The sequence below is a fragment of the Miniopterus natalensis genome, chromosome 5 (genome assembly GCF_054644295.1).
Source record: "Miniopterus natalensis isolate mMinNat1 chromosome 5, mMinNat1.hap1, whole genome shotgun sequence".
Lineage (NCBI taxonomy): Eukaryota > Metazoa > Chordata > Mammalia > Chiroptera > Miniopteridae > Miniopterus > Miniopterus natalensis.
The window spans coordinates 60,137,992-60,426,349 of record NC_142085.1 but is presented as its reverse complement, the minus strand read 5'-3'; the positions used below and the strand labels follow the sequence as shown (position 1 = coordinate 60,426,349).

Genomic DNA, 288,358 nt, shown 5'->3' with positions numbered 1-288,358 from the left:
CAATAAGAACTGAAAGTAAATTAAGGTATATTCATACAATGGAATACTATTCGACCAAATGAAAGAATGAGATAGAATTTTAAATAAAATATGAAATGATTTCCAACTTAATGTTTAAGCATCAAAGCAAGATATGACATAGCGCTTTCCCACGTGATATTTATATTCAAAATAGAACGAAAAAATGAGAAAATGGTATTTTTTTTCAACTAAGCCTTCTGAAGTGGCTTTTACATAACATCTACATGGTCATAACCATGGATAGACTTTGAAAATAGCAGTGACAGCTGGTAACTAGAGTCTATATTACATATGAATCAAATTTACAAAAAAACTTGAAGGTACAGATCATTCTCTTAAGCTATATTTTGCCTGTGGAATCACTCTCAACAGTAACATCTTTGAATTCAAAGGACTAGTATTGATCTAAATCACAAGTGTTGCATAATGGTGCCTGCAAATTGAATTATCCAAAAGAAATGTATTAAGTTTAAGAAAAGTAAACAGACTGAGTTTTCACTTGCTCTGTGAGCTTGGAATATATAGCATTTCAGAGACATACAGGTATACGTGTATCACATTTAATAGAAGCCACATAAACATACAATTAGAGGCATATTTAAAATATATACTGTGGATGGTCACCGATTTAGGGTTTCTTTTTACAAACAAATATAATAAATCAAAACAAAAGACTGCCAAGATAATGGGAAAAACCTAAGCCTTGTTTCTGCTTGGGCTGATAGGAGCTGATAAAAGTGATGTTTTAGTCATTATTGGAAAAAGATTATGGAGCTATCAGAGCTAATAGGTATTGAGCACTTGCTGGGTCCAAACAGGATACTGAGTGATTTACATATTAGTTAATTCCTCATAACAACTTGATGAGGTAAGTGCTTCTGTTTTCCCAAATGGTTCATTTACTTGCCCAAGGTCCCTAGGTAATAAGAGGTCAAGCGGGCATTTGAACCCCAGTCTGCTGACACCGGAGCTCTTATCTGTAACCAAGACGCTGGTTGCCGTAAATAAGCATCGGGTGCAACCTCCAAGAGGGAGAAGGGGTGGGATTCAGTTAATTATACAGAGCTAGCGGGGAAGCAATTCAAAATGATGCATTTGGATATAGACACAGGATGTACGGATGTGCAGAGCCTGTTGTGTGCTGTTTTGTTAGGTACTGGGTACTAAGTCACGTACTATGCTTTCGGCTCGTGTGGACCTTGCAGCTTTTCCTAGCTGGTCGCCTCACCCATGGGCTGGCCGTGAAGCAGGCAGGGTGCAGCGCTCTGCCCAGGGTGGGGAGCCCTGAAGAGCGAAGTGTTAAATGGTGGAGATTAATGAGGCTTGGCGGGGAGGGCGGCGGAGCTGGGGTGGCATCTGCTCGCACTGCAGTGGCCTTAACTCTTGCCAGTGGTATGTGTAAGAGCCGAGAGTTAAGAATTTGAAGTGGAGAAAAAGTCACCTCACCCAATAAAGTGTTCTAATTTGAGCATTTGCATTAGCAGTGATGTTAGTGAGGACATCTCATTTTTTGAAAATATCTTATTAGTGTGCGTGTTTTAATGTTTTGATGATGTGGAAGTCAGACTACTAACCACTCCATCTAAAGTGAGCCACTTCTCCGCATGACTTTTCCCCACCCTCCAGCCCACCCAGTGCCACCATCATTACTCCACGGTTCCTTCCTAGCCCTTACGACAATTTGTGAATATTTTGTTTTACCTATGTTGGTGTCACTCCCCAACTAAAACAAGCTCTACAAGGTTAGGCACCATGTCACTTTTGTTCCCAGCTAGGTAGATGCCTAGTCTAGCACTGTAGGAACTCAGTATTTTTTAAATGAACAGTTGGATGCATGGCGTGTCTTTCCCATTAAACTTGAAAAAAATCAAAACACCATAATATACTATTCAAGTACCATATTCATAGATATTGCCCAAAACCTAAAGAAAGAATATTTTTCCTATTGTAATTTTAAGACTATTAAAGAATTCCTTTGCATTTCAGTTAGCACTTTCCTTCTTAAGGGAGCTCAGTAACTGGAACTACGTACTTGGGTTTGCTCCAGGTGTGTTTAAGATTGCCCCTGTGAGTCAGAGGGCGAAGAGATTACTTGGGGAGGAAGTGGGCACTTCTGCAGAGAACATGACAAAGCCTAAGGGCATTTCCTCCAAGACTGACCTATATATTTTACCAAAATGAAATAAAATTATTTAGATTCTTACAATGCCTTAGCTTTTATAAAGGTATTGGACATAGATTCTCCCATTTGACATTTTTACATTTTAAAGAAACTGAGAATCAGGGAAATTAAATCACTTGCACAAAGTCACCTCACTAATAATTAGATAAGCAAAAATGTTAAATCAGATCTTTGAATTGAATGTCAGTGAGTTTCCCATTAAAACACATGGGATAACTTGGTAACTTCCTTTTACTAGGAAAATCTTATTTCCCCAACTAACTGTGTAACTGCTATGCAACAATTTTATTGCCCTAGAACTTTTTTAAAAAGCAACTTAATGAGCCACAGTAGCATCTCTTTCATATAAGAAAATCTAAAAAACATTAGCATATAAGATAATCTAAAACATTTTTATAGTATGTAAATATAGAAAAAAATATTGCCTTTAAAATCTTAGAAATAATTTGTGCTGATGATTCAATGAACTTGTTCATGTAGGAGAACTTTAATTTTTTTTTCTGGCAACATTAACTATAGAACACATAAGTAAATTTATAGTGAATTTTTGTTAGCCCAATAATATAAATATTTGGCATGTTTAATGTGGATTATTCGTCCTCTGAGATCATCTGCTTTCATCAATTTATTTTTGCTTTGTGAATCAAGTTGTCACTTGAATACTTTCGGATATATCTGGAATCATTTCTCTCCCCTGCTCTCCATTTCTTGTCTCCTTGGAATTAAAAAATCATCAACTCAATTTCAGTGCTCATCTGATATGTGACAGAATAAACAATACTGGAAGTGTTCCAGGTCTACATTATATTTAATGCCATCCCTCTTCCAACAGATGGCCAATGTGGTGTTCATTTTATGAGTGTCCTTAGATCAGGGCTGCTTCCTGCATCATTGGTTTATTGCAACTGGTAGTGATATGGTTGGAAGAGTTACTCCCAAAACCAGATGACATTATGGTATCATTTATACAAATAATTATCTGTACACAGGAAAACTACTAAAGTACAAGAAATACTTTCTATTTCCTTGAAGAGAGGTGGACTTATAGAAGATTCTTGTTCACTGATGACCTAATTTTCTTTATATAACAATATATTCAATAATTGTTAACAGAAAAAAAGTCGCATGCCTGCTTCCATTTCTCTTAATGGCACTGCAGGTTTAGATTGCAGCATGAATGAAAAGATGGTATGTTTTCAAAGCCTTGGCAGCCTGCAGTGACCTTCAGGAGAAATGAAATGCTCTGCTGACTAGAGAAACAATTGAGCTGAAACCAGTGAGGCGCAGAAAACTCAGAGATAGACTTCCCAAATTAAAAGCTGTTAGCAACAGCTCAGACAAGAAGAGGGAGAAAAGAATATCATTCTGTAAGGTGATTTTATGCAAAGATTAAAACATGTGGAGAAAACAAAGTTCAGATAAAAGCAAATTTGAGCTTAGTGTCCAAATGTTATCCAAACCATGAACATATATAAGTCTATGACCTGTTGAAAAACATGCAGAAAAAGAAATCAGCACTTTTCATAAAACAGAGCATGAATGACTTAGGAGTGATCATAATATTTTACAATCGTATTGTTTTCTATTCACCTCTGAGTCACAAAACAGTCAGTGAACCACGGATATGTTATGAAATATGAATACTAAAGTGTTTACTGAATCTGTTGATGGTTAAGCTCTATGATTATTTGCATTTTTTTCTCTTTTATGAAAATAATTGAATGTAGCAAGATTTCTGGTAACTTGCTGAGACACTAATGTGACCACCTAAATGTGTGTGTCTAGGATACGAAGCAGAAGACTGAAAATATATTTCTTTTATGTTTGTAAAGAATAAAGAGAGTTGTAGTGGACAATGAGTGGAGCGATGCGCTGCTTTCTAATATTATGTGTGGCATTCCCAGTAAAATGCTTATAAATTACACTAAAATAGGTAGAAATAATTGTAACCATGATTGCATATTCTACACATGAAAATTTACATGCACAAATAAAAATGCTCTTTTAGCTACAAATGCTGTATTGTTCATTTTTGCCCAAGCCACATATCATAGTTATTAATTTTATATTAATATTTGTCGTTTTAATTACATTGGAACCAGAAATAGTAGGGAGAGGTTGAGGTATATAACATAAAATTAAGGATATCTTAATTTTAATCTTACTTGAAAAAAGTTACACTTCTAGAATGTCTTGCAACTCTCAGAAGACTCCTTTTCTCATTACTTTCAGCCGTGGACCCTGTCCATTCCCCCTCAGCTAGAGGCCTGCTGATATCTGCGCCAGGTCTTCCATCTAAAACTTCTGAATGCGCAGTGTAAATAACAGAAAGTAAAGCGCAGGCTTTCATTTCACCTACTGTTTATCTTTGACGAAAAAGCATGTACATGAAAATGAAAAACGGAAAGGGTACCACAGAGTTACGTAAGTGCCTCTTACTGATTTTAATCATGTTCACTTGAAATTTTGATGTAAAACTGGCCCTCTCTAGGGAAAAAAAAGAACATGCATACAGTCTATTTGTATTGAATTTCAGAGGATTCGCCAACTCCCTCTATGAATTTCCAGGGACTGTATTAAAGCCAATAAAAGGCTCACTTTTATTTTTTCAGAAAATGACTCAAAACACTAAATTTCATTCCCATTAAATTAAGAGGCATGTGTATGAACTGTGGAATTGCTCTGTTTACTGACTGCAGCGAGGCTCTTGCTAAAATTGACCTATTCAGTGTCTCAGTTTAGGAATCATTTCTACCTCTAGGGTGGTATGTGGGCCTGCTATTTCAGTGTCACCTGAGAACTAGTTCGAAATGCAACTTCTTGGAGCACCACTCCTGACCTGCTGAATTGGAAACGTGGGGCAGGATCCAGCAATTTTTTTAAGAAGCCTTCCAGGTGGTTCTGGTGCAAGCTAACATCTTGGGAACCACTATAAGGAATTCCTTTATTTCTAATCTCCATAGCCAAGCATCTCTTTTAAATTACTTGATTGATACATAATTTACATACAATAAAATGCCCACGTCTTAAATGTACATTTGATGAATTTTGGTAAATCTGTGCACTCATTTAACCTCCACAAGAAGTAAACATTTTTTCCATCTCCCCAGAAAGTTCCCCCATGTATTTTTGCAGGCAATCCCTGTCACCTTCTCCCTAGTAAACTGTGGATCTGGCTTTTATCACTATTGATTAGTGTTACCTATTCTAGAATTTAATATAAATAAAACTATACAACCTGTACTTGTTCTACATGATTTTTTAAAAATTCATCCAAGTTTTTGTGTGTATCATTCTTTCATTTTTCTTGTTGCTGAGTAGCATGTTATTGTGTGGATGTACCACACTTGTTTAGATAACACTCATCTGTTGTTGGATATTTGGATTGTTTCCAGTTTAGGGTTATTATGAATATTGTCATGAACATTCTTGTATGTCTTTTTGTGGACATGTTTTTATTTATCATGGGTAAATACCTAGGACTGGAATTGCTAGATCCCATGGCAGTATATATTTAAATTTAAAAGATCGCCAATCTGTTTTCCAGCACCATTGCATTCCTGCCAGAAACATGAGAATTTCAGTTGTCCCATCCACATTCTCACCAACAGAACTGCCAGCTTTTTGTTTTGTTTTGTTTTGTTTTGTTTTGTTTTTTAAATGTTTGCCCTGCTAATAACGGTAAAGTGGTCTCTCACTGTGGTTTAAAATTTCATTTCCCTGATGACTAATGTTGAACATCTTTTCATATGTGTATTGGCAATGAGTAAGTATGTCTTCTTTATTAAAGTAGATTTTTGACCATTTTCAAGTGGGTTGATTTCCTTCTTATTATTCAGCTTTAAGAACTTTTTTTTTTTTGCTTCTGGATACAGGTCATTTGTCATTGTAATTTTTTCCAGTCTGTGGCTTGCCTTTTTATTTTCATAATGATATCTTTTGAAAACCCAGAGTTCCAATTTTGATGAAGTGCAATTTGTCAATTTTATTTTTTTTAATTTTATATGTATTCTATCTACTCTAAGAGATCTTTGTCTCCTTCAAGTCTTTTCCTGTGTTTCACTATAGAAGTTTCATAATTTTAGCTTTTATATTTATATAAATATTTTACATTTTTATTTTAAACCAAAATTCTAAATATATTTTGTGTATGGTGTGAGGTACAGATCAAGGTTAATTTTTTTTTTGGCTATTTGTTTCAGCACATTCATTGAAACTTCAGATAAGCATGTTTTTAACTTTAAAATGGTTTTTTAGGGTTTTTTTTAAGTTTATAACTCTTCATTATTTGAAATAATATTAGTTTGCAAACATTAACAAGAAATCCAACTATTCCTAAGGCATTTAGTATCAGTCTAACTATTGTTTAGGCCCAAGTTTAGCCAGAGGAAGGAAAAGACAAGATGCTCTATGTAGAACTTGACCTCATTGGAAAGGTGAGTATAAAAGTAGCAGATCATGTGTTAATAGAGAACATTACTCATGTTGCAAAGTTAAAATACTACAGACTTTCAAAGCAGAATACTGAATTGAAAGTGAAATGACTTAAATAATGAAATACCTAATAAATTATTTATTCATTTAGTTGTGACCATAGAAAAATATTTGCTTGAGGTTTTCTTTCAAGTGGTAGCAATTTTTAAAATAGCTTTGCTTTTTAATATTATAATAGAAACATAAGCTTATTTATTAAAAATGAAATAGAAAACTTTATGAAGAGTAATTTAAGTAGTCATAATTTTTCTGCTCAGAAGTAACCACTCTTAACATATTGGTGTATGTTCTTCCAAATACACAATCACAGATCAAAATGGAAATATAGTCTAGATATTGTTTCCCTAAGATACTCTAGATCTCTTTGTGTCTTAGAAAATGAAGATTAGAGTTGTATGGGATTTTATTATTTGAAAGTTATACATCTTAGTTAACCTCTTCCTTAGTAATAAACATAAATGTTTTTGTTTTTAATTTTTGTTATTATAAACAGTGCTGTGATTAACAGCCTGGTTTGTATAATTTTGCATTTTTGTCTGATTGTTTTAAATGACAGTGTTTATTTTCAATGAATAAAATTGATAGTTCTGTTTCTTTGTTTATTTAACACATTTATTCTTGAACCTGAACATTTAATCTTGATGACTTTGGCTATATCAGCATATTCAGCCTTCCAAAACATTCACAATCTGGAAGTAAACCAGAGTGTTATCTAACTGTATTTATTTTTCCAGGGGACTTTGAGGTCTTAGCTGAGTTTATATATGTGGAAGTAGATGGAAAAATTCATAAAACATTCTTATCATTGAAAGTTGTGGGGAATATAATATCATTAAGTAAACATAGATTCAACAAATATTTCATGTGTACAAGGCCCTATCTAGTTGCAAGTGGGCTGAAAAATAAAAATAAAAAAGATTTCCTGGGTGCCTCGGAGGAGAAAAAAAGAAGTTTGGTGAGTAAATAAATTACTCTTTCTCACAAAAAGCATTTTTTAAGTTTCTGCTTTTTATGATACAGTTGAATCTAAAAGCTTAAAATGCCATTTTAGGTGGTTTCCTTATTCCAGAAAATTATATAATTTCTTATCTTTCAGAAAAAAAATCTATAGTCATAAACTTATATGGGGGCCTCCCCCGACCATTGGTATAAAGTAAAGGCAGACTCTTTACTCACTTATTGAGTAGCTGTTATGTAATAGATCTTATACAGAGCACCCTTGAGGAGATTGCCACCTCCCTGGGAATTTAAAACTTGAAAGATATTGTAGTATAAGAATGTTACTTTAGATTTAAATCTAAGTCTTCTATAGAGATTGTGACTGAATTTTCCCCCTCCATTCCATCATGGATTCACTGTTTCCTTGTCTGGTGTATTATATGAGATGGAACAAGTTCATTGCTGTCTTCCATTGACTTACAAGGTCTTGTTCTCTGCGCATTACCCTTTAGACTTTGAAGAAAGGCATGCTCAAAAGTATACATAAATATAGAGAACTTTTTTCAGACATACTTTATATATGTGAAATAGAAATTGGAAAAGAGCCCTGGCAGGCAATATTTAGTGCGAACTTAATTCTCTGCTCAAAATGTGAAACGGTCTTGGCCCAAAGACAAATGTAGACCCATATTTTTCAGTGTTTTAGTCCTTGTATATAGAAGAGAAAATGTTTAACATAAAAGGCTATTGTAATATTTTTGACCTGAGGTTACTATTTAATTTATTACACTGGATGGTATTTTAGAGGTAGATCAATGTGTTTTATTGACAATTCACTCAAATAGTAAGAGGTTTTCACTTATTACTATTTAAATCTATGTCCTGGACAACTCTATTTGTACTTTAAGATATTATAAGTTTCAGTTGTTTTAAGCATAGCATCCTTTTAGGTATTTCATGTTCCTGGTGGTTGTTTATACTCTGCGAAAGGGTTTCTTATAGTGTGGCAAAGAAACCATCTTAACAGCTTCCCCTGGGTTATTTGTAAAAAGCCAGCCACCTTGGCCATACCTATTCTAAATCTGAGCCTTTGGAGGTGGGGCTCTGCATTCTGAAATACTAAGGACATCCTAGGCGAGTGTGATATTCACTGCAGTTTAAGACCATTGCTTTGTAGGGTCAGTTCTCATTTTCGCCTCCTACTTGCCTGTTAACATGAGTTCTGTGTCTAAAGAGATCATCCCTTTCTTGTTTCACTCCTCCTAACTCTGAGGACAGCTGGTTATCAAGGATAGCTGTGTGTCAGCTACTGGAAAGCAGGGATAGCTCTATGTACAGTTCAAGGTTTTGTCAGTACCCAAGGAGATGTCAGGAGAATCACCTCACAATCCCCTTTTCACTCCTTACCTGAGCCTTGCCTCTTCCTAGGACTGTGTGCTGGGGCAGTTCAGAAGCTCTGAGGCATTGCGCAGAGCTACAGCTCAAGTCAACAGTGAAAGGACTATAATTTCCTGTACTTTTAAAGGTCATTGAGCCATCTAGTTAGTGTTAAACTGAACTATTTTCTGCTATGCAAGTGAATCAAACAGGGACAAGAATATTAAGTTTAGGAAACCCTTGCTCTAAAGAGAATTTTTAAAAAATTCAGTGTGCTTTTAAGATATTTTTATGTTTATTGCTTTATAAATTTTAAACTTAAAAATTTTACTACGATCATTTTTCTGCATTAGTCTTAAAATAAACAGCATTGTTGACTTCATGAATCCTTTATTGCCCATAATCAATTGCCTACGTGTATACAAAAATCTTTTCAAAGAAATAAACATACTACCAACAAGCAATCATCTAAAAAAAAATTAAAAAAACAGCATTCTGTTAATCACTTATTTCCTCACTATGAGCAATGTCTACATATAAACTGTTTTTTTCAAATTAAAAATTTTATCTACTTTCTAAAGCCATCATTTTTGAGCATTCATTATATGACCCATCTTAAATTTTTTTACTACATCACTCTTAATATTAAACATTGAATAATAGTTTATAAATTAGAGTCATATATACTGGCATGGTCAAAACCCCATTTTAATCAAAACCAATTTGAAACTGGTAAGTAAGAATATCTGAAAATAAATTTGAATTCATCTCACATTGGTATTAAAATCATAGTATTCCAAAATTTCTTGCATATGTTGCCATCAATATTTGATTATCTATAAAAAGAAAGCAAATCACTTCTCACTAGTAAATGCCAATTCATCAGCTTTTTAAATTTAAATGCAAATTATTTCCACCCCTTTCCTTTACATAGAGTTGAGTCAAAGTAGAAATTGCATATGCTATGCATTACTTTATACAGGTTTCAATACCAAACACTTTTATCGCTATTCTTCAAAAACTTATTTAGACCAAACTCAGTGAATCCAATTTTTATCCTAGTTTCTATATTAGATTTTAATACACTAAAATTTTTAGACATGTATCAAAACAGAGTTTTATCACAGTTCTTAGAAATCTCTATGTACTTTTCAACAAATTATGTGAAAAAAAAGTAAGGGGACTTGTGGTATACATACTTCAAACGTGGCATCTTATGTTAGTATCACAAGGGAGAGAGAAGCAGTTTTTAATATTCGACCACAAAGTCTCAAAACTGCAGTTTGACAACATAAGGCTTTGGCCCTTCTGAATGAGCAATAAAGGAAGACCAGTACACATTTTCTGCTCGTGACTTAGGAGTCCCTGTTTGACAGGAATACAGGAGGCGTTCATGCTGCTCTTCCACTGCAGCAATGCGGGCATTGCTGTACCACCCACATCATGGAGGTCAGAACAGTTTCAAGAGCAAGAGTAGATGTTGAAATGCACCCAAAGAGGCGATCTTAGGTCCTAATGTGTGTCCCTTAAGTAGAGTTTAGATATTTAGCATCCAGAGCTTCTCTTGGTGATCTTGACTTTTAACTAAATCAGGTAGGGTTTAGTAGATGTCTCACTCAGCTTACTAAACTGGATGGATTCCTGGATTATAAAACATTTAATGCCCTTTCATTTAATTTGGGTACTCAAATAGCATCTCTCTAATAAAACTACTTTTATAGTGACTACAACTGTGTCTAACATGTCTCCTTTTTTCCCTAACCTGTGAAATGTTGAGAATGTTTTCAGTCTATAATCAAATTGATGGATAGCAATTTGCACCTAGAATATAGAAACACAACAAACACTTTGCTGAAAAATTATTATAAACATAGTTTCAGGCACTAAAGCACCAATGCGTTTCAATAATGTTGTAATACAAAATTGGCCCTAAGATATATTCTAGGTCAAAATGATGCACTATTTATAATCACATGATAAAACCCTTTGCTTCTGGATACTCTATATAATGTTCATGAAAAGCTTTTCCTTAACCAGTCCCTGAATAAACCAAAAGAAAAAAGGCTAAAGTAAAATTTGGACCCTTAAAGAGCAAGGAGGGGTCTGTCGAACATCTTTTAATAGTCATAATTGTTTAAGAAACATATTCAGACTCAGAACCTCAGAATTTAAAGTACATTCTTTTAGGCAGAATGCAGTGGAAATTGCACAGGAATGGTGTGGACTTGAATCAGTCACTTAGAGTTTCTAAGCTTAAGTGTTTATATCTGTTAACTCAAGAAGCCAACCAGCTGACCTTTAGTCCCAATTTTATAGTCCAATCTATCATTAAATCCTGATTCTTAAAGTGTGATCTGTGAACTCCTGAGATCCTTGAGTCACTGGCAGGGAGCCTGAGGGCAAAACTATTTCCATAATAATATTAAGGCATTCTGTGTTCTTTTCATTGTGTTGATATTTGCATTGATGGTGCAGTAAAATTTCTGAAGTCTTATCACATATCAAAGCAGTACCACCAAACCGATTGTATTCTTCATTGCCATACACTCACATTAGGAGGAGGCCGCAGATGGACTTAAGCGTGTCCTTGATGAAGTAGAAAAAAGTATGAATTATATGAAATTGTAACCCTTGAGTATGGTCTTTTCAATATTCTATGTGATGAAATGGAAGGCATGCATAAAGCACTTCTGTTACATATCAAAAGCATAAAGGTTGCCTTGAGGAAAAGCTCATGTGGATTGAGTTGCCAGCTAAATTAGCCACTGTTTTCCTGGGACATCCTGTTTACTTGAAAGAATGATTGGCAAGCTGTACTTGTTCATACCTGGGTATTTTGCAGACATTTCTCAAAAATGAACAAGATGAGCCTGTCACTTCAAGGGGAACAACGGACAATATTTATTACCAATAATAAAACATAAGCTTTCAAATAAAAATACTGGAAAACTTATATATGACACTACCAGCATCACAGCATACCAATATGTAAAGACTTTTTCTTGATATATGGGTAATGATTTTTTGATAATGAGATGTGTCAATGTTTGGGAGATCTGTCGAACTCAGTGCAGTATTTTCCAAATGACTAATGCATGATGTTAAAATTTATTGCTAGTTGAGTGTAAGTCAGTCAGAAATACTTCTGACCTCTTACATTTCTCCTAGAGACATTCATATCAGTTACAGGAAAATGACTGTGCATATGGAAGCAATGACTAAGTTATGAGTGATTTATTTTTTCTCTTCTCTGAGGCTCACATTGAATTGTACCATTACTAGAACCAATCATTTCTGTGGTTTTATGAACTCTCCCTGAATGACATCCATTTTTTTATAATAAAATTTATTATCTTGGTCTTTCTGAAGCCTTGATATGGAAAACCACATCCCAATTTTTAAAAGGTTGCAGGCTCAGTAGTTAAAGCTGCTAGATTATTTTTTGTGGGTAATTTAGAAGTAATTGCATGCATCATTATTTGTATTTCTTAAGTAACCTTAAGCAATCAGTGTTGCAGTAAAAGTAAAGCTAAGTACATCCAAATTTGCAACACCTATGTTATTTCAAATTCTTTAGGATGTTTGTCCCCCTGGCAAAATGAAATGTGCCCTGGTAAGGATAAAGAAGAGAAGTCCCCTGCAAGAAAAAAAAATATTTTTATGTTCTGTCAGACCAGTGGTTCTTAGTATAATGAAGTAAAAAAAGACAGGAAGGAAGAAAAAGAAAGGAAACTTTTAAAATCCAATGAAAGCCATGGTCCCTCTGCCCAGAAAAATATACAAGTACAATATGCTAATTTTTGCAAGCCCAGGTTATTGTTACCTTGATTTTACTGTTTGAGGGTCATACTGATTGAAACGAGTGTCTGTTCTGTCTCTCTTATGACCTAGTTGAGCTGAATCTAAACCTTACTTTCCTCCGGGAATGGAGCTTCTCAAATTATATATGCCTTGCTCAGCATTGCAGGTGAGCTTAGACTACAGGTTTTTCAGAGTAAATTCATGCCTGAGAAAATAAGGACATCTTTTACCCAGGACAACACTTTAACTTCCCAGGGGATGTTAGTATAGTTGTGTATGACTTTTAGAAATAAGTTAACTTTTCATGGAAAAATAACAAAGATCTCAAGATGGGTTATAATCACATAAATCATGCTAAAAAATGAATTTGCCAACATAGAAAATTTTTTACAGAATCAACTTTTGAGGAAACCAGCTTATTATTTTTTAAAAAGCTTTTCTGAGATATAATTCCCATACCATAAAATTTGCCCATTTAAAATGTACAGCTCAGTGGGTTTTAGTATGTTCACAGAGCTCTGCAGCTGTTACCACAATCTAATAGAACATTTTCATTACTCCCCCACAAAAACTCTACCCATTAGAGTCACTCGCTGTCCTGCTCCTCAACCTCCTGGCCCTAGGCAACTACTAATCTCTTTTCTGCCTCTATAGATTTGCCTATTCTGGACATTTATACAAATAGAAGTATATAGTACGTAATCACTTGTGAGTGGCTTATTTATCTATTCATCAGTTTAAGGATATTAGGATTGTTTCTACTTCCTGGCTATTATGAATAATGCAGCTCTGAACATTCACATACAAGTTTGTGCAGGACATATGTTTTCATTTCTCTTGGATATATACCTAGGAGTAGAATTGCTAGGTCATATGGTAATTCTGTGTTTAATACATTGAAGAGTTGCCAAAATGCTTTCAAAGTATATATTCTGGTTGCAGGTCCCTTTCCAGATGTATGATTTTCAAATATTTTTCCCTATTCTGTGAGTTGTCTTTTCACTTTCTTGATCATGTTCCTTGACACACAATAGTGCTTAATTCTGATGAAGTTCATTTTATACATATATACTTTTCTTTTTTCACTTGTGCTTTTGGTGCCATATCTAAGAAACCACTTCTAACGTTACTGGTAACATTTGTATATTAAGTCATTTTACATTTTAGACTTGCATTATTTTTCCTGTTGCATGGTTAGGCTATCTTTACCAGCAGGCAAGAACACCCCCTCCCCTTTTTTGGTGTGAGGCCATGGGAGAGGAAACAGTATTCAGGAAGTGTGCATTTTTTAGTGGTCAGTTACCTCCTAACAGTCACTAGTACTGAACTTGGGAAGGAGCAGGTAAAAGTACAAAACTTGCAATTTCTTTTCATCTTACTTAGAACTTTCAGTTATGTAGAATAGATTTCTTGTAAAGCTTGATAGATTTTAACTAATACCTAATACCTTCAGTGCTCACAAAGGGCATTATTACTAAGAAGTCAGTCTTACTCCCTCCAAATACAGTTATTGGATACTGTTATTTAATAGAGAACTAGAGAGTGTGCTCTGGGGTCACACTCCTGGGTTGAATTCTGACTCTCACTTATTAGCTGTGTGCATTTGGGCAAATTATGTTATGTTTTTGTGTTGAATTCTATAAAATAGGAAAAAAATAGCATCTACCTTGTAGAGCTGTGGGGAATAAATGAGATATTTTAGGTAAACTAAGAGAACAGTGAGACACAATAATAGATGACGATAATGTTAAGAATTGGGGTATTTGTGCAAAATTGACCAAAACAAATTCTGATGAGTCTTCTTTATTGCTGTTTAATTATTTTAGACAAAAATGAGGTGTATCCTAAAATATGAACAGCACTATATAAGCATATCTGAAACAGGAAACATCTTCTGGGGGTTTTTGAAAGATTTTTTTCCTTTACAAGAATAAATTATATCTTCTAATAGTGAAGAAATTGCCTCTGTCGATCTTAGTTTAATTTGTTTGAATTCCAAGCATTAAAATAACACATTAATTAATCAAAATTTTCTCAGTTACATTCAAATGCTGAAAATATTTTATATATGGCAATCAAAGATCTTGCAACTACTTTTAGTGACTGCAAATATGCTAATACTTAATATATGACATCACAGCAGGGAGACAAGTATGATGACACTACCATCATATAGAAGAAAGCCTTTTAAAAACACTATGTTAACTTCTTTGTAGGAAAGATAACTCATAGAAAAGTTAACGTTGAGGTTCTTAAAAGCGCGTTCCAGTTACTGTTCACAAAATAATGTGTCAGATCCAATTGCATTCATTATCTGTATTACTCATCCTGGCAGTTTCAGTTATGCTATCACTATTTCATGAGACCAGCATACTGTTTTCTAGTATAAACACTGGGTAGATGCTTCATTTCTCCATTAGACTGTCACTCCTTGAAGGAAGGCACTAGCCAGGCTTGTTCTGTGTTCCCCACATGTAACATGGTGCTTTGCCCATAGATAGTACTCTGTAGATTCCTACAGGACCATGCAGTTTTAAAGCTACCAGAGAAAGAACTTCATTAGAAATGGATAAACTCATAGAGTCTTAATATAATGTGTGAAAAAGAATGTGCTAACTCTATCCTGAAAGAACTGATAAAACTCTTGCAGGCCACTTTTCCCCATGAGCTCTGCTTCTTGCTCTTACTCTGCAGTTTCAATCTGGTGCCTTCTCCTCTCACAGATGCTATTCACAGACAGATGCCTGAGGACACCTCTGGGTTGGGTGCTCTTCCAGTGTGTCCCCACAGTGGGTTCAACTTCCTCATTCTAGCACATATTTTCTTAGTTTTGAAAGCGCTCGTTTAATTGCCTGTCTCCCCCTCTAAACTATAGCCCTAGTAGACCAGAAACCATTTTTGCCTTGATCATTGCATTGTGTTGATCACTGCATTCTTTTCATCTACATGTAGTGGTGCGTGGTGCAGAGTAATTCCTCATATATTTGTTGGATGATTGAAGTCATGTCCAGCTCTGCCACTAGCTAGTTATGTGGTCTTGGGGAAGTCAGTCACCACTTGAGGCCTCCGTCCATCTCCCTATAAAACGATGTTGTTGGACTTGATCAGGGTTTGAAATCAGATGATCCACTTGCTGATTCTGATCCAGAACAGTGTTTTGTTTGTTTGTTTCAGAGAAGCATGCACTCCCATTTGGCTACAGACCCCATCACTGCGTTTGAACTTTCACCCTTGTGTCATGTTATCTGGCCAGCCCCTGGGACATTTGAAGTCGCCACTCCTGGCCTAGGGAGGATCTATATAACCCTTTTCAATTCTAAAATTTTGATTTTCTGGTGTTTAAAAAAATACACAATGTCATGCTTCAGCCTGCATATACTTGTACCACGGAGTTTTTATTTACATTGGCTTGTTCTCCTGAGTGTCTTTCGTTTTGGCTCTTTCCACCTGGTGATGCTTATGGATTCCAAAGCTTACAAATTCTTGCTGTTGTCTCTGCTCTTTACCTCCACAAGGAGTGGTTACATGTATTTGTATCTTCTCTCTAGATGTTTTTACTAGCACCGTGCAAGGGGACTATTATTATGATAAAGCTAAAATGTTATGGTGAAAAAAAATTAACCGTCAAGAATACATAAATGAATTTTCAAATTTCCCTGCTAGTCACTGTACATGTATTTATTTATTTCTCTTTCTATCTCTTATACTCATATTTCTGTGTTGGTTGTAGAGATGTATAAATACATTTTGATTCTGAACTTAACAGCAAATATGTATAAATGTATGTACATATGAACATATAGACATATTAATAACTTTAAGTAATTAGTTATATACCAGGGTGTTTTTTATTGTGGGCAAAATCAACTATAAAAACTTTACATAATCCTCAAAAACACTTTATATTATCCTCAATGAATCTGTTTCAAGATGTTTGGCTACCTCCATAACGTGTCATTCTATAAACATCACTGCTTAGTAGAAAGAAGTCTCTTTGGTAGGATCCCATATTTACTAAAAGTTGAATGAAGCATAACAGGCCTCTGCTTAGTAAAAATGTTAATGTAGCAAAGTAGTTTATAAATAGTGAGTTGAATAACTTTTAGTTTTGCACTCAAAAAGCATAAGAAATCTAAATTTTGTATTTTTGCTGTACTGAGCAGAGCGGCAGCCATTACATTGAGAAATGTGTGACCGTTTGGAGCACAGTTGCTGCCTATTTTAGAACATTCTGCATGGTTAGCTACTTGGAGCATAAATTCACAATAGAAGCAACTTTCAAATCTAATAGAAACCCATGGGACATACACATGGAATTGTTCAAATAATTGAACTCTCTTCCACTTACGACTATCTTATTTGCCACTTGGTACAGGCCTGAAGCGTGTTCAAGCTGCGAAGAAGCCACTTGGATATGGTCTGGTGGTCCCTAAGCAATCATTTTAGCTTCTGTCACAGTAGACCTAGTTTATAGAGAACTAAGGGACACTGTCCTTAAGAATATTAAGGAAGTAATTGCTCATACATGAGTTCTGACGCTGTAACAATTTGATGTTGGAAGCAGCAGTAGCTGGATATGCCAGCTTCCTGTATGTGGCCTTGAATAAGCTTTTCTACTATGGAGGGAGCCCTAACTGCCTGATGTGTTTGCAAACACAGCAAAGTTAAATATTAACGGTCAATGTAGTTATTATCCACATTTGGCCAAATTCCCCTTGTCCTAAATCAAGCACTTAATGTCTTATTAGAGAAGTTTTTAAGGATTTATTCTGTGCCTCTGTGCCTGCCATAGATGCCTACTCACTTAAGAACCATTTATTATTACTTTATAGATAAAATTTTATTGGTTAATAAAAATGTTATTATCAGATTTGAATAAGGGGCGTTAGCAAAGATAGTTGTGATTCAAACCCATTTTCCATTCCTGTACTTCCATTGCTTTTACCTTATCTTATTAAGAGTCTGTGTGTGTGTACGTGTGTGTGTGTTGCATGTGTGTAGGCAAGAAAGAGAATGAAAAATGAGTGAGTACACACTCAGAATAAAATCTTGTTCTTGGGTTAATTTAGTTCTGATGCCAGGCACTTGAGTTTGAATAAAAGGGTTTCTAACACTTATTAATTAGTATGTAAATAATTATCTGTGAGATTAAGCTTCTCCATCCCAAAAAGAGAACTCTAATCCTCAAATATACAGACATGCTCACCTTCAGGTATTAGTTCGATATTGAGAAAAGAATATAGATATATAGAAGAATTAGACATTTGACCTTTGTAAGAATTTCCAAAAGACTTTTTCACATATTTCAGCCAACATTAGTGAAACATAATCAGTGACTTAATATTGCATAATATTAAAATTATTTCAGAGTCAAAAAGAAAGCTCTTTTTATATCAGAAACATATCTCTTTAAGTAGGTTAGATATGGTGGAAAAGTTTATAATTTCAAACTTTGCAAGATTAATTTTGGGAGTTCAGAGGGACACGTCTCAAATCCAACTTTTTACTGACAGCTACAGTGCCTCCTGTGCCTCCTGGACAAACATGTAGCGAGGCTCTGCCAGAGCACTTCAAAACCAAGTCCACATGCTGGTACAGAGTCAGCGTTGTGTTCTTGGCTAGCACTAATTCTGCAGCTTTTTCTACGCTGAACTAAATTCACTTTTGTGTGTCAGCTATCATTTCCCCAACGCTGTCTCCTGGAGACATTTGTCTCAATCTCTAAAAACCTGAAACACTCCAAATGTCCTGCAGCTGCCTCCCCTTCAGCTGTTTCTCCATGAAATATACGAGACTAACGCCAGCCTGGTCCCTGCTTGGATGAAGATTCCCATCCAGCTCTTTCCGGAGTTTAAAAATCTCTTGACAAAATGATTTTTTGTCAAGCTTCTGATAAAAAATATGTCTTTCCTCACTGGTCGTGTTTCTCCACTTTTAATTCACTCCAGAAAGCACCACAGTTTGATTTCTCCTTCGGCCTAAATTCTACTGAAAAGTGCCTGCGTGGGGTTATTGATGATCTCCTGAGGACCAAATCCTGAATATATCAGTTAGTCCCCCTGCAACTTCTGATCCTGTTGATTCCTTTAGGCTCTTTCCCATTTTGAGGTCCTAAAATTTCCTTCTCCTTGTTTCTGGTTATACGGCTTTACCTCAGGCTCCTTCGTGAGCCCCCCACTTAAAGGCCGCAGCTGTTTGCCAAGGTAGCACCCATCATCTTTGGGTACATTACACATGCTCACTGCCCGGTGTTTATGCTGTTTCTGTCACTGCCCGTAACTGGGTGATTCTCAGAAGGGTGTTCCCAGCCCAGATCTCTCCCCTGACTCACGATTCAGTGGCCCCGTGAACTGCCTTTGCTTAGGACTCCATCATTCCCTGTCTGTTTTACCACAGCAGCCTCCTGCCTGGTCGTTATGTGCAATCCATGTCTTCACTGTGGCTAGGGTAAGATTTCTGAAACAAAAATCAATCATGATCTTGAGGAAAAGACTTCAGGGGCTCTCCTTTGTCTAGAGAATATTTTTCAAACTCCTTAGCTGCTTAGTGTATGAGGCTCTTCATGACTTATTGCTTCTCCAACCTCACCTAAAACCACTTTCCATTTTAAATTCTCAGCTATAGCTGCAGAGAATTCACTTCTCTTTCCCAAACTCCTGGAGCTCTTTCTCACCTCTGAAACCTGTGCAGCTGCTTCTGCCTGAAACCTTTCTTCCCTCTCTGCCCTCTTCATCTGACTACCTCCTGCAGCTCAGAGGTTCCGCTCCGTCTACCCTGCGGCTCCTTGTTCCCCAGAACTCAGTTCAGTGCTTCTCGGGGTGCTCCTGGAGTCCCCGTACGCCTCACCTCTCTATCTTAGCATTGACCACACGGCGATTGTTCTTGTGCCTGTCTCTGCCCAGCAGACCATGAGCCACTTGAAGGACTATGTCTTCTCATGTGTGTAACCCAAGTAGTTTATAGAAATGACTTTTGCTATGGGTATATATCTGAAGGAAATTAAATCACTATGTCAAAGAAGTAGCTGCACCCCAGTATTTATTGCAGCATTATTTACAATAGACAAGACATGGAAGCAACCTAAGTATTCATTGACAGATGAATAAAGAAACTGTGGTATACACACACACAGTGGAATACTATTCAGCCTTAAAAAAGAAGGAAACCTTGTCATTGGCAACAAGATAGATGGACCTGGAGGGCATTATGCTAAGTAAAATAAGTCAGACAGAGAAATACAAATACTCTATGAGCTCACTTATATGTGGAACCTAAAAGGGAAAAAGCGCACAGAAAAAGAGATCATGTTTATGGTTACCAGAGGTGATGGATGCGGGAATTGGAGGAAGGTGGTCAAAAGACACAAACTTCCAGTTAAAAGACAAATAAGTACTAGAGATGTGATATACAGCATGATGACCATAGTTAGCACTGTTATATGGTATATTTCAAAGTTGCTAAGGGAGTAAACTGTAAAAGTTCTCATCATAAGGAAAACACTTTTTTCTTTTTTATGTACCTATATGAGATTAGGGATGTTAATTAAACACACTGCAGTAGTCATTTCACAATATATGTTAATCAAGTAATTATGATGCATACTTTAAACTTACACAGTGCTATATGTCTGTTATATCTCAATATAACTGAAAGAAAGAAGTGACTTTTGTACCTTAATGTAGGTCTTAACATTCATTCATTCAGTGACCATTTTTTGAAACCTATTGTTTACCCAGCTTTATAATAGATGCTGGGAGTAGACTAATAAGCAAGATAGAAGTGGACCGGCCCTCACAAAACTTACAAACAACTAAACAACCTTGTTATTTCCTTTAAATGTTGTTTGTTCATCTCTTATCCTAAAATGCCAGGATCATTTAAAATATTGGTCTTGCTATAAACCCACATCAGTTAGCCTTCCTGTCTATATCCTGTGCAGGTTTGTTCCTTAGAATATTTCTTGGAGTTCTAGGCATGCGCTTAGTGCTAACATTTATATCTCCTTTCATTCTTGGAGTAATTCTATAACGTCAGTACTGTTATTCTCTTTTGACATGTGAGAAAACAGAAGCTTGCAGAATTTAAATCTTGGGCTTGGAAGTGTCAAAGCAGTTTCAAACCCAGAGCCCAAGAGCTTTACACTAAGCTGATCAAGAGACTCTTTGTGTCTTCATTTAAGGCATCGATAAGAAATGCTGAATAAAAAAGAGCTGAACACTGAGCCCCCAGGGCTGACAGTACAGATCTCCTTCCAGGTGACACCAAACATTTATCAGCCATCCCTATCAATCTCCCTGGTGGGCAGCCCACCTTTCTTAGTCTGTCCACAAGAACATTACAAAGGGCTCACTAAATGCCTTGCAGAAATTAGTATCCACCTCATCCATGGCACTCTGTCTACAAATCCAGCACCCCCACGGCATGGGGAAACGGGCTGCGCAGCAGGCCTCATAAATATCTGTCAGATAAATGATTGACTTGACTTTCTCCCCTGTTCTTTCCACTACATCCGCTAATAACTTGCAGCTGCGTAAGTGCTTGGTGCAATTACCCTTTCAAACCTTAGGTGTGCTACCTCAGGGACACTGTGAACACAAAACAAAGGCTCTTCGGAGGCGGGATGGCTCCCTTGCATGAAATGTAGAGAGTTATGCATGTTTTAACCAGCCTACTGCTTGCTCCAAAGAAAAGATCTTTGAAATTGTGTGTTCTTTTACCAGGACTTGTACTGAGGTGCTAAGTGGCAGGGCAGGTGGCACTGAACCGGCTGTGTTGAGACTTATTTCATCTCCATAGAAAAGGGATGTCAGCCGGCCCTGCCTTGGACAGTGGTCTGAGGAAGAGAACCCATTTGATAGGAATAGCTGCACCTAGAAGAGGCTGAGCGAGGCTGGCTCCCCAGAGTTGGGACTGCTGGGTTCCCAGCCCCAGTTTTTCACTTGCTGCTTGATGATGCAATCAGGACCAATGGGAAGAATTTATAAAATAATACATTACTTAAAACATATTCTTAACAGTTTTCCCCATGGAGGTTAGTGGCTTCTTGTTTTAAAAAATGAGTCACAAAACACTTGTACATAAAACTGTCTTTTTAAAAACTTTCTTAGGCGAATATGACAGTACCAATACAAATGTTACCCAGTAATTGTTAAGTTGAATTTTAGAAATAAAAAATGTTTTCCCAATAAGCTTGTGTTTCAAATGAAAAATTTAGCACTTACTCTGATATACCATTTGGTATTCAAATCACTTTGCAAAATAAAAATGTTCATAGCAGTGTGAATTCTCTTAGGACAAGGCTAGTGAGGAACAGGACACTGAACTGAATAACCTTGAAGAAAATAAAAACATTTTGGGATTGCCTCTTACTGTGTGATCTCCTCTGTTAGCAGTCCAATTTTAGTCTGATCTTGATCAGAAGGGCATAATTTATAGGAGAAATTTTAGAATAGGACTTCATTAATTAATATTTTTACCATCCTATCTTTAAAGAAAATCTGAATTCTCCCTTTAAACCTAACTGACTGCTGATTATTCTGAAACTTCAAAAGAGAACCATGGTTTGACTGACCCCTTTGTCTTTTTCAGCCTGTACTACTGAGAACTATGGCCATTGGGTTTGGTACATGGCACTTCTAAAAACTGATTCAGATTGTGTGTAGTGTGTCTTTCAAAAGACTGCTTTGGCATGTTAATTAGATTTTAAAATAGAATTACAATTGAAATTTTTAAAAAGTGCAGCCTTGTATGTAGTTAAATCTCTATATTTATTTGATCATATTGAAATAGTGCACACTTATAAAACTTAAGAATAATGACACCTATAATTGCACTGCTGACTAGTGACTATCGAGGACAGAGCATTCTTATATAAGTTGACGTAGACTTTTTGGCTCCCAGAGCTTATATAATCATTACTATAAAAGAAACATCACTTTTGTTTTGCCTTTGAGGTATAGTACTCACCACTGTATTACCCATTGGACATTTTAATTAAGAACTGTGGTCAAGAGAGGTACTTGGATATAAAATGCTTAACTTTGATTTCAGAGTTCATAAAAAGCTTGGAAAATTCACAGCCTATCTTGTTGAACCTTTCTGATTTCACTTCTGTCCACCACTGAGTTAATGACAAAGTATAACGTTTGTACTTGTAGAACATGTTTCTATAGTTTGGAGAGCAGGTCCTGGAAAGCATTGCACTTCACAGTCTTCGTGAACAGGAGGAGATAACGTAACCAGTGCGAATGTCCTCAGCTGACAAACATAAAAACTACAATGTTGTATCATGATACCTCCTACGAAATAGATTTTAAAATATGTATGTTTCAGACTGAGGTGTGTGTATAACATTAAATAGAGAAACTCAATCAGTGGTTAAATATATTCATTCATTCATTCATTCGTCCATTCAAATACTGCACCAACCAGCATTTACTGAGGGCCTACTGTGTGTCAGAAACTGTTCCAATAAGGATGTTTGGAACATCTCCTCTTTCCCAGGGACCACACCAGGCATTTGGAATACAAAGTTCATAAAGTGCAGTTCGTGTTCTTACGGAGTTAAGGATGTGTGCAGCTGTGGAAAGGGGGGTGATTAACTGGTCGCTGACGGGGTCAGGGCAAAGCCCTAGAGTTATGGAGCAGTGGTCCCCATCGCCGCTGGACTGTGAGTTACTTTTATTCACATCCTTGGGCACAGACTGCTTCTAACATCCTTCGTGTTTGGGGCATGGGAGCAAGACAGCGGGTGAGAGATTCGGGAAGAGGGTGGGGATGGAGTCAGCAGGAGTGCTATTAAAGCCTTGGTTCGGGTCATGGGCTTAGCACAAGTGTCTCCATTTGGGGCCTGTTTTGTTTGTTTGTTTGTTTGAACAATTCAAACTCACAGAGCTCTTGGGTCTTGTGTTATATGTCTATGTATCTATACCTATACATTTTTATGTCTATCTGTTTCTCTGTCTCTGAATGGCAGCTCAGGACTCCAAGAGCAAATGTTCCAAGAGATAGGAAGTAGAAGATACCAGTCTCTCATGTCCTTTTTTATTCTGGAAATGTAATATTTCAGAGAATAATTTTTTTAAGCCCTCTTTAAAATGTTTCTGTCTGCCTGACTACCATGCCAATATACTTAGTGTAATTTTTTAAACCACAAGAAATCCCAAATATAGCATAGTTATCAGTGGTTCACGGGACTTTCAGTGTATACAAAACAAAATAAAACATACCATTGCATTGGTTTTCTGATTTGAACTGTGGAGAAACACACCCAATTAATTTTGCCATTTAGTAATTGCCCTTTGGTTACCTTTCCTAAAGAGTGTAGTTTACAATTCACTGTTAGTAGAGGAAAGGATTATTTTATCGAATGCTATTTAGCTGTTGCTTTCACTGATGCTGTATATTACCTAACATTTTTTTACAATTGTAATGGATTAATTATGCATGTGTACTCTATGTATTATGTATTTAAAGAAGTAGCTATAATAACTCATGACTTTCTAAGCTACCCAGAAATAACTCTCATTTCTTCACATTTGTAGTGCATATGTGAGTGTATGTGTATTTTAAAATAGCATCTTCACACATTACTAGTTCAGTAGGATAAAATTTCAAGGACTATTCCCTCTAAAGCTTTTAGGTGGGAGAAGATGAGAAACTGGGCAGAGGAGAAATTTCCATCTTACTACCGTGTATCACACAATTAGGTACTTTATGGGGGATTTTATGTTTTCTATTAAAATAGCCAGCATTGGACATTTTCAGAAATAGGATATTGGACTGTTCAGATCATTGATCAGTTCTGCTATGGTAATTTCTGTTTGCCTAAAGTGGATGATGTTTTCTTGATTTGAATACATGTCAGATAATAGAGAGCATTCTTTGTTTAGGCTTCTTGAATCACGCTAGGAACAGCCAGACTACAAGATGTCTTACTGGTCAAACCCCTTCTCCTTCAAGTGCTCTGATGGGGAATTACTTAATGATGTGAGAAGAGGTTCATAGTATGTTATATTGATAAAAAAACAGATTATAAAACGGTATGTACGTTAGTCTCCTTTTGTCTCATACACACAGAGGAAAGCCTTGTGTTGTACAGTTGTGGTTACAATCACAGTCTCTGGCATAGTTCAGAGGCCCAATTTCAGATCAGCTTCTCCACTTATAAATGTGTGACCTTTTACCCAGAGCAAGTTACTAAACATCTCTGTGCCTTAACTTCCTCATTTGCAAAATGGAGATTATGAGGGTTTGTACATCAGTGATTTTAAATATATATATAGAGAGAGAAAGTGCTTAATATTATTAAAATTATATTTTTATTATTATTAAAACATAATATTAATAGTGCTTATCGCTGGATATTGGACTTAAAAGTTGTTTTTGTTTCCTTCCTTTTAACTGTTTGTGTTTTCTGAATTGTCTAAAATGTATGTGAATGAAGGTTAAATATGTTATTTAAATGAAAGAAAACAAGGCTAATACTCTAATTTGCATTGGAAATCCAGCACAACCCCAGTCATCTTTAACATCTTCTAAACAGAAACTACTCTGTATTACTTTAGTTTTCATTTCATTTTCATCTTTTTTCTTAATGCATTAAAATTGGAACGTTACTAAGTTACTAAGATCTTAACAGCTCCCCGAAAGTAAGCTTGGCAGACAGAAAAGTAAGTAGTTTTTCTTCTTGAAATGTTATTCATAATAATAAATATTAAGACAGACTCTTTATCATTTCTTGCAACCTTTTAAGGTTCTTTCTAAAGTTACTTTTTTTCTAATTGAAAGTGAATCACAAGAAAAATGAAAAAAGCAAAATTGTATGCTTGAGGGAAAAAGAGTTTTTAGCAAGTCACTGTCTGTTAATTCAAGGTTAGTTTTTAACAAGTAAGAATGAAAATTGACAAGTATTGTATGCATTTAATTGGGAAGAAAAACAAGCCTCTTCCCGGTAGAACATAAACATGCCTATTTTCTTTTTATTTTATTACACAAATTGATTGATACATAATATGATATACTTGGCTAATAACCATTCAAATTTTTGCTAGCTAATCTATCTTACTTAATAAAACTGGCATATGTATGAAAATTGTGTGCAAATTGAATATTCTAGCACTTTCGAGAATGAGTCATATAACAGTGTACTTGAGCTGCAGACCAATTCAGGTTTTAGTCTTATGGATATTTTCTCTGTTTTTTCTAATTTACTTTTACTAAACATAGTGATTTTCCCCCTCCAATTTACTGTTCTACTCTGATTATACATGTGTATGTATACTACATACACACACAAATATACATATTTACATGTATATGAACATATACATATACATGCACTTATATGTATGTGTGTCTGTGTATCTCAGAAAAACAAATTGAGGATTTCCTTTTTACCTCCACAAAATAAGTTTATTCTGGCTGTAAAGTCTTAGTTTGTAATTTTACTTTGCACAGTTTATTATGGAAAATGTTATAAAGACTTGTAACACTGGTATTAAAGGAGCTTTTAGCTCTTTTCCCTGGATCCTGTGATGGTCGTATATTCAGGCTTTTAGGAGCTGGAAGATCCAGCGCCCCTTGGGTCGTGGTGGAAGACATGCACAGTGGAAAGTGATCAGAGTTTCTGTGCTACGTTATGACTGAGACGAATTCCCTTGGCTCAGGCTAGCCTCTCAGTTCACAGCACAATTCTTTGGGAATGAATGACTTTATAACTGGTTTCTCACCGTAAAAAAGGACGCACTTAAAGGAAAAAAACAACTTTAAAAATATATGACTTGTAACAACTCTGCAGTTAGCACTAAAAATACTGCCTTTGTGAAATAATGGCTCACCACAGTGCAAAGCCTCCAGGTCTGTGAGTTGTGAATGGGTTTGTCAATGGAGACTGCATTGTTAGTATGAAAAATGAAGCCAATATAGATTTGGTATTAAACTTTAAAATCCTCTAATGAGTTTTAAGTTCTTTCTAGACAGTGGGCTGAGCATTTTCTAGTTAATGGTGTATGAGCACAGAATCATTTTGTTATCCTTTAAAGGGGGGTTTAAAGTTCCCTTTTGTTTTGTTTGTCTTGACATCGAATGTTAAAGACCAGATTCCTGGTCAATCACAAGAGAGATATATAATTAACATCCAACAATTAGACCTGCTCAGAGATGGAACTGGTAGGATTAGTCAAGTCCTTCATCAGCTTTTCCAGTTCCAGAGACACAAGCAGTGTTGTTTTAGTAAGTTCTTTTTATCTGTATTTTCTGCTTTAATAACCCTCCTGCTGCTGAAAAAAGATTTGGGATTCTTTTTGGAGGTATATCATGTTTTTCGATATCCTGAAACAGTTTTTAAGAGCATTTCTCAGTGTAGGAAATAACTTTCGCAAATTCACTGGTTTACTAACTAGAGGACTTGTACTGTATTTAAACAATTTTCAGGGATATGTTTTTCTTCCCTGTCTTTTCCTTTTCTCCTAAAACAACAGATTCAATGTGTAGGAGAGGAAGGGAATTCCACTATCTGTGTTATAAACTTAGTAGCTTCTTCTGTAAGCAAACAGACAGGAAAAACACTTCCAAAATATTATCTAACTGAATGAATTTGAGTAGAAACCAAAGATGGTGTTTCTTTTATGACATAAAAAATAATAGCAAAGACATCTTAATTTATACATTACTTTATAATTTAGAGAAAAGTTTCCTGGATATAATTCTACCTGACGGTTGCACGTTCCCAATAGTGTTTGTAGTCGTACGCCCATTGTATGGATGAGAAAACTAAGTTCCAAAGAGACCTTGCAGGTGGTGAATGACAAACCATGCCTATAAATCATGGTAACCCTTAATCCAAGGACACCACATACTGTCTTAATGCCGGCTTTAGTTATAAAGAAGTCACAATGACAACTCAAAACTAGAATAAAAATTAGAATAAATGAACATTAGAGTTGGTATTTTAAGCAAGGCCTAAAAAATGAATAAAATACTGAAATCTAGATTTAGGTATTAAAATAGCATTCATATATATTAACTCTTTGTAGCCTCAACAAGAAAGATCAAGAATTCTCCTGTTGATCCCATTTTAGAAGTAAAACCAAATTAAACAGCTTGGATTTGGGAGAAATATATTTAAAAGTCTTTGAATTATGGTTACAGAGTATATAAATTATATTAGTTTTTGTAAAAAAAAAAAAGGTTTAGGGAATAAAGCTATAGTCAAGAAACTTTTAGTTAAGAGATTATTTTTTCTGTGACTTCACATGAATTATCTATAAGAGATGAACTATACCAAATTCTACGAGTCTCTTGGTACTAAATGTTCCTTGGTTCTTGCCTTTAATAATGGGAACAAAGGGGGAAAGAAAGGCTAGGGAAAGGTGGCAGGGGAAAGCAGAGAGAGAGGGAAAGAAAGAAATCAAATCTGAAAAGACAGCAGTTCCAGGTGCACCTTGGTGGGTCCAACAGAGCATTCAGTGCAGTGTGTTAGCACGGCCTTGAATAATTCAGACTCTCAGCCCACAGGAAGAGGCTTTCCAGTGGGAGGAGAAGTCACCGTAATTAAACCCTCCCTGGCACATGGCGGCAGCTGTACCCTGCGACAGACCAAGAAGACTGGACATGGCCTGATAGCCTAAGAGAGCAGGGATGCCGCGGAGCAGCATTGTTGGAGCGTTGGGCTTCTTTTGGTGTTCCCCAATTATCAAGTCAATTCTCTGGATACCAGCTCCTTTTACATATTAATGGCCTAACCCTTGGCATATGGTAAGAATTCAGTATTCAACTCTAAGACTTCTTGACAAAAGGAAAAGTGAGTTCAAAGATGCCGGCAGCTGCATATTACATTTTTGAAAGGTAACTTTCAAAATAAACAAGAAAATGAGATTTTTTTACATCAATATGCAATTCATTTTAGAAAGGATATTTCTTCACTTAATACCTCCACATAAGATGCTTAGGAGTTTCAAAATATTATATATGTACACACACACACACACACATACACACATACAGTTTCTGAATATGTTGAATTTTAAAAACAGAGATTATTCCTGTATATACACATCCCTTTTCCGTAACAAACCTAAACACCTTCCTCAACTCACTCCTTTATAGTGTTCAAAATCCCACTTGATTTTAATTTATCCAAATGCCAAGATCCATCAGCACCTTTTTTTTTAGAAAAGGTCCTTATTTTTGCCCTTTGGTGCACTTCCTATTTGTAATTTCCTGCCATCTCCCAAGTGTCTTTCCCAATGAGGCTCATTGTCATGCTTGTGTTCTGGGTGTTGAATGTAGCAAAGGGCCTCTATGAAATGAACAATTCAGTGTATTCCTGGAGGCCTTGCCAGACTGAGAAAAGCTAAAACATATTGTGGTGTTCCCTTTGGGACTTCACACCATGCCTAGGCTAAAGAAGGCCGAAAAAAGAGGGAAGCATATCTTCTAGTTCCTCTTTCGCTTGCTGACAGCAGAGTGAAAGCGCCCCTCTCTCTTCACGTTTGATTTCCCACTCCCCCACTCTCCAGAACATCAGTGTGATGGTGAGCTGTTTTCCAGGTGGCCACAGGGGATTGGAAAATAGAAACGGAAAGCAAGGAATCTGAAGTCTACTGCCTTGCTCCAGGGAGAAAAGACGTTTATTTTTATCAAGCTATTTAAAAGCTGACCAGAAAGCTTCTGTGGCCTTTCAAAGGAACTCTTCATTACTTTCAGGACAACCTTTAAATCTTCCATGATAAAACTGCATTATACAGGACTATCATTCCAAGAATTAGATCCAACACTGTAGGATTACACTGGTGTACTTTGTAAAATATAACTCATTTTAAATCTGGTTTTTTAATTAAGGGACATGTTACTCCCATTAGCACCCATATAACTTTCACTACTGACTAAAGGATGCAGTAAAATAAAGCAAGTGAAAACTATCTTAGAATACATTTCTTATTCTGAATTCCCTAATTAAATTATATCTGAACTCTCAATTTCTAAGGCTATTGTCTTTAAGGGGCAGAAATGAGTGGCATCAATGGGTAACCACAAACCCATTGACCTGAAACTCTCACATTTACAGAGTGCATTGCTACTCTGATGATGATTAGACATCTTACGATTTTATTACTTACTGGTTTTCATGATTCCTACAGGCTCAGTCTACAGCCCAAGGCGCTCTATTTTGGCTTTAATGCTGAATTGTGAATAAGCGGGTCCTATTATCTTCAAAGGCATGCAAATTGAAATCGGGTCTCTGAAGGCTCATCCAAAATGGAAGAGGTGGAGTGCAATATCTGCTGCCTTCGAAAATATACTCTTGAACTTTTTGAAAATAATTGTAATGAAATAAACTTTAAATACATCATTTACCATGTGGAAGACAAAAATGTAGTTGGAAATAATTGAGTAATTCAACATTCAGAAGACTCGGTAACCATCAACTCTGGGACTGGCACGAGTCTGATTCTGAGTCCATTTTACTAACTGCGTTTAGATAACATCCCCTGGCCATGACTTCCCCTCCCAGAATATGTCCTGGGCCCGCCTCCCTCTGTGTGGTGGGAGGGAGCCTACCTGCCAGATCTCATCTATAGCCAGAACTCTCATCTTAAGTGTTGCAAGGCTCTGTGATGCTGACCCAGAGGCTCCTTTCAGACTCAGCTCCCCATGTTAAATCTTTCTTAACTCCCCTAGCTGCCAAATGTTGACCCAGATCATCACTTACCTCCCTAACCTCGCTGAAAAGGCCCCTCCTAAGCTGGCTTCTGCTTGGGCTGCCTCAACTTTCCATGCCCCCTCCATGCTCCAGTCACTTGCAATGACTTCCCCCTTCCCACATTCTTCATGTTTGCTTTCGCTCTGCATGGGATCCCATGTTCCTCCATTCTCTTCTTCCTCTCGTACACACAGACACACACACACAGACACACACACACACACACCCCTTTAGCCTGGAAAACTCCCACTCCCTTCAGGGCTCACGTAGACATCACTTCTCTAAGAAGCCTTCCTAGACTAGTTTGGCTGGCCTCCTAGTACCAGGGCCATGTTCTTCTGTTCGAGGCTTGTTTATCACTCGAGTTCTAAGCCTGTCCTTTCCTGCTCTGTGTGGGAGGGACACAGAACTCTCTCTCACTGCTCCCTAAGCTGTCGGAGGCAAGAGACCGGGGACTTACTCACCCAGGCATTCCTAACACCTGCCCTAAAGCCTGCTACATAGCAACTTCTCAGTAAATATTTGTTGAAGCAAACTGTTTAAAGCCGGCCTGTGCAAACCCTCTCCCACTTCTGAAAGGTAGCCGTCGCCCTCCCACCGGGTCATGGCCCCACTACAGGGGACATGCCTTATTTCTGTCTGGGTCACCTCCCCTGCCCCATCCCTTCCCTACTGGGCCCTGTCCTGACCACAGTAAGGAGGCTCTCATGACGCGATAAAATGAGGACAGCCTTCAGTGGCTAACAGAAATGTGGAGGCTGCCCGGAATGGAGAACACCCCTTTTCTGTGTTGTCATCATTTAAATCTCACTTCAACTGAACCAAAATCTGGGACAGCTTTGTTACACTCCATCACCACGTAGTATACATTGAGAGCCTTGTATAACACACGCAGCACAGATTCCACCTATTTCTCCCTAAATAGAAAGGACAGGTTATAGCGAAAGTTGAAATTACGCTTCCGTTGCAGAACCCACCGTGCAGTTTGCTGCTCCTTGGTCCGCTGGTACCATGTGAAGCGAGAATGACTTGCAGGGCATTTCCCGCAGCAGCCGCTTTGCATTTCAGCCCGTTCCGTGTACCCTCCTGCGTCCCACTCAGCGCCGGTATACACGCCAGCACGCGCATCTCACTGTGGGCTTAGGTGTTAATTTTCCTTCTGAGGAAATACAAACTTGGAATAATTCTGAAGTTTTAATGTACCCAAGGAGCTGTAGATTCCTTTGTCTAATTATTAACTAAAGAATAGATTCCTTCTTGTCATTAAAATTGGGTATGGATTAGCAATCCTATAGTGCACTGCATATTTATGTAAGTGGAATTGATGCCATAAAGTAGAAAGAATGAAAAAAGGTTATTCTTGTAGCATTTAATTCTTTGCTAAGCTTTGGAGATTTTCCTGAGTGGTGAATTATGGATAAACCGATCTCATTAACGATATCCTGTCATTTGGTGTGGAGAACACATTTCGATCTGGTTTTCGTGCATATGTGCATGATTTTTTTTTTGCAAAGGAAAAAGTATGTTTTCCTAACCTTTGTCTTTTTTAATGTAAATTCACTCAGAGGTTCTTAGCTCTCCCTGTCCTGTCACCTCTTCCTAAGCCACATGCTGTCTCAGCCCTCAGCTTTCTCGTGGAAATAGGTATTCAGAAATCTGGATACAGCTGATGAACAATTAAAATCTTGAAGATGTCTTACAGAGTTTATGGTCTCACACCTTGTTGAATTTTCAAAGAATACTGAAATATCAGTATTTTTTAAATGAATATAAAAAGGCCTCACATCCCCTCCAAATTACTAAATTAACCTCAATTTTCCTTTTACTTTGTTTTATTTTACTGAGTATTAGAGAGAAATTTTTCTGTTCATTTTGACTCAAATCTTGTAAGGCTGTGGAATTGGCAAGCAAAATAATACAGAAAATGCAACCCCCTAAGGCAGAGAAATTAGCAATAGTGACAAGAAAAAGAATGCTTTAGATTGCCTACATTCAAATTCAAGAAGTAGAAGAATTGAACAGCAAGGATCCCTATTGATTTTGACATATTTTGTATTACCACACAGTGTTCATTTATGGAGCTATATAAATCTCATAAGAATAACTGAGGAATACATGTAAACCTGTTCCCTTCTCCCTTTGGGTCTCCCCCCTCCCGATTTACCCCGAATGTCAGGAAGCAGCTGTCAGTCATGGGCGGCTGTGTTTAAGCATCTATTGTTTCTCACACTAACCTGCCCCCCTGGAAGCCTATTCCAGGTGCCCTTTACCAAAAGTAAGACATGAGAGCCACAATACACTCTCATCAGTAAAAATTAGGCTGACCTTTTCATGTTTGGGGAATTTTAAAATATATTTTAAAACATCAGAGTAAAAAAAAAAAAGTCATCTTTTTTTCTTTTGTAATTAAAACTGTTACCTAGAGAAGGCAACCTGTAATGAGAGCATTTTTGCTCAAGAAGGGATATAAGAATAAACCTCTGGAACTAATCCATTCAAAATATGCTTGAATCATACCTGCTTGTGGCTTTCCCCTAAGTCACTGAAATTTCCACGTGTGTACTCAAGCATGGAGCACTGTAGAATGAATTCCCTTACCAGGAACTGTTCCCTGTTTTCCTTCACCTATGAAACATTTTGTGCAACAAACATCATAACCCAGTTCATTTCACTAGATAGGAATGATAAAATCATAACACCAAATGGGAAAGGGAAAATGACTAAGATTTGCATTTATACAAACAGGGTTATATTATTGTTAAAATTACTATTACTGTTTATATAACTGCTGTTCTAAGCAGCCAGGTATTTCCTATTGTAAAAAAAAAAAAAAAAGCAAAGGTAACATAATTCATTTTTCTTCTTTTTCCTAGTCCTGCTTATTACTTATTGGCAGTCAGTACCCCTTTGATACTGTAACCAAGGAGAGCCACCCTGGGTTATAAAATTTTAAAATAATTAAATCAAGATTTTTTTTAAAAAGCTTTAATAAGGTTATATCTTTATTGGGGATGGAAGGGATTCTGCAAATATTTGAAATTTCAACTTGACAAACTGTGACTCTTATCTTTCTGCTTGGTCTTAAAAGAAAACAAACAAAACACCAAAAAATTCAAACTGCAGACTTTCCCTCGATGTAAAGGGAAGTCAAGCTGGGAAAAGGTAAAACTAAAATAGGTTGCACTGATGTTTGTTCTTTCCCTTCATATGCTTTAACTGGAGATTTGTCCTAATGCAGTTAGAGATCATAATGTCTTTCAACAATATCTAAATGGACCCCATACTCAACACCATTCCATTTCATTATTTTCTTATATAAATAGAGGGCTATAGAAAGAGCAAGTATTTCCTCAAAGGTGAGCTAGGTGGATCGAGTAGGAAAGAGGGAACAAATGCATGTGCTTGGGAAACAGGCCTTTTGTGTCCATTAGACCCCAATCTTAGCTGTAGGAATTGTCCTATAGTTTATGAAATTTAGGCTATAAAGAAGAAACTTTATATGCAGTACTGAGGTCATTTAATGTATTTCACTTGGAAATTTTCACCAATTTCTGAGAGATTTTTTTCCCCCCTTCTCTCACAGCTTCTGGAGATTTAGCTATGGCACATCACGGGATAATTTACCTAAATGGAATTTGTACTAGTACAAAAAAGTGCTTTTTTCTTTTTTCTAGCTCGTTAGTAAAGTACCTTCATCTTGCATAAAAGCATGAGTTACCCATTAATTAAAATGGTACTAAATACTTATTCTCATCATGCCAATATTTAAAGGTTGGTTAATTCATTTAACTAATAAATACACACAGAGCATTCTGTGTGCCTGGCGTATGAAGTATTATAAGCACATTCAGAGCAAGGCATTAATTATAAGCATAACTTGCATAATATTACACCTACGGTGGATGGCCAAGGGACTAAGGACCCAGTAGGTCCACAGTTCTAATCCAAACTGTCAGTTTTCAGATGTGTCATCTTCAAAAAGTCACTTAATTTCTCTCATTTTTGGTTTTATAAAAGAACTAAAATAAGGCTGAGAGAGGGTCTCCAGGTTCCCAACCACGCCATCTGTAGTTGCCACTTCTTTCTTTTTGGTGATCTACCTCCCCAAACTTGTGAATTTTGACTAGCCAATAAACATTTCTCAGAAAATACTTGAGGAAAGCCATGACTCCAGAGCAAGGGGCATGAAAACAGGAACAATGGCCAACCTCAGTTTTCTTTAAAATGGAAAACTGATACTTAACCCTAAACTACAAGGACTGTTCTCTCTCCCAGAAGTCAGCAAACAGTGGCCTTTGGGACAAAGACCTGCCACCTTTGTTCAACCCAGGACCACTTACTCTTTTAAATGGTTGAAAAAAATCAAAAGAATGGTATATCATTACATGTGAAAACTATATGAAGTTCAGATTTCAGTGTCCATAAATAAAGTTCTATTGGAAGGAACATAGCCACACTTGTTCGTTTATGTATTATCTGTGGCTACAAAGGCACAGTTGACTAGTTGCTACAGAGGCCATATGTTAAAGTTAAGCCTCCTCAAGACCTGGATTCATTATATTTATAATTTATATGATCTGTTAATACAGGGTAGGGAGGTTATATTAAGAGGTATTTGATTTTCTATATAGCTCTGTACCAGTTTATCTGCTAATTTCTTCTCTATGTAAATAATCTCACTTATTTTTTTGCAAGAGCTCAAAAAATTATAGGAGACAGGGACCATGAAATGTCAGGCACTATGAGAAGAGGGAGAAGACTTCAGGGAGAAGGCATGGTGAGATGGCCACCATGGTCAATTGAGAATCAATACTCTACAAACCAGAACTGAGTAGGGTAATTAAGTCAAAGCAACTAGAAGCCAGACTTTGGTGACCATAAAGAAGGACTTTCTAACAATTAGACCTGTCCACGTCGACTTTCTCATACTGTAAGTTAAAAGAAATATTTAAGCAAAAGATAGACACCATGCTTTTGTGATATCTTAGAGGAAATTTCTATCATGAATTATATTGAGTGGCAGCATCTAAGATCCCCTTCTGGTTATAAGATTCTGTAATAAACTGTTATAATAAAGCTATTTGGAACTTTTTTTAAATGCAGAATCTCAACCAAAATATATTGATTTAATATTTCAATCCCCATTTTATTGTGAATTCTTAACAACCTATTCTTGGTAATCTAGCTTAAATGTCATTTATATGGCTTTTTTCCCCCTATAATGAGCATAAGTTTCTTGACTTCATATGAGGCATAAAAATGTTACAATAGACTTAAAATTTTAGAGCTAGAGAAAGCCTTACAAATAACACAGACTTCAACATTTTTCAGGAAAGAAAAATAAGGTGTAGAGGAGCCAAATGAGTTGCCCAAACTCACAGTGCATAGAACTTCCTTGGGCCCCATTCCAGAGCTGTCTCTACTGTACATGCAGTCTCCTCCTGCCTATCAAAGTTAATTTAAATAAATCTTTCTGCAGTGTTTTCATTTCAAATATTTAATTTATTTCAGTACTGTAGGATCATACTGGATGACCAGAAACATGTATCAAATTGAACCAAAATGAAATTTTATAATACAGTCCAAAAATGCAATTTATTTTAGCAGTTTTTCCTAACACAAAGTATAAAGATTCTAAAATGGATATTTAAAAGTTTCTTCTTATATTTTCACTGAGATGGAAATCAATAAAATCATAATACTTTCATAGAACGGTGCAGATAGAATATTTTCATTTGCAATAGACTAATTAAATTACTGATTTTATTATTATAATTTGGCTTATACTAGCAAAATTGGCCAAGTCTTCCTCATTAAGTTGCACTTGAGAAGTATGTTCTTCCTTTATCTGGTTTGCTAATTCGAATACAGGAATCCTCAGCCTCATATCAACTTTTCCTGACATTGTTCACAGACCACACTGGTGCCAGACTGCTATGGTGCCATCACAGAGAATTTGATTAGAACTCAAAAGCTAAATAGTATCCAGTTATGCTAGATCAATATTAGAACTGGAAGGGGCAATTTGAGCATGTGTCCAATGTTCAGATTGCCCTTGACTGACCATGGAGGCACAGATGATGGCCAAAAGTGACTGATCGCTGGGTAAATATTAAGCCCATTATCAAGGCGGTGAAAGGTTATATGAAAATGTGTGAGCCACTCTAGCCCTCTGGGCCTTGGTTTTGTCATCTGTAAACTGAGGGGTTTGGACTCTGCGATCCCCAAGAACATCTCATCTAAAATTATATTAATGAATCTATGATAGCCTCTGGGGTGTACTGATAACCAGAAATTATACGGGCAGCTGCCAAACAGCACATAAAGCTAAATGGACTCTCGTATATTTCATTATTATTTAATATTCTTCTTTCTAAGGTTTCCAGCCTTGTTCCAGTCACTGGAGAGAATGGAGTATGTTGGGAATAAGCTCAGGATGCCATATGGTAGAACTGAAAGGGACTATGGCTGTTAACTTTCTGAATACACTGAGTGCAGCGGTTCTTCTAATTTTATGGCTTAACGCTTTGAGAATTTGGTGAAAATTGTAAACTGTCCCTTCCAAGAAATTACACACCTGCCAAATTTTGCTTGAATTCTGAGAGCCATCTTTGTTGAAACATCCCTGTTTTGATGAATTGTATATATATGGTGGGGCTTTCCATGGCATTATCATGATGTGATAGAAAGAGCATGAGCTTTGGAACTAGGCTTCCCAGCTTTGTTTCTTAGATTGTCAGATACTAGGTAAGATGATTAATCACTGTGAGTCTATTTTCACCTATAAAATAGGAATACAGTGCCTTCTTCACAGGATTTGGATTATATGAAATAACAACACTGCCTAACATCATGCTTGATACATAGGCATTCAAAAAGAAATCTATTTTCTAGTTCCTTTCAAAAATGTGGCCAGTTTATAGTTTAAGGGAAAGTTTTGGATAGCGACTAAGGAAAGTTTAGAATCATAAAGTGTTAAGTGCTGGAAGGTAGAGATCTAATAGCCCATAAAATTCTTAAATTAACCCTTAGGCCATATATATAGGTCTGCAACTTGAGATGCTGGAGAACCTGAATGAGGCGTGAGGGACATCTTCAGAGCCCCCCCCCCCCTTTGGCATATTCAGTGACCTTCTATGGTCTGGTCTGTCTCCAATGTGGGGCTTCATCCAGACCAGTAACTGCCTCGAGCACCAACATCCTCTCTCTTACTCATCAAAGCCCATGTATTCTGCATTTATACCCTTAATGCCTTGCTCCATCCTCAACTAATTTGAGTGAAAGTGCTAACAGTGGATAATAAAATACTCCTTCCTGGCCGGGCGTGGCTCAGCAGTTGAGCGTCGACCTAGGATCCAGGCGATCAGGGTTCCATACCCGGTCAGGGCACATGCCCGGTTGCGGGTTCAATCAGTGACCCTCTCATCATTGATGTTTCTATCCCTCTCTCTCCCTCTCCTTTCCTCTCTCTGAAATCAATAAAGATATATTTTTTTTTAAAAAGTAAATAAATAAATAAATAAATAAAATACTCCTTATTATACCTCCAAATTTTAACTGCTGTCCTCAGTGCTTACTACCCAAATAAATGACTACTTGCATGAAACGGCTCAGCCTCTCATTTCTGAATTGTTGCTTGACAAGCATCTACCTGTGGACATCCCTTAGTTTATACTTTGGGAAAGGAAAATGAGGATTGGTCAGAGCAGGGCTCATACTGTATCAGACATGTCAACAGTTTTAAAGTGCTGCTTATAGAAATATTAAGTGCTTAGGGATGTTAAGTTGCTTCCATCCTTGCTATTTATTTTCTGACCCTCCAAGTCATGATGAAAAGCAGCAATGGCAAAGAGAAACTGGGGCAGATCTGAGCAGGCTTCCCTCTTATTCTTTTCTCTATTAGTATTTCTCACTCCAAGAACAAGAGTACATTCTATATGAACCCCCCAGAATGCTGAGTGAGCCCACACACCTGACCCATTCAGTCCGGGTTGTGGAGGAATGGAAAGCTGCACATACGGTGGCACTGAAGGCTGCCTGAGAACTTGGAGTATGGTGTGGGAGCCCGAGCCACAGACAGCACACGAGGTCAAAGGTCAGAGGGCAGTTCCCTGCCCCAAACACAGTGGCTATGGTTGAGGAAAGCAGCCGTTCATGACTGATTATGTGGTGGAAAGCTCAGGACCTATAAGTAGTATAAAAACTTAATGCTATATACCTGTACATAGAGAGAGATGATAAAGTTTTATAAGTAGATATTTTCCCTATTTGTAAAATGTGGCTATAGAGACTTGTATTGAGAACTAGAAGAGGGAGTACTAACACAAGTTTTTCCAAGAAAGATGTCCAACATGTCCAAGAAAGCCACATTTTCTGGGACTTGTGAAAGAATACACTGACATGGATATTGTTCCTAAAAATTTCCTTATTTTTGCCAGGCTTCTTGTTCCCCTGGCCATGTCTTCCAGGCTCTCAGGGATTCTAGGGTCTAATGGTGTCTTGGTGTGATTGGCTGTTTGTTTGGTTCTGCGTGTTCCTTGGATTCATCGGGTTGTTCCTTGATCATACCCCTGCCTTATAAAAATAAATAAGTAAATACTTTGTTTCTCTGGACTTGCATGTGGTTCACCATTAGACCACATGTCCTGACTTGCAATTCTTTGTTGTTTCCAAATAAACCCGCTGGAAAAATATCGGGCTGTGTATTTGTTAAAGGTCAATACCTGCATAATGGTGGGAAAGGGTAAGTGGTAGATACATCTTATTTCTACCTGTACATTAGCCTTGGTTCTATGGTGCTTTTTTGTCATGGAGAGATATAAACAACCCCACCTAAATTCTTAACCTTCCTAACAAAGCTTCCAGCTCAATTGTAAATTGATCCCCTTTAAAAATAGTCAGTGTCAGTGCCCTTTCTTACTGAGATAAATAGCTGGCTTATTATTGCAAAAAATAAGTTCATCCTACTCATTTTTATCACATTCATTCTTATAATTATTAAGTTATCCATCAATAAATCTTTAGTTATTTGATTACTTTTACATGCTTCTTGATAGACCAATTCATTCTGTGTCACATTTTCCATTTCTGAGAACTGAGTATGGGCAGTGAGCTTAGTTTGGCCAATTACTTCAATAATTTCAAATACAGATGTTTTGTGTATCCTTATGATATCTTTTGAACATCAAAAATTGGAGCAAACATTTTCTTTGAGAAAAAGAAAAGCTGGTGTTGTCAGCTGTCAAAAAGATCTTGGTGACATGTCGATGACACAGAGAAATACTGACGTGAACGCTGGCAAATTATTGTTCTCAAAGCTGCATGAGTATTAATGTTGTTTTCTATTCCTCATAATTTGATGCAATTTGAGAATATTTGGAAAAGAAACCCACACATTGGATTTTAAAATGAAAAATGACAATCAGTAATTGTTTTCCTTGCTCCTCTCATGAGCAGACTTGACTTATATATAGTTAGCTAATGCTTCTTCATTTAACTTAAGAAGTTAAAAATGAGAAAAGCAAAATATGAAATCATTTATTTTCAAAAACTAACTTTTAAACTTTTATAAGTGCAAACTCTTGCTAAATGCTCCTTAATTTTTAAACCTTATCTCTGGATTTAAGCATTTTTTCCTTTAGACAAATTTAGGGCATCGACAAGTATAAGAGAAGGGATATTTCAGGCAAGTAAACTCAATGATGCCTGAGAAATTAAACTATTTGCTTTTCCAACATAGTGCTGATGCCACCTCTGATCTGGCTTCCTCCCTTTGAGACTGGCATCTTCAGCAATAAAGCAGAGCCCAAAGATGAGGTATAATTGTTCTCGCGTATAACCCATCCTCAGGGTAAATATCAGGAAGTTTCCAATGAACCTTAGAAACTACAAGATGAGAATATTCATTTCTAATTTTCTTATTAATGTCAGGATAATATTATAAGTAGTCTTCCTACTCATTGGTCCCAGCTCATCAACATTGTCAGCCCTGTTATGTTTTCCCACACAGGTCTCTTTTCAGTTATCCATGACAATATTAAACCTCCACTCCTTTCCAGTCATCACATCCAACTCTATCTGAATAAAAAACCTTGCTTCTTTCTTCAGGAAGAAAATCAAATGTTCTTTCTCTTCAACCTTTTCCTCTATATTGATTCTTCAAATCAGTAATTAAATATGGTTAAGTCTTGCATATGAGTGGGGAGGGAGAGGAAGGAGTAGGTTATGACCAAGGTATCTAGATACGGTAGCTAGTAGTTGACAATGTTCTTGAGAGAACAGAAGCTAGAAAGCAAACCTTAAAGTAAACTGAGAGTGATGAGCTCACATTGGTATTCTTGAGTTTAGGTACCCATGGAACATGTAGGTGAAAGTAACTATCAAGCAACTGGATATTCAATCTATTTGCTGAGATTGGAACTAGATTGCAATGTAGGTGCCATTGACATATACATGATAGTTTATCCTTAAGACTAAAAGAGATAACCTAGGGAGTGCATCTAGAATAAGAAGAAAAATGAACCAGAGGTGGAATCCTTAAATGTATTTTGAATGGATATACAGGGAAGAGGTACCCCCAAAAGAGGTTAAAAGATACCCTTAGGAAGGACAGAAGAGAACAGGAGAGAAAGGTGTCATGAAAGACAGGAAGTGGAGGGAATAAGTGATCAGTTGTGTTAAATTTATCTAGTATGATGAGAATTGAAAGCTGATCATTCAGATTTTAGTCTGAAGGATATTGGTTACCTTGGCCAAAGAGAATCAGAAAAGTCAATTCTTTTGCTAGAACGCACTGCATCTTGCTTTCTTGAAAAATTATCTCCTAAGGTTTTCCCATCATTCTCCTGCAATTTAGCTTCTCTCTTCTGGATTATTTCCATCAAATTGAGCTGATATCTCCAAATTTGACCCATACTCTCCCTCCGCAACTACCCCATCTCTCTGCCCCACTCTCACAGCTACCCTTGAAAGACGCATTTATGCATGCTACCTCCGCCAGCTGGAAGCCACTGCGCTCTACCACACTCCAGGCTGGCTCGCACCGTTACCGCTCCCTCCTCCCCAGCATTTTACTAGAACTATTTTGATATTAAGGTTACCAGTGACCTTCCGGCAGCCAAACCCCACAGACTTTCTTTGTTTAAACCTCCCCCGAAGATATGTTTTCTTAATTGATTTTAGAGAGAAAGAGAGAGAGACCAGGTGAGAGAGAAACATCGATTGGTTGCCTCCTGCAGGCACCCCGACCAGGGATTGAACCGTCACCTGGGCATGTGCCCTGACCAGGAATTGAACCCTAGACCCGACCCTTCAATGCAGAGGACGACGCTCCAACCAACTGAGCCACAAGGGCCAGGTCCCCACAGACATTTTTTGAGGCCTCCGCGGAATTACATACCATCGCCATGTTCTCCATTTTGATACATTCTCTTGTCTTGTTAGGACACCATAATCTTGCGGCATTCTTTCTACCTTATTAACAGCTCTTGCCTTCTTTCCTTTGCTGATTTCTCTTCCTCTGCCCAACTTTTCAATGTTACATTTTCCCCAGATTTTGTCCTGGACCCATTCCTCCTTGCCTTCTAAACTCTCCTCATAGGTGATCGTATCTGTTACTGGACTTCAATGGTACCCACAGGCTGCAACTCTCAGATTTCCATCACCACCCCACGGTTTTCACTGAACATCTGGAACAGGCATACCCACCAAATGGGATAAACATGAAAACCTCTTACAGGTCTGTAGTGAAACGAAGAAGAAAGAAATACCACCTTGGGAAACTGAGAGGACAGGAAATGGTGAAAATGGCCAATAAACACATGAAAATATGTTCGACCTCACTAGTAATAAAAATCAAATTAAAACAAAACTAAATCAAGTTAAAACTAAATTCCACAGGGCAAGATGAAGATGAATTATAGCACACATTATCATGAGTAATGTTGAAGAAATGTACATTTTCATATTAACACTGGCAGGGAAATAATATGGAACATCCAGAGGTGCAGTTTGTAAATCTATATCCAAAGGCAGATTATACATGCCCTTCAATACACATCACTACTTCCAGAAATGCACACTGAAATAAGTCCATCAATGCATGATATGAGACAATGGTTTTCATCATAGAGTTTATAAGAGCAAAGGTCTGGAAGCAACTGAAATGTGAGAATCAATAAAGAATGAGTTGAATAAATCATGTTTTATCTATGCATGAGGTTACCATGTACATAATAGTGTGGCTCTATTTTTACTTTTAGAACAAGAACAATGATACGTTATGCCAAAAAAGCATTTTTTAAAATAGTATTCATATTTTGATCCTTTTAAGAAGTATTTGTTTAGACATGCATACAAAAGTCTGGAAGGAGACCCAATACAAGTTTGACAGTGAGTTTCTTGAGTTGTGTTATTATGAGAACTCTTTTTATTCTTCTTTAACTTTATGTATTTTATATTTTTTCACTATAACCATGTTATTAGCTTTTATCTTCTAATTATAAAAATATCTTCCTGCAAATTAATATAGGTGTTACTTTTTCATTCTTAATTACTTTTTAAAAATTTCAGCTTTATTGAGGTATAATTAACATATAAGATATTTAAAGTATATATTGGGGTGATTTGATATACATATTCACTGTGAAAGGATTCCCCCCATTTATTTAATTAACACATCCATCACCTCACATATTTCTTTTTTGTGTGTGTGGGAATATTTACATTATACTCTCTTAGCAAATTTTAATTACACAATACAGTGTTATTAGCTATAGTTACCATGTTTCACATTAGATCCTCAGACCTTATTTATTTCATAGAGGAAAGTTTGTACCCTGTCACCAACCTCTCCCTATTTCCCTCACCACCACCACCCCAAAACCTCAGCAGCCACTCTTTGTTTCTGAGTTTGACTTTTTATTTTTTTAGATTCTACATGTAAATGATACCATGCAGTATTTGTCTTTCTCTGCCTGGCTTGTTTCACTAAGTTAATTACTGTTGACAGTTGACAACTATGGCACTATGGGATGGGGAAAGAATCTCCCTCCATAATCCATTTTCTCATGACCAATTTTGAAAGGAGCTCATTTGCTGTGCCCCACACTCATTTAGTCTTTCCCTAGAGTGGCGAGGGTGCTGCTATATTGTGGCCATTACCACTCCTACGGAACTCCTAAACTCTACTTCATTTTCAGACTGATTATCAGCAAGCTTTTTGCTTTTTTTTTGCTGTTATAAACCAGTGATAAAAACTTTAAAAGAAATGAGGTTCCATCTAACACAAGGTTGACAGAAAGCTACCTGAAAACAACAGATTTCAAAGCTTTGAAGATTAGGAGATATGTTAGAAGTTCAAATAGCTTTTTTCTTATCAGGAAAATTGAATAATTTATTGTTTAACAAGCTAGGAAGAATTTTTTTTAATTTACTAGATTTAATGAGGAAAGATAATATATAAAGTAACACTTCAAAGCATAGTGAAAATGGGATTTTTATCTGGTTTTGAATATTAAGATGGAGGTTATAATTGTCTGAATGAAAGTGGTTAATAAAGATCTTGAAGTATTTTACTAAAAAGTATGTCTAATATGTCCAGAATCCTAAAAGAAAAACATAATTCAAATAATTATTAAATGCTTATCTACTAGAAAAAAATCATTGTTTGAATATTTTGTAAAAATCTCAGTCACCCAGAGTCCAACAGAAATATCCATTCCTCCACCCCTTATTTCAAGACCTACACTGATGATAATGTTTAAAAAGCAGCTTACATAGGAAATTTATTGGAAACAATAGCAACCTGATACCACTATATGTTCATTTTTATCTCCTACAGTGTCTTACATTTTCAAGAATATTGCTAAAAATATTCTGGCTATATTCATAGGCATAGAAAAATTCATTTATATTTAGTATATTTCCAAGGGAGAGCAGTGTGCTTCATAGCATTTCTCCAACAAAAACTTATTCAACAAAAAGAGGTTCCTAAATCACAAATTGAAAATTCAACGGTACACAATCTCCTGTGCATTCCAAGTAACTGAGTTTTTTATTTTCACTTTCATCTTTATTGTTATGTAACATTGCTGTTTTGCTCCTTCAGTCATTTTTAAGGTATATATACAGGGTGGGGTAAAAATATATACAGGTTTACAGTTCATATGGAAAATAAGTAATTAATAAATAATACAAGAATAAACTCTGTTTTGTGTACTCACACTGTAAATCGACTTTTGTCCCACCCTGTATAATATTATTTAAAAATTAAATATATGTGAAATATTTTAAAACCTTCCTATTTCGTTTTAAAAGTGAAAGGAAGTATGTTGGTACAAGTTAATCAAAAGTATGTTATGAAATATTTTTTAAAAATGTAACAATTGTCTTATTCAGATACAAGAGAGAATTATTGAGTCTTAGAAAAGAGTTTTACAGTCTGATTTGTAGATCACATTGAAAGATTCTTTAGGTGACCTGTGGCCTATTAATAGAAATAGTCTGCAAAATACAGTGGTGCAAAATAGAGAAATTTTACTGCTTTGGCTTCTTATAGGAATCTGTAATGCATGTTACCTAGTGCATATAAAATACGGAATTTTACTTAAGGCAATACCATTTTCTGTTAATAGCAGAGAAATTGTATAAAGAAAGGGCCTACTGAGAAGAGAGTATCTAGTAACCAGGAAGATCCAAGAGGACAGAAATTTTCTCATTTCAGCGTCATGCCTATAACAAGGTCCTCTCCAAAGCTTCATCTCAGATGAATAAATATGGAGGCAGAAACACGCTCCTGCAGGGTTTTGACAAGGATAGGCACATGGCGGGGAGGCTTTGTCCTGCCGAGTGTTCCAGAAAGCAAAAATATTGGAGGACATTTCTAATGTAAGCACTTTAATCAATCCTAAGAATTTGCATTCATGATATAGCAATAGACTATACTGTAAATATATTTGGAAAAAATGTTCCTTGTTGGTAAGACACACATATACTTCCTCCATGCTCTGTTTATAGTGTAAAAATTATCAAACCCTACTTTTCTATTCTCTCTTTCTCTACAAATTATTACAAAGGTCAACTTCAGTCCTGTTGATATTGACTGATTATTGCCACTCTCTTTAATACTCAGAGAAAATTAGAAACTCAGCCAGCTTCCCTCTCAACCATCCAAACTTACCTTTCTGCCTGCCCCTTCAGCAAGAGACGCTCACTCCTGCCCGTGGTTAACCTCTGCTTGTGCAGTTGCCCCGGTCCTTCAGCTCCCTATGACAGCATCCCATTAGTTAATCTTTCTCTGTCCGTGGTTGTCCCTTCTCAACAATAGTTGTTCTTTTTCAACAATCTCCTTTCTCCTACCCGGTAACTGAGCTTTACCCATCCTAAAAAATAATCTTCCCTCAGTCTTATTTTCAACTAACTACTATCCTATCTCCTTCATTCCATTTACTGCCCAAATTCTTGAATAAGTGTCTACACTGTTGCACACTTCTCTTTCCAGGCATATTCAAGCTGTTGAATTCTAGCTTCTGCCCCCACCACTCAACTGAGCTGCTCAGATAGCTCATATCGCTGTTGCTATGATTATCATAACAGTGGCTACGCAGCCTTGCCGCGCCCCTCAAACCCAGCGCACACAGGGCTTCCAGAGTGAGCATCTAAAACACTACTGCGATCGTGTCCCATGCCCTCAGAATAAATCCAGACCCCTCAACTCGCTTCAGGCTCAGGCTCGTCTTTCTTTTCTGTCTTCATCTTTTGCCATTCTCCATCCCAGCCAAAATGAACCACTTTTGGTTTTTTGAACAAATCATGCCCCCTCACCTCTGTCCCTTTGCATGTGCAGGATCTGTTGCTCAGAGTATTCTTTTTTATTTTTAAAATTAAAATAATCTAGAATATTGTCACTTAGATTACTCCAAACTCTGCAAATGACAGTGATGGCTATTGCTACTGGGATCCTGTGATCTTTTCTCCATACTTGCCCCCAAAACCTACTAATTATAGTTATAATATCCTAAATTTTCTATTAAAAACCTGTTAGTAACTTTGTATATCTCATTATATATGTAGTGTCTGTAAGCCAATATCTTACTATTAAAATAACAACTTGAATTTTAAGAAAGAGCCTTAAAATTATAATTATTTTAGGCATATTTCTTATAAGTAAACACAACAGAAGAATTTTAGTGATTTCATAATTTACACAGTAATTTTCATAATGTTTATCTCTGGGGAAAATATGTGTTAGAAATTACTTTCAAAATATCTAAAACATTCCTAAAGTTTTTATTACTTTTGCTATCTTAATTGAAATTGCATAGCTTGATATGTTAAAATAGGAGATAAAGGTTTGTGGCCAAATAATACTCAACTTTGTAATTCCCTTTATTTCTTTAATGAAAAAAACATGTAATATCAAAGTTATGAAGGTTCCTAGTAAAAAAATACAATTCAACAAACACTAGTTATCTTTGTTACATGAACTGTCATAATTTACTTATATGTGGCACTTTGTATTATTAATTAGGCAGTATTCTTAAATGTGTAATAAACAACTCAATTATTGATCTCAGTTTTGTATTTTTATCATGAAATATCACTAGCATAAGTAAAATCTAAATGAATTCCACTTTGAAAAAATAAAAACTATTAATAGAATTTTATTGCCATTGGTTGTTTTTTGTTAATTATGAATTTTAGCTTGCTTTTTGAGATGTTTCGAAAAGCCTGTGCATTGCAGAATGATGCTTTAAGTCATTCTTCAGAAATATATGTATGTCTGTTATCTCTATCTGTTCTGTATCTATATCCATATCTACATCAGTGTACTTAGAGATTCCAACAAAAAGTCTAAAAATCTTAGTTCCAATAAATGAAGATGATTACATTGAGACATCACATTGATTTTTTTTTACCTTGAGTGTTTAACAGCTTAACCACTGAAGTGTTATCTCTGTAGAAGAACCACTTAGTTTCAAAAGAGGACCGACCCATTTCATGGTGTATGGTACACATGTCCTCTTCCTTAAGTCAGTCAACAGATTTTAATTGAATTCCTACCATGTACAAAACAGAATGATCTCTGGAGGCACAAAACTCTGAGAGAAACAGTCCTGTCTTGTGTAGTTACTGTTTGGTGTGTGTGTGTGGGGGGGGAAGGGGTACACGATGCATATTCATAAAAAACCATTACCATGATGCTACATAAGTATTAAAATAATATGTAAATAATAAGTTTAGTGTAGAGAGGTAGAGATTGATGGAAAGGCAATGATGTCATAAATTAAAACTCCTTCCCAAAAATCCTATGTAAAATGATTATGTGCCCATGTTCTTACTGCCTATAAGAAATGATTTCCATGTTACCTAGAACTGATTGCTAATTGGTCAATAACATGTAATAGTTGATCTATGAAGGGTAATGGGGAGGATCTGGGAAAACTGAGGCTAATCTGAAGGCTCAGTTCAATAATAACAACAGCAGTAATATTAATGGCTAACATTAACCTAACTACTTGCCTACGCATGAATCATACAATGAGAAAAGCTTTTACTATCTCCAGATGAGAATCTGAGCCATAAAGGAGCCAAGTTCTTTGCCCAAATCCTCACTATAAATATTTGTTTCCCACATCATCTCCACTTCCGCCCTCCTATCTTTATTAGCTTTATTGTCTTAATGATTTCTAATAACCAGGACCTAGCTATTCGGTTGGAGTGAAAAAGCCTTATCAAATACAAATCAACATGGTTAGAATGGATCAGAGCTGGGAAGATCAAAACTAAGGACTCCAGGCAGTTAGAGGAGCGTAGCAAGAGGTCAGGACAGCCAACAGTTCTTAAATTGGGGGCAAATTGCCTGCCAGCAAGGATCTGGAGCCAGGGCATGAAGACTGAGTAAAAAGGGCTTTAATTGCTGCAGGCCTGGGAGTGCTGGGGAGGAGCGCCTGTAGCAGGCCCTCGGTGCCACAGCCTGAGGACTAGACCCTGCAGCTCAGCTCCCACATGGCCACCGAGCCTTCCTTGTGTCTTCCTTTCTTGCCCTGGACCTCCTTTGCCCCGAGGTGTGGAACTGCATTGGGCTTCCCAGCTGGTATTTATCACCTTGCTCTTGCTGGTATGTGGAGCTGGCAGTTTAAATGGAATCTTTTTCTTTTTTTAAAATCGAAATTCAAATTTCTATGAGAACTGGTTTGGATGCAGGATCCCAGCAAGGAATCCAGAGTCTCTAAGATCTGGGTCAGCAGAGGAAGCTTCATGCATTCCCCACAGGGTGACACCTCACAAAAGGAGGGCACAGGGGCCCTGGCCCGCTGGTCGGCTGGTCGAACGTCACCAAAAAGGTTGCGGGTTTGGATTCCTGGTCGGGGCACATACCTAGGTTGTGGGTTTGATCCCTGGTCGGGGTGTGTACAGGAGGCAACCAATCGATGTTTCTCTTGCACAACAATGTTTCTCCCTCTGGCTCTGTCTCTCCCTCTCTTAAAAAAATAAAAATCAATAAACATGTCCTCAGGTGAGGATTAGAAAAAAAATAAAAGAAAGAAAGGAGGGCACAGTAGATGAAAGCATCCCCCCAGACACCATCTTTCATTGTAAGGAAATAAGAAAAGGTGGTCGGGGGCCTCAGCATTTCGTGGCTGCCTGGTCTCATCCATCTCCCTGCAGGACGCAGTCATTTTCCTCCCGGGGTGTCGCCTCCTCCCCAGGCAGCCTTTCGAAGGGCCCCGTTTTCCGTGAGGCGGAGCTCAGGCCCTGTTTTCACTCTGGATTGTTCTTTCCTCCCCTCCTTCTCTCACCTCTCTCCTCCTGGCCCCGAGGACTACCCTTCTAGCTTTGCACTCCCAGCCCAAACATTTTCCCTACACCGACACCCTCCTCAGGGCCTGCCTCACCAACTCTCTAGGTTGTCCTAAGGCAATTTTGGATCAGAAAAGCCAGAAAAACCTTTCTATTTTTCACCTGGCCATACTTCTTCCCCAAGGCAATGAGCTGAGAGTCTGCTGTCTGCTTAAATAGAGAAAGGTAAAAAGAATTACAGGGAGAAAAAATAGGTTAACATCTGAAATATTGTCTCACCACACGTTCAGTACACAGAAGCCAAGTCCAGCGGCTGCAAGACCTGAAACACTGATGGAATCACATCATTTCTTTTAAAGATTTCCAGTGGTTTCTAACTGTGTTGAATGTCACATCTACACTTCAGACCTGGTGTACAAGTTTGGACAGGTTAGCACAAGCCTCAGCCTTCACCATGCTCCTTTCCCCTGCTCCCTCCCTCTTCCCCAATATTGGGCCACATTAAACCTCTATCCCTTGTGAGAAGAAATATGCTGGCCCCTGAGATTTAAATTACAGTGTTGGAAAGTATTTTCACTCAAGATTCCCCCACCCCACACAAAATGAAACAAAACAATACAAAAACCCAGGATGAAGCAACTATTCTCTAGATCTTCGTTGATCAATCCAGAGTACATGTCACTATTGAGCACTTGAAGTATAACTAGTGTGAGTTGAAATGTGCTATAATTTCAGATTTCCAAGACTTAGTATCAAAAACATATAAAAATCTCATTAATAACATTTTTATATTGAGCACATGTTGAAATAATATTTTGGATATATCGGGTTAAATAAAATAGATGAGTAAAATATTTCTCACCTGTTTCATTTTACTTTTCTTTTCTTTTTTAATATATCTTTACTGATTTCCGAGAGTAAGGGAGAGGGTGAGAGAGAGATAGAAACATCAGTGATGAGAGAGTCATTGATCAGCTGCCTCCTGCACGCCCCCAACTGGGGATCGAGCCTGCAACCCGGGCATGTGCCCTGACCTGGAATCAGACTGCGATCTCCTGGGTCCTAGGTCGATGCTCAACCGCTGAGCCACACCCGGTCAGGATCATTTTACTTTTTTAAGTTGTATACTGGAAAATTTTTAATTTCATAAATGGCTTGCTTGCATTCTGTTTCTTTTGAATCTGCTCTAGATTATGACACTGATGGAGAACAACCTAAAACATGAAAGCTCAGAAGGAAATTATTGGGATTCTGCACCGATCCTATCCTTTGAAGACCCAAAGATGATGGTGCTTTCATGTATGCCTCCACAGGGTCAGCCTTAAGTTGGAGTAACTTTATAGGAAGATTATATGTTTTCCAAAAGAAAGCATTCCTTACCATTTCTAAACACATTCTGCTCACAGGCCCACAGCATTCTGAAATTTTGATTAAGAATTCTAGGTATCCCTGCAATTATCCTTTAGCAATACAATTTTCTCTTGCAGTCATCTAGAACTTCCACTCATCCCCCTTAGCAGATGTTCAAGAAACTCTTAATCAATTAGTGAGAACCCTGCTTTTGCTGCTATGAATTCTGCATTCCCAGTCCCCCAGTGTACAGCTTATCTTCCGTGGGTCACCATAATTTCACACTCAAGCAGTCCGCTGAGAAAGGAACAGGGCCACCTTAACCCATGGTTAATGAGAAATCCTCAGTGGGCTAAATTTGTACAGAACTGCATCAGTGCATTAACTCTCAAACCTCTGCACGCTGACTAAGAAGCAGACACTTGAGCAATAATCTGCACAGAGGCAGAGAGGGTCTCACAGTGTTAAAGCAGGAATGGGTTTTTGAGAACAGTCTAAGTAAGCAGCTCTCATTTTACAAATGACAGAAGTAAGATCTAGAGTAGTTAAGCGAATTATTAGACGAAAGTTAGAACCCATGACTCCTGACTCATTCAGTCAGCAAGTGTTTGCAGAGCCACTCACATATGATAGGTACTCCTCAGTTATATGCTTGTCTGTTAGAGCAGGAAAAAAAATTTAAAAAAATGAAAAGCTGGTTAAAGGACATTGATTGCTGCTAACTGAAATCTGTCTGGCTTCAGGCAACTATTGGCCAGTACTCATGAGTTCACTGGGATGACCCTCTCCAGTTCTCAGTACTACTTCAGTGTTGTCTTGGTTCTCACCAGCCTCCTCCATTATAATCACAATATAACAGTTCAGCAGCTCCTGGGGTTATGTGCTTTCAGGTGCAAATCTAGCACCAAAGAGAGTCCACTTTGCACTTAAGATAAAAACAATGGAAACACAAAGACACTTGGAATTAATTCTTGCAGCTGATTACCCAAGTTGAGTCAGGAATTCAACCCTGAATCAGGGTGGCCTACAGATAAGATAGATATGCTGAGTGTCTCAAGCCAATCAGGGCCACTTCACAGTCAAGTTTATCCAAAATACATGCTGAGAATTTTAAAGTACTGTTAGGATGGGGAAATGGGAAAATAAATTCTGGGAAGCAACAAAATTGAAGCAATCTTTTCTTCAAGTTGAGCTTTCCAATGACGTAATTGTTTACACTCTGCTACAGGGAGTCCTAGGAGTTCCCTAGCTGTACTTCAGGGTTTGAGGGTGTCTGCAACACTAGAGCTCTCAGCCCCTTACTTCTGATTTCAAACAGAGATAGTCCTCTTTTGTCTGTTTTACATATTGGGGTTCTGTATTAAGATTTCATTCAAAGAAAGCGTTTCATTGCTGAGATGTGGTTATACAACCACTGTCCCATGCTAATGTTACTGCGGTGGTAAAGTTGTCTGTATCTTATGCTTTTTATACGTCACTTATTCTTTGATTCAAGAATTTGTCCCTTTTGCCATAGTGCCTCTTCCTGGGCTAATTGAATGGAATCAGAATGTCATAAAGTATTTCTTGGAACTTAGGCCTTAGTGCTGAAAATTGCATTTCACAGGCTCTTTTCTCATACTTCTGATATTTTGCTGATAGTAGTCATTTCGTAGACATTCTTCCCATTCCCTGCTCCATTTACTCACTCAAAACACTTTGAGAAAGATTTCTACCTCTCTAACATTTCTAAACACTCAACTTTCAGGTCATGAGTATACAAGTGAAATTCCTAACAGATGAGTGAATCTGCTGATGAATTCCACTAGGCAGGTAGACTGTGATTCCTTCCAATCACCCACCTGCTTACCTGGAAGGAAGTTAGACCTTACAGTTTGAAAATTAACACTTAAAGTAACAAAAGGCCAAATTTTAACCCAAGAGAAGACAAAATGTTCCTTACTTCATGCCATAGTTGTCAATATTTTTGTTACGGTCATGTACTTGGTGAATTCTTCTCTTTCTCTGCTAAATTTTTATCTCCTTCATATTCTAGCCCATGAAATGTAAAATTTGAAAATATATCACATTCACTGTTAGCTCTGAAAGGATTTGACTCTTTTTTTTTTCTTTAGTTTTCACCTGAGGATATGTTTTATTGATTTTTAGAAAGAGAGGAGGGGATACAGAGAGAGAGAGAAAGAGAGAAGGGGAAACATCAATTGGTTGCCTCCCATACACACCCCAACTGGAGATCGAACCTGCAACCTAAGTATGTTCCCTGATGGGGAATCAAACCCACAACCCTTTGGTGTACAAGACGATGCTCAAACCAGCTGTGCCACTGGTCCAGGGCAGGATTCAAATCTTTTTTAAAAAATACGTTTTTATTGCTTTTTAGAGCGAGAGGAAGGGAGAGGGATAGAGAGATAGAAACATCAATGAGAGAGAAACATCATTGATCGGCTGCCTCCTGCAGGCCCCCTACTGGGGATCGAGCCCGAAACCCGGGACTGTGCCCTGACCAGGAATCAAACTGGTGACCTCTAGGTTCCTGGGTCAACAGTCAACTGCTGAGCCACATCGGCCAGGCCAGGATTCAAATCTTAACAGTGCATTTATTTGTATTCAGCTTACTTCTGTCTCAGTTCATCATAATGATGTATTTGGCCCATTAAATTTTTTTATTCTGAAAAATATATTTTCTGAGAAGCATTTAGGGGATTCAAAATATTTCCTAAAATTCAGTCTTAAGCAGTGAGTAATGTTCATATATGTTTTTGTGGAAGGTGCTTTTATATAAATAATATTATTTCCTCACTTAAACATTGAATAAGAATCATGAAAATAGACAAGGGTATACAACTATTTTAGATTCGTATTGTTTGATTTTTACATTATTTATCTTTGTTTTTGATTTGGTGCAATACCTTTCTTTGGGTTCTTTGGAAATATACTCCATGGGAAATCTTGTGCATGGAATTTGGAGAAGTGTTTAGAAACAATAACTATAAAGAAATGAGGGAGCAGGATTGGACAGAGGGGGAGGTTCATCCACGAGCTGTTACAACAGAGACCCCAGGTTATCATGGGAGCTCTTAACCCAGCTAAGTCTTCAGAGTTGTCTAAAACTGAGAAGGGCCCTGGCCCTTGTATGTCACATCGACCAATCACTGGACCCAGACTACCCCCGGGGAACATTCCTTGGGTGAGACAGTTCCCTTCAGGCGAGGGCAGTGCCAGAAGAGGCACAGGGCTGTGAGTTATTTGCAGCCAACACTCTTAGGGTGCTTCAGCCTGAAGGGGGCATCCACTACACTACAATCCCTCCCCCTCCCCCTCACCACCAGAAAGGAGCTTCAAGGGGTAGAACAACAGGTATTTACTTGAGAAGTGCCAAGGATTTTTATTCTGTTTCATACCTTGTCTGTCACTCAAATTATGTCTTGAAACTTTGAGTGCATGAGTGAATAAAGTAAAAGACTTGCGTTGATACAATGTAAGTACAAGTAATAGATGGTTGATGAATAAGAAAAACATGTCAGAGGTTCCCCTGGGCCTAAAAGGTTAATTATTTATTACAAAAAATGTGCTAAAAGAAAATTACTTTTTAAAAAGCATAGACACAGGCAACGCATTTCTAGAAGTTGATTTATTTTGGTGTGTAATACATTTCTTAAACAGGGAGAAAGAAAGGGAATCACAAGGAAATTATTTCATGTATTTCATGGATTAAATGAGCTGGTCTTGACAAGACTGAAAAGATGGGTAGCACTCTGTTTCCAGCAGGGACCACCAAAAATATCCTCACACAGCGTATGCTGTATACAAGAAAAACATTAAGAAACAAATCCCGGTAGACACATGATGTAATCAACACCACCTCCAGTCTAAAGATTCTGCTTGATACACAGTTTTCACCGCTAAAGAACAAGTAGAAACTAGTCTTGTATAACAGGGGCCACTGAGCAAACGCTCTCATCACCTGAGTGGCTGGTACCACCCATTCAAATGGACACCGCTGCAAACTTAAGAGCACTCTCCCCGTGGTCCCCGGTGCTAAATTCATGAAAGCCGAGGACTACTGTACGCAACGAGGCTGATAACAGCAGAAGGTGGGCTAACCACAGAAAGGGACTTGCAAACATCAGAAGCAACAACCCAAAGTTGATTGAATTACCAATTTCACGATGAAGGCAAAGGAAACAAAATTAAGAAAGAGATATATGAAAGCGCTTTCTTTTAGTTAGGAACACTTGTTAAAAAGAAAAGAAAATTTAAAAAGAAGAGTAGATTAAACAAACACCTGCTTATTCTCACTGATTTAATTCCCATTTCCACGGTGCATGAAACCAGTTCATGGTAGAAGAGAAAGGCTTACTTCTTAATTCAGAGTTGTTAGTGGCTTTTTTCATTTTTCTTTGGTTTGGGTTTTGTGTCTGTATGAGTAAAACAACAGTTTCTCTTTGAAGGTGCTCCTGTTACTCGAGTAGAGCAGCACACAACCTACGATCTTTTCAGTGACTACGAATTGGGCAATAATGCCCAGCCCTACATCCAGACGTGGTGTAAAGTCTAAAGAAACCAGCTGGGGTAAAACTTGTAACTGAGTGGGAAGATGGCTTTCCCAGGACCCTTAAGACAAGAGGAGGAAAGTGTGTTCCTTTTCTCGTAATAGGAGCACCGCTGTATAAATGCTGTTCAAGCTCTCATGAAAGCCACTGTTAATGTCCCACCTTACGTGACTGGCAGACTGTTGTACTGTGTGCGAAAGCTGGCTGGCGTAGCAGAGCAGACTGGAGCAGGTCTGCCGTGAACACTGCTGTGGAAGCAGGCCTCTTGGCTATACGTCAGTGTTTGCAACATGTGCATGGAGTGCTCGATGGACTACAAGTCACGGCTATGTCTATTCTCACCTGACATCCTCACAAAAAACACTGTGACTTAAGCGGAGATGAGATCCGACAAACTGCAGAACTTCTGTGGCTCAGGCCACACCCGCAAGTGCTCAGTAATTCCCCCTGGCAATTTAGTTCCCTTTACCAGGAACTGTGGAAATAATTCAGTGCTGGACAAGCACGCTTCCTACAAAGTTATATCAAGACATTTTATTAACAGAGACTGGAATGCAGCGCACATACCGAGCGTCACGTACACAGACCGCTGGATGCTGGTTATGGCCACTGAGGGTTCCCAGGCTGGGTCGCTGTCAAACTCTGCTTTCTGTTTGCTTGCATTCAAAGCCTGAAGGTGACGCTGCTACATGACAGGGGCAGGCAAAAGTAGGTTTATAGTTGTTCGTATGGCTGACAAGACAATAATTAATAATAATACAAGAATAAACCCTGTGTTCCACGTGCCGACAACTATAAACCTACTCTTGCCCACCCCTGTATTTAAGCTGCAGCTTCTAGGGCCTTTTGAGAGTTGACAGAAATGTCTTTCCTGGGCCCTTTCCACAAAACTTCCACATTTACATCAGTACAAAGCACACAGTATTTTCCAGGTAGATCCGCCTCTAGCACACTTAACCTGGATTGGACATCACATATATGCGGCTTTCCTTTCCCATCCGTAGGTACTTAATGATTGTCCTGTTTGCGTGTGGCTCCCGCTGCTACGGGCAGAGCCTAGGATTCTGTGGGTCTGCTCTTCTTACTCGGTTTGCTTCTATTTTGCCTCGGAAACGAGGCCACTCTCCCTGATTGCTACCGGTCAGGGCAATCTATCAGGTGCTCTCGCTTCCCAGCAGCCCACTGCTCTCCGTGCTGTGCCTTGAAACTGCGCTTCAGTGTCCTTGCAGGACCAAACCTGTTCTCGCAGCCTGTGGCTGTCCCCACACCAGCTCTCCAAACTGCATCTGCCCAGCTCTCCTATTATCTATTCTCCTCACCTGTGGCGCTCGGCGTGGCGATCTGTGCCTGCAGGCTGGCTGCATACCAAGACGTTATTGTTGATGATGGTCCTGACTTGCCATTTAATGTGCATCATTATTCACAAGTACATGAGAAGAAGCAGGTGGATTTTTTAATCCACGGCTATTTCAAAGCTATGGGTTAGGTCACACCTTGCTTCCTGTTCTTTCTAAACTCTCCTTTTACAAAGTCAGAAGCATGATGCTATCTTGGTGTTTTCTAATTTTTAGAAAAGCGTATTTATCTTCTTAATCTAATTTTATTCTTATATTCATTCCTTGCAACCTTGGGCAAGACGCTGCCGACATAGCATCAGCTATCAATTTTGTATTGTACTTTCAAACCATAGATTCTCAGTGCCTTTTCTGTACAGCTTTCTACGGCTCTTTGAACACTGTCTAAAACCCACGTGCCACCTTGTGACTCACTGGTCCTATCGCTAGTGACAACTAGAATTCTGTCGGGCCATGGTCAGTTCCCATGCAGTGCCACCAGGTGTTTTCAAATTTCACAACTGAAAATAATATGTGAGGTTATTTTGATCATGGTTATCCCGCTGCTGTCTTCCCCTCAAAGTAACTTAGGAGAGTAATGGGACAGCATAGAAGGTGACCTTTCAAAGATTTAATTAAAAAGTCCCCATAAGTGGTTACTCCATTTGTTGAGTTTCTAGCATTGAACTGAGCTCCACCTTGATTCCAGCTGGTAAGAAGCATGGTTTCTTTGGCTTTCCACTAAAGTAACTAATTGCAAAGAAAACAAAGAGCTGTGTTTGTCAATTAGCAGCTGCTTAAGCAGTCAGCAGCTGCTACAGACTGGAGCACAGCTTGGGGGTGCAGGTCAACTTTTACAGGGACCATAGGCCAAACAGAATTTTCATGAAGAAAACACAGTGCTCCAACATCTCAGCTAACATTTATGTCTAAACAATGTGCCAGACATTTTAATATTTATTGCCTTTTTAATCCTGAGAACAACCTCTGAATATATATTATTTTCTCCATGGTGTAAATCAAATAAGTAAGTCTTGGGATGGTTTAGTAACTGTCTAATTATGCAGCTAGTAAGTGACATGGGGTGTGACTATCACTGTAGATCCTACGTGTTCTTCCACTCTATGACTCCATTCCATATTGAACATTTTGTGCAAGATCGTCACTGACAGAAGCTATGACCCACAGAAGCCAGTCTCAGAGAGGTTGTATTATTTTTTAAAAATTCATTTATTAACTCAGGTTCTCTACCTACATTTTTCAAATCATGTAAAGGGAACTTAAACAACAAAACCTGCAGGACTGTTTGTTAAGAACTTCTTTCCTTTTCTATTCATGGTTCCTTACAACCTCACTTTCTCTGAGCCCTCTTATTTAAAACAACACAGAAGGCTCCCCCATCTCAGACCTTGTACAGCTTTCCTGTCTTTTAAAAAGGACACTGTCCTCCTAATCTTACCCATAATTCCAGTTCTCTCTCATTCTCAACATTTTATTCAGCATCTAAAAAGCCCAAAGAACCCATAAAACAGTAGGAGGATCCTTCCAGGAGCATGTTGAGTGCAGAGTACGGGGTGACTTGAGTAGACAAAACCAGTACCATTTTCAGCAAGCAGTGGGATAAGACAAAGCTGGAAGTACTCATATATTAACAGCTTTTCACCACCAACAAAAAAACCCAGGAACATCCAATAGGAAGGACCTCTTTTGTAACAAATCCACCAGTTGCTTGGAAAAATAAGAGTCATGCTGTGCTACTCAAATTCCATTTAACTTTCAGCATCCCTGCTGATGCTTGCTTTAAAACTCCTCACCATAATTAATGCGTTATACTTCCAGGATGAATTTGTCCAGCTCCTGATAGAATATCTTCTCTAGTTCGCATACTTGTCTTATGGCCAAATGTTTTTAACAAAGGTTAGAGAGGTGGGGGTTTTAAGTGTGGCTATGAGGACTCCAATGTGAATTGTCACATTAGAAAGTGAACGCTCAGTTCTGAAGATTATACTTCTATATCAGGTAGGAATTTCAGGAAAAGGCTGGATAACAAACAACCATAAAATCTCAGCAGCGTACGATAATAATCGTAAATCCAGCTCATGGGTCTGTGGGTCTTTGGGGTTGGCTGATCTAGGCTGCGGCGGGCTGGGCAGCTGTGATGATCTCAGGGTGTGCTCCTGTGGCTGGGGATCAGCTGGGGGTTAAGCTTGGCCGCACTGGGGCAGTTTGTTTCTGTCCTACACGTCCATCCCCCACCCTCTTCCCGTCCAGGTAAATTCCCATGACAAGGGCAGAAGCGTTGGAGAGCAAACTCAATAGCGCTATCATCGCTCAAGCCTTAGGTCACATTCTGCTCTCTGCTGTTTCATTGACCAAAACAAGTCACATGATGAAACCCAAAGAAACAAGTAGGGAAAGACGGCCCACCTCCTTATGAGGGCAAATTACAAAGGCACTTAAGGGTGGGCATGGAAGCTGGAAGAGGTAGAGCCACGGAGACGCTGATAAAGTCTATTACTGTCTTTGTAGTATCATCTCATGAAAAATTAGAAATTGTTCATTCTGGTAGTGTCACCTCCAGATGCAGGTACCTTTCATTCATGCATTCACTCATTTTTAACACAATCTAAAGAAAAAAGAAGAATTAATTTAAATAGTGTGCTCATTATATATCTTCCTAAGACATTCACATTTTAACTGCTTTTGGGGGAAGACTGTTGTGTTGACACAGTGGATCGCAGATCCTGTCACGACACTCCCTGTGCCCCAGCTCCTTTCCTGGTTCTAGGAGGCCTCCGTTGCACATCCCATGCAACCTCTCCAGCCCGGCTTAGTCGGCAGCATTTCAACATGCCTATGGAGAGCTATCACTGAGCTCCGAGGTCTGGCAACAAAGATGTGGCTTTTGCAAAATCAATATAGTAAAGGAATATTACCTGAGATTGTATTACCAGGTAGAGAAAGGGTGTGTGTGGGGGGGAAACACTGACAGTGTTTATCTATTCTTGACCTGATTAAGGTTATAACTGCCTAAAAGAAAGTTTGGACTTTTACACACTAAACTGTCTAAATAAGGTTTATCAAAGAGGGTAATTTTTAGAAAATAATTATTATTTTCTTTGTAGTCTAAAAAAAAAAATCTGATGTTTCTTTAAATATATAGGCATAGCTTAAAGAACTGAACGTGGTTTCTTTTAAATCACATGAATCACTCTGTGAGTCCTTTCTCTTTTTTAATACTGTTCTGGATATTGCATGCCTTTTCAGTGGTGATTCGGGGCTTTGATTGTGTGATCCATTGATATGAAACTACTTTGGACAAATGCCCTCGGGCTTCCTTGTTCCTCTGGTGACATGGCAGGTCCCAGTGGTGGCACTTGGAATAACACATTCAGGGAACCCAGAGCACCTCTGACTTTCATTGCTGGTGTAATCAATACTCTCCTCCAAGCAGCAGAGTTTATGTAGTTTGGGGTGATATCATACAGAAAACAGCATTCTCAGCTCTGAGATGCTGTTTTCACATATTACTGAAAACTAGAGTTATGCTCTGTGTTTTCATACTAGACACTTTAGGAAATGACTATAATTACATAGAGAAGAGAGTCCAGATTACATGGTGGGCTTTTTTACACTTTAAATTACAAAAGTATATTTGTGCTTCTACTCCAGTTTTTCACGAAGGATTTAAATCAGAACAGCAATATCAGTCTTGTGTTTAGTGACAAAGGATCATTTCAGTCATTCCAAATAATACTTTTCAGCACCAGTGGGCATCACCAGGTATCTTCTCTCCCCGCCCCCACATCTGACATTCTTGCTTTTAACAGTGAAATATTTTGGGTCATTTCCTTTCATTGAGATATTTTCAGATGGGGATTCAAAATAAATTGAAGGGAGTTAGTAAACTAGTGGCAAATTAAAAGGCAACTATAATAGGATGGACATCATGAGGTCAAAAACCTCCCCTCCCCAGGTCAGGCAGTGTGCAGGGCTTTTACCAAAGTGAAAGAACAGGAAGGTTGGCACCAGAAACACCATCATTAACTCAAGCACAGAAACACCATCATTAACTCAAGCACAGAGCATGGTCCTGTGAAAAAGAACCGGTTCCACTGAACAACTCATAAAATCATTTGGTAAAAAATTAAAAGTTGCTAGTGGAATGGAGAATAGTGTGTGTGTGTGTGTGTGGTGTGTGTGTGTGTGTGTGTGTGTGTGTAAAAGCTTAAGAATTGACTTAAAACAGTTTAAGATGAAGTCAATGAATAAGTTGCGTGGTTGCAAATTATCTAAGAATCTCTATATGCCCATGGCCTAAAACAAAAAGGCACACCATAAATATTTATTGCATGAACAATGAATGAATGTCGTCTAATTAAACACATTTTAGTGACTGTGGGTTTACCTTTTCCTGGATAGTAAGCCCCTTCAAACTAAAAAAGGATCTAGGAATTAGGCAGGCTTTCAGAAACGACCATTAGTACTCTCCCTACGGCCGTGTCTCAAAGATCAGAAGTCCCACCAACTGCAGAAACAGAGGCCAGAGCTAAATATAGACGGCAAAATAAGCCCACAGTTCTCATCTCCTAGTTTCAAACCCTAACTTCAGCCTCTTACCTGTGGCCTGAACAGAGAAGTACCAAAGAGAGGAGATGGAGGTCTAATCTCAATATGCTTCTTATTTATGCTGTACATCCCTCCCTCCCAAAGAAACCCTATTCCAGTTTCAAGATTAGTGTCAGAGACACTCAGGACCTTCCTTTACCAAAGCAAAAGCCATTATCATTTTCCTAGGGAAGACCTTTCCCAACCATCAGAGAAACACAAGGTCTGCATTTAGGACGTGAGAGAATTTCACTCATTCAATAAATAATCATCAAATGTCTTTTTCACGGAAATAGACTAGTTTCCTTTGTAATTAGACCAGCCCTCAACATTTCTGTAGCAGTGAACTTTATTTCCACTGTCATGAATATAATTTTGCAGTTGCTAAAATATGTTGAAAATAGGGGAATTGTAAAAAAAAACAAAACTTAAAATTCTCAAATTCTATATGTAAATAAGCACCTAGTAACATTTTTATTAAATGTTGATGAGCAGATACAACATTGCCCTTTGAAAGCTTATATTCTGACAGTGCTTATATTCCACTTCTCTGCCTCTCTTCCCTCTTCCTATCCTCCCTGTGAATTAACAATTTACCTGATTTGCATGCAGGATGTCACTGTAATCATTTTAGTTGAAAATATGGACCTCACTAATGTAGAAAACTACCTTAAGGCTAGAAATAAGAGTCCATATTAATAAACAAACATTGGTGTGTGTGTGTGTGAGAGAGAGAGAGAGAGAAAGAGAGAGAGAGAGAAAGAGAGAGGAAGAGACTGAGAGACAGAGACAAAGAGAGAAGGAGACACAGAGAGACAGAGAGAGGCGGAGGAGGGAATAAAGGGGACTTTCCCTAGAAGTTCCAGAATCATAGACTAAGGCACAAAAGGTGCTTAGAGGGCATATAATCAGTGATTGTCAACTCAGGTTGCATATTACTATACCTGGGTAACTTCTGAGGCTCCGTTTTCCCACCCGCACTAACCGAGCCAGCATCTTTGACTGTGGGGCCTGGGTATGGTTAGTTTTTTAAGCCCAGGTATACTCTAAAGTGCAGCCAAGGTTTAAAGACCCTTGATTTGTTCCAACCTCTCTTCATATGGATAGGCAAACTAAAAACCATTTGGGGAGAAATTACGTGTCTTAGGCCCCTGAAAAGCCTGGATTAGAAGGCACTTTACCTAGCCCCGGTTCAGAGTGATTTCCGAGCAATTTCCATAACGGTCCAGTACAAATATATTTTGTTTCATTTGGACTCCTTTGAACTTTTCCTTGGTAACATCAACAGAAGGAATCATGCTTCATAAATTTTTCTGTCATATAGACTTGAGAGAAGATAAACATGATGCTGTGCCATAGAATAAATTAACGCATGAATTTCCTGTATTTCTCGGGATAGTTGACCTTGCCTTTCACAAAAAATAAGTTACTCTTTGATTGTTGTGAAGAGTGTCTGCAATATATTTGTAATTTGTCATTTTATATGAGTCAAGAAGATATCTCAAATCATTTTGGCATAGCTAGACCCATTATTAAAGTCATCATATAAAGTATGTCTAACTCATTTCCTGAGAAAGCAGCGCCGATAACATAGGCCCACTGTTAACAGTGTGGAAGAAAGAGATGGTTAAACATTTTCCTCTTCTTTGACATCTATCTTTTCTGTATGTGTATGTCTGTTGAACCCATCAAAGTCTAAAATATTTCAATCCAGCATAAAATTGCAGTACCAATTGTTATATGGCATATATTTTATCTTGTGGAGAGATGGAAAAGCATATCTAAATGCATTGTGCCCGCGCTCAGAAGTAATGCAAATCTTCTGTCTCGCCAGTGCCAGAAATAAATGAAAACGATAGTAGATAAAGGCTAGAAACATTTTTCTCTTTCGCACTCACGCAGAATTTTGTAGGTAGTGATCAGCATCATGCATTAAGCATCTGCTGCAAGCCAAGCATTCCACCTGGGCAGAGGAAGGCTGAAGGGGTAGTTCCCACTTCAACTCTTATTAATCAGAAGACAAGTAAATGCAGTTTAAAGTAGCTGGGAATAAATAATAAACATTTAACTAAGAAAAAACTCATAAGTACAAAGACATTCTATGAATTATAAATAGAACTATATTCATTTACACAATTTTCAACCTATGACAAGTCTCCAATAAGGACTTAGTTACCTAATTAGGTAGTTGAATTGGTGTCTATGTCTATTAGTGAGTGTTATCTTATGTAAATTGTGTATGATTTGTACTAATTATCACCACAGTGCAAAGAATAGAGAAATTAATGTTTTAATGATCAGTTTTTGTAAAGACCTGAAAATGCATGCCCATAGCCGAACCACATATCAGAAGATCGGTGTGTTGGAAGGACCAGGCCAGATGGCCGTCCACAGTGAGCGCCATGGTGCCCCTTGGGGTTGACGCTGCTCAGGGCATGGATTGTCGCATCCTGTCTATGAGTTTGTGTCTAGGAGGGGTCTCATTCTGGTCTGACTCACAGGGACTAAGCACCCCAACTACGCTGCCAGTTCATGAACGGGGACCACTCCACCCGCGTCTAAAATGTTGGCTCCTCTGTGACCTCTACCTGAGTGCTTCTTTCCGGCAGTCCCTGGGGCGTCAAGCAGTGAGCGTGGCTGGTGGTGAGGGACAGGGTGCTGCCAGACCAAAGGCAAGGCTGGGGGCTCTCCTGAATTCGTGACTCCTCCAGTTACCAGGAGGACATCAGAGCCTGGTCAACAGTGACAGCTTTTGGTTTCTTTCTTCTTCATTCTCAAAGCAAGTGGTGGTCAAACCATGTTCCACAGAACTCCAGGGCTCTGTGTGAGGATTATTTTGTGGGAAATGGGTCCTCTTAAAAATAAAAAACAAAATTTGAATTACTGCTCTCCCCTTGTTCCCCCACCCCCCACCCCTGTTATAATACAACTTTAGCTTCTCCAGTGTCATTCCAGGCCTATCTCCTTTTAATGACTTCATTTCCAGGTTTTCTTAATGGAATACATATTGGAAGCCTCCCAACTCTTCAGCCACTCTTTATTTTATTTTTTTAATCTTTATTGCTGAAAATATTACAGATGTCCCCTTTTTACTCCCAGTGATCCCCTCCACACTGCATCCACCCCACCCCCAGGCCTTCCCCAGACCAGTGTCTGTGTCCATGGGTTTTGCTTATAAACATATAAGTTCTTTGATTAATCTCTCCCCACCCACTCCTCCATCTTCACCTTCCCTCTGAGATCCCTCAGCCTGTTCCATGCTTCTATGTCCTGGATCTATTTTGTTCATCAGTTTATTACATTCCACATATAAGTGAGATCATGTGGTACTTGTCTTTCTCTGATGGGCTTATTTCACTTAGCATAACACTCTCCAGGTCCCTCCATGCTGTCCCAAACGATAAGAGATCCCTTTTCTCTACAGCTGCATAGTATCCCATGGTGTAAATGTGCCTCAGCTTTTTTATCCACTCATCTACTGATGGGCACTTGGGCTGTTTCCAGATCTTAGCTATTGTAAACTGTGCTGCTATGAACATAGGGGGGCATAAGTTCTTTCTGATTGGTGTTTCGGGTTTCTTAGTATATAATCCTAGAAGTGGGATCACTGGGTCAAATGGCAGGTCAATTTTTAATTTTTTGAGGATACTCCATATTGCGTTCAGTCATTCTTTTATTGAAAAAATCACGACGGCTTATCATGTAGGGATAATCATGGATGTTTTATGTATAGCCTTTCCTTGTTTCATTCTCATCATATAATATTATTTCTCTTGTTTCTTTGTTTGAAAAATTATAAGGGAGAATTTTACTTTTTATTAATAGGTTCTATTGCAGGGTATTCTAAATCTTTGAGCTACAGGTAGATAAATAATACGTTTTACATTTTTATGCAATATTGAGAGGAAAGCCTACATAAAGTATACATAAATTGGAACTCTCACAGTCTTTTAACACTAATAACATCTTTATTCCATGGTGTTTTTTGTTTGTTTTTAATCTTCCCTGCTAGTATTCTAGAATGCCTATGACATCCATTAAAAATCAAATTTTAAATAAATACAAAAGTTCTGAACTATAATTACAGAACATGAATCAGTTTTCATCAAAAGGACAAACACAATCTTGTCAATAGACTCAAATATTAACAAACGAAATGAAAAAATTAGCAAGTAAAATATACACCTGAAAAACCATTTTCCCCCTTCTATAGAAAAGAAGAACCTGTCCATCATGCAGTTAAACTTATTTTTTTACTTGTATAAAGAGGAACGAAGTAAACAGTTCTACTTCAGCCTATCCTTTGGAGTTTAAGTAACAGGGGAAAAAAAGAAATAATGATTATCCCTGGTGGGATTTCTTATTTTGCTTGAAAAGCAGTTGAATATTAAATCACGAATCACTAGTTGCCTAAAATATCTTTTAAAACCCTAGTTATAAAATAGCCTACTCTCTGATTTTTAAGACAATTATTTAGAGTCATTCTTGAAAAGCATTTCTTGTAGTAGGGTTCCTTCTTTCCCATTTCTTTCCTTTCCTTTTCTTTACCTTTTTAAATTTTACAAACTTCCTAAAAAATTAAATACCCTGAGAAAACTAGGAGATATTTATAATGAAACAACAGGTCTATAGAAACCCAAATTCAATTACTTCTTGTATAAATATGCCTTAGGCAAACTTCAACTAGTTTTGAAGTAAAAGGTCAGGCCTGCTCAAGAATTTTGTTAGGCACAGGATTTGCATTGTCTGCTCTCACATTTCTTGGCCTCTCTTCCTTCTAGATTCTCTCAGTCATAATCCTCTCATTCTCCAACTTGGGAGACATCTGGCCACAGTAACACAGTCAGAAGCTGCTGTGAAACGTACGCCTGCGTTTTCCTGTTTAGCGCAGTTACTCACAGCCCCGCTGTTGCGTTGCTTTTAGGCACCCAGTGCATGCTATTATTTTAGGCTATTCTAAGAAATATTTCTTTTATTTTGGGTAATGTCAGTATATAGCATAGGCTAAAATTTCCTGCTTACTGTGGACTTTCTGAAGTTCTTTTTGCCCTTTTGAGGTAAACATCCAATAATTAGGAATTAGTTTGTACTTGGGGTAACTATTTTTCAAAATAATCAGTCTCAAAAAAACTTAGCTGTTAATGACTTAAAATATTAAATTTTTGTTTATATGTTTTGAAGATAGATTTCTAAAGAGAAATATAAAATATTTGAAACTATGACAGTGAAATAGCAAACTTCATGTTTGTCCACATAACTCAAGGCTTATCTGAAGACTCTCCATGTCATGCAGAACAGCTCCTTTATAATTAAGTGCAAATTCTGTAGAATTGTGATCATAAATAAGTTTCCTATCTTTAACTCCTATTTTTTGACAGAATAATAATATATTCCCCTTATTTATTTAATCTTATGGGCAAGTGATAACTTACTATATTGTGAAAGAGAATGAACTTCCTCCTTTAAAAAGAAATCAAAGTAGAAATGTCAATATCAATACAATTGCGTACTTTCTGAACCCCTATTACATATATAGCATCCTGCTACAGGGTACAAAGAAATATGACATTTCTTTGCCTTCAAGGTACTTATAAGTAATCCAGAAAATAAAATATACAGGAAAAATAAAAATACAAAATGGTTTGTGTTCAAGAGTTATTGCAAGGGAATTATTTATTCAACAAATATGAGTGCCTACTATGTGCTAAGCACTCTGCTGAATTCCGGGTGTTTAAAAATGAGGGTATTTAAAAGGAGAAATGGTCACTTTAATCTAGGGAGATGAGGCTGGAAAGTTAGGTAGGGAGGAGGGCTGGATCATGAGAAAAAAAGGTAGACAATAGATAAAAACAAGGAGCATTAGAAATGAATGCAATGGCAGGTACACGATAAAAATATAAATAAATTGCAAAGATTTTTTTTGGTTTCAAGTAACAGAGATACCAACCCAAACAGGACTACTCATGTGACTCTATTCTGGCCCATACACTATAAGAAGTAAGGAACCTTGGAGAGTGAACATTTGATTTCCTTTTCCTGATTAGTGAGACATATCAAAAAATAAGAAAGTTAAGATGTTTGGGGGGCAGCCAAGCAGCAGGGTCCTCCCTAAAAAACTCTTGTTCCACAGTGTACTGTGTGCTTGCATGTCTATAACATTTGCTGTTCTGTGCCTGACTTTGTATTTATCTGTATATGTTGCTTCCTCTGCCATTCAGGAGAGTATTTGTGTGATTGATTACCAATTTTAAAAACAGATGTTTTATTCTGTTTTCCATTAGCCACTGATAACGTCTATTTAACTTCTTCAGCAAAGGTGCTAGAATTTTGGTTCTTTGAGTAGGCAACACATATTGACTAGAAAGGATAGTATTTTCATTTATGTCTAATTACCTTGGCAAGCATTACCCATGTGAAAGAAAATATAGCAAAAGCAGCAGGTGATTCCGTGGGGATTTAGCAAAAGTATCTTGTTTTATCTTTTACGGGGTATGATGGAGTCTCCTGTAGGGATATATCTCCAAGAGACCTCATCCACCTTGACTCAGAAAGCAAATCAGCACCAACATGTGGCACCTGCATAGCAAAAATAAAGTTAGTAATTATACCCCTTGATGCAATGTTTGGAAAAAATAGTCAATTAAAGCAATATGAATTCAACCCGAATCCTCTGCAGGCGCAGCATCATGCAACTCTGACTCCACAATGACATGAAATTTTAAATGACAACTGCTAAGTCAGGAAGCAGCAAACCCAGGCCAAGTTTAAATTTAGTAACACTGCTCGTTTACTGAAAATAACCTTCTCTATAACAGATACTCAGAATTTCAGGTAACCGACTACTTGTTTTTCTGTTCTCTTCAGAGATAATCAGTTACCCAGAGGCCTAGAATTGTCTTCTCTTCTTAATGGCGTTTCTGGTGGCCACCTAAGGAGTCCCCTTGTCCAGCCTTGAAACACTTGGAAATTAAACAGAGAATACACTTCATATATTCTTCTTGAAAATTTCCATCGTATATGTTCAGAATTTCTGAATAAGCATAAAGACTTGAAGGTAAGTGAAGTTTGGAAGTAACTCACATTCTTGTGTAACTCTGAATAACATCAAAAGGAAATAATATATTGTAATAAAATATACAAAAGTAAAAGCAGTTATCGACTACGAGAAAATAGCTGGCCATGTACAGTTCCACAATAAAAGAGGGAAATAAAAGACAAAGTTTAAAAGTTGTTATATGTCATGTAAATGTATATATAAGCGAAGCACACTGGTGATCTTGATATCTGATCATTGGTTTTACAAAAAATAGTGTGACATACTATTTTTGTCCTCAAATGTAAATGTGTATAAGAGTCACATGGAGGTAGGGAGAGGCCCTTAAAATGCTGGTTCCTGAGTGTGCTTCACAGAGAGATTCACCAGGTCTGGAATGTGGCCAGCAATCTGCATTTTAGTCACTCACCCCCAGGTGATCTGATAAAAGTGTGTCTTGAGCTTTTGAGAAGCAATGAATCACATTAAATGGGGTTTTATGTTGTTTCCTTCAGTCATGAGAGTAAATTAGAAAGGGGTGATTTTAGCACAGAGGCACTAAATTTGTGCTTTCTTTTTGACCCCCTCAAATTGAATTCTTAATTTTTTTAAATATTCCTTTTAAAGGTTCAGTATGATGAGCTCATTCCCAGGTGTCCTTATTTCTCTCTCAGAGTGACAGTCCTGTCACTGCTCTCTTTAGCTGTTTCTGTTCTATGTAATGTAATTTATGCAGATGTTTATGGTTATTGATCTAATTCCAATAAATAACAAAACAATGAAAATAATGAGTTCTTACTAGGGTTGACTAAGCATTTCTACATTTTTGAGGGGGTTTTTTCTCTTCATTTTGAAAACTTGGCTTTAGGTTTCAAAAGAACACATTTAATTAATACATAGTTAGCTACTCTTTCCTTTGCAGATAAAAACGTATAAATCGTGATATATTTATAACAGGTTACAAGAACATTGAGTATCACTTTTTTGTATTTCTGTTTTCTGTATTTCATTTAACAGCTTCATTTTATTATTTGCGATTTTAAGCTTATAAAATGTTTGCTTTTTTAACTCCAGTGAAAGAAGTGATTAGTAGTGACATATTAGGATCTTAAATTGTGATAATTCCTTATAAATACAGTATGATATTATTTTTACAGTAAAAAGTGAAGTTTTTAATTAAACTCCTTTGATTGAATTTCTGACTTATAGACATTTTCTTCTCTCCCTGTCAGTCTCTGTGTGCACTTATTCATATTGTATAGAATTTTTTGTCCATAAAATATCAAAGGTAAAAATAAACCCTTAATCAGAAAGAAGCATATTCTTATAGCGCCAATTAACTACATGTATGAGCTATTAGTACTACACAAAGTAATGAATGTAGTCATATGCATAAAATAAGACAGCACTTTTTCAAGTAATCAAAATTAGAGATTCACATAATTGGATTAACTATAATAATAAATTTTCATGTGCATTTGTTGTCAGAATTGTTCTTGATAGTAAGATTGCCATACATGATGATAAACCCTAAAATATGTAGTACAAAAGATCATAAAATCCTCAAGTATGTAGCACACAAGTTTATGAGTCCATAAAGTCTTCAAATTAGATTTAAATTAGTACAAATCTCTATTATTTCAATTTCAGAAAAATGTAACATAGAAACTACTGTTCTCTTTCTTTTTTGCTTTTCCTTTTTTTAGTCATCAGTAGACCATCTTCCATGTCACTAATTAAGAAATGAAAAAACAGAAAACTTAAGTGTATTTCAGGCTAGGTCAGCTTTATCTGGAAACCTGATATTGAGGGGGAAATAGAGCTAAAAGTAAGATACAGCTTTAGAACAGTAGACACATCTGGGACCATTCAGTAGGGAGAAGGGAGATTTAAATATGTAAGAACCTCTGGGGAGTATTAGTGTTATTATGAAAAGTACAATAATGATATTTGTGAGATATCCTAAAAGATTAAAATATGTTTATTATTCTCAATTTAAGAAGTTGGGAAGTCATTAAAATGTATGTAGTAAAAGTATAATTACTGACATGGGGAAATGCTCATAATATACCGTAAGTGAAAACAAGTTATAAAACCATATTATGATGTGGCCCCATGTTTATTTAAAAAGCAACAGAAGCATAGGAAGAAAAACTGAAATAACATACACCAAAATATTATTAATGATTATGCTCAATTGATGAAATTATGGTTGATTATAATTACTGTGCAGGGTTTGTAAAACTTTTTGTAAAATATGTATTATTAATGTAATTTTAACATATTTTTAAGGGCTTGGAAAATATTTAGTTATCTGGTTTAATTCACTTTTATAGAACTATTAGGTAGTTCTGCTAACAGTTATTTAAAATAGCCTTCAAGCAAGGCCTTTTCATCTTATAGTATTAAACTGATTTGAATATGAGAGTGGTACTTCCTATTAGAAGAAAATGATTTTTAGATGTAATTCTTCTTTGTGGAATATTGCAACAGAATAAATTTCTCAAGTTTTGCTCTTTATTAAGCACTAATAATTTCAAATTATGATGACTAATTCCCTAGAAATAGGCTTCATGTCTTGCATCAGATAATACCAATGTGCTTTCAAGACTTTTCTAACTATAACAGTTTGCTCCATTTGGAGGCTAATTTTGTATGTTTGGTTACATTAGTGTTAATATGTCTTTGTTCTTTAAATCTCCAGTGCACATACGGTTAGTCTCACCATTATTACTACCAGCTGCGGCTGGCCTATGATTTTGTTCATTCTGTCTGAATCCAAAGTAATTAGCTCTTTAGTTTAATGACAATATTTGTTAATGGGTTTTTAGGGCCAAATTCTGCTGTTAGAGAGTGGGTGGTGTATTTGAAGATAGAATCTGGCCCTTATGTTTTAAGTATAAGCTGTGTAATTTGATTTCAAAATGGTTTAGGGAGTTTGGGGTAGGAAAACTAACTGTGTTTATCGAAGTTTCCCAGTTTCAAGAAATAGAAAATGAAAGTGACAATTTATGTAAATGAACAACAAACCCACTGAAAGTTCTCTGATACAGCTATCCTGCATGTGTCACTCCCTATAGTTGCAATAAGAAATGAAATGATAATTATCGAGCAGACATTTGGTGAATTCTCTGTGTGACAGGGCATACATCGAATTCTTTCAGAGCAATGAAACATTTTTCATCATTGCATTTTTTCCAGCTTTAGTGATATATAATGGACATATAACTTTGTGTGCATCTAATGTATACAATGTGATGATTTGATATATATATATATATTACAAAATGATTACCTCGATAAGGTTAGTTAATACATTCATCACCTCACATAATTAAGAGAGTAGATCTTAAATGTTCTCACCACACACACACACACCCCAATGGTCATTATATTTTTGCAGGATTCAGTGAAGTTAAAAGGATTCTTGCCTGGGGATCATTGGGGTTCAAGGTCAGACTCAGCTTTGTGTTTGTCAGTGGCATGACCTCGGCGAGATCCCTGCACCTCTCCCTGGGCCTCAGTATCGTCATCCTAAAGTGAGTCCTTTGCACCAGATGATCACGGTGGGCCCTTCCAGCTCTGATATAACTCTACCTGCCTTAAAAGAGTCTATGAGGAAGACAAAAGGAGGGCAAGGAACATGTAGTGACATGAGCTCACTGAAAAAACAAATCATTAAGTCTACTAAAAGTACTTTGCAGATATTTTGACCTTAAGAGCTTTCCTTCAATGATTTGTTTCTTTTATCCTGGAGAAAAATATTTAGAGATTTATATAGAAGAGACTACAGGATCCTCCATTAGGAGACCAATTTTGGCAACACTTAAAAAAAAAAAAAAAGCCGCCTAGTAAAAGTTGAGATATTCAATGATGAATCAGGAGATTATGATTCATCATCATTACTGGAAAGAAAGTGGGTACCAAGGGTTTTATGACCAGCCAAACTTCCTTTCAAGGTATAAAAGCTCGAGGCAAATATTCTGAACATAGAGGAACTCAGGAAATGATGTTATCATGAACCCTTCTTGAGGCAACTATTCGGGGACAAACTCCATCAAACCAAGGGCTGACTGTAGAAACCACTGCAAAAGAACTAATTGTGAGCATTGAATTACAATTATTTAACTCTAAACTAAATCTAAAATAAAATGCAGATCAGGGTGACAGAATAGTGCATAAAAGCATAATATCCTGTAGCACTAAAGCAGCTACCAAAAAGGAGGCGGACACAAGAAAGAAGTTGGTGCATATACTAAATTAGCTGATTGCTTTATTCTCAATATCTAGGAGTCAGTGGGTATCACTCATAACTGCTAGATCAAGTCATAAAAGTATAAGTATATTTAAGAGTAGAAAACAAAGATACTAAGAAAGGTCACATTATTGCTTAACATTAGGTGGCAAAGAAGGGGGGAAGAAAGAAGAAAATATCACTTATACTAAGGAAACAGTGTATACTCTAAAGATGTAAAAGTTCAAGGTTATTATATGAAGTTACAAACTTCATGTATAGGTTTTAATATAAACTTACAATTTATAAATTAGAAGAAAATGTGCACCCTGTTAAATATTCTTTAAAAGCTACATACAAATATTGAGCAAGGCAAACAGCCATATAATGACAGACTTTTTAAAACCTTTAACAGAAAACTTAAAATATTATGACAAAATGTCTCTCATGTTTTTCATAGCAATAAACATAAATAAATCCATTTCTTTCTTTAAGAAAATATTTTCAGGTTGGATCATAGTGCACAACCAAATTCTAAGCTGTATGCAAGGATGCAACCAAAACAAAGTTATTTGAAAACTTGAAAATAAAAGGTAGGCAAAGGTGTATTAGGCAAATTCAACCTAAAGAAATTAGGACTTAAGTAGTCGCCCCTCATCTGCAGGTGATATGTTGCAAAACACCCAGTAGATGCCTGAAACCATGGGTAGTACTGAACCCTACATATAAAATGTTTTTTCCTATACATACTTACTTATGATTAAGTTTCATTTATAAATGAGGCAGAGTAAGATATTAACAGCAATAATTAATAAAATAGAAAAATAGTAATGCACTGTAATAAAAATTATGTGAATGTGGTCTCTGTCTCCCCCCCCCCCCCCCCCCCCCCGATAACTGACCAACGTTGACTGCAGGTAACTGAAACTGAAGAAAGCGAAATGTGGATAAAGGGGGGCTACTGTAGAACCTTAATATCATAAAAGATGGAAATTAGGGCCAAAAATATTAACTAAGACAAAATAAACTTTAGAGTGAATGCTTGATGAGTATAATACATAACGAATGTGTACAATCATGAATAAATGATATTTTTAAGAGCTATCATAGGTGTTTGTTGACCAAGTAAACTTAACTTCTAAAAATATCTCAAGAAATACCAATAGTTCATATTTTAGGTGCTGAACTAAGTCTTTTTAAAAACTCATCTTTGGGGTTATAAAACAAAATATTTACATTGAAATTTATTTTCAAAAGAAAAGTATGTCTATTTTAATGGTAATTAAAACTGCCTATAACCAAATATTAAGTACTCGATTAATGACAATTTTTTTTAATCAACAAAAGAAAGGGTGATAAGTTCTTTCTCTTTTTGAAAAGGAAGCAGCTGCATTAGGACTGTAAACTTATGCATTAAACTTATTTGATTTGAAGTACAGTGGAATGTTCGGATTCCCCCAACCCCAGCAGGTATTCTACCTATAATCTGTATTAGAGAGTAGGATCTGAATACTTTCTTTCACATTTCCCATATCCACAAATTTAATGCAGAGTATGCACTGAGTAAAACACACTATTAAAGCCTATAAGCATGCCCGGCCAGCATAGCTTAGGGGTTGAGCATCTACTTATGATCCAGGCCATCGGGGTTCGATTCCCGGGCAGGACACGTGCCGGGGTTGCGGGCTCGGTCCCCAGTCGGGGGCCAGCAGGAGGCAGCCGATCAATGACTCTCTCATCATTGATGTTTCTCTCTCTCTCTCCCCCTCTCCTTTCCTCTCTCTGAAATCAGTAAAGACAAAAACCCTATAAGCATCATCATTTTTTAACGTCCCCACAGATAACATTGTTCCTCTAAGCCAATGAAACACTAAAACTCAGCAACATCTGTGTATGTGTATATATATGTGTGTATATAAACTATGTTATTTAATTTTAGAATTAAAAGTTTCCAAACATCTTAAAGATCGCACATGTCATATGAGCCCATTTATATAAAACTGTATGCATATACCTCTGTGCCTATGACCTCAGAAAGCTATTTGGAAAGACGTTCAGATGACTTTTACCGTTTTTCTCTGAACTTTTATATATTGTATTAATTAGTGAGTACGTAATTTTTTAAAAATAATGCTATTTAAGTTATTTCAGGGAAGACCTCTTCTGAATCTTCAACAGTAATAGGATTGATTAATCATAATCCCTCCCACCTCACTCAAAAACGTACTGCATCACATCTCAACAGGTATTCTTAACAGCAGGATATAATTTCAGAGTTTTTGCACTCAAGAGGTTTCTGCTGAGCAAAAATTCTCGTTCAATTTAGAAACGCAGATTATAATCATTTTCCTATCCTCCTCGCAGCATGTTTCCTGCCTTTGTTTTGCAGAGTCCTAAGTTCAGTATGAAACAACCAGGTAACTTCAGTTCCAGGTTAGCACACCCTTCAAGCATATATAGTCCCATTAACTCGTGCAAAGCTGCTTAGCTTCCCTAGTGAAATGGAATAGACTGGAATTGCTTTTCTAATGTAACACCCATTTATAATACATGCAAAGTGGTTTATGATGGCAGACTTTGTAGAGCATGAAAAATTATGAGGGGTGGGGGGCCAATTTTTGCTGACCTAAAATTGTGAAGACATGTCACTCCTATTAAAATAAAGGGATAAAAATATTCAGAAAAAATTTGATACATTGGCCTTTATGATATATTATTTCGGCAAAAACATTTAAATGAAGCTATTACACTTTATAGTAGCAATTTTTTCTAGATAGCACAGTTCTCCTGATTTACATAACTTTTCTCCATTTTGATTTCTTTCTCTGTACTAGGCCTCAACCATATGAGCCAAAATTTCCTGACTTTGTTTGAAAAAGTAAAGATTGCTCAAATATCACTTTTTGTCTGCTGATATTAGACTAATCATATCTATATAAATGCAAGTTAAATGATGTAAACCACACATTATTATAATGATCCTATCCTTTGAATAAGAAAATTCTAAATGGTAGTTTCATCAATTTGGTTAAAATTTAATAGCTAAGATCAGAACCAATGCTTTACGACCACAAACTGTTCTGTCTTCACGCTCATACTCAGGTAATTTACTTCGCTCTTCCATTAGTTGCTCCTGTGTCATGAGTAAGGTACCAAGCACCACACCATGATGACCGTGTTTTCATTGTGCCAAACTGAATGATTGATTTTTATAATAGAGGAAGTAAATGTCCTGACAAGCCCAACAAGAACTTTATTAGCTATACTGGCTTGATGTTTGTTTTTTATGCAGATAATTGTGATTTCAGCTGAGAATCAGACCTACACCCAGAAAAATTATAACCCAATGCAAACATCATTTCTTTCTTTATTCAACAAGCATTTGCTTAGTAACTACTAAGTGTGAGGCTGTTCAAGGACTTGGGATGAATCAGTGAACAAAACGTGGCATTCTTTTGGGACATGCAGACAATAAATTACAATCACAAGTGAATTATGTAGTATCATAGACTATGATAAAATATGAGAAAAAGAAAACATAGATTAAAGGTAAGACAAGGAGGGAATGATAGGATAGGATGCAGAGGGTAGGATCAGATCCGGTACTGCTTGTATGAGCTCTTCTGGCAGATGTTTTGTTTTGTTTTTTTATGTTCAGCCTTGTTGTCTGAAAATCAGAATATGTGGATCAAACTTGGAGAGTAAGTCACTATTAAGTGACTGTTGCACAGATTTTGTTTCTACTGATAAGCTTCCATACACTGACATTCATACGTGAGATACTGACCTTAGATTTTCCCCCAACTAAAGCATCCACTGCATATGCTTACTAACTTTTAGCTTTAGAGTTCTTTGCCTGGCTTTATTACATATGGTCTAATTAACAACTGCTCTCCAAGTGATGTTTGGAATTTCCAAAGAGGTCAAACATTGAAGAATAAAAATTATATTAAATATAAAATTCTTGCCTGGGTGGCTTGGCTCAGTGGTTGAACATCGACCTATAAACCAAGAGGTCATGGTTTGATTCTCCATCGGGGCACATGCCAGGGTTTCAGGCTCAATCCCAGTGAGGGCCCTGCAGGAGGCAGCCAGTCAATGACTCTCTCTCATCATTGATGTTTCTGTCTCTCTCTCCCTCTCCCTTCCTCTCTCTGAAATCCATAAAAATATCTATCTATCATCTAGCTAGCTAGCTAGCTATCATCTATCTATATAAAGTTCTTTATGTTTTTCCTGATGGTTTACTCCTGGTGGAGTAATTTTAAATTATTATAGTATCACTATCACTATATTCTTGACAGTGATATTAAGCAATGTCAAATTAGTTCAAAAAGACCCGAACATCCAATGAGAATATATTAACTTTAGAATGAACCCAGATTTTTGAAAATACCTGGTTATGGACACTTTAGATAATATTCTTACATCATTCTCAGAAAAATGAGGACTGAACTCTAAATTTGAATATATATTCTTAAAAATAACCTATAGTCATTTCTAACTTAGTTCATTTTGTGATACCATTGTGAGTATAATTTTCATGGTAATAGCCATGTATATCCCTAACCACCAACGATACAGAATCACAGCCTGTTTGAGCTGGAAGTGATCCCAGAAATTCTAATCCACCTGCCTTTATTTTACAGGTGTAAAAACTGAGTCCCAAAGAGGGTAATTTGTGCAGGTTAGATGATATGTGCAGGTCCAGGAAGCCAGTTAGTAGTCAAACTAGGACACAAACCCATTCTTTAAACTCCCAGTTCATGTTTTTTGGTACATCAAAAGATTTTCCCTTGCTCATAATTAAAATAATGTTTTGGTCTTTTTAATTAAGGAGAGCTGAACATACTTTTGTATTACACAAAGCAATCTGATTAATGAGTGTGCCTAAGCTCCCAGAATGGATCCCTTAACTTATAACTTCTTCAGCACTACCAGAAATGACTTAAAAAAAAAAAATTAGAATGATCTTTTGAGATTTTTTTCTTTGAAAAATAAATGAAATTATTTATGAAGCCATGAAATACCTATTACTCAGTATATAGCAAAAATGAAATACACTGTGTTGTTTTTCAATGAACTGTGGAAGGAAAAAATTATAAATAGTAAAGTGCTGAGTTTAGAAAACAGCTTAAGGAACATCTGGCCCCTGGGTTCTTCAGCATCCTTAGGAAATGGTAGAGTCATGTGAGAGCTCCTCGAACCCTCACAAGGCAAAATTATGCAACTCACTGGAAAATAATTTCAGTAGATTTAATAGGGCAGAGAGGCAATATATTCCAAACACAAAGAAAAGTATAAAAGACTGTCTGCCAAGCCTAGGGAGTTTTATATGCAAAAAAATTAAACAAAGCAATATCAATTAATTTTCTAAGATAGTTTTTAGTTTAAGCATTATAATCCATCTTAGAATATTGTACATTTGGTTCCTGTAAATGGATTCTAACTTTGCCTGAAATGAAAGATAGATCCATAGTTTTATATAATGATAAAATAGGGGTTTCTCGTTGCACAGAATAGAATTTTCATGTGTATTTTCAGGCATATCATTTATTAAACCAATATGATTTAAATTTTAAGTAAATTAAAAAGTATGTGTAACATTAGGTACATGGCTCTAAATGATTGATGAGGATTATTATGGAAAACACCTGTAAATACCCAGGGTCCAGAAGACTTAATGAGTACTTTGTGAACTTATCAAGGTTTTAATGATTTTGTCTGATAGTGAATGAAGTAAGAACATGAATAATTCAGGCAGTTTTTACTTCTGTTATTGTAAACGAGTAAATCCTGTAAGACTAAAAAGCTGAAAACTGTACCTTCTATCTGTTTCAATATTCATAACACAATTCAATTAAAATCTTCTATAATCAGTAAAGCTAATTGAAAATTATATTTTAGAACTATGTCTGGTTCTTATTAATATGATGGCTAATTATTACTATCCTAGCATTATGCACTTTGGGTTAATGTTTTGTTGTTTTTAACAATAACCAAAAAAGTCAGATGATTTAAAAAGTATATAGCTAATATTTTCAGATTACCAATGGGGAGAATGCTGAAAATAACTCATTTATGCTTCTTTTTGATTGATTGAATTCATTTTCTCTAAGCCCTTAGTGATATCCTTGGAAATTTCTAGCCCCTTTCTTTTCCTCTTCCCCCTACCATGAATATTTATGTGATTTATAAGGCAGCAACATATTTTTGCATATTCCTTTCCCAAAGGATATTTTTCCCCCATTTTTAATCGCTTCATAGATGAACTGTTCTCTGATAACCAAGGGAATTAATGGGCCCAACTTCCCTTCTCTGTAGACCTATGTGGAACAAGAGTGTTAGCTTGCCTCTTGGGCTGAGTAAAATGAACTGACCATTACCTTTCATTGTTTTTTCATACATTATGTAAATTGGTAAGAATGAAAGTAATGTGATTGGAAGTATGGTTTGACAGACAGCATCATGTAATATAATACCCAAATACTTATAAGCTAGAAATAGTGCCTTGGGGCACCACATTTATTGTGACTGAGTATTTGCATTTACACATTGTTGTCTAGAGTTTAGAATTACATAATAAATCACTCAGTGTGAAAAGGAGAATTGTTTGGGAAACATTCTCCTGACCCCTCTAAGGATAACAAAGAAATACTAAATGCAGTTTCCTTGGCAAAGGGCTTTCCGTCTCTTTGGGGAAGTGTAAAGCGCTGACCCCTAAGAAGTAAGATAACAGAAGAGTTCATAATGATAGAAGTCTCTATACGGATGAGCACGGCCATTATAAAATCTCTTTCTACATCACATATGTAACTAAGTTCAGTGCATGCTTATCAGTTCAGAAGCTCAAACAAAAAAAGTTGTATTCATGTTTTGACAGCAGAGTATGTTTCCTAGTGATTTGGACTCAATATAGGGAAGTTAGGTGCTTGAATCTTAATGGGGATCTAATAACAAATACACGCCCACGCGAGGCCTAATCAAGGCACTGCTTTCCCCGTTTCTTCATAGCGAGCTATCTAAATCCCAGCTTATCCTAGCTCATCAGGAAATGGCATCTTTCCTTCAAAACTTTATACCTATTGAGAGGCTTACTAGCCTTTCGACCAAGTCTTCCTCCTTTCCAAGAGAAACAGAATTTTCAGCACTGAGGTTTTGGGTATTGTTTAGTTTCTGAAGAAAATTATTCCTACCAGTACATGCTTGGGTAAATGTTCAGGACATTTGTCACCGAAACTCAAACTGCTTAGTTCTTCAGGTAACAACATGACAATATTCTTTTTTATTTTGTTTCGTACCTTGGCATTGAGAGCCATCACTACAGGAAGCAAAATATTTTAAAATGTATGAAGCTTACCATGTATTAGAATTATACAGGAAGGTAACTTGGATGTCTAGACTAATCCTAAATGCATTTTAATGTGGGAGAAAAGGGAGTCTTATTTTTCCTGTGTTGGTGGCAGAGTCATCCATGCCTGGATTTCCTGATCACATACAAGGCAGCACAGAATAGCAACTGAGAAGGTGCGCTCTGGAATTAGATTGCTTAAATCCAAATCTCCGTTTCTGCTACTTCTCACCGGTGTGACCTTGGGCACCTTCAACTCACTGTCTTAATTTTTTTATATTTAAAATGCAAATTATAATATCACCAACATCCTAGGGCTATTGGAATTAAAGTAGATGATTCATGTAAAGTACACAGTACAGCTTAATAGATAGAGACTGCTAGTGCTTCTCCTTTCCATGTGGCCTCTCTTGTTTTCTCAAAACTGAAACCTGGCCATGCATCACTTTGAACCCTAGTTGTTCCTTCATTTTCATTGTCTCCATAACATAAAAATGAAGAAACTATAAAAACGTAACTTAATATAATTATATAACTACATATAATACATACATGAGCATGTAGGAATTGTGAAAATATTCAAGTAAGATTCTTTAACAGAATACTTTCATCCTCGGAATAATGGTTGTTTTAAATCTGCAGCTTTGGAATAGAATTTAAATGGCAACCTAATGGCTTTGTCATCACAACCACATAAAAGGTCTGGCAAGATGTGTAAATTTGGGCATATGGGCACGGTTGGCAAGGCCTTGGAGTTGAAATGTAATCCACCCAACAAGTTGTTGCATCTGAACAGTGCCTGGAAATGTTTGCGTTTTATCGCACGCTGGTTGGCTCTCCAGCTAAACCCGCTCATGAGCAGCGGGCAGGGGCTGCGAGGGAGCGAGGGGCAGGAGGCGCCGGCCCCCCAGATTGCTCAGCAGCTGCAGGGAGCCAGGCTTAACTGACACTTGACAGCTGTCCATCAGCTTCATCACGAAAAGGGCTTCACTGAAGCAGCAGCTGCCTTCAGCACAAACCAAACAGCCACCACTGCCTGGGTACCAAGCCTCTCCCCGCCGCGCTGCTCTCAGCAGCCAGGAAATCCTGCTCCGGCTAAAGCCACGCAACCTTCTAAGGCCAGGAGAGGTTTCTTTAGGAACACCGCACCTTCATCTGTTTTAAATGGGAGGATGATCCTGTCCTCTGTTTCTGCACACTCCTGAAAGGTTTCTGGGTCAGTCTAAAAAGTTCATTAATAACCATTTGGGCTGAATAGACTACCTTGCCTGAAAACATCTGCTCACTCTCTGGTTCCCTTTTGTCAACTATCTGTGAGACAAAGGATATGAAATGAGGAGATATAACCGTGCCTATGTCGTGTGGACATGTTGATGAGTGGAATCTTCCTCCTAGAAGAGATTAAATGTATCATTGGAATGTCTTCTGATCAGTATCAATGAAGGTTTATTTACTATTGTGGCCCACAGAGTGTGAAAAAAAGTTGACAGTCTGTATCACAACTGAAGGCGTGTGCATTTATAATATGCTGGTTTTATTTGTGCACTGTTGCATTGGGCTTTGCCAGGCGTTTTGAAGAGACTGCTGCAAGTTAACAAATCGTTTGGCTGCATGCGTGATTTGATTCACTCCAGGGTCTAGCTGGTGCATTCAGCTTTATTTGTTATCCTAGCAGAACATTATTTATTAATGTGTTCTTCATGCTTTATTAAGCCTAATGTCAAAACACCTCTGTGGGACCTACTAGGCATGTTTTCTTCTTGTGGTGAGGCCTCCGAAAGAAAATGAAAAATTACTCAGCAGTGTTCCAGTTAAAACCCAAAAGACATCAGTTCAATTTCTCTTGAACCTGCGTCTTTGTGAAAAATATGCATGTGATACAGTGTGAAACTGAAATCAAAGAATGCCCTCCTTCAGCTGTCAGCAATGAGAGTCCCTTCAAAACAAAGCAAAGTTTTTGTGGCCCCAAAAGATGAGTGGACTCTTCAGCAGGCCAAGCTAATGGTTCAGCAAGAGGGGGAAAGCTCAGATTCAGTTTCTGCAATAGTAGTGAGGAATTATAGACTTACGCAGATACCATAGTACTTTGAGGTTAGTAACAAAGTGAAATAGCAAGGAGAGTGGATGCAGTGGAGTTAGCAGTAGGGGCTGGTGGGAAAGGAGACTAAGGAAGACAACCAGTGAGTATAACAGTAAACTAAAGGCATGGACCTGTCAGCTGGGGATTCTCCTGGCTTCATGGAAGAGGAGTGGGACTCAGTAGGGCCAGACAGGTCATGGTAACAGGGAAATACAGGCAACTGGGGGTATCAGGGTAAGTGAGTGCTGGCATCATGGTTGGAGGCATCAGACACACTCATCAGTCACTTGTAAGGAGAAACAGAAGGGGACCAGCCAGGGTTCAGGATCCCAGGCAAGAAGACTGGAGCTCTCTGTGCTGAGTTTCTTATCAGAAAGTTACAGGATAGAAACCAAGGTATGAGAGCAGTAGGGAGAAATTATTATAGCTCAGTGGTCTATGCAAGTGTCTGGGACCCACCCCTGCCACAGGCCTGATGAGGTCTTTGGTAAGAAGATCCAACAAGTTGTGCTGGATGCTGCGTCTGCCCTTTCTGCTGGCCACCAGGTGCCATGGTGACCTCACAGGTTGGGAGATTCAGTCATTCCTGCTCTGGGGGCCTAGAGGAAATGGGCTCACATACAGCATCTGCAAAGTTTTCCATCTTATAATTTTGCAGACTTGGTGTCTAAGTTTTGTAACAACCTAAAGTCACTGTGGCACATAGCTCAGTGTCTAATTATATAGGTAATTGTTTCTGACTCATAGTTAAATAGTAATTATTGAGCTCCCATCATGTGCAAGACACAATTGGGAATAAAAACACCTGTGTAACAAATCTTTCAGGAAACTTACAGCAGGGTGAGTAAATATACATGTACAACTGTAAAGATATTGTAAGGCAAAAAAAGTTTTCAAGGGCCTGAAAGATAGGAGAAACTGAGGAGGAGTCAGTTTGGAGGAGACAGAGGAGGCGTGGCGACTCTATGCAATGAGCTCCTGTATGGCACCCTGGACTAGGAAAAGCACATTCCTGAAGAAACTGCTGAAATCCAAATAAACTCTCCAGTTTGATTATAAGTATTATACCAATGTAAATTCCTTGATAATTATACTACGGTTATGTGAGATCAACACTGGGAGAACCTGATTAAAGGGTATAATGGGAACCCTCTGCAACTTTGCTCTACTCTTAAATTCATTTCAAACTAAAAGTTAAAACCATCAGTCCTATAGGGAAGGTGCAGATGAATATATTCAAATGTCCTGAAAAAGAAAGACTTCGAGTTGATGAGATAAGGTAAAGCTTCAGAAAGGGGCAGCTGGACATCCAAGGATAAGATAAGGGACATTTCCAGGGAGAGAAAACGAGGTGAGTGAAAGCATTAAAATGGAAAACAGGAGGATACTTCTGAGAAGAAAAACAGTATAAGTAAACTGAAGAGCATGATAGCCTATGTGGAAGGACGTGGGATTTACTTTACAGACAAAATAAGTGGCAGGAAATTGTACAGCACATGGAGAAAGATTAGCAAGTCATGTGATTTGCTTGAGCTCACCGTTTGTGAACTGAAGCTGTGAGCAGGCGACAAAGATGGGTTGAGAGGTCCTAGAGATAAAATTGTGAAAGATGTAGAATTCAAGGCAAGGACCCTTCCTATGCAGCAAGATAGCCTGGTGCATGGTTCAGTTTCTTCCCCAGGAGACTACAAGTGCTTTAAAACTGTAATTGTATCTTATATTGAGATATCAGGGGACAGGAATACAGGGAAAATATCCCACATTGGGACATTATGAAGAAAAGGGAGGGAGCTGCAGAAAAGCTTGAAATCTGCAGGTTAGAGAACAAATGCCTCCGAGAAAGGCTAAAGGACAGACCTATCAACTAGCACAAAGGCTTGACTGACCTACTGCCATGGGCAACTAGTTAAGGGTGTTCAATACACAAGGAAATATGTTTCGAGTTAGCTGCTGTTTAAATGTTTGGCTAAAGATAAAATCACGAGAGATTTCTTTGACAGAGTTGAAAAATTAATGTCTAAGTTAATTAAAAGACTATCACATATGAAATAATATTGGAAATTCTCTGTGTGTAAAAGCTGTCACTGCCATTTTGCTTTTCCCATCAGGATTTATAGAACATGAATGTCAATGTCATGATTTTAGGGTTCAAAAGAAAGAATGATAAATTATGGGGGTGCTCATTACTCTAGAGCAGGAAGAGAGAAAAGAGCAGTAAAATATCAGCATCACATGTATCTCTGTATATACTAACACCATGGCAGGAGCTCCCTATAAGGAAAACATACCAGGAGTTTGCAATGTCCACATGACCATGACCATGGATTTGCAGAAGTCCAAGCCTACCCTCAGTGGAAGAAGCTCTTGTCTCCTGGAGGGGAGACTCCTACTAACTTCAAATCTAACTCTAACTAACTCCCAATCTGATTCCTACTAACTCCTACTACTACCAGTTGATACCCACCAAGAAGCCTGGTTATAAGCGAACAGATCACCTGTTAGCAAGCAGGAACTCCATTAACACAAACCCCTCTGATCTGGGATTAGTAAGAGCAGTTACAAACCACAGCCATGCCTGAAATATCACATTCTGGTTGCCAGTTCTCACAAAATCACTCCAAAGTGTGACAATATGTCTTTCTATCATATTTCCCATAAGGCTGCACAGCGATGTGGAATACATAACATGTGCACATGTCACTCAAAGGTGTTTTTTCCCCCATTCATTATGTTTTAGCCATGAGCAATCACCTTAAATGATCTTTCAACAATTCCAAAGCCTGTGAACATTCAGAGTCTATTTTGGGTTCTATTTGATTTTTCTAGCTTAGTCTATTATGCCAAGTGTTTTCTGTACCACTATAGTCTCATAAATGGAAACAATTTTCAGTCCTTTTGTGTAATCCAGGAATGAAAGCTGGTTATTAACACATTTTCTACTGATATATATAAAGCTAAATACTTGCCTTAGTAAAAGACATCTTTATTTTAATGGAATATGGCATAATATTAGGAAATATATTCATGAGACTCATAAAAAATTCCTAGAGTTAATAGAAAGGAATATTTGTATAGGCATCATATAAAATGCTTTCATAATTTTATCTTCAATTTTATTATTGTCAAAGGGCTTCTAGAATGAGTCTTAAGAACCAGTGGCATCCTTGAAATCATATTTGCAAATAGCATGAATAACTAGTACAATGGAAGCTAAATCTAGACCCAGGCTACAACACTGGGCCAAATCTGGGGAAATAAAATGAAATGGGAATAAATATCAAATCCTATCCTCTCACCCCCCCCCCCCAAAAAAAAGGTGTATTGGGAGGAATTTGAAAGAAATACACATAAAAGATTCTAGGCATTCATTTAATTACTAGTTCAATATGAGTTAGAGGTTAGATGTAATTGTCCAAAAAAGCTGATAAGACCTTAGACTCGATTTGTAATAACAACATGTCCAGAGCAAAGAGAATGATGGCTTTTCTCACTCTGGGTTGAACACACCCACAACCAGGCCTACAATGTCACATTGTTTTGAGAGCTGCACTCTAGCTGGAACACAGGCAATGTGTGTTCAGAGTAGGGCACCTAGGACTATAAATGGGCTAAGGAGCACCCTAAAGAACATGCGGATATTTAGCCAGAAGGAGGTAAGATGTAGTGGAGCACTGAAAACTGTCTTCAGTGTTCGAAGGCTGCCACGGAGAGATGGAGTGCAGGCCGAGGGCAGAGCAAGGAGAAAGGTGGAAGACACAGTATGTACATCTTGTCTCAATTTAAGTATGAATTTTATAATAACAATGGCTGAGCTGCCCAGCAGGCAGCAAGTTGTCCCTGAATTGGAAAAGGCTTGTGACGGCTATTGCAAGTACTTGGGGCGTCTACCTGAATGTAGCTCGCCTGAGTGATTATGGTGCCTGGTCTCCCGAAAGGCCACATTCTTGGTACCTCCTAAACCTAGATCGGAATCCATAGAAGCTGCCCAGACCTTGACAGAGTATAGTACAATGTCCTTAAAAACACATCAGAGGTCCATTTGCTTTCTGGAAATGTAATGAAATATCAGTTTAACTTTTACAATAAACAATTAAAGCACTCCTAATAAGCCAGTTCTTGCCATATTAGTTTGTGTTCACATTGCCACCACTTAAGCTGAAAAAGTGCTAATAGTTTTCTTGTCCATCATTTTCTCAGAAGCCAGAGCAGCTGCTACAACGGCTAAAATAAGCTAAAATCCCTTAAGACATGAATTGTGATCACAGATTTTTAAGTGCACTTTTTGTGGTTGTTCATTTAATTGGGGCCCAAGACTACAACAGGCTTTTGCTTTCAAATTACACAGTGAAAATGTGTAATATACCTAGAGGGCCACACAGATGAATGGAGCTACAAAATCACTTCTGCTCCTATGAAACTTTTATTTCCTAATTTTGGTTTGTAATTACTACTAGTAATGAATATTTTATCTAAGCATTTGAGCAGCCTTTCCGTTTTATTCCATCTGGTTCATCCACAACACAATATTTACATTTTTATATCAATTTTTCCACCTTGGTCTTCGACAGAGAAATTAGAGGCCATGAACAATCTGGGCATGATGTCAAAATTGTATTCGAGTAATAGGTTGCATGGATTTTAAAGATATATTGCAAGTTCCCTTTATGTTATTGCCTGAGAATTACCCTGAAAGGATTTCTCTCCATTCTTCCCTTCTCTTCCTCCCCTTCCCTTTCTCCCTTCTCATTTCCAATCAACACATATTTGAACTTATATTCTTCTATGGGTATTTCTAATTTGCATGCCAATTTCTACTATAAAGGATTTCAAAATAAAAATTGGAACAGGAACAAGTAATTTTCTTCTGCTGCTTAACATCATTCTTTTTATTAAAATGAGTATCCAGAATCTGAATACCAAATTGTTTATTCCAGGCCTACTTAGCGAGTTGGTGAAAAGAAAGACAGCACTCAATAGGAAAGCTGAGAGAATACAGGAAAGAAAAATATGGGAAAAGGGAGCTTAAAAAAGTCAAAAATTGGGTCAGAGAAAAAAATCTTGGAAATTATGCATAGGGAAAGTGTTTTGCAAAAGAATGTTATAGGAGAGTTGATAGACTTTTAGCAATAAAAAAGCAAACTAGGAATACATGTTTTAAAAGATTTAACGCATATAATTAATCATTCACTAATCATTCACAAAACAAAAACAGTGCCAAAATTTAGCATATGTTTAATAAAACTTTGCTTAATTGAATTGAATTGTCTGCAGGGAGTATATTGTCTCATCAGAAATACAGAATGTACTAAGAACATTATACACAGTTCAGTTTGGCAATAATGAAGTGATTCTGAACATCTGTACAGTCCATATGACTCCTCTACCCACAATTCCAACTTACTATAACTGGATAAAGTCTGCCATTTATATTCTAATAACTATTGCACTTGCTTGTGGATTTTAGCCCTGTTTGCCTTTAGCTAGATCCACTGCATTCATTGCCCTGCAAAACTCATTGCGCTTCTAGTGTAGCTCTGTAACCACCATATTTGAGAAGTGAATATTTAATCCAAGGCAATTTCTGATCTTTAAAACTAATAAAATTAATAGTATCTTTTTTCATCAAAATTTATAATTTATAAAAAAGCACTTTATATAAAATCATATAAAGCAGTTCAAACAGGTATTATTACCCCCTTTGCAAAACTGAAAACACTAAAGCTCAGAGAAGTTAAAAAAAAAAGATCTGGTGTCAAATAGGCACACGAAAAGATGCTCAACATCACTAATCATTAGGGAAATTAAAATCAACATCTCAGCTCACACCTGTCAGAATGACTATTATCAAAAAGACAGAAAATAAGTGCTGGCAAGAGTGTGGAGAAAAGCGAACCCTCATACACCACTGGTGGGGATGTGAAATGGTACAGCCACTATGGAAAATAGTACGAGGTTTCCTCAAAAAATTAAAATTAGAACCACCAAGTGATCCAGCAATTCTGCTTCTGGTATTTATCCAAAGAAAATGAAAACACTAATTTGAAGAGATATCTGTACTCCCATGTTCATTGCAACATTATTTACAATAGTCAAGATACAGAAACAACCTAAGTGTCCATCTATAGATGAATGGATAAGACAGTGTACATATATACCATGGAATATTAGCCATAAAAAAGAACGAACCATGCCATTTGCAATGGCATGGATGGACCTAGAGAGTATTATGCTAAGTGAAATAAGTTAGGCGAGAAATACCTCTTACATGTGGAATCTAAAAAACAAAACAAATACTCAAACAAAACAAGACAGAAATAGACTCACAGACATAGGAAACAAACTGGTGGTTACCAGAGAGGAGAGGAGGTGTGGGGACAGGTGAAATAGGTAAAGGACATTAAAAGGTACACACTTTCAGTTATAAAATAAATCAGTCACGGGGATGTAATGTACAGCAGAGTATATATAGTCAATAACATTGTAATAATATTGTATGGTGACAGATAGTAACTAGACTTATCTTGGGGATCTTTTCTAATGAATCACTGTGACATACACTGAAACTCATAGGATATTGTATGTCAATTATATATCAATTGTAAAAAACTCATCTGGGGTCCCTGAATAAGTAAAGGAGGCCATACTGTTTATTTCCTACAATGTAAATCTAAGAAACATATCCGTAGCCTGTCTTGGAGCACAGACTGGTCAGATTTAGAGTCACTGAAGTGATAGGAGAGGATGGGTTCTGGTAGGATGCAGACGGGTGTCTGTCCTGATCCCTCCTCAAGTCCTTGCAAGCAGTATAATTCTCAGCACCATCCTCCTCCCACTAGGAAGCTTTCACTTGGTCTTTTTGATGGTCTCAAAGATTGAATTATGCCACTGGCATTTAGTGCTGAGGAAGAAGGGATGGTAATCGTCTAGGAGTGTGACCAGCGCCCACAATGAAGAGACCTCATATGGGCAATGCCCCTGTTATAAATCACTTTGGGGGGATACTTACTAATAGTCAGTTATTAATATGTTTAAAACTTATCACTCACAACCTAAAATTCATGATGGTCATAATTTATCAAGGAGTTGGCCAAGAACCTGACCATTTGCAGCTCTCATAAGCCTCCTGCAAACACGCGTAGAACACTGGAGTTCCTCAGTTTTCAGAACGAACAAATTATCGGTGCCTCAGTTGTGTAGTTTTGAGTTGGTCAGGGTTTCCAGTTGCTGTATTCCTTGTTATACATTACTATTAGTTTTAATTTATCATCACCTATTTCATTTATTATGGGCTATTTAGTTAACCCTGAAGTGGTTGGTGATCCCTACTTTTATTAACAGTATTTTTGGCTAGATATTGTGGTTTAAAAAATGGGTTATTCATGCAACTATTGCCACAGGAGATATATGCACAAACTCCCTTTCAGAAATTACCTAGTAGAGCATCATACAGCATAGCGAAGTACAGCACAGCGTATATAGTATAGCTTAACATGTAGTATAATTTCCTATGCTAAGGTATACTGACAGTAGAGTAGCACTATAGAATAGTACATATGGTATAGTAATAATAGCATATAACACGGGATGGTCTAATATTGTTACCATCATATTTATTCCATTGGAAAGTGAAACAGATGGTACAGATAAATTGTGGTCATTTTTACTACAAAAGGGCTGCCTATCAAAGGCAGTAAAAAACAAAAGACAGAGACAGAGAGAGACAGAGACAGAGAGAGACAGAGACAGAGAGAGACAGAGACAGAGAGAGACAGAGAGACAGAGAGAGAGAGACAGAGAGAGACAGAGAGACTGGTTACAGCGCAGCAGCCTGGCCTGAACAGATCTCCGGGGTTGGTCTTCCTACTCGGGATGCTTGGCATAGAGCAGGGGCAGGAGGCATCTTCACCATCCCCGCCCTTGGGGAGCCCACTAGGCTGCTCTAAAGCGGCTCTTTGTGCTGGTGCTTTGAGACCCTGTAGCAGAGATCCTATTATTTTTGTTTTAATATCAACTGGTGCCTTTTGTCTGCAAGGAAGAACGTTTCATCCATAGTATTTATCACCTTGTCTCTGGTTTTGTCTTGGAAAACTACCTGACTACTCTATTTTTTTTAAATGCTTTAATTGCCCTGCCGGGGTGGCTCAGTTGGCTGGGCATTATAGCCTGCTCCCAAAGGTTGCCAGTTCAACTCCCGGTCAGGGCACAGGCCCAGGTTGCTTGTTCGATCCCTGGTGCGGGAGGCAGCCAGGCAAGGTTTCTCTCACACCGATGTTTCTCTCTCTCTCCCTCTCCCTTCCTCTCTAAAATCAATAAAAACATACAACACACACTTTTTATTAATAAAATATTAGGAAGGAAACAATAACACTAAGTTGCAAAATTGTAAAAGGAAAGCTTGTACACCTAAACTTTAACGTACGCTGAGGGACAAAGAAATAAAGCCACCAGGGCTGGGTAAGAAACGCGCGTGGCAATGGAGGCCGCAAGGCGATTTACCCGGCTGGCTACCATAGAGGAGGGAAAATTCTATAATCTTGCCAAAGCCTGAGGGAAATGCGGATTAAATAGCAATAAATAACCTTATTGGGAAGAGCTGAATGCGATATACTGTATCCTCCAGCCCCTATACAGAAAAATTTCCCATTGATTACAGCATCAGACCCAGAGTGGCCTGAAGACGAGGTAATTTTTCACACACTCAGGGTCCCTTCTGCTCCTCTGCGCGGCCTCTTAAACTACGAGGGGGAAGGTCAGGGTGAGCTTTGTGTGCAGCTGCGACCTCTTCAGCCTCCTTCAGGCTTAAATACACGCCACAGCTAGTCTTCTCTATGCATTTTCGTTAACATTCCTTTGCTGCTCAGAAGTCACTGGTATATGTTTATTAATACTGAATGTTTAATATCTTAATTACTCTTATTTGACTAATTTTTTTAAAATATGTCTTTATTGATCTCAGAGAGAGGAAGGGAGAGGGAGAGAGAGAGATGGAAGCATCAATGATGAGAGTCATTGATCGGCTGCCTCCTGCACGCCCCCTGCTGGGGATCGTGCCCTGATCAGGAATCGAACCTCAACTTCCTGGATCAGGGCAGATGCTCAATCCCTGAGCCATGCTGGCCGGGCTTCACTAATGATTTAAAGTTACAAGTACTTTAGTACATTATCTATTTAACCCTCACGAAATCACTTTGTAATGAGAGGGGGTATTATTTTTCCTCTGTGTTGCAGTTGAGAACATTCGGACCTACAGCAGTTATGTGACTTGCCCAATCATATAGTAAGTAGGTGCCAATCTGGGGCTAAAATCAGGGTTTCTACATCTTAATATTTAGTTAATGAGAATTTTATCATATGAATTATTACCATTAACTATGATAGTTTCATTTCTGCTGAAATGTCTAGTTCTGTCATATTTTAATATTTGAGCAATATTATAGACTACTAAAATGTAATTTGCTTGTTTCATTCAGGCAATTACTCCTTTATTAAAAATTTTGAGTATCTGATTTGTACACCAGGAGGAAAAAAGAAAAACAGACATAAGAAACTGCCCTCAGAGAGTACCTGGTCCAGAAGGGAAAGCAGTAAACACATATGCTCACTACAATACCATAACCATTTGTGATATAATAAAAAATGTTTGGTCTGTGTCTTTCCCTCCCCCTCATTCTAGCACAAAGCTCTTAAAACTGGGAATTTCCTAAGTGATAGGAGTGTCGCAACATCTGCTAATGAGATGACTCACAGAGGATGGGGAGGTGGGGGAGCTAGAAAAACCAATCACGTGATTAAGGGGTTAGAATTTTCAGTCCCATGGTCCAATGTCCCAACAGGGGAAGGGGGCTGAGATTATGATGGGCAATGATTTAATCAATTATTGCTCTGTATAAAATTAAAAACTCTGAAACAATGAGATTAACAACGGGTTGGGAAACTCAGTGATATCCTAGGTGGCACGAATGGAGAGGGGTGGAAGCTCTGCACAGCCACCCCATCCCTCTTACCTTGCCCTATGCATCTCTTCTATGTGGTTGTTCCTAAGTTATGTCCTTTCTAATAAACCAGTATTTCTTATAAATCATAAATACAGTGTTTTCCTCAGTTCTGTTGGTCATTTTAGCAAATATTGAACGTGTGCAGACCCAAGTCAGACAATGTGGGTAGCCTGGCAACTGAGGACTTGAAACTAGCATCTGAAGTGAGAACAGACTTGTGGGACTCAGCCCTTAACTTGGGGGGTCTGTGTTAACTCTGGGTAGATAGTGTTAAAATTGAATTGAATTGTAGGACTCCTAGTCGGTGTCAGAGAATTGGAGAATTGGTTATTATTTGCAAAAACCAAACACCAGTGCTCACCATGTCCTCCACAAAACTCCCTAAATGTGCCTCCAGGCTTTCAGAGTGTATAGGATCAGTGTGTTGTGTATTTACCAATAACTGGTAGTGTTTGTCCCCAAAGTTTGTGCTAATACTATTCTCTGTAGTTTTATATTTTTTCTTAAAAAATTATTTTTACTAAATTAATGTATTTCAATGTTGTTAACATGATAACCCAATGCTATATCAAAGTAGCAAAAGTGAAGATTTACTTTTTATTTAGGTATAGTTGGTATACAATCTTATATTGGTTATATTAATTTTAGGTATAAAATACAGTGATTTGACATTTTTATACCTTACATTGTGATCGCCCCGCTAATTCTAATAATCATCTGTCAACATGTAAATGTATCATAATATTATCAACTATATTTACCTTCCCCTTTTCACCCATCTCACTACACTCTCTCTTCGGTAACCATCCTTTTGATTTCTGCTTCTATGAGCCTGTTTTTGTTTTGTTTTGAGATTCCACATATAAGTGAAACCATAAAGTTTTTCTTTCTCTACCTAACTTATTTACTTAGCACAATACCCTCTAGATCCATTCATGTTGTCACAAATGGGAATATTGTATTCTTTTTCGTTGCTGTGTAATATTCCTGTGTGTGTGTGTACATACATACCACATCTTCTTTATCCATTCATCTATCAATGGACACCTAGTTTGCTTCCATATGTAGTAATGTATTTTAATTAAATATTTAATAATCTTAGGAATATAAATATAAAATTCAAGAGTAGTTTGTATTAAAACTTAGTTTAATTCATTGGAAAGATTGATGAAGTTAAATTGTTTTTAAAAAGTCTATCAAAGTGGGCATGAACAAGACAACTCTAAAAGTCTGAAGAAAAAAAATTAAACCTTGAAAGACTAAAACTAAAATATATCCATCCCTAGGGTATAAAAGTACCCTAGAAATTACTTCAGAATATATTTATAGAATCATTTTTAAAAACCAGTTGTGTAAATATGAGTTATAGGACAAAAAATTTTAACCTAAAAAATAAGTCAGAAGAAAGGAAACTGTAATTTGTAGATGATGAAATATGGGTTGTAACTTAGCAAGAAAGAACATAAGGAACAGCAATCACCAGACAGATCCACACTCAGAAAACACCCCAATTCTCCTTCAAAATGTGATTTTTATGTTTTGAGTGAAAATGAAACATATAAAGTGTTTTTAATTGTCAAATTCCCATGTTAGCCAACTTTTCCAATTCACCAACCACCCATCAGTTCTAATTACAAAATGAGAAAAAGGACCATACCTCAACTCTTTTTTCTGTTTTTGGTTAAGAAATTTAAGTTATCACCTGTGAGCCTAGAAGGTAATGTCAAAATTTAAATTATTTACAACACCATTTTGTTAGTAAGGATTTATTATATACAACAACTAATCCTCAAGTAAGAGGAGCTAATGGCACCATTTGGGGCTCATAGTTTATCCTGACTACACCTGGTAACTGGGGTGACCATCTGGGTTAGTTTACTGGCTTTATTCACAGGAAAAACATACCTCATATCCTTATGACAGGAAGTAACGTGGCAAATTGGAGCAAGACACCCAAGGAAGTTAGGTTCCACCCACCCACAAAAGTGGGAGATAAGGGTGCTGTCTGCCTTGAAATTTGCTTTCAAAAAGACAGCTCCCAGGTCCAGGGTCAGAAAGCTGATTAAAGGCCTGTGTAATATTCAAAAGGATTTACATACATTTTAAAGAGAGGAGAAAGTATTTACAATTACAAGTTTTCCAAAGTAAATTCTCTAAGAAAAAGGAGAGGGGAGAAGTCTCTGCTCTAATTTTCAACAGGAAGAATTAAGACTCCCGTTTTTAATTTTTAATTGTCCTTATAATGGTGAGCTCTCGGTATCAAATACAGATAAGCATTTCTTTACTATAGAACTTCTCAGGGCTTTTAATTTGCTTGTGTGCATTATAAAATTCCAAGGGAGAAATATGTTTTGCAACATTTCTCAGATATATTAACCACAGACCTTTTTCTTCAATGGACTTTCTTGTAGGACCAGCATTCTGCACGTTCATTCACACACTGGAAAATGCTATGCTGACGTATCAGAGACCTGACCCATTCCAGAAAGAGTGGTGCATTTATTTGGTTCTAATACCTTATCGTGTGCCTGCCTGCATCCTTTAGGGTGATAGTCACCAAAACTTGTCATTTTTGCATTTGAATTTTCAGTTTGTTGTGTTTGCCCCTATTTATTTTTGTATATGGTATGTTACTCTTTTCCCGTAAATTTTGGTGCTTGACATGCTATTTTTATGTTTTTACTTAATGCGTTTGGCTAAAATATAAACATTCTATATCCCTATTTCATGCATGAATATTTTATGATTTTAATATTTTTGCCCCTACTGTTACTCCCTCTGTTCTGCTTCTGGACAGCTGTCCAATGTTTTGGAAGCACATAGGTATCTATTTTAAATCACATGATGTTCTAAGTCTGTAAAAATGTTTGTTGTTCTGAAAGCAGTCGTTTATGGGCACTAAGTCTCTGGCTTCCTGCCCCAGGGACTGGAGGCATTGGTGTGTATGTCACAAACAGGTGTGAGGCTCTCCTCAGGCACAGGCCACCACAGAATGAAGACTACAACCCCTCATTATCTCAATAATGCATTGACTTTCTTTAAAACAAAAACTTGTCCTCAGTAGCAGATATTTTTATTACTCTCTAATTGCTACTCAGTTTCTAAATTCACATGACTTACAAAGCAGAGCCAAGTCCACAAGAAATAATCATCCACGTAGGCTCAGTAATTTCTTTAATTTACTTAGTTATGCACACAAGATGATGTACTTAGAGATCTGCTGCAAGATTTCTTCACACAACCTGACCAATCACTCCCTCTGTCAGGCCTGCTGGTGAGTAGGAAGAAAAGTGCTAAGTGCCCCTTACACATACGCCCTACCTGCCTCCATTAATTTTGATTGTTCTGCAGAATAGAGGTCACCTCTCACTTCAACCAAAAATGGCTGGTTCTTGGCCAGCTGGTTGGAGCCCTGGGGTTTCATGCTGTATCCATCCTGCTGCTAAAATTATCTTGTCTTTTTAAGGCAACAACCACAAAAAAAAAGAACCTTATACCTTTACTTTTTTGCCCTTCAAAAGAACTTTTTCCTTATTTAGCTCTCTCTCCACCTCTTGTTTAATGATTGCGTGTTGTTTTTTTTCATTTACAAATTTGTCACAAATTTAGTATCTCCTTCCTAATGATACCAAATCTCCTCCTTTAAAAAAAAAAAAAAAGGCTTCCAAAACACAATTAAACAAATCAGTAACTTCAAAAACTATACATACAGCAGCTTATCACACATACAAAAAACCATATCCATTGATGGTCACTTTGTAGACTGCTACTCATCTCCATGACAACTGGGGTCTGTTTCTGTGGAGCCCCAGCCTGGCTAATAGGTGACTGGAAAGATGTGAGTAGTAGAGTTTTAAACCAGGAAGGGAGGAGATACTCACAAGGACCAATATCTGATTCTTTCTCTTTGTCGTTGGAATTTGGGCAATAAATTTTCCAGTGCCATTTTAAAGCAAAGAGTAAATTGAAAGAAATAAACTAAGTTATTTAAAAAATGTCTCATTCTCTCACAAAAGTCTTACTCATTGGAAGGACAGATTGGAAAAGATCTTTATACGCTTTGCTCACCCTACCTCTATCCCAATTCACAGGCAAAACATAGTAGATCCTAAGAACAAATTGGCCAAACTGGCGAATGTAGGCCCTAATACTCATTCCCTTCATTTAATATGGCTCTCACCAGTGAGACTTTACCTTCATCCTGCCTGAGGACATACAACTGAGATCCCTATCCCTTCACTTCTAACCAATTGCATGTTTATTTTAAAATGATACAACCAGTTCTACCCCACAGTGTGGTTTGTCCCTCTCAGCAGAGGCCAGAGGCCACCAACCCACAGGCTCATAAAACAGACAGAATCCTGGCCCTAGACACAGATGTCTTTTGTTTGACCTAAACAATGTTTTAAAGTTTTTAAGAACGTGCATGCCTTGATTGAGGCAGGCACTCTCCAAGCTGGACCCCACTACTCCCTGTTGGCTTACAGCAGCTGACTTGACACATTTTCCCTGCTTTGTGACAAGGTCATGGGGTCTAGGCTATCAGTAGCTCCTCAGTTTGACTCCTACTTCTATCCCATTTTACTCAGTAGTCAGGATTTCTTTGACTTTGGCTGCTACTTTCTTCCATCAAAATGATTCTTTCCGCCTTTCTCACATGGTCTGTTCTAGGAGACTAGAAAAGATTGCCTGACTGTGGAACTTGGTCTGCTCTTCTGATTTCTAGCTCTGGAGAAAGAGTTTTATCTAAACCTGTTAATGCCCTTCAAACAGCCATTCCTTAGAAGCTGTTTGGACTTAATAATGACTTAAACTCTCATATGGAAAGTGGTGGAATATGGAATCTTAATGTAAAGGTTGTGTGTCCTGATAACTTACCTTGTATCCTTCAATGGTGTCTATTGAAGTAACCATAATTATTTAATACTATTCAGACAGTAGGAGCCAGCCTTTCGAAAATTAATGTCTTCAGGTCTCTCTGCCAATAAAATGCCCAAATTTAGGCAATGTAAGGGTAAGATGTATAAGTCAAATTTAATTAAATTAGAGGGTGGATTCTGAATTATCTGGCTCAAATGATAACTTGTTCTCAATATAATTCACCTCCCCCGCAAAAGATAAACCTTATATGTCTTGAATAATACATTTGTCCTTCTAAAGTGTGTACATAAGGTATCTAGTGACAATATGAGTTTCTTGTGCCTACTTTTTTGTGCCCATTCATCAACTGGCTTCATAATTGAGGAAATCTGAATGCTTAGATGGGCTGCAAAACAGCTATTCAAACACCGCTCAGAATGTTTGAGTTGTGAAGATGTCTTCCAGGGACAGCTTTCTGACTTATAGAGGAGAGGACCTGTCCAAAGGGCTCTATAAGCATCATCTAATATTGCTACTGTTAGTGTGAAGACCATGGGGAGGGAATTTTGCCCTTCAAGTGGTATTAATTACTTAAGAATTAGTTGTCTCTTCGGGGTAATAATGATGATAGTTAACATTTATTGAGTGCTTATTATGTGCCAGGCACTATACTAAGGATTTTACAATACTATATCATTTAATCTTTAATAATCTTACTGTTTAGATACCATTATTTTCCCTATGATATAAATAAGGAAATTATGGCACTGAGAAGTTAATAAACTTGAGTTCAAGGTCAGCTCCAGGGTTCAAATCTGGCATAATGATGCCAGAGTTCATATTCTTAACCAGCATGGAACACTATCTCACACACATGCTAATATTACAGCCCTTGTATCCCCTCAGCACAACCAAGCTCTGCGTTCTGAGAGGTTTTCCCTTTAAGAATAATATCTCTTTGCTTACCAGCTTTATCTTGTGATTTGCTATTTATCTTCAAAATATGATTCAGATATCACATCATTTATGAGGACTTTCCTAACTTTTCCAAGGAGAATTATAGTCTCCTTCTTTTAAGTTCCCACTACACACACACACACACACACACACACACACACACACACACATATACCTTTACTATATTAATCCATCATCATCTTTATAGGTCTGTTCCTCCACCAAAGCTGATTAAATCAGTAAGCAGGTAGCTTTGGTCTCCAGTGTCCCACACATCAGTGATTAATTGGAGCTTGCTGATTTAATGTGTTCCATGAATGGGCAAACAGGGCATTAACTACTTATTCCTGGTTCCACAAAGACTCCCGTGATGTTAGCATGACAAAATGTTAAAAAAAGAAAAGAGAAGAAATAAAAACAGACACTTTTGTTGTGCTTTCAAGCTACATTTTTTTAAAAAGAGGAAGAAAAACCACCTACAGTATAATAACCTTCTATGAAAACTATGGAGAAAAGTAATAAAACTATATTATGTGGCCTAGAAGCTTTTGATAAAACTTCTTCAAGAGAGAATTGATAACATATATGTTTGTTGACATTGGAATGACTTATTTATCTTTATAATTCTGGTGTAAAAGCTATGACCCTAGGACCAATAGCCCCCAAATTATATAACTCTGAGGTCTCTAGCTGACAAATCTGTGGCCCTTCCTCTGGGAGTACAAGTAGTCTCCTAAGTTTTCAAAACTGAAATGTCACCCTTGATCCTGGGTGTTGCTCTTCCAATTGACACTTTAGAATTACAAGACAATGGGCTCTTGTCTTGGAGTTTAGTTTTAAATTTATCATTATTCAACTTCTTCAAAAAATTCTAGCTGAAAAAAGTGGTATAAAAACAAGTGGAATGTGCCTTAGATAGACAGGTTCTAGCTTTGCGTTCTTGCCATTTAGTGTGATGTTGGGCAAGATATTAACCTCTCTGTGAGATAGTTCCCTCACCTGTAAAGGGGATAATGGTAGATTTCTATCTCTTAAGTAATGAAGAGGCTTAAATGAGTTTATGTATGTAAACTGCTTAGAACAGTGCCTGGCACATAAGTACCTCAGGAGTATTTACGGTTATCATCATTTAGTTATTTAGAAATCTATGTGCACACATCAGATCTCAACAAAAGTGCCTTCAAAATCGTTATAATACTTATAGGAGATAATACAAAAAGAACCTGTGAAAAGCATTTCTCTATATTTTAAAACCCTTGCCCAAAATAATGCCTGTTATGTTATTTAAAATCCATGTTATTTTTTATATAAGGACTCTATGACAAATTCAATTGTGAATTTAGTACCAGAAAAATATTTTCTGTCTTGAAGAACAGATGACTGTTTCTATAAAGATACTGAAAATCATATACCACTTTTTGCTTTGGGGAAGAATTTGCCAGCAGAGTTCAAGGTTACAACCGTTTAAAGAACCTGAAATTTAAGTGCCTGTGTTGTCAAGATACAGATGCTTTTATAATCAACCAAATGAAACCAGAGTTAAATTTTGCTCACAGAAATTAAGCAAGCATGCCTCAGAAATGGTCACTAGAGCCTAAAGTGGAGTTGGGTCAGGGGGACCACAATGGGCACAGCCAAGATTTTGCTCATAAAATGGTCCCCTCCACACACACCTCAGAATAACTGTGAAGCCCCAGTTTTTGATGCTACAAGGTACGGAGTGGGTGGTCATTTGATGGTGCTGGGATGTATGCTGAGGATTCTCCTCACTTAACCTAGTGCTGCCATAAAAATGGAGACGAAGGCTCTTCCTTTAAGCCAGCATCTATCATTTTATTTTCAAAGCCTAGAAATTACCACCTTAAGACTGATTCTCATGAATTTGATTTTCATGTCATCTTTCTCTGCCCAGAAAACATTTATTTCAACATAAATAAATGCAGTTTAAAAGCTACCTGTTTAAATATCTCTCTAATAAAACCAGGGGCCTATTTTCATGTGTATAGCATTGTGTGTTAATAACCAAAAAGGTAGGACTGAGTGACAACAACGATAAATTTTAAGTATATTTTTATTTTATAATAATCATTAATTTGTGGTTGAAAATAACATTGGGAGAGGGAGCAGAAAACACACAAGTACATGAAATATACATTTCAAAAGACTTCATTTAAGAGGAAAAGAATGTCCAGATACAATGGGATTCTTCTGTGAGTCCATGTTTTCCTTTGTCCCATATTTTCTATATTTAATGTTATTAGACCACCATTAAGTCTGGACCAGCAGCATTTGTCACAGTTGAAGTCATTTTCTCTTTGGCCACAGCTGCAGTTTGAGGTTATTCATGATGACCCCATACTCAAAGGGCAGCCATCAAGTGACCTTCACCATCCAAGAATCTATTCAAACAACTAATATACATGTTAAGTGGAAACCAGGACAGATGGCAATATCACCACAGAGAAGTTCTTTGTCATTTTTGGAGACTGGTATTCAGCTCTAGTCTAGATGGGGCAATAGCTCCAACAATATCTTCACAATAGTGACGGTTTCAGAGACCAAAGCTCCACACATGGTTTTATGTTACGATGGAAAAGAATGTTTAACAGCTTATAATATTTGGGGACATTTGCAATCTAGCGAATTTGTTCAGTTGGTAGATGAAAAGAGTTATACATGGTGATGATTCCTTCACTCTGATGGGGATGCCTTGATAAGCAGGGTAGTCATGTTGTATTAACTACCTTTTGAACCCTTAATGATATAACAGAAAAAGGTCCTTTTAAAGGCACATACTTATGAGGAAAAGCATACATAAGAGACAACAGCAGCAAATCATTTAAGCTGGAAACTGATTTGACAAACCCCAAATGCTGAATCCTAAAATCAGCAGTGGACAAAGACCAGAAGCAATGCAGTTTTCACCAAAGCACTTCCTTAGGGCTCAGGCAATGACCTCACCGGGGATCTCTGGAACTGGGGGGTAAACACGAGCTTAATAACAGGAAGATTAAGAGCAACTAGGAACCCTGCAGATCCTCTCACTCATCCATCAGCTACGAGACTGAAGTTCTTTCCCATGATTAGGGCAAAAGAGAGTCCGGTGGACTTGAAAACATCGAGGGAAGAGGAACACGAGTATCACACTGAAAATAATGGATGTAAGTTCAGTGTTTACATATGGAATGTGGAGATCCACGGCCTTCTTCCTCGCTGGACTCAGAGAATCCAGGCAATCAGATTTCACCAGGAAGGCTATTTGACGAGACTTCGGGGAATTTGATCAGTTCAGAAATGAAAAACCGAAAGATACAAAAATCAGGGATTCCTTAAGGAAACAGCCTAGCCAGATCACCCTAGAGTCACAGGCACAAGTGACCCATTTCTTGCATGCTCACAAGCTCTTTACTCATCAATGTAAGCAGACAACAATGGATTAACACATGTTTAAGGAAAGCATATAATTTGACATACAGACTAAAAACAGTAATAGCTTTCAGGAAAACAGAAACTATATATGAAGAGGTAGACAAGATTTTGCCTTAGTGGAATGAAAATACTGTGCTATAGAAGAGGTATATTCAGAGAACAAAAGAAGTCTAGAAATTCATATTATAATAGCAGAAATAAACTAAATAGAAGAGTTAGAAGGTAAAGTTGAGGAATTCTCCCAGCAAATATAGCAAAAAGATAAAAAGATAGAAAATAGGACAGCGGATTTTTTTTTTTTAATTAGAGTAAGGATCCTACTTCTGAATAATGAGAATTCTCCGGTATGAGAAATATTATTTTAAATGGGGGGGGATGTCATTAAAGGAATATTCTCAAAATTAAAGAACATAAGTTTCCCAATCGAGGGGACCATGATGTACCCAACACAGTGTGTGTGTGTTGGGGGTTGGGGGGTAGACCACATTGATTAAGAAATTTTACAACACTGGGAACAACAACAACAAAAAATCCTAAGAAATTCTAAAGCAAAACTGTAGATCTCGTAAATTGGATAGATCATCAAAATAGTATCAGGCTTCTCAACAGCAATACTGGGTAACTATAATATAAATGCCTTCAAATTTCAGAAGGAAAATTATTTCTAATCTAAAATCTATACTAGTTGCACTATTATTTATGACGTTAGACATACCTCCAATATTATATTTTTAGATATACAAGAGTCAGAAAATTCTACCTTACATGTACCCTTTCTCAAGAAGCCTTTGGAGAAAGTACATCACCAAAGAAGAGGGAAACAAAGAAAGTAGATTACATAGGATTTATGAAATCAGGAAACAGAATACAATCCAACAGAAAGCATTGGGAATCTCAGGATGGCATCTGTGCAGCAACTACTTTGGAATGGAACCAGGCAGAAGGCTCCAAGAAACTTCTCAAAAAGAGGAAAATTTACAGAATACCTAATGAATTCAAACAAATCAAGAGATCTGCACAGTAAGAAAAGGGGAAGGACTGAAAGAGCGATAAACTATTGAAAAACTAAACAAGTATTAACTTTTGCAGGTTCCTTGCTAAAAGGAACACAATTATATTATACGTGACTCAGCTGAGAATGGTACTACGTAGTAATAATGTATTAATGATTGTTACACTCTCTGTTGATGTAACTGTACTGGGGGAGTGAGATGGCAGGCAGTGTTGGTGTGTCGTGTTTGTGTGTCGAGGATAGTGGGGGAGTGGGAGAGACAAAAGCCGACTCTTTCAAGAGCGAAATCGAATTCAATGTCTGAAACTGAAAATTCAAGGAAAAGTGATATAATATTTACAAAGGTAGTCAAAAGTGGCAAAATATTCCACTAGAGGAATTAAAAGTTGCTGCATCTGGAGAGCTGCAAATGGTGGAGTGGCCAGGGTGCTGCTGTTTTCTCTATAAGCCCATGGCACTGTCTCTTTACGATGTGTTCATTTCTTTCCCTGAAAAAACAGAGCCCAAATTAAAAATTAAAAAACTAGCCAAGTATTAATTGTTTTAAAGACAGAGACGGACATGATACATAGGTATGTAACTGATGCATACATAGGTGTGTAACCAGCCACCGGTTGTGCCAAATGCTGTGGCAGGTGTTTGCTGTTGAAACCAGGTGAGAAGAGATGTGGCTTGGTGGAGCAGAGGGATCACGCAGGTCGTTCCTGAGAGAGACACGCTGGCACCTTATGGGGTGGGTGTCTACCCCAGGAGCTGCCGAAAGACTGTTATGAGTAATGAACCTCAGAAAAGAGTAAGGAACCATCACATGTGGCTTCTGGTGGGCTGGAGTAACTAACTGCGGGCTGCCAGGAGCGTTCTGTTTAATAGTGACAAGGTTGGCCACTGAGACCATGCGCAGGATAATATTCTCTGTTCCCCGAGAGTAATTCTGTTGCCTCTAGTAATAGGAATAACCACCGGGCATCACAGAGTGGGAGAACCTGTAAGGACGTCAGGGCTCATCCTCTCTTATCTTAGCCTCTTTTCTGCAGTCAGGAAAGCTCGGGAGGTTTCCTAGTCTGCCCAGTCTCGTGCTGTTTGTATCTCATGCCAGAGCTACAGCAATGACTCAGATCTCCAGCTTTTTATCTAAAACTCTTCTCTACAAATATAGAGAGATAGTGTTTGTTTTTAGAGAAACTGAAATTAAATTGATTATCACAGTGTTGCCCAGTGACGGAAAACTTTACTTTCTTTATTCAATGAAAGAAAATGTTGCCAAAAAAAATATTTCCTATTTGAATTTTGCATTGTTGCCTAAATTTAGTCCTAATAGCAGCTTAAGGATGATCAATCTCTTTTTTATAAAATAAATGATTTATATTTTACACTCACAAGTAATTATGTGAAAATCCACTAGTGATAACTTGTTAAAATATTTCCAAGAAATGCATATAATACTGTGATGTATATGACTTACACACATTCTCATTCCGTTTTAAATAATAGCTTTGCTTTTGCTGAGGGGATATGTGTGTGTGTGTGTGTGTGTATAGTTATTGATTTTAGAGAGGAAGGGAGAGGGAGAGAAACATCAGTGACGAGAGAGTCATTGATCGGCTGCCTCCCGTGCACGCCCTACATGTGCCCTGACTGGGAACGGAACCGCGATCTCCTGGCTCATAGGTCGATGCTCAGCCACTGAGCCACACTAGCCAGGCAGGGGGCGCTTATATTTAAATAATTTTAATCATATGTTGAAAAAACTCACTATCATATCTTAAAATGTAATTATGCTAAAGAAACATATGAAGAAATCTCTCTCTTCCAGAGGAGCATCCGTTACAACTTAAGGCAGCATGTGCACGTCACACACATGCGCACATGCAGTCAGACTCCCTGGAGAAAGACCGTTCGTGGAGGTCTATTTTTGCCAAAACAGGAACGCTCTCTTTAAAATGTTCACACTGTTGTGCTGGGACCCTTTGACATTTTAGTCACGTCCACGGTGGCCAGATCTACAGCAGCACTTTGAACTGTTGGTGTGGGTCATGATGCCGTGCACTTGTACCCGTCTGCCAGACCCACTGCCACCCCAGTAGAAGCTTCGCACACGTTTAGGGAATAAGGCTGCTGTTACGACTACAAAAGAGACGTGTAGGCTTCTTTTTTCCCCCTGTAGTAAGGAAGCTTTGTAATAACTAGGTCACAGCATGATTTCCGATTGTAAGATCCAATTGGAAAGTTCCAAGAACTCTTTCAGATATACCAACGGGTAATTTAAAGTTGTTCTGCCTCTGTGCTCACTGCCCATCAGAACGCGGATTCTGTCACATAGAGGAAAGTAGCACAAAGATGTGATGTCCGTTGGAAACCACATGATACTCCTTTGGAAATCAGGAGGCATCTATGATTTGGTAGATTTAATTTCAAAGTATGTATTTGGTGAATTTCACCATGTCTTTTAGGTCACACAGGTAGAAAGAAGATTAGCAGTCGGGTAGGTATATGACCGAGTCTGTGTTTCCCTGGGGTTCTAGTCCAGTAGGATTGGTGGCCTTATAAGAAGAGGAGAGAGAGATCGGACTCCGGGTTCACCCCCAGGAAAGGCCACGTGAGCACACAGCGAGAAGGTGGGCGCCTGCGAGCCAGGAAGGGAAGTCTCATCAGAAGCTGACTGTGCTGACACCGTGACCTTGGACTTCCAGCACCCAGAGCTGCGAGAAAATAAATTCCTGTTGTTTAAGCCAACAATCTACAGCTCTCTGTTATGGCAGCCCAAGCTGCCTAAGACAGTGCCACAGAGATGCTCTGGGCACATGAGTGTTGAAGTGAAGCTTGCGTCAGGCAGAGAACAGGATCCCAAGACCAGAGTTAGAACAGTTTGGGTCGGACCAGGGTTCTGCCGAAAGACAGGGACGGGACTGCAGATGGGACAGGACCACACCAGGATGGAGATAGTAAAGTAAGAGCTGAAGCTGCGGACTTAAACCAGGTTAACTTTTTCTCTACTTTCTACAAGTAAATTACTTCACCACCTCATTCTAATTCTCGTACTTCACTACTATTTCTAAAACGGAGGTAATATTTTTATCACATAGCCATTGCGAGGATTAAATGGTTAGACATTAAATGACCAGTGTTTGGCACAATGTCTGACACATGCTAACATCTCAGTGAATTAGTAGCTACGTATAACAGCCAAAGTCAGAGAGCTTGGAGTCTGACCTGGTCTACACTCATTGGTTCATACCCCAAATATTTATTGCAAATTTACTCTCTGCCAGGCAAGATTATAGGTGTTTTAGAGATAGAGCAATGAGCAAAACAGAAAAAAAAAATTAATCTTCCTTCACTGAGCTTACCTTCTAGAGACAGCTAATGAGTCTAATGACAAGAACCTAAAGTTGACAGAAGCGTGAGTCCCCAGCCATGTCCCATATCCAGAAAGTCTTGTTCTGGGCAACTCACACAGTACCTGGGAATGCCTAAACATACGCAAACAAACAAACAAAAACCACAAAGAAAATGTATGCTGTCAAATAGCTTGTCACATATATGGTAAATATCGCTCATTTCTTTCCAAGCGAAGGACTCTGGTTTGATGTGGCATTTTGTAAAGAGCTACTTATCACTCCCGTTCCCTAAAAGCCTCTCTCCCTCCTCTCTCCCCTCTGGAAAGACAGGCCTCATGTGAAGACAGCTTTCTTAGCCAGAACACACACCTCAGTCTATCCATTGTCCTGTAACGTTTAATTTGCTTTCCTGAACCTTGTCTCCGAAAATTTCCAGCCTGACAAAAAGGAAACCAGATTTTACAACAAGTTGGGAAATTAAAGCTTCACAGTGACAGGTTTCTGAAGGGCCCCTTCCTGTTGCCGGCTCCCTCTCCTGACGTTTGTGGAAGTCTGGCGGGACAGTTGTGGGACCGTCCTAGCGCCGGGGACTTGCGTGTGCCTGTCCTTTCTTTTCGAGTCACCTGTTATCGTCCCCTCTTGACCCGGCAGGCCAGCTAAACTGTGCGGGCTCTTGCTGCATAAATAATGGCAAGGTAGCTGGATCTAGTTATGATTGATAACCCATTTTCACGTCTCAAACTATTCTCCAAGACAGCTCAGCAGCGATAGCGTAGTAAAACGGGTGGTTCTGCCATCGCTTTGGAAATTTGCCTTATTTTCCTTAATTACTTTGAGGCAAACTGAGTTCGTGCGTATACAATTCAAAATCCAGACAGCTAAGGGAAACTTTGGAATCAGCTGCCTATCACTGTATGTTTAAATATAAGACAGGAAAACAGTAAGAGTAAGTGCTTTTGCAAAAGTTCAATGAATACACAATTGGCATAAACAAATAATCACTAGAAACAATGCTGAAAGCAAATTCAACTTATTCCAAAATTTTTTTCATGTTTAAAAAAGTTCGATTTTCCCTTCGTCTTTCCATATAAATGCATAAATTCACTAGTTTTTCCCCTGTGTAATTTGAAATAAGAATACAACAGAGTATTCTTATTTCAGTAAATAAGAGTGTAAGAATACTCTCTTGTATTCTTATTTCAGTAAAACTTTCTTCTTTTTAATTTATAATATGGATCATGGAAAAGTCTGTTTTTACAGTTTGTTGCTTTTAATGCGCAATTATAAATTAAGAGTGCCAAGTAAATATAGGGTGGGGCAAAAGTAGGTTTACAGTTGTTCACATGGAAAATAATACAGTAATCAATAAATAATAACACTAGAATAAACTCTGTTTTGCATACTCACAACTGTAAACCTACTTTTGCATATAAATAGCAAGCAAACTCTTACAAAGAGAACTCCTTCCTCTGGAACTAGAACACCTCTCACAGGACTAAGTCTTTTGTTAGTAAGATAAACCCTGGAAATAGATTTCCCAGTAAGGACCTCAGTGTTTGTTTTTATTCTTGTGAAACCAATAAAGTGCTGACAAAGAGCGCAATAATGCGCCACCGATGTTTAGAAGGGAGGAACATTCCGAGCGTTGCATTGTCTTTGGAGGGCTGGACGTTGCTGCCCTTCGCCACACAGCGTTACAGAACAGCGGTGGAGCCCCACCTGAGTGTTACATACACTCTTTTAAAATGTCAAACCTTTAGGAATAGTGCTTATAATATCAGGTCATTACGTTCCCACAGGTTTAAGTCTGAAATATATGGAATTTAAAAGAATAGAAGGATATGTTTTTCCCACTGTCCTTCATACCTTATTTCCTATAAAATTGCAACCCCATGTCAAAAGCTATTTCCGGTGTCGTTCTTTGAGATAATAAACGCAAGCATTATTTTGATACATACTTGCTTCCTTGAATCTGGATGTTAAAATGTCTAATATTTTCCATGCAAATACAGTAGAATTGCATTACAGTTCTGAGGACAGAAGAGGGGATAGGATAGGAAAACACAACCTTCAGGTCCTGGTGAAAGGCTACTTGGTTGTGAGGGAAATGCAGATGTGCACAGATGACGGAAGCGACAAATAGGAAGGGAGCTTGTCACTAAATCGCAGAGCAGAAGGCTTTAGAGCAGGATTCTCAGCTCGGGCTGCACAATAGAATTGTCTTGGAGCATTCCAATTTCGGAGAGTGACTAGCATGTAAGTTAAGACCACAGAAAAGAATTGCTATGTAGGACATAAAAACAGATTTATAGCCGAGAACCTTCCTCTGTGCTTTTTAAAAAACCTGTGCGTGTTCAGCAGTCACACCTTTCTGTTTCGTGGGGAGGGGCGGCCTGGGGTGAGGGTGCAGATTATCATCATTTTCCCTGAGTTGGGTGTTCAGTAAACGCCTGGCTGCTAATCCCACTCCGTTTCCAGCCGCAGCCCTGCCGAGTTCGGCTGAATGGTGTCTATACCTGGGAGTGGGCGTGCATGTATATGTAATACTCTGTGTGAATGAAGAGCGAGACTCGTTCTTTCAGAAATGTTCTCTCCGCTATGATTAAAGGTAAAAATAAAAACTGTAAATTTCCGCAAATGCTGCAAGTGACTTTTTCTTACAGCGTACCCTTTTACATTTTCAATAGCACTTGTCTTTCTTGAAAAAAGTCCTCCATTCAAGGACCGCATTGCAACCACAGATCATTTGTGTACAATCTGTAGATGACAGACATTTGAAATTACGGTGACAGGTGTTCTCACATTGTTTCTGCTGATCTGATAAAAAGCATATTGCCACAAGAGTGTGGGGAACCTTAATTCCCCAGAATAAATTTGAAGCACCCTTTTGAGGTGAGAATTGCTGCAAAGAAGCATTTTGGAAAGAGGTGGGGTAGGTGGAACAGTTTTCAAGTTGAACACACAGTTCAGTGAAGCAAATGTGTTTCTTCAGTGGGGACTGTGTATACTGTACTTTAACTTATTAATCATTAGTATGGTCTTTGGAATTGTTTCCTGCCACCATCCACACGGTGGCCCCAGGAAGCCCAGAAGCGAGCCAGCGAAAACAACTACATGGGTGCTCCTGGTGACTTCTCCAATATAATTCAAAATTAGAAATAAGAGTTTATTAAAGAGACCAAAAAGAGGCTGAAGACTAAAAAATACAGAGAATCTCTTTCCTAGATGATGGTCCACCTGTGCCAGGATTAATATGTAAAACCAGTCAGTGGCAGCTGTGTTAAGTAATTTATGTGGGAATAAAAATTGGTTTTATATTACTTTTGCTGTGGAAGATAACATTCCAGAAGCTCATCGTATTTTTAATCTTGACTTAAGAAAAGTACTGCTGTGGCAATTTTTTAAATAAGAGTTACCCTTATCTCTTTGCAAGGAACTCCGTCTCTTCCTCCGGTGCCCTTCCTTCACATCCGCCCTCCCCTCCCCAACTCCAGCCACCCTTGCCCTTAGCCAAAGGCGTTGTGAAATATGGAAGCAGCTATGTCATGCTGTTATTTGGGGTATGCTTAATAAATGCCTCCCATATTTCAGAGGTGGTCTGAGGAGGTCAGCTAATGCAATTTCACTTTGATTACTTATTTGAATTTTGGATGCAAAGAACCCTGAACCAATTGCCTGAATTTGTCATAATCCTAATTGAGTTATCCACAGCTGCGTTATTAGATTTAAGGTACTTTCAAGAGTATATTGATTATTATAGCTCTTGATTATCTAATAACAGTATTCATAAGGTGCCCTCCTCTCCAGCTCCATTTCCCTGACTCACTGGATGGGACTGGTTTTTAATTTCCTCCCTTTCCAGGCACAGCGTCCCTCTAAGAGTTCGCAGGTTACGATGACAGAGCGATACAAAGCAAGGCGTAAGCTTCTTCAGACGTTATGCATTTATCTCCACCCAGTCTCCCTGCTCCCTTTCAGTTCACCCTTGCTGTTCCCATGAGAAGCCTACGTTATAAACTCAAATACAAACATGACATTCCAGAGCCAAACATCCATCAGTGGCTCCCACTGCACATTTTTACAGGGACAGGTAGTAAGAGAAAGCTCTTGAACCCAAATGCGACACTTGTTCCAGCTAAACGAAATCATCAAATGGGAACGTGAACATTAACACATGCCAACCCCACCCAATAAGTTAATATATTTTTTTAAATGGTTATATTTAACAGTTTGTATTGTCACCAAAAGGAAAAAAAACGGGTCAAATATGAACTTCTCCCTCAAATGACTTATTAATCTCTTTAACAAAGTGTTTGAGAGCAGCCAGGATATTCCAAGAGCCAGTCTAAGCAGTAGAGATTTAACAGTAAAAGCGAGAGACATGGCCTTCGCCTCCGTGAAGGTCACGGTCCTCTGAGGATGCAGGCGAGTAGAGAGACAAGGACGTCGCTATGACAGGGTCTTGGGTTGGAGAGAACAGGGCTCTGGAGAATCTAGAGAAAGGGCACCTAGAGAAAGGGTGATCAGCCAAATCCAAGCTGAGACCAAGAGCAAGAGCGGAAATTAGCCAGGCTGGTTGGGGTAGTGATCTAGGCAAGAGGAGCAAGAACCTGGCATACTCAAGGAGCGGGAGGAAAGCCCTGAGTGAACGCATGAGCAAGGGAGGGTGGAGTGGGGACAGAGGAGGCTGGAAGGAATCCGGACCCTAGTCATGCGGGGTCACAGTCAGAGACGCAGGTGAGGGGCAGTTTGTTGACCTGAGGTGCCTGTGGTTGTCCAAGTGAGATTTCCAGTAGGCAGCAGGCTATGATCTAGAAAGGTAACGTGAGTATAATTAAGAGGTAGCTGAATTTCTTGAGATTTCTGTTAGTTTCTAGAAACATTTTTGACTTTATCTCCTGTTAACTTATTTATAATTCACTGAATGATATATCTGGAGCTATTTTCCTCAACACATTTCAGAATTATATGCTCAGAACATTATCGATGAAGTTTTCCTATTCTAATTACTTATCTTTCATTTCTCTGTACTTTTTTCCAACCAGAAATTTGATGTAATTAAAAATGTTGTGGCCTGCCATAAAGAAATACAGAATGGAAAATATAAGCCTATAGCATTATATCACAAGTCAGTTCTGTGGAAGTTTAATTCCCCATGCTTGTCAGAAGTTGTTAAAACATTGCTTGCCTTTTTTGAATATAAAATGCGGGCAGACATGTAGTAATATATCAAAAAATGACACTTTGTCAAAGACGGCTTTCATGGGAGAATGTTCTGAATAAAATGTTTTCTTTTAAAAGAACCCGACCTGTTTAACATTCCAAAGCAAACACAAAAGAACACAAAATGCCTGAACTGACTGCCAGTCACAACAGTCAGCTTCATTTACCCTTTAAGACACTTTTTTTATATTCCAAAAATTGTTCCCCCAAAAGAGTTATCAGTTGTATTCCATGATAACCCTGGTTTGAAGTAAAATAAAAGTAGCTCTGACCCTCCTCAGAATGGATTCTTTTCAGCCTTCTTAGCACTTCTAACAGTATGAAGATGATATGGATGGTATGTCTACCGGTACAGTCAGTGTAATTATATGTGAAGCAACAATCCCTTATCTGTGAGGAACACTTGCTGTGGTTAACTGCATGCCAGTGTCTGGCAGATGAAATAAAGAATTAAAAGCTCAAACTAGTTTCTCAGAGTATTTTCCCCCCTAGTCATTTTTAAGTCTTTTAGCCTAGGGGAAACGGTAGCCAGAAAAGAGCAGAAAACAGATGGTATTTAAAGGCCTTAGCGAGATTAGCAAAGCAGATGCGCCTGTGTGCTCCCCGCCCTGGTTCCTCAGAGCACCTCTCCATTAGGATCTCTGCGCTGTTCCAATCCTCGGACCTTGTGAGGCCGTCCAGAGTTAAGACGACTGATACTTGAAACGTTAAACTTAAAATCAATAGATAATTGTGGCTTTGATCACAATCGAATGTCTAAATAGGAGGGATATCTGTATTTGTTACCTACATTCTTTGCAGAGAACATGCCTAAGTCTAGCCCTTGAGTGGGAGTATCTATCAATCATTGTTTAGGGAACCGGGGAGCAGGACTGAGAGAAACCGAAACAGATGGCAGTTGAAGGTAGTTGAGATACTGGATGGCTCCAAGGCATCCTGGTATGCCACGTAGCAGCACTGGTGTGAAAAGAAGAGAAATAGTCCACACAACTTCACTGGGTGTGTAAGCCGAGACTGACTTGATAGCCTCCTCAGAATTAAAATTTCTAAGGGGCGGGCTGGGGTACAGACGGTTGGAGCTAATGTCAGAGAATAGGGGCAACAGATTCGCCCCAACTATAAGGGCTCATCGTGGAGTAGAACGCCCAGGTTTTAATAAAATATTTGAAAATTCTGCATATATTGGTATGAGAGGACATTAATATTGGGGGCAACAGATTTTAGGTACTGATAGTTAAGCCACCTTTTAATAATAACCTCACACTATTATGAAAGGGAGAAATTTTTTTGTGTGTGGTAGTGGTGGTGGTTGTAAGCATCTCACAACTGAGTGCCTTAGGCCTCTGAGATGGAGAGCTGGGGACAGTCAGGAGCAGATCTGTGGAGGGAAGCTTCACATCCTGCCTCCATCACTTGCTAATTATGTGACCCTGGCCAAGTGCCTTAGCCTGCCCCAGCCTCACTTTGTTCATCTGTAAAATGGGCCTAATAATACCCCCTCACTGGGCATTTAGTTCAGTGCCTAATACATATTCAGTACCTAACAAACGGTAGCAATATCATTAATAAACAAATGTGCGCAGCTGAGCAGTTTACACACCAAGCACATGGAGGGTTGTAGGACATTCATAGATGTAGCTTCTCACTGCACCAGGAACCCAACTCGGGATGCTTATGGTGTGTGTTTTACAAGATTCTCCTGTTCTATAGACCCGGAAAAACAGTGCTACATTACTAGCTAGTCTCTCTTGGTTCCTGTGTATATAGACCATGTTGTTTGATTAAATAGAAGTTAAATTCAGAACGTTTCCTTGAAAACACTTTCTGATTACATCATATTGGACTGATTCAAAGAAAGTGAGGTGCAGATGCTTGTTACACATGTACGAATTATCTGCTAAAAACAGTGGTTCCTCTTGGATATATTAAGGGCAAAATTTACTTGTAAAATTTAGATTCCTTTAAAGCTTAAACAGTCATATCTTTGATTATAGACCGTCATTGCCTAGTAGGTTAAAGGATCTCTCGTACGTATAGAGGAAACATCCATGACATGTATTTGATTCTACTATGTACAGCCACACCAGAGACCCCACCTCCTGCAAACGGCTCACTGTGGGCTCACAACTGAAGCCAGAAAAGAACCAAACTGACTCTGATTTATTTTAATATTAAAATTTCACAGTACTTTTGAGCCATTTTATAAATTAATTTCAAAATGGATGAGGCAGTAACATCGAGGTTTAGCTAATTATGTTTAAATTAAATATAAGCATTTAAAATAACCATTTTAATTAAATACAAGACTCCGGCAACTAATCATTAAAAGTAGAATTGGTAACTTGAGATTTATCATTGTGAAATCACTTGTATCACTTTTCTAATGAGTTCTTTCCTCTGTAAATGAAAGACTAAATGTATCCCTCTGAACTAGTACGTAGTAAAAGGTCAGGGTTGTCAACTTGATATTGAATCAGTGCAAAAATATCTGCTTTACTACAGTCTCCTAGATACAAAACTGCAGTCACTATTTGCTAAATCATGTTCAATGTGACTTACATTTTAGTTCCTTAAACATCTTAGAATCGTTCTAATAATAACGGAGTATTTATTACTGCAAAGAAAATGGACATATTTTGTAAAACAAAAAAATACATACTTTTTATACAGGAGTCTCTGAGGAAGAAAACTTAAATAACTTTGTGATTTAATTTTTAAATTAAAATAATTTATTACAATTTTGAGAATAATGAGGAATAAATTTTGAATAGCTTCATTTTATAAATTGTAGATATTATACTTCAAACTTTATATTTGTAAGAATATACAAATATATTGATATACTCATTTTGTATATGTTTAAAAACTGACCAGTTCTTATACTGTAATGTTACCATTTAACATAAACCCTGACACATGGCAGTTGCTTAATAAATCTTTGTAAATTAAATAAACAAACATATTAACAAACATTATGAAATATCTTTTAAAAGACTGTCTACTAAAACCATTATTGCTGTATCTTACCTTCTGCTTGAACCCACTGACTTTGACTAGCTAATAAAGCTGAAGTGCTTGTGCTTACTGATTGGAGAACAGTATGTTTTCCCGTTGTCTGTCGCCTTTCTGTGCTCTGAAACTAGTACAAATGTTAAGAACCTAAAGTGATCAGTGCCTTTTTGGGTGGAAAAGGGTGATTTAAAGGCAAGTTTGCTTGTTTTGTTCCTTGTGTTAAACACCTGCAATTATGTTTTTCTTCTGTTGTGAAACTGAACTAATTGAAGGTACTGTCCTTAGGGGATGAATTCTACAGTATAATAAATGTTGAGTGCCCTCTCGAGTTTAGCATTTTAATTATTCGTAATTATAATGATTTCTGTTTATTTGAGAACTTTGGGAATAATTCTAGTTTATGAAACAAATTCAGAAGCAGAGTAGATGAGGCTTTGTTTTATTTTTATGTTGAGGTCAGCAGGGCTATGAATGTGCCAGAAATTCTCACAAGCAATGGAGCCAGTTTTCTGGCTAACAGGTGGGCACTACTGATGTGCGCCATGTCCTGAAATAACTGGATGCTCTTTTTTTCTATTCATTCTCTGATTTCTCTAGAAGTATTTGGGCAATGCAATGTTGGGATTGTGAGGGGAAGGGCTGACAAGGATTCAAGTGGAAGAACTGGAAATAATGGAATACAGTGTGACTCAGAGAAGAGACACAATAGATTTGATAGCTGGCTGTCAACCAAGTGTATACATTTTTAAGGTCTTTTCTTGAAAGAGGTTTGTGTGTGTGTGTGTGTGTGTGTGTGTGTGTGTGTATTTGCTCTGCACCCTAAACATATTTGCATACAATGCACCCACGTAAAATATGGATGTTCAAAATGGATAGTCTGGCTATTTTAGTACTAGAATAATTTTTATGTCTACTATATTCAAATATATACTAGTGACAATGATATATTTGGACTGGGCTCCTACACTCTATTTAGATGTCATATACATTCTTAATAATAGCCTGAAACAATGAAATCCTACTTTAAAAAAAAAAGCTTGGCATTACAACTTTGTTTCATTGCGATCTGTTTTACTTTTCCCACCTCTTTCTCTTTTTTTCTATCCCTCTAATCCAACGCTTTAGTTTTAGAGCCAGATTCTCTGCAGCTAGAGAATTACTCAGGTCTCCTGGTAATCTATTCAATTTAGGAAGCAGCAGCAACTTTTTAATACATTCAAGTAGCAGCAAAGGTAAGAATGATTGGTATGGATGATAGCATATGGCAATTTGAGCATTTTTGAGGACAGCACATTTAACCACTCTCACCTAAAAACCTCCGCAGAACCAAGGTTCTGCTGCAAGAACATTATCTGAAAGTAGATAGGAGTAGGCCCCAATTTAAAGTCCATCTCTGATGAAAGGGAATTAACAACTACATAATCCAGGGTTAGGCTCAAATGCGAGCTCTGCTCTTCATCAGCAAGTTGTTTCACAAAGAGACTGGAGGTACCATTTAAAAAAAAGAAATGTTCTGATTGCCCACAATCTGTTTCTCCTTCCCAAAACAAATGTTTAACCACAGCTACTAAGGAGAAGAAGGGGGAGGGGAAGGCTAATTGGAAAAATCACCTTGTCTCCGCCTCTACCCCCAGGTGCGGACAAGCAGGAAACAAGCCCAAAAGGCAGGCTGTGGACGAGGAGAGGCCATGGCATATCCACCAACCAGATAATCGTCGCTGGAATACTGGGGAGGTGTCTGAATGTAGGTATGTGCATTGAAGACTTCTGTGTGCGTTTGCATATAACACACCTGCCACCCCATCAGTCCCTTGAAAGCACTACTTGGCGTCCCTGACACACGTGCACACGTGCACCGGGCCACTCAGAGCTGGTGGCCCTCCAGCAGGAAGTCCTCCTTATTCTCTTGGACTTTTAAAACATCCTCCAAAGTGACTTGAAACTGCCTCCTGCTCTCTAGTCGCAGTGTTCCCGAATGGAAACCTTCCTCCCTCCGCTCACCCAGCACAGAAAGCCTTTGTGCTCCCCGGCCCTCTGAAATAACTCCCAATTCCTCTCTGCTGGGTTTAGTTCTGGTTTCCCACCAAGACCTAAGCCAAGTTCCACCTACACTTGCTGCTGTCTACATCCCCAATATTTGCTTTTTCCCAAACTTCTGCAGAACATGTAGTTACGCCCTTTCTCTGGCATTGGACCACCTGATCCATGTACTGCTTTCTCTCTCTTTATGCGTATGTCCTGTATCCTCAGTGTAAGTGTTTATTTCTGGAAAGGCAGGACCTGCCACATGTTTGTATACCAGATTCCAGGGCAGGGAGATGGGTGTGTAATGAGCTGCGGTGGTGAAGGGAGGTGACAAAGGACAGAGGTAAAGAACACAGGCCCTGGAGCCCCGCTACCTGAGTTTGAGTGCCCGCTCAGCCAATACTAGCTGGGTGCTCCTGGCAAGTTTTTTTGTCGCTTTTTAAAAGAAACTTTCTGTGCCTTAATTTTCACATCTCTAAAATAGGAATAGTAACTCTATCCATCCCCTTGAGTTGTAAAGTTTAAATGAGCCAATAAATTTTAAAAGGCTTAGAATAGTCTAATACATATAAAACACTCAAAAGTCATAACCCAGTTACTGCTGTATCCGAAGTAATATTCCATCTCAATTTTCTCAATAATGCTATCAAATACCATTATCACCATTCTAAAAACAGGAACCCTGTGGCCCTGAGAGGTGATGAATATTACTGGCAAGAGAATAAAACGTATTCAATTAACAGAAAAGAGTAAACTACAAAATTTATAATTTTTTTTAAATCATTTTATTCTCCTTGAAATTATTTTGGAGAAGTTACCAAAAAGCTCTGTTAAACTTGGCAGGCTAGCCTTCTTGGAATCTCTTCATCTTCTAGGAAACCATCAAGCCTTGTTCTTGTCGCTGCCAAAATCCCTTGGCTGCCCCCGCTTCATTGGTGCATCTGTAGCACTTAGCGCTGTGCTGGGATGTAGTAGATGATTGATAAATCCTTGGTTAAATTAAATGTTGTCACCCTGCTGATACAGTAAGTGTACTTTTCCCACCTGGCCCACCACTGAATGACAGGGTAGCTTTAGAAATCCTATGTAGACTCAAGAAACTACTTCTAGGTAAAGTACTGCCAGGAGAGGGGCTTGGGAGAACTAACATTTTTGAATGCTTATCTTATTCTAGGTTTGGGGTGTGTTTTTGTGTGTGTTTTTTACTTTGCAAACATTATTTCATTTAATCTGCAAAATACCCTATGAAGTGGGTATTTTTACCCCCATTTACCAACAAAAAAAGCTAAAATTCAAATAGTTTGACCAACATATTTTTTAAAAATCACACAACTAGTGGGAAAGAATTTCCAATGTAAGTCTAATCCAAGGACCAAGAAAGGATGAAGCAGTAATGGGGTAAAGTGAGGCTCACGTTCAGAGCCATGAGGCAGGTCCCCTTGACACTAGCTTCAGGTGACTCATGCACACGGTATAACCTCCTCGTCTCACATGATGTTATTATGAGTATGGAAATATTTCATTTGTAAATGGCTTTGAAATTATCACTGATGCTATAGACATAAGCTATAATTATGGGTCTGGTAAATATGGACACTGAAACAGTTACAGAGTCCCCCACAGGTCTGAATTCCCTAGCAGGTGATGGGAGGAAGGTGGAAGCGATGAAAGGAAGTGAAAACCAAAGACAAAGAGACGCCATGCCTGTGGAGGAATTCTAGAAAAGTGCTGATCCAAGGCTGTTCAGTTATCAGTTACCCTTATAATATATTACATTATGTTTTAACATGTAGCTATAATGGTCACAATCACTAAATCAAGGACTGGATATATAGGGCAATACAGTAGAAATCAGGACTGTTGCATATGGAGCTATATATCTTGCACAAGAGATGGTTGTGTGGCAAGCTACTCATTTGAAGGATTAAGAGTAATATTATCCTAAAATATTTGGTTCTAAAACTACATGTGTACCTCCCAGAGTACCTGAAACCCCTACACGCCTCAGTGGGATCCAGGCTGCTGCTGCTTGAAACAATCTCTTCAAAAGTTTTTCAGAGGAATTAATGGCACTTTAGTTGTTGCTGGTGTCTTGTTTTGACCTTGTAAATGTTGATGGGAAGTAGACCTATTTGATGAGTTAAAAAACTATGGCACACATTTAGTTAAAAACTAACTAAGCACGTGTTTCACTTACTATGATAGTAAAACGGCTCAGTGTTATAGAACTGTAAGGTGTTTTCCATTTCTCAGCATTTAGTTGCATTTCTACTGAGTTTAGATAATAATTAATCTCAGCATATGACCTTATGCATGTATTTAGGTTTATGAAAGTTATTTAATCTAAGAATATACCTATATTCTTTTCTTTTCCTTTGTATACTTGGTAAGTTTTAGAAACTAATTTTTCTAGATTTTTTTAAATTGTATTTTAGCTTGACTGAGAACAGACTTCCATATTCAAGAAGTCAAAGGGAAATTAAGAAACTGCTTTCATAAGTGTTTTTTGTCAAAGCTTGCCTAGGGAGGCCTCTACTTCCAAAGTCTACTGCTGAGATGGAGAATCTATGATCGATTGCTCAATTGCACCTGACCAATTTTAACTGTCACGTATTTTGAAAGATATAGACTATGACAATAACACATTTAACCTATTCTAATAGCCTCTTTAATATTTGAAGCTCATCATTATTGTTAATTATTAAGTACCTCGATGGTAGAATGGGTTATAAGGATAATGATTGGTGTGATACAGCAGCAAATGGCTAATTTAAGAAATACTTTTAAAGTGTATTCCTAAGCTATTAGGGTATCTTATAAACTTTTTTTTTTAAATATATCTTTATTGATTTCAGAGAGAGGAAAGGAGAGGGAGAGAGAGAGACAGAAACATCAATGATGAGAGAGTCATTGATCGGCCGCCTCCTGCTGGCCCCCAAATGGGGATGGAGCCCGCAACCTGGGCATGTGCCCTGACTGGGAATCGAACCCTGATCGCCTGGATCCTAGGTCGATGCTCAACCACTGAGCCACGCCCGGCCGGGCAAAACTTTAAGTCACTATGCAAATATTTATAAGACTAATTTTATAATAACAAATTATGTTTTTCTGCAAAGTAGTGAAATATAACAGAAAAATTTTACTACTTCTATTACTTAAAAAGTATTTGTGAACATGGGTTCTTCAATATGTAGCAGGATGATACCTGTCTGGGGGAAGACTCATAAGAATTAGAATGTCTGCTATTCATAGAGTTCCTGCTCTATGCTAGACCCTTTAAAATAGATCATTGTTATTCCTCAGAGTGTCCCTGCACAGAGATTTTGTTTTCCTCATATGTCCTTCTGTACAATTAGGGCTCAGATAGGTTAAAAAATATTTCAGTAAACCAGTAAAATGGCAGTGGCACAATTCAAGCCCACATCTTGGAGACTCCTAGGCTCTGTTTTTGACCATCAGGGAAGCCAGTTGCCTCCACAAAGGATGGGTGGTAAAAAGTGAAATAAAAAAAAAATTTTAATCCCCAAACAAAAACAATAATAATAGCTACAATTTATTAATGTGCCATGTACTGGGCTAGTTATCCTAAGGACTTTAAATTCTTTATCCTAATATACAGCTCAGAAGAGGTTTCTTCACCTCAGGTTTTTCAAATGGATTGAATATTAATATTCCCGTTTGCCCTGTGAGAAAGCTAAGGTTGAAAGGCATTGAATTGCTGACATAGATGGCACAGCTGATAAGTAGCAGAACTGAGTTTCTACCTCAGGTCTTGTCGAGTTCCAAAGTCCATGTCCTTTCTAAGAATATTAAAATCTAAAATATATGTGTGATTTATAAAATAAAGACTCTGGACTGCTGCATACTTATCTTTTCTCTGAATTTACTCTTAAAATGATTTCAGTTTTCTGTAGAAATTATCGAACTTTCTGTTAGTAAGGAACTTTCAGAAAATTAGAACTAATTCAATGAATGTGCACCAGTTTGTGCTTAATCTAATAGTGCTCGAGTTTACAACGAAGTCAGATTTTAACATTATAACTCTCATGCGCTCAGCTTATACTTTATGATCTAGAATTTTACTAAGAACTTAAAAGTTGAAACAGATTTATAAAACCCCGGAAAACCGCCTCACATACATAAATTGTTGTTCTGAATACCGCAAGTTACAAACACAACTGAATAGCTTTCATCCTAATCTCACAAGGAGCCTGGAGCGGCGTTTTGCATTCATTCATTAAACAAGCGTCCCTGATTGCCAGCTATTTTCATAACTGAGCTAGGGAGATTGGCAGAGAGTAAGAAAGCAACCCCGACCTCAAACAGCTTTGTAAATTAATTAGGGGGGAAAGACATGCAAACCATTAAGCAACAAAAAGTGAAGTAACATGGCGACAGTGAAATAAATCGTGTTTAATGAAAATTTTTTTAAAAGCCTGCTTACAGTTTCGTGGCTGGAGGTGCTGACTGTGGGTTAAAGTAGTGAAAGAAGCCTCAGCAAAAGGCCACTGACTGGGCGGAGAGGACGGGCTTCCCCGGTGGAGGCGGCGGGCAGCAGGTGCATTTGTTACCGGGAGGGCTTGTGCGGGGAGCTGGGAAAGACAAGACTGGGAAAGGAGGTGAGGCCAGGGGGCCGAAGGCTCTGATTCCAGCTGAAGACTGGCCTTTGGCCTCCAGGTGATGGGGAGGCATTGAAAAATTTTGAGCAGGGGAATGACATAATTAAAACAGTGCTTTAAAAAAGATAAATTTGACAGGACTGGGCAAAATGAATTTGTGGAAAGAGTGCAGGAGCAAAGAAACTACTGCAGTAATTCAGTTCTAAGGTGATAAGGTTCTGGACAGAAGTGACAGTGGGACTAGAAGGAAGAAAATAAATGCAAGGGGTAGTGCAAAGGAAGAAAGAAGGAAGGTTATGACTAGATATGGGAGAGAAAGACACAAAATAAATTAACTTTAAATTCTGTTTGGGAACTTTTATAGTTTATTAATTTTGTAGAGTTCATTGGACATCATATATAATATCCCTGCCACTGGATTCAAGGAAGATCTTGCTTTTATTCAATGTGGCATTTCTTTTAGCTAAATTTACAGTGAAGTCCTGCTTTCTAAGAGATAATAAATACTTTTACAAAAATGCCTGACAAAATATCTATAGCTTTATGTTGTAATAATAATAACTGCAGTTTTAGGATGGCAGAATACTCAGATGAGTAATGAAAATTCAGCTAAACAATGATGTCTAATTTGTTTCCAAAATTCCAATTTATTGGTTTAATTGTTTTTATATTTTCTACCAAACTGACTTTTAAAATTGTTCATTGATTGTCTACAGTAGATCATTTTCACAAATATGTTGATATGATTCTCTAGTAGTTTGGGGTTTCTTTGGTGCTTCCTCCCAGGATAAATTCCATTGTCTTCAAAATGTCCTTGTATAATTATTTTACTTTACAGGTGGGAAAACTGAGCCATAAAGAAAGTGAATTAATGATGTATTCAAGGTAGTGTGAAGAATCTATCTTTCCTTTAGGTCCAGCGGACTTCACTGATAAAATAAGACTAGAAAGAAAGAAATACTATTTTTGATTGTTTAGGTTTAGTGAAAATACCCAGTGCCAGGCAAATGCAACCTTGTTCTCTAGCGCACGCACACACACACACACACTCCACTGCATTACTGTGATATATGTATCAGTTACTTCAAAAAGCAAGTGTCATTTTAATATTACTTAGACACTGTTTTTAATGCATCAAGTAAAACATATTGTGGCTTCTAATATTAATTCCTTCTCCACTTAGCATTGTTAAAAATATTTATGATCTGGTATAGAGCAAAAATATCGTTATCCATTTCCCCCCGCTTTGATGAAAAGCATTCTTCAGCTGTTTTCTAGGGACAAAAGTTGTCAAAGTTTGATGGTAATTTATGTTGTCAGTCCATTAAGTTGATTTTATGGCAGCCAACACAACTATTGTCTATTTATGAGAAACTGAGGATCACTCTAGGTCCCCACGAAGGCCGTTTGATATCTGCCCTCTCATTTGGCTGACCTTGAGGGGAGTTGAGTTTGGTAATTTATGGCAAACACCATCTACAAGACCTATTTGCAAGATTCTCTGTCATTTAGCGCTAAATGATCATTGCTGAGTCCAGAGACAATCTGAGCTTCTGACAGAGCAATCCCATAAAAAATATTGCCTACCCACCCAGGTGTCCTTTCCAATTATCTGAAGTAGGAATTAATACTTTTAAAAGCTGCTAGTTTTTGAAAGGTTATTACAATTTATTCCAGCGGTTTCTTTTGCACATTATGATGAATTAGTTTATTACGCCATTATTTTCCATGTCAGCTTTTTAGAAGATTGAACCATAATGTTGAAACATTAGTGTGAATGGCAAACACACTATTTTACAGCTGAGTAATATATTTCTTTGAGAAAAATGTGCTCAGTTTTTAATAACAGGTAATTTTATGTTTATGTTCCTTAATGCTGTTGTCAGGTATTATTTATTTCTGTTTGGTAAGAACTGGAGAATTTCCTTTTAAAATGTTAATGGTGGTCTAGACAGATTTTAGAGTCATAGTAAGAATATATTACTTAAAAGTAGAAAATATAAATTGTAAATGTTTTTCCTGAAAGCTAATATTTTGTAAGGTTTCCTTGACACCAATTTAATACATGATTACTTCCAAGGAGAGTTACGCTCTTGTCTCAATTTTTTCTCTAAATGTAGTGGCCCAGGTGGGGTAGGGTTGTTCATTTTTCTAAGGTTTTAATGACTTTCAAGTTTTTACTTAATAAATCTTCTTGATCTTAAATGATTTGTTGCTTCATAAATCATTTAGTGATATTCTATCATTTATAGATATTTCATAACTAATATTAATTAGCACTTTGATGGAGATTTATTTTTTCAGTCATTGTTCTTTACTATATGTCTATCCAAATAGTAAAGGAGTATAGGTAACTTCCGATTTACCAAGTATTAAAAAATACCTCCATGTGAAAAACATTAATTAGAAGTACTTACTCTAAAGAGTATTCAGTGTATTATATTTTTATTCAGATAGCAAATATTTTTGAATGCGTAACACATGCCAGGTACTATAAAACTGTGCGCAGTTGGAACATAGCCAGAGCAACAGTTTAGAAATCCAATCTTTTTATTTCTGTTACAATTATTTGTACCAATACAGTTTTTAAAAAATATCATTCCACAAAATCCTGAATCTTGAGTAAGTGAAGCATGTAAGCGAACACTCTGAAGGTTTTACATTTGCTACCTCCAATCCAACAAATGCTTGCCAAAGGAAATACTGTTTTTGTTTTCTCATCAAACACACTTGTTTCTTTAGTAAACGTTTTCAATACTGAAGTTTTTATTTTTGTTGATGTGACTGAAACAAATGTTAGTTTTAGCAGAATTAAGATTTGCAGCATTCCATGCATTTTTCCATTATGTCAGAGAATTTTTTGATAATGTATGAGGCTGATAATGAGAATGCTGAAGTTTCTTCTTTCGGGGGAAGCACAACAGACATACAGAAAAATGCACACACAGTAAGTATACAGCTCAACGGACTGTCACAGAGTAACCAGCACTCAAATCAAGAGACAGAAATCACCAACATTCCAACAAACCCCCCTCCCCTTCCAGTTAATCATGCCCCACCTTCTGCCCTTAGTAACCCTTCTTCTGATTTATGACATCATAGGTTATGTTAGGCTGTTTCCCAAGACTTATAAGGTCATGATACAATTATTACTTCTTTTGCTCAGCATAATGTCTTTGAGATTCGTCCACATGGTTGGATTCTGTTGTACTTTGTTGTCATCGATGTGGTATATTCCATTGTTTAATGCACCATATTTTATTTGCCCAGTCTATTGATGATCACTGGATTGATTTCAGTTTGGGCTATAGCAAAAAAAAATTTTTTATGAGCATTATATATAGAGAGAGGGTAGGGCAAAAGTGGGTTTACAGTTGTGAGTACACGAAACAGTTTATTCATTTATTATTTATTAATTAGTATATTATTTTCCATATGAACAGCTGTAAACCTACTTTTTCCCACCCTGTGTATCATAAATATATATACACAGTATTGTACTATATATATATACACAATAAAAGCATATCTGTTGGAATATTCCCGGGCGTGGAATAGCTGGGTCTCAGGATAGGTGCGGTGTAGCTTTTGCAGATACTGCCAAAGCGTTTTCCTCAGTCCTGGTACGTTCGTATACTTATTAGTTATTTTCCTTTGGACCTCAAGCTAAAAAATAATTAGGGAGAACGGGAGTAAATAATTTCCAGGCTCATTTCCGGCCCAGAATTCTGTAATTCGGTACTTGTTTACAATGGAAAGCACTGGCACCGGTTTCGACAAAAGGCAGGTAATGAGAATCTGCGGCTTGCTTCCCACTCTGCTTCTCTGTTTGCGTTTGCGTGTGGATGTGGCTGTTAATGAACCTGCACGTTCGCAGTATTTGCTAAATAATGAAATGGCAGTATCTGATGTAGAAGAGCTGGAAAGTTCTCTGGTTTCCCCTATCGTGTTCCATGAAATACAGAACGTCTTTTCCAGGCTGGTGGTAATAACTAGACAGATGCAAAACAGGCCCTCTCCTCAGCGTCGCTGGTTATTGTCACTGGAGCGGAGCCCGAATGCATGTACACATCCTTCGGGGCATTTTACACAAAACAACTATTCAATACTTTTTTGTTGAACACGTTTATCCATTTTGCTGAATGATTTGGAGGGGACGGAGCTGTGGAGGTTGCATAGAACCCTGGCTCTGCCAAGGGACTTGGGCCCAATTATTCGTCCCCCTCCGCCTGCCTTTCCTCCTGTGTATGTGGGGAAACAGCCCCCGCTTCACGATCGCTGAGAACAAAGTGACGTCCAGACGTGAAGCACTTCCCACGGGGCCTGCGTGTGGCGCTAAGTGAGTGCCGGGCGGTACTGCTCTTGTCTTTTTAATTTTAAGATGGTATTTTTACAACATCTGTCTAAAGATAGTAACGATACTGCTGCTCATACTTCATGGAGAGACAGATATGCTATAAAGCCTGTTAGAAACTGACAGCTAGGTTTTATTCTTCCTTTTATTAATTTTTCCACAAATATTGATGGAGCAGACTACGGGCAGTGCGCTGCACAAGACGTGAGTGAATATTCCATCACAGAGAGTTTCAACACTGCCCTGGGCACACGCAGCCCACGCGGCTTGCAAGTCCTCTGGCAATTAACGTGCAGTGTGAGTAGGCATGAAGGGGAGGGCGAGGCACTCCAGGAAAAATTCCTGGAGGAAGTGGCAGCTCAACAACTGACAGCTGACAGATGTGCAGGACTCAGCCAGGTAAGGGAGGGAGGGGAAAGGAATGTTCAGGGACAAGAGCATGCCAGGCAGAGGAAATAGCACTAGAGGCCTGGAACATTTTCAGAAAAATTGAAGCTTAGAAAGCAATGTATGGGGAAAAGAAAAGAAAACGTGCCAGGAAGAAAGAGGTAAGGCTACAAAGGCAAGCAGGGACCATTCCATGAAGGCTTATGGGCTGGACTCTGAACTTTATCCCGGGGGTAATGAGAAGCTATTAAATTTTTTTTTAATTAGAGTATTTGATCAGATGTGTGTCTTAGACCATTCTTGGAGCAGAGTGGGACTTGGACTGCGTGGGAACAGGAAGGGAGGAAGACAGTAAGTAGAGCAGAAGGTCACAGCAGTCTGAGTTCAGGCCTCAGCGGTGGGAACAGAGAAAAGAAGACGGATGGAAAGTGTCTCCCTTGGGAATCCAGGATGGTACCCATGGTCCTACCTGGGACAGAGGATGGGCAGTGATGGGAATCGCTAAAGGAAAGAACACAGATGGCGGAGGTGGGGGTAGAAGACAAATGCATGGCCCTGGGGCAAGCTCAGACCGAAGCGCCTGAGTTATCTAAGGGCAGTAGATCAGCGAGTGTTGGATCAACAGCTTTGAGTTCAGGGGGGAAATCTTAGATGAAGATGCCAACACAGGAACTGCAGCGCCCACGGACACAGGACAGGGTGCCTAGCAGAGTGTGGCGTGAGGAGAGCAGCCGAGAAGGGAAAACTGCGAAAAGGCCATGTGTAAAATATAGGTGGAAGACGAGGAACCTGAAGGAGAAGCCAGAGGTGGCAGGAAAATGTGAAGAGTGTGGTTGTCATGACCAACGGAATGAAATGTTTCTAGAAGGGAATGAATGGTCAGTAGCGACAGCTGCTGCCAAGGTGTGAAACAACCTGGGTATTGAGAAGCGCAACCACCGGCTTTGGCAACAAGGAAATCCGTGGACACTTTGCTAAGAAGAGGCTGGCTTTGAGCAGGTCAAGGAACAAATAATAAATAAAAACACAACTACGAGTTCATGGGTTTCCAGGCAAATGTGATTACTAAGTAACACATTACATAACTATATTTAAGATAATCACTCTAAGATCTGTTAAATACATCCTTTAAAATTTAAATCCAACTACAAAATACATATCACTTTTGATCATATGTGTGTGTTTTTTATAGGTTTTCATCGCTGGCTTGACATTTACCTCTGAATCATAAAAATATTCTATAGAAGAATGTAAGTTTTATGCTCTAATCCAATTGTTAGAAACTTGCCTCTTGATGAAACTTAGCTGAGAATTCTGAAGAAACAAGAGTGGGGTGAGGGAAGAGGCTTCCTGTGGAGATGTGTTGTTGTTGTTAATGTTGAAAAGACTAGAAAGTGGAAGCACAGCACACAGGAGTTCCGAATGACAGGAGGTTCACGTTCTGCATGTACATATATGCAGAGTCCAACAGAGACAGAATAAACTCCCGGAGGGAAAGTCGGTGATTCATTACTGTGAGTTAAAAGGGGACATGTTATAAATCATAAGCAGGACAAGCAAGTTCTGTTTGCCCTGCTCTGTTCCACTGTTGAAAATTAATTTTCCTCGGGATTTTTTCCTGGTGGCTGTTATTTACAGTACGGTCCACCCAGAGCAGCTCGTTCCTTCCCACAGGCAGTTCCTGCCGGCGCACCGGGGTAAACAGCAAATTAGTTTAGGGGGTTGGAACACTACGCGAAAGCGCTGCTTCCAAATCCAATCTATAAATGCAACGTGTGTTTACCCTCGCATTTCACACCAGGCCCAAGCTCAGTTTAGGTATAATGACATTTGTGTTTGAAAGAGATGTGAAAGAAATCACGTTTGGGGAATTTTTCTTTGAAAAATATGCAAGGTCACTTAGGCATACGATATAATGGGTCATTTCATGGACACAACATCTCACAGTGGCTTTTTGACTTTGAGGGTAGAGCTAAGGAGCTGGTTGTTTTGCAGAGCAGTTGGCATGGGCTGTGGCAGAGCCGGGCAGGACACCCCACACCCCTGTCTTCCACCTCCCGAGTCAGTGCCCCACTCTGGGGACTAAGGACAGGGACCAGACACTGGACTGAGGGCTTCCATACACTCTGTCCTCATTTAATCTCCAGCAGAGCCATGAGGTCAACACTATGGTTATATCCATTTTACAGACAGTCGGAACCTGAGAAATTAAGTAATGTGCCCAAGTACACAAATAATAAGGAACAAGATCTGGATTTAAACACATTTTCCCACAGTGACCGAATAGAACCAGAGTAGTGTGTGTGTGTGTGTTTGTTTGGTGTAGCGTGTTTTTTTTTTGGGGGGGGGAGCTTGTTTTTCCCCAAGTTTTGAATCAAGTCCACTGGCTTGATTAAATAAAGACAAAATTTTTTTATCGTCCTGTTCTACCACAGGCTTCACTTTACCACCCATTTTTGTTCCTTCCTCCCTGATATGTATTTATATCCTTTTATTTATATCTCTTCAGCCCACTTAAAACAGGGGGCAAGGATGAAGACAGAGATACTTTATTAAATCACAAGACAGGATAGTCATTATCAAAATTTAGTATCGTAATAAAATAAGACATATAATAGAGTCAAACTATATTAGTGTTAAGCATGAGAAATATTATTCCACATAATAATCAGCATAAACCTGTTCAACAAATAACTGTTTGAGCACCTCCTGCTCACTAGGGGCTCTCATGGACTGGGCCAGCGTCTGTAGGCAATGCCTGGAGCTGGCACTGCGGGTGAGGCGGGGTGGGGAGTGAGAGGCAGACAGTAAACACAGGTGACAAGGACAGGGTGGGGGAGAAGGCAGCAGGTACAGGAGGAGTGCCGGCGGTGGGGGGTGGGAGAGAGGGGTTGTGTTCTTACGGAAAGCAGTTAAGGAAGACTTTTCAGGCGAGATGAGGTTTTGTTGTTGTTGTTTAAATATATCTTTATTGATCTCAGAGAGAGGAAGGGAAAGGGAGAGAGAAACATCAATGATGAGAGAGTCATTGATCGGCTGCCTCCTGCACGCCCCGACTGGGGATCGAGCCGGCAGCCCGGGCATGTGCCCTGACCGGGAATCGAACCCTGATCTCCTGAGTCCTAGGTCGATGCTCAACCGCTGAGCCACGCCCGGCCGAGATGAATTTTACAGAGGCCACAGGGAGCAAACCCTGCCCACATCTGGGTGAAGGGCATCTCAGGAAAAGTAAGCCTGAGGAGCAAATGCCTAAGGCAGGAACTTGGTGAGTGCTCGTGTGTGCCTACTCTGCCTTCCCCCAAGCAAGGACGGTGGTGTGGCCCGAGGAGGAAGCCGGGGGACGGGGGAATTGGCAGCTACTGACTCAGGCAGGGTGAGCCCATCTTGGTGGGCCCGCTAAGCCCCTGAGTCAAATATAAAATATAGAAAGCAAGTCACATTTACAGTTAATGTTGTTTTAATACAGCCAATGTAAGTTTTACCAGTTTGTTCCTTTTTTGGGTTTCTTTTTAGTTATAAATACTGCCACTTGGACGATTTGTCCTGAAACCAAGAAGAGCAGGATCAGGAAATAAGCAAGCTGCCACTTCCCCCTGCTCCCTGGGGCAGGCGGCATAACCGGTCACAGGTTCCTCTAGTCATAGTGCAAAAGGTCAGGGCTGGTCAGCCAACGAAGCACTCCAGACATAGCCTTTAATATGCAGATCTTTCTATCTCTGCCTCAGTCCCACCCCCAAGCATTAGTAGACTAAGGTCCAAGAGCCAGATCTCCAGAAGCTGGATATGCCCCTCTCCCCACTGAAAGCCCTCCTGACCCCTCGTGTACTCAGTCGCCTCGGGTCCCCAAGGTAATCCCTCCCCGTTCACTGTTGCCCACTTGAAGGGGCCTGAACAGCAAAGAGCTGAAAGCAAAATGATCTTGACCTTTCTGGGTCTTACCGTCCTTATGTGCAAAATGGGCCTGATCTTGCCCAGCCCACAGGACTGTTGTGAGTACTGAGGTATCGGCTATTAATAAAGTGATTATGGATGATCTTCATTGAGTCTCTAATACGATAGAAGAAAACAGGAGGAGAAAAGAGGGTCCCAGAAACTCGAAATACAAGAAACAGAGGTGAAAATGGCTTAAATTTTGTACTGGCCCTATAGTTTTACCATGCTGCTACTTCTATCCTATCTGGCTGAGCACAGAAGTGTTAACCAGAGTGAGATAAGACAGAATATCATAGTCCAGGCCCAAAGCTTGATCTCTCCGCCAGTACGGTGTGATGGTAGTCTGCCCAGTTGAGGACATGAATATGAAGAGGAGGGTCAGGCAACTCCTGCCATCAAGAGGGGGTAGAGTTTTTCAACAGATGGATGGGAAGGAAGAGTATATCATTGGAGATATAGAAAGAGACAACTTTTGGAAAATTAGGAAGTGTAACAGAATTCTAATGGGATATGTAAACATTCCAACCTAGTATCACTTAAAGGGGGACTGTTAAACAATATCAAGTTAGCTATACTGAAGCAGGGCAGACTCGGGGTCAGGGCCTGGCACTTCCCCACCAGCATGGGACATATAGGGGGATACATATCAGCTGTAAGAACTCTGAGAAAGTCTAGACTAGGAGACAGAGACCAGTATCTGAATGACACCAATCATGTTACTACTACCATAGACATTAGGCAATAAAGGGATGTTTCAATGGACAAGTTAAATAGAGCAACTGGGACTATTCAAGCAAATGCACAGGGCCTCAGTCTTTGGCTGGAGGTCACAGGCAAGACTTCAACTCCTTGTGGAGTCCAGAGGGACAAGAAGGGTTGGGGGAGACTAGCACTAACATGGGGCAAACTAAAGAGAGTGGAAATTATTAGACAGGTTCCCAGGTAGATTCAGTTAACACAACTGAGATCCAATAAATCAAGACAAGGCAGAAGCTTTAGAATCACAATTCAAAGCCCTTAGCAGCAAAGGCTGTTCCATAAGGCTGAGCTCCTCTGTCTCTCTCCTGGTTGAGATGGAAACTGACTGGTCAAGGAGCAGGCCACTCACTACTGCACCTGCATTTAGGAGGTTGGGTCACAGGAAGAAAGTGTGTCAAGGCAGAGAATTGAGCCAGTATTAACCCCTCTCCCCTGACAAACTCTCAGCAAAATCCACTGTAGCCTCTGGATTTCCTTGGGTTGCAAGATGAAATTCTGAGATGAGAAAAGTAAATCTGTAAGACTTGTTTGGGGGTTTCAAACTCTTGCTTCTTTCTAAAGTCCAGTTCATGCTTAGCTCATGTAGTTATGGAATTATTCATCATTATCCAAAATGTCACCCCTAACTGGGTATCACTGAAGAATGGTATCCTCAAAAGCTTAAAATTCTGAAGTTAAAAGTAGAGAAAATGCCAATGGGCTAGTAATAGTTGACGTAGTCTTTCTTACTAGTGTGTGCTGTGCAGATGTGGGCACTGAGTGAAACAATTGTGCACTTGCAGAAATATTTTTCTTTAAAAATAAGAAATTGCAGTATGCTGATATTGAGAATTGCACCTGAAATTTTCTTTTGAATAACCTAAGGAACATAAACTTGAACTTTCCAGCTTACACTTAACTCAGCCACAGAGAATGGGATATACAAGTAGAGCTGAGTGTGTTGAATTGGGAAAGAACAATCCTATAAACACTGGCACAAGAACTTATGTTTTTCTATTTTAATTCACAGTTTGTGAAGTGTTGATATAATTTTCTACATTTTACATAATTTGACTATAAGTGTCTTCTTTCAAAGGGGCTTTGTGTATATTGGAATTTATTGGGCAAATGTGTATCCGGTAGCAAATGGTTATTCATAGTTATTGGCTTCCAGAAAGAGGCTGTGCTGGTTCATTCAGGCAACTGGAATTCTGTCCACCAGGAAGCTAATCAACAGGATGGCTGGTTACATTTATGAGTATTTCTTTTAGAGGCATTTAGTTTCAATCCCACAGATGGTAGCTGCAGTCCATTAGTTTCTGAGCCAAGCTTTTCCATGTCCTATTGTACTTAGCAAGATTGCTGTTGCACCAACACAATTATTCCAAATTCAGTGAGACTTGGCGGGGCTAAAACAAAGCTATGTCATAACAATTTAATCCCAGCTCACCTTCCCCTTTACTGGGTAAACAATCAAACACCTGCTCAGTTCTGCACCACATAATGAGAACATCTGAGCAACAAAGACCAAAGAACACTGACATTTGATCTTAAAGCCAATACAGGAGAACCCCCCTTATAGGGAAGATTTTTATTACATGGTTTCAGATAACTATTCTTTGGGTCAAATCCTGCTGCCCACAATAAACAATACCAAGAAATTCCGACCGGACGTGGTTAATTTGTAAGGCCTATCCATCATCACCCTCATTTATAGGTGCTTCATTCTATCAGCATTAATCCTCATTCGAATGACATGGGAATGATCATTTAAGATTTACAGATGCCAGAGAATTGTTTTCTGTTTTTTATTCATGCTTTAAACAAGCAGTAAAACATTTGAGATGAAAGGATAGTAAGTATGTTTATCTTCTTAGTTACACTAGAATTCCCACTTTCAAGCACCAGCAACATAACTCTGTTTCAAAAATGTCCAAAACATAAGTTCTCTGGTATCATTTGCATCACACACCTTGAGTGTCCCTTCTGTGCGTGGTTTTTCTTCATGCTTATACTAAATAAATAAATAGGACCACAATGACAGAGCATTCTTTCAGAGTTTTATTGTAATTACTGAGTACATTTCCTACACTCAGGTATTACCTTCTCTTGGCCTTTTTTGTAACACTGTGCACTACAGAATGCGTATCCCCTTTCCTTCCCCACCATACCCAGATGCCTTGTGAACCTCCCTTTCTTCACAGATCCTCTCCTGAGTGAAAGTGAAATCGGGCTCCCTCATCAAGGTCTAACTGCAAGAGAGTCCCAGGTTCTCCCCTCTTGTATAATGTCTTATATATGCAGTAAATACTTATCACTTGAGGCACTTTGTCAAAGGGCAGCTGGGTCTCTACATGTCTGTGTGTGAGATTGCCTGTCTTAGAAAACTTTAAGAAGGCAAATACTGAACAGCAGTCATCCTGCACCGAGTGGGATCGGAGCCTGATGGGCTCCATGAAGTTTTTATGTTAATAGTTGTGTGGACACAGGCTCTGTGACATCTAGATCTGTGTGAATGCCGCAGTGTGTATGAATAAGAGCGCAGGTTGTAACAGACTCCACAGGACATCCAAAGCTGTTCACTGTATTGGAAGTGTTGTTACATTAATTCTATTTAGGTGACAATATGGAGAAGACTAGTTTTCAACAACAGTACTCACGGCAGCCAAGAAAAACATAATTAGCTATTCCTACTGCCTATAGAAAAGAAAATCCTGTATTTGAAAGTAGCACGAAGACAGAAGTCCCCGAGCATCCTCTTGGCATGAATAGCCTCACTCCTCACTTAGCTCACATGTTCCTCTAACCAGCAAAGGGGAAGCGGATTTTAAGCCTGTCTCTTCTTGATACTGGAGGGTACAGAATTACCAGGACTTGGAGTTACCAGGCGCTTTACCTCATTTGGGACTATGTTTGAGGCTTGCCCTTTTTCACATGTAATTTCAGGATAGAGATATGCCCCAGTGGCACGCTGCCACTGGGAACGCTCAAGAGCGTTTGCACTGCCTGCCAAAATCTTGTATTGAAATAGCAATAGCACTATATACCTAATCACTTCCTATTCTGCCATGCTCATGAAAAAAATTCCTATGAGAAACACAAATCTAGGGAAGGAGTGAGGCAATGATGATACACAGTGATCTCCCCCTGAACACGACATGCGCGTTGTTAACAATAACAGTCACTATTATTCCATCAGACATTTACGTACTGCTCATTATGTGCTGGGTATTATTTTATGCATTTTATGGGTATTAAGTTATTAACCTTTACAGCAGTCTTATGAACTAGCTACTATTATTATGGCAGCCTTAGAGATGAGGAACGAAGGCACAGACCACGAAAGCACTTTGCCCAAGGTCACACATATCTAGCAAAAAGCAACTACAAAAACTATGCTCCTTGTTGAAGGACCTGATGATGAGACAGATGTCATGAGTGAGTGGCCAGGACTTTGGAATTAATCAAGGGAGAAGAGAGAGCTCAGTAAACTCACCCGTATAACTTGCACTGTTTACATCACTGAACTACTCCTCATGGCCAACACCTACCACTTATCTCTCCTCCTCCAAAACATGAAAGCTTTTCTCTGTAAATATGTTTAGGTGGGGAATCTCTGATAACGAGGCAGGAGGCGATGAGTGAGGTGAGAGGAGGACTTTTACCTAAAGACAGTCCGAAGGAAGTGACACCACTCTGCGCAGCACTCGCCCCTTCCCTTCCTTGCTCCACGCATGGGTAACATAGAGGAAAGCCCTGATACAGAATTATCCCTTGCTTACACTAGACCAACTAAATCTGTTATTTTAGCCCCTCTTCTGAGACTTTGAAATAGTTATGTTATAGGTATTTTGTAACTACATATAGTTATAACTATATAGTTATACTATTACTATAGTATAACTATAAAAATTATATTTTGCTATTCTCAAAATACGCAGCCTGCTAACTGGTGCACCTAGATCTTTTTAATGCAGTGGGTTCCTTGTATAACTCACCCTGGCTGGGTGGCTCAGTTGGTTGAAGCGTCACCCCATACACTCCCAGGCTGCAGGTTCAGTTCCAGATCAGGGCACATACTTAGGTCGCGGGTTTGATCCATAGTTGGGGTGCATACAGGAAGCAACCAATCGATGTTTCTCTCTCACACTGAGATTTCTCACTCTCTCTCTCAAAATCAATTTTAAAAACACATCCTTTGGTGAGGATTGAAGAAAAAAAAAAACACAGTTGTATAACTCAAATCCTGTTTGCCTGACAGTTTCATTTCTGAAAGCTTTTTCTCTCTTTCTTACTGGTCTTCAACTGACATTGAATCTTAATGCTGTAACTTTAAGTTGACCTTCCCACTCACTGCCCCCCAGTGTTTTTCCTGGCTCATCATTTGTAGATCAGCGACAGGAGAGGGATATACTTCTGAAGAGTCTTATTCTGAAGCCTGCAGAGTAATTTCAAATAAATGCTTTTTTTTATTGAGGCCAAAAAAAAAAAAAAAAAAGAAATAGTCATATTATACAGAACACTTCTCTGTAACGGCATTTACTCTAATGTGATTTTACCTGTAAGGTCAAAAAGATTCTCATGCTTATCGGTGAAATAATTATTCATCCTGACAAACAGTTTTCGAAAGTGGCCGCATTTCAATTCTATTGGGCGACAGGTTTGCATCGCCCTGAGCACTCTCAGTTACCGCACCCTCCCCCTGACAGCCTGGCTCGTCTCCGACGACGTGTGCCTGCCACGTGACCACATTCCAAGTTTCCACAGAGAACGAAGTTTTAATGAAAAAAACAAAGACGCCTGATGGCATTTCTTTCTGAGGTTACTAATTTCTAATTCCTTCCCCTGGTTTGCCAATCCCAAACTTCAGATCTTTGAGCGAGGCCTTTTAAACCCTAATTACAGCTGCACTTCTGCAGGCAGCATGCTCCTCACCTCCCCTTCTGAGGGCGTCGCCCCTCAAATAACCGCACAGCGATGCTCCCGGCAAGAACGCTTAAGAAATAAGAAATGGTGGAGAAGGGAAGGCCGTGCTCGGCCTGAAACACGAAAGGGCAGGGCGTTATTTTGTAAGAGAGACAAGAAACCAAGAGATACCGTGACTATTACAGGCAACTGGTTAGGAGGAAATGAAGGGAAAAATAAGTGGGGTTAAAAATCACGCGGGGAAGTATTCGTTTTATTCCGATTACATGAGGGTAAGAAGCCAGCAGATAGCCTGGCAGTCATTAGCGTGGCAAGCTGCGTACAAAGGAACACAGGAACTGTCGTCTGAGACGGAGCGCCGAGGTGCTGAGGACGCTGGCGGTCCTACCTGACGGCTGCGGGCGGGAGCTAACGGGCAGGGAGGCAACCTGCCCTGCTCAGCCTCACCCTCCAACCCCCTGCTGCTCGTCGCATCCCAACCGAGTTTCATGCATTCAGTGTTGTACGTATTGTTAAAACGAAAATTAAAACTGTCATCCTCGGGTGGCTGGCGCACATTTATAATTTATCACTTTCCTTTAGAGTTACAAAGAACAACCAGGGAGATGCGGCTTCTCTCCCCTCTCGGGCTCTCGGCTGCGTAAAGCAGGCTTGGGCCTCGCAGGACAGATATACTGCGCTCAGTTAGCATATTTATTTCTCCCCTTATGCAACTTTTTCTTATCCCTGGTCTGCTTAGCTTTAAATATATTCAGAGGCTATAAATATTACATGGAGTTTTGAGATCTGAAAAACAACTTCTTCATCACTGATTTACTGATATGCTGCGGAACAAGTTTAGTATCTATATTTACATGATAAAAATTGCCTGTTAATACACTGGGCTGTTCTTAGCTATCCACGGTAGTGCTGTGATTGCATGTCGATCCTTGAGTGAAAAGGTGGGGGGAGGAAGCAATTCGGAATGGCCCCAGGGTTCTGCCCACTATCGCCCGGTAAAGGGAGGCTGGGCTGAGCGGGCAGGAAGAGCTGCGGGTCTCGGGGGCAACGCTATGAGTGCATTTTAATGAGGTGGTGCAGCCAGGTGCCCACTCCCTGTCCTTCTGATATTGGGATCATGTGTATCATGTACGTTCGAAATCCCATGTTGTCCCCATATGGATAAAAATAATAGCTCCCAGTTATTACTTGATTTGTTGCAGGCACTGTTGTTGACTCTCTTGTTTTTCCTTATAACTACCTTGTGGGTCTCTTTCTTCATTTTCTAGATGAGGAAATTGAAGCAGAGACATTACATGCTTGCTAAAAATCACACAACTAGCAAATGCAAAGAGCTGGCTTCCAAAGCTGTGTCTTCACCTCAGCCTAGCCTGCTTCCCATTTGGAAAATAGCAAACTTGCCCTTTTTCACAGAGGAGCCCTCGTGGCTGGTCCCGGGGCAGCCCTCCACGCTGCTCACTGTGCTCCTCTGTCCAAGCTGCTCTTCCACATGCCCTCGGAGCAGATCCGAATGTGGCACGAGTGCCCTGCGCTGGGGTCTCAGCCAAGGGAAAGGTGGAATAGACTCAGCCACGCCCGATGCCTTCTAAATCTTCATTTGTTCTACCAGTGAATCTTAGAACATTATGACAAGCAAGGTGGGGCAGGCCTTAGAGATTTTCCAATTCATCTCAAACATCTAATGCATCTCGAATTCCAGCCAGTCACATACCACCTTGATGACTTCAGCCAGACATACCCACCACTTTTACAATTATTTATTACATCATTTAAATAAACTCTTTTATAGTGCATTTTTTATAAAAAGAATTTTTACATTAGTATTATAAATGGAAAACCAGTATCACTTTCCATAAACTGAAATTAAGCATAAAAAGATACCATATGATTTCACTCCTATGTGGAATATAAAACTAAAACAAAACAAACCAAAACTCAGAGGCAGACACCAATTTGGTGGTTAGCAGAGGGGAAGGGGGTGGAGGGAGAATGCAGCAGGTGAAAGGGCCAGTTGTATGGTGATGGATGGAAACCAGACTTTCGGTGGTGAGTGCAATGTGGGATATACAGATATTGAAATTTTAATGTTGCACGCCTGAAACTCATGTTGTAAACCAAGATTAATTCAATAAATAAATAATAGAAATAAAATAAAATTACCTAAACAATAACAAAAATACAGACAAAACAAAGTAACACTCTTAAATTCTAATTTAATATTGCCCAAACTCTTAGAAATTGATAACCAGGTTTTCCTTGTGGTACATGTTAGAAATTGTTTGAGAGATATTAATGACATCATAGCATCAAATGGAGGCTTTTCTCCTTAAATAAGTAGGGGGATTAAAAAAGGAATTAGAAGGAAACAAATCCTTCCCCAGGAAGGATTTAATGCCACATCTGTGCATTGCTTACAGTCATCTTTAGCATAACTGGTAGTTTGTATTCATCATTTGGAAAACTGGTCTTTTCTATTCCCCTATGTCTTACCTAAAAAGAAACTAAGATCCAGAAAAATGAAATCATTTTTCAGGCTCCCACAGCTGGTACCTGGCATTTAGTAGATGTACAATGAATGAATAAATGAGCTATTTGGACATATTTGGGCTTGAGAATCAAATGTGGATTCTAATTCTGTCACTACCACTTACTGCCAGTATGAACTGCCAACCGAACACAGTTGGTCTCTTGACCCCCAGCAGTGTTCTTGCTAACGCTGCTTTCTGCCCCGTAAGTTCAAGATGACACACAACGGGTAGTTAAAAGAGCTGGATGCAGATTCTGCAATGGGTCAAAATTCTACAAGGCCAAATCCAGTGTGGAGTTGGGAATCAAGATATAGTAAATAAGAGTGCATGAATAATCCTTAGATGGATAGGAATCATACATTCTTCATTCTTAATTCAGCAGAATTCAATTCAATTCAACTTCAGTTTATTGAGCACCTTCTATACTTCCTCACATGAAGCAGATTGAAAGATAAATTCATGCGAGTCACCCAGATGTGGTCTACAGAAGCCTACTCTGCCTTCCTCATGCTTTGTTTCCCTTGCCACTGGGAAGAGTTTTAAATTCTGTGCTCTTCACGGGCTTCATCTCCTCACCACACTTGCCCAAGAGTGGCTGCCATTAAGCTGTTATGTTAATTCATCCACAGTGGCCTAGCTGTTCAACATCAAAGCCCAGGGATAGTTGTAAACTAAAAGCAGACTCAGTCACTGCAGCAAAGAGAAATAAGTGCCCCTGAAAGAAGAGTGGGGAGAAGATCCAGGCAACGGGGCACAGACGTGATGCCCCTGGCAGAGGGCACCCTGCACTGCCATCTTCGGTGCTATGCTCAGCCTGGCTCTGCATTCTAACCGGGGCATGAGGAAATGTTTCTATTCCTACTTTGCTTGTCAGCCAGAATCGCCTCATAGATGGATTAGGTTCAAAGGACTGTGAGGTATTTTCATTCAAAGGGGGTTAGGAGGAATGCTAAAAGAGATGTTAAAGTATTTATAAGATGTTCCTGAAATGGTTACCTGCTCATGCCAATCCAGTTTCTATCTCTGGCTTCTACTTATAAGTTTTACCTGACCTCTCCCAATGTCAAGATCTTCTGCCCTCCCCCAACACTCCATCATTTTAAGCAGCAACTACTCTAGCCTCAATTACAGACATGATCATATTAACCCAGATAGCTTTGCTTCCAATGTTGCTAAAACAGTACAAGTCACCTTTTTTGGAGAACAAAGGAAATCTAAAAAGTGAATTTATGAAAAGAGCAATTTTTGAAGTTCACTTCAATAGTTGAAGGCAGTATGACCCTCACTTTATGAAATCAGTGACTGTCCTATCCCCCCATTACTTAGACTCTGCTCTAAATTATAATAGACGCTCAATAAATACTTGTAAATGAGTGCCCGTGCTTTTGGACATATAATGGGTTTACAGATCAGATGTGGATGTTGACTCTGTTCCTGTCACTTACTATGGTGTGACTTTAGGCAAGGTATCCAGCTCTCTGAGCCTCCGTTTTCTCATCTGTAAAATGCTAGTGCTATTTTTTAACATTAGGGATAAAGTACGTAGGGCATCTAGCACAGTACCCGGCCCATAGGAGGAATTTAATAAATGGTAGCTAAGTGCCTCTCTGCTCGATGCTTATTGTTTGGGCACATTGAGGAAGTCTAAAAATACCTTTTCCCTCATAGATCCAACTATTCCAACTATCTTTTTAGTCATCAGTGCCACCAATAGGACATAGAGTTAGGTGCCAAAGGGGACATAAGCAGTGAGGAATGGGAAAAGTGGGAGAGATAAAACAGGAATAAAATAATTGAATAAAAAAGGCAGACAAAGAAGGGAAGTCCAGCGGAGGAAGAGTGACGCGCCAACAATGCCTCCCTCCTTCCAACAATACTTGCCTTGTTAGCACTTGGGACAGAGGTAATTACTCACCTGTCTCATTTCTCCTTTCCTAGAGCAGACTACAGAAGAGACAAACTTGAGGATTTTGAATGGTCACATGGAAAAAGTCTTATTTCCTACCACTGTTCGGTGTTTCACTCTTCTGTTTGACCAAATTACTATTTGTTACTATATCAATTTAGCAGATACTTGTGGAGCAATATTAAGTCTAAAACCCAGTAGTTGGCATGTCAGCAATGAGATACTAAGCATGTTTATTCTAGGGCGGCAGAGGACCTTGTCTGTGTGACATGCAGAGGTGTGTCTTCCTCATCACTTTAACAAAAGCATAGGTGGCTTTCTCATAAGCAATGGTAACTTCCTAGCATCCAAGAGTTAAATCCAGCATACTGTTACTTCTGTGCTCGGAAACTGTAAGTGGAATATGTGAGAAAAAAAGGAGAATTTGGAATTGTGTTCATTAAGGGAGAAAATATCTTTCCCAGATAACCTATTCAAGAAGAGATCATTCTCAGGCTCCTACTTCGGGTACTGCCATTATCCAGAAAGTCACTGAAGTGAGATCGTGATGATGCATTACGTTGTCATATCCGCATATCCATTTAGGAAAAAAATACTTCGGTAATAGTTCCTCCGCAGAATACATTACGTTCTCTGAATGAATAAAATTGAGAAGGCAAAATATTGAAGAATGATATGCTCTCCGAAAGTAATTCTTCATGGAAACACCAGGACTTTGGGCACTCCATAAGTATTATTTTTGTAACTATTATAATTAAAAGAACCAAAATGAGGCCAGAAAGACGGAGAGCCCAAGAGAGAGGAAAGTGCCCCCCGCCTCACTCCATGGAAATGTCCAGGGTGATTTTAAGTACTTGGATTACGCAAATGAAATGAGGAATTTTTACAGTGACCTCCTCTTGAACTAAACAAGGCTTTTAAATTGCCATAAATTCCTTGAATTGTATTCTCAAGTGAGCCAGTGCCAAAACCATACATAAAATAAGGGCAGCACATCACAGCGGCCAACAACCAAGCAAACAAACTGGCTTCTTCAGGAGAAGCTCAAGGAGTTCAAGTTAATGCCAGTTCAGTTCAATACAACAAGTAAGCGTGAATTGTTGTGCAAGAGATACCTGTCCTTAGAATTTTATTATCTAATGTGCCAGGCAGACAATCATAATCCAAGACATCGTTCATTCATTCAATCAATCAATATGCTTTTTCTCAGTTTTATTGAGGAGCACCTGCTCTGTGTCAGTCTCTGTTCTAGATGCTGGAAATAAAGCAAAGCACAAATCTCTGCCTTCATGGTATGGAAGTCTAATGTGATACGTTAGGATAATGAGGGATATGGGGAGAAACACATCAGAGGATGGGGGTACAATATGGGGCTCTAGTGACACGTAGGTGTGCAGGGGTCTTCACCGAGAAGGTGGCATTTCAATGAAGACATGAAGGAGACCGTTGGGATGCCTGGGGAAGGTCACTCCAGCAGGGGGAGAGCAAGGTCCAAGCGAAGAGCGTGAGAGGACGGCGGCTGCCCAGCGCGGCCTGAGCGAGGGCCCGAGGGGGAAGGCGAGAGCAGGCCGGCCTGGCCGCACCCGCCCCGCCCCTCCGCTCGGCCCGGGGCTGACTGGTGCCTGTGGCCTCGCGGGCGGCACCCTGCTGCTCCTTCTGCTCCCAGCACGCTCGCCGTTTCTTGGTTGCTCCCTGCCTGAGTGCCGTGGTCATCCATTCCTGCCCCTGACTCTACGGCGCCATCCCTCCCCCCGGATCACCCATCTCTCATCACCTGGCTTAACTTCCCTGCCACCGAAAAATAAAGAAATCAGATGAATGCTAGGTTTTCTCTCAGGTGAGCACCCGAGTCCCACTCTAACGTGGACGCCGTGGCAGCTGTGAATGCGGGAGGCACAGCCGGTGCGCAGGGGGTGTTGCGGCCGCTCTGTAGGCAGGGCAGGTGTGAACGGCAGCCACGGCGGCCCTCCAGCTCCGCGGGGCTCCAGGAAAGAGCGCGTGGTGCTCTCTGCCTTCACCTCTTGGCCAGTTTAGGTTTTCATATCTCTCACACCCCTCCAGTCCTACTTCCCCAATTTAGCAGCCGCTGGTACCGAAAACCAGTATGTCACCAAGTTCACACACGGACGTGACCCCCTCCCCAGGGGCGTCCTGTGCTTCTTCACCTGTGCAGACTGGATGGTTCACCTGGACGGTAAGCACCGCTGTCAGAGTGCTAATCTATGACAGTAATGTGAGCTGAAGGGACCTGAACACATGCAAAAATTCAGGATGCTGCAGGAAAAGAAAGACTGACAGAGGCCAGAGAGAAAGGGGAACGGATCCAGAGCATATTAGGGAGACCTACCCAGACCCCTGCCAGGCCCTGCCTAGAAGCTGTGGTTTTCAACAGCCTGGCTGCACATTACAAGCACTGGAGGAGCTTTCAAAAACCAGTGCTCAGTCCTCATTAACTGAGAATCTGAGGCAAGGCCCAGGCAGGTATTTCCTTAATGACTCCACAGTGCACTGGGGCTGAGAACCATGGAGCCAGAATTGGAGCTGCAGCAAAGGCCTTCTCTCTGCAGATTCTGCCTTCCAGGCAGCTGCATGCAAAAGACTAATTGCCTGTCTGGGACAGACTCCCTTCTGGGCCCCTCTCCAACTCCCAGGTCTCCCAAAGTGGGCTCTCACCAGATGTCCTGGAGAGGAAGAGAGATGGCTAAGTGAGACGGTGTCCCTGTAAGATCCTTGCTTCAGACCTTAGATCCAGGCCATCAGCACAACCTTGGGCAAGTTACTAACCTCTCCTGGCCTTAGTCCCTTCACTTGTAGACAGATGGTAATAATAATTCCCACATTATGGGTTGTGATGATTCCACGACATCCTAAGTGTAAAGCTCCTCACACAGTGCCTGACACACAGCTGATGGCTGCTATTCACTGTCCACACTGCCTGTTTTGACCTGCCGTGTGCATGTCTCTATCTACCCAGCCTTCAGCCTCAAGGTTTGGTGGCTTCTTGACTCACTGCATCTTCAAACTTGAATTTTTAATTTCTCTCTTCTTCCTTCCTCACTCTGTTTCACACACACACACACACACGCACACGCACACACGTACATACAAGCTCCCACATACACACCTCCATGGTATCTCTCACATCCCAGTCTTGTTCCTTCTGCCTGGCCTGGCCTCTCTCTGTCCTTCCTTCAGCCTGCATGGATCCCTGTGCATCCTCAAGACCCATCTCATGATCACCTCCCTGGAAACTCCCTGAACACCTCCCCACCCACCGTGCCTCACGGAGAGGCATCGCCCCTGTGCTGCTGAAACATCCTGTACAGTCTCCATCTCTGCGTTTATCACAGTGTGTTTTAACTATGTGTGTATCTCTTGCCCCCACTAGAACTGAGCTCCTCAAAGAGCTTTGTTTGTGTTTTTGGTGCTTAAAATAGTGTCCAGTACCCAATCAATATTGACTGACTACAGGAATGTTCTAAAATATTGTTTCCAGTGTCATGTTAAGTAAGATAGCCACTCCCCTGTTCCCAGTCTACAGTTTCTACCTCTGAAATCACTTCCTTGGGTTAAATAAGAAAAGCAGCACCCCACAGACAGAAATCTAGTTAAAATGCAACTGTGCTTTTACACACACCGGCACATGATAGCACGTGTGAGCAATGTCCATCCTCGGCAGACAGCCTCGTCTCCTCCCCTTGCCTCAGTGTCCACAGGAGAACAGCAGGGCCATGGGCTAGAGAAGCTCTTGGGCTCCCTCCAATTCTAGAACCCCAAGGGCTTAGGCTCAGGTCCTGGGGAGGTTCAAAGAAGCTGACTCTGAGGGAGCAAGATGGGGGAACGGACAGGGCAGTGAGGACCAGGCCCATGGTTGTGCCCTGATGGGCAGAGACGGGATGGAAATGACAGTACCTGTGTCAAAAAACAATCCAGGAAGGTCAGGTCTTGATGCAGGGCCTAGAGGAAACTGGATGGGGCGGTGAGAAATGGGGGCTAGACAAATGGGGTAAGTAGGGGGAGAATGAGGCCCTCTCAGAAGCAGACACAATGAAAGGGCTGGGAGGAGAATGATGGAATTTGAAGGTTGGTTGGAGATCAGGTGGACAAAGGCATAATATGGGTAAGAGTGAGGAAGGCAGAAGAGTGAACACGTAAAGTACAGTCTTCTTAGCCCTGAAAATCTCCCCAAAGAAAGTCAAAACCCAAGTCCTCCAAATTAAGAACGGCCTGAAGGGGAGCCTGGGCCTCAGGTGGCGAATGGGGCAGGAGCCCGAAGGAGCAGTTAGTCCGTCAGAACTACCAGACGTGGCCTTGTTCACAGCAGGTAACAGGCACACTCTAGTTCAGACCTTATTTAATATTTACTGAGCCTGGAACTGTTTACAAATCTGCTTTTGCGCCTCAGACCTGGCTGAAAATCTTGCTTAAATTGGGCCAGGCCACCTCCGCTGCTTCAGGCCCTAGCACTACTCTGTTTCCTATTGCTCTTGTATCATAGTGGACAGCAATGGGAAATGCCTGCCCTGCTGGAATTTGGCTGAGTTTTGAACAGCTGTCTTTCTAACTACCTTGGCTAGCTGGCTGCTATGAGAACAAGAGGGTGATTTCTGCTCATTTCCAGTATTTATATGGCACAATAAGACATGACAAACTTAACAGTAAACACTGTATAAATTGGTAACAAAAGCCATCGTGTTGAGTGCCTGAAAACAAAATCACATTTGCTGATAAATTTTAATTCATCCTAGGAGCAAGCAATAAGATGAAAGATATTTTTGCAAAGTTTTACCAAGAATTCATAAAGTCATTTAAAATGTAGGGTACAAATAATATAAAGATTCAAAATATTTACAAAGTAAAATATAGAAAAGTTAAGCTGAGGGAAAAATACACTAAAGGGTAATGGGAGAGGAATTTCCCAATGGAAGCTGCACCAGGTCACTCCCTTGGCATCCGTGAAAGGGCACATTGGCATATTGAATGCCCACGGGACTGCGGCCAAAGCTCATGGTGAGCACTGGTATGGAATTTTACTAGTCAGAAAGAGAAAGAGAGGGGAAAATGGCAAAGAGTAATTCTGCTGAAGGGAAATTCATGGATTTTTATACATGAAAAAAAAACTGAGTTGAACAAAGATACGTGGTAGGTATCTGACATCTTAGGCTTTAGAGCAAACTTTAAAATAGAATATATAAGTCTTTCAAAAGTCAGCTTCTTGAATTTAAAAAAATTTTTAAATCTCAAATTCCCCTCCCCGTTTATAATTATTATGTAAAAACTGTGTTCCCTAAAAGTTTAGGGAACATTTTCTCTCCATATTACATACTCTTTTAAAAGCTGATATTTTATATATTTTTAAACTTGAAAAATTGTCAGAAGAGGGAGAATGCTTTATACTTCTTTACCTCCTAAATTTATAGAAAAAGTCACTAACGTTTTAAAAGTTTACTTTTCTTTTGGCAACACTTTAAAAATGAAACTCATATTTGCTACTGTTTCCCATTTTACGAATGTTCTCCTCAAGTATGATCTACTGACATTTCATTTACCTCCTTCCTCTCCTTGATAATCTTTGTGGTAGATATTTGCATTAGATTGCTCCTGAAATGAATGACAATTGGAACACTCAAATGGTTTCCACCCCATTTCCAAAATTATACACCCAGCTCTGATGCATCTATAAAGCTATGTAGTCTAGGATGGCACCTGCCCAATTTTTCCAGTGAAACATTTGTGTGCTGAGGTAGATTTTTCTATGCAAAGAAAATTTTACATTTGCAATTACATAGGTAATTTTAAAAGTACATTTGGAAAATTTGGTGATAATGTTAAATGAGCTCTTTATTCATTGTGAAATGCTTTTAATAGTGACTAAAGGTATTTTCTCTCTGACTGCATAAAACTAACATAGTGCTGTCCAATAGAACATTTTAGGCTGATGAAAACGCTCTATATCCGTGATATTTTAATATGAGGTACTAGTCACCCCGAGCACTTGAAATGTCATTAGTTCAACTGAGGAACTGAATTCTTCATTTTATTTCATCATAATTATTTGACATTCAAGTAGCCACAGGTGGCTAGTGGCGACAGTGTTGGACAGCACAGAACCGAACAGGTGTGGACTGTCACCTCTATCCTTCGCCCCACGGAGACCAGATCTGTGCTCGTTTCCATACACCCTGTGTGCACCTCAGTTTCCTCTTCAGTGGAATAAGAGTGATTTCAAATGTTCTTTGCAGCTCAAACTTGTCTGACCCTCCTCTCCATCTAAAAATATTATGCTCTTTACACCCAGCTTTAATTCTATCACAGCCTGCATATCAAATATAATATAAGCCTTTAATAGTATCAATGAGAATGACCCTATGCACTTGAGCCTCATGCAAAATCTTTGATAATTAATATTGTCAGAACCACTCTTTACACAAATGGCAGAAAATATTTCCTTTCCTGAAACTGCCTTTGCACAATTGCAGTTACATTAAAAGTCAACACTGGCAAAACCTCCTCCCAGAAGGTGCACCTGACTCTCCCTGCTCCCTTCCCAGCCACTAGAGAAGTCCTTTCCAGTGACACCACTGATCCCGACCAGAGAAACTAGAGCACATTGTCTGTGCGGCATCCCTCCTTCTGTTAGATGTTAAGATTCTTGTCGCAGAGGCACATGTCTATGGTCTTTGCATCCCAGACCCTGGAGGGGATTCCTGGCCAATGATGCGACCAGTAGGCCAACGATGATAGTTAATATTTACCAAGGGCTGACTATGTACCGGACATCGTGCTAAGGGATTTCTAGTTTTGTCTGACCTCACACAATCTGGGAGGTACATGCTATTACAATCTCTATTTACTAAGAGTATGATGAATGGACAAAGAACATGCCAGAGACTTGCCTTTGCCTTTTCCTGGAGTTAGTCTTGCCCGTTACAGACAAAAGGAATTTATCAGAAGCCTTTTCTACAATGACAAGGCCTTAGAACCAATTTTTCTTCACTGCAAAACATACGTGACTACCTGTGACTACCTAATATTTGTAGCAACTAAGGGCTGAAAGAGCAAGGCTGGGAGCTATAAGGAGCCCAGACGCACTCTGACAGTCACGCTGGACTGGCGCTAACTGCTTGCTCTGTGTTCCTGTAGTCCTGCTCTCAGCAGTGTCGCAAGCACCCTGTGGTGCTGCTCACGTCTTGGTTCAGCACTCTCAGGTAAACTGTACGAGGAAAATACAAATTGTAAGATATACATGTTCGTTTTCTTTTTGTCGTTGTTTTTTAATCTGCTGAGCAGTTTTACTTTGTAGGCCTCCTTGGCTTCTCTGTAAGGTGCCCCCTGCTGGAACGAAGCTCTGTGAGGGCGGGAATTTGGTCCGGCTTGTCCATCTCCACATGTATCTGCAGTCTTTAGAACAGTGCCTAACATATTGTACGCACTTGCCCACCATTTATTAGATGAATCATGGCCAAAGTTCAGAGTGTTCCTAGAGTTGCACTGTGTTCCTCAACCCCATTTGGAGGGAGTGGGGGAGGGAGGGGCAATTTTGCCTCTTTTTAAAAATGGTTTTTTATTTATATAAAATATTCAGAAATATGTGATAAAAAGGGCATGAACACACAATTTGATATGTTTAAAAATTCTTAAAATTTCATTATTTAGCTAGATTAAGATATGATTACAGAACATTTCTAATGCACTAGCAGGGTATGCATCAGAATGGCCTAGAAGAATCTTTTAAAACTACATAGGTTCTGGTCTTACTCTTAGAGATTCTAATTCAATAAGTTCAGGGTGGAGGTTAAGAATCTTTATTTTCATAGAATCCTAGTTAATTTTTAAATTTTTTTCTTCACAAAGCAACTTTATGGGTGCATTAGTCAGGGTTCTCCAGAGAAATAGAACCAATAGGAGGTATATAGAGAGATATTTATAAGTAGCTGTATTTTAAGGGATTGCCTCATACAACTGCAAGAGCTGGCCAGTGCCAAATCTGTAGGGCAGGCTGGCAGGCTGGAAATTCCAGCAAGAGCTGATGTTGCAGTTTTGAGTAAAAAGGCAGTCTGGAGGCAGAATCCCTTCCTCTTCAGGAGACATCAGCCTTTTCTCTTAAACCCTTCAAATGATTGCATAAGGCCCACCCACATTATAGGGTAGTCTGCTTTATTCAAAACCTACTGATTTAAATGCTAATTACATCTAAGAAAAAATAGTTTCACAGCAACATCTAGACGGGTGTTTAAACAAACTGGGTACCATAACCTACCCAATTTCACATATAAAATTAACCATCATAAAGTACAATTTACATCTAATAAAATGAACTCATATATATATGTGTGTGTGTGTGTGTGTGTGTGTGTGTGTGTGTATTTAGATGAGTTTTGAAAATATATACTCCCTATATCTACCACCCCATTATTTGAGATACAGGACATTTCCTTTGCCCCGGAAAGTTATCTCTTGGACCCTTACAACCATTGATTCTTCTATCATTCATTATGGGCCAGATTTGTCTGTGCTTGAATTTTTCATAAACTGAGTCATATAATATGTTCTATTTGTGCCTGCCTTCTTTTTCTTTTTTACTGTGATAAAATATACATAGCATGAAATTACTATTTTCACTATTTTTTAAAAATATATCTTTGATTTCAGAGAGAGGAAAGGAGAGGGAGAGAGAGATACATCCATGATGAGAGAGTCATTGGTCGGCTGCCTCCTGCCCGCCCCTGACTGGGGACCGAGCCCGCAGCCCTGGCACGTGCCCTGCCAGGGAATCGAACCCCGATCGCCTGGGTCCCAGGTCGACGCTCAGCAGCTGAGCACGCACGACCGGGCTCACTGCCTTTAAGCGCACAGTTCTGTGGCACTCAGTGCACTCCCAGTGTTGTGCGGCCATCACCACCAGCATCTCTAGAGCTCCTTCATCTTCCCAAGTGAAGCTCTGCGGCCTAAACTCGGCCTACCCGTTCTCCTCTGCCCCAGTCCCTGCCGACCCCCTTTCTACCTCTTGTCGCTGTGACTTTGCCTCAGGTGCTTTGCATCAGTGGAATCATACAGTAGCCATCCTTTTGTGGCTGGCTTATTGCATCACGTCTTCAGGACTCATCCATGGTGCGGCATGGGTCTGAGCTTCCCTTGTTTTTAAGGCTGACTGATATTCCCTTGTCCGTGTATATCCTAGTTTACAACCCATTTATTCGCAGATGTGCACTGTGTGCCTGGCTTCTATCACTTAGCATAATGCTGTGAGACTCACCAGTTTAGTTGCCTGTATCTATAGTTGTTTCACCAGGTAATTTTGATGATTTTCAAACTATGCTAGCCAAATGAGTGCTGGAATGTGTTTTGTTTAGTTTTGTTTTTTTCTTTCCTTCTTTCTCCGGCCTATTGTTAGACAGTCAGATTATTACCTGTTTGTCTGCGGTAAGGAATTTCAATCATTCATAGGGCAAGTTCCATGACAAGGACAAGAAGCAACCATGGTAATAATTTAGTTGTATGGCACTGACCACTGACAGCACTTATTTTTGTGCCTTGTGTCACGTAATCCTCTTAATCACCCTCCGATACATCATTATCCCCACCTTACCCAAGAGAAAGCCTAGGCCACAAGGATTAAGCAGTGATGTGCCCAAGGTCACACACTTGGCAAGGAGCAGGACTGTCACGTGAACCCAGTTCTTCTGAGCCAGGTCCGGTGCTCCCAGCTGCCTCCGCATTTATTTGAAGGGCACGAGGAAGGCGACCATCGCAGAAAACAACTCCCCACCAGCCTGCCGGGTGCCTGAGACTCCTGACATAAACTGACAGCTTTGAGACCCGAGAATTCAGCGGTCCTCCAGAAATCCCTTTAAAGCAGAATGCCCTCGGGATGAGCTGCAGTTACATCAAGTTCCTTCAGTAGGAGTCCGTTCATGATCATAAAACCACCGCCATTCACTGAGCCTCTGCCACATCCCTGGCCCTCCGCTCGGCTCCTGCAGTCCCTGGATACCTTCCTTCTCAGAATATCCTCAGAGGTTGGTTATTACCATTCCCATATTATGCAGGAATGAAGTGGGCCGGAGCGCGTAAGGGGCTTCCCCGAAGTTACAAGCAAGTAACTGGAGGGATCTGTTTTTCATCTGAAACCTGACTGGCTGTCCAGACAGGGTCTTCCATCTTTTCATCACTGTAGTGTACCGACTCTTACCAGGCCTTCTTTTAATAAAACACTGGGGGGGGGGGGGGGGGGGGCAAGAACACTCCTGAGGCAAATAGCTGGGAAAAGGAGTCCAATTGAACTTTTTGTGTGTGAATTCGTCTGGGGCTGGCTTGAATTACTCTTATGAATGACTTGCTATGGAAAACTTTTATAAAGGCCCTTCTGTGTTATTTTCTTCTAACCAGTTTTTTAAACGTCTCCCTCTCCACTAAATTCTTTGCTTGTGCAGAATGTGTACTTGGCACTTTTCTCTGGGTGTATCCAGGGAGTGTTTTCGAAAGGCCGTTTCTTACCGAGTGTCCTAATGAACTGATGGTATTAATCGAGGCGAAGAAAGAACAAGAATATGAGATTCATGCTGCCCTTTGATTACAGCTTCTTGGAGTCTTACCTCAGAGCGCTGCTGTTTTAATGGCCTCCTATAGGTATTTTCCTGAGAGGTCTCTGAGGGCTCTATTTCCTCGTCCCTGCAGCAGTGCCTGTGGGCTCGCATGCTGCATGTGGTTGACTTCAAAGGAGAGCCAGGGTCATTTGCCTATTTCTGCATTTTAGAGCAGAGCCGAACAATGCCAAGGACGCTTTCCGTGTTGAGGGGGAGTGGGCAGGAAAGGCTAGTCAGGTAATCCTCAAGTTGATATATTTGAGACACCGTGGAGTCTTCTCAGCTAAGTACTCTCCCTGCACTCTGAGAATCGATTAATCAGGAGGAGTTCAATTTAGGGCCCCGCTTATGCCATTTATTGTGTTAGTGCCTTAAACAGGAATGTGTGATCTAAGGCTCCATTATTGGAATAAAAGTCTACCAAATTACCAATTTCTTAAGAATTGCCTTTGATGTGGATGATGCCAGAAATAGAGAGCCTTTGGTCTTGCTAAATATTGAACAATTTTCATGGAATGGTAGAAGGACGGTTTTCTAGAATTCAATGATTCTTTTTTTGCTGCACCATAATCGAGTTTTATATGTTTAAAATATTTTTGAAATACTGCCCTAAATTTTACAGCGAATTTTCTCAGAATACTCAAACATTATGTCCTTTAGAATGTGCTTCTAAAATTGTATGTGTTGGTAAGGGCATTTCTACTGGAAAACATAAAGTTTCCAGACTGTATGTACTGTCCTCAGTTTAAAGAGACAGGTTAGGTTGTTCTTGATATGTGATGCTAAGAAAGCTAATACACTTATTTTTTCTAGAGATATTTCCACTTCGGCAGTTTCATACTTTATTTTATTTTTTTAAAGGGCGAGGACTTGGTTAGAAACTGACAGCTTCCCTAATTATTTTTTGAATCCTCACCTGAGGATATGTTCTTATTGATTTTAGTGAGAGAGGAAGGAAGAGGGGAAAGAGAGAAACATCAATGTGAGAGAGAAACACGTACCCCACGACCGGGATTGAATCTGCAACCTGAATATGTGCCCTGACCAGGAATCGAACCCTTGACCTTTAGGTTTACTGGACGAAGCTCCAACCAACTGAGCCACACCAGCCAAGGCAGCAGTTTCATATATTTAAAACGGAAAATAAAACATTTAATTCGTTGACCGTATTCCATTTTACATATTGCAGTCGAATATCACATCTTCCAGAGAAAAATCAATTATATTTTATTTACTTTCCCCAGACTGAGTTTAATGCCAACTGGAGATATATAAACTTATATCCTAGCTGCCTCTCTTCAGAAATTTCTAACAAAAGTAGCCGCCCCAGCAAATTGCTTTTATCACACAGCTAGAATCACTCCATGGACCAAGCTTTGAAATATTGCATCTTACTTGCTCGTTTTACAGAACATTTTCTTCACTACCATCAAGCAATTTGCTGGAAAGAAATATGCCAAATGACCCAAAACAATGTAAATCTGAAAATCAATAGTTGATTGTTAATAATATGGTCCCCTTTATCTCCTGAGAGAGGAGAGACATTTCAGTTACATTGCCTCAAATGTACCAAGAAAGGATAAATAAAGTTCAGTCCTTTGGGTTGTTTTTTCCCCCATCATCAGGATTTATTTTTCATCAGCAGGTAACATTAGATCTTTTTTAAAGGGGATGATCTTGGACACATTTGTGTATCAAATAACTGAGCTATAGCAGTGGAAACGTATAAGCCAGGACAATTCAAAACTCATTTACCCAAATCCAAATATCAGTATGGTGGAGGGGAAACTAACATCTTTTAGTGTCACATGTGGATGGACGCTGGAGGTGGACATGGCTGGTTGAAGCGCTTGTAGAACAAAGACTGCAGACTGAGAGAAAAGGTAGAAAGCGATAATCCAGCCCCAGGGCCTCAGTCTGGCCTGGTGCATCCCTGGCATAACCTGCATTGCTGGCTTTCTCGCTGCCCCAGGCTGAAAGCCCTTCTGACCTGCCCTGGGCTCCGCAGCTGGAGCCCTAAGCGCTAGGCAGGCCTTGGAGTGGGGTGCACCACCAAAAGGGAGGGGAGCCTACATTATTAGGTCCACAGTGGCAAAGTTGATTGGAGCACGAGCTGGGTGAAAAAGCAGGAGCAGCAATTGGAAAGATCAAATCTGATTTCAGAAAGCCTCCCAGAGGTGACTTGCAGCCAGGGAAGGAAGCCCCCTCTTGGAGAGAGGGCACTGATAAACTCACTGCCTGTTATGACCTCCGCCTTAGAGAGTGGATGTGATGGTGACCGTGGTAAAGATAAGCAGCCAGGCAGATGGTATTCTTACGTATGCTTGAAAAAAGAAATCCAGAGAGTAGCAATAAATCGTCCCTGGGGTATCCTAGCAAGTTCACAGGGTTGTAAAATCTTGGGGGCAGGGGGGAAGATAAACTGTTTTTGGAGATACCAAATGTCAACATATGCAAAGAATTATTAAAATTCCAAAGTAATCTTTTGTACTTGCAAGTAAACGTATTCCTTAGAGAGTGCACGTGAACCAAGTATCCATAGCCAAGGAAAGACCCATCTGTCTGGAGAAAACAGCTGGATTTCTGAGCTAGGTGCGTGTGAAGGTCAAGGCTATGGGTTAGCAAGCTGAATGGTATAATGTATCTATATGCTTGTGGTAAAATGGTAACTGTTCAAAAATTGATTTGCCTGGAGAGAACTTGCTGTAGTTAGAAACAGGAAATGGACCTTGAATGTCAGGCTAAAGAATTTGGATTTGATTTCATTGGACGACAACTATTAATTAATTTTCATTTTTTGACATTATTTGAAGAAATTTTCATTTGCTCTCTTCACTTTTTTTAGACATATCTTTAATTGTTTGGAACATTCAAACTCTGAAATGGAAGAACCTCAAGCCATTTAACTTTGGCTCAGTTTCATTCCTACAAAGAAAGCCTTGGGCTAGGAGATTTCTGAGATCTCTTTCAGTTTACAGTGTGAGTCTGCACAGTGTTAAAAAAATAATAAATGCTGTACAAATACACTTGACACTGAAATAGAGTCAAGTTGGGAGTTTGGTGGATCAGATCTTATAATCTTGTGTAAATGACGATAATACTATGAGCCATGACTCCTCCCTGTCTCTTTGCTTTTGTGCCCCACACTTTACTGTTCAACAAACACTCCTCCAAAGGTGGAGAATGTGTTGGTGGTGGAGGCCCAGTTGGTTGTATGTGTGGCAAATATTTGTAATATAAGTTAACATGAGTGTAGTTGAAATTTCCTAGGTGATTTGTTTTCTTCAAGCTTATGTTAACAAGGATTGTCATAAGTTTAAGAGAGAAAGCCATGGACATGAAGCACATGCTAAAGATATCAGATATACCTAATGCCACAATCATTCCAAACGAAACATAATCTACCACCTACTGACAATGAGTTCGAGAGATCTTCCAACCGTATGCAATAAATGCTTGCTCATGCTCTGTCTCCCCCCCAAAATTCCCTAGCATGTCTGAAACATAGGCCCATTCCATAAAGGTGGAGACTGTCATTCACAGCTGTATCTCCAGGCCTATACAACCTTCCAAAAAGTAGGGGCTCACTAATGTATGAGGGGTGAAAGAAAGAATGCTTATGTGAAGTGATGAAATGTTTAAGTACAGCCCCAAAGGTGAATGTCAGAGAGTGGCTTGGACCCTGCAGAGGTGGGTCCTGAGGGCTCCTGGCAGTCAAGGTAACAATGAAAGGGTTCTGTGGACATTCTAGAAACCGCAAGTAGCAGGGCTGGCCAAGCAGAGTGGCAGAAGGTCCCAGCTGGATCTTCCTTCCAGGAAGAACCCCAGTGTCATTAAGAAGCAAAGCAAGACAGAAAAGGCAGTGAACCTTGGCACCTAGCCCCCAGGCTGGGCCTGGCACAGGACTGTCAGTGGGTAGAGAAGAAGCTATCAGAGCTAAGATCTAATCATTTCTTAGTCATCACCCATACCTGTATTCCTACCTCCAAAAATAAAGATATACAGATAAGTACATACATAAATCACTTTTTAAAAAATAAACATTCAATTTCTTTCCAAAGACCATGGCAAATATCTTTAAGGAATGATATTATAACAACAAAATATTGAAGACAACCTAAATATTCAAACAGTGGTGTTTTTTTAAATATATGTGATAACCATATACTAATACTGTACAGCTATGTAAAATGATTTGTAAATATTCTTTTAACATGTTATTAAGTGGAAAAAATAAGGTAATAACTATTATTACATTTTTTTATAAAAAAATTAATTTGCCTACCAAAAAAGGGGGGGTTAGAAAAATATAAGACAAGATATCACCAGTGTTTTTTATTTACCCAGTAATTGGATTACATGTTTCGTTTTTGCTTACCTGAAATTCTTGGTTTTTCTATAAAAAACTTGTATTCTAAAATTAGAATAAAGCAACAAAAATTTTTAAAAACTAACAAGCAATACATTTTTCTTTGATGCACCAGGTTACAGAAAGGCCTCTGAGTAGAATGTCATATATCTTTACAAATCCCAAGAAATGGGCTGACTCTCTGGGGTGTGTCTCTGTCCCCTGGAGAGAGTCCTACCACGGGAGCCTCCAGCATAGAGGTTTCCACTTCTGTTGTATCTGAAGAATTTAGAACATTGTTACGTGGATCGGAGTAGTAATACAAAAATAATAACGGTAGATTTGCTTCAAGAAACCCAACTTCATTTAAAGTGACTGAATTCCAATTTATATGCCTAAGGTACATTAGAGCTTGAATGCTTTTTGTTTCCTTTCAAATCTACATTAATATTTGGCTCAGTGTTCATAGGGAAGCAGTTCAGCACCAGAGGTGTGATTTTTCTTCCAGAATGCTAAAATCAATTTAGCTGTTTGGCTTGTAGTAAATGGTGAGTTGTAGTCTCAGATGCCAAATTTTCCTTCAATTATAGGTGTACATTACTGGGACTTATGGGGGGGGGGGGGAAGAAAAGCCTCCCTTTTTAATTCTCAGAATCCAAGTCCTAAAGGGAAAAAACTAAAAGAAGAACTAAAAGAACCCTCAGTTAATGAGCTAGAAAAATCAGTTTGACCATTGCTTGTCTTTTTACAGAAGATTTTTTTATTTTATTGAGTGTACTTTTTTGTATTAAATATGTTGTCTGGACTATACTGAAAAGCAACTTAGTATTGCTGCATGTGACTTACTACAAGAGTCTCAAAATATGGCTTATAAACCATTAATATCCCATGAGTTTCTAAAACCATTTTCCAGTTGAACTGAAAAAAATGACCAAAATGTAATCCCATAAAAAAGCAATTTTTTTCCTGAGGGATTAAATCCATTGTTTGTTTGGTTTTTTATTTTATTTTTTATTGATTTCAGAGAGAGGAAGGGAGAGGGAGAGAGAGAAACATCAATGATGAGAGAGTCATTGATCAGCTGCCTCCTGCACGCCCCTGACTGGGGATCGAGCCCGAAACCCGGGCATGTGCCCTGACCGGGAATCAAACTGCGATCTCCTGGATCCTAGGTCTACGCTCAACCGCTGAGCCACACCGGTGGGCAAATCTATTGCTTGTTTAAAGTGCACATGGTTGCACACACGCATGCACACACACACATTAAATTAATATTTCAAAAACATAAAATAGTAGTGCCATGTAATCTTAGAACTAGATATGAAAGGCATCAAGGTATGTTTTAAAGAATGCAAACATTAAAATCACAGAAAGTGGATTTTAAGTTTTAGTTTAGTCAATTATTACCTGAATGTAGGGCCAAATTGACTTGATCTCTCTGGGCTTCAGTGTCTCCTGTTTTAAAAAATGGTCAATAAACCCTTATACAGCAGGCTTGTAAAAATTGGGAGGGGGGGGAATATGTCAAGACCCTGTCATAATCACTAACATACTAAGCATTTAATCAGTGTTAGTTGGGGGCTTCTTTGTTTATCTCTTTGTTTCACTTTATTATAAGCTTCTTGAGGGCAGGAATGATATCCTCTTTGGACCGCCAATGTTTTAGCACAATTTTTAACTCCTAGTAGTTGAAACATTTGTTGAATAAACTAATGGAGCCTTATAGTATCCTGCAAGGAATAAGTGTTCCTAATCAGGATTATTTCTGATCATATCATAATGTGATATAATAGATCTTGCCAGATTTCCAATTCCTTTTAAATGTCATCATTCCAGTATCATATATATCCTTTCTCTAAATCTTTTGTATTCACTTCTCCGAAATCTGGAATACATTTTTATGTCCAGTGTGCCCCACTTTTTTTGCAATTTAATCTCCCATGTTTTCCAGTGTTTCCTTAACATTAAGCAGCTCTTCCTTATTGAGCCAATGTAATTCCAATTTGCAGTTCCCATCATTGTCTCCCCAAGTTTTGAAAAACCACAGTGTTGCTTTTGAAAGGTCATTTTATTTTCTGGGTAAGTCAAGAATTTATCAGATGCTTCCATTTTATCAAGACAAAATTTCTGACATATCTCAAAAGGATAAAGTCTCTGACCACCAAACCCACCTTACCACCTGTGTTAGGAAAGCATTTGGCTGATAAAACCACATGAAGTCAGTTTACTTTCCCTCAGGCACTTTGTATTCCACTTTCCCCTTAAGGTTTGTGGAGATCCACTCAATATGTACCTTTATATGCTTTTCTAATCCCTCATTCCCTTCAGGGTAGCTGTTTCTTTTGAGTAAGGTTAACTGTATCAGTTAGGACAGTATACAGGTTGGGGCAAAAGCAGGTTCCCAGTTGTTCATATGGAAACTAAAACAGTAATTAACAAATAATAATACAAGAATAAACTCTGTGTTTCGCATACTCACAGCTATAAACCGATTTTTGGCCCACCCTATATATGCTTTGATTATAAACAACCCATAAATCGAAGTGGTTTAAATTTGTTTTTTCTCTCAAACTTCATATGGACCATGGACTGGGTGCTCCTCTGTTCTGTTTGGCCTCAGTTTAGTACCAGGTACTAACTGGAACATAGTCAAACACCAGACACTATGACAGAGGGGGAAAGGCCTATGGTACGTCTCACACTAGCTCTTAAAGCTTTCACCTAGAAGTGAAGTGCATCATTTTTGCTCATATTTTGATGGCCAGAGCAAGCCCCGTGCCATGCCTCCCGTAAAAGGGGGTGAGGCAGTACCCACATACAGCTGTATAGAAGAAAAAACAGAAATAACTGGTAAAGCAATCAATGCCTGAGACATATATCTTTCTAGCAGTTCATTCTGATCATGAGTCCTGTCCCACCTGAGGGTGCTATTATTTAATTCCATATTGTAAAATTTCAAGTTCACTTAATTTATTAACCATACACAAATAGAAAAATGGGAACCAGTAGTCAAGACAATGATAAATAATAGGAATGACCCTACAGTTAACTTCAATCCTTAAATCAGCTGTTTGAGAATCAGTAGTCTACTAGAAAGAGCAGCAAACTCTTACAACAAAACTCATATTTGCCTCCTGTTTCTTCTTTTTATTTCCTGCCTAACAATGGATCAACCTCTTTCCATACATTTTTTTCCCACTGAAAGTTGCACCTACCTCCTAGGACAGACAAGTAGGAATGGCTAAGCCCGCAAGAATTTATACTTGCCCCCTCAGACCCTTAACAGCACTTCAAGGTTCCTGCCTTAAAGACTTATAAGTCTAATCACGATACAGAAAACCCACAACTAGAGGAATAAGGGAATTCTCCTTGCCACAGAGAGAAGGCCCTGTGAATGTTAATATCATCATTAAATCCCACTATGACCTGAGGCAAATCACTTAAGTGCTAGCTGTCTTCCTTTTCTGGTCCAAGGATAATATTAACATACTTCTCTAGTCCTTGTGAGGCATAATATATAGAATTGATTGCAAAAGCATTTTCAGAATATGAGACACTGTGGAGACATTTGATGTGCGCTGAATTCCCATTGTTGCCTACAGTGCTCTCCTAGAGGTGAAAGTCTACCCAGAGAGGTGTCTGAGGCAAGGGGCTGTTCTATAGGGTAAAGAAGTCTACTGCTGAATTCCCAATTAGGCAAAGTCGGGGATCTCTGTTGTGGATTATATCTGGGGTGCCTGAGGTACTGATCTTCCTTCTTTCTTTAGGCATTTTTTTTGGTTCCTATTCTAACCAGTTGGCAGAGAAGATAAAATTCAAATTGGTCCTTTTTTGCCTGGTATGGTATCTCTAGAAAAAGGTTAGATTGGGGAGCTGGTTATAAATAATATTAGTGCTTTGGCTTTAGAGTTAGCGTAATGACTCATTTGCTTAGCATTCAACTGTTTGCAAAAAGCATTCACAGCATGTATAATCTCATTTGAGCTTTAGCATAACTGTAAAATGGGCATCATCAGAATTTACAGAGAGGAGACCTCAAGGTTCAAAAGATTCAGTATGTTGCCCAAAGTTGCCACACCTAAGAAATGACAAATTCAAACCCAGATTTTCTGATTGTGCATGGAGTAACCTTTTGTTCTGTCATTTCAGGCTGCCTCTATGTTTTCTGGCAGACATAGGTGACACCCCATGATCAGATAAAACCAAGGTAGGGCAGGAACGGGGGAATTGGTTGAAGAACTTATCAAAGCCAAATTCAAGATCTTTTGCTTAAGAAGTAAAAGGAACGAACTGTTCCTTCATGATTAATATGAGTATCCTAATGAATTAAAATGAATTTGGTTAATCAATCAGTTATTTTTCACCAGAGCAATCAGCCAGGATGGGGGCGGGGGAGGTATTTATAACTCCTAATAAAAGCGATGACTTGATTTCTTAATGAAGGTATTAGCCAGTAACTCAACTCCTTCTACCCCCCCCCCACCAAGTATATAAGAATAGAGAGAGCTGATTTTCACTCACTCGTTACGCCTTCATTTACTACCATTGGTCTAGAGGTTCTAGCCTGATGGAGGGAGGGAGGGGAGAACAGATAAGTAAACAGATTAATAGAGTAAGTGCTGTAATATAACGAAGGACAGTACCAACCCCAGAAGGAAGGGTTAAGAAAACTTTTAAGAAGAGGCAGCCATTAAGGTGAATTAAGCCACTGCTCAATCTCGTGAGGTTAGAGTTGGGTCAGTGGTGGGGGAAATGGAGTTCTGGCTACGAGAGCAGAAGCAGGAGCTCTGCTCGGTAAGGGGATTGGAAGGAGGGGGAGCAGAGGAAGAGGGTCTAGACAGGTAAGCAAGGTTCAGCCCTTGAAGGACCTGGCATGGCCTGCTAAGAAATTCTAACTTTATTCCTAATGTTGCTGGAGCCACTGATGAGTCGGACCCAAGTAGAAAGTCCGCCTGTGGGGCAGGGGAATTTCGGATCTTGGGAGGTCTGTCGGCTGACGCAGAAACCTTCAAGGAGGTTGTTAGCGAAATCCAAGCAGGAAACAAGGTGAGGAGAGGTCCTGCTCTTTGCTGCCTGTCATGTAGCTCAGACCTGGGCAAATCAGAAACTAGAACTCAGGTTTCCTAATTCCTAGGCTGGCGGGTTTTTTTCCCCCATCCCACAGTGCCTTCCTGTCTCTTTGGCATTTTCTTTCATTGGAGAATTCTGTTCCTTTTGTAATGTGTGCAAAGGTGCCAGAACATTTGTTAAGGTAGCCTCCTCCGTACTAGAACTGAGTATTTACCACGGTGGTGCCAGCGTTGGACACTTCTGGCCGGCAGCCCCATCCATGCAATGATATTTGATTTTCTTCTGAGAATGTGAAAGCTATTTTTACTTCTTTGAGTAAAAATCAAGATGCCCTAAATTTCTCTAGCTAAATACTTTAAACTTGAAGCTTTAACTTTTCTTTATATTACAGTTTGGAGACTAAAGCAAAGCAGTTGTTTTATTTCATTCTTTAGTATCAAAAGGTAGCTGCTCATTGTTAATGAGAATCGGAGGGCCAGTTCAACTGCAGTGATAAATTCAGAGCATAAAAGATCGTATATCAGCACGACCTCACTAACCTTCTCTGTACTAAATGACAAACTGCTAGAAATAGCCTTTGGATCAGGTCACGGACACACTAAAATACTCACCCTTCACCACAGAGCTCCACTGAACCCTATCTATCACTTACCACCTTCGTCGCAGACGCCTGTTTCAATGCTAAATAGAATTTCAAACAGAAAATGAAAAGAGAGGAAAACTCTTCAAATAGTTCAGCATCTGATTTTATTAGCATTTCTTTGAGCTTTTGAAATAGCGTGAGGAAAGACCATCGCTGGTCGCAGTGAGCGTTTTGCACTGGTAGAAGGACTGTGGTATAAGGAAAGACCAGGGTCTTAGAGCCAATGGTGTCAGCCTGGTGTCTACCTCACTCTCTCCTTCCATAAGAGGTCAACATCATATCAATGCCATAACAACAGGACAGACATATGACATGACCCTTTTCTTAACAGCAGAAGGAGACCCAGCAAATAGCGATTGTTGCACTTTTTAAGAGAGCAGTGTGATTCAGCCAAGGGGCTCTAAGACTGCCATCTTCATGTTATATATGCTTACTGCGCACACTCTGGCCCCATCTCCCAATAAATGCCATTCATTCTTGTTCTGAATTTGTCTATAAAATACTTTTCCAGTCTACTTAGAAAATCAGGGTTTTAAATAAATCATCTTCAGGGAAATGAATATGCTCAACTACCATCAACCACTCTAACATTCATGTGTTATTTTCTCATGTTTTTCATGGGAGAGGAGAAATATCTGGGAAGGTATGAAAATTAAAATGTATTCTTGTATAGGTTGCTGAACTTCATAGTTTGTCACTGGTAATTAGTGAGATCTTGTAGTGTGCAGAGCATAAACGCACTAGACTTGGGAAGGCAGTGTGGCTAAGTGGAGAAACACTGCTGAACTGTAGACACAGTCCCTGCCCTTACAAAGCTTACAGGGTAACAGCCAAGATGACTTGCCGGCTGAATGAATGACTTTTACCTTCGCAATAACCTTTTAACCAAAAGAGTGTGTTTTCCTGTGGCTGAGTCTAAATTACAGCAAAACAACAGGTCAATAGAATTTATTATTTTTTTAAAGCAACTGTCTATTGTAGCTTTAACTTCAGCTTTTCTTTCACGTTTCTTCGTCATCTCCTCAGTAATGTCACTTCATTTATTTTTATACTATGATTAATTTAGTCAAGAAAAAGAAAAATCAAAGCATGAATATCGTGCCAATCAGGAAAAAAATATATGAGTAATAACCAGATAGACCTATTACATTCACATTTTTAAAAGAGCAGTTTTCTGAGTCAGAAAATGTGTAATGGTCAGAGGGTAGGGGATTTAAAAATGGGATTTCAGAGGCTCGGGTTCTTGGAAATGGCAAAGTTTCTGAGTTTTAAAACTGAAGTACCCAAAGAAACTAATAAAAGGTCATTTTCCTCTAAAATAAGTCAGGTACCTAGTATTGACCCCCAAGAAGATAGGAAGATTCCCGATTGCTTAATTTAAAAAATGGTAATAGCTCTGGCTGGTTTTCTCAGTGGTTAGAGCATCGGCCTATGGACTGAAGAGTCCCAGGTTCAGCTCCAGCCAAGAGCACATACCTTGGCTTGGTCCCCAGCCGCGGTTGGGGCGAGTGCAGGAGGCAGCTAATCGCTGTGTCTCTCTCACACTGATGTTTCTCTCTCTCTCTCCCTTCCACTCTCTCTGAAAAGCAATGGGAAAAATATTCTTGGGTGAAGATAAAAAAATTTAAAAATAAATAATAAATGCAGTTTATCCATCTTGAAAAGTAAGCCCAGTTTCAAACTCTGTCCCTGGCCCTTGGAGCTGTCAGGAGAAAGCCCCTCGTCCAGCCTCAGCTAGGTGGGGGTAGGGAGAGCAGTGCACAGAGAGGCATTTCTAGTGCCCAGGAAAGCAGAGGCCACAAGACTGATGCAGAAGACTGATGCTCTGTGGGACAAGGGAGCCATTCTATTTAGGGACAAGAAAATGGCTTAGAAAATTATGTATAACTGCTTCCACTACAGTGTGGCAGTTATTTGGGATGCCTTCCATGGTACCTAGGGAACATTTTGTATCCAATTTGCTAAGGATGTTTCTATTTTGAACTTAAAACTGTTCCATGCTTTATTTTGCAATACAAATATGGGTCATCTCATTGCAGTGCTCATTGAAAGATTTCTCTCTAGCGTACTATGCCCAGAAAGCATTGAATTAGTTCTGCTCTATGGAAACCAGTACAAAATTGTCTGAGAAGTGCATCGTTTCTATGTCACATTATTAAAATATCATTTTTTTCTTCCTAGTCCATGTATATAGTACTTTTTTCCAAAGCAATACAAAATGACAGCTTACTGAAAACAAGAGGCCAGATCTGTATGCTCTCTATAATTTAGGGGTGAATAGGAGTTGGGTGAGAAGTCTATTGAATAAAATTAGGGAATTAATGGAATTGTACATTATGTGTTCTGAGATTAGTAATTAATTAAATGTAATTATTGCAACAATATTATTAGAAGAGGATTTGCCTGTGCCTTTTGAAGAGAATTTAGAAATAAATATTTCTTTTAACTAGTTGGAAACTGGTACAGTATACATGTTTTAAGCATGTTACTGAAACAATAGACACACTACAATACGGAATATGCATATATAAGTTGCAGCTTTTGAAAAATTCATGTGATTATTTCCATGACACTTCTAATAGCCTCGCATGTCTCATCCCACATCAGGCCCTTTGTTCACACTCTCATATATGTCTTTCCTTCTTTCTTTCAACTTTTTAATTTCCTAAGCCTCCTGTGAAGCCCAGCTTTTCCACAGAGACTTCTCTGACCATGAGATCCACACACTGCTCATCTATAACTTCCTTTTGGCCTGGGGTTAGTACCACTGTTCCCAAGTCAAATGGTCTCTGTTGATTAGTTTTAACATTTAACAATATAATGTCTGTAAGGAAAAATTAAATCACATCCCTACAGAATCTGCCTGGTCCTGGGCATAGAGTCATGCTGAAAAAAACATGTTTTATTTATTGATTTAGTGAATAATTGATGTATGCCTCAACTCCCCACTCCACGGCAGCCCAGCCCAGCCACCCGCTTGAGTTTCATTTAGTGATGGCAGTGGTGACATTGGCAGGGAAATAAAACAATGTATAGACTCTAGGCCACAGTTATATATTTCATAAGCAATTTTAATTAAACAGATTAGTTTAAAGTAGACTACAGGCAAAACCGCCCCACTCTCCAACAAGCACTCATCTTGCAAGGGGTCATCTAAAAGGGTGAGTGTTCTATATGTATATGTGTGCATTTGTAAATGGTGTCCCTATGGTGCACCATTTCTGAGTCCCTGCCCTCAAGAAGCTTACAATAATTCTGGTTTGAGGAATAACAGCATGTTGAAAAGGATTTTTGCTTATGCTTTCTACAGTTCCTACTAAAATGTAAGCTCCATGAGGGCAAACACTATGTCTGTACTGTTCATTGTTTATAGCCTTAATAACTAACCCATACCTGAATATAGTAACCTCTAAATAAAATTAAATTAATGCAAAATTGCTCATTAACATACTGGAGACTAGCAGTGAGGGGAAGGGCAGTCAGTATTTTCCAAGACAACACTTGGCTGAGGAGGGAGGAGAGGCCTGCTATGCCACAGCTGGACAGTCAGTGCCCATGAGAACCAAGTCTCAGTAAAGGCTGGCCACGGATTTTTGCAGGGGAGGACGTTTAATCCAGGGCCCCACTAAAAGGCAGGTGGAGGTGAGCTTCCTCAATCAAAATTGGCTCCTGAACTGGAATCAGAGTGGACCTACAGGTAGAACCTCTAGAGGATTTCACTCTGAAGAAAGCAAGGGGACCTTAATGCTCAGCAATTTCGTCTCTTGGTGTGAAAAAAATAATACGTACATATATATAAACAATCACCTTCCACTAAACTTCTAATAGATGCAAGGGTTACTTCTACTAGGAGAGAAGGAGAGGAATGCTGTACGCATTTTGAACAGCTTTACTGAGGTATAACTGGCACACAATAAACCTCACATATTTTAAGTGCACAATTTGGTAAGTTTCAACACGTATGCACCTGGGAAAGCATCACCACCATCAAGGTAATGAGCATGTACATCCTCTGCCCCCCCCAAAGTCCTCATGCTTCCTGGTAACACCTTCATTCCAGTTATTGATTTATGGCCTCTCAGCCCCAAAAAGCAGTTTTCCAAAAGCAGCTGCCCACATATATGTGGCTTTACATATAGCATCCTTTTGCCTGCTTTATGGAAATGGACCTGGGCCACTTCAATCTTCTTCCTTTGCAGCTGGCACCATGTTAAGCTTTGTCAGCAGAGGGCACTGGAGAGATGTGCCAGGAGGAAAGGGCTCTGCTTCTGGGTTCTGCTGCATTCACAGGGTGGGCCCCTGCAGCAGGCGCTGCTTCTCCAGGGCCAGGCTCCGGCAGCCAGTGCCCGGCAGTCGGCAACACCAAGCAGGCAGAGCCGCCCGCAGCGCTCCCTCAGCCACTTGCACCGCCGTGTGCCTCCAGTGGGACACCTGCTAGGGACAGCACGCCCTGGCACACTAGAGGGTGGGATGGGCACCCTCTAGTTGCACCACCACTGCGCCTCAGCAACATGCTGTTACCCAGTGCGCCAAAGCCGGCCGTACCCTCTCCAGCAAGGTCCGTCTGTCAACCTCGGGAGGAGGGGAGGTGGCAGCGGGGCTTTCCCCCAGGTGCTTTGTCTCAGCGTTCAGGGAGAGAGCTGCTCCTCACGTCTGCGATTCTTGTAGGCTTCTCCTTACATCTTAACAGATAGTCCCCGCTTACGCCAGTCTCCTGGGATAGTTAATAATTCTGTAGAGTCACCTTTCTCCCTTTGAATTACTGTATTGTTTCCCCTTCCCGGCTGGCCCCAGACTATATATATATCCTCCTACGTATCTGTATACGTAAGTACTATACACCCTCCTAACCACCCCTTTTTGCTACTCCTTCCTTCCCGCAAACACTGATCTGATTTCTGTCACTATACATTAGAATGCATTTTCTAGAATTTTATGTAGATGGAACTCAAGGATTTTCTTCTAAGTTTTCTTCTATAAATTTTATAATTTTTGGTTTTACACTAGGTCTATGATCCATTTTGAATTAATATTTGTATATGGTGCAAGATATGGATACAAGTTTATATATATACATACACACACACACACACACACACACATATATATATATACAGTTGTTCCAGCACCGCTTATTGAAAAGATGACCAGTTGTCCACTAAACTGCTTTTGCATCATTGTCAAAAAAAAGTTTTCCAAAAGCATTTGTCCATATATACGAGGGTTTATTTCTGAACTCTTTTGTTCCATTGATCTGTTTGCCATCCTATACCAATGTCACACTGTATTGATTAATATAGCTTTATAATGTCTTGAAATCAGGTAGCATTAGTCCAAATTTGTTCTTATTTTTCAAATTTGCTTTGGTTATTGTAGATCCTTTAAATTTCTATATGAATTTTAGAATGCCATTAGCAATTTCTACCCCCCAAAAAAAATGTACTAGAATCTCAATTGCGATTACATTTATAAATCAATTTAAGGAGCATTGGCAGCTTGACAATATTGGGTTTTCCAACCCACAAACAAGGTATATCCTTCCATTTATTATCATGTCTTCTTTGTCTCAGAAATGTTTTGTACTTTTTGGTGTACAGGTTTGCATATCTTTGGTCAAATTTATTTCCTAAGTACACCATATGCTTATTCTATTGGAATGTCACTGAATTTCATAACGGTCATTGCTAGTATATAGAAATACAGTAGGTTTTTATATATCCAACTTGTATTCTGCAAACTCACTAACCTCACTTTTCCAGTAGCATTTTTATAAATTCCATCAGTCTTACTCTAGAGATAATCATGTCATCAGTCTTTCTCTAGAGATGATCATGTCATCTGCAGTTTCACCTCTACCGCTTCCATTTGCCTTTTCTTCTTCCTGCTTTATTGGAGCAGCTAGATCCTGCTGTACAGTGGTGAGCAGATGTGGTGGGAACAGCCAACCTCGTCTTGCTCTTGATTTTAGGGGGAAAGCATTAACTCTCTCAGCATTAAGTTTGATGATGTAGGTTTTTTATCATGAAATTTATCAGGTTTAGAGGATTCCCTTCATGTCCTCATTTCTGATGTTTTCATCAGAAATGGATATTGGATTTTGTCAAGTGCTTTTAGAGCATCTATTAAGATGACCATATAGAGTTGTTTTTTATGTTAATTACTATGATGAACTACATTATTTGATTTTCACATGTTAAACCAATTGTTCACTCTTAGGATAAAATCCAGTTGGTCATGATGTATTTTTTTTATGTTTTTCTATTTTTCTTCTCAAAAAGGCACAAATTAAAACCCATGAGAAGAAGAAAAAATCAGCCAGGAAAACATGGTGTTTCCTTCTTCATTTCTGACTCAGTTTTAGTCAATAATTTGGGCATTGGGGAAGACTATAAACTATGCTTGCTTCCAATTATTTCTCCATATAACTTGTAATAATAGTCTTTTTGCCATTTCTGAGATGTGTTTAATGGAGTTATGTTTAATATGCCATCTGCTGGTCTTGTAATTTTAGCACCAGTAACAGAAACTAAAATTTGGTAAAATACGTAACAACCTTATAGAATGTATATCTTACTTGGTAGCTTTTCTCCAACAGAAGCAATGTTCAAGTCTTTATTAATGATTTTCTAGGAAGAGATGATTGTATACTTTCTCAGAACCTTGTTTTCATGTTCAGCTTCTACATTGGCCCTGACATTTCATAATTACCATGAACAAGTGAAGTCACGGATAGGCTTCAACTGTTTTCAGGCATAAGCTTCAGCTCTAAACTAGCAAGGAACTTCTGTCAAAAATAAAGTTCCTATTCCATCCTAAATATTCTTCCATACAATTTGGACATGTCTTCTGGGGAGTCATTTTATCTGTAGCTGTCACAAATCAAGACATCACTTTTATGGACTGCATAAAAGAGGTATTTATAGATAATATGTTAAAAATGTGGGTATATGACCATTATATGTAGTTTTTACTATACTTTTATTTATAGAAAAAATACAAATGGGGCATATTCTGAGTAGGGAAGGGTGAGTACTTTTTAGTTTATTCTGTTCAGGGAAAGTTTATGGAGTGCCAACTTATACAGGGTTCTTTAGTTATTAGTAGCCCTTAATTTGTTATCTCTCTCCTAAATGATGGTATTTTATCATCTCCCTTGATAGGTCTATTTTAACAGAGAGATGGCTACTCTTAGATTAGTCATATGATGGATGATAATGTAATTTATTTAATTCAAGTAAGGGCAGTTCTTGCATTTCTGGGAATCCCATTATCCTTAAAACTTTGTCCTGTTTTCTTCTTCTTTTAATGAAACTACCTCCTTAGCTTAATTATAAGTGTAGTGTTTTCCCATAGGTAATATAATATCTACTTACCCTAAATACCCAAAGTCCAGAAACCTTACTGATAAGTTAAATTGATTTGTTAAGTTCATATGGAAACAACATTACAGCCACTGGTTAATCAATGTAAATTTTGCTAGTGCCACCGAGTCAAGTCCAACTGTGACAGAACTCGTGTGCAACTATTTCATGAATCTGTATCCTCTACGTTAATTTGACCTCACTAAGTAGTTTTGTGAGACAAAAAGATCTATTTTCTCAAAATATTCTAATTGTATAACATGAGATGTGTCCATATAAGGAAGGAGATGTGTGCATTTGTGTATAGAAATATTTCTTGACATAGGAAACTACCTGAGCTGTTTATGAACTTAAGACCTGATCAGCTAGATATCACAGCAAATATAGTGTTCACCCTATAGCACATAGTGACAGTAGTGACTGAAAGAAAAAGAAGTCCGCACTTTTCATCAGATTTAATTCTTAAAAATTATTTCTAAGTTGATGGCAGTATTTCTGCACAGGGGGAAAATGTTATTGTGGCTATATTTCCTGATCAAATGAATATAAATACAAAATATAATCAATATTATATCATAATAGCAAAGATACAAGTGTAAACTTTGATCAGATAAAATAGTAAAAGCATGCTGCCCTTTGCACAGAACAGAACGAATGGACTGCTCACTGATCACTCAGGGAGGCCAGAGTCATACTTCACAACACCAAACAATACCACTCTACTGGGTGGTAAGCTAACGTTAAAATGTGCTTTAGTTAAAATTTTACTGAAATGTCTTTGGCATAGAATTTAGGAGGGCTTTTGAGGGATCACATGGCTTTTTCAACTCTCCTAAAGCTAACCATAGACACTTGAGCTGCTGCCTTCTTTTTCCTAATGTATTTTTCCCTGTACTAAGCAAAAGCTTTCATTCACAATTATTCCGTTGATCTTAAAATCGCCTCACCATAATGTAAGCCACTGTTGACAGCTATGAGAGTCATTCACACTTAACTAGGAGGCCATAAAAAAATCACCAGGTCATTAGCACAAACTTTTTTTTCTTTTTCTATGGATTTCTGAGAGCTCTCTTAGACATTGCAAAGATGGGCAGGTATCCCAGAGCACACTTGTTGAAAATCAGTCAACGTTTGTTTGTTTGTTTGTTTGTTTGTTTGTGTGTGTGTATGTGTGTTTTATTTTAAAGAGAGGAAGGGGAAGGGGAGAGAGAGAGACACCAAAGTGAGAGAGAAACATCAATCAGTTGCCTCCCCCACGTGCCCGACCAGGGATCAAACTTGCAACCTGGATGTGTGCCCTGACCAGGAATCAAACCCACCACCTTTTGGTGAGCAGGACAATGCTCCAACCAACTGAGCCACACTGGCCAGGGCTAAAATCTGTCAGTTTTAAGTGAATAGACAACGGGTGGCAAAAACTGAGGTTTTAATTAAGACTGAATTGAAGAGGGTGATATTCAAAGCCACAGAAATGGATCCTGTGACATACCCTTAATCTTGGGTAATTTGGAACAAAAGGTTTTTTGCGTGTTTTTGTTTATTTGTTTGGCAGTGTTATTTGTTGTTTTCTCTTTCTTTTTTTTTTTTTTTTTTTGCATTTGGTTCCACATCTTAGTTCTTCAAAACTTTCTAAAGAAGGGTAAAAAAGTCAGGGCAGCCTTTGGAGAAGCTGCATTAACTTTTCAAGACTAGCGCCCACATATTTCATGACTAACAGCTGAACAAAACCAAGAGAAGTGCTAGAATAAAACCAGCTCTAAGCAGCACCGAGAGTGGCTCTTGAGATGAGGTTAAGCATAGGATTCTTTGCAATTCAAGAGAGTCTAGGAAACTAGGACCAGTCCTAGAAAAGCTTAAAACATCCCATGTAGAAAAAAAATGCAAAGAGTAAAATGGCTGTGGGGAGCTGACTCGATGCCCCAAGCTCCACTGACTTGAACACTTACTGATGCTCAGAAAGGAGATGACAGGCGTGGGTTTGTAACTTTAACTTCCACTTAGTCAACGGCAGTGAAAGAGAAGTAGTGTCTGTTTGTCTACAAATCTGAATGCATGTAGTTTTCTAGCTGTTAGTATATTTTTTCCCCCAAATACACCTCCCAGACTAAGCATCAGAGGAACTGAGTTAAGTTCCAAACTGTGTCACCTGCTCGTTATAGGATTTTTATAACATAAAAATCTCTATGGTTTTAATCATTTTTAAAATGGAGTCAAATGCTTCTCCCCTTTAAACGTCAGGATTGTTTTAAATATCAAAAGGGATACAACATGTAGGAGTACTTTGAAAATTACAGCACTAGATAGGACATTAAGAACGTATTTTGAAAAGAGAACATAGTTACTTTTCATAAAACGGTGTCCTTTGTGTTGACATATAATGGGTATGTTTGGTTTTTCAAATAAATAAATATTTTAATGCTCTCACTTGTAACATGGCAAAGATCAATAAATATAACGCACATAAACAAAAAACTTTAAAAAGAACATAGCAAAGCAACAGGTAGTGAACTGCCGACTGTTTTTGGAGTCTACTGAGTACTGTGTGCGGAGCTGTGCTTCTCAAGTGTGAGCCCCTTGCAGTCCATATCCTTCTACCACCTTCCATGGGCCACTCCACATCCTTCTACCCCCAAAACTTACTTAACATTTTTTCCACAGTTCAACTCACTTTTTTTTCTTTTGTGTCTACTCACCTCTCATCCTCAAAAGGCAATATTCATAAAATCAGAGGTTGGTGTGCTTCTTATATAGTTGCAATCCATATTAAAATAAACTCGCACCTTTAAAAAATTAGGAAGTTCTTTATGTCGTGCTTCAGTGCGCACTGCTCGAGAGTGAGGCCTGCAAGCAGGCGAGCGCCTGAGGCTGAACAGTGAGGAGTGGAAGCCATCCGAGGTGCGGGCCGTGGTTACGTGACCCTGCTTCAGGTACAGTGATTCCCCCCCAAAAACGTGCAGCATTGGTGTTTAAGCTAAGGCGAATGGGAATTTTATTTTGAGAAGTCCTTACAATAACTAAAGTCACCTGGAAGTGTGCAGACCTAAGAATAGTTTTATTTGGGGTTTCACCTTGGCCCAGCAACTCGCGTTCACCGCAGGAAGGGCAGCCTGGCACACCCCGGAGCCCCGAAAGGCCGCCTCCTCGGAGCTGCATGTCTGCCGTCGGAAGAAGATTTTAACCTTCTTGCAGGGCCTCAGCTGTGGCTCTACATATTGCCATTATGGTGTGCTTTTAATGATAGAGTTTGAAATAAGGTTATATTGTGTGACTTTGGGGCACAGCATTCAGTACTCAATATCCAATAAACTGGTCATTCTCAAAGGGGACACGATGACCATGTAAACCCTTCAGGCCAGAGTGCCCAGCACCTGCTTCCTAGGCTATAATTATCGCCATCAAAGTTTATTTCCACCTTTGCAGTTACCCGGGTCTGCGCCCTTCTCCCTCGCTGCAAGGTTTTCCCTAGGCACCAAAGGCATAGGGGACCCATCATGGTCGTGGTCAAAACATCTGGAACACCAGTCCTTGTGCTCTGGGGGTGGGCTGGGGGACAAACAACAGCAAGCCCCTCCAGATCTACAGATCTGCTCCCGTTTCAGCGCCGAATGTAGAAGTTCCAGAACCAGCTTCTGTTCCAGGAATGCCAAGGTCCTGAGGTAGAAGGGGCCATGTGCACCTGTTTCCAAGCCAGGAGTGGACTAACATACACCAGAGTGGCTATGGAAATGCAGAGGGAGTGCTACAGGAGGGGAAATGCTACAGTAAATACAGCCTTCTTTACTGAAGAGATTTTTGGAGCCTTGGATATGCTCAGAGGCCCTATAAATCACCAAGATGGGGACTCTGTACGCATCATTCCTCAAACTGATTTTACCCCGTAGTCCTTTTTCAGGGAGTGTCTGAGGACACTAGAGTCCTAGGGGAGCACTGCTCTAAAAAGATATCATTGCTGTTTGGGGATAAGAGAAATATAATGCAACATAGGAGGTTGGTTACCTTTCCATAGTTTTGTGCTTTGGAATCGCCCTAGCTAAATATGTTGCAGACCTTTGTGAGTCTCCGCTTATTCAGCTTAATAACCTCTTTGTGGCTTCTGAAGAATGTAAGCATGTGACCCATTATTTAGAAACCGAGTAGCGGCAGTAATGAAGTAGATCTTACGGGCAGGTGAGACTGCCAAGGCTGCAGAGGCGGCCAGTCTCACAAGGCGGCAGACCTCGCCGAGAAAGAATTCACTCTCAAACGTTAGAGAAACACCTGGCCCATTGCTAGTGACCCACGATGTGATTTCTAGTGTATAGAAAGGCACAGATTGTTTTCAATCCAAACGCTATGGCTCTTAGCAATTTTAAAACAAATCTTACTCTCCATCTGGCCTGTGAGATCCTACCTATGAAGTGATGAGGCAACTACTTGTAACGACTGTCTGGCATGGTGTCAGCTTTAGAAACCATGCAGTCTGTATGTTTCAGAACTAAATATTTCTCCTTCCCATTGACTCTTGACCCCCTTAGAACAACTGTCACCTCCTTCAAACGCTTTCACTAAGTAAAAAGTCAATTGGCTGGAAGTGGTGATGAAGAAAATGTCACGTGATTAATGCTACAGTTTAGGCTGTTGTGATTAGTCACAGGACAAAATGTTAAACTTCCTCCCCGAGAAACACGGCACGTTAACGTCAGCTGGCCTGCCTGCAGCCCAACAGGAAGAGGTAGCTGGGCAGTGTTAAAAGCTGCCTATTGATTTGTGCCCTGACTGAAAGCCATGCGCTGATGTAAATGAAAATGTGTCAAGAGTTGATATTGATTTTTTTTTTTAATCAGACCATCTCTGGGGAAATATTGCTGGCCATACTGCTGCTCTTGTCTATGAGTGAAATAGGTTCCTTTCCACAAGACTACACATGTCCAGACATCAAATTCTCCTCTTTTAACTGAGGTATATAGTACTATGCTGCTCCATCAGAGAAAATGGCCCAGAGTTCCAATATCCAGGAATAAAGTGAAAGAGAGAATATAAAGTTTAAGAGAGATGTGTGTGTGGAAAAGGGTGTGGATCCATGCACACCTACCTACCCACTGGCCTGTCTGTGTGTGGCTCATAACACACATATGCTTAAACTAGGAAATTTCACCCCATGTGTCTCCAAATAAATCATCTCAGAAGGATATGTTAACTTTAGAAAATTCTGTTCAAAGACAGTCATAATATAGGACAGAACAAGAAGCACATTAGGATATGAACCATGAAGTTGGAGTCTTTCCTCTTCAGCGTGTAGGAAAATGAGCCATATTTTTACCTCTTAGGGATAATTTCCTGAGCTGTGCTTTATTCATAGACTGCAGTGCTTGTAAATATTGATGAACAGTAGAAGAAAAGGCTAAGATCATAATAATCAGCAGCTTTGGGTCAGATCTGCGGGCTTTTGGCTGCCTAGGTAGGCCGTTCTTCATGCCTCAGCTGGGAGAAGCCATGGACTCTAATACTGAGCAATTAGAATGAAAAATCATATGGAAGAGGAGGGAGGTCATCCCCTGCCAATATATGTGGATTATCTGGAATCAACTGTTGAGATTAGAGAAAACCCTAATAAAGTGCTAAGGGAAAGGGTCATTCATGACCTCTCATAAACTATCCACGATATGGTTTGTGGTTTAGACTTAGAGAGCTAAATCCACTTAGGTTGACTCATTCGCCTTAGGCACATGATAAAACCCTACATTGCAAATTGATTAACTTTTGTTGATTACTTCATGAGCCTTGAGATTTTCTAGATTTTATGGTCTGTGTACTTTGCCCTGTGGATTAAAAGAAACGCAAGGATCTGAAATAAACCTCAAGGAAACGGGAACTATTATGATGGGATAATTCTATACTGCATTAAATGGAGGAATGTGTAGCAAAAACTTTCAGAAGACAGTTCATTACTTTGCTAGTAACAAATGAGGTGACAAATGACCTAAGTAGATGGAACTTTTCAATTTAGAGCTGCTGTCTTAGAACAGTTATAATTAATCCGTAGTTCTGAAAACAGGTATAGCTGGCCGGACCTATACTTTGATAACAAATGATCGTCCAGCGCGTCCCTGAGGAGCCCACCAGAGCAGCCCTTCCTGCAGCCAGGAAAACCAGTACAGACCCAGAGGTCTTTGCCTTTGGTAGTCCTAGACCAGCTCTTGACCATGCTGCCTCCTGCCATCACTTGTATCCTTTTATTGTTATGTAACTTTGATATATGTTTAAGTATCTCCAACAAAATAGTAAGCTTAGCGAAGACAGAGATCATGCCTTAAAGTTCATTGTGCTGCAAACAATGCATAATTTCTTAACTGGTCAAGGGAAAAAATCTGCAAATATACATACATACATACAGGCCCTGTATACATACACACGTATGTGCATACATTTATTTAAATATATATTTAATGAAGATGAGCATGCGGTCCCTATGCCATTAAATTACTTAGCCACTTTTTACACTGAAATAAAAAAAAATACGTAGCAATAGCCTTACGCAGTTATTCATTCTAAGATAAGCTCCAATCAACTCAGAAAATACTATTCAGAATGAAAAATGTTTTTCCTTTCCTCTAGTGCTTTATATAGCTGCTTAATATATGCATTCATTAAGTAATTCCTATTTGCCTTGCTCTCATGCTCAGGCACATAAATACCATTTTCAAATACATACACTTGAGACATGAGATAAAATGATTTGAGAATGGCCATAAAGTCTGGAAACATAGATAATATTAATGTATCATATATATGCAATAGAATATCAATAAATTATTCATTATATGTTGCTTGTGTTTCCAGATGCAGTGGCCATCCAATGTTTACAAATCCATTGTCTAAACACATACATTTAACAAACTAATTGATCTGATTTTAACTTCAGTTACCAAACTGAAGGTTTTTGCTTGGTTGGTTTTTGTGTGTGCGCGTGTGTGTGTGTGTTTTAAATGTTTGTTGGGTTTTTAATTGATTTTAGAGAGAAAGAAAGAGAAACATGAGTTGGCTGCCTCCTGCACGCCCCCTACTGGGAATCAAGCCCACAACATGGGCACGTGCCCTGACCAGGAATTGAACTGGTGACCTCTTGGTGCACAGGAGGACCCTCAGCCAACTGAGCCACACCAGCCAGGGCTGTTTGGTTGGTTCTAACGTTTTAAGTTTTCATGAAAAAATTTTTAGCAGAATTGTCACAGCCCAAAACTTTCAGGTTAAGCAAAAGATCATAATAATTTTATCATACTACCTTAAATGTTTTAGTATATTCTTTATTTGCTTAGTAAAAGTCTTAGAAAATATATGCTAATATTTAATTTCCATCCTTTCCTTTCAAAAGCTGTCTTTGCTTTTTCAAGTACTAGTACAAGGGGCAGACAAGTAAATGTCTGCACACAAGTCACACATTTGTCTTTTATTTACAGGAAGGAAATAGAAAGAAATGCACATATATAAACCTAAAAATAAGAATGAGTTCTTTGCTAGCCCACAAAATTTTGTCACTGCTCTTTTTATTTCTCCATTTAGGATAGAGTTAATTAAAACTCTACATTTAAAATTTTAGTGGGGGGCCCGGCCGGGCGTGGCTCAGCGGTTAAGCATCGACCTAGGATCCAGGCGATCGGGGTTCAATTCCCGGTCGGGGCACATGCCCGGGTTGCGGGCTCGATCAATGACTCTCTCATCATTGATGTTTCTGTCTCTCTCTCTCCCTCGCCTCTCCTCTCTCTGATATCAATAAAGATATATTTAATAAATAAATAAATAAATAAATAAATAAATAAATAAATAAATAAATAAATAAATAAAATTTTAGTGGGGGATTATAAGTATGAGATGGGACACACAAAAATGAGAATATATGCTATACTCTGATAAAAAGAAAAAGGAAATAAAGCTAGGGAAAATTGCCTTCCCTTTCTCATCAAATACATTTCTGTGTGGAATTTTCAGATAGTCATGTCACAACATGTGACAAGAATATAAGCAAATAATATGTAATGCAGTACTCATAATCTGAACATATGTGAAAGTCTGTGGCACAAACATGAATCAATATACCATATAAAAAGAGGCTAAAGTCCAATATTTCCTTCCTAGTAATGATGTTTTTGTCATAGATATGATTTAATATTACTGGGGAAAGTTTTAATATAAGTGTTGCATTTTACATGCCTTAGAACAATAAATCAAGTATTTCCTAATATAAAAGTTACCTTTCCTCTTTAGCACATCTACATGGGATCAACCCTTTCATAGATTCGTTTAACTAGTAATATATTAGTATTTATAAATTAAATTTTTATTCTGAATATTCTGTTGACTATAGTTAAGTAATCTACTATCCAATAGATAGATAGATATTTCATATCAATAAATATGATAGACTAATTCAGGTAGTAATATTCTAATATTTTTGTTTTGTATTAGTCAGGAAGAAAAGTAATCACAAAACTAAATGAAGTTGTTTGTTGTTGTTTTTCCTTTTATTACACCAAAGAAATTGAATTCAGTGAAGCACACTATGCCTTTCTCAATCGGGTGCATATTTACATTTGCATTGCTAAGTTATTTACCATAAATACATTTTTAACTCTAGCAAACTTTAAAATAATAAAGTTCCATTTCAGGCTTTATACAAACATGCAAATGTTAATGTTACTATGGAATATTCTTTAAATTACAGAGCCTTTTTTTTTTCTCATTATTCCATTACCCTTGCTACCGTAGTCAGGTCTCCCAACAATTGTAGAATATTAGGGAGCCCCCTAGTGGCACCTGCATTCCTAGTAAATTTCCAAAGTAAAGAATAAAGTTAGTTCTTTCTTTTCCTTACTATCTACTTGGACCAGTTTGGGTACCTAAATATATTTTGCTGACTTCCCTCCCACCACCACCCCCAGTTTTTAAACCCACTTGGACTTCCTTTCATGTTCCACACATGTTGTGTAAGTTTCTGGCATCAAAAATATAATCATAATAATAATAATCTCCAGTAATCCAAATGAGCAATTGCTAAAATCTCTTTGTCTTTCATTCTTTCTCATCTTGTGACATTCTCAATTATCTCAGAAACCACTTGGAGATACACTGTAAAAGACATTTTCATGGGAAATAAAATTAAATTGTAAAATAACACATCTTCCCAAGCAGATGTTAGTTTTAATATTATTGTTGTACACAAGCATATCTTTATTATTCTTTCATCTGGCCAAAGAAAAATATATACAAAATGACACCTAGACTACATTATCTTTGAGGCAGCCATACATGCTTAAAACTTACAAACATTACTGTTGGTTACGGTGAAGATCTGATAATGAGCTGAAGAGTGATGGCCCTTGGAAAAAGTAAGCAATTTCAAGTAGTTCTGATGCTTTGCCAACAGGATTCCCCCAAAGCCTTTAAAGGGTGAGGTGAAGTCCGTCTAAGAAATGATGGAGGAGAGCATTCATCACAATGAGAACAACTTCAATGTGGATATAAAGATGAAAATAGCATGAATTTGCCCTGAAAACTATATTAGAAACTACCAGTGTCACTGAAACTCAGAGTAAGAAGTGGGAGCATAAACGTTGGACCCAGAGATGTGCCAGGGCCAGCCAGACTATGCAAGGCTTTGGGGGCGACACCTGGGGTTCGAATTTATCCTGAGCACCAATGGAAAGGTTGTGAGATAGTCAGCTTTGTGTTTTAAGAAATGAGTCTAGGCCCTGGCCAAGCAGTAGAATTGCTTAGAGCACTGTCCCGATATGCCAAGGCTGTGGGTTCAGTCCCTGTCAGGGCACATGCAGGAATCAACCAGTGACGGCATGGGTAAGCGGAACAACAGATCTCCCCATCCCCTCCACCCCTGTCTCTCTCAAAAGGGAAAAGAAAAGAAAAGCAGAGTCTGACAAGAGTGTAGAGGGCAAATCTGAGGAGGAGTAAGACCCAGGTCAGAGGGAGTCTCTGGTCCGGCAGGAAGTGAGGGCCGGTAGACAGGCGCCACAGCGCCTCTTCAGCGGCGGCGTTCCTGGGTCCCGATGCCCTGGGCCAGAGAAATGACCTGCGGTCGGGGCAAAGGCCCTGGCGCCTCCCTGCCCGGCTCAGCACCCCAGCAGTGCTGCTGCGGGCCATCCCCCGCCCTCGGCCGCGCTGCCTTCCCGAGAGCGAGCCCGCCTGAGCACCTCACAGCCCTCGCCCGGAGGGAGACGTGGGTGCAGCGGGAATTCACTGCTCGCGGGCGTGGGGCACGGACAGGAAGAACTGGCTGGGACGTGGGATCCCAGGCTGTGCGGAATGGGTAGGTGTTGGGCACAGGGGCGGGAAGGAGCCCAGCATGACTCTAGGCCTCCGGCACGGTGCCTGGGAGATGGAAGCACTAATCACTGGTCTACAGATCCGATAAGCAAGGGGGAGCAAAAATAAATTGTACTCGTTTTCCAGGCTTCCTAACAAATTCCCAAACTTAGCAGCTTGAAACAACACGCATTTCTCATCTCGCCATCCCTTTGGATCAGAGCCTGGGCATGGCTTGGCCGGTTCTCGGCCTCAGCCTCCCAGGCAGCAGTCGAGGCGGGAGCCGGAGCTGGGCTCTCATCAGGAGGCCAGGGGGACGGGCCTGCTCCCCCTCATGTGGCTGTTGCCGGCCTGCATCTTCTTGCAGCTGCGGGGTCACGGCAGCTCCCTTCCTTAAAGCCAGCCCCAGAGACTCTAGAGCAGCCTGCCAGCAACACAGAGTTGTATGTAATGTCCTAAAATCACAAGAGTGATATTCCATTACCTTTGCCATAGTCTAGTGGCTAGAGGCCAGTCATAGGTCCCACCCACACTCAAGGGGAGAGATTATACAAGGGCATGAACAACAGGGCCGGGGACCATGGGAGCCACCCAACTGTCCACCGCATGAGCCTTTTTAATAGTGTTTTAAAATATGAAAGTTCTGGGTGTCTTCATCTCTGTCAATTCAGGGAAATTCCATTATACTATCGCTTGACCATCATGGCACTAGGTTAGTATTATTAGAATATTTGTCCTGAAAATATCTACATGGAGAGAGGGGGTGGGGAGAAGTACCTTCATTCTCTCTGACCTTCAACATCCATTCAGGAAAGGTTATAGTGTTCATTCTCTTAATAAAAGTTTGTTCTTCAGAGTCTCATATGCCTCTGAGAAATCTCAGTTCACAGTTTGGGAACTATGAAAGAACAAAACCCAAGTATACTTCATACTGAATGACATCATAATAACATTGTATTGTTGCTGGTTGCTTTCCTGTCCATGTGAGGTTTGACTTGATGTGCATATTTAATGAAGAATTGAAAATGACTTAAAATCCTTTTTTTGGGCAACTCTTCTTGACCTCCCCAAAGAAACCACAATTTTTGAAAACTACAGAAAATCCTCCTAAAATGTCATATATTATATCCACTCTTTTTCCAAACCCTAATGGCCCTTTCTTCAACACACCAGCTCTACTCGCCACTTTTTCTCCATTTTATAAGTTCTCTACCCTTGGGGAAGCTGCTATTGCCTCACGTCTGAATAAGTCAGGTTCAGCCCTCCACCTGGAGTTCTTACTGTAGTATTTCTTCCCTCTCTGTTAGTGCTTTTCAAAATTGAATTTTTCTTCTACATAAACAGTTTTTAACAAGCAGTTTCTTTTTTTCAACCACTTGTGCTGCTGCTCTGTCTCTTACACTACCATCTATATATACCCGTGTCTGGCTTTTTAGAAGGTTTATCATCTAAAATACCTTCCATTCAATCTAACTTCCATTTGTTAGTACAAATCATGTTTCCCCTCCAAATGGTCCCCTCATGGCCCCTACCCTAGATAATCTTATTTCTGTTCCCTTATCTGTTCACACTGTACCCTCAGCTTGGATGGCCCGTGCCCTGTCATCATGCGTGCCCTAAGTTACACTGAACAGACACTGCAGGCAGAGGAGCCCAGGTAATGAGTGAGAGGAAGCCAGATGCATATATCAGAAAAGGTTAAAGACAAGATGTACCCATAACAGAATTCAGGAGATAAGGCACACGGCAAAGCCAGAAATTGAAAGAAAGTGGGCAAAATGAGCAATGATGTTATCACATCCTGGAAGTCAAAACCAATCCCCAGAGTCAACCCAGCTTGGTTAGCCCAAACAATTGTAAGTATCAAGGGCTGAGATAAGAGAAGAGGGGCAGCCAAAAAGCATCCAAGGAAACAAAATCCCAGGTGGCAAAAGAGGCGCTAGGTTATGTATGAGGATGTCCCAGGGTCCTTAGAGATGGGCAAGCAGAGAGGGTAGGCAAGTGCATATTCACCAGGAACAGCTTGATAAGAGGCTGTATTCTGCTGGGGACCCAAGTTCTCCCATGACCCAGTATACCTCCTATCCAGGCAGCAGGGTGCTTGTGGGGGATCATGGTTTTTAAAACCAGTCAGTCCTGGGTTCAAATTCCTCTTCCACCATTTGTTAGCTCTGTTATTAAACTAGTTAAACTTCTCCAAGTTCTCTTATCTGTAAAATGCAGATAAACATACCAATCTCATGGTAATATAACTATTAAATATGTTTATCTATATATGAAATACCTGATATCTAGCAAGTATATACACATTTATTGTTATCACTTTATTACTTTTATTTTTCCATCTTCCAAAACCAGAATAGCTATCAAATTGTATCTGAGATCTCATGACCTTCTTTAAACTTGTGTTGTGTAGGGTCTGCCCCATACATTGCATCACTCATCACAGAATGGTCTGTGGGTTTGCAAAGTGCCAGGTTATTTAAGCTAATTTCCCCAATGAACTTCTTGAGTAGAGTTTTCCCCCTGCTGAACTCAACACAAAGACTCAGCCAGCACTTGCTATTATTATGTATTTCAAGGCCCTGTTTCATTCATTCATTTGATCAATCAACGGGTATTTATTGAGCACCCATTATGTGTGGTGGACTGGGGACACAACAACAAAGAGCTAGGCATGAATTATACCACTAGAGCAACAGCGCTGTGACTCTTAAAAATGGACGGGCCTAAGAGATTATCTAGCCCAGGTCTCTAATTTTACAAAGGCATGACTGAGGATCAAAGAGACGACACTTGGCTTTTCATTTCTCCTTCGCTATTCTTTTGCCTATTAAATCATTGTTATTTCAGAAAACAAAAAAGTCCAGGATCGTTTTTTTACTGAGTAAGAGTTAAGAGGTGAATTGTTTTGACATCTGCCATGTCACTATGAAACAGAGCCCACTCCTCTCAGAGAAAGTCGCCAACAACTGTGCGTGGCGTAAGCTCCTGCACATCTTTACCAGAACATGAGCAGTTCTTTATGGCTGCTGTGCTCTGGGCTCATCCTGTCTTCCCCCGGGTGGAAAAAAAAGCCTGTGTCACAGACAGAAACAGAGGTAATTCAGAAAAAATGCAAAGACCTTTTCTACTTTCTTTGCTGGGAAAGGCCAAGATGGTGGCTTCCTCTGGTGGTCATTTCAGACCATTGCTTAGTACATTTGAAAAGACACATCTAAGCATTTATATATGGAAATGCATTTGAATCAATAATATGGGACTGGCATCTGAAGGCTCAGAGGCTTTAATCAAACTATTTGCTCAACATACTTCAATACTTGATCCACAAACTTATTTCAAGATTAGAAGGCCAAGGTGGAGATTAACACCTCCAGTCAAGTGGGGCTAATGAGACATGGCTTATTAATCCTACAAGAAGCCTTCACTACACACCGGAGCCCTGCTTGTTTCATTGTTAAATATTATTCAACCCTTGAAGAATTGGAAAATGGGTAAGAACTAAAATAGAAAGTGATGTTATAATTAGGCCCCCTGAAATGAAAGTGATCCTTATTTTTTCCCCTACATGGAAAGTACTTGTTAACTTTTCCTCCTAAATAACTCAGTATTGGCATTTGTCATAAAACCTTGATACAAACTCTAAATTTTGTTTTCATTAGTAGATAGGGCCAGAAAGGAAGAAAAGAGGGGAGAGAAGGAAGGAGGGAGGAAGAGAATTTTTGGCACATGTCAGATTTAGAGTCTGTGTGGACCTATCATAAGAAATAAAGTGGAGCCCTGCCAGGCGTGGCTCAGCGGTTGAGTGTCAACTTAGGATCCAGGCGATCGGGGTTTGATTCCCGGTCAGGGCACATGCCCGGGTTGCAGGCTCGATCAGTGACTCTCTCATCATTGATGTTTCTATCTCTCTCTCTCTCCCTCTCCTTTCCTCTCTCTGAAATCAATAAAGATATATTTAGAAAAAAAATAATAAAGTGGAAAGGAGACTGAGGAGAAACTGGGGGTTGGGGGCAGTCAATGCCTAGCCACATGCATAGTGTCCCCTTTGCTGCAGAGCCCAAGAGCATCAGCAGGGAGAGGAGCCTCTTCCCGGGGCCCACAGGTGAGCACTGGGGCCTGTGGCTTTGGCTTAAGAAAAAGACACAGAGGGGCTGGTTCCTGCAAGAGCAATACTAAGACAGTAACATGTACATTATAACTCAGAGTACTGCCTTAGTGCCAGATATAATGATCTGCCTTTGCACTGAAAGGTACTCAACATTTCACTAAATTGACCTTTTCTTGCCAATAGCAACTAAATTGCATTACTGTCTGCGTTCAAAGTTTGAGCATAAGAGCAAGCTAGCATTGTTAGGGGTACAGTGTATTTCTTGAAGGTGAGCTTTTGCTGTTTCACACTCAGTATTCTGTGAGAAGAAAGCTTCAGGGGGAAAAATCATTACTGCTGCTTTTTTTCCCCTTAAAGCTATAGATGATGGAGAAATATGCCTGTATTCGTTTTCTAATGCTGCATAACAAATGACTACACACATAGCAACTTAAAAAGAATACTCATTGGGGTGGGGGCAGGGTGGAATGGGTCAATGAGGAGAAAAAGAGATATATGTAATATTCTGAATAAATAAAAAAAGAACACCCCTTTATTAGCTCACAGATCTATAGGTCAGAGTCCAGCTGGGCTCAAATGGATTCTTTGCAGAGTCTCACAGGCTGCAATCAAACTGTCAGCTAGACTGGGCTCTTAGCTGGAGACTCTGGGGAAGACTCAGCTTCCAAGTTCATTTTTGTGGTTGACAGAGTCTAGTTCCTTGTGGTTGTAGGAATGAAGACCCGCGCTCTTTCTGGCTCTGGCCAAAGGTTGCTCTCAGTTCCTAGAAGTTGCTTTTCACACACACTAAGAAACTTGAACAAGCTCTAGCACGGCTTCTAGCAGCCTAAGGCCATCATCCTAGGATGATCCCAGCCCTCCTTAAAATGCCTGCCTCAGACAGCTCAGGGCTGCCAAAGGAATTTACTGCTCATTCCAACGCAAACCTGACTAAGTCCCTTAAACTCTCTCTTAAAGCAGTTACTTTAGAAAACTTACAATTACAAAGCTTTTCTCTACTCCTTTGAGATACGAATCTTCTACCACCTGGAACTGTCTCCTTGAGGACCTGAAAATGCCAGTCCCCAGAGGAAACTATCCCTCTTTTGTCTCCCAGGCTCTAATTTAGTTGGGTGCCTTGCTCCAATTTGCAAAACTACCTCCTGTCCTGTTGACATAAGAAATTTGTTTTTCCTCTAGATAAGTTCCAATTAACAAACCCAGATGGCTTATTCCCAGTGACCAACCCCCTTTCCACTTTTTGTAATTCCCTGACTCTGCTGGAGGCTCCACCCCTCCTTCTTCCTACTCCCTCAGTCACCTCTGCATCCTGAAGTCTTTCCCCTGCTGCAGTGGAATCACCCAATAAAATCTGTCTTTAGCACCTTTAACAACTGCCTGGCTTTGCTGTTCTTTAACACCACTCCATAAACAAGGGCTTTACTATGACATTTCTTGGTCCCACTGAATTTGTTTGCCTCCTGGGTGCAAACTCTACTGCTTTCTTTATGTTTTAGAAGTGAGTGCTGGCCTCAGAGGGCTTTGCTGAACACTGAACATCTTAAAATACATTTTTTTTAAGACTAATTTACAGAATATTTTAGTAATCTATTCTTTTAAATTAAGTTTCAACTCATTACTAGTCTCATCAGTTAACAAATCCGTCAGGAATTAGATCATCCTAACAGGAAATAACTGAAAGAAAGCAAGAGCTCAAGAAGTCCAACCTATTTTTTTCCTTTGGGAAGGAGAAGAAATTGAGAAAAATATTTCTGTATTTGGTTGGAAATGTCACAGCTTTTGTTTACTGAATGGGAGGAAATTCTACTGGCTGGCAAAAGAAAAATGGAAGAACTGAGATGCAAAGAGGAGTAGTGAGACAAAAAGGAGATTAGTGGGGTGCCCAGGGCTGGGGAGGGGGAGAAGGGGACATGCGGGTGGCTGCTAACAGGGACAGTGTTACTTTTGAGTGATGAAAATGTTCTAAAATGTGTTGTGATGACTGCACAATTCTGTGAGCATTCTAAAATCCATTGAATTTTACAAGTTTAAATGAGAGAATTTAAATGGGAGAATGGGAGAATGGTACGTGAATTATATCTCAATAAAGCCAATACCAATAAAAAAGGAATAGTGAGGGACAGTATTGATAAATATGGATAAATCTAAACAATGATTGTATAAAAAAGTAATAAAAAAAACAGTGTCTAATTTAGGAGGGGCTAGGGAAACAGGCTAAAATGAAAATCCTGACCAAAAATGTATATATTAGTTGGAAGGAGGTGATTGAAGTTAATATTCTAAGTTCATAATCAGCATGATAATTTTTATTCTCAGGAATTATTTACTGGCTTTTCTTCTTTTTTACCTTGATGAATCTATTGTAATCCTTCCCATCCCACCAGGATATTTATCTGGGAGAAACTGATGATCCAACCAGAGAAAGAGAAAAAATATATTAACACTTGTTAATTCTAAATTACTTTATACTTCTTTCATTTCTTCAAAGTCCTATACTTTAGCAAAAATTACATTAGCACTCTTTCAAAACCTATAGCAAAAGGATCAGATTTGCACCGATAGTGAGCACCCAGTCCTGGTACTAAAATTAATGCCAAATCTTCATAGAAAGAAGATGAATTTTCCCACAAACATGGGAGGTCAGTACAGCTAGGTTCTATTTTGAGCTGCAGGCCATTAAGTAGGTGGACCTAGCCCGATGCTTGGGCCAAGTGTTGTCTTCCTCATCTAGAGGATGGAGAATATCACAGGTGTTTGTTGTGAAAATAAAGTAAAATGATATTTAAACTAGAGCTTAAAAACCATAAAGTTCCACATAAATATCAGTGTTGTGAAAATTATATTTTTATGACGATTAAGTGCATAAGAAAGTGTTCAGGAGGTTGTACCAATACATATTTACTTAAATATTATAGCAAATGAGTTGAATTTTCTGAGTCTAACTTGGTAATTTGAATGTGGTACATTCCCATTTTTGTGTAATCAGTCTGCTAATTGTTTAATTATTCATTTTAAATGTTTAATGTTAAAATTAGCATCATCATCTTCAGTCATTATAAAAGAAATATATAGCTTAGTGTTATAGAGATTAAAGAGGAAGAAAAGTCACTGTGGAGAGAGGATGAGAAATGCAATCAAATCAAAATTAATGATAAAAGTCTTTCCATACTTTTAATCTCTTTTTGGAATTAAGAGAAATTGTTATATATTCTATTTCTTTGTTCCTCCCCAAAAATAAAAACAAAATTTTTGAGATAGGAAATAAGACTAAAAAGCTGACTTTCCATTGGGTGGTGAATACTACACTTGATTTTAAAATAAATACATTCAACTATTACTGGGTATAACAAGTAGAACTAATATTACTATACAATTGACTTCAACTTCTTAAGGCAGAGAGAAGAACTTATCCAGTTAACTTGACCTCTTTGATTATGTGAGACTAACTTATTGGAATGATCTCTTCAAACCATGTATATTAACTTAATTATCTGTATAATTGTTACCTCTCCAACTCACGCTTTTCTATATAAATGCAAGATTAGAGAGTGAAAGATTCTGCTGCTGAACTCACCAGCAGGACAAACTTACTGAACTCCCAACTATTTCATGAAGTGCAAAGAAACTTTAGGAGGGAAAAAACACACCGCTCTATTTCTATAAACATTAGTTACAGGTAGCAGGGAGATGCTGAGATGAAGAGTAATTGGGACTCTATGTCAAAATAAAATTCAGTTCCCATCTCTTTCCTTAAGACATCATTCTACTAAATGAGAGCCCGGAACAGAAGCGGAATTAACTAGCTCCTTTTAAGTTTGGTCATTAGAAATGCAAAATGAGTATCCTTCTGCAGACGGAGCCAGAGGACTACTCAGGCTAACGCAATAATGGTAGCTGTGATAAATTATGTATGCACGATATCAAAAGCTGAATGGGGGGAAGAAATGCAGAAGCCATTTGAAAATTTGGAATTTGCTCCAAGCTGCTTCTGCAGCGATTCCCAGGAGAATAAGCGCTAAGCACGGAGAAGCAATAAACTCTGCAGTTCTGTATAATTCATCAACTTTTTTCCTTTTCGTTTCTAACATTGACCCTTCACGGTTAACCGAAGAAACAAAGAGCTAAATAGCTTCCTTCGCCATTTGATAAAGCCATTACGGGCATCCTGACTGAGACATTTTCTACATTTTCTGCTTAATCTGCTAACGAATGGCGTCCTCCCTCCTCTCGGTCTGCACCGTCCTCACCTTCGACTCAGCGCGGAGCACTGCCTCCCCGGCCTTGCCCTGCGCCCTCTTCATCGGTTTCTTTCTCATTACAGCTTTCCTATGTGATCATGATATTAGAAGACATGAGGATTCTTTATGACAGTTTTCCTCAGCTGCCCTTGGTTAATTTTTTTCAAAATGTGATTCTGCTGGGTTCTCTTGACAACAGGGCACACTGAAAGCTAATCAGTAGACTCTTTCTTAAGTGTCGGTATCTTTTCAAAGAAATTTCATTTCTTAGAATGAGAGGATTGTTTTTCACAGTAATAGGTCGTATAATGAGATGCACCCATCTTGAGAGAGGTCAAGATACTTTAAAACTGAGGGATAACAAGAAATTAGAAATTGATATTTACCTTGGGCACTAATTTACCCCCACTGCAATTGTCTTTGGTTCCCTATATGTTACTCTCTCATATAAGAGCACTCATTCAGTGCTAATCTGATGGGAACCCTTAGAATAAGAGAATTTTAGACCCAGGAAGGATTGCTGAACTCATCCCTTCAAAGGCCTTTGTTTCTTAGGTGAAAAAAATCCTGGAAGATCAAGGAGGTTAAGTGACTTATCCAAGGTCACATAGCAGGTTACTCAGTTTGAGCTTCCTGGGTCTTTTGCCTTTAAGGGAGGAGGGGAAGGCGAGATAGTTTTCTACCTTATGATAGGAGAAGATGGCTACAGTCCTTGGGTCTCTGCACTGGCTCATCTGTATAATACGGGTGATGACACTGCCCTTTTCACCTCAAAGGATTTCCCCTTACTCATCTATTTTAATTAACCCCTCTGCTGGGTGGGTGGGTGGTCTGTGAACAGCATCCTTGTGTGGCACATGCTCTACTATGGATATGGTACGTAGGAGTGTAAGGCTCTGTAGGCAGCTTCCATGTTCCTGAAGTGTTGGGTTTTCAGGAAAGAGATGGGCGTCAGACAACCACAGAACTCAGGGAAATAAAAGGGAGCAGAATTCCCAGCTCTGTAAGAAGATGTGAAAGATTGTGCCTCTATGTGGTAGGCTTAAGACAATGTCTGTCACTTAAAGCCAAAGGTCTGGTAAAATAAGGAGACACCACTGTGAAGAGCCACAGCCTACACACAAGTAATCTAATCTCTGAAGGCTGGAAGGTCTGGCTGCAGGACTGTACACATAATTTGGGGGGCCCAGTGCTAAATGATATGGGGCTTCTTGTTTAGAAATTACCAGGAATTTCAAGACAGTGACAACAAAGCATTCAACCGAGCACGGGCCCTTCTGAGCACAAAGCCCCATGATAATGCACAGGCCAAAAGCCCTATGTGGTCACAAGTACTTACTTTGACAAAGTCTAGTCCAAACACACCCAATGAAGTCTTTACTTAGCAGGGGTTCTTGAAGAGTCCTGTTTAAAGGAAGAATAGGGCCTTTTGGAGAGTTGTTTGACTATCACTACTTGGGTAAGAGGCAGGGATCCTTCATGGAGGAGGGAGATCTTAGGGCCAGAAGATGAGACTCTGAGAGCCAGCAGATGCAGGCCCTGTGTTTGTGGGAATTCTTCCTTCACAGCCACCTAAGGTCCATCTGGGGTCTGTGTTTAAAAGAAGATGCAATTTCCTTACATGTTTATCAAGAGCCGACCTTGAATACTAGAAGATCACAAGAGGCAGGATCTGTGTCTCCTACTGTCCACATTGTTTCTGATATCTGCAGTGCCTGGCTCATGTTTGGTACTCAGTAAATATTTGTTGATGATGAAACACAGGTTGTTGTCTTACTGTAAGAATTTATCGGAGCCCCTGGCCCTGAAAGGAAGATCTGAGATTCAGAGTATAGAGGTATCTCTGGCAATAAAAAGAGGAAAGTTTTGAAACATGTTAATACTGCAAGTTAAGAAAATATTAGCCTGCCCAAGAATGGAGACTTTTAGTATTATGCTGCATACAAACTAATTATAAATTACTTTATATATTTGTGAAGTAATTACAAGGTTTTCTAAGACATTTAGTTGTACTTTTCTTTTGCTGTCAACATCACCTAAGAATAACAGCACTGCATCCTTTCTTTCTAAGTTCTGTTATTTAGAGAACATAGTCAGTGGCAGAGTGCAGGGAGAAACTGGAACAAGAGAGGGAGGAAGGGAAGAAGGAAGGATGCTACTGTGACATGTAAGAGGAACCTGTAAACCAGCCCTGAGTGATCAAGAAAAACTTACCCAAGGAACATAAGATCTAAAAGGCAGGAATTAAACCAAGGCCTGGGAGAAGGAAGCGTGAGTAGACTGGCTAACATTTATTGAGTATTACTATGTGGCAAGCAGTGTTCTAATTACTTTGCATGCTCATTTACTCCTCACAGCAGTGCTATGGGGCAGGCTATTAGTATCCTATTGGGATACCCTTTATTGGTGTCCCAGACCTGATAAATGAGGCACAGAGTTATTTTTTCAAGCTACAGAAGCCTTCTGCTTCTGGCCCTGAAGCAAAACTGACTGTGGCTATCCAAAAGAACCACACTTGTTTTGTGTGCTGGAGTTTGTGTATGTAGCCATTGCGGGTTGTATGGAGTTGCTTTGGAAAAGAGTAAAAGGGTCTTTTAAAAACGTGAATGTTGTTAGGGACCCATTAAAGCATATTAAGCCTGAAGGCAATGTGATCAAATTTTTGTTTGGAAAGATCACTCTGGCATCGGTATGGAGAATAAGTTGAGGCAGGAAGAAAACTAATAGTGGGGAGACCATAACACTCTCAAGAGAAAGAGTGTGACCTGAACCAAAGCCGTCACAGATGACAGTGCAGGTGGATTCTAATAGCATTTTGGAGGCAGAATTTTACTGGCTGATTGGATGTTAGGGGAGGGTTAGAGCCAAGGATGAAGGACTCCCAAGTTTCCGGTTGGGTGACTGCAGTGGGCAGAAGGGGAGCCGTTCACAGAGCTAGTGAGGGGGAAGGGCTGGGGGGATACGAGAGGACAGGGATGGGGTGATGACGAGAGGTGATTAACAAATTCCACCAAACTCTTACGGAGATCCGTGCATAAGAATGTGAATTAAGTGGCAGTCAAAACCTAATTTATTTTGATCACCTACTATAAAAGCTATCAAAAAGGAAGTCAATTCTTGAATTATGGGAGAACTGGTGAGGTTCCTTTTCAGAGTCTCCCAGGTGAGCATCCAAAGCTCTGTGAGTGGTACTGAATCAGGGCCACATTCTTTGGGGTCAGATCATTCTGAATTTAAATCCTTCTTCCACATTTTCCTTCCACATTCCCTTGGTTAAACGATCTGCTCACCTCTCTGCTCTTCAGTTTCCATCAGAAAAAGAAAATAAAATGGATATTACACAGGTCTGTTGTATTACATGTAATAATAAATGTGACAGAAAGTATGAGAGCACCTAGTGCTCAACAACTATTAATTCCTGTCCACTTCAGAAGGCTGTTGCCTGGGATAAATGAGCTAATACTCAAAAGACGGTTATGGAATAATTCTGCTATATAAGTTCAGTCATTTTTAATGAACTTTGCTACTACTGTTCCTGTTATTGTTTTTATGGGTACCAGGGGCTTGCGGTAACCACATCTCCAAGCCTTTGAGCAGTTCTTAGACGTATCTTTATTATTATTATTTTTGAATTTCCTTATTTCTTTGTTTCAGCTTGGGAATCATTTCCTTCTTTGCTTAGTGCTGCTTTGGAGAAAACACCAGATGTCTTTACAATTTGTCGCTTCTGGCCACGTACTCTGTTATTTAGATACTCTGCTTTGTTCTGCTAAGATGCCGTGTTTATTAAAGCTTTAGTAATCTGGAAAAACTATAATTGTGCTATTCTTGGCACAGAACATGAAAAACACTGAGATATTAAAAACTGGAGGTGAAGGAAGGCTTAAAAGTCACTATAGGTCTTTTACCTTTTTTTTAATAAAAAACTCTCACTTTATATAAATTGCCTATTACCAGTGTGATTGCTCTGATGAAAGATTAAGATATCCATTATAGATGGCATAGCTGAAGGGAAGGGACTTTGGTGTTGGGGGAGCAGCTAACCGTCTCCCAGTTTAACGAGGGGTCTTGTGAGGACTGGATGGTTGTGTGGCTTCTCTTCAGTTCATATTCCTAGACCAAAGGCAACAACTCCCAGCTTTTAAAACTCCATCCTGGCAGAGGTTCAAGCACTTCATGATGCTGTAGAAAGCCAAAAAGGAATCTTGGCCTTGGCAGGGTAGCTCAGTTGGTTAGAGTGTCAACCTGATACACCAATGTTTCAGGTTCCATCCCCAGTCAGGGCACATACAAGAATCAACCAATGAATTCATCAAATGGAACAACAAAAAATTAATGTTTCTCTCCCTTCCTCGCTCTCTCTAAAATTAATCAATAATTTTTTTTAAGTTTTAAAAAAAGGCATCTTGAATGTTAAATTAACCAAGTATCTTTGGTTTTCCCTGAACAAAGTTTATTCAAAGGCTGCTATATTGTCTCTTGGCACATAGTTGGAGACTGATTACAAAACAGAATGAGATTTCACTTCTGTGTCCTAGAGAAGCTCATTAGAAACTACATGTTTGGCTTTCTCATGTCTCTAAAATTCCAAGAGATTTTAGCCTAACGAGATAAGTTTTAACTTTTTGTTTTTGGTAATTGAGCTATCTTGCTTTGAACAGAAAATATAGCATTAGCATTCTAATACTTAACAAGAGTTTCCATTAAAAGTTATTTATATTAAAAACAGACATATTTTTCACAGTCCAATTATACTATTAATGAGAATGGCATTTATTTCATTCTTTTCCTCTTTAAAATGCATTGTAAGAATTAATTTATCAGCCTCCTAAAGGTAATTAATTGTGGTTTATTTTTATAAAGTGCCCAGATATTCATAAAGTTTTTTCCCATAATTATCTTCATTTTACAGATGAGAATACCAAAATTCAGAAAGCTTCAATTACAAAACTAAACCAAAATGTGACTCAGGGTCTTTGACTCCCAATGCAGCGGTCTTTGCACTTCACCATGGATGATGCATTCACATTAGTTGAGATCCCCCCCCAAACTGTAGTTCTCCTTGGTGTCACAGTGGACATGAGGGTGCTTTGGAGGTTGTAATTCACCACCATGTATAGAGGAGGCCGCGGTAAGCTAGTCCTACAAACAAAAGGCAGGTGAAATGAGGCCTCCCAAAGAGAAAACCCTCAGTGGAGTACTTAAGGCATCTCAGACATAAAGCAGCGGGTCTGGTAGTAGCAGCCGATCCCACAGAGCCAGACCTCCTTGGTGATAACTGGGCTAGTCATAAAGGCGAGTCCACAGGTTGAGTACTGGAGCCTCGGAGAAGGAAAGATCCTCAGTGGCAGTAGAATAAACGTTGACCTCGTCTTCAGTCAGGTTTAGCACTGAACTGTTTACCAGATGACAAGTGTGCTGCAGTGTTCTCCCAAGTCTTGGGCTTCTTCCTCGGCAGCCTTCACATCCTCAGTCAGTTTTCTTCTTCTTTCTCCCGCCTGCCGACCTTGAGCAGAGTTCAGCCATGAGGTACTTCATAGCTTCACTCACCCACTACATGCAATGTCTCCCAAGCGTTATCCCTAAGACAGCTATTACCCTTTGGTCCTATAATTCTTTCCCAAAATTCCACATCCACCAGGATCACCCTCCCCAGGAAGATGGTAGCAGGATCTGGAAGTCTTGAAGGAGGAGACATAAGGAAGACTGAAGGCCAGTCAGGAAGCTGACAAAAGCATAGAGATGAGAGTGAAGGGGTACAGGTAACAGTAAAAAGGCTGACCTGAAGGGTACAGAGGTTGATGGTGATGGGTAATAAGAGGGAAAGAAGCTAGCCACCCGAGCTGGGAACTCAGAAAGGCCTGGGCTTTCAAGAGAAAGAGAGTGATTTGATCCAGTGAACAACCAAAAAGATGAGGGACAAAGTCACTCGTGTTAGGAAGATTACAGGCCATAGAAAGTGAACAGGGAAACACACTCATATGTGAAGAATGAAGGGAGGCATTAAGTGCCTTGATAGAACAGGGCAAGAAGAAATTAAGAAGAAACAGTTTACTGACCACAGTGACAAAAACAAAAAAGAGAGTAGAAAATGATTTTAAGTTTTGTGTATTATCCATTCCACTGTAAAAAAATACAGATGCGCAGTGAATGCAGAGCCATTGAATTGGAATTTCTGAGGGTGGTGGCAGGTGTGTGTTTTCTAAAGGCTCTGCAAGCTCGCCATAGAGAATCACTAGCCTACAGAGCAAAGCAGACCCACTCTGGGCTCATGGCCTTTCAGCCGGCCTTCTCAGACTTCTGAGTCAGTCAGTAGGTTTAGCACAGTGCTGAGACATGTCGTGATACACACAGAAGAAGGCAGCAGCTAGCAGGAGCCCAGAACTTGTGAACAATGGAAGTCCTAACTGTGGTTCCAACTGCAAGAACAAAAATTCGTTGGAGGAGGGAGATGACTGTGGGTAAGGGTATCAGCTGGACAGGACATCTAGAGGTACTGGGACATAGCCCAGACCTTCCAGGGTGCACTGCAGCCAAAGGCAGGTGGACCAAGGAGCTGGTGAAAGCAGACAAAGCATTGTGCAGAATAGCTCTGAGCAGCGGAGTGTGGGCACTGCGTTTAGAGAGCAGAGGCCAGGTGAGCCTCCCTGAGATGCTCCTCTGTACAAGGCTGGTGATCCTTGTTAAGGCCATGGGGCGAGCGCATTTTACCTTCACTTCTCCCCTCTCTCCCGTTTGTATCTGGCCCTCTTCAACCACGTAATAGCTTTTGTTTTCTCACACTGTTTGTGAATACACCTTAAGTCCGTTAACACTAAGATACAAATGACACATAATCCCTTATGTTATTCTGGCATATTAATAAAACTTTGTGCAGTGAATTTACTTACAGAAACCTTATTTCATTCTCACTACAGCCCTATGGAGTGCGGAGGTCAGAAACTACCCCCATTTTATAGATAAGGAAAGAAAGGCCCAGAGAATCTAAGTGGCCACCTCAAGAGCCTCCTTTCTCAAACTAACCAAGCATTTCCCTCCTCAGTACTTGTGTAAACGCTGGTTCCTCTGACTGAAACCCACTCTGCCCTCCTCGGGCCCCCTTGCTCTTCATGCCCCAGGTGTGAGCCCAAGTGTCACTTCTTCGGGAAGGACTGAAGTGTGTTCCTCCTGTGATTCTTTCTCCCTGCATCCTGTCATTTTTTCATTGTTATTACAGTTTGTAAGTATATGTAAATTCTATGCTTATGGGGTTAATATCTGTTTTCTCCACTAGACTACAGATGCCCGTGTTGGCTGCTATCTCCACAGTACCCAGTACAGAATCTAGCACATAGGCATGTTCCATAAATATTTTTTGTCTGTGTGTTGGATAAATGATACTCTTATCTCTCGCCTTTGGGATGTCCTCCTACAGCCTCCTTACCAAACAATGCACTACATTACACACACACACACACACACAGAATCCTATGGAGTCCATGCCCCTGACCATTTCCTTCATTTTCTTTCTCCAACATTTATTCATACATTATCATGAATTAGGTTGCATTCACTGCTTGTTTCACACTTCCCTAATCACATTATTAGTTTTTCAAGGACTAAAAGTCCTTCAAGATCTTTTTAGAATCCTCCATAAACCTAGTAGAATAGCCAGCAATGCTATTGGTATTAGTAATCCCTTGATGAATTAATGAATAGACCAATCCATCAGTCCTAGTATATCCCTTTTGCACAGAGAAAATCTTCACATAGCAAATATGGAGATATCATTGCAGCAAAACAATTTTTAACCACGACCCATTGCTGTAGTCCCTCTTCTTCGGTTCCTATTTTGAGTTTCAATAAGAGGAAAACAATCTTATCTTGAAAGGGGGATTAGATTTATTTTTAATAAGAAAGGCTAAATTGGAAGCTTCCATTTTTCCCCCCAAATTTAATAATAGCACTGGTAATGCCTTACCCTTCTCAGCTGGCCTTATTTCAGGTGTGAGTATGAAGCGCCCAGGTAAGCTTCTGCATGATGTAAGAGCAACACCCATATCACCAAATTCACCCAAAGGAGAGGGCACAGAGCAGGGGCATCGGTCTAGTCTGAGCATGTTCTCAGAATCAGTCAGTCCAATTCAGAACTGGGCAGGGAATCTGAAGGGAAACATCAGGTTACTTGGAACCACTGTCCCTAAACATCTGATAGTTACCACTGATGACCACTCGATAAATAAACAGCTTTTGATCTTGCCCCCATCCTTCATTCACAACTAGAACAAAACAAAAACATGTAAGTAAAATGTTATGTCCAAAATGATAACTTACCAAACTGGGGTTTCAGTTTCTACACCTGTCCTGTTATTCTGAGGCAGAAACTTCAGTTTACTGGGTTACCGGCAGGGCAACCTCTGGGTAAACCTCAGCTTGCTTAGTTGCTGATGATTAACAACAACAACCAATATAAGTGTATGTGCACACATACATATTTGATATATGTTATAATATATGCATTTTAATTTACTTTGACAATTGCCTAGCAGGTTCTGTCTAGTTAGTATCTTTCTCCCCCGGTTTAGTATTTGATCTTATAACACAGGCCAGGAAGGAAATCAAGTTTTGCTAAATACCAATTATACCACGAACATCATCAAGGTTGGTATGAGGTCTGTTCTTCATGTGGTATCACTTAACCACCTGTATTCCCACCTGTAAAAATGAAGGATCCCTTACTCTTTGAGACCTGGAGAGTATTATGCTAAGCAAAATAAGACAGTCAGAGAAAGACAAGTATCACATGATCTTACTCATATGTGGAATCTAATGAACAAAATAAACCAATGAACAAAATAGATCCAGAGACACAGAAGCATGGAACAGCCTGATGAATCTCAGAGGGAAGGCAGGGGTGGGTGGGTAGGTGGGCAGTGATTAACTTAAGAACTTATATGCATATATACATAACCCACGGACACAGACAATAGTGTGGTGAAGGCCTGGAGGGGGGGTAGGGTAGAGGGGATCAATGAGGGGGAAATGGGGGACATTTGTAATACTTTCAACAATAAAGATAATTTTTTTTAAAAAGAGCCTATAAGAGATGACTGCTGATGAGTCCCCTTCTCTCTCCATCTCTAGGCTGCAGAAGTCCTGAAGGTTGATGGAGGGCCATGCTATTCAAACAGCAGGTGTGGCTGAGACAGAAGCTCCTGGTGCTGGGAAGCCTTGCTGTTGGGAGTCTCCTGTATCTAGTCGCCAGAGTTGGGAGCTTGGATAGGTAGGTGATTAAACACATACTTATGCCCATGTGACTTTAAGTGTTTCTTGATTTAAACTTCCTTAGGACATAATTTTAAATCTATCCCTTTGTTTTGCTCCTTCAAAATTCCCCCAAAACATGCTTTTCTGCAGTATTGATCTTGATTTATTGAGCCTTTAAAACAAAGAGATTCGAGATGCGCAAACCAAGGTGTTCGTCAGGATCCATTTGTATTCTATGCGCGTTGACATTTATTTTCAGAGAAGGGATAAAGCCATGTAGAGTAGAAATGTCATTTTCTAGAGCTCACTGTGGTCTGCGTGCATCTGGCTGTTCACATCTAGCTATAGCAAAATAGTGATGATGTATTTAGCTATCTTCATTTTGAAATTTATGAGTGAGCCATTAATGCGCTACCAGGGAAGTTAAAATTATGTTTGAACCTGTAAAGGAGCTCATCAAGTTTGGAATCCATTGCCCTGGAAAGATGGCTGCAGGCTTGGGGAGTTTGAACTATGTTAATTAGCTTTGGTTTCTAGGACCTGAATGTACCAGACAAGGAGGTTGTCATTCAGGGTAATTGCCCAGAAGCCAATGGAAAATCCTTGGAGAGGAAATTTACAGAGCCAGGGGTTGGCTCTAAATAAGCAAACAGTTGAGAGGTGCTAGGCCTGCAGAGGTCCCAGCAATATCATCTGGCTTCACATTGAATACCTCTGGGCTGTCCCACATCCAGTATGATTGTGAAGGACAGAGAATTGGATTTCTGAAATGTGAAGCTTCCTTCTTTACTGTTTAAAATTAATTATTGCACTGGAAACACTGGAGTATGTTCTCTGCGCATTCAATTCTCATTTTCTGTGAAAATGGAGCCACACTTTAAATGGAAATATCTTCCTTGCAGTTTTCCTTTTCTAATCTATAGATCTGATCATTTGGATATTTAACAAATAATATAGCAGTGGTCTTTATTTTCCTCCTCCCAGTGTCAATTTTGACTGGTAAAATGACCCCCCTTGATGTTTTTCAATTTGAAAATCAGAGTATACTTTCACTTACTAATTGCTAACTATGAGAAATGGTATAATTCAGAGCTTATCACTGACTTCAACTAGTTCCCTAAAAGCAATGTTTAGCTATGAGTAAAAGTGTTACCATTGTCTTACGTCCATAAAGGAACTTTTATGTCAAGTTCTTCCCAATGGCCTTAGTTAGCTTCCAATCATTTGCTTTTTATTGAGTAATTGATCTAGTGATTATTGACACATTAGTTATTTAGTTGATTCTTTTCATTTTTCACCCGGTCTGTAGTCTCAAGTGGGATAGTTTTTATAAGGAATTGGATTACTTGTTAGGCTTTCTTAAAAGTTCTCAATTGAGAGTTTGAGCAGATTGTATATGAACTAGACACATGCTGACTTGGGCTTATCTTTCAGTAACTCTGGGTGGGAAGCTGAGCTCAGTTACTTTTACTGTCCCTTCCAATCCTAAGAGTTCATATTTTTAGTCTGAGACCCAGGCTCAGAACGTACTCTTCAAGAAGTAGAAATAAGGTGGTATTTTCTCATGTCTTGAGTTAGGGAGACCATCAAGCAATTGTTCTGCAGGCTATGAGCTCCCAAGGTAGCAGGTAGAACAAGGAAGGAAGGAAAGAAGGAAAATGGCCCTTTGTAGAGGTAGGAAACTCCTTTCTAGCTCAAACAGGGCAGAGACTGTCTGTTTCAGCTTCTCTCAGCCAGAGTTCCTCAAGAGAATTAACTCCTACAGAAAGGGATTTGGCTATTTCCTCAGCTCTTTCAAGGATGATAGACACTAGCATCATCCTAGATGCAGAGAAGCCCACCCACTATATTCAGTGGATGCCTTAGGAAATTAGGGCGTATTTCTCACCCAAGAAGAGCCAAAAGATGAATTTCTGATATCCCAATCAATGTCACAATTAAAAACATCTTTGACTATAGATGTGTTGCTACTTTTACAGCTTTCATTTAGAACTCCATCATTAATTTTAACAAATTTATAAAAACAAAATTTATGTTTCTCTAAAATATTAACTGTGCTAAACCTTTCTTTATAGCATTCCATATTTTCATGTTTTCCACAATGAGCATGAGTTGTGTTTAAAATCATAAAAAAAACAAGCACCACAAAAAAGTAAAATATGTTTATATTTTTCCGTAAGCATTAGGACAGACAGCTGTTTAAACAGAGCACAGGCCAAGCCCTTTCTCCTCCGTTCTGCAGAATGCTTTGGCATGACCTTGAGGTTTTAGTCTTCTCCCTTTCATTATAAACATTACAGAAGATAAGAAAGGTACAATAGAGTCTCTTGGGAAAAGCAAGAGAGAGCCTCATTGCCACAGAGAGGGGGACATAGACTCCAAATTATTAGCATAACTAGAAGCTTCAGTTGAAGGAACTGGCTTAACAGCCATTTTGACTAATATTCTCCCTTTACCAATATGGCTAAAATCCCTTTTCAAATAAACTTAGGGAAAGTATATAATGAATTTCAATTCAGTTCTAGACTATACCCAAAAGGAAACTCAATGTACTAACCATATATATATGTATTAACCGTTCCAAATTAATCAGCCACTCCAGTTTAACATCATTATGATTATCACCACACCTTTTTCTCTGAGAAAAGCAGTGGTGGTTGTTTATTATCTAAGGTAGTGTTGAAGTGGAAATCCTCCTTTCTGGCTCTGTCTATTGTATCCCTTCCTTCAGGAGCTTGAGTCCCTGATTTAAATGGACTTGGCAATGAGGACCTGAGGTTTCTGGCCCTGCCAAGGCCTTGTTGATTTCTGGTCCCAGGTGTGGTAAGTGATATACAGCAACTTGCTGATGGCATTGGGTTTGTTCCTACATTCAGCCAAGTAAAAACATAATCCTGACCTCTTTAGATAGGAAGAAAAAGAGAGGAAGAAGAAATATAGTACTCTTCTAGCTGTCCCCAAGGCCAGCGGCAGAAATTCTCATAGAATGAAAAGCTCAGCAAGTACCATTTTTGGAATTTTTCAGGTTGATGATGCAAATAGCCAAGGGCAGAGACTGGGACCTCTTTTCAAATTATATTGCAACGATTTTTAAGAGCCATGTGAGTGCTGCTGAGCTACAAGAAAGTAATACCACACAAAGCCCAAAAGACTGGCCTCCTAGCTGCCCTTCAGTCTCCTAGCTAACAATTATAATCTTCCACCTTTCACATTCTCTAAATAATGTTAACTGGTGAGCTGTTAAAAGGCTATTAGTATGGCTGGTGTCACTTGTCTGTCCTGTACTGTGTGAACATAAGTACACACCATAGTCAATTAAGTGCTTGGTGAATAAAAATTTTAAGGACCACTAATAAAAAATCCCATCAATTATGTGTGCTCCATTTAATACAGTGTTGCTTAAAATAAAATTTCTCAAACATATGTTCATCATGGATTGCATCAGGCTGGGAAACAGTGGTTTTATTTATACATTTAAAGTCTTACTCTGACTAGGGAACAAGAAAAATGAGAAGTTAGTTGCAATGAGCTTCTTAAAGTGTCTCTCTGTCGCTTGCAGGCTACAGCCCATCTGCCCCATTGAAGGCCGATTCGGAGCCCGTGGGCAGACTGAGTTCCCGCTCCGTGCCCTGCAGTTTAAGCGCGGCCTGCTGCACGAGTTCCGCAAGGGCAACGCGTCCAAGGAGCAGGTTCGCCTTCATGACCTGGTCCAGCAGCTCCCCAAGGCCATTATCATCGGGGTGAGAAAAGGAGGCACGAGGGCCCTGCTTGAAATGCTGAACCTCCACCCAGCTGTGGTCAAAGCCTCTCAAGAAATCCACTTTTTTGACAATGATGAGAATTATGCCAAGGGCATTGAGTGGTATAGAAAAAAGATGCCTTTTTCCTACCCTCAGCAAATCACAATCGAAAAGAGCCCGGCATATTTTATCACGGAGGAGGTTCCAGAAAGGATTTACAAAATGAACTCATCCATCAAGTTGCTGATCATTGTCAGGGAGCCAACCACAAGAGCTATTTCTGATTACACTCAGGTGCTAGAGGGGAAGGAGAGGAAGAATAAAACTTATTACAAGTTTGAGAAGCTGGCAATAGACCCTAATACCTGCGAAGTGAACACAAAATACAAGGCAGTGAGAACCAGCATCTACACCAAGCATTTGGAAAGGTGGTTGAAATACTTTCCGATTGAGCAATTTCACATCGTGGATGGAGATCGCCTCATCACAGAACCTCTGCCAGAACTTCAGCTCGTGGAGAAGTTCCTAAATCTTCCCCCAAGAATAAGTCAATACAATTTGTATTTCAATGCTACCAGAGGGTTCTACTGCTTGCGATTTAACATTATCTTTAATAAGTGCCTGGCTGGCAGCAAGGGGCGCATTCATCCAGAGGTGGACCCCTCTGTCATTACCAAATTGCGCAAATTCTTTCACCCTTTCAATCAAAAATTTTACCAGATCACTGGGAGGACACTGAACTGGCCCTAAAATAGTATGTCATACAACACCATGTGTTGTGCCTGGAGACACACAATGTCTCCTCTAGATTAAAATATGCACTTTTCCTAGACACAACTATCCAAGTCATTTTTCCATCTATACTTGTACATACAGTGTGTGACCAAATATAAGACCAGTTCTTTTTCTACTGAAAAATGTACAAAAACAATTTGCTGTCTGCGTAGTTGCATCTTTTAAACTAGTTACTAAAAGAAGAAGTGGTGGTATTGGGGGAAAGTGATTTCATTTATTCTCAAAGAGTTAGTCTTCCTTTGAGTCAGAATTTGTCACCCGCCATTTTCATAAATTAAAGCCAAAAGATTAATGTGTGAAATGTACCAATGGCTGTGAAGCTGCAGGAAGTAGAGGATTCAGTTATGCATTATTTTCCAAGGGAAGCCTGGCTCTTTAATTCAGATGCTGAATTGGGGCCACGAAAACAGAAAATGCTATTTTCTTATGATTTAAAAGAATGTCTTTTCTCATAAAATTGACATTGTTCCAAAGTTCCTGTGGTGATTTTGCACTATTGTTTTCTCGTATGGACCATGGTGTCACTTGTAGCATGTCAATCATACATTGGAAAGTCGAGTCCTTTTACTTCCATGTTCTATGTCAACAAAGAGAAATGTCATGTACATAATGTATATTATTGTAAATACTGGTTTCACACTAAGTAATTCTATTTTGTAAACTGAATATGGCTATTTAATTTATTGTGAAAATTAAATTTATTGTGGTATTTAAAAATGGAATGGATTAAAATTACTCTATGTGCAACTTTTTTTAACTCATTTGTTTTTATGTGCCCCCTGTTGGGTCCCAAAATCAAAGCTGTTTATGCGCATATTGAGAGCACCTGGAAACATGCACTTCTCCGTTGGATTTCTGTATCCTTGTGAAAATGTATTTATGAAGTTGAGTATATTAAAAAAAAAATCTCAACTATCTGGAAATCTAGTGTAATAGCCACCTCAAAGACCACTAGTGCTGCTCTGCTACAACTTTATAACAATTAATTTACTTACAGCTGTTGCTGTGCTAGGAGAAAGACAAGAAATACTTTAACATAATCAATGCATAGAAGAATCACAATTTTATTTGAACCTCTAATCAGAGTCAGGGCTGTCAAGAAATTGAGTAAAATAAGATTAGAAAACTTGTGTGGCCTCTGTACTAAAAGCTGTTAATGCTTCAAAAATGAATACAAACTCTCAGAACTTTCTCCTTGAGATGAAAATATTATCAGTACTCTCAGAGATGACCAAATTGTGTAGTGTTGTTATTACCAATGTAAACATATGGTTCATATTTCCATCGAGAGAAATTAATGCTAAATTGGGTGCTTGCTAACATCAAATAGACTATATATGCTTAAATATAATTCAGACAACCATGGAAAGGGGTTGGAAAGAGGTATCAAAAAAAAATAAATTTTCCCATTCACAATTGCTTGCCCCGTGGAAGGCATTTGAGAGAGTTTAGTTCAACATCACATTGAGAGTGCCTAGAGAAATCAACAAATTACAATGGATTCCTTTTTTAATGTAGCAAGTGTTGGTTTTTTCTCCATGAGTTGTTTATCCTGTCCAGTGATTTGATGGTGACGTTTTACAAATAAATAGCCCTTTCCTTCCCGTATCAGGATGTACTGCTTCTCAGACTACAGCCTTGGTAATCTTCACTGTTTCAGTGAGCAGTGAGGCTGTTCTCTCAGCATGGAACAAGCCTGGTACCAGCACACGGGGACTGGTCAGCTTCTTGTTCACTGTGCAATGACTCTGGAGTGAGAGCCTTAGGACTAAATGTCAATCACATCTCCCTTACCCCATGAATGGAATCAAATATAAGAAGTCTGTCATCAGATTTCCCTGTGCCTCAACTCTCAGCTAATCATCAGAGGAAATTCTTTCAGTACGACACTCAAGGACACAATCATACACTATTATCATTAATTTTATTATAACTATTCCTAGAGCACTATATGGCTAATAAGTTTTAAACCAGTGACTGTCAAATTATGCCCCATTGGAATACTGTTGTTTCAAAAACTCACCCTAGGTATTCCACCAGTAAAATTGAAGAATGGCAATCTTTTTCAAGACTCATAAAGAAATTTAAAAACAATGAATAGGCGTTTCTCAGTAATCATCTTTCATATTCCCAAAACTTTGCTACTGCTACCAACAGTGTATATCAGAGTTTATTCTAAGATTCTACTTGACTTACGCTGACTTTCATAATTTGTTATTTTTAGTTCAGTAAGCCAGCATTTCTTCAGCACATTCAGAAAAAAAGTGTTGGAATTTCCAGTTATTCCACTACCTAAATAAGTTTGAGAATTGTTTTAAAGCTTGGAGCCTTCCCACAGAGGTCTGGCCTGGGGTGGGGGTGGGGAGTGGGGAGTTCGGAGGCGAGTTTCATTTCACTGAAACAACAAACAAATAAACAAAAGCCATAGCCACTGCTGATCCAGCGAGGTAGAGAGAAATAAAAATCCTATGACTTAATAGCACACTTCCACTGGAGGCTTTAAACCTCCTTGTTTAGAAAAATGTTTCCTGTTGTCATCAAACAGGGACCAAGGACCTCTGGAGAAATCTTCAGCTCATTATAATAGCCGCAGTAGGGTTCTCTTGAATTAGTTATTCCTTTTACATCATGAAAACTTTGTATTCCCTCCAGAGGCCTGGTGGCACCATATGGCTTTGTGAAACAGCTCTAGCTGCAAAGAGGAAAAGGCTGTGTAAGGATGGTGAAATTTCTGCTAGACCATGAAGCTGAAACTACACCATTCCGCAAGCCAAGGAATTCCAATTATACAAACGGAACTAGATTCTCCAGGGAGTGAGAGAGATTAGGGAATAGAAAAAAAGAGACACACAAACCCACAGACAAAACATCCCAAATTCCAAGTCTATTACCTACTCACCTGAAATCACCTCACATCAACACTCAATTGATTAAATACTCAGAAACCTAAGCATATACGTTCTTTTTTACAGGCAAAAGGAAAGAAACCATTATTTGTACAGTTGGTCCTGGAAAATATATGGAGTTTGTATGATGCTGTCTTTTAAATACCGTCTTTTAAAGGTTAAGGTGATGACTTTTCCTACTAATTGCTTTGTAGTGCAGGAAAAATAAAAGACATTAGGGTCCTTAGCTAATGTATGATAAAGCAAAGACATGTAAACCCCTCATATCCACATCTGATCTTAGATTTGGTATCTTTTGTGCTGAGGGACCAGCAAGAACTGTCAACTGCCAGCCCAGACCCACTAGAGCTGATGGAGCCTAATGAGAGCACTACTTGGGGTGCTGCACCTGCTACAAGGGTCCTGCTGGAAGACAAGCTCAAGAACCTGTGGGAGCATTACCTGGAACACTGGAGAGGTAGTGCTGCTAAGGGAAGGTGGGAACTCAGGGCAGGTGCAGTCCAAATTCCAGTGCTGACAACAAGCTTTTGCTTTGTCCAAGCAGTTTGCTAAATAGGACTGCCTTCTTAAGCCTAATTTGAGAATTTTTCCTGGGATGGAAAATTTTAAATGACCATAAATAGTGTCTTCCTGCTGAAGTTTTTTGTACTCTTTCCACATATTCAGCAGCCATTTTCCACTTAGGAGAACAGTCTACAGTCTAAGCAAGAAAATAAAGCTGTGCTGAAAACATTCTCCCTAAAAATGACTAAATGCAGCAAAGTCTTAGCAATTTGGGCTAAAAAGGTGAACATATAGGATATTACAAAGCACATCCATTGCTGTTATTTCCTACTACACAAAGCACCAGACTATACTAACATGTTGAAAAACATCTAATTGCACCTGTTTTACTAAATAAAAATCTCTTAGTTGGTATTTTTTCCAAATTGGTGTTACTCATGTATTTGATTAACAGTCTATCCTCTTCAGTAGGTTATTCATGGCCCCGAGTATCTGTTTATTAATTTTTATAGCTAATGCAAGGATGAAATTTGGGCCGAAATATGATCATTTGGTAAGGTTCTAATAAATGGCACCTTACTACATATCTCACAAAAACAACTTCTTTACATTGTGCACATCTAAAGATTCATTTCCAATTACATTTGATTGTAACTTTGAGAAATAAGAGTGCCATTTCATAATGATTAGAGATGAATTGATGAGTTGAAAAGGCAGACTAAACATACAGCACTATGTATTTCTGTAGAAGGCACCTGATTGGTGTTCCAAGAACAGGCCTCTGGTATGCAGTGAGCTCTGTTGAAAGCACTACCCTTTCAGTCACATCAAGCATGCCTGCCTGCTACCTTACTGGGCTACTTCCGTCCCTTCTGAATCTGTGAACCATAACAGTCTCCAGGTCTTAGGGAGCTGTTGGTAAAACGGTTTATTGTTTCTAAACATACATGTCATCCCTTTTAAAGAACCGTCCACCATAGAGGTGAGTCTTGCTCCTAGTGGACTGGGAACGTCATTTCAAAGAGCTGGCTTGCCTCTGGCTCACCTGCAGCATTTCTAAATGCAAACGACTCCGCTTTGCATTTCCTTCCCTTTAATGACACCAGAGAAGAATCTTTAAGGCCAGCTGCAAACAGAATTATTGGTATAAATGGGTGGGTAAAAGTTCAGAAGGCAGAGGAGGGAACAATGAACTCAGCCTGGAGGAGTCAGGAGGACATCCTTGATGTTTGAACTGAGCACAAGAAGGTCACTGCACCTCACAAGGCAGACAAGCAGGAAAAATGCACTCCAGGATGAGGGAAATAGAACAAAAGCATGAGGTGTGGAAGAGTCTAGGAAGTTCGCAAAGCTGGCCAGTAGAGCACACGTAAGAGAAGATGAAAGCTGAGTATGGAAACCCCGCCAGAGCTTCTCAGGCCTTCAGCTAGCCCTACCGGTTGGCATGCACCACCATTCGCCTACTTCCTTGGGTCTGCACCCAGCTGATCCTTTTAGAAGCTAAGAGTTTAAGAATGGAGATGAGATGATGAAATTATTATTCCAAAAGTTTTCTTTCAAACAATTGGTGCCCACAGAATTATAGTTTCCCCACCACCACCACCCTTGTTTACTCTTTGGTTCTCTCACTTCTCTTCCTGGCCAGCTGTTTTGCTGCAGCTGATGGAATCCTTCATATCTGGCTCATTTTTTTCCACCAGGACCAAGGCAAAGGTATCTTTTCAAAGCCAGCTCTCTGCATATGGAGACCGTGAAAGAGTTATATTGTCCTCCTGCCACCGAGCATCTCACTATAGGTCCACTCATTCTGAAACTGTATCAGGAGACATGGGAATGAGAAGAAATCAAACACAACAGTCTCCCACAAGTAAGGTAAAATAACAGTGTTTTCAAAAGTGTGCAGGAAATATATCTGTTTCATTGAAAACAAAAAATATGTGAGCTAAATTTTTTGGGTGGAATGGACAAGTCAATTAATCTCTCTGGGCTTGAGCTTCCTATTAAAGAAAATGGGAGAACCAGAATAAAGGGTGTCTAAGATCTTTCAATATGATATTCCACCAATAGATGAAAGTATTATTGGAGCATTCCTTGTGACTGATCATCACAGAACCAGGAGTCTGAAAGTGGGGTAAGGAAGGGTCAGGCTCGCAGTCTGTTGTTCCTGAGCACAGGATACCTCCAACAAGCTTTGTGCCTATGCTTTTGTGTGTAGAAGATATTTTTTGTCACCCTTCCCTTGCAACTAATCTGTTCTTCAGTTCAGCCTTATTCTCAGCATTGGCTTCTAACTGTCCCCTTCTAAGTTAATTAACTTTTACTGTGTAATAAACCACTCACAAGCAACTTATTTAGCTGAGGACTCTGTTGCTCATGCGGGCAGTTCTGGTCTGGCCAGGCTTGGCTCCCCTCTGCTGGCCTCCCTCTGCACCTGTGGTTTCTGGCAGATCAGTTAGTGACAGGGTGATCTAAGGTGTCCTCTCTTAAATGTCAGGCGGCTCGGCTGCTCCTGGGTTGGTGCCACTTGCCGATGCTGGCTGTCAGCTGCATGACAATGCCTGCCGGGGCCACGTGTGTTTCCTCACTCAGTAGGCTCACCTGGGCTTCCTCGGATGGGAGAGAGATGGAAAGAGTAGCAAGAGAGGACAAATGCCAATGTGCAGGCACTTCTCTACTTGCATTGTGTCTGTGCTTTCTCACTGGCTAGAGTGTGTGACATGGCCAAGCCCATGGTCCATACGAGAGGGGAGTACATGCGAATGTGAATACAGACTTGGGAATTACTGTGGCCGTCTTTGCAAACAATCTACCATACCTTTCAACCTCAATTCTATCATGATGAAAATTATAATTATAATAATAATTCACTAAACAACTTTATTTTCCTCAATTCCTAAAAAGACATAATGATAATTAAAGAAGGGTTGGTTGGCAGAATAATGCCCTCCTCGAAGATATCTGCATCCTAATCTCAGGAACCTGTGCATGTGTTACCTCCTATTGCAAAAGGAACTTTTCAAATGTTATGAAGTAAAGCACTCGAGATGGGAAAGTTTCCTGGATTGTCTGGATGGGCCCAATATAACCACAGTCAGAGGGATATTAATAATGAAAGAATGGGTTCAGATTGGGAACCTTCAGAGAGATGTTGCAGTGCTGGCTTTGAAGATGGAAGGAGGGGGGACATGAGCCAAGGAATATGGGCAGCCTTTAGACACTGAAAAAGGCAAGAAAATGAAGTTCCCCTAGATCCTCCAGAAGGGAACATAGCCCTGCCAATGCCTTGATTTTAACCTAGAGAGACTTGTCTTGGACTTCTAAGCCTACAGAAGTGTGAGATAATAAGCTTGTGATGTTCTAAGCCACACAGTTTATGGTAAGTTGCTATGGCAGCAATAGCAAATGAATACAAGAAATAATGGGAAATAGAGTGCTCACAAAATGCTGTCAGGTTTAATCAGCTTATGCTCCTTTCATCAAAGGGTGATGGGGCAATAGCCATCGGTTACAAAGGGAATTTACAAACAAAGCAAGCAGGGTCCTGAAGGAAAGGTGGCCCCAGCAAGCTCCCCACAGCAGATGCAGGTAGAGAGACTCTCAAGGAGACAACTCCTTGGTGCCAGAAACACAGAGCAAGCCTCATCTCTGCTGGAACAACTCCACTGAAGCTCAAAGGGTGAAAAAAAAAAAAAATTGTTATAATGGTAAATTACAGATAACTTTATGGTGAGATAGAGATATGACATTTTTTAATATCTTTAATATTATGGTTTTTACTCTGAAAAGAGGAAACATTTCCTATCTTCTTACAAGTTCATTGAATCTATCCTTGATCCAGAAAATCTGAAGTCCCCAAAGATGGGAGCCAGGAGCCTTGGTCTTATCCTAGACTGGTTCCAGGATCTCCTCCAAATGGCCTTAGAAACTGTGCTATGGGGAAAAACAAAGACCTGAGTTCTGTCTCTTGGGCTTAATGAAATCCAGAGGCATTTATTGATCACCTAGTATATTCCTAGCTTCTGAAAGATCTATCAAACAATTACTAAAGGTCACTAGGAAAGCCAGAATTAGAGGTGTGACTAGAATATAGCCCTCCAAAATTCCAGCCCAAGGCCACTTGTCAAGCAAAGTCTCTAAATGGTTCTATTTATTATTTATGTCTGCTTACTTCCTAAAAGGATTTCAGGTGGCAATTTTCTAATTAAAATTTGTTTCTAATCTCTTTCTAATCTTGTTTTATTGGCTGCATTTCAGCCCTCTTGTATTTAATCAACCTTGAATAGCAATGTGTATTCAGTCTGTATAAAAATATGAATTAGCATTAAAATGAAAATGTACACATATTTAGTACACATGTAATATGTATGGACACATTTATATTTGTAATCTTGTTGAAAGAACCTAATAATAATGGTTCATTATGGAACTAATCAAAACCATTCTTTTGTTAGTGATTACCTGTCAAATTTGCACAGCTGCCTTTTAAAAATTACATTCCAAAGGTGTCTCAGTCCAGCCAAAGTGAATACATAGAGAAAAGGAAAAACTCAGAAAATTAATATTTCTAAAGCACATCGACCAATCTAGAACAAATACTTTGATAAAAGGACACACTTGCTTAATTGAAGTGTCACTACATACAGTGTAAGAAGTTTCGATAATCAAAGTTCATATGTCTTGCTAATTCCAGGATATCGAAGGTGCTTACACGGCAAGTATTAAATATGCCCCCATTGAGTGCACACGCACATGGACACGTGGGTTTGCGTGAGTGTGGTTCTCAGCAATTCTGTGACTATGTCTTACCCCCATGTGATGATCAAGTTACCTTTCAGCTTGACCATCACCACAAGCCTTTCACCTTGGAATTGTATCAGGTGTCTCTGAAAGCACAATTAAATGTAAAGATAAATTTAAAACAAAGAGTTTACTTGGCATGATTATCTATGTCTATTGCATTTGAGACATTAATATAAAAATAGTGTGGAATTAATTAGTAGGCAAACCCAAGTCTAAAACTCTGAAAGCATGGAATTGATAACTCTCTCTGGGATCCTGAAATATCCTTAGGAGCTATGTGCTGAAGATCTAGGCAGCACTGAAAACAAGAGCTGTCTGAGGTGAGGGGTCAGAATCATCATGACAGAATAGCCCCAACACTTGGCTTTACACCTGCAGCCAACTCCTGGGAAAGACTGCAATGGGAGCAGACGCCACTGAGCATTGTCTGTGTTTACACCCACACACTAAACAGCTGACTTTAGCCACACAAACTCTTCTTTTGGATAGAGTTTGTTGAAATTGGTCAAATTATTGGTTACTATGTGATCATCCTCAAAAAAGTTTCTTCAATCTTTCCAATTTTTCCTCCAAATGATTGCCTTTGAAATATTTGGAGAAAGAACTTAAAAATTCTTTGAGTGAAATTAATTATTTTTCAATCTCTTTGCCTGCCTTATGTTCCACATGGGTCCCAGCCCCTGCAATGTGCTCTCAAAGCATTCCCAGGAATCCTCAAGAGCTTCTTAGCTCTGCAGACACACAAGCCAGCCAGCACCACAGGGCACCTGGTAGGTGTGACTGTCCCCTACTACACCCAACTCCATTGGGCAGTGTGGCTTCCTCACCTGACATTTCCACCATTTCCACATCCCCAAAGACCCATGACAGTGCCTGTATATGTGTGGCAGGGGGTGAGGGAGGAAGGTTTACTTTCCCTCCTTATGTTGTATTCCCTTTCAAAAAGTACCAAAACCATCCTATGGAAATATCAACAAAGCAGCTCCTTTTGCTCCTATGTTCAAAATGCACCCTTCCAATAGAGCCAGGCTGCAGCAGAAGACAAATCTGGGTATTAGACACCATGTTAAACTCAGAATCCCATGATAGGTATTCAGTAAACATCTGTGGATTGAATGAATGAATTACTCATTATGATGACGAAAATTTTACTGATGGATTAAAGTTGTCTACCTCTGTCTTTCTTTCCTTAGAATGGGTTCTCCGCCTGGAGATTCTAAGGCCCTTTTGCAAATAGACCTCTGGTGGCCAATCCACTAAACAGCCAGACATGTCCCCCAGCAGTGGACACAGTGCAGGCTTTTGCTGGGCTCCTGAATGCCCATTATACTTTCAGTGCATTGCAAGATACGAATGCTAAGAATAAAGAGCTAGCTTCAAACTCTGCTCTACAAAGACCTCCCCATGCCAGATACCAGGGTGACAGTTGAAATCACTTTGCTCCTTTATGCCTCATAATATATAACAGTGAGGCAGGAGATGTCAACTTCTATTTATGTAAGAGTCCTGGCCCCTCAATAACTTGGATTTCTAAATTTTCTCTATTCCACTGTTAAATTTTACACTCAATTATACATGAATTAAAATCGTGAATTTAAAAAACAATAACCAAAACAACAAACTAATTGCCACTTTCATCATAGTAAACCGTGCTCTCAATATATTGTTTAGGGTTTTACAATATTAAAAGTAGTTCATTAACAGTATTGAAGTGGAGCTTATTGTTGTTGTTAATTACACTTGACTTCTATCTCTTTTGCATGTTAATGCATCTTCGCCTAGGAAAGTGCAGGCACAATACCCTGGACTCAAAGAGTAGTAGACTGTTCATAGGTCATACAGAATAAGTCCTCAGTCATTGATGAAGAGAAACGGCCATTTTTATTTGCCTTGACACGTTTAGGAAGTTATTATATTAATTAAAAATGATTAAAGCTAGATTAAGGCTCTGTATGTACAAATGAAATAACCAGACCGTGGATGATCCACTTCTTTCTACTCTGTAATGGTGGAAATACCTGCAAATTGAAATTGTCATTCAATGAGTCGAGTTGATTACTGCATCTCAGTTGACTGGTTACATCATATATAGACAAAGACAAATCTTTCAGGAACATACTATGATGCGTGAATGATTTTGGAAAATTCACCAAATGAAGAGGCAGCAGTTGTGAAGAGATGAAAAATCCTGACCTGAAAATCGACCCAAGGCAATAGAGCCACACCTGTCAGGGCGCGATGGGTAATACGGTTACCATCTGCCCACTGGGCTGCTCGTTTCAGAATCTCACAGGTAAGTCTGGCAGAGACTCGAAAAGTTTATGTCAGTTCCTGCCCCTCATAGTACAGATATGCAGACCAGGCCGAACTGCAGGTGTTGACTTTTTTGTCTTAGTAAATGCAGCATAATTAAAAGAACAGTGTCCTTGTTGGACATTTCTTCTGTATTAGAAGCAACTTTACGGCAAGTATTATGTCATATACCTTCCTATCCCAGGCAGGCCCTAAACTCACACTTTACACCATAATAAATAATTTTTTTAATTGTGAATGACAAATTTCAACTATTTGTTTATTTAAGTAATATCACAAATCTCTAATGTTCAATATCTGTTGAAAAAATAGCTTCTAATATACAATACCATGCAGAGACCACCAAATACAGATGATTTTAGACACATGTATTCAGTGTAAGGCCCATGACAGGGGACACAAGGAGAGCCATCTGCTCCAGGCCTCACACTGACAAAGAGGTCAAAGTTAGACTACTGACATTGCCTCCAATGAAATTAGACAGCCTTTCCTGAAAACTGACACATATCACATATTTTCACATATTTTGACATATCTCATTTTTTTTAATGCACCTAAAACCTCAGAAAATGGTGGTAAGCTCTGACCTCTGAGAGACGAAAATCTCACACATCTGTACCTAAATGCATTCACAACAGCAATGGCAGGATGGAGGGGGTGTCCCTTTAACGTATTTACTTTATTTGTTCTCAATTTGGTTGAAAGACAACAGCATTCGGAATCCGCAGGCCTACCCCAGGTGCCCTTCTGAATAGAGCACGTGCTAATGGAGAAAAAGGGCTGGAATGCTAATCCACATTCCCAGGGAAATGCTCTGGTTTCAATATTCCCTTTGAAAACACAGCTTCTCTAGTAAGTTGCCATACTCCGAGAGGAATTAAGCTTGAAAGGTAACAAACTTCAAAAGCCAAATTGAAAAGACCAGACCTGAGGCTGTGCAGGGCATTCAGAACAGAGAAGGGTTTTAACTCACTTTCAAAGCATGTTCTCCCTCCTCTTTGAAAGTTTCTGACACTTCAGGAGCTGCTGAAGATTTTCCCACCTGTGGCATCTTTCATCAGAAAACCATGAAATAACAAAAATCTCTTTCTGGGTAGAATAGGGGGGCAAATATGAAAGTAAGTTAAAGTAAGGCATCTCCAAGAAAGTTGCTTGCACCTTACTTATCTGACTTCAAATTAACAGGGTGCATATTCTACTGTGGGTATGACTGAGGCCCCACATATGTGGCCTCAACAGAAAGCAGAGGCCTTCACAGGCTGCCAGAAATGTGTCTCCATGACCCATCTGTCAGGGATGGCCAAAAAACCAGAAGGGGCAAAAACAGAAGTTAGGAACAAAAGATGTAAATACACGTCTCAGCACTTACATTTCTGCCTTTTTCAGGCTACTTTCTTTACCCAGAATCTCCTGATGTCCTGCATTTACATGGGTAACCTCTGCTGACCCTTCAAAGCTCAACTGAGAATCATTCCTTTCACTATAATATGTTAGGCTCAGTGCCAGACACAAGAACATGAACATGAATGATACAAGATGCCCACCCCCAAGAAGCTGAGAGCAGACTGAGTGCAGAGCACAAGGACCGGACAGTGATGCTGCAAGGTGCCTGTCCACAAAACCTGAGTGCTAAGCTCAGTGCTGAACACAAGCAGCATGACAGTGCAGAATGCGATGCACTTACCTGGAGGAAAATGGAGTCCAGGCTCAGGGCGTACCACAAGGAACATAGCAGTGCACAAGCCAAGGCCCCTATTCATAGGAGACGGCCTCCAGGTTCAACACGAGCAAATGAACATAGTGATGCACAATGTAATGTGCCTACCTTCAAGGAACTGCCTTCCTTGAGCCCCCTGGCCTGGTAATTGCTTCTACACACAACCCCCCCACCCAATTATACCCTGATAAACATCATCACTTTTGAGTGAAATATTTTCAGTGTCTAGTTCCTCCATGGACAATAAGCATAAGGAAGCATCAGTTATAATTTATTTGTGTTCATCTCTCCAACATTGAGCACATGACCTCATAAAACCAAAACCACCACCACCAGTGACAAGACAGACATGTGTGGTACTGAACCAAATGACTAATTTCTGCTCAAAACAATATCAGTGAGCTTTCAGGGAAAATTTTCTCTGCTATTTTCTAGTTTGTATTTTTGCATCAATATTCATGAGTTGATATTGGTCTGCAGTTCTCTTTCTTCATACTGACTTTATCCAGCTTATATACCAGTGCTAAACTTGTTTTATAAAAGGAATAGGAAGTTTTCCTTTCTATTCAGTGTTGTAGAGCAGGTGTCAGCACATTTTTTCCTATAATGGGTTGATAATGAATGATAATAAATATTTCAAGCTTTGCAACCCATATGGTCTCTATTGCAACTACTCAACTTTGCACAAAAGCAGCCATAGGTAATAAGGAAATAAGTGAGTGTGACCATGTGTGACTGTCCAATTAAACTTCATATATAAAAACAGGTGGCAGTGAGCCAGGTTTTTTCTGTGGGCCTTGGTTTGCTGACATCCACTCTGGGATAATTTATAGATAGAGCATGAGGACCATGTGGTCTTCCAAGGTTTAGAAGAAATGCCCCTGTGCCTGATCTTAGTGGGAGAGACTAAGTTTCCCAGTAAGTAAGATCAAAAGATGTTTCAGGTTTATCTTGAGTCTTCCTTGTCCCAGTTCTGGAATGATTCACTTCTCCAAGGAGCCAGAACCATACTGCTTTAGGGATAGAGGCTTTATACTATGTTGTAATGTCTGGTAGAGCTCATCCCCTTTTGTAATTTTACTTTTTTCATGTTTTCTTACAGGCCCTTCCCTGGCTTAGCCAACCACAGATAGAGAACACTAGGAGGATAAGTGACCTAGAGGCAGACTTGCACAAAGGGACAGGGACCAGGAGGAGGAATCTCAGGTCAGCAGGTCAAATGTGGGAGCAGTAGCTTAAGTGTAGCAATATTATGACCATGGGTCCTAACATGTCCACAGTCTGGTTGAGGGGGTCTGAGTCTAATACTAGTGATATAAGACTCTGGCTAGAGTGGATACAAGCGGAAGGGAAGCCCTGAGACTCACTCATGCTGGCTGGCAGCAGGTAGCAAGGATCTGCTCCAGGCAGCTTTTGCTGACCCTGCAGAGGAAGGGTGGCCTGGCAAGGACAAGGCAAAGGCCTAAGTATAGAGGTTCAGGATCCCCAAAAAGGAACCCTGGCAAAGGCAGTAAGGAAGATCCCCTTGGCAGAGCTGCCAGGCATCTGAAGAGGAGCCTGAGACCCAAGAATAGAGTTACCAAACTCAGAGCTCAGGGCAGAGCTGGACAAGGACTGAGACTTAGGCTTAACTGCAAATGTCAGGCTAGAGCTCCTTAGTCCTAACTTCCCCACGTCCCAATTAGTTACAGAGGCTCCAAGTGGGGTTGATTACTCTGGCTTTGAAGGAAGGAGAGTGACCTTGGAAGTCATCAAGATCAGACACAGGACTTTGAGTCTGGGGGATTGTCCCTAATTAACTAAATGACCTTGGGTGGGACACTGCCTTTCTGGCCTACCAAGGGAAGTGAATGAGATTATGTCTGAGGCTCCTTCCAATTCCAAGAGTCAAAGTAATTAACCTAATTAAGGACAATGGGGACTTAAATTTCACCAGCACTTTGTGTGTGTCATGCACTTTGCCAGATACTTTACATATATAAAGTAGAAGAAAACAAATGTTTTTTTGTTACCAGTGGTGTGTTGGTAGATATTTAACAACCAGCTCTCTTGGAGCAAGGGAGAGAGTAGAAAAGCCTGACTTGTAGCATTTGCCAATATCTGTGGTACAAATACTCACCATGGTTTCAAGTTACCACCATGTAGTCACTGAGTACAGAGCTGGGAAGAAATGTGCAATGGGTCAGATACCATTATATAGTATTTTCATCCTACAACTACAATAGATGTGAATAGCCCCAGAGCGTAGACAGTAATAAAATGATCAGAAAGTGATGTTTTCAGTATGTTACATTTTTATATAATTTAATTGTAAGTACACAAAATTTTTAATAATACTTGTGTTTAACAACTAGCTCTCAAATTTTTTGATGATTTATTAAAAAGTTCTTGAAAGCTGGTATGGGGTATGCACCACATACTACTGATTATTGCTCACTGCCTACCAGGTGCCATGATCATCATTTTAGGTACGCTGCTTTATTAATCCTCACTGTGACCTTCTGAAACAGTTATTTTACTGATGAATAAAAGGATCTTGGAAAGGTTAAATAACTTGCCTAGCATCGCATAGCTAAACTATGGTTGTGTGACCTCCATCTTCCAAATACCTATATTCTATACACCACACTGTCGCTCATATTGCAAAACTTTGATTTTAAACTGTTTTATTCTTTAAGAGAATAGATTGTATTCCATTTAAGCAGAGATCCTCTGAATTCAGCGAGTTTGTGAAGAGCGATATTTGTTTGAGGTCGTTGCCCCCAAGTCAGTTTGGTTCCAGAAAGTTCCATTATGCTGGGTAAGAAGCCAGCTTTAGGCAGAACTGATCTGCATAGTCTTGTAGAGGCAAATGATCAATAACCGGTTACCTGGTAGGAAATCTACTATCAGAAACACTGAGAATCACTTCAAGCTCCCTTCTCATTTTCCTTTCTTTTCCCTAAATTAATTCCAAATCAACAAAACTAATTCCTTCTTAATCAAGTCAATGTTTTGCACAATGAACCTAAAGGTGAATATCCAATAACATCTCAACCACTGTTTTCCATTAATTTGTTATAGTTGTTGCTGTAAGTTTTGCGATTCAGAGTTATATTCTCACGACATTACATGATGGTGTTTTCTTTCTAATAAGCAGAATTACTATAAAGTTACAATAGAAGCCCCTAGGAACAAAACAATTTTTAAAAAATTAATAAACATTATCCTTAAAATAGAAAGAAGAAAGAGCTTATGGAATAAGTATATTTTATAATTTGTAAAAAGTGAATGGGTACTTACTAGGAAATATTTAAACCTCTATATAACCTGCCTAAAGTATAAAAAGACAATTGTTCACAATCATGAGTTACCAACCTTACCAGGAGAAAGACATCAGAACTAACTACATTAAGTAGCAATACATTTTTTTAAAATATGGTTTTTTGATTTTTAGAGAGAGGAAGGGAAAGGGAGAGATAGAAACATCGATGAGAGAGAACCACCGACTGGCTGCCTCCTGCGCACCCCCTACTGGAGATCAAGCCGGCAAACCAGGAATCGAACCAGGGACCTCCCGGTGCACGCGCCAACGCTCAACCACTGAGCGCACCGGCCAGGCAGCAACAATACATTTTACTTCAAATACTGGCACTCCTATGAAAAATCATTTTATCTATCACCGGTTGGTTAAGTTATTCTCATATGCCTTTACTGTAGTTACTTTGGGTCTTGGGAAAAACATGATATATTGCTTTTAATCACAACTTCCATTTACAATGCTATTTCTCCCTCCGTGTTTGCTTCAGGGACCACACAGGGAGCCGACAGAACTGTGCGCAGCCTACAGGGCTGATCTGAGGCCGAACGGGCTTCCTCTTTTCTTCACTGCCCCTGCTTCTCTGTCCCCTGCCTTTGGCTGTCTCCTGCGTTCTCGCCCCGATTATCGCATGTCCTTCCTCCTCTTCGTCGCTCTCCTGGCATTCAGTGAGGCAGTGGGTGGGAGAAGGGAAGGGAACATGTGTATGTACACAGAGCTTACTACCATGTGTTGGGACACATCACAGGAGCCCAGGACTGAGGGACTGAAGGAACAGAGGAGACATGTTGCTCAAGGGCCAGGGAACTGCTATTCTGTACCCAGCTCATTTCACTATGTACAAGGTATAGACAAGGATTTCTGGCATTGAAATAGAGGAATAACCAAAAATAGAGGAATAACAAAAATAGAATGACAGAGAAATTCAGGTAAAGAGCATCTAAACACACTTTGTCTGCTTCTCTTGTTTTCGGTGTTAAATCAAAGGTTCAAATAAATTGGGTGTGACCAGGCAAAGCAATTCTGCGTTGGTATCATTGGTGCCATTGGGAAGGGTGTGAGATTTATTGAATAAGAGCATAACCCAGGACAATGGAAACTGATGGTGGATGGTGAACAGAGATCCACCATTGCACTAAATGTACTTTTTAATTTAAAAGATTCACAAGGAAATATTTCGTAATTTAAAGATGAAATTTAGCAATTTTGCCCAAGGAACATTTCCTGTACAATGCTGAGGGGATGGGTTGCCTTTAAGTATAATTCATCTTCCTGCTCAGTAATAATACTAATAATTTAAAATAATAATCACTAATGTTGAGTGCTAATTATGTAACAAGCACTATTCTAAAGACTTTACATGCATTAGTTAAATTATTTCTCACAACTCTATGCAATAGAAACTATTATCTTAACTTTATAGTAAGTTGAAGTACAAAGAGTTTAATAATTTATCCAATAGCTACTTATTATTCTAAAGATAAACACCAGACTCCTTAAGTTTCTAATCAAGACTCTCCAAGATCTGGCCCCAAACGTTTTTTTTAAATTAGGCCCCATTCCCAACTGACAACAATAGCACTCAGTAGAACCTACCACATCCTCTGCTTCTTAACTATAAACCTCATTTCCACCTCTGTTCCCACCCAAGATGCCCTCTTCCTTGCCCTCTGCCTAATTGGATCGGATCCTCTCCATCACACAAAACTCTGCTCTAGTGTTAACTCTTGCACAGAGACATCGCTGACAATTCTCACCCAATGACTTTTACAACCCATTCTTGCCAATACTACCTTGTAACATCTCTTGACTTATTGTCTTAAATTATCATTTAAGTACCCATATAGAAGACTTTGTTTCTCCAACTAGAATGCTAACTTGGTAATAAACCATGTCTCCACAATGTCTAGCACAGCTCTGGGTACACAGTTATTCTCAATACTTTCTTTTTGTTAAATTCATGTAGTCTGTAGCTTATGCAAAGCTTATTCTTTTCATCAGAAATGCACTCTATTCTTGGACCCATACCTCAGACATCTTGAGCATGAAGAATGTTCATATGCCTGAAAATTGCATCCATTTTGGCAAAAAAAATCGACAAGATGTATCTATTAATCAGGATATTTGCTGCCCCAAACATATATTTTGTCACTTTTTTAAAAATGCTATAAGAAATAGAATACTAGAAAAAAAAGTCCTATTTTAAGCAAACTGATTAAGATAACATTGGGAATACTCACAGCTTAAGGAAGAAAGAAGAAATGAAATGATTACTCTTTTAATAATGTACAAGGCCAGAGGTAAGGCAGATATAAGAGAAGTGAAGAGCCACACTCTACTGGGTTATGTTTAATGACTTCAAAGATACTTGGAGAAGAAAAACTTATAAAAGTTAAAATGAGGAAAAAAGGATTTTTAAATGGCAGGTGAATTTGGAAGTTAGGAAGCCTTTGCAGGACAGTAATTCACAGCTTTTGGAACGTGTTTAAATGAGGTGGAAACTGACAAAACAGAATTGTTTTGGAAAACTTGCCCAAAGCAGAGGAAGAACAGATGGGAGGATGTTGACAGTGAACACATCGCATGCTACTAACTCCAATTTGGAGATGGACCATTAGGCTAAAGCTGAGAAAGAAAGAGAAAAAAAATGTTTAACTCAAAATGAAAGGAATAAACAAGTTAGCTATGTACTCTGCTGTGCTCAGCCTGATTTTATTTCAAACTGCTCTTTGGAGGCTCAAAGTACATCAGTTGCTGCAAGTGAGCAGCAGAAACTGTCTTTGAATCCCTCACAAGGCTCATTTGCTCATAAAACAAGAGAAAGAACAAGACCGCAGCATTAACATTTATCGGTCACATCGTCAAAATTAGCGTTAACTCATTTTAAAAGGTCTTGATTGGCCGAATTCTTAGCACAACATTTAAACACCAAGGTAATTTAACTGGAGTAACATCGGCCAAGCATTCAGGAGAAATTCTTAAGGAACTGAAATTCAGTAGCAGTAATAAGGGCCCAGGGATGCTGTAGATTCAGAAAAATCGTAGACTAGCTGCTTTAACTTGTGTCCTAAGGAAAGTATTAGGCTTTATTTTTAGAAACCAATTGGGAATACTAATGCACAACGCTTTCCTTCATTAAGGGGAACCAGCCCAGTTGCAGGAAAATATGGCTGCTCTTGCTAGCAGAGGTAATAAGAGATGTCATTTGAAGATATTAGAGCTGAGGAGAACAAAAAGGAAAATCCAATATCATAATTAGATTGTCACAAGCGTCTGAGCGCATTTCACACTCAGGGTAGAAGGTATAAAGGGCAAAGTCAGGGGAATGCTAGTAGTGACAGTCCCGGCACTCAGTGTTGACACCCGGATGCGAGACAGAAAGATCCTGTGACCCGAGACTCTCAGGTTTGGATTGGCAGCACCCTATACGTGAAACTGTTATGTACTCAGGAGCAGTTTTGATTAAATATAAATAATAGGTTACAACTTACCTAAAAACATGTTCTAATATGACAGACAATCTGATATTAAGAATCGTGACTGAGTAATGAAAATCCAATCTGACCCAAAACTTGGTAATTCAGGGCTATGTCTCATCCGTACTGCCTTCTGGAGAAGATGTAAGCAGACCAAAGAACATAGCTAGAAGCTTCTGAGCAAAAATAAATGTCCTGTATATTTTGTCACTGACTTTCACTCTAAAAACATATATTTATTTGGCTTTAAACAGAACATCTGGCCAATTTGGTCCAAAGTTTCATCGATCATAGCAATGCTCAGAGGCAGAAAGATTAATGTCCATTTTGGTGTCATGATATTATTCAGGGGTACAGGTTATTTATGGAAGTCGGTTCTTTGATGAGCATGTTAACTCTTTCATTTCCTAGATTTTGAAGCAGTGTATACTACTCTAGGTTTTCCACAACCAACATACACTTATTGAGGAGACAAAACCAACGTGCATAAGAGCATATATTAAAATAACAAAGTGACATAAACTATGTACCAAATCTAAACACAGCAAATATCACAGAAAGAGGTAACAGTGGTCTAGAAAAATCAAGAAAGAATTCACAGAGAACTACCTGTCCAGAGCACCCACTTTCTAGGAACTGTGGGTGTGACTGCCAGCAGGACAGAATGTGTTGGCATGAAAGGAGAAGAGAGGGGAAGAACCCCATGTGTGGATGTCTGGGAGGGGTGAAAAGTGAGGCTCAAGAGAGGGGAAGCAATGGGAATAGAGAGAAAAACTAAGTGGGAAAGAAGATTATGAAGGTGGTAGCTGTGCATTCAGCTCTCTCTTTTCACCCTACCTCTTTGTAGTTTCATCAAAACACAGTAGGCACATAAAGTTCAGTCCTTATCATTTGTTTTAACTGCTTACCTCTGTTTCTTCAAATGCACCGCAGTCCCCGTATCAGGCCACACGGACCCCCGAACCAATTTGACTTACAAAGGAATACTTAAATGACGCATTTCATGTAAGTAGGAAAATCAGAAAGAAAAAAAGGAACCGAACGAATGATTGTATACATGCTGAATTTGAGGTATCGGCAGAAACATCCAATCAAAGTATGCAACAGGCCATTGTAGACACACAGCTGGAGCTTGAAAGAGACTGGGCCTAGAGATTTAGATTTTAGTCATTTACACAAAAGTAACCACTAAAGTTACTAAAAACAAGCCTTGGAGAACACAAGGATTAGCAGACTGGAAGAAACAGAAGAGACAATGGAAGAGAGAAAAATGCAAATGAAACAATAATCCTTTAGGGTTTGGAAACCAGGAGAAAATACTGAGTTTTAAGTGAGCCCAACTCTGAGCCCAGATCAGCTAGGCACTTTCATATACATTAGTTTATTTGATCCATACAACAACCCTTCAAAGATGGGTGATTATGATCATTTGACAGCTAATATTACCAAAATACAGAGATTTCCTGATTAGATTTTCAATGTCACACAGTTAAGTGATGACTCTAGCACAGTGTTTTTCAATAGGGAGTGATTTTTGCCACAGGACATTTGACAATGTATGAAAACATTTTTGGTTGTTACAGCTCAGGGTGGCATTGGGGGGAAAGAAGAGGGGGAATGGGAGTGGAATTGCTCCTTGCAACTAGTGGCTAGAGGCCAGGGATGCTGCTTAACATCCTAAATGCACAGGACAGAGGAGAGACCCCCACAACAAAGAATTATCTGGCCCCAGACCTCAACAGTGCTGCTGTTGAGAAACCTTATTTAGCATATAGTCTTTCAAATCTAGTGCATAACCTTTCCACACCAGTCTACCCACACCTAAACCAGGTTGTTCCACTCCACTGCTGCCAACATTAGGCTAAGGGAGTCTTGAGAGAAGTTTCTGGAATATGTGTTGTGTAGTATACAAGGCTGAATTAGAAATTCTGAAAGTAAGGCCCAGCTATCTGTGTTTTTAAAAGTTTTCCTAAAGTTTGAGAGCCAGTAATTTTTTAACAAATCTGATGAATTTGGTAAATTGAGAGCCATCACTGTCTGTTGAGAGTGTACCACTTAAGATGGTGCAGGAAGCAGAAATTGCGACAGGAGTTGAGGGCAGAGTCCAATCACACAAAATTGTCCACTACTTAAAGTTCAAAACAGGCCAAATCCATCTGTGGTGTCAGAGGTCAGGCTGGTAGTTATCCTTGGCATTAGGGGGAGGGGGAGGGTGGCCAGGAGAGGGTACAGAGGAGCTTCCTGGGGCCTGGTAAGGTCCTATTTTCTGGTCCTATTTTAAATTACACAGTTACACTGCTATGTTCACTTTGTGAAAATTCAAGCTGGACACTTACAGCGTGTCCTCTTTTCTCCATGTACGTTATTGTAAATTAAGAATTTACTTAAAATAATTTTTTAAACTAAGATGTTTAATAATAAAGGATCAAGTACATTGACAAGTTTCTATAATTTGTGAGAAAATTGCTTTTGTGCTGCTAATAAGCACAACTTTTAAAAACTGTTTCATCCCTCCTTATCTCATCTAAAATGTGTATTTATAATGTATAAAATATTAGACAAATAGCACATGGATTTAATTTCATCCATTCACTGATGGGAATATGCCATAAAAAAACACCTCACCAGTCCAAGCAAAGGCTGATAAGAGTCTAAACTCCATCAGAAGTATTGGGGATGAGAGGAGGGAATGGAGAGAAGGGATGACAGGAAGAAAGACTCTGCAGGACTGACAACTGATGGGACTGTGGGAAGAGTAAAAGGGAAAGAGAGTTCCTAGTGGCTTCCAGGTTTCCCTAAGGGCTCTGAGAGGTTGCCAATGCTCTCCCTTCACCAAGAGGAGACCCAGAAAGACAGTGGGTGTGGAGAAGGTGCTGACATTTAGCATACAGAGGGCACACAATTTTCACTTCAATCCACAACAATAACCCCATGTCATATAACAGCCCCTTAAAAATGATTAATTTATTACTTTCTGAAGTCACACAAAGAAGTGTCACTCCTAAGAGGAAATTCTAACTAATTACTGTTGTATATTTACAGTTATACTATAAGTATCATTTGCTTTTAAAAGAAGGTCTAGGAAGAATTATTCTAAAATTAAGTACTGTAATTATTTTTCTAAGTATGAAAAAATCGCACATTATTTATGTCAGGTCTATGAAAAAGGGCAGTGTAATTAATCATCAATTATATTCTTAAAATTAGGCTTCTTTTAAAACATGAAAGTCAAAGAAATGCATTCATTTTTAATTGAGGCTTTAAGAATATGTTTTAAATTAGCAACATGAAAATGTTATTAGGACAAAAATCATCTGCACTGTCCACAAAAGACCCCGTTCTCAACAATGTGCATCAAGTGTATCATCTCTAATAAGACTTGCCCTTTCTTGGCTTTTTTTTTTAATCTAAAAAGCTTTAATTTCTTTATAAATATTTATCCAGCTCCCACATGCCTCAGGAGGATAATTCTCTGAGAGATTAAACCACAAATAATTGCCTGCCTTTCCCTCAGGCCACACCGTAATAGACTGGCACAGGCAGGAAGAAACTACCCAGGCCAGGCTTCTCAGTGCCCCACGGTACGCCCTTTACTGCAGTAAAAAAGAATCATTTTATGCAGCTGTGAAAGCAAATGGGAGCACCTAAAATGTGCTGGAGGACCAGAAAAATATCACCAAAGAGGAAAGGAACATATTTGTGGAAGAAAGAGAAAACTGACTTCAGCATTTAAAGGCCCGCTCTCGGCCATCATCTCTCACTCTTGTTTGAAGGGTTTCCTTTCAATGACAGTCACTCTCTACAGCTGATTGAAGGTTCCCTTCCCTTCTTGTCCCTTCCTCCACTTCCTTTCCTTCTCTTCCTTCCTCTTCCTTTCCTCTATAGTCATTTGTCCACTGCTGACCACAGGCTAGTACTGTGCTGACTTTACGGCGCCAACATAAATATGACACAGTTCCCACCTTCAAGGAGGTCAGAGTTCAGTAAGGAAATTAAATTTCAGGCAAGAAAAGACATGCCCTTTATACATTTTTATATGCAAAACATTGGGACTCTTTAATTTTGTGAGATAGGACGAGGGTCTCAAGGACTAGACAGAAGAAATCAACATGTAACTGACCAGGTAGTGCATATAAGCAATGATTAAGCCTCCCTTCCCGGGGACAGGGCTCTGGATATGAATCCCCTGTCCCCTTTACTTGCTGCAAGTAATAAAACTACCTTGCAACAACCATGTCTCATTCTTGAATAGATCACCCCAAGCAGCAAACCCTTGAGTCTGGCAACAGTTTGACCAGGAAACTACCAATATTTTCATCTTGAAATCTTAAAACACAGATAGACTGGCATCTTAAAAACAAATGCCTTCTTGGACTAGTCCTTCCTTAGGTAAATCCCTTCCACAAAGGATTAAAAGGCAAAGAAAGTCTGCTTTACCAGTAGATGATGTCTTTCCAAGGCTGGAAGTTATTTTTAATATAATTATTTTAAGTGATACTGATACATACAGTAAGCATTTCAGAGTGCCATCCCCAAGCCCCAGGCTCAGAGCTATACTACTTTAAAAATCCTAATACTTTTCTCCTCTTACCCACAGCTTTTGCTCATTCTAAGAATATTTCAGATGACAAATCACAGGCACAAGCAAGTATGCTTTCCTTCTAATGGCACTGCAACATTCCTGGACTATGATTGGCCCCTCCTTCCTCGGCTAGCTATTAAAGTTGAAAGATCTGGGCTTTCCCTGCATGGGCCAGGGATTTCTGGGAGATTCAGATCACATTGAGGTCTAGAGTCTGTAACTCCTGCTGTGGAGATGCAGAGACCACCCTGTTGTCTGCAAGAGGCAAAGCTGATGTTGTATGTAATGAAATGGATAAGTGAACATCAGCCAGGGCTCCTGAGTGTCCTCCCTCAGGGCTCTGTGGTGTATAAAGTGCTTTGATGTGGTTGGGAGAATGGGGCTCTCCATGAGATGCTTCTGCTCCTTGGCACAGAGTCTTCCCATAACACAGTCAGATGAAACAGAACCACAGTCATTGTGCAGATGAAGCAGATTTTTGCCCAGTGACCTCCTGTACAATGTAATCAGAGCTTTCCTTTAATGGACTGAAAATCCAAACCAATTAGAAAACTGTCTGACCTAAACCATAGTTCAGTTCAGACTACCAGAGAGGCTATTGTCTTTAATGTACTTCACCTCTCCCCTGAAACAAGCACTGCTGCTTTTGAAAAGGTTACAATTATGCCCATGCAGCAAAACTATAAATGGCCTGCCTTAAAAGGAGCAGACATCAAAATGATCTCCTGAGTCTTTACCCTTAGCGAGATGAAACCACAGACATTGGGAAAGGATGGCTGCTGCATTTTCAGGCAGAAGCTCTGGAGATATGGGGAAAGGGAAACTTTAATAAATTGATATTAAAAGAACAATGAAAGGAGTTTCAGTTGCTTTTCATAGCCTCATTCAGGAGGACAGCACAAATCCCAGTATGCCCATGCCCAGAGAGAAGAAGTCTCTATTTCCCAACAGGAGATACATGGGACTACCCATAAATTCCAGGGCCTGGAAAATCAAACTGAAGGTACAGTGTGAGTGAACAGCTGGGACAGTAGCTCTAAGATCCTTTCTTCCAATACATGATAATACTAGGAAGGAATTAATTTTGAAAAAAATATTAACCAAATTAACCAAAATATTGTGTTTTTCAGCTGAATCATCTGCACCCCATCTGGTTACATGAAAGTCCTGAGCAGACTGACAAGACTAGAGAAACTGTTCTCAAATCTTATGTGGAAAGAAAAAATACAAGATTTTCTAAGTAAGCTTATGAGACAATGAACTTTCCCTGTTGTGAAGATGAAAGACAGCAGGGCAGATATCAGATATACTAGCAGCAAACACTATTACCTGCCTACATAAGGCCTCACAGGTGGTTCTTAACTTGGTGGGCCATTATTAATTGATTGCTTCAGAGTTCAAAATCCACCCTTCTTTGCCTCCCTATGTGATGATGCTGGAGCAGGTCCTTGTAAACATATCTCCTTTGCAGGCTGGATCATATAAGGCCTTTGCCAATAGAGGGCACTAGAGAGACACAGCAAGGCCAGAACCACCAATGATTTTCCTTCTTTATGCTGGAGTGATGTTTCCACTCAGCAGCCAGTGGGCTTGGCATGCGTGGTCAGTAGTGGTCAGCCTCCACCATACCTTCCAGCAAGGTTCAGCACTGGTGGGCCACATGTGCCCTCTTCTTAGAGGTTCTGAACCTCAATCTGGGGTTGAGGGAGGAGCGTCCCCTAAGTTTCTAAGATCTTTCATTGTTCCATTTCTCTCAGCCTAGGGATGGGTGCTGCTTTCTGTCATTACTAATTCTTTACCTCTTGGAGTCCCTTTTCACTCCTTTTAGTTGTTAACTATCTTTTACAAGCCAGAAATTCTTCATATTAAAGTTTATCTCTTTAAATGACTTGTGTGGTTTCCATCTCTATGAGGTCTCTATGGTGATAAAAGTCTCCAAAGGTTACTATGACTTAAGATCTGGTACTTGCCCTCGCAGATCTAGAAACTCAGAGAATAGGGAGAATTTAGGGTGTACTTTATCATTGAAAAGACTCCGTTTAAAACCTGGTTTCACCATTTATTAGCTTTGTACTCAAGAAAAACTTATATGAACAGTTTTACTTAAAGATCATTCATTCATTCAATAAATGTCTATTGAGATCTTACTAAATGCTAGATCCTATTATAGACATCAAGGATACTGATAAAAATTCCTGCCCCCAAGGAGCTTATATTCTGGTAGGAAAAGACAGGCAATAAATAAAAGTAATGTAAAAGATATGTAGTATGTTACATGATAATACATGGTGTACAAAAATATACTAGGCAGGAAAGGGGGATAGGCAAGGTAAGGAAGTTGACAGTTTAGAATGATTTGGGGAGCGTACCTTCCCTTTCCACAGAAGAATGTCTTTCCCCAGGTGGAGCAGAAACACTGAAGACAAAACACCAAAGACATGTTCTTGGACCAGAGTGGGGCAGAGCAGGTAAGCAGAGCAGGGTGGAGAGGAGCCGACAGGCAGGGAGCAGAGAAAGCAGAGCAGAGCTGCTAGCCAGAGAGGGGCCTCGCCCGGGGCCACCTCATAGCAGTGCTGCTCCACAGCTGTGCTGTCTTCACAATTGGGCTCTGACACCACTGAGCTACTGCACAGCTGTGCTGTATCTTAACTGAGCTGTTTACATTGAATGAAGTTTCCTTCTTCACCACACCCCAAACTGGGGATTCCTGTTGGCTTTGAACTGGCACCAATGACCATCATTCACAGACTAGAATACGACCAATACTACCTCATCTTTTTTCTTCCCTCTTTCATCCATTTGTCAAATGTATTCCCAATTCTATTATTCCCTGTTCACTAATTGTACTTTTAACCCCTCCTCATGTATGTATCCCTCAACAACATTATTGTTCAGTTTTACTTGTTTTTGAGCTTTATAAAAATATTAGTCTTTGCGATCTTTTTTCACTTAAGAAGATATTATAAGACTCCTGCATTCATTTTCATTGCTTTTCATTGGGTGGATATACCACAAATTTTCAATTCTACTGGCCACTTGGTTTGTTTTCAGTTTTCTGTTGCTGTGAACAATAGTGGTATGAACGTTCTTATACATTCTCTTGGTGCACATGTGCAAAAGTTTAATGTGATTGTTAACTGATGGCTGTTGATGCCAATTCAAAACCAACAGGAGTCCCCAATTTGGGATGTGGTGAAGAGGGAAACTTCGTTCAGTGCAAACAGCTTAATTTTTAAAAACTGAACGATTGGGGAAAACCTCTCTGAAAACATAGCATTTGAGTCAATTCTTGAAGGAGTTGAGAGCATTAGCCATGAGAATACCTGGGGAAAGTTATTCCAGGTGAGCAATTGTTCCCAAAAGTGTTGCTTCAAGAGTTCATGGGTCAGTGTGGCTGGAGCAGAATGAGTGAGGGAAAGAATTCTAGGAAATGAGGTCAGCAAGGTAGCAGAGAGAGAGACGGGGAACATGGCCATCGCTGACCCAGGGCCCGACCCGGCCCCCCGAATGGCTGCTATCATGGCCACCGGGGGGGCTGCGCGCCAATAGAGAGGGGCCCTCAGAGCGGGAGGCACGCTCTGTTCCCTTGTGAATGTCTGGTATCCACGACGGTGCCTGCCACAAAGAAAGTGCTGCGTGAGTGATGGGAAATTATTTACTCTAACGGCACACCTGGGACTGTGACGGGAGGTCAGAGGAACGTTATTAATTTATAACATGTGCTACACCTCTCTAATGTACTCATTATGTCAGCTGGCTACCCGGGCACGCCCCGCCAGATAGCGAGGTAGTGAGGCAGCCTAATTAATCAGGAGAAACCTGCTTAATAAGCACGGAAAGTGGGCAAAGCAAGCTGGGTGGTCTTAAGGGACGTTCCTCGCAATCCTGTCTTCCTCAGCCGGGCACTTTCACCTACCAGGGACATGCCAGCTTAGTAAACTGGTCAAGGCAGGAGATGTAGTACACACCGGGGAGGCCTTGAATGCCTCTCCCAGGCTCACCCCCTCCCCATCCCGCAGCCCCTGGCTAAGGGGTCCCAGGAAACCTGCCCCAGGGGAGACTGGGCAGCGCCCCCGCTCCAGGGAGCGAGGCACAACTGACGGGAACCAACGGCAGCAACCCCTTTCTTCCGAAAGCGACTCCTTAGGCAAAGCATCTGGCTGCGTTTTGACGCATAGGAGGGACGGGAGGCCTGGTGGGGAGTTTCCTAGGCGGTGACGCCTACGCGCCTTCGAACTGGTGAAGGAAAGGAGGCCCGTCGCGGCAGGCAGGCGAGGCGGGGCCGCGACGCCCACTCCCGGCGGCCCGCAGCCGGAGGACGCCCCCCGGGCTGCTCCCTCGGGAGCGAAGGCCTGAGCCCCACCGCCGGCAGCCCCGTTAACGTCTGCACCCGAGGGACAAGCCCCCCAACGCCTGGCTCTGACAGCCAGCAGCAAGGCGCACGGGCCCGGGGGACCCGCCGCTGGCACCCGCGCAAGGACCCACCGGCGGGACGGGCGTGGCGCTGAGGCGAGGGGCTGGGCCCCAGCGGGCAGGGGGCGCGGGGGCGCGGGGGCGCGGGGGCGCGGGGGCGCGGGGGCGCGGGGGCGCGGGGGCGCGGGGGCGCGGGGGCGCGGGGGCGCGGGGGCGCGGGGGCGCGGGGGCGCGGGGGCGCGGGGGCGCGGGGGCGCGGGGGCGCGGGGGCGCGGCCCTTCCACCCGCCCAGAGCTGCGGCCCGAGCGGCAGGCGTGGGCTCGGACACGCGCGGGGCCGCGGGCGCCCCCGGGTGCAGGCTGCCGGGCGCACCTGCGCGCTCCCCGGGATGCTTCCTGCCAGTGCCATCGTTTTTAAAAGTCTAGGTTTTCCGCCGGGTTCCAGGGCCCCAGTATCTCCTCCGCCGGACCTTTGACAGATGTCTCCTGCCCTGGTTTTAGCGGCTGCCGCCAGCGATACCTCTCCATGGCCTGGCTCTGGTGGCCAGTGGGGCTTTTTCTCCTGGCTCCCAGAGGACTTTAACCAGGAGAGAGTTTTGGTTTTTACTGGGTTTTTTTAAAATTTAATATCTTTATTGTTGAAAGTATTACAGGTGTCTCATTTTCCCCCCATAGACCCCCTCCACCTCACTCCCACCTCCTCCCCAGGCTTTCACCTCACTATTGTCGGTGTCCATCGGTTATGCATATATGCATATAACTTCTTTGGTTAATTTCTTCCCACCCCCCCTTTCCTCTTCAATCTGAGATAAGACAGTCTGTTGCATGCTTCAATGTCTCTGGGTCTATTTTGTCAGTTCCTTTTGTTCATTAGCTTCTTCTTAAAGAAGACGCTTCAACATTTCCTGTAGTGCTGGTTTGGTGCTGATGAACTCCTTTAGCTTTTTCTTATCTGTGAAGCTCTTTATCTGACCTTCAGTTCTAAAGGACAGCTTTGCTGGGTAATCTTGGTTGTAGGTTCTTGCTTTTCATCACTTTGAATATTTGTTGCCTCTCCTGGCCTGCAGTTTCTGTTGAGAAATCAGCTGACGATTGTATGGGTGCTCCCGTGTAGGTAACTAACTGCTTTTCTCTTGCTGCTTTAAGATTATCTTTTTGTCTTTAACCTTTGGCATTTTAATTATGATGTGTCCTGGTGTGGGCCTCTTTGGGTTCCTCCTGTTTGGGACTCTGTGCTTCCTGGACTTGTAAGTCTATTTCTTTCACCAAGTAGGGGCAGTTTTCTATCTTTATTTTTTCAAATAGGTTTTCAATGCCTTGCTCTCTTTCTTCTCCTTCTTTTACCCCATGATGCGAATGTTGGGCCACTTGAAGTTGTCCCAGAGACTCCTTACACTATCTTCACATTCCTGGATTCTTTTTTTCTTTTTTGCTCTTCTGATTGGGTGTTTTTTGCTTCCTCATATTACAAATTGCTGATTTGATTCTCAGTGTCCTCTAATGTTTATTCCCTGTAAATCATTCTTCCTTTCAGTTAGTGTAGCCTTCATTTCTGACTGGTTCTTTGTTATGTCATTGATGATCTCACTAGTTTCCTTAATAGTCTTACTAAGATCCTTGAGCATCCTTATAACCATTGTTTTGAACTCTGTATCTAGTAGCTTGCTTGGCTCCATTTCATTTAGTTCTTTTTCTGGAGATTTCTTCTGTTCTTTCATTTCTTCTGTTTCTTTGCCTCCACATTTTGGCTGCTTCCAGGTGTTTCTATGTATTAGGTAGAGCTGCTATATCTCTTGGAATTGGTAGAGTGTATAGTAGGTGTCCTGTAGGGTCCAGTGGCTCAGCCTCCCCAGTCACCTGAGCTGGGCCTTCTAGGTGTCCCATGTGGGCTGTGTACAGTATCCTGTTGTAGTTGAGCCTTGGTTGCTATTGGTGTCACTGGGAAGAATTGGCCTCCAGGCTAATCGGCCGTGAGGACCAGCTGCAACTACAGCTGAAGAGCTGATGTGCTGGAGACACCCCTATGGAGCAGGATTTACTTCAGTGGAGCTTTGGTGTTCACCAAGTGCATCCCTTGAGTATGTCACTCATGGATGTGGTAGGGTTGGCCAGCGTGGTCGAGTCTGACCACCAGATGCACTGTCTCCTCAATAAATGATGATGGGAAAACTGGATAGCCACATGCAAAAGAATAAAACTAGACCATTATCTTACACCATACATAAAATTTAACTCAAAATAGATTAAACACTTGAACATAAGACCTGAAACCATAAAATTCCTAGAGGAAAATATAGGTGGTAAACTGCTTAACATGGGTCTTGGCGATGATATTTTGAATTTGACACGAAAAGCAAGGCAACAAAAGTAAAAATCAACAAGTGAGATGATATCAAATATACAATCACCATATGACCCAGTAGCTGCACTCTTGGGTGTTTGTCCCAAAGAAGTGAAAATTTATGTTCACAAATAAGTGAAACTGTATAAAACCCTGTATATGAATGTTCATAACAGCTTTATGAGTAATAGCTAAAACTTGGAAACAACCCAGATGTCTTTCAATGGATAAATAGTTGAACAAACTCTGATACATACATACAGTGGAACACTACTTAGCAACAAAAAGGAATGAATTATTGATGCACACAACCTCAATAAACCTCCAGGAAATTATGCTGAATGTTTTTAAAGCCAAAAGGTTGCATGCTATATATTCCATTTATATGAGATTGTTGAAAAGACAAAGCTTAGAAATGAAGAACAGATTGTTGGTTGTCAGGAGTTGGAGACTGGGGGATGAAAGGGGGTGTGGTTTTTTAAGAGCAACATGAAGGATCCTTGTGGATCAGAACTGTTCCTCTGTCTTGACTATGATGGTGAATACATGAATGCACACGTCATAAAATTATAGAACTAAATATAAACAAACACACACACATAAGTACAAGTAAAAGTGGGAAAATATTATTTGAAAAAAAAGTCAATATGCTAAGGATAGCAGAACAGAAGAATAGAAAGAGCTTGGGTCTTTGTTTATATTATTGAGCTGTAAATCAACCTTGGAAATGTTCTAACTCTAGAACTCTGATATATGAGATAATAAACTTGCTTATATTTAGAGCAATTTTGTTTAGATCTCATATTAACTTCCTAGGTCTGTCGTATAATATACCACAGCCTGAGTGGCTTAAACAACTGAAATTTATGTTCTCACATTTCTGGAGGCAAGAAGTCCAAGATCAAGGTGTGGGCAAGTTTGGTTTCTCCTTAGTTCTCTCTCCTTACTTGTAGATGGCCATCTTCTTGGTATGTCCTCACATGGCCTATCTTCTGTGAGTGCAGCCCTGGTGTCTCTTTCTCTTCTTATAATGACAACAGTCAATTTGAATTAAGACCCCAACTATATTACCTTATTTTACCTTAATTATTACTTTAAAGTCTCTATCTCCAAATGTAGTCACATTTGGGATTAGGACTTCAACATATGTATTGGAGGGGGGGAGCACAATTTGGTTCATAACAGGTCTCATCTTATAGATAATATGCCATCCCTTAGGTCACTGTGACAATTTCAGGGTGTCAGTGCAAGTCTACTGTCACAACATCTAATAGTAATCATAGGCTGCTCATCAAATTTTTAACTTACATAATATAATAAACCAAATGAGCTTTAAATCCTTCTCGACTCTGAGATTCCCTGAGTACATTTGTTTATTGATAATAATTTTTAAAATTATAATTATCAGTATGATATATCAGTTGAATTAAGTTCAGCTTCAAGTAACAAAAATATCTTAAAGTGCAGCTAAAAGTGGCTTAAGCCACATTACAGTAAAGGAAATCCAGAGGTAGAGAAGTTCCAGAATTAGTTAATAAAGTTGCTTAACAAGTCATCAGGGCAAAGATTCCTTCCATCTTCCAGCCTGCCAGTTGTCCACATGTCAATGGTTCCCCATGATCACAAAATGACTGCAGCAGCTCCAGATATCACATTACTACACAACACTTCCATACACAAAACAAAGCAAAAGGGAAATATCTTTGCTTCCATTTTTTAAGAATAAAGAAAGCATCTCATGAAGCTTCCCCATTGGGCTTTTCCTTGGTCAGTATTGTCATATACTTATATAATTGGTTTAAAATAGCAGACTTCCCCTCATTTCTCATTGATAGAACTAGGTAGCATTCATACCAAATCAATCAAAGGCAAAGCAGAAAAAGGTCTAAACCAATTATGAGTGTTTTGGGGAGTTGGTGAGGAGCTAGCTTTCCCTAAAACAGATGCCCCCTAAAACTGACCAAGTCAAGGTTCAGTTAGCAAGGAGAAAGAAAAGTAGATCTGTGGGTTAAAGATATAATAACCACGTTGTTAAAATCCCAAATCAGAGCTGGCAGTAGAAATGAACATTTGAAATCAAGATTGCCCTGAGAAATCTGAAAGACCACAGAGTTGCTCCCATCCTCATGTTCCCTAGAAATATTGGAAGGTACTGATGGAATTTCTGAACTATTTTCAATGTTTCAACAACTCTAGGAAAAAAAGTTTGCACAAACTAGCTAAAATGTTAAATTTTTTTGAAACTTACTAAAATTCTATAAAGTCAATATGCCAAGGATTGTTCTCTGATGCTAATCAGGAGCTTATATTGGCTGTTAAATATATGTTGAATTAACAAAACTTTTCAACAAATTAATAACTAAATAAATATATTTGAAAGATAGACTCATTTGGAACAAGGAATCCATGGTGGAAAAATATTTTTTAAAGGGTCATTGGTGGAAAAAAGCATGAGAAATCATTGGTGCTGAAACTATTCCCTTACTCAAAGAAATGTGAAGGATTTCAGTTATTCATGACTCAGGAATATTACACTCTCTAAGGAGACAAGAAGTAACTAATAGTCACAGACATCAAACTATTCAATCTTAGTCTGCTCTGGGCCTGGGCAGTTATCTTTCACATTGATCATATGCTCAAAAACGTCTATCTTTCCATATCATTAACTCATGACACCACAAGGATTTCTTGAATAAATGCATTAATTAACCTAAGTGGGATGTAATAGGCAATCCTGTTACTTTTTTTTTTCCTATGGGAAAAGAACCAATCAACATTGAGTATTTAAATTAAATTCTATTAGCAAAATATTCTTATTTGATATCATAGACATGTGCATTTTGTACCCTGCAATTACCATCTGCTAGTAGTAATTTAATTGTTTAATAAATAATTGTCAAGGAGAGTAAGCATTAATGAAAATGGTGCACATTTTATTATAAGTCCTTCTAGTTTTATTTTTCAATAGTGACAACTATATTTAGCATTAATCAAAGCCAGAGAATGATAATGAGAAATGGTTACATGGCTCTTGAATATTAGATGACCAAAGGAAATAGCTAGTTCTAGTAGTGTTCAGGGCCAAGAATAAATCGCAGCATAAATTGTCAAGTGATTTGAATATGTGTTTGGTTGCTAATGTAATTGGGTAGGATAAAAACAAATGGCTAGAAAGAGAATGCACTGAGGTTGCATAAACGCTCCCATCCTCTTGCCTTTTATTAGGTTAGCACCTAATCCTGCTTGGCAGCTCAAAGATACAACTAGTCTGCTTCAGAATCATCTACAGAGCAGACATTGATCTCAGAGATTGTTGGAAGATGTCCCATGAAGAAGGTGTTGTTGTTTTTTCTTTCTTTTTTCAAGTGAATGACTATGACTTATATTCACATACTGGTGGACACTCAGCAACAAATATACCTTATATTCCACATCAGAATGGAGGGCTACTGTCCAAAGGAACGCTGTGGTTTCCAGGAACAAAGACCCAAGCTAACTCAAATAAGTTAGGGTATGAGAAACATAAAAAAGAAATATTAAAAAAAAAGGAATGTCACAGATATACAGAAAGAGGAGCGGGAGCAGGGTCAAGGCTCAAGGCTCAAGGCTCAGGATGACTAAACTGAAGGCACATCTTAATCAGAGATTTCTCTGGCATCTTCAGCAGTGTACATCTTTGCTGCAGTGCGCCACAATCTGCAGGGCACCAGCTCCCTCCATATGCCTTCTCTGTTTTCTCTTCCTATGAGCTGGCTTCTTCACCCTCTCATCTGTGATTCTTTTCTCCATCTTGAAGTGTCTGCTCATTCATATCTGCAGTTCATGCATCGTTTTCCTCACTCAAGACCATCTCTGCCTCAGTTGCTTTCACTTTCTCTACCCTTTGCTAACTTCTTTATTCTCTTGGAAAACCCCACTTGAAATGCCCAAGAGGGACCATCTTATTGGCTGATTATCTTTCCATGCCCAGGTCACTAACTACTCACACACTGACTGCCTTTGGGACAGACAAGTGCCCATTCTAGTCTAACCAATTATGTCCAGGAAAGGAAGGACACACAGTACCAAACACGGCTGCCCAGGGCTCTTCTTCCAATAGGGCCTAAAAATGAGGCACTTTCCTCAGGAGCATCTGAAGGTTATCCTGGCAGTGTGACTGGCATCTCTAGTAAGATATCTAAATCAGGAGAACTCAGTCAAAAGACATGTCTGTAGGTAGCTACGATGTCTGGTGTGCAGATCTTCAGCGAGTCAGTAAATTGGGTACTTGTTCTATATACTTTATGTAATGTAATTATAGTTTATACTTTCAATTTCAAAGTAAACTTTAACAATTATGAAAGTTCCTTTTCAAATGCACTGAAGTCCTGATGTAACTCACTTCCTGAGTCAAAACAACTCCAGTAGATAGAGATCCACAGGAAATCACCATCTTCTCTAACTCCCATGACATAAATTCCCTTTACAACCATGAATCATGACTCTCCACTCCATCCTGTAGGAGACATTCCCTTTAGAATCCATGAATCATTTCTATCCACTCCGTTCTGTTGGAGACATTTCAAAATAAAGGGCAGTTATTATTTATTGTTTGTAATGAAGCCTACTCAACCCAGAGGGACATTGTGAGGATCACTGTCAGAGTTTGTAAAATGCCTTTGGCTTTTCAATGGAAAGGTACTATATATGATAATAAAAGAAACAGCAATAATATTCTTGTACAACCCTGACACTGAGTTCATCTTTGTCTTAAAAATAGGGCAGTTCATCTTTAGGCCTTATGGGGATTACCGAATTCAATTTGTTCTGAGAATGCTGAGGCTGATGAAAAAGGGTGCTCATTACTAAAGCATTTTCTCCAGTTGCTGTTCTGTTCAATATATGTTGCTTTTAACTTTTGTTTATATTGAAGAGTTGACCATTACTTGTAAATGCACAATGGTGCTAATTGGAATATGAACCCTATAAAAAATGTACGCAAGTAGCACAGGAAAAACTTTTTAAAAATAAAGTATCAGAAACTGCAAATATGCTTACCTAGATGCACTCATGTGCTCATGAAGTTACATATACAAGAGAAAGAGAAAGAGTGAGGGGAGAGGGAGGGAGAGAATGGGGGGGCAAAGGAGTTATAGAGTGAGACTTTTAAGAAATATACTATACATACATGTATTATATATACTTGTGGATTGTGCTCGTGTTATTTTATAAAGCACTGTTGTATATATTTTTTTCACTTGGTTCTCACTGGAAACCTTGGAGCTATGTGAGGAGGTGAGGTTTGTCTAGCTCTCTTGCTTTGGGCACTGTTAAAATTCAAAGACAGCCCTGGCCTGTGTGGCTCAGTTGCTTGAGTGTCATCCTGTGCACTGAAAGGTTCCCAGTCAGCACACATGCCCTAGTTACAGGTTTGATCCCCAGTAGAGTGGGTGCAGGAGGCAGCCGATCAGTGTTTCACTTTCACATTGATGTTTCTCTCCCTCTCCCTTCCTCTCTCTCTAAAAATCTATTTAAAAAATCTTAAAAAAAAAAAAAAAGATTCAAAGACAATCAGATTTCTGGAGGACAACAGATCCCAGGATTGGGAGCAGGTATGTCCACGGTTTCCTGGTGGAGACAAAGGGAGAGGCCCCAAGAAGGCCCAGGAAGCCAATGAACCTGAACAGCCGCGCTCTGTCAGGACCGGATGGAGCTTTCCAGTTGTCCTTTAGCCTTGACAACACCTAGGTTAGGGTGAGGAGGGTGCGTCATGAGGCGGTGAGATTTGAAGGGGCTGCTGGATCGTTTGGATCACTCCTTTCTGAGCAATTTTCAGGAGCCAGTGGAGACCAGGATAGCAGCACAGCCACAGAGCTGGAAAAAAAAAAACGAAAAAAATTTAAAAAGTAAGGCAAGAGTGAGGGGGTCTTTTGAAATCTGACATTCATGCAAGGGCTCCTCTGGGCAGCTGTCTATGACTTTAAGTATGACTCACATATCTGATGTGCAATTAGTTCTCTACAAACAAGTTGTTTTGATCTGGTATCAACCCAGAATCGAATAAATGTTTGCAGAGAAGCTGCCCTAGGCTTGTCTCTGCAGATACTCATCAATTCTTGCCTCTTAGGGAATGATCACCCTTCTCTTGCTTTTTAAAAATTCTCACTTTTCACAAAATCCAGGCTGTCTCAAGTCTGGCAGCCTAGCAACTTTCTCCCTATAGAGAACTTCACCTTGTCATTCTGCCGTTTCTAAATCTAATTTAGAATTGCTTTTTGAGTTTTTACAACTCTTCCTCGGTCTGCTCCTCCCTCCCTTTCCAAATTCATTTCTCCTATCTTCCATCAATCTGTCACCTTCAGCTCCACCCCCTCACTCCACTTCTTGGCTTTTCAGGCAGTTACTGTTTGAATGAGAAGATTGAAAATCTCATTTATCACTTTTGAGATGTCTCGCAGGAACATATTGCAAAGCTTCTCTCACACCCGAGAGAGAGGAAGAGAGAGAAAGCATGACACCTAAAAATGAATCTCTAAAGAGGGAGCAGCCCTAAAATAGTGCAAAATAATAAATCGATGCTGCTGTGCTTTCTTACAAAACACAACAAGCTCACAATGGAACATTCCTTGTGTAGCTGAGCTCTTACCAAAGCACAATCACTGGGTACCAGCACTGCCCTGGCCTGTGTTACACCACTGAGGAGACTGGTCATTCAAACATCCGCTGTAAGGCACACTCAGCAGAGCTGCTACGGCCACTCACATTCCTCCCTTCCTCCAGCTTGACAGATGGGTGAATTCCTAATGGCCCCAGGTTACATTCAAATCGTCGTAACAGCCACGTCCTCCTCAGCAAACACTGCTTTTCCCCCCAGGCAACAGAACTGAGATCATGGTGGACTGTTGTGCAATGGCATAAACTGGAAATCTAGGCTCAAACCCCAACATTTTTCCTCCTGGCAGAAACACCAGCCTGCGGTGCTTGATCCTGCCATGCTCATATTCTGTGAGTGACAACAGGCAATGAAATGCAAAGGAAAAGAGAGAGATGCCCATGGGGCTCCCCCTCCCAATGGTAGCCAAGTGTTTTGTTTGAACTCCTCTGTGTCTGACTGGAGATGGAAGTCCAAGTTCTGAACAAGACTGCCTGCCACTGTGTTAGGATCTTTTTGGTTATCACCAAGGGTCTTTTGTCTTCTGGATGCAATGAAAAATAACTTTCAGTAAAGGAAGGTGGTATAAACTGGGAAATGCAGGTTACTATGTCAGAGTCAAATGGATAGATGTGTTCTGCTAGCAGGTTTCCATTTTACTCTATAACGGGGCAGAAAAGAGATGACACAGCTAGCAAAAGAAGAAAGGAAGGAAGGGAGGGAGGGAGGAAGGGTGGGACCTGCTACCAGTGAAAAAAATGTCAAGTTGAGCAGACTGGGGTCCCCACTTACAGGTGGTGATTAACATAGACTAAGGCTTAAACTGTGTTGACATATACACACCAGGAGCCTCTCTCTCTGTCCTGTGGACTCTATTTGGTCTTCCTTCTGTGTGGTCTTTTCTTATAGTACTATAATTTTCCAATTTTGCTTTTTGCTCTAAATTGGCATAAGGTTCAGATTTCTAAGGGCATCAGGTTGTGAGTATAGAAAGGAATTTCACTCTAATTTGTTTTTGTGTATGAAATTTAATGTAAAATGATGAGGGTGCTCTCTTTGAAAGAGGCTGTGAAGAATATTCTTCTAGTAAAGAATCTGCTTCCTGTAGCTTGTGGCCTCTGATGTGGTAATAGAAGGTAATCCATTTCTATTTTCATTAAAATTTATTCATAGTCCTGCCATGTCCCTTTTTATAATGTGTCAATATTCTTATATTGTCCACTATCAAAACTGACTTGAAACATTTGGTTCTTAAAAGGTTGCATGCTGTTAAGTTTGAGAGATGATTGTATATCATGTTTTCTAGTGATACACAATCATCTCTCGGTATCCACAGGGGATTATTCTAAGACCACCCCCCCAACCCCACCTGCAATCCCCACAATACCAAAATCCAAGGATGCTCAAATCCCTTATATAAAATTGTGTAGCCTGGCCAGAGTGGCTCAGTTGGTTGGGAGTCATCCTATGCAACGAAAGTTTCCATCCCCAGTTGAGGCACAAACAAAAGGCAACCGATCAATGTTTCTCACATCGATGTCTCTCTTTCTCTCTCTCTCCCCCTTCCTCTCTCTAAGTATGTCCTTGGGTGAGAATTAAAAATAATAATAAAAATAAAAAAGTGTAGTATGTATGTATTTATGTATAATGCACATCCTCCATATACTTTAAATCATCTCTAAATATTTATAATATTTAATACAATGTAAATGTTATGCAAATATTTGTTATACTGTATTGTTTAGGGAATAATGACAAGAGGAAAAAAGTCTGTAAAAAAAACCATCACACACTTAACTACATAGTACATGAAAGCAACAACCTAACATTTTTAAATAATATTTTCCATCCAGAGTTGGTTGAATCTGTGGATTCAGGACCTGCAGCTACAGAAGACCAAACACACTTATCTTCTATACCACCTTTTCCTCTCTTGCCAACTGTATTTCGAAACACATTTGGCTTTTCATTACATTTCCCCAGTTCTACATTTCCATTTGCTTTCCTCCCTCTCTCACTTCCCTGCTAATTCTCTGGAGGGTGAAGGGGAACAGAATATACCACCCAAAATGGGCCACTTTGGCACATGAATTATTTTGAGCTGAAGGCAATCAAGACTCAGAAAAAAAAACCAAAAAACCGTTTACCTCTCCCTTTATTGCCTAAAATACTTTAGATTGGGGGCTTGGCCCAGAAAGAGAGCTATTCCTAGAGTTAACTTTTCTATCTAAAAGACTTACCTTCATGGCAGGGCAAACTGATGACCAAACATCTTCTCTTTTTATCTTTCTGTGAACTGTGTTCCTCCCCTTTGAAGCCTCAGGCCCCTGTCCCATTCCTTAGCTCAGGATGACATATAAGCCTCAGTTGCCTAACTGCTTTTGGGTGTCCTATTTTTATGAGGCTCCTATACATATATTAAATTTGTTTTCCTCCTGTTAATCTGTCTTATGTCAATTTAATTATTAGATCAGCCAAAGAACCTAGAAAGGTAAAAGAAAAAATTTTCCTCCCTAACAAAGGGATGAGATTCTACTGTTAATATTTTCTTTTTTTCTTCTAAAGACTGGAAGAGTGAGCTGAAATATTTAGGAAATGACTAGTTCCATAAATATTGAGAGGTCAGTAATAAGTAGAAGCTGGTCCAGAAATCCCAACTCCTAGACTATAGTCTATTTTTAGTGAACCACAAAAAAAATACAAGTGGGATCTAAAATTCAAGTGCCCTTAATTATTTTTTGGAGCTGAAATCAAATTGGGTCCCTTGGTTGTACATCTATTACAAAGTAATGTCATCCACTATGATAACCAATACGTAAAACTTACCATTGAGTAAGAAGCTCTTAATTCTTGTAAATGCTACAAAAATAAAAATCCAAGATCAAAACTAGTTTAATTTGGTTAATAAGATAGATACAAATTAAAATTGGCATCTTAGCTCAATAGTATTGTCTTAAGTATGAATGGGCAAGAAAGTCCCATTGGCACAGAACCCAGCTGCCCCTGACCTCCTTTGTTTTCTGAATCAGTGGCTCAAAAGGCTGCTTAAAACCTGCTTTGGTATAGTTTCCTGGTGATGATTTTTGTTTTGTTTAAGGTGAAATTTAAAATGGTTTCCCCTTTAAGAAAAAGAGGGTGTGCTTCAGTTAATGCAGGACCAAAGCCTGGGACTAGACAGAGGAGATGGAGCCCACAGGAGCCCACAACCGCTCTCCCTGGCGTAACTGGAGAGAGCAGGCCGGCGGCAGACAGCAGGTGGGAAGCCGGCAGTTAGAAATAACAGGCTGGCAGAAACTAGAAGAGGCCCTCCAGTGGAGAACTGTGGGGTAGTGCTCTAAAAACTATAGTGCCTTTACCCAAGGCCAGGGGCGGGGCTTCTCTGACGTTAGCGAGCAGAAGAATCGGATGAACTGCTTAACATTTCACACCCCCAATCCCACCTCCAGAGTCTTGGGGCCTGGGAATCATGCAGCTGTGCCAGAAACTGCACTTTAAAAAACCCTGGCTGGGCTGGCGGGGCGTGGCTCAGTGGTTGAGCATTGACCTAGGATCCAGATCTTAATTCAGTTCCCAGTCAGGGCACATGCCCGGGTTGCGGGCTCGATCCCCAGTCGGGGGTGTGCAGGAGGCAGCCGATCAATGACTCTCTCATCATTGATGTTTCTCTCTCTCTCTCTCTCTCCCTTCCTCTCTCTGAAAACAATAAAGATATATTTGAAATATATATAATATATAAATATATATAAAAAGCTATATATAATAAAGATACATATAATAAAGATAGATATAATAAAGATAGATATATAATAAAGATAGATATAATATATATTTAAAATATACATATATAAAACCCTGGCTGGGGCGCAGCATCTATGACTGTAAAACACAAAGATTATGACAATTATGCAAGTGATAGGGCTCCATATTTCTACTTAGGGTTTTGGCTCCCTTGTAACCTTTTCAAAAACCTTGCTTACCCATGAAATTAAATAAGGTAGGGGCTATTTCATTAAAACTTCCATTTTCTGATATTCTGGCCTCTTGTCAGACAATGTCCCAATTTGGGGTGTTCTAAATATCTTTTTAGCAGAAACCATGCTCTCTGCTATTACAGCAGTTACTTGTACATATTTGTTACTGTTTCATTCTTAAGAAACAAAACTCACATGAAAAGAGTTTCCCAATTCTTGCTTCTCTCCATTGTTCAGGAATAAAATAATCTTAACTATAACTGAGCCTAAGCTCAGCCAAGCCTGCCTGGAAATGCCTGTTTGAGATGCCTGCACAGGATCTTGAAGGAATAATTATTTCAAAGGGCGGCTTGTATAGGCTGCCTTTTCCCACATGGTTTCTGCCATTCAGAAATGCTACACCCTGGCGGCTCTTTATTGATGTCTGTTCCATCCATTGCTTCATTGTGTGCCCCACAGTATCTGCCTAAAGATGGGCTTCGTCACAGCTAAGAGCAGCATCTTGTCATGCGCATTTTCGTGATCAGATGGAAGATCTGAGTGGCACTGCATTCAATAACTGCTGGAGGCAAATGGGGCAAACCTAGAGAAACAAAAGAAAGAAAGGAAAAAGGGTCTGTAAGGGAGTTACTTTAACCATATGTGTTAGATTGGCAACATTTCTTAGAGTTGTTCTTGGTAGAAGACACAGACAGTCCAGGAAAGTCTTCCAAAAAATTCATATTCTGCTATTGTCTGCAGGTCAAGGTGAAAGTCAGCTTTGAAAGAATCAGCTATAAATCTAATAAGCAGTAAAGAAACTTAGACGGTTTTATGGAAAAATAAGTTCTTTCTAGACAGCCTGCAAAAATGTGCTGACCTTAAATCACCAATTACAGGGTAATATGGGAGATATGCAAGAAGACTATTGAATTTCAGGACTGTTTTCAGAAATACAAATACAAATTTTTTTTTTCAAAGCTCTAAAGTGAATCATCAGTAAATTCCCACATAATTGAGAAGTTTAAACAAACTGGCGCATTATACCTTGGGTGCATGTAAGCATTAGAAATTCTGCTCCAGGAGCTCATGGGTCGTTGGTCTTTCTGGAGGGGACTTTTCATCACCGGTGTCTTACACTGCATCTTCTTAGCTGCCCACAGCCTCCACGGCAGTGGTGTAGCTGAGGCAATTGGTGGTGGGGAGAAAAGTACTGAAACTAATAAGAGGGGTCAGACTGGGAGGGGATTCTCTTGGTAACCAGAGGATTTGATGTGCCCACAGCTTCATACATTTTTATGGTTGCCATAGACACTGACCCCGAGGTGATATTCCCTCACACCCCCACATTCTCTCCCTGAGCACAGGCAGACTGTGTGACAAGGTCAGTGCCAACTCCCGTGTGCTAAGCTCTGGCCAGGGGAAGTTGGATGGTATTTAATATTAAAAGGGAAGTGGTCTGGAAAGATGCAATGAGGAGTTAAAAAAATGCCAATACTCCCTCTCAACCCCACGGTCTCTGGACTGTGGCAGGATGAGCAGCCTCTGCCGGAGGCTGCAGGAGAATCGGACCTCTGAGGACGTACGTAGCAGGACATGGAATTTAAGGTAAGAAGGTTAGGGGTGTAAAGAAGTTAATTAGGGATCAATAAGGATAATGCTAGACAAATGCCATAACAAATCAACCCCAAAATGTCAGTGGCTAGTTTTCTCACATCCAGGTTGACAGTCCATTGCCAATATTCTTCATCGTGTGCAACTCTTGTCCATGGAGAAGCTCAGAGATCCAGGCTCCTTCGGTCTTGTGGCTCTGCCAACCCCTAAAGCTGCAGAAGTAAAATGAACCTGTGCCTTCCCATCAGGCAGGAGTAAGAAAGTAGGGAAGGCACTGGTTCTTTCTAAAATCCCATCTTGCAAGTGACATAAATCTCATCCTCGTTTATTTTTTTTACTGTGGGTCATAGACAAAAGTTTAATACCCATTGGATTAGACCATTATCTCTTCCAGAGCATCCCAAATCAAACTATAAAAGGAAGAATTCAGGAACTAAATTAAATGAGTTCAAGCTCCAGTGCTTACTAGCTGTTTTATCTGACAAATTACTTAACCTCTCTACTTATCAATTTTCACATCTGTAAAATGGAACCTTCTCGTGGGCCTACTGTGAAGATTAAATAAGTTAATAGAGTATTGCCTGACATGGATGGGTCCTTTCTAAATATTAACTACTCTTAATATCTACTCTATTAAAGTATGGAGGTATATAAGAGCTACCCACATGTAGGCATATTGTATAAAATATGGAAATAGGCAAATTCATCAGATTCTTTCACGTTTTTCATGACATGACAAATATGGAAAATGATAGTGTTTGTATGGCACAGTAACCTAAAGGGAACAGGCCATTCTGGCTGGAGATGATTAGCCACGTGGGACAGCAGCTAATGGATAGAAACAAATGGCAGCCCAAGGCCGGAAGGGGTCTCTCTCTACTCTTGACCCATTGTCAGCACAAGGTGGAAGCTCTGGACTCTTTCCTATGGCTATAGCTACAAATTCAGGTGGGCCTGTGATCAAGGCTGGCCAAGGTGACTAACAAAAAGGGCTTACACACTGTTGTGTCTTTCTCTAGCTTACTAGATGAGAAAAAGAAAGCTTATTGCCCAAGGTGATGCCAACCTTAGGATGGGGCTGGCTCTGTGGATGGCAGAGAAAGTGACCTAAGGAGCCTGGCCTCCAACAAAAATGGCCAAGCTGCTGAATCAACCAACCCTGAAGTCCATCCTATTTTAGATTCCCTGTTAGAGGGATAATAAATGTTCTTATTGTTTAAGCCAGTTTTGAGTTATGATTTCGATTACATTCAGCCCAAAGCATCCTAACTGATTTAGCGTCTTGTTCTATTTTATAGATTTTTAGCCCCATAATTCATAGAATAATACTGTACTATGAAATGCAAAGTATTACACACAAATTTAGTAATCAGTGTTATGGGCCACAGAACACGGATAATCACAAGTGTTTACATTTGGGGTTTCAGGTTCTTCTCAGAGGAAGATACTTCATTTCAGTGGTATTTCTAAAAAAAAAAAAATGCAGTCTACTAATGAGAAACATCATATAAACCCAAAGAAAATGACAGTCTATAAAATAACTGGCCTGTACTTTTCCAGAATGACAAGATCAAAGAAGACAAATGCTGAAGAACTATTCCTTATTAAAGGAGACTAAACAGACACCAAAGCTAAATGTTATACATGATCCTGGATTCGCTCTTAAACTCGGGGAAAATAACTATAAAAATATTAAGATAGTTGTAGAAATTTTAATATTGACTTTGGAGTAGATAATAGTATATATAAATAGTATATCTCCTAATTTTGATAATTCTATTCTGGTTACGTAAAGGAATGTCTTAGTTCTTAGGAAATACACACTGAAATGTTTTCAAACTACTTGTAAATTGTTCAGAAAAAGAAATGTGTATGTGAATAATAATTGGAAAATCTGGGGAAATGGTATATAGAAGTTTCTGATACTATCCTTGCAACTGTTCTGGAAGTTTAAAATCATATAAAAACATAAAGCTCTCTCCAACCCCTAAAAAAATAGAAAGACCTAAGTGTTCACGGGATACAGCTGGTTGGGGCAGAAGCAATGCTTGTTCCTAGAAGGTTTTCTGAATTCAGCAACGTTCATAGGCTGGCTGTGCTTTGGGGAAAACTGGGAGATGCTCAGGGAATGACGACAAACTGCATAGGGATGTCGCGGATTCTGGACAGTGAGTTATTTTTCTGTACACTAGACCAGCAAGGATGTCCGTTTACCTGGGTGGGTGGTCAGCCAGTCTGTGCAAGCTCTTCCTTCTATGACATCTTGTGGCAATAAAGAGCTATTGCAAGACTTCAGTGCCATCTCTGTCAGGATTGAAGTCAGTTATCTCCCAGTTCTTTGGTGATTTGGAAGGAAAGATCTTAAAGCGGAGACATTATGCTCCCTACTAAATATGGCATGTAAGTCTTCAAACTAGAAAGGGGAGAAATAAGGAAGGTAACAGTTTGTGTACGTTAAGTTTATGAGGTGATGCCAATCACACTTCCTTAGCTTTATGTGCCCCGGTACAGCAGTTGTGTCAAAAACTATGCAAGTGCTTATATGATGAAAATATAACTGAGTAAGTTCTCACAAATGGAAAAAGTGCAACTTCAAAGCAAAGTTATGTAAAAGTCTTTTTGCATAATATGCGTTCTTGAAAAGCTATGGCTAAATTGAAGTTTTATAATTGAAACCATATTTTCATTGCACTATGAGAAACATTTAAAAGAATATTATAGAATAGCATTTTGAGATGTAAAAACATACCAACTTTTTAGCTTTCTATCTAATTTTTAGTCTTTGAAAAAAATCATGTTACCTTAAAGTGCAGTAGTCCTACAAAGTTAGATGTTTAGATAGGTAGAGGCTAATGAAATTAGCTTGAGAGCAGAAATTCTGTTTTTAAAATAGTGGACCACATTATAGGAAATAAATGTGTTTGTAGCTATTAAAAGAATGTGTTGACAAAAATTTTTATTAGTTTTATTTTTTTTAATAATGCTTCATGTTCTGTTAAAGCTGTTTTGGTTATAAATGACAGAGATCCAAATCAACTAGTTTAAGCCCAAAGTGGTAGCTTATTGGCTCATGTAACTTGGGAGTCCAGAGAGTAGTTCTAACTCAGGCGTGGTTAGATAGAGGGGCTCAGACGCTCCCTCCCTCCCTGCCTCCCTCCCTCCCCCCTCCCTCCCTCCCCCCCCCCCTCCCTCCCTCCCTCCCTTCCTTCCTTCCTTCCTTCCTTCCTTCCTTCCTTCCTTCCTTCCTTCCTTCCTTCCTTCCTTCCTTCCTTCCTTCCTCCCTTTCCTTCCCTCCTCCCTTTCCTTCCCTCCCTCCCTGCCCTCCTTCCTTTCCATTCTTCCTTCCTTCATCATCCATCATTTTTCTACTTCCCTGTATTTCTCTCAGTTGCTCTTTGTACAAACAGCCTTCCCCCTCAAGCCAGGGAAAACAGCTAAGGAGAGATGGAATAAGCCTCTCAATTTGCACTATCAGCAATGTCCGGGGGAATACTCTGGTCCAGTTTGGATCACAAACACATGCCTGGGAGGGAAGGAAGAAGGCACGTAATTTACAACCCTCCCAGGATCATGGCCCAGGGTGGGGGGCAGAGTAGGATGTTACAGGACACAGTTTACCTAAAGAACCAGGAAAAAGAAGAACAGAGGAGGTAGACAGACAAAAACTATAGCTAAATTTTCCCCTATGCTTATAAAGACACAGTTTTATAATATAATTCTAATGGACACAAACATAGATAACTATATATTAAAAACTTTTTAAGGTAAATATTGGAAAAATGCTTAAATATCTAAAGAATACCCTATTTTATAAGAGCCAGGTATTTGAAAATCTAATAGACATTTGGTTAAACAAATCTTACTTTATTCATAGAATGGTTTTGCATTTTTTAATGTAGCAATTTATTATTGGGAGGGGAAAGGCAAATTTAAAGCAGTATATACTTATATTTTTATTATTTTTTAAAAATTTTTTGACTTCAGAGAGAGGAAGGGAGAGAGAAAGAGGGAGAAACATCAATGATGAGAGAGAATTATCGATCGGCTGCTTTCTGCACGCCCCCTACTGGGGATTGAGCCCACAACCTGGGCATGTGCCCTACCAGGAATTAAACCGTGACCTCCTGGTTCATGGGTCAATGCTCAACCACTGAACCACACCAGCCTGGGTTTTGTTTTGTTTTGTTTGTTTTAGAAGAAGGAGAGAGTGAGAGAGATTTGATTGATTTGTTGATCCACTTCTCAGTGCATTCATTGGTTGATTCTTTTATATGCCCTGACTGGGGATCTAACCTGCAACCTTGGCACATTGTGATGACACTCTAACCATCTGACCTACCCAGCCAGGGCCCCCAGAGGATTTTTATGTACACTGAAGCATGAGACGCCTGTTTCAGAGATCGTAAGGCAGTGACAGTGTGAGACAGAAGCGATTGTGCTGCCAAGAGAGAATCACTTACCTCCCAGTGCCTTTATGTTACCATTGTTATCAATAGCATAGTTCTTTTGACATTTCAATTAGAACATTAATCAGACAAGTATAAGTTGTCATTAAGCATACTTTGACTTGAAAAACAGAATAATTTTATTACATATAGGCCTCAACATTTTCCCCCCAGTAGAATACATTCCAAATTTGTAGGGATCAAAAGTCATAAAATCCGCATTATAGAAACAGTTCTACGATTATATCTATGTTTTAGCAAAATAATCTTGAAAGTATAGATAGTTCCAAAAGAAATAGAAAAGAAAGGAGAAAGAAGAAAGAAAAAATTATTAGAATTTTTCAAGACACCAAGTACTTAGGGTAAGTACTTTTATAATCAGAAAATTCCATCAAAGTTATTTTCTAAATGATTTAAAATTTAATTTTAATGTACCAAGTTCAACTTACAAATTAACTTCTGGGGAATCTACAATTTTAGGCATTCCCTATTATTCTGAAATTTTAGTAGAATAACAATTACATGAAGAAATAAAAGATTAATAATTAACCCTGCTTCAACTCTACTTAATCAATGAGTGCAAGCAAGTAATGTAATGGAAAGCAGTGAGTAATAAAGGAAATAATTGAATGAAAAGTTTTGTTTAATAGAATAAAATGAGCTAAGCTAAATTCTGGTGAATCTTTATTATAAAGATACTGAATAATTTTCCATTTGGACTAGCAAAAATCTTTATTGCCTGTTCTAAGTACTTTTAAATTACTTGGAAATACAGTGTAAAAGGAAACTCAGCAAAACATATAAATTAAATTATCTATTCAGTTATTTTCTTCCTTAGTTTCTATGATATCCTAATAGTTCAAAGGACACTTTAATATAGGAGACGTGTAGTACACCAGATTTTAGTTATGCGCTCACAACTTACTCTTCAGTGACATAGTATCCATCCTATTTACATGATTGTATTAATAAGGGTTTCCCAGAAAAACAGAGTAAATAAGATGTGTGCATCTATAGAAAGAGATTTATTTTGAGGAACTAGCTCCTGCAATTATGAAGTTGTCATATCCAAAATCAGTAGAGTGGGGTCATTAGGCTAGAAACCCAGGGAATTAGTGATGTTGTACCTCAAGTCCAAAGGCCATAGGCTGGATGCCCACCAAAAGTCAATATTGCAGTTGAAGTGAAGGCCATCTGCTGGCAGAATTTCCTCTTGCTCAGGAGGAAGTCAGTCTTTTGTTCTATTCAGGCCTTCAACTGATTAAATAAGGCCCATCCACATTATGAAGGGCAATCTGCTTTACTCAGTTTACTGATTCAAATGTTAATTCCACCTAGAAACACCCTCATAGAGACATTCAGGTTAATGTTTAACCAAATATCTAGGCACCCTGTGGCCCAGCCAAGTCGACACATAAAATTAACCATCACATGACCTAAGTTGGATCTGATGTCAGAGATAACAGTAGTTATTTTATGAAAAGATAAGCCTTGCAGTATAAGACAGAGAAAACCATCGGAATTAATTATCAGTCATTTGTATCAAGAAGTGAGTATCAGAGGTGGACATTTTTTGGCTGACTAGCACTTTTACCTTCTTCTTTTTGGGGGGCAGTACCATTGGTGCACTTTGATGGAAGTCAAGCTCCCATCTACCACCAAAAAGCCCAGATACTTCTCCCACTGATTCCTGACAGCTGATGCATATGACCTAAAAACTGTTTATTGGCTGCTTCTGCCCAGGACTTTTATCCTGAAGTGAATACACAGAGAAGGGCGGGGCAGGGTGTGTCACCGGTGTGACAGAAGCGGTTGACTCCAGGGTCTGGAGCTGGGGGTAGTGCTAGCAATAACAGTTTCCAGTTCCCAATGCGGAGGAAGCACTGTAACCAGACACCTTACATAAAGAGATTTAGCTGCCTCTTACCTGTCTTAAATTGGTTGATTCCTATCAATTTTCCCATCAATTTTGCCAGCAATCTATACCCTTCTCATATATTCCTTTTATGCTCGTGGTAACCAGAATTGACAACCAAGAACCCTGACCAAGGCAGGAAGTTTGGTGACATATTTTTACAAAGTAGTTACAGCATAGATGGGGCTATTTTGATATGTTATAGAGCCTGGGTTAACTTTAGAACAAAGCGAGACTTGTGTGCATTAACATCAGCGATAGCAAATCTGAAGACTAATAAGACAAGGTTTCCTCCTGTGATGGGCTGAATTATGTTCCCACAAAAGTCATATACTGAGGCCCTCACCCCAGGACTTCTGAATGTGATTTTATTTGGAGAGAGAGCCTTGAAAGTGGTGATTAAATTAAAATGGGGTTGTTAGGTGGGTCCTAATCCAATATGACTGGTGTCCTTCTAAGAAGAGGAGATTAGGACTCAGATGACACAAAGTAATGAGGAAGACACAGCAAGGAGGACATTTGCAAGTCAAGGAGAGAGGCCGCAGAAGAAACCAAACCTGCTAACACCTTGATCTGGGAACTCTAGCCTCCAAAACTATGAAAAAATAAATTTCTACTGTTGAAGCCACCCAGTCTGTGGTATTTTGTTATGGCTCCCCTAGCAAACTAATACACATGCCTTCAATGATCTTACAGTTTTATAATGGGATATAAATATGAATAAGTATAAGAAAATATAAATGCTAAGATATAAATAAGTTGCATAGAGGATGGTGGGGAATAAATGTGAAGAGTGAAGAGTTAGGAAAATGTTATATGAATTTAGATTATTAATTGTCTTATCTTTAAGCAAGATTGTTTCTTGAGTCTCATATAAATACTGGTTGTTTAAGCTTAAGAAGAAATGCAAATGTGTTTGGCTAATTAACCTAGCATCACAAATGAAATGCAATAACAACAAACTATAAAACAACAGATGAGAGAGAAAAAAACAAGACTTAACCACTTTTAAAGTTTTGCCTGAAAGATGCTTTCTAGCATACTAATATCCAAAACAATGTAAAAATGTATTATGTCAACAAATAAATAGAATATAAAACTAATATCAAACTATTCCTGCAAAGCAAGGTGGTGAACTTACAACAGCAGGCCATCAACAGAACATCCTGTAAAGAAGATTGCTACTAGTACAAATAAGTCCAGAGTCCACAGAGAAAAATTTAATGCTTTAAAAAAAAAATGAAAATTTTACTGTAGAAAAAAAGAGTGACCAGCACCAAAAAACACAGTTTCTATGACTGTGCACACTCAGGTGGAAATTAGTGTTATACTAAGGGAGGTATGGTAATTTCTTGGGGCATAGCAATGGTAAATTGAGGGGTGGGGAGAAAACAAGGTCATATGTCAGGTATATCTCAATAAAACTAGAAAAAATAAATAAAAATAAAACAAGGTTATTTAGAAAAAAGAAAAAGGTGAAGAAAAACTCATTTGGCAAAAATCTAACCTCCACTGCTCCTGAATAATATGTTCTAGATTATCAGCATTCCCTCTACATATCCATATGAAAAAAGATATTGAATCTTCAGTAATTTCTGATTCTATTCAAGCATTTTTGGTTAATACCTGAACTTTTTTGTATTAACAATAGCACAAATGAGATAAGAGCATATCAATTTTTTCTCTACTAACTACTAATCTGATGGAGTTTTCCAGTAAAACCTGTCCCAAACTAATGTGCAGTTGCCTACGAATTTTTGTATTCCCCTCCCCACCCCCATCAGGAAGAAGAATCTAGGATTTACCCCGAGTTGAAAATAAAATCTCTGTGTTCACAGTGTAAGGAAAAATGTCTCACTGGCTTTGGCATCCTATTGTCATGAACTGTGAAACATTTCAGATTTTATCCCTTCTTGCAAGCTAATAAGTTAATGTGCTAGTTTCATGAACTCTGGCTGAAGTCACAAGACTCCTGGGGTCAAAAACAAAGTACTTTATTGCTCAGGGCACAGCAAGAGAAATGAACATCAACATATTTGTGTCAGTTCTTCCTCCCAAGTCCTACAGGGAATATGTAATGGTCACCGATGACACCATCGGAGTGGGTTGCACTGCAAAAGAGAAACCCCAGGGCCAGGGTTTGACTCCTTGAGCAGGCCGTGAACAAGCCAGTTTCCCTCACCCCAAGAGCAGGCAGTTACACGACAGTCATGTTCTGGTCACCTGACCTACTTAGTTGTCTTTGTGACTAGATACAGAAACTGCTCAGTGTAGCTGACAGAGAAACCCCACAATCTCGCATACGGGGCAAGAATGTGCAGAACACCCAAGGCATGACAGACCTGCCTCTTCAAACAATCCACCCCACACGTTTTTGGTAGAACTCAAATTTTCATGTGGATATATGACTCCATTGACCGCTCTGATTAATCTGACAGAGCTTCATTCCATTTGTCTCATGTGACATTTAATTAAGGCAATATCAACAATAGAGAAGCAGCAGGATAAGGTCAATCTGCAGTATTGACTTCAGTCATGCCCCCCATATTCCTGAAATCCCATAATCCATCAGGGTCTACCTTAGAAAACCACTTCTTTCTCCTTAAGGCTTAGATTTGACCTTTCTACTTAGTCTGAGGCATTAATCCAAGTACAGCTGGATATATTAGGGATGGTTCAAAATCTGTCATCTAGGGCAATTCCACCATCTATAACAACTCGGGCCAGTGAGTGGAGGTGGACCTGATTGCCTTCTAAGGCTCAGGTGGTGTCACTGATCACTTTTGCTAAACTCAGGGACATATTTCTTACCATACTTTCAGAGTGCACATAAATGAGTTAGTTAGCCCTCTGGAGAGATCCTCCAAGTAACTAAGGGTGACCCCATTTCAAAGAGATTTCCCCAGTCATCGGAGGGCTTTGTGACCTATTGGTGGCTCTTTAAACACTGGAAAGTCTGTTATGACAACAAGGGTGCAGGTTACTGTGATCTTGGAAATGAAGAAATTAATGCCTGGTTTCTATACAAGAAGTACAGTCATGGGAGTGAACAGGATGTCCCTACAAAGAAAGTGTTGGTTATCATTGTTAGGGCTTCTTAGTGGGACTGACCTAAGTCTGAGAGCATAGGTCGACAATGCCTCCAACATGGTAAAGAAGTCTCGCCACCTGGAGGAAAGTTACAACAATCAGCACACAGTTCTGGTGTCTATCTTTAAACCTACTTCCTAGTATTTAGCCTCAAATACCTCCCAGTTCCTCCTCATTAACAGGCAGTAAAGTGGAGGGTCATTTGAGTCCCAGTTGACCATACAATCTAGTTACTATGCTTCTGTACTACCTTCTGTATTACCTTGTGGAATTGCTATATAGAGTTTAACACCAAGAAATCTAAATTTCTTTAGAGTAGAAACAAGCTTATATAATTCTCTTATAACAACTAAAAATAAAACTATCTGCTACAGTTGGCAGCAGGATTTAATTTTTAGCATAAACTGAAGCAATTGGTTTTCTAAATAGTCATGTACCACCTACCAATGCTTTGGTCAACGATAGGCCTACATTTACTACGGTGGTCCCATAAGATTAAAATGGAGCTGCCCTGGCCGGGTGGCTCAGTTGGTTGAAGCATCATCTTATACACCAAAAAGGTTGTGAGTTTGATTCCTGGTTAGGGCACATACCTAGGTTGCAGGTTCAATCCCCGGTCCAGATGAGGATGGGAGGCAACTGATTGATATCTCTCTCTCTCTCCCCCTTCCTCTTCCTAAAATCAATAAAAAACATATCCTCGGTTGAGGATTAAAAAAGATTATGATGAGCTGAAAAATTCCTATCACCTAGTGACATCACAATACAAAGCATTACGTGTTTGTGGTGATGCTGGTGTAAACCAACCTACTGCGAGCCACAAAAGTATTGCACATAAATTATGTACAGTGCATAATACTTGTTAATGATAACAAATAACTATGTTACTGGTTTATCTATTAACTACAGTACACATTTTTTAAAAAAAATGTCTTTATTGATTTCAGAGAGAGGAAGGGAAAGGGAGAGAGATAGAAACATCAATGATGAGTCATTGATGGGCTGCCTCCTGCACACCCCCACTGGGGATGGAGCCCGAAACGCCGCCATGTGCCCAGAACGGGAATCAAACTGCAATCTCCTGGATCATAGGTCAATGCTCAACTGCTGAGCCACATGGGCTGGGCCAGTATACTTTTAATTCTTACTTTTTTTTTGTTAATCCTCACCTGAGGGTATTTTTTTCATTGATTTTCAGAGAGAGTGGAAGGGAGGGAGGGGTGAGAGAGAGAGAAACATCAGCGTGAGAGAGACATCAGTTAGTTGCCTTCCTCACAGGGCACCCTATGGAAACTGCAACCCAGGTTCTTGCCCTTGACTGGGAATCAAACCTGTGACTAACTACTGATCAACATGGCCAGGGCTTTAATCCTTACTTTATAGTGTACTCTTTCTATTTATGAAAAAAAAAATTGTTATAAAACAGTATGCCATGTTACTCATTATAGATATTTAGGTACATAGCCTACTCTTGTCACTGGATTAAACTCCTCCAATGCCAATTTCGAAGGGTAACATAATTTGCTTCTGTTGATTTAAAATTATTAAATAATAAACAATATAAATAAGTTCCTCAACCAATTAAAATATATGTCCAGGTTGTTCTCACAAGTTCAAGGCTACATGCTGTGGATGCAAACAGTAACAATACTAATAATTATAATAACAGTAATCATAATAATATATTCACCTAGTTCTTTATTGTTTAAAAACTATGCCATATTTATTTTCGTATTTGAGCTACTCAATATTCATACAAGAAGTTATTCTCCAAGTACTACTGTCCCATTTTACAGACAAGGCAATTCAGACAAAAAAAAGTTTAAGTGACTCCAGTCGTGGGCAGTAGAGATAAAATTATGTGCAAGACAGGCATGGTGCTTCCTTTCCTGAGACTCTGTTCTAATGAGAACATTCAGAGAAGCTGTGGGCAACTGTAACAGGACAAGTGTTCAGCTACAGGGACACAGCCACCAGAGAGGGGCACAGAAAACAGACTCGGGGGGAGGGGTGGAATCAGGGAACTTTCCCCGAAGTCAAGTCTGGTTTCAGACTTCACTACGTTGGCTCAGAGAAGAACATCAGTCTCTATTAAATTATTCTGTTCTCAGAATGTTCCCAGTTAATTTTGGACTTGATAGAGCAAAACTTTAAAAGTCAATACCATGTAATTAACTGTACCGTTAAGCCAGTTTCTCACACTATGGTTTCTGTACCAGTGGCGTCAGTTACCTAGGGTGCTTGTTAAAAATACAGACTTGGAGGGAGGGGAAGAGAACTTGCTTTTCCTAAATTTCTTGGGAAGGAGGTCCAGGAAGATTGCTCTTTTAAGTATGATCACCTTAGAGATTTTGAAGTCAAATAAATAAAGGAGATATTTTTCAGTGGCTCCAAATGGTTCCTGCTTCAATGAGGCTTTTTTTTTCCCCTGTCTCCTTTGTAATTGGGAGAGGGCGTGGGCAGGGCAGCAGGAGAGTTTGTATCTGTTGGAAACTGTCAATGATGTAGTTGGGACAGGAGTGCTACACTGAAGACTGCGAGCGCCCCACCCCCAGTGCACCGGGGGCTGGCCCAGGGCAGGGGCTTGCTAAATGCTGACTGGCACACAGGCACACAGGTGTTCATAGCTTCCGTGGGCTTTGAAATCTTTTCTCTTAGCTTTCTGCTCTGATCTCCCAGTGCCCAGCGAGCAGCACCTGCACAGTGGAGTAGCTGGGATGTGTGGATTTGGGGGAAAGACTGAATTCAAACCCCAGACCATCAACAGCTGAGAGGACCAGATTCCATAACCCCAATTTATAAAGATGGAGCAGAAACAGTAAGTCTCAGCGTTGTTGGAAGTCTCACATGAGTTAATAGGCTATCTATTATAACTAGGTATCAGTGAAACGCATTATAAATGAAAAGACCTAGGCCTCACACATAAATGCGTTCCAGAAATGCTCATGCAAACCTAGGCGGTACACCCTACTCCTTAACGTCTGTGATGTCACTTAAACAGGACCTCGGAACCTCGGAGCAAGTATTGGTGGGGAAAAAAAAAAGAATGAAAGAAAAAATAAATGAATAATCGAGAAAACCGAGGCGACCTGGCCCAGAAGGGCCGCGGGCTGCACCTGGCGGGTTGGGGTGCGGGAAGGCGTGCCCCGGCGGCCCCCCCGCCGGCTCGCTGCACGCGGCGGCTCCGGCGCGGGCTCGGCGACAGTGGGGGCGGGGAGGCGGGAGACGACGCGGAGGGGCCGGGCCGCCCCGGCTTCGGTTGGCTAGGCCCGACTGCGCAGGCTCAAGACAGGCGCAACCACTGTGCGCAGACCTGAAGGGGAGAACGCCCACCGGCTGCACGCTCCTTTCTACCTACTAGAAAAGCGAAAGCCTGCCCTTCTCTAAAATATGACTATACTTGCCCCAGCCTTCTTCAAGCTGCTCATCACCAGGAGGCCCCCGCCTTAGGGCTGAAGGGGCCTCTTTCCTCTCGGCGTGCCCCTTCCTCACCCCCGGCGGAGGCGGCCGTGGGCGCGCCCCAGCTCCCCTCGGCCTCCGGAGGTGGTTTGGCCGCCCCTCCCCCTCCCCAGCGCTGCGAGTCGGCGCCGCTGCCTCCCCCCGCCCGGAGCTCTCGGCCCCTCCGCCCCGCCGCTCGGAGCCCTGCCGGCGCCCTCTCCTCGCCGCCCTCCGCCGGCCCTTCCCCGCGGGACGGCCACCCCCACCTACGCCCCAGCCCTTCTCTGTCCCCGCGGAGCCGGGGCGGCGGCGGCGGCGGCAGCAGCAGCAGCAGCGGGAGGAGCCGGGAGGCGGCGGTGGCCGGGGAGCCCATGGCGTACAGTCAGGGAGGCGGCAAAAAGAAAGTCTGCTACTACTACGATGGTGAGAGGCAGCGCGGGCGGGCGGGAGGGGGCCGGCGGGGCCGGGGCGCGGGCTCCGAGGCCGCCGTGGCGGGCGGGCGCCGGGCTGAGGGGCGGGAGGAGGAGGGGTCCGCGCTCAGCCCATCTTAACCCGTCCGGACCCGGCGCGGCCGGTGGGGCCTCGGCGGAGCCGCCCGGGGGACTCCGGAGCCGGGGGACGCCCCGCTGTCCCCTCCCGGTCCTCCCCGGGACGGCGCCGGCCTGCCCGGCTTCGCGGTGCTGGGATGGGGAACGCCCTCCCTGGCGTCTCTCCCGCCCGCCGCCCTGGGAGCGGAGGTTTGGGGTGCCCTGCTCCGGTCTCCCGCCCCCGCCCTCGAGGTCGAAACATCTACCCCGGCCCAGACTCCACACAAAGCCCGGGGCCTCGGGAGCTCCGCCCCTCAGCCCCCTGGCCCCCCCGCTCCTGCTCCGGCTCCCGGCTCCCCGCTCCCCGCTCCCGGCTCCCCGCTCCCGGCTCCCGGCTCCCCGCTCCCGGCTCCCGGCTCCCCGCTCCCCGCCTCTGGCCGGCCCCGGCGCCCTCTCCTGCCTCCGCCTCCAGCCTCGCCCCGGCCTCGCCACCCGGGTCGGCCCCGAGGGGGGGACCCGCTCGCACCGCTGGGTTGTGTGGGCTCCGTCGCCTCTCCTTTGTTCGCGGGTTCTTCGAGCGCCACTTTCTCAGCATTCAAATGAAAAGGCTTCGCTCACTTCCTCAATAAAAATGAAGGTTTTCGAATTTGAGTCAGTCTTCGCGGGAAGCAGGACGGCGGGAGGGAAAGGTGGAGCCGCTGCTGGTGGTGCTGTGGCTGCCACTCGATGGGTCCTGGCTTGCCTCGCGGTCGGGCGGTTACCAGCCGCTCCTTTGTTGCTCTTTGTTCGATCAGGAAATGCCACCCTGCTCCGGAGGTTTAGGAGAGCATCGGCTTCTTGCTCGTGGAAGCTGTTTCTAGGCGGCGGCAGTCCTGGTGTAGGGAAACTTTGAGTAGTGCAGAAGTACTGAATAGTCAAGTCAGCTTGAGCTCACGGTACATAAAGTTATAAAATTCAGGTTTTAATTTGAGGGTTTCAATTTTGGAAGCTGTTTCCTACTTTTGGTATATTATAAATCACAAAGTCTTATAGAGGTGGAAAGACCTTAGAGGATTAGGTCAGAGTAAATCGTAATTTGAAAATGGGCGTACTGGCCCGGCTGGGCGTGGCTCAGCTGTTGAGCATCGACCTAGGATCCAGGAGATCACCCTACGATTCCAGGTCAGGGCACATGTCTGGGTTGAGGGCTGGATCCCCAGTGGGGGGTGTCCAGGAGGCAGTCAATCAGCGACTCTCTCACCATTGATGTTTCTCTCTCCCTCTCCCTTCCTCTCAATGAAATCAATAAAGATACATTAAAAGAAAGAAAGAGAATGGGCATACTGTATCTTTTCAATTGGCCTGTTTATATAAAATAACCACCTGGGTCATTTGTGGAAAATCTAAAATCTTGCAGAAGAAATCTAAATTGTCTGATATTTGGTAGCTAGTACTAAATAGTAACAGCCATATTTTAAAAACCTTTTTTTTTTAGAGTACTGCATATATGTGCGATACAAATTAGTTTGAAATTATGCCCCCATGGAGTGGAGATGGGATTACATTTTAATTTTACATCAACTATTAAAGTTTCTTAATATTAGTTCTTTAAGAATTCATGCATATTTGGGGTCACTGGCAAAACCCTGGCCTGGCATCCCCCCCCCATCACATTGGAAAGTTAATAACCATGTGTGTAAGTTAATTTTTAAAATTGTATTGTTTCTAAGATTTAGAGATTTGTTCTTGTCAGAGTTTAAAGGAGAATGGTCTAAAAAAATTGGAGGAATTGGTGCTAAGGCTCTTCCTGCACCTGTTTGTTGCTGTTGACAGTGATAGGTTGTAAAGAAGTAAACTGCTTGTAACTTGTCACCAGGCTTGAACTGCAGAACCAGGAGGCAAGCTTAAGTAGCAGTCTTATGAACAGCTGTTGGTTCCTGGACCCATTTATATTGAGTCTTTGTTGAGGAAATGGGAGCAAGCACTGGTCCCAAGGGCCGGATGCACGCTTGATAGGTAAATTGGAAGAGTGGAAATAATTTAAGTCTCATGATTGTGATTTAATCAATACTTTATTGTAGACCATTTAGCTGCTTTACCTGATCGCCAACAACAGCTGTATAATTGAATGTTTGGAAATTTCTGATTAGCTTATATGTGATTGGTCTGTGGTTCCTCCTTGGCTCATTTTTACAGTGGAATTTGTAGTTGCTGACATTTGGAATAGTCTTTGGGGTTTTGGGGGAGAAGAGCTTATAAAATATTTTGCAGAAACTTAAATTGGATTGGTATTGTGCCAGTTATTAGCATGTGATAGTATGCTAGGCTTTGCACAATTAATTCCAAAAGCTTACATTTTTATCACCAAAAAACTATATTTTGTTAGCTTACATATAAAGGTAGCAGTAGTAGGGGTTTTTCTTTTTTTAATTGTGAAGAAAGGATGCAAGTAAAGCAACTACTGCACCACAGAATTCTATGACTAGAAGGTGTACAACATGGATTAGATTGGGAGTGGGTAGTGGCCTGAATAGTCTGCCAGCCTAAATTAGCTGTTTTTAATCTGTTGGTGAGGAAAATGGAAGAAAGATTTAAAAAAGAATGGAGTACCAAATTCTGTAACCATAGGAATCCTACCTTTAGGCTTACTGGGACCGTTAAACACACTCTTGGTGACACAGACAGGATGTCTGTTTAGCAAGTGAAAGGGACTTCTAAAGATTTGTATTTTTCTCTGTATACTTTATGGTCTTCAGCACTATACCCTGTAGATCATTGGAATGCTGGTTCCAAGTGAACCTCAAAGCACTGATGAGTGAGGTATCCTTTAACCTTTGGGAAAAGTTAAGAGAATTGTTCTTATTTCTCATAGCTATTGACTCATGCCTCCAAAGTTTCCAAACACATATTTCTAAAACTTGGCCATTTTGTTGTATATACTGCAAGATTATCAATAATCTGTAAAAAGATACAGCTCTTCAGTCACTGAACTCCCTTCTGGCTTTAAAATGACATGATTTCAGAACTTAAATGTAATTAGCAAACCAAGCTGTATTAGACCATGATTACAATGTTTTTAATCCTTTATCTAGAAGTGTGAGCTATTCTTTGTTTTAACTTAAACATATCAGTCACATTTAGTGCCTGTTTTACTATGTATACAATATAATAGGGTTACATATACAGTTGCCATTTGAGCTGTACAGATCCACTTATACACAGACTTTTTTTCAATAAATACAGAGGGTACTCCATATCTGTGGATTCAACCAACCACTAAATGAAAACTGTTTTCAGTCTGAGGTGGGAATCTGTGTGGATGCAGAGGGCCAACTATATGCACTGTTCTATGTCATTTTATATAAGGGACTTGAGCTTTTGGGGATTTGGGTGTTTATGGTGGGGTGGGGGAAATCTTGGAACCAATCTCCTGCAGATACCAAGGGAGTACTATAGAGTTTTGAGGGAGTCAGAAGTTATAGGTGGATTTTCCACTGCTCATGGGAGGGGTTCCATGTCCTAATCCACCCACCCCCCATTGTTCAAGAGTCAACTATATACATAATTTATATAATTTAGCACATACTGGTCTGTGCTCTATTTTTTCCTCATCTGATAGAGTATATTAAAATGTATGGAGAAAAGTGATTCAGAGAAAAGCACTCAACACTATACAGAGACAGAATATAAAAGTTAACCAAGATCATGCCTCCTGATATACTCCTAGTTTACTGTAGCAGATTACTGTATAAGAATTCTACTTCGCAGCCAACTATTAACAAATTTTCTTAGACTTCCATTTATAACCATAGTGCCAAAGTCTTTTGCTAGATACCCTTTAATACAACTGCTTGGGTTCTTAGCTCTAGTATAAATCTTTATTATTCATAAAATAGGTAATAATTTCTCTGGGAATAAATCAGAGTGCTGGGTGAATTACAGCAGCAGATCATAAATACCAGTGGTCTTAATTACACGACATTATTTAACCATAGTTGAACATAACTCTTAAAATAAGACTGAGATTTTCCTGTACTTGGGTCCTCTGTACCATTTACTTCCTTCAGATTTCCTCCCATCAGCCTTTCCCCTATTGCCTTAACCCCAGCACTGCTTTTCTTCCTGTCACTTGCGCCGCCTAACTTGTCTTCCTTCCCACAGCAATAAAAGCTTCGTGATGCCAGAGTGCTTTGCTTGTCTATACCTCCACCATGTAAACTTTGAAAAAGTAAAGGATTTTTAAATTATTGATGAATACATGTTTAATTCCTTGTATTTTTACACACAGAGCACTTTCATACAGCATTATAATTCTTAACAACCAGTGAGTTACAGACAGGCAGGACGAGCGGTATTTTGTCTGTTTTGTGGTGAAAGTAGACTGATATCCCTGTTCACCTCAGTCCACCCCTTATCCTTTCCACATTGACGAGTTTATTGTGCAAGAAGAGGTCAGCACCTGGTACCTACCCCCCGCCCCTGGTGACACAGGAGTCGGCCTATTTTCACTGCCACAAAAAAAAAGTTTTAGTAATTATTTCTTTCCCTTTTACAAAACTAAATGCTTCTATTGACAAATCCTTAAAGGAAACAGCTGGAACTAGGGAGGAGGTAGCAATCATAATAGTATTGGAACATGGATGAGGCCAGATTTAAAAGTTCAAGTAAAAGGATGTTTATACTGGTTAAAAAGTCTTCTCTCTGTTTTAATAATAACAGTTGGCTTATATTTGTCCATGAAGTCAGTTTTGGGCTCAGAAATACTAAATGGGCTTAAAATCTCTACTATGTGCGAGGTAGGCAAAACATTTTTTGAGTCTTAAGAAGGAAATAAAAGACTGTATGTGAGATAGTAAGAGAAGATATCTTTATAGAGAATCAGACAAAGTAAGGCCTGAAGGAAGAGAATGGGCGAACCATAAAAGTTTTTTTCTGCTTGGAACCAGTATTCCAATGATCTAAAGGGTATAATACTGAAGATCTTAAAGTATACAGAGAAAAATACGTCTTTAGAAGCCCCTTTCACTTGCTGGACAGATTCTTCAGACACTGCAAACTGCACTGGCCTGGTAGTTAGAAAGAACCTGGTGCACTTAACCAAAGAGAAGCCAAGAGGAAGACATGGGGGAGCCATGGGGTGCCAGGCTAGGCAGTAAAGGGCCAGACCACACAAGACTTTGTGGTAAGAGATTCAAAAAGCATTTTAAGGTTTTTAAGTAGAGTGAACTCTTGGAAGTGGAGAAAGGATGATAAAGAGTGGTAGAATGTAAGACTAAAAGCAAGAATTAATTGCATGTTGGTCCACATAAAATGTAATGGTTTCGGCTGCCAGATATGGACGCATACATTTAAGGAACGTTTGGGGAGTAAAACCAATAAAACTTGTTGATAGAGTAGGAACTGAGTGATGGTGGTACAGAATAAAGAATAACTTTGAAGTTTCTAGATTGAGCAGTTAAGTGATTCTGTCCTATACAGATTATTGGGGTCTTTCCCATTATTAGATTATTGGTGGCTTTTCATTGGATTTTCAGTATGTCCATAACCGGAGTATTTGATCTTAAGATATAATAGTGTTAGAAACATTTCATTTCGGTAATTCTTACATAGGGGCAGGTGGAAGTTATGTGAAGACTAGAGTTTCTTTATTCTTCTCACGATCTTTGGTGGTGATGGTAACTTAGAAATACCTTCCTTGCACTAACTTGTATACATGATGTTTTGTAACTCTAGTGGGCTTTCCATATCTAAGAATTCATTGAGATCAGTCTGCTTTCAAGGAACTCTATGTACTGCCACCGTGTAGGACAGAGCTTTATAGCAGATCTTTCCTTGGAAGGTAAATTGTTTCTTGGATTTATAGCCTCTGAATTGTGACAAATACAGAGGGTGTCACCTCCCCCCAGCCCTGCTTTGCTACTTGTCTTTGTTGTCCTAGCGTTGTTGTTGGGAAAGGTGGCTTTCTTTATAACCATGTATATATGAATTGTTTTCAGAAGAGAGCTTGTTTTGAAAATGAACTCTTAAGTAAATTAGAGGTGTGATATCAATAAAATCAAGTAGTATGTTATTAGAAACAAGTGTATTAATAAAAGTGAACATTCATCCTAGATTATTATCAAATATATAAAAGCGAGAAACAAGTTTTTTGAGTTCTCCATTTCCCCTAAACAAACAAACAAAGGTGTGTGTTTAGGCAGGAGTTTTGAAACATGTTTTGATCCTGAAGGTGAGTAAATGACAGCATTTATCCTTAGCATTTATTATATAAACTCAAGTTGAAATAAATGATTTCAAGGCATTAAAATCAGCTTGGCTGTGCTAACAAAATTTTGGAGTTGCTTTAGTTAAAACTAAAATTACTACTAAAAGTAATTTCTAATAAAGGCTATTGTGAAAAATGTCCACTACATTAGGAAAATAGTTTATATATTTAAGAGGCTTCCTTAAAACTTTATTACAGAAACACTAGTGCTTTGCCTAAAAGTATTGATTTCATTGCAATTTTGTAGATGAATGTGTGATTTTGGTGTTTATTTTAAAATAAATCTTATGCATAAGTTTTAAGATATTATAAAAAGATAGGCTAGGAATTGTAACTTCAGTGGTGAAGAATAAGACAGAATACCCTAATTACCTTGGAAACTGTCATGAGTATATCATCAGAAAAACTTTTGTTTAGGACCCACATTTCAGTTACTAAAATTTTCCTTACAGACTGATGGGTATAAAACATTTTAGTCCCCATAATACTAACTGTAAGAGATTTCTGGGATACCAGTAAGTCATCCAAGAAGTAATACGTATTTGCTGTAAACTTTTAAAATCATACCAGATAATTTACCTTAAGCATTTGAATTTACCATCGAATACTAAAAGCAGGTATCACTTTAAGGAACAGAAACTATGTTTGTGAGTTAAGAGTATTTCATTTGGGTTAATCCTAAATGGGAAATTTTTTTAAACGAAGTCAGAAAAGCTTGCTTGTCTTAATCTATAAATATATTAATGGAGTCATAAAATACATCATTTAGGATTTTAAATCTTGTTCAGGTGGTAAATGCCTCTTAATGGTGAACATACATAAACTTACATAGCTCATGAAGATTCTCTTATTTGTATTGTTCACTTTGTCTCTTTTCTGTTTTAGGTGATATTGGAAATTATTACTATGGACAAGGCCATCCTATGAAACCTCATAGAATCCGCATGACCCATAACTTGCTGCTAAATTATGGCTTATATAGAAAAATGGAAATATATGTGAGTATACCTTTTGGTAAATACTCAGCACTGATTTTTTTTAAAACTACTGTGAAACATTATTATTCCTCTTGGTAGAGGGTATTTAGCAGATGAAAAGGTCTAGAAGAAAATGGAAACTTCTCATTTTGCTTTATTCAGAGAAATCTGAGTGTAAGTATAGGACCTATAGCCTCCTTTTTTAAACACAGTTTAGAAAGTTTCCCCTAGCCCGGCTGGGCGTGGCTCAGCGGTTGAGTGTCGGCCTAGGATCCAGGAGATCACCATTCGATTCCTGATCAGGGCACATGCCGGGGTTTCGGGCTCGATCCCCAGTCAGGGGCTTACAGGAGGCAGCCGATCAGTGACTCTCTCATCATTGATGTTTCTATCTCTCTCTCTCCATCTCCCTTCCTCTCTCTGAAATCAGTAAAGGTATATGTTTTAAAAAAATAGTTTCCCCTACCCCAGATTTTTACGTTTCTGGAGAACAACTCTATTTAGCATACTAAATTTTTTTGCTGCTATAATTGTTGATCTGTCTGTGCTGCTGAAAAATTGATTTGGGACTGTTACAGAAGAATTACAGAGAAAGTTAATCCTACAAATATTTATTGTTGTATGGAACACAGTTGGTGGACAAACAGTACAAAATAACGTAAGATACAACAACTGCCTTAAATGTTTTTGTAGATAAAGATAGGCTTATATATAAACAGATACAAGACACAACAATTCTATTTGGGGAAGCAGTTAACAGTATTAGGGAATATGTGTGAGTTATTTTCTTTGGATATGGACATTTAGAGAAGTGGAGGAGTTGGATAAGACTTTCAATCAGAAAGCCTTGTGGAAGAAGTGTGTCAAATGAAACAGTTCTTCGGAACAAGGACGATTTGGGTTGGCAAAAGAAAAGGAGGAGAGATTGTGAACAAAGACTTATAATGGAGAGTGAGTCTCTGGGAGGTCATTGGTAAATTCAGTAGGTGCAGAGCAGGTTTATAATGGAAAAAGAAAGTAGCGTTTATGAACATGGATTTGATTCATAAGGGTTGACCCATTTCCACTAAAATAAAAGGAGTGATTAAGTCATAGTTTGTGTTAGTCCTAATGCTTTTAAAGGAGTGTGAATTAGCTTTCGAACTGATTATTTTCCTAAAACCTGCCTGTGTAAATTTAGATTAGCTTTGGAGTTTATTTTGTTCTGGAAGACCTAGTTCTTTTGAGAGGACTGTTAGGGGAAATTGTGTACTTTGTGTATGATAACTCTTGATATAACCAGTTGTAATTCCACAATTCTAACTTTTTTCTTTTTTTCCACAGAGGCCCCATAAGGCCACTGCTGAAGAAATGACGAAATACCACAGTGATGAGTACATCAAATTTCTACGTTCAATAAGACCAGATAACATGTCTGAGTATAGTAAGCAGATGCAGAGATGTACGTTTCTATGTTAAAAGTATATATTAGTATTGATAAGTAAAAATAAGTATTTTTAGGACTTTATAATTCTATTTTTCCTGATCTAAAATATTAATTATTTATTGACATAAAATGTCAATGTAAAAATATTAAACCTACTTTTAAAAAAACAACCTTCTGAAGCTTATTGGCCTGCCAAACTGCCAAAGAGCTACCTCGGTGTTCCCCTGCTCTTTGGTCCCATGTTAACCTTGGGATAATGGCTGTTACTAGGGAGACCTCACTCGCCTGCTTTGAGACTATTATACTTTGATTGTCCTTAGTCTGGTGTATATACCTCTTGTGTTCTATTTGTGTGGTTTAGTTAATCTGGAGTACAATACATGTGCTCTGTTACTTCCCTTTGTTGTGATATAAATGAAGCTTTTCTTCTACATAATGTTCTCTTTTATAGATAAAAATATATTATTACAGATTAGTTGGCTTGAAGGTGGAATGCAAAATGTTATCCTAAAATGATTGGAACAGTGTCTTTTAAAGCTTGATACTGGATTATATTCTCATCACTGTTTTCATTGATGGACTTCAGTGATAATTGTTTTTAAATGAACTGTTTCAATAATACTAAATTAAGTGTAGTTGTGAGAAATCTTACTCTTAGAACCTGATAAAATTTCTGTTGTATATTTTATTCAGTAAAATGCTATAATGTAAACAGAATAGATATTATCTCTTTTCAATGGACATTTAGGCTTAGATTAAGAAGCCATGAATAGCCCTAGGCAAATGAATTAACAAGATTGATTTAAAACTTACATAATACTGAGTTGTAATAAGTTTGTGATCATATCTGAGGAGTAAGAAACTAAAATTTATTCATTATGGTGCTAGTAAATTAAGGGTCTGCAAAGCTATATATAAAATAATGACCCTTATTGAAAAGGCTGTAATTCGAGGGGTGGGGAGAGTCTGAGAATCTGTTGTACACACACATCTATGTCCCTTTCATTCTCTCAGTACTAAGGAACTAAGGATTAAATATGTCTTGAAGTGTTGTGTATTTATGTTTTGTTTTCTTGTGCCTTAAAGTGCCCCTTCTATGTCTTGACTATTATGAACCTAGTTAATTCTTACTATTTTTTAAGGTCACGGTTAGCCATGGACATAGGCAACCAGCTGTTACATCTTTTTAGTACTCACTAAGATGTGCTGTGTACTTAGGAGTTTTTTAAAAAGTAAATCATGATGCAGTTGAAGTTACTTAAATTTTTGAGAATCTTGGTTAATTTATTGTCGTTTATTTGACAGATGCCTAGAAAATTTAAGTCCCTGTTTTAATGTAATAAAAATATAAATTTCTTGTTAATAGAGCAGAGATAGTCCACAAATAATCTTGGTAAGATTTGGTCGTGGTGTTCCACATATAACACTTTAGTTATATTGGATAAAATGATAAATTATATTTTTAAATTGCAACCTTTAGATTACTACCATGATGTGTGTATGTTTTATGGTTGCATCAAATAAAGTATTTGTAGGAAAGGCTTATAGTAATTCATAGAATGGATTGAAATTAATGAAACCCATCTTTCACAGTTAATGTTGGAGAAGATTGTCCAGTGTTTGATGGACTCTTTGAATTTTGTCAGCTCTCAACTGGTGGCTCAGTTGGTAAGTGTCCTGATTCAGTCAGACTTAAAGTTGATTTACACTTGGTATGTATCTCTTGGTTTATTTGTTGTTGTTTTTTGTTTTTTGGGTTTTTTTTATATCTTTATTGATTTCAGAGAGAGGAAAGGAGAGGGAGAGAGAGAAATAGAAACATCGATGATGAGAGAGCCATTGATCGGCTGCCTCCTGCATGCCCCCAACTCGGCATCGAGCCCACAACCTGGGCATGTGCCCTGACCGGGAATCAAACCCCAATTGCCTGGATCCTAGGTCGATGCTCAACCGCTGAGCCACGCCTGGCCAGGCTCTTGGTTTATTTGTTTAAAGCAAAAGCACCCCCCTCATGTTTTATCATAATGACTCCAACTTTTCTTTTTTCGTTTTTAGTTTCTTATTGCCATTTCATTTTCACTTACAGACTTCTTTTTCCTTCCTCTCCTAGCTGCCATTGTGTTACTCTAGCTACAATTGTTACTACCACTTTCCATATATGCTCTTCTTTAATCAGATCACAGCTGGAGAAAGATACTTATTTACCTAAAAAGAAACTGCTAACTATGAGAGCCTTAAAGAATGACTGTTGCCTTTTATAATTTTAAACTCTTGGCTTACCCATGTCATACTCTTTTCTATAGGGCTTTTGTCTCTTTATGCTAATTTTTTATTTTAAACATTTTAAAAGTCTATCCTGTCTTTTTTCTTAGCTGGGGCTGTGAAGTTAAACCGACAGCAAACTGATATGGCTGTTAATTGGGCTGGAGGATTACATCATGCTAAGAAATCGGAAGCATCAGGATTCTGTTATGTTAATGATATTGTGCTTGCCATCCTTGAATTACTTAAGTAAGTTAATTTGTGTTAATATTTTTCCTATGAAAAAGTATTTTAATTAAAACAAAAATCTGGCTTTTTAAAACAATATCAAAAGTAAACATGTTGAAAATAGTTAATGGTGTATCTTCGATGGATTTATTATAGACCACTGTAGAAATAATAGGAAATTCTAACCCTTGGATTATTAAGAATGAGAAATGCGTATAAATATCTAAAACTCCCATAAGGTACCCTTTTAAAAAATATTAGAACTAGTTTGGCAATTTAGATTTGAGTTACAGTTTCAACTAATGAAAAATGACATGACCCTGGAAGTTTATGTTCTAACATTTTGTTAGTTTTGACTTGATGACAAATATTTCAAACCTGTGTTATAGAAAATTTGGTTACTTACTGAATTAAATGTAGATAACTGCCTAGCTTTTGTAGAATGGGGCTCCCTGTTCTCTAAAAACGGATATTATTATCCTTAAGTTGCTTAGAAATTAATTTTAAAGGTAGATATTCTTGACTATAGCTTGAGAGAGAGATCTAGAAAGGTACATAGGAATTTGGAGTTACAAAGTTAGATTTTTTTTTTTTTTTTGGATCATCCATCATAACACATCTTAGCAAATTTCACTTCATATTGTAGTGAATTAGTGTTTTCTCACCTTTGAATGTGTTGCCTGTAGTTACTCCATGCATACTATTTATAGAGGCTGATTTTTCAGTTACTTAAAGTTTGGTATTGACTCCTCAAACTACTGGGCAGTGTCTGTTGACTAATGAAGAGCCCAGGAAAAGTGCTTGAAATCCCTGCCTTGTTTTTAATTCACTATTGATGTTGGTTCCTGTGTTTTCATCTTTAAGCAACAGTTCTTACTCACATACTAATAGTCTTAAACGAGTTTAATTTTACTTCTCTGGACACATTTCTTAAATTGGTGCAGTCAAATGTGATTTAATTGACTGTTGCTTAATAGCTTATGAGCCACTCAAACTTTTCTCACAGCTTTATTTTTATGAAGAAATTCTGCTATGATGAGACACTGTGTTTTTTATTCTAACATTTCTGAATATTACTTTCCTGTGAGTTAAGGATATTCTTGCCCTAACCAGGTAGCTCAGTTGGTTAAAGTGTTATCCCAATACACCAAAGTTGTGGGTTCAGTCCTGGTCAGAGCACATATAAGAATCAACCAGTGAATGCATAAATAGGTAGAACAATAAATTGATATTTCTCTTTCTCTCCCCTCCCTTCCTCCCTCCGTCTCTCAGAATCAATCAGTAAAAATTTTTTTTAAAAGAATATTATGAATACTTAGTCTGGTAATGTCAATTTATATTGTATTCTTTTAACACAGCTGTGATATTGTTTTAAAATAAACACAGTGCTCTGCCATCTAATTCAGTGATAATCTGCACTTCACTGTGCCTTAAACACATGACATTTGAAGTTCCCTTTCCATTTTACTTGTATTGACATGGGTATGCACTGGTAATAAGGTGTGGCTGTTTGTGATGCATGTGGCTCTTAAAATGCACTTGAATTATAATTGCATTACTGGGATTTGTAGTGCTCCAAGCAGCACTGTGAAGTGATAAGAGCACCACTTATGATTTCTGTCATGACAACTCAACTCTGCAGTTGAAGCACGAAAGAAGCCATAGACAGTCCATAAACAAATGAGCATGGCCATGTTTCAGTAACATTTTATTTTTGGACATTGAAATTTTAGTATCATTCATTCGTCACATAGCACAGAATATTCTTGTTTTGATTTTATTTATTTATTAAGTGATTTTTTAAAAATTATATTTGTATTGATTTCAGAGAAAGGGAGAGAGAGAGAGAAACATCGGTGATGAGAGATAGTCATTAATTGGCTGCCTCCTTCCTGCACGCCCCTCATTGGGGATCAAGCCCACAACTTGGGCATGTGCCCTGACTGGGAATTGCACTGCGATCTCCTGAATCATAGGTCAGTGCTCAACCACTGAGCCACGCCAGCCAGACATTTGATTTTATATTTTAATCATTTAAAAATGTAAAAACTATTTTTATCTCAAAGGTTATACAAAAAGAGGCCATTGGCCAAATTTGGAGTATGGCTCATACTTTGCCAAACCCTATTTTATAAGATTGAATATTTACTAGAGAGATGTTTTAAAGTAACAGTCTTAAATATGGTATAATCTTAAGTTGTTAATATATAAAAATGTGTGCTTGTTTTTAAAGCATAGAATAGGACAGATTTCTCAGCAAGTACACTTTCCCCTAGATTGGGTCTAAAGGGAGGATCTAGAGGCCTGAGGCTCAAGTTATAAGTTAAGGTGTATGAATGGTCTCTTAGACTAAAAACAAAGTAAGAAAGGGATTAAGCATTCTGGAATTTAATAAGAGCTCAAGATAGGTTTTCTGAATCTCTGGTGGTTTTTTCCATTTTAAAATCTTTAAATAACTTAGTTACGGCTTTCTTTTCAGGTATCATCAGAGAGTCTTATATATTGATATTGATATCCATCACGGTGATGGTGTTGAAGAAGCTTTTTATACAACAGATCGTGTAATGACTGTATCATTCCATAAATATGGGGAATACTTTCCTGGAACAGGAGACTTGAGGGTATGACTGAATTCTGTCTGGATAAATATGAGATTAACCTAGGAGGCTAGTAATTCTATACCTGAACTAATATTTTTCCTGAGTCACTAATTTGAAACTTATATGGAGAATTGAGTCACGTCATATGCTATAACATCTGCTAGAATTCAGTTTTGCTTGCTATAAGCAAAAATTTAATGAGAACTTACAGGACTTTCTTTTGCTCAACTATTTTGTTTGGCTGAATAAATATTTTTGAACATGGAAAAAGCAAGAAACAGTTTTCTTGATGTTCAGTTTGAAACTTCAATACCTACTTATTGGTAGCCTACGCTGGTATTGATTAGAAACATTGCTAGAATAAAATAATTGACTAAGTCTTTTTTTAGGTTCTTATATTGCCCTCCTTTTATGATTGGTCTTGATTTAATAGGCCTAATTTTAATCTCTTTTTTAGACTTCTGAAATTTGTAGCAGATACCTTTTAGGGAGAGAAAATACCATAGCTTATCCTGTCTGCCTGCATATTAATACATTTATATGTATTATGTATCTGTTATCTTCTTTCATTTGATACTCTTGTATTTCATGAATGTAAAAACCACAGGTCAAATCCTGGTTTTTTTGCTTCACTAGAGTTTTTTGTTTTTGTTTTTTAACCAAACCACAAGCATTTTGAAGTTTAATTTAGAAATGTAAACAGCTGTTTTTAAGTTGCCTGGATTATATGGGGATTTATCTTAGCATAACATTCAACATTAATTCTAAACTGTTTTGTTATTTTTCAAATTGATATGTCATTGTAGTTTATTTAGCAACCAAAAGTTTAGTGTGGCCTTAAAGTATTCTTCAAATGTTTGACTTTTCATTATTTGACCACAAGTTGATGCTCTTTCAGTAATAGTTGTGATGGTGAAACCGAAAGGGATAAAACTTGGTCCAACAAGGGCAGCAGCTCTGAGTTGCCAGCCCAGAGTGATAACTGCTGATATACCTAGTCTCAGGGAATATTTCAGCTGTTTCTAGTGCAGGAGTCTAGGGATTCATAATACTTATCTACATTTGTATAGTTTGTATTTAGTTACTTTTATAAAAATTTAGATTTCTTTAAGGATCTAAATTAAATTTTTGGTGGGTATAATTCCACTCGTTTTTTTCTTTATCAAAAGTTGGGCCATAATCACTCTTGATATTGAAGAATAAAATAAAGCTCTTTTTTTTTTTTTTTTTTTTTTTATGGTTTCAAGCTAAGATCATTCCATGAGAGAGAAGGGGAGAACTTGTACAAGTGTTAATAATCCTAAAGATTCATATTTATTGAGACATAATTTAAAACACATAAGAATCAGTCACCCCTGGTCCTTGGTGGTATTAAAGCACTGTTTTGTAGAAATGTCTCCTATCCCATCTCTTCTAGAAATATATCATACATATGTGTATGTATCCATATATACACACTCGGAGATACATATACGCATACATGTATTACATACACAAATAAGTATATATGTGTGTGTATATATAATGTGTATGTATGTATATATTATGTGTCTGTATAGCTGGATCCCAGCCATCAACTTTTCTCCTTTGCTGCTTTTGGGAGGTATTAAGTGCCTAGTGTGGTACTTATTCAACAAGTAGAAAAAAATTTATTTCAAGCCCAATTAAAGAACAGATTTTAATGCTTTAGTCTGAAGCTATTAAAACTTCAAGAAAGTGGGCTTTTCTTTCATCATAAGTAAACTCATGCCAGATTTTGAACCACAAGAAGGATTCTTCATTACCGAGACCGTTGTTCTGCAGGGTTCTTTGAAAGGCTCAGAGTATATTTTCTATTGTTCTACTCATAAATTTTTTTTGCATATTCTGTTTATGATGACTTTTGGGGGTTAATGTAATTTGTAACTTAATATTGCCTTTAACTGTTTGTTAAATTCCCCAAAATAATCATTACAGATTAATTGAAATTGGTTCTTTTCAGCTTTATAAGCAGTCTATAAATGTTAAAATATGCCCTTATTCTTATTCTGTATTCCTTTCTCAATCTACATGATGAATACAGAATTGGTTTTTGTTACGTTTTCTTTTAATCTTTTAAAAATATTTTAATAAAAAAATCTGTCTTATTATGAAATATTCTGTAACTTCTATTTCACTGTATTTTAGGATATTGGTGCAGGAAAAGGCAAATACTATGCTGTCAACTTTCCAATGAGAGATGGTATAGATGATGAATCATATGGGCAGATATTTAAGCCTGTAAGTATTATTTTCAAACTTGAAATGAATTTGAAAATCTTTTTAGAGAGAATAACATGTGTTATTTTGTACATAGATTATCTCAAAAGTGATGGAGATGTATCAACCTAGTGCTGTGGTATTACAGTGTGGTGCAGACTCACTATCTGGTGATAGACTTGGTTGCTTCAATCTGACAGTCAAAGGTAAGCAATTTAAAGGGTGATGATCCCAGGAAATTATGTATGTTTAACTGCAATTAATCTTATTTCAGTAAGGTCTTAAGTCTTTTTCATTTTGTCAAATTTATGTATATATTCATACATGAATAGTTTTACAGGGTTTGTTGAAGTCTCAACCAGGGCAACTATTTTCAGCATTTTTGGTTGATTCTTTTGGTGTGTGTAACTTTCTCTAAATAACCTGCAAACTTTGCTACTTTAAATTTTTTATTTTAGCCTTGTATATTCACCTCCTGTTTAGAAAGAAGAGGGATTTGCTTCCTTTTCACCGCTTTATCCCCTGTGTGCACACAACCTTCTAATATCTCCAGTTTTACCATTGGTATAGTAGTCACTACTTTGGTATAGTAGTCACTGTTTACAGCATCATCAATAACATAAAAGTACATTTCAGCTTATCAGTTTTTCGTTATTTTATAACTTACTCTTTCTGTCCAATTTTTTATTTCCTTAATGTTCTCTTTACGTATTAGTAAATGACCAGTGTCTAAATAGCTTCCTATGTTCAGATGCATCAAGTATCCTGTCAGTTTAACCTTCTTGAGGAACAAGCCTTTTGATCTGGTCCTATTTGGATTAGTATCCTTTCTAGACATGGTAGAAAGTAAGCTATTCTTTGCCTTTCTCTTGCATGGCTACCCCGATTGCTGTTTCCTCTGTCTTCCTCTTAATTTTGTCTCTTATTTTGGTGGAGCACATTTTCAAGTGGCTTCCTGAGAAAAGTTCTGTGGGAGATTAGGAGATTATGTTGATTTCAACTCTTAAATTTGATCAAGTGTTGAAATCAACATATGATAGAAGTCCAGACGAGTTAAAAACAAAAAGACCATTATGAAATTAACTTTAAAGGAATAAGAATAAATCTGAAATTTTACTTAATGAGTTCTTAAAATTTATTACGTATGGTTCAATAGTAATTCATCATGGATATATGGTACATGATTTTGGAGTTGTTTTCCTTGCGAATTTTTAGGTAACAAGTTGATGTTCTGCTTTGAATTCTCTCATAGATGTGAAGAATTCTCAAATAGAACTTTTTCCAGAATGACTGTTGGCCTAAGTGGAATTAAATAACCAAGTACAGATATTAAAGGCTATTTTATTTAATGTTATACTTGCTGCTATACCAGGCAACATTAGGATTATGATATAATCTATTCTGCTTTTTATGTTGAACTGTATGAAATTAATTGCCCCTTTTCTTGGTAGTTTAACAATAGTCAAATAGTAGTTTCATGTTGTTGAACTTCATATATGTTGCTAACCATCTGTTGCTTCAAAATGTATATCATCCAAAAATGATCTACCGAATTTACTCTTAAGTAAATCAGTTTTTCTCTCTTAACTCTTTGAAAGTTCTCAAAGCTTTATAAACTGCAGCATTTTACTCTTAACAATAAGTCTGTGTTTTAACTGGCTGATAGGATTTCAGTTGAATAAAGCATATAAGGAGATTTGTAATCTCACATCTTAAACTTGATTGTAAACTTTCTCCACTGTTATCCTCTATTCCAATTCCTCAGGTCTGCTAAAGTCAGTTACCTCTTGTTCATTCCTTCCCACCTTTATAATGTTACTGTTGTGTTCCATCTCAATCTCCCTATAGAGTCATTTTTATTGGGTTTTGAGAGATAAGTAAATAAATTTGTTTAGCCAGCTATCGTTACTTGGAAGTCTGTAAGTTAACTTCCTGTCTTATCTTTTAAAACATCCAAACAATTTTTATCTAATACAAGAAAGCTATATTTTTCTAGTAGCAATAAAAATTGGATTGTGAATGATAATACAGCTACTGAAAAATACTTAATGAGAATGTCACAATATACAATTACAAGAAGAAAGATCACTAAACTTTAAAAAGTTAATTCAGAAAAAATTGAAAGGGAATATTTTTTAAAATAAATTCGGATGATGGAGTTTTACATAGTTTATTTCTTTGTACCTTTCCCTCCCCCCCAAATATTCTTTAACAAACATGACTTTCTTCTATAATTGAAGGATCTTTTTTTCTGTTTTTAAAGATTGACTTCTGTGTCTGAGTGATGATATTCTAAGAAAAGTTATTGGTAACTTGTTATTGATTATTAAATTATGACATTTATCCAAAGGAGATATTTTGTTTTTATATTAGGTTTACTTTATATTCAAATTTTACACATAGAAATTTGTTGAACTTGTTTTTAATAGGTGTTAATTTTCTAATCTTAATAAGAAAATTATCTGTAATACTACTACCTAAAGGTAACCTACAGTTAAACTTTGTTGGATATCTTTTCATTATGCATGTTTCAGTGTTATTTGATTTCTATTTTAATCTTAATATAGTTGTATATTTGACTTTTCTATCAGGGACACTTGCTAAAATAGCCAGTTATGTCTTACTGTGTTTTATATATCATTGTGAAAGCTGTTTTGATTTTAAAAAAAGCTTTAGACTAGAAATTTCTTGAAATTTTTACATATTACTTGTTTTAAAAATATTTAGAAAAGCCATTTTGGTTGATTAAAATTGTTTATGTTATCTTTTTAAAATTTTATTTTTCATGCTGTAATAATGCAGACTTATTGTTACCCAAATCTCTGTCTTAGGTCATGCTAAATGTGTAGAAGTTGTAAAAACGTTCAATTTACCATTACTGATGCTTGGGGGAGGTGGATACACAATTCGTAATGTTGCTCGCTGTTGGACATATGAGACTGCAGTTGCCCTTGATTGTGAGATTCCCAATGGTAAGTATTCTTATTACATCTTTATTGAATAAACTGTCAGTATTTAGAAATAGATGGTTGGATGATTACAGTAGATTCCAAAACCATCTAAATGGAATAGTCAATTGATTATTCACTTTGCATTCACTTTTAAACATTTTCTTTGGAAATATTTCTCAAGTTGAATCTGGATTTTTGTGCATGGATTTGTGTGAAAAACTGAGCTTTTAATATGTAACTTTATTTCACTGTTTTTTAATAGAATTGCCATATAATGATTACTTTGAGTATTTTGGACCAGACTTCAAACTGCATATTAGTCCTTCAAATATGACAAACCAGAACACTCCAGAATATATGGAAAAGATAAAGTAAGACATCAGTGAATTGTTTTGATAAACATTTGGTATAGTTTTAGGAACCTTTAGAAGGCCAAATACTGTAAGTCATTTTAGTTTTATACATAAGATATTTCCTTTGTCTTTTTCAAAAGCATTTGAAACCTGAAGATTATGGGTTTAATTTTTAGACATAATGGAAAATATATGGGCTTCATGGCTCAATAATATTTTCATTTTCTATCAGTTAAAATCAGTTTTTAATTTGCAAGGGGCACTATAAATTTTATACTCTTGTTTTACATGGAAGTGAAACAAAATGTATTTTCATAGACATTGTAGTATACAGGCCTAGGTTTGTGTTCTCTCTTCCACACACTAGGTCTGTGACATTTGGCAGGTTAATTTGCCTTCGTATTTATATTTTCTAACCAATGAAATATGGAGATGAAGTAGTACTTTCATTGTAAATTTTGGGGATTGAATGGGTTCATAATATGTAAAGTATCAGTGCTCAATGAATTTGTTACTTTAACTCATAGGTAAAGTTAAATAAAAGAGGAAATGGTTTGCTTATTGTTTCCTCTTAACATTTAAAAGGAACTTGAAAGAAAATGAATTTGGTCTAATAACTTTGTGTGTGTAATTTAGACAGCGTTTGTTTGAAAATTTACGCATGTTACCTCATGCACCTGGCGTCCAAATGCAAGCTATTCCAGAAGATGCTGTTCATGAAGACAGTGGAGATGAAGACGGAGAAGATCCAGACAAGAGGATTTCTAGTAAGATAATGCCTTGATGTGTATTCTGTTTCGTTTTTCTGGTTTATTAAAACACTACTACAAACTGAAGGTTTTAGTTGCCCAAGAACACAGTGGGTCATGTTTTATTAGTATACTGTTATTTTTGTCTCTCTTCCATTTTTAATCTTACATAGTTTAAAACTTCCTTATGTTTCCAAGACTGATTTGAGTGTCAGTGATTTCAGTTTATATGACTGACTATATACAAGGCTTGGCAAAAGTAGGTCTACAGTTGTGAGTACGTGAAAGTTTATTATTATTTATTAATCATTGTATTATTTTCCACACAGACAATTGTAAACCAACTTTTGCCTACCCCTGTATATGATCAAAAGTTTCCATAAACTACTACCCACTTATGTACATTTGGGAATAAATTGAAAAATAAACTGTTTAAAGTTGAGTGAGTTGAATAACCTGAAACACCTTCTGTTTGATGCTACAGCCTCTCGTTCCACTTAAGACGATTGTTAGGATTATAGCCTAATGGTACCCTGTTGCTATAGACTCTCACATATTTTGTCTACTTTCCTTCTCAGCCCTGAATCAAGAGGTTACTTTTTAAGTAATGACATCATCCTCACCTATTAGAAGAACAGTTTTTTTCCTCCAAAGTTTTTTAAGGTTCTCCAAATGTTTTTTTATGTTTGAATTATTTCTTCAGAGATCAAAGCTAAATTTTTAGTATTTAGCAAACCATGCATTCAGTTCTAATGTTAAAGTTATTAAGTATCTGTTATCCTATACTTTTAAATGTGGTGGCTGGTTAGTACATTTGTACAAGAGTGTGCTATTGCAGTGATTAAACCTATGACTACTTTTGTCAACACTTTTATTTAAAATTTTTCTACATCAGTTCGAGCATCAGACAAGCGGATAGCTTGTGATGAAGAATTCTCAGATTCAGAGGATGAAGGAGAAGGGGGCCGTAGAAATGTGGCCGATCACAAGAAAGGAGCAAAGAAAGCTAGAATTGAGGAAGACAAGAAGGAAGCAGAAGACAAAAAAGCTGGTGAGGTTTATTTTTTTGGTAAATGTGTTTTAAAATTAAGTTTTTAAAAGTAAGCTGCAGTGCAGTTTTTGAGATGGAGTCAGTTACACAAATGGAGGTATGGGTACTGCTTTGGTGACTTTTTTCCTATGTAAGTGGTGCTTAGCTCTTAACTATCTTTTATTGAGAGCTCTCTAAATGTTATTAGTCACATTTGCCTTTATAATATAGGAGACCTTATTAGCTTCTCTTGGTCATTGTGGGCTTAACATAGGTAACATTGCACTATGAGACAGATCGGGTAAGAGAGAAGACAAAGTGGTTATGGTTATAGAGTCTGGGAGCAAAGCTGAAGTTCAAGATAATTTTTAACTCCATGAACTTTATTTGCTGGGAATAAAACAAGAAGTTCATTATCCTTAGACCAGTTTGATCATTTTGGAAAAGCTCAGATAGACTTTGTTCAGAAATTGAAGAAAACATAACTCTGAGGAAGGATAGGAAGGGCTTGGGGAGGAGGTACTACTTTCTGGTGCCTTAACTTTTAAAAATGCTGTAAGCTTATTTATTGAGAAAATAGATGCTGTAGGGCATTGAAATTGCTATGAGAATCTGTTATCTTTTATCCAAGTTCTCAGAGCACTTATACCTACCTCAGAATTTAGTATCTTCATTACAGGATTTTACATAATCTCCCTGCTAGATTGAGCTCATGGCTAGGGAACGCAACACCTTAAATATCTGTATTTTCAGCAGTTGGTGCGTTTCCTGAATGGATACCTCTTACTCCTGTATGAGTAATGGTGATGGGCATGAGTTTTAGTTGGTATGTTAATTTTGACCCTGTAGCCTGTGGAAAGCTGACTCGGAGGCATTGGGCCAGCATTCTTACCCGGTATCTATCCCATTGAAGTTATGCAAGTAAGCTGGCTCTTGGGTTCTTTTTTCTTTGTTGCTACAGTTAGGAATTCTTAGCACATCTTGACACATCTAGTTCTGTTCTTTTACTCATGGATTTACTCTTCTACAGGCTGTTGTTCTCTACCATTTTCTAATTTAACTTTCAGTATATTACAGAGATACAGTGATGGATTCACTCTGCTCTTCTGTACTGTTTGATGTCCAGAAATTCTAGCTATGATTGAACTAAGAAGGACTTGGGCTTTAGCTGTAGGATTTTTCTAGGAATTTTTTTTTCCCCTCATTGTCAGTAGATCTTCTTGTCTGTCCTTTTTCGTGGTGTTTCTTCTCATTTTCAGATCTTTTTTTCTTTGCTTTTTCTTCCAAACTAGAAAGTTGGGTGCACTAGGGTGTTTGTCTTTCATTGCTATGTTAGCTAAAAATGAAAGTACCTTTTGATTTGGCTAAATGGCTTGGTAGTAGATTAATCTTATCATAGTTTTTACCTCCTTCATACTTGTGTTGATGATATTGATACTTTTTAAAAAGCTTTTTAAAAGTTTTTTAAATAAGATTCTTACAAGGCATTGCAATTGTTAAATATCTCATCCTACAGATGAAATATTAGCATAGAAAACTTTTTTAAAACCTAAGTTAGGGCATTCCTTTTCTTTCCTTCCCCAATCTTGTTTTCATACTTTTAAGTTTACATATCCAAAATTAAGCCAGAAGTCAAAACAAATGTTAATGTCCATATTGCCACGTTGTATTCTAGCTGAGACCAGCCCCCTGAAATGTAGAATGCTTAACAGCAATACACATCTATAATTTCCTCTATCTTTATTATTAGATCATTGCCTCACAACTTTGGTTTATTTGCTTATTTAAAGAAAATATTCAGCACATTTGGACCGCTATGTTTTAGCAATCTTGAGTGTATAGTGTTACTTCTACCATTTCATTTTTATTAATATATTCGTTTCAGTATTTATAATGAGGGTTAAAAACTAATTGTTATAGCCTGGCCAGCATGGCTCAGCGGTTGAGCATCAACCTGTGATCCAGGAGATCGAGGTTCGATTCCCAGTCAGGGCACATGCCAGAGTTTCAGGCTCGATCCTCAGCAGGGGACATATAGGAGGCAGCTGATCAATGAATGACTCTCTCATCATTGATGCTTCTATCTCTCTCCTTCTGCCTTCCTCTCTCTGAAATCAATAAAAACATTAAAAAACAAAACAAAACACCACTAATGGTATAAACAATAGGATATTGCCTCTCCTGTGTCTCTGGGCTCATCTTAGCTAATTATCCCCTCTTCTGACAATACTCCAGTCTATATTGGTCTTTCATTTCTTCTCATCAACCTGTTAATTCCTTCTTGTCTCAAAGTTCTTTTAAGTTTTCCCTCTGTTCAAGATACTTCCCATTTTAACCCAAAAGCTGTTCTTCAGGAAACTTTCAAATGTCACTACTTCACATAACCTTTTCTGATCACCCAGTGCTGTGCTCGTGTCTCTTGGCTTAACTTCCTCACAGCACATATTCCAGCTGCAGTACTGTGATCCACAGAAGCAAAGCTTCCAAAAGGACACAGACTGTGTTGTTGTGTGGATACCGTGAACCTCTATCATTTAGCACAGCACCTAACACAGAGCTTCCTCAGTTACTGAATTCATAAATAGCGATATATAATATGGCAGCTTTTTAGATTTTAAGTAAGGTATACTTTAAAATGACATGTTTTATATTTCAAAGTGACTTCATTTTATATTTCAAAATAGGTTTTAATCTCTTCTAATTTTTGTTTATAGATGTTAAGGAAGAAGATAAATCCAAGGATAATAGTGGTGAAAAAACAGATACCAAAGGGTAAATTTTATTTCTTATCTAGTAGTTTTTATATACTATACAAATAATAAGCACATTTGCTTGGGTATGTATTCTTTTGAGATGTATTGGACTGAGCCTGAGAACATCATCAGTAAGTTATGTGAGATGCTTTGAATTTTAGTCTTTTGGCCCATAAGACAACATGTACCATCTTAACCAGTTTATATGTCATCTGCTTAGCTGCTCATCTGTCATTTATGTAGCTTGCCTTAAGTCACAAAGACCAGTCCATTAGTATCATAACCCAATATAAATCATTTGTATTCTTTTATGTAATTTATCCGAGACCTTTTTTGCTATTCATTTTTATATAGACAGTTAATGGTTTTTCATGGTACTTATTTCTGTATACATGATTTTTTACTGTTGTGAGATGGGTAAATTTAAGAAATATGGAGCTAGCATAACAGATTTTTTAAAAGCATAATTGAGATTTTTATTGGCAGAAAGCTTATTTAAATGCTTGCCCACAAGTAATTTTTTGCTAGCCTTTATAGAATAACTTGGAAAAGATTATAAAACCACTAGTAGAAAGATTAAGGTAGTCAGTACTCCAGACACACTCAAGGCAGTATTATCAGCTTACATTTTTCTCAGCATGAGCATGCAGGACCTGATAGATCAGAGTATTTAAACTGAGATTGTGCCGTTTTTAACATTTCCTATTGCTTCTTTTAACAGAGCCAAATCAGAACAGCTCAGCAACCCTTGAATTTGAAAGTCTCTCCAAATTCAGAAAACATTAAAAAGTGAGAAAATATTGGGAAGAAAAGTGTTTTCTTTTTGAAGACTTCTGGCTTCATTTTATACGACTTTGGCATGGACTGTATTTATTTTCAAAATGGCTTTTGTTTTTGTTCTTCTTGGCAAGTTGTAGTGTGAGTTTCTAATTATGAAGCAAAATTTCTTTTCTCCACCATGCTTTATGTGATAGTATTTAAAATTGATGTGAGTTATTATGTCCAAAAATTGATCTATTAAAGAAGTAATTGGCCTTTCTGAGCTGATTTTTTTCCATCTTTTGTAATTATCTTTATTAAAAAATTGTACTTGGATTGTTTTTGTCTGTTTATTATAACAAAATTTTTTTTCATAGACAAATGACATAACCCAATTCTGTAGAATCAGAAGACACATGAGGTAAAAGATACTGATTACAATTTCAAAGACATCCATTTACTGTTTCTTCAGGAAAGAGTATTTACAATAGTTTTGTGGGGGTTTTTTAATGCAATGGAAGATCTACCATCTTGTCCTCTATAGGTTGGCATTTCATTATAGTCATTTATCTCTCAAATTAATAGTATAAGCTATAGGCAACTGAGATATAGGCATTATCTTTGAGCTGAACCAAAGATTCCCCAAAATTGGAAATGTTGAATTGAAAGAAGAAATCCATAAACAGAGAAGGAACCTGTAACTTTCATACAGACTCTGCCAACCCCCACTGTATACCAAGTAGACAAGGAATTACATGGAAGTAAAAATTACAGAATTCTAGAAAAAGATCAGTCAAAAATGTTTCCCTATAAGCCCTGTGACTGATAAGGTCTTTCAGGCATTCACAAAAGCATCTGGGGTTTTGCAATAACTATTCATCCACCTGGATTTATTATGCCTTTAGTGTATTTGCTTCAAATTATTTCTTAAAATTATACAGAAGGAGTTGAAGCACTCCTTATATACTTTGCCATTTAATTCCCCTCCCACTCGTCAGAAGTAACCAGCATTGTGAAAACTAGTGCGTATCTTACCATTTTTTTACCGTTGCTGCTGTCAGGACGTTAACCTTTATGACATTAGGAATTATGGAACTCAGCCCTTTAAGGAAATAGTGAACTGCTGTGTTTGTGAAACATGATATATATGTACACTGCTGTAACTAGCTTTACATTTTATATTGTGATCTCCTGTGTTGAACAAGTATAGTTTATTAATTGTGATGTATTAATGTTCCATTAGAAGGACATTTCAGTATTGTAGTGAACCTCCTTAGGCACATTCAACTTTTCTCCTATTTGCAATTAGAAGCATTTACATAAAACTAAAGCCTCAAGAGTATGAAACAAGCAAATTCAGCCAGATGAGTTGGTACAACAGTAATTCACAGAAACCAGCACTATAGCTAAATAACTGTAAGATACCTTGGGAGAACAAAGACACCCTTACGATAACAATTTCTAGAAGTAAAAGCGTAAAGCAATGGTTCTGGTGTATAATGAGATCCATGTAGCAGAAGATGTTAAGATAAATACCCTAAAACATTTGGACGTTAACACTATAAAAATATTTCGTATTGGTGAGGGAAGCCCGATTCCCTAAGTTGGGATAATGGGTAGCCAAATTGGGGCGGGAGGGAATTTATGACTTACACCAGAAATACCAGATTAATTGGAAAGGGAAAATAAAAGATCTTTAAACCTCACATGAAATTAGGAGCTATGAAGATACTTTTTATTTTTTAACCTAATTTTTTAGACATGTTATAAACGTCAATGAGTTTGAGGAAATCGTCATTTCAATAGGGTATGTAAGTCAGTATAACCCCTTGAGCTTTATTTGACATTATGTATCAAAATTACAAATAATCTGATTCAAAATTCCATTTTGGAAAATTTAACACTTCATTTGCAAAATGTGTTTCAGAATTCATGCAACCTTGTTTAAAATGAGAGATTAAAAGTATTGTTCAATAAAGGATGGGTGAGTCCAATACTTAGGAAAGAATACAGGCATAAGTATGAAGACTACATGCTATAGTATAAGGGAGGCTCTTCAGCATATCAAGTGGAAAAAAACCAAGAAAATGTGGGACACATAACATACTACCTTTTGTGAAAAGAAAAAAAATACACAAAGCTAATTATACAAATAACATCTAGGAAAGATGATCGTGAATCTGGTACCATTGGAGCATTGGTTACTTTCATGGGGATTGGAATGCTGGACCATGTGAATGTGTAAGAGTTTTAATAAAAAATGGAAACAAAATTTTTGGTCAGAAGAATGGCAATTTTATACAACCTTACAGCTTCCTTTTCCTTGTCTCAAGTTCTGTCTTGAGATGACTTGTAGATCCATTCAGGTCAGTGTGGCTGATACAGTAGCAACTATCTAATTTCTTACAAAAAGAAGGAAGACTTGCCATGTGGCTAAAAGTCCCAATACCGAAGGTAAGATTGTATAAATCATCTGAAAGAATTGTGGCCCAATCCGGGTAAAGTAGCTATCAATTATCATTTAATTTTTTTAAATGACACTTTAAGACCTCAACTCAGGGAAAAGTCTTTTAATTTAATGAAGACAGTCTGCGTTGTCCTTAGTTTTTCTCATTTCTTTGCTGCACGAATTAGTAACTAATCTTAGCCCTTCTACCAAAGCTTTTAGTATTCTGTCAATAGATTCTTTGAAGTCCTTGCGCTGAAGTAATTTACCTGCATCTTCTGGTTTCTATGGCTTCTGTGGAAATACTGCTGGTGCTTCTCTGATACCTGGGGTTCATAACATTTCTTATATTGTGATACAAACAAGACGGGTTTTCAAGGTTTTAGATGAAAACCTTGATTTGTATGTTACCCTAAGTCGCAATAGCTTAAGTTCCCTTTTTCTTCCCTGTGATCTTGTGCAAGTTACTAACTTCAGCTGCTGCTTCTTTAAAATGAGGAAAACGATTATAGTCCTTCCCTCATAGGATTGTTGTGAGGATTGAATTTGTTTAGTTAACGCTCACCCTTTGGTAGTGGTGGTGGTGGTGGTTCTAACATTTGGTAAAGGGAGGTAGGTGGGGCCAAGATGGTGCAGGGGGGAAGTCAAACCTTCAGGTGTTCTTTAGACATCAAAATGGGTTGCATTTGAGCCATTTTTTGGCCTATCAAAATACTAGGTCAGGTGGATAGAGAAGCAATCTTTTGGGAACTAATTTTAGCAAGGATGCTAATAAGATTTGGCAAATTAGGGGGATCTTAATGCCACTGCAATTTATTTGAAGATAATGTCAAGCAAAATGGTAGTGAATGGATTATGGGGGAGGGGAGAGACTATTATATTGTTATTGGCTATTTGCAAGAGTAGCAATGTTAATGTGAAGATCTAATGTTCCCGAGAGTTCCAGCATTTGGAAGCTACTCAATAATTACTGCATTTCTCCACTCCACCACAAGATGGCAGGTATTACATTGTTTAAAATTTTTTCTATTTGTGCTTTTGAGTAACACATACTAATAGGTTCTTCTGAATTCGATATTGGATTCAATATTACTTAAACTACAATTTGGTGTGCTGATTTGGGTTTTTCTTTAAATAGATCGATTCTAATTCACGAACTTTACATCCATAAAACACAGTAGAGTACCCGGTAGTAAATGGTTACTTGTGACTTTCTAGTCAAAAGTGGAATGGAAATGAGTGTTAAACCAGAATAATTTTCTATTTTGGCTGGGGGCAGAATCATTTAATATACACAACAGAAAAGGAGAATTGAAATGTATTTCTAGGAAAATAGTGAAACTAATATTCAGGAGCATTGGATTCTTGTTCCACAACTTCTGTTACTAAACTAAGCACCTAACCTCTTCGATCTTTGAAATTATGACACTTTACAGTGTTGTGATTATGATTATTCATAAATTCTCTTCTGGTGGAATAAATTATGAGGCAGAGTAGATTCCTTGATTAGATTCTGTTATTTGCCCCTTTAATAATTTAAGAATTTTTAAAAGTTGGGGAGATTATGTATAAATTATTTCTAAAATAAAGTCAGTAGTAACATTCTGAAAAGGTGAAACTTTTTGCCAGGCCCACCCTGTGGGCAGTGGAGTATGTGTTTATAAATGAGTTAAACAAAATTATGAATTGAAATCTATGACTAAACTCTTCTGAGTTCTATATTTTTGGTTCTGTTGATAAATCAGAAAATTTCAGCTTTTATGCATTAAACTAACTTGTTACCTGTTTTTGTTTCTTCAGAAACCAACATTTTAAGGGTGACCTCCAGTCACGCGGTGTATACTTAATAGGCTGGTGTACATGTAAAACTTTTCAATGAACAGGCAAGTATAGAAAGGCAGCTCATAAAGGAGAAAATATTATCACAATTGCTTTTGCTTAACAAATACCAACAAAAGGTCATCATGTTCTGGCAACCAAAAAACTGATTTAAAGAGACAAGAATTTCTCCTTTGCTTTTTAAATGTGTTTATATTGCTTTTGGAGAGAGAGGTAGGGAGAGGGAAGAAAGGAAACAAACAGCTGTCAGTTGCCTCCTGTGTGGCCCCGTCGGGAAACCTGGGTATGTGCCCTGAGCAGGAACTGGACCAGGGACACTTTGGTGCGCAGGACGACGCTCGACCAACAGAGCCACGCTGGCCTGGCCTCCTTTGGCTTTTAAAAATTGCATTGCCCGGCCGGGCGTGCCTCAGCGGTTGAGCGTCGACCTGGGATCCAGGCGATCGGGGTTCGAGTCCCGGTTGTGGCACATGCCCGGGTTGCGGGCTCGATCAATGACTCTCATCATTGGTGTTTCTATCTCTCTCTCTCTCTCTCTCCTTTCCTCTCTCTGAAATCAATAAAGATAAATTTGAAAATAAATAAATAGATATAAAATTGCATTTGAGTTCTGTCCTTAGGTGGGAAAGGCACTTCAAAAACCTCATTCTGCAGCCGAACAGGAGAGTTTGAACTTGCGTTGCCTGTGACTAAGTTCTAGGTGAGTTTCACACGCTCGAGGGCACCCTTGTGTCTCCAGTGGTAGACAATGGCCCTCCAGGTACAAGAGTCATCAGTAGTTTAGAAGTTAGACTCTGAATGGGCTACATGGCTAATAGATGAGCTGGATTTCTAATTTTCATAAGAACTCCCTGAAGTGGGCATACACTTTTCCAGGAAAAGATTGTCTCTACGATCCAAAGTTCAAACTATTATTACCTATCATCCTCCCCATCCCCCCCAATCAATCAAATGCAAATAAAACTTCTTGGGGTGAATTCTTTTAAAAGTATTATTATTTTCAGACACATTTATCCTCATAGTTTAATCTTTACAGGGAATAGCCTTACGTCCAATCGCCGTTCCCTTCTGATGATGAATGCCATTTTGAAATCGGTTTGAAACCCAAATTAAGGTATGATGTATCTTTAAGTAAATGGTGATGCATTGGGCTTTCTTAATTTAATGAGTTCCACCAACCTATTTGTAGAGTTAGTGCATTTTATTTCAGATCCACCTATGACTATGGTGGGCTATAAATCTGATTGCCCATATAGTGCACCCTGGACCCTAATAGTTATGTGAGGTAGGTGACCCCATCTTACGTCTGCCTGTCTGTGCTTCTTACCTGACCCCAAAACACCATCACCACTTAGAGCAGCTGCAAACAGGAGCAGTGCACTGGAGGCCATATGAAGCCAGCCCCAGCCTTTCCATTATAGCTTTGCTTTGGCAAAGTCATTTAAATCTCCGCCTCAGTTTACTAATCTGTAAAACTCGTTAGGTAACAGCTAACAAATAACCATGCTTTTCCACTTTTACCTGTGGCAGATATCACAAATTGATCATTGCTTTCTGGCCTTAAAATCCTCAACCCAGATAACCACCACGACTGATCAGAGCTGGCGTTAAAGAGAAAATGCTTTATGATAACAGGGTTGGGGTAATGAGGCATTGCCTAGTAAAAGTCATGCTTTTGCCAGTCGCACCTGCTGTTTTCTTTCCATTCCACTGCAGGAACCATTTCCCCCCGGGCAACAGCATGTCTCGTCTGTCTTCTCTCCAATCTCTTTCTGCTTCGATTGCTCTGCATTCTATGCCCTGCTGCCAGGTCGATTTCTCTGAAACACATAGATCCCCCAAACCGAGGGGAGAAAGCTGAGGTTTCTGTGGCTTCACAGAACTTTATGTGCGGGGGAAAAATTTCTGCTTCCATTAAAATTTTCAAAGAATAAAAAAAGATTATAAATATCAGAAAAAGCTGAGACAGTTAAAACCTTCTAGAGTACTTGAATATGAGCCCTCAAGTCAGGTGGAATCTGCAGACAGAGGATGCGGACCAGGGAGGAGCCAATGGTCTGGGGAATTGCCTGCTTTCCCCTCTGCTCCCTCCCGCTCACCAAGGGAGGCAGGTCCCTCTCCGCGGCACAGGAGACCAGGTCTGGGAAACCTACCAACAATCCACTATGGAAAGTGGAAAAGGAAACTGATGTTTTGATTAAGTGAATATTTGAAATTATTTCATTCCCAAGAAAAATATCCTAATTAAAGTGCCAAGCATTCAGTATTCACAAACAGAAAACAGATGCAACATGTGTTCAGTTTGAAAATGACTTGGGAATGACTCTCCCGAAATTGTGTGGACATATTTAAACAATCTAATTCATAACAGAGCTCTAGAGGGGTTTCTAAGAGGAGACAAAGGAGTACTATACACACATTTCGCTCTCCCTAGAGTATGGGCAGGACCAAGTGTAATAAATACGTGTCCGCTATTCAGCTCTGCAATTTCCACATGCTTTCTAAGTGACTGCATTACTGATTACATTAGACACTGAAATCTTTTTTAGAAATATATATAGTGGGGATGTTTTTAGAACCAAATTATAAAAATAATTAACCAGTGGAAAATGTGGTGTTTTTTTTCCCCTACTTCTCGAGTTTAATGCTTTCCTAAAAAAAATTTTCTGCTTCCTGATTTGGAAAATGAACTTGGAGCCAAGGTTTACTTTCTCTTAGAAAGGAAACTTCAATACAGGTTTCTCATCCTTTGATCCTTTAGAAAATGAAGTTTATCACTCTTCAGAAAACAAAAGCCTCTGATAATTTCTTGCATTCTTTTTGCATCAATTCCTTTTACAAACACTTTGTAAAAGTGTTTTTGGAGTGCAAAAAATAGGATTGTAATGAGTGGTGGGTTTTTTTAATTTGCTATTAGGATGGCTAAAATTTAGCCAATCTTCCAGCCAAGTGAATCAAAGTTTTAGCAGGTCCAGAAGATGCTTCCACGTGTTTCTAATCAGAAAGTTAATGGTGGATACCAAATTGTAATATTTCACAGTTCACACTGTCATCTGTATTTTGTATGTATTTTTGTTGCATTTTTTTGGTCTCAATAAATGAGGTTTCTCATGTTTTATGTGTTGTTTTAGCAACAGTTCTCATATTTAAAATAAATTTACTTAGAATCTATCAATAAACATACAGGGTGGGGCAAAAGGTTTAGAGTTGTGAGCATGCAAAACAGATTTTATTCTTGTATTATTATTTATTAATGTATTATTTTCCTTACAAACAACTGTAAACCTACTTTTACGGCATACTGCGTGTTGAGTGCTCACTGCATGCAAAACATACTGTGCTGTTATGAATGTTCCCTTTGAATTGGACTTTTATAATGGTAACTTATGTGTTAATTTTATTGACTGATTTTTAGGGAAAAAATTTCAATTTGATTTTCTTTATTCTAGTTCCTCACATACCCATACATATTTTTACCAAAAAACCCTACTTATTATACACATTTAAACTGCTTTTTTACATAAAATGTTTTCCAAGGATGGGGTTCTAATAAATACAGAGCTGCATCATAATTTTAAAAACTGCACAGTATGCCATTTTACCAATTACCATAATTTATTTACTAACTTATTATTGGCTATTATTTAGATTGCATTCTATTTTATTTTTTCCATTAAAAAAAAGATGCAATAGTATTTCTTCCTAAAATGCTTTGAGATTTGGTGTTGAAAAAAGAATGCATGCAGAGACTATTACTAACTCTAATTTACTGTAGCATTTCCATTTCTGCCAACTTTGCATAGTTGGCTTTAACACAGTGCAAAGATGATAATGTATTTGGCCTTAGGGTAAAGGTCAGCGAACTGAAATAAGGCTGATAACAGCAGAGCTGATGGATTCATTTTATTGAATGTTAATTCAATCGGCATCTACCGAGTGACCCACACAGTGTGTGGAGCTGGCCTTCGCGCTGCGGAGCTGGAGCAGAGGTGTGGCCTCGGACACCTTC

At 39.1% G+C, this 288,358-nt stretch overlaps 2 protein-coding genes across 3 annotated transcripts; both read left to right on the top strand.

Moving 5' to 3' along the window:
- The first annotated feature begins 68,075 nt into the window (after positions 1-68,075).
- Positions 68,076-200,286, top strand: HS3ST5 (heparan sulfate-glucosamine 3-sulfotransferase 5). Its single transcript, XM_016217552.2, has 4 exons — positions 68,076-68,218; positions 115,323-115,436; positions 194,878-195,016; positions 198,560-200,286. The coding sequence occupies exons 3-4, from the start codon at positions 194,910-194,912 to the stop codon at positions 199,488-199,490; spliced, it is 1,038 nt and encodes a 345-aa protein (XP_016073038.1). The 5' UTR covers positions 68,076-68,218; positions 115,323-115,436; positions 194,878-194,909; the 3' UTR covers positions 199,491-200,286.
- Positions 200,287-255,294: 55,008 nt separating this feature from the next.
- On the top strand, positions 255,295-280,400 carry HDAC2 (histone deacetylase 2). 2 transcript variants are annotated; one of them, XM_087817567.1, is made up of 14 exons: positions 255,295-255,390; positions 262,624-262,736; positions 264,039-264,156; positions 265,735-265,809; positions 266,514-266,652; positions 269,111-269,252; positions 271,398-271,490; positions 271,567-271,675; positions 274,301-274,441; positions 274,683-274,791; positions 275,410-275,540; positions 276,418-276,573; positions 279,267-279,324; positions 280,027-280,400. In XM_087817567.1, exons 1-14 carry the CDS (start codon positions 255,339-255,341, stop codon positions 280,055-280,057), a joined length of 1,467 nt encoding a protein of 488 aa, XP_087673693.1. In that variant the 5' UTR covers positions 255,295-255,338; the 3' UTR covers positions 280,058-280,400. The 2 variants fall into 2 exon arrangements, with proteins under 2 accessions (XP_087673693.1, XP_016073013.1); XM_016217527.2 differs by lacking the exon at positions 255,295-255,390 and adding an exon at positions 261,078-261,312.
- Positions 280,401-288,358: the final 7,958 nt, after the last annotated feature.

Excerpts from the sequence above, each read along its gene's own strand:
- HS3ST5 (XM_016217552.2), top strand. The coding sequence starts at position 194,910 with ATGCTATTCAAACAGCAGGTGTGGCTGAGACAGAAGCTCCTGGTGCTG. Across the intron at positions 195,017-198,559 it reads AGAGTTGGGAGCTTGGATAG|GCTACAGCCCATCTGCCCCA; the intron begins GTAGGTGATTAA and ends TGTCGCTTGCAG.
- HDAC2 (XM_087817567.1), top strand. The coding sequence starts at position 255,339 with ATGGCGTACAGTCAGGGAGGCGGCAAAAAGAAAGTCTGCTACTACTAC. Across the intron at positions 255,391-262,623 it reads AGTCTGCTACTACTACGATG|GTGATATTGGAAATTATTAC; the intron begins GTGAGAGGCAGC and ends TTTCTGTTTTAG. Across the intron at positions 275,541-276,417 it reads TCCAGACAAGAGGATTTCTA|TTCGAGCATCAGACAAGCGG; the intron begins GTAAGATAATGC and ends TTTCTACATCAG.